Source organism: Typopeltis vanoorti, chromosome 13, assembly GCF_054136105.1.
Source record: "Typopeltis vanoorti isolate ZY-2024b chromosome 13, IOZ_Tvanoo_1.0, whole genome shotgun sequence".
NCBI classification, from domain to species: Eukaryota; Metazoa; Arthropoda; class Arachnida; order Uropygi; family Thelyphonidae; genus Typopeltis; species Typopeltis vanoorti.
This window is the reverse complement of record NC_143561.1, coordinates 92,307,009-92,561,235: the sequence shown is the minus strand read 5'-3', so window position 1 is coordinate 92,561,235 and position 254,227 is coordinate 92,307,009. Positions and strand designations below refer to the sequence as shown.

The 254,227-nt window shown below is 35.8% G+C and overlaps 1 protein-coding gene across 5 annotated transcripts; it reads left to right on the top strand.

The window, feature by feature from the left end:
- Positions 1 to 41,478: 41,478 nt before the first annotated feature.
- On the top strand, positions 41,479 to 238,976 carry LOC150100368 (tRNA endonuclease ANKZF1-like). Of its 5 annotated transcripts, XM_090402733.1 has the most exons (15): positions 41,481 to 41,970; positions 61,482 to 61,690; positions 61,865 to 61,956; positions 73,412 to 73,508; positions 75,532 to 75,812; positions 94,830 to 94,945; positions 108,033 to 108,180; positions 132,831 to 133,053; positions 146,345 to 146,554; positions 151,323 to 151,490; positions 169,107 to 169,854; positions 201,609 to 201,720; positions 218,857 to 218,952; positions 228,460 to 228,530; positions 238,445 to 238,976. In XM_090402733.1, exons 2-15 carry the CDS (start codon positions 61,486 to 61,488, stop codon positions 238,557 to 238,559), a joined length of 2,682 nt encoding a protein of 893 aa, XP_090258859.1. In that variant the 5' UTR covers positions 41,481 to 41,970; positions 61,482 to 61,485; the 3' UTR covers positions 238,560 to 238,976. The 5 variants fall into 5 exon arrangements, with proteins under 5 accessions (XP_090258860.1, XP_090258859.1, XP_090258861.1 ...); XM_090402734.1 differs by lacking the exon at positions 151,323 to 151,490 and having other exon boundaries at positions 41,479 to 41,970; XM_090402735.1 differs by lacking the exons at positions 228,460 to 228,530; positions 238,445 to 238,976 and having other exon boundaries at positions 201,586 to 201,720.
- Positions 238,977 to 254,227: the final 15,251 nt, after the last annotated feature.

Here is a 254,227-nt window from a genome sequence, read left to right as displayed (position 1 = left end):
GTCGACGACGTGAGGAGCTTAAGGATCTTCTCATCCATAGCCAAGTTAGCCGGTCTTAGGCGTGGACAGTAGGGTTCCTCCCCTTCACCCAAGTTTATCTGGGAGTTTTCTTCCCGCAAGCAGGCAAACCGGCCCCGTGAACACACACGGATACAGTCAGGAATACTTAAGACAATCCCTCCAACCATAGGTCTGAATTATCAGCTATGTCGGTCCCGAACCCGGATAAAAATAGAGGGAGGGGGGGCGGAGGAGGTGCCGTATAAATCCCCGTAAAAGGGGCTCACGGCCGTTGAATCACCATACGAAATGAAATGAAAATTGATCAAGTGCACGATATGGTATTGGATGACCGACGAGTCAAAGTGCGTGGAATTGCTGAGACTATAGGCATTTCAAAAGAACGTGTAGGATATATTTTGTATGAAGAATGGCAAATGAAAAAGCTTTGCGCAAGATGGGTGCGCGCTTGCTCACAGCAGATCAAAAACGCACTCGCATGAAAATCTCTGAACAGTGCTTGGAGCATTTTAACAAGAATAAAACTGATTTTGTGCGTCGATTTATTACTATGGATGAGACTTGGATTCACCATTACACACCAGAATCCAAACAGCAGTCAAAACAGTGGACAGAAGCCGGTTGGTTGTTCAGCGCCAAAGAAGACAAAGTCTAAGTAAACGCTTGGATCCGCCGACAGTTCGTCGGCATGAAACGTTTAGATCGTAGTTTTCAATCTTAGTTTCGCATACTGGCTGAAAAACAATAAGGGATTTTTATCCCTTTTACTTATCAACCTCGCCAGAAAAAATAGCCGTTTGGCTTTTCATCTTACTTAGAAGACAAAGTCTGTTCTATCTGCAGGAAAGGTCATGGCATCGTATGTGTTTTGGGATGCTAAAGGCATTTTGTTTATTAATTATCTTGAAAAAGGGTAAAACAATAACCGGGGAATATTATTCCGATCTTCTAACCAGACTAGACGAAAAAATTCGTGAGAAAAGACCCGGTTTGCAGAATCATCTTTCATCAGGATAATGCACCTGCCCACAAAGGTGTTTTGGCAATGGGAAAATTAAGGGATCGGCACTATGAATTATTGCCACTTCCACCCTATTCCCCAGATCTCTTCCTGACTTCTAGCTCTTCCTAAAACTAAAACTCTTCCTCCCTGGTCAGCATTTTTCTTCGAATCAAGAGGTGATTGCAGCTGTAGAGGGGTATTTTGCAGATCTTACTGAGAACCACTACAGGGACGGGATAATGGCACTGGAGCATTGCTGGAATAAATGTCTTAGTCTTAAGGGCGATTTTGTTGAAAAATAAAACAATTTTGAAATTATAAATTCGTTTTTTCATTGTTAGGCCGAGAACTTTTCAGAATCTCTCGTATATGATAAAGGCTAACTCAGGTTTTTCATCCCGCAACCAGGAAACTGGCCATTAGTACACTTGCAATTTATAGGGAAAAAAATACATGAAAACAAATAATGTTGAATTCATAAAGTCGTGTCATACATGCTTATGGAACTCGCTGACATTGTATCATCATACGCTGTAATTGGTTGAAATGATGGAAGATAAATCTAAGGCTGAGATCATACAGTCAGGAAAAATGGCCATTATTTGCGATTTGTGACATTTTTAACAGAAATGTTCAAGTGGATTGAGATCACGCCTCTTTGCGGTTCGATCCAGTCATTGGTCTATCGAATAGACCACGAGTCCAGTGCGATAACATGAAATCCTAATAAGTGAATATAATGTTTTTGTGAGTGTAGTGATTCCTACACTTCATGAAAGTCATCTCTGTACTTCACAACTGGAACAGTGCAGTCCGTCCTGTTGGAAGCATTATGTATTGTTGTGTAGTTGGTAGCTGTGCTATTGTCATATCCTTTATTTGGAAAAAATCATGAGTCATCAGGCATTAAGTTTTATACTTTGTAACTGATGCCGTCTCTCCTAACTATAAATGTTACTTTTCCACGGAGAATTTAGCTTTTACGATCACATGTTTGTGAGTCACAACTTGTCCATGTAATTCTAATTGATGCAATATCTTGCGGCTCGTATACTGGGCTTTCCAGCGTGAACAATCGTCGATGATCTGAAAATGTAGGTGGTGTTTTGTTTAGCACCAATGACACTTATGAGCTTCCAAAATACTGCATGCACTAAGATCTATCATTTGGAATCCAAATAACTCAATTCGTTATAATAGATTCGGGTGACGTTCGTTTTGAGTTCAAATGAACAAAGGTTCATTGTGCTGTTCCCTTTATATTCAAAAGCACTTCATTTTTCAGGGTGCCTATATCTGCAATCCTGATTTTTTCAAACATCAGGATTGCAGATATAGGATGTTCTTAGATAACATCTAAGAATGTTATCTAAGAACATCCAGAAGATACAAAAAAGAATAAAAGAACCCCACACTTTTTAGAAGAAATTTTTTTTTCAGCAGTCCTTAAAACCTCCAAGATTGCAATAAAGGCCACATATACTAGCAAGGAGGTTTCATTATTTGTTTTTATAGCTCTTTCAGTATTAAGTGTTGGAAAACAAAATAATACACGTTATGTATTTTTTGTAATGCGTTTTCCCTTCTGGGCAGCTCGCTAAAAAACACATAAATATTTACATTAGATCTCTACTAAAAAGAGGAAAAAAATCATGTTCACTAGCAAAACAGATTGCTTTTCTTCTCTCTTTTAGCTTCTGTGACTGTCTGGAATCTATTGACATAAAATAAAAATAGCATGCTTAATTATAATTGGCTTCAAGATAAGAGGCTAATACTGATACCTGTACCCTTGCTTCTGTCAAATCAATCTTCATTGCTAATTCTTCTCTACAAAACACATCCGGGTAGTGACTTTTCTGAAAAGCTTTTTCAAGTTCTTGTAGCTGATATGGAGTAAACGTCGTCCTATAGCGGCGTTGTTTTCTTTTTCCTGAACTTAATGACGAACTATGAAGAATAAATATATAATATGAGAATTATTTTGGTAAGTATTGATTGTAAATAATTTATAATGAGAAACGTATAACAAGATAATTCTATATTATTATTATGTGACACCTCCAAGGAGTCCAAAGACTCATCGAGGGAGAGTGTCAACAGCATCGAACGATTGAGCCCTTCCAACTACTAACCGCGCTCAAACTTGCTAACTTTTTGCGAGCCATTAGTAACAGAGGCTCTACCAATCGACCAACCTTTGCTGGCTTGCAGATAACTTAGTGTGTCTTCGTAATTTATGTCTTTGAAACCAATAAAAGATCTTAGTCACAATAAATTACATTTTATGGATTCATTAGCAACACATAAAACTATTGACCTATAGATTTAAACGTCACTTCGCCGTTGATATATTTTATTTAATACTGAACGCTATACAATGAGAGACCGTTCCTGGTTAACATGATTTACCGTTAACGTAATAATTTTGAATTCATCTGGGATTCGGACTTACCCATTAATGCAGTGCAATTAATATATTCATGTATTAATACTGATTTTAACAAGAAATTTACCCACACGTATTGCTCCTGATTCATAAACATTACAAAATACAACACTTAATATTGCCATTTGCAATGGCTTCTAACACTGATGAACGATAACAGCCACAAAATTAACACAATGATTTGTGTAAGTTTTGTGACTGTCTAAACAAGTAATAATATTTTTAAACGTTTCTGCACGCGCCACCGCCAAGTTGGGGTGGAAAACAAAGAAACAGTCACTTTCTGTATTTTTGACCCGATCGGACAATTTTGATGAGAAGGTTGAAATGAATCCACGAAAACGATATTTTACAGAACCAGGTATTGAATTATTAATATTTGGGATCTTGTCTTATAGGCCTTTCGTTGACTTACCTATTCGTAATATAAGCGATGTCCAGAGTCGTATCAATTTCACCGGAATTGCTAGTCTGAGCACATGCTTGGCTAACCACCGATCCAGCTGTACCATCAGAAGCATCACTGTTAAAACTAGTTTCGGGAAAGCCTTAAAAAAATAATAATAATAATAATAAATCAGTGAGAAAATTACTGTTGATCATATTAAATAACTAACAGCACTGAACACAACTTGAGATTTGTGTTTCAGTACTGGTACAAATGTGTGTCGTATGTTAAGCATACCATCATCGTATTCATCTGCTATTATGAATACATCATATTATCTATTATGCCCCACATATTTTTATCGTTACGAACAATTAAATTATGTATATTATACATTATGATCCAAGCCATTCATCTTCCTCATTTGAAATATCTTTCTTACTAGATAAACCACTAAACATTTCATAAATTAGACGCATCTTTATGCACGATGTGAAAAAAATTCTGAAATTAAAACAACAAAAAAGTCAGTTTTTCCCCCCCATTGCTACATATTGTACTTCTGCTGTATATTTGGCTTTGTGAATCTGATTTTTCTCCACCCTAATTGAATTTTCCTATTCTGACTAATGCACAAATTGAGTTACACGCTCAATCACACAAACCAGTCTGTAAGCTAGTTTTAACTGCATCGTCTTTCTGTTACTCAGTATATAATCTGCATTCCGTTCGGAGAATGTTTCGTTAGATTTACGCTATTTTTAATGTTTAGATGATTTTTTTTATGAATTACTTGACAACGTAGCCATGCAAATAATGTAAACAATGCGTTTTACTTTACAACGAATGTAATTTATATAGGTAAGCGATTTATAATTCAGAATTTTTAATTTAATGCCTAAAGAAATTATATAATTTCAAATATATGAGATTTATGCTAAAGCAATTCCTGTATAAAGTTTATTGAATAAAGTTGAGTATCATTCTAATGATATATAATAATGTAATCATATAGCGTTAGTGTAATATGTTAACTAACTGTTGTTCAGTGTGGAAAATGTAAGCAACAATTAAATGTTGGCAGTTGGGAGAACCTTTGCGTAATATCTGAAGGAAGATAATTCTGTAATACATTATAGATTTCGTTATTATTTTTTCCACATTTAATTAGAACTGAATTTTCCCCGCTTTTGTTTTCTGTGTAATATTTAACTCATTAAATAAAAGATCCTCTTATTCATTTTTTTATTTAACTAATTTAGTAATGTTATATTTTGCATATTTCCTAACCCTTAAGTTGTTAATAAGCAATAACAGACGATAAATGAAAATAAAATTTGTTAATTAGTAAAATATTTTCTTACTTACTAAAATATTTTCCTGAAAGAAAGGTCAATTGTTCTCCACTTTCTGCATACGAAACGGATTGTAACTGAGGTAGAGTTATAGATGTGTCAGTAAGAGGACACAAAAATGATGGAAAGGCCAGCACAGCTGAAAGATCTGGACTCGAATCCACTACCGTTGTCGTCGAGGTCACACCATTGTTATCAGTAATGTGGTCGTTGATATTTTCCAAATTATCGACGGTTTCCGCATCTCCACAATTTGAGAGAATGTTAAGTTCTACGTCGTCTGATAACTTGTAGTCCTTCGATGACATATGTGCATGGTTCAGATGCATGTACCTCTCTGATGTCTCCTGTGTTGTTGCCATTAGCAAAGCTTTCATCACACATGCACATCTATACGGCTTCTCCTTCACGTATTGTTCGGGACCTCTCTCTCTCTCTCTCTGGCTCAGCAACTTTCAATTCTCAACTTATATCTACGTGTATCCTGTACTGTTCGATTTATTTTAATAACGAATATTTCTGCTGGCATGAATATTATCTAAAAATATATTAAAGCATTACTGTAATCCGATATTGGAATAATTTTAAATTATTTTTATATAAAAACATCTTCACGTTTGGAAGATTTAAAGAAAAAAATATTTTTTAAAAAATCAAAAAGGAAAGTTTTAATGATTTTAGAATGATACTGTGATTATTGCGCAGTTTTATTCGCTGAATCGTAAGGATTCAGCGAATAAAACTAAATTCAAACAGTTCTGTTTACTTAATTTATGCAATTAATCTAATATAATCACAAGATTATATTACTTTATAAAGCAGTAATAATACCATTCTTCCTGAGATATATATATAGAAAGTTACAATTACGTAAATCTCGGCTGAACTATTTAAATAAAAGCACTGTGAATGTGCGCGAATGAACTCGCGAGGAAGACCGACCTATGCGACTGAGAGCAAATACTTATTTTACCTACTTATGGATAATAAACATGAATTATAATACAGACATTTCATGAAAGATAGATGCAAGGCGAGAAATGTATAATTTTCATAGCAATTTTAAATATTAATGCTAGCTTGCATGTTATCTGCAAGCAGATGATTTTGAGTAGGAAAGCTTCTGCTCGGTAAATGACAACTATCATCATCTAGATTCAAAAATTTTCTCAACTACTGGCTTTATAGAGAAAATGTCTTGATAAGCTAACAAGGAACAGCATGCAAAGCAATAAAAAATAATAATAACAAAATAAATAAAAGAAATGAACGAATAAATAAATAAAAGCATAATATGATAAGCCTTCCCAAGCTTAATTATCAAAAATTTATCGTTTTCACTGTATAAAATTTATAAAAATTAATTAATTTTTAATTATCATTCATTTATAATTTATATCATAAAACTCTGTAAAATATACCAATGTAAGATAATAAATTGAAAAGGTATATTCTATTACATTTAGATAGAAAAGTTTATAAAAGTATTGTGTATTATGATCCCATACACGGCTAGGTTGACCAACCAACCGCTTGTGTATGAGCCCAACTTTTAAAAAAATAATAATAAAATAAAATAAAAATTAACAAAAAATGTAAACATATGTAAAATGTAAACATAAAATGTAAACATAACTGTATCATGAAAAAACATTTCATGTTATAGTTATGTTGCTACTATTGCTTAGGATTGTTCTAATTTATTGATGTGATAAAACTCTCGTTATTTCAGAGAGAGAGAGAGAGAGAGATTTACGTTGTCAACAGTTAACAGTCAGCCAAATGTTTGCTTTTAAAGTCAACTTCTATTCAATTCTTGGCACGCTTTAAATTAAGTCGCCTTTCTCACAACGCTAGTTGTTCCAGGACTCCAGGTTGTCTGGCTGAATGGACTTAACTGGAATTTCCTTTTTATGTGACACTCACGAAAGATTTTGAATCTCTAGTATGTCAATATTAGTATCGTGGGTGGACTAAGGCTTAGGTAATCTGAAAGAAAAAAAAAAACTGCTTCATACTCGTATTTGGGTTGAAACGGTTGAAGTGAGGAGATGAAAGAAAGTACTTTCTCTCTCTCTCTCTCTCTCTCTCTCTCTCTCTCTGCGCTCCGACTTTCATGTTAGTCCAATTGAGCTGCAATTCTCAGGGGATCTGAAACAAGTATACTCCAAAGATGAAAAGAAGCAATGCGAAGGATGCGCCCTCCTTACGATCACTCTCCAATCATTTTGGTCCAGTGGGGCTGAAATTTTCAGAGAAGCATAAGCAATAATACTAGAAATAGCAATATTCCAAAGTTGATCGAAATATCAGTTGAACGATGTAACCTGTAGATGCATATGTGGAGAAGAAAACAAAATTTGGTTTGTATTCGCTGCTTTCAAAGAACTCTAGTTCTTTTGAATTTAAGGCTTAAATTTGGACTATTTAACGCTTAAATAACTCTTTCGAAAAAAAAGTCGAGGGTCGATGATATTCGACTTAGATCTCGATTTAGAGTAGGTCAAATTTTGACCCAAATCATTCTTGTAACACTGCTGTATTCTTTATAATAAGCAAAAAAAAAAAAAAGATTCGACTCGACTGGAGTCTCCCATCTTTTGATTCAGTGCACAGAGTTTCTCTTTTTCCGTTTCTACCTTTCAGGCATGAATTGTATTTTTGCCACCACTCCTTTTGAAACTGTATTGCTCATAATTAATGTTGTATTGCTGCCGTCTTGATAACTAGGTTCGGCGTTATTATTATTATTATCATTTCATGACATCTCTGTTCGATCTGCTTCAATACACCTATGTTGCCCAGTACACAGTATTTGTATTTCTTTTCGTTAAATGCATGTTTATGGCTAAGGTTTGTGGAAACCTGAGTTTCCTGGAGGAAATTACCCTGCAAATTGTATGACACTAGCTGACTCATCTTTAATTGAAAAAATCATATAAAGATTTCTCGAGTGGTTACGACATATTTTTATTCGCTAACACAATAAAGAAATGAAACGAAGTCTGTCTTACTTTAATAATCTGCTCTAATTCAGGTTTAGCATTGACATGGCTAGACAATAAGCGATAAACGCAGATCAAGGATTTGGCTTCTTTATTTTTCCATTTACAAGAGTGGAGTGTGCTTGACATAAACATTCGAAGATAAATAAATAATTACTGACTGGTACTGTAGGGGGGGGGGGATATTGCAGTCGAGTTGAAATGGAAACTTCGAAGGCATAGACTTATTTCATTTGCACAGGCTTAGATAAAAGGAAATCATCACTTTCCACGCTTTTTGGGGGGTAAAGGAAGAAGTGATAATCTGTCAAAGGGAAAGACAGAGTTCACCAAGAATAATGTCACATGACCAAGGAATCCATGTAAAGTCGATACATTATATTTAATAAGAAAAATATCTGATTAGAAACACGAAATTTTAGAATATTTAAAAAATAATTTTGAAAAATTCTTTTTGAATCATTTATATTCATTCGACAACTGTTAAATACAGAATACTATCACTCGTATACAGGTATATCCCAATTATACGACACATCTTTATTAATTAATTAATTAATTAATCGACACAATTAGCTTCCAGATCACAGTCGTACAGTGAATTTTGTCGTATAGCGAATCACCGCTTTTTTTTTACTATTCTACTTGTAAATGCATGCAATGGTTTAATAATCTTTTTTTTTAAAGCAATCATATGTGCGTAAATGACGTAAATAAAAGAATAATTTACGTCAGATCGCAAATAAAAAAAATTAGAATAATTTTCGCAAATGTAAAAGTTATTCTGAATAGCTTGGCTTAAGAGAACACGCCAACCAGTTTGGATCTCAATCTACACCATTAAAAGTTTTTTTCATTCTGCAATAAGGTTGTTACGTTTACTGATAACTATAGTAGAAACCAATGTGGCACTTTTCACTTCCCTAAGAACTTCTTTCTTTTAAGTAACTGTAACAACAATAGTGCGAAGTTAAGTTCAGCCTGCAGTTTATTTCTGTGTTCGATACACTGTCGCGACTAAATTTAATATTTTAATGTATTTTTTTTTTTATGTTGCTTCCACCCGCGAAATGTTATTTGCAAACTTATAGTACATTTTTTTTTTTTTTTTTTTTTTTGGTACTGTGGGTGCTGTGGGTTGAATTTTATCTGCAATTATTGACAGCAATAAAATAAAATAAAACAATAGTTATAAACACTTCATAATTTACACACACACACAGAGAGAGAGAGAGAGAGAGAGAGAGAGAGAGAGAGAGAGAGAGAAATGTTATAAGCAATGGCTGAGTTCGCGAATACTAAGCATCGATAGATTCACGGCGGCGTCATGTCTCTAAAGCAGGAATGGGCTGATCGTCGTAAGGCGGGATATTACTGTACTTCATGATTTCGAAGTGCGGTAATTCTAAATATGTAATGGTTGAAGTTACAAAAATATGAATAAATTTATATTAAAAACATCAAAACGATGTTTACTGCAGTCTTATGGTAATGTTAGTTGTACCGTAATGGTGGGCAGCCACACGAGAGTTATGGCTAACGGGGGGTGTAGGTGGTTGGAAGCGGCTGTTCCAACTCCCTCGTTTACAAAATTTAATTTGGACGAAAAGCGCTTCCTTTGGAGAATGTTGTAGGATTCTTTTTTTTTTTTTTAAGTTTAAGCGTCACGAAACTATGTGCTTCCTTAATTTTTATTTTTATAAAAAAAAGTAAGACGAAGAATGATGTGTTGCATTTCGAGACTACAAACCTAAAAAAAAAAAACTCATAGTAAAACTCAATTATTAACATCCTTCGCTCATTTTTCCATGTCTTTACATTAGTTTTATTTCATATCATGTAGAAAATACAGGAATGAATTTCTAAAAGGAAATTAAATTTTATTTCATTTTCCTCCGACTATAATATGGAAGACATGCCTTCAAAAAATAATAATACATGAATCAATCTGAGTTATATATTACAGAAGCAATTTATGACATGGTTGAGAATTGTATGTTCTGCAGTGATGAAAAATAAAATAAAAAATAATTTAAAAGGAAGCCATAGATGAGTCTGACAGCTGCTAGTGTTAGTAGGTTCACTATTTTTATGGCTTCGTCATTCAGGGAACAGACAGCGCAATATTTCCTAATCTGCTTACTCACATATTAACCAATTTCTTCTACTAAATTTTGAACATCACTAAGAAGCCTACACTAAAAAATAAAGAGAGGACAAAAAAATAGAAAAAAGTTTTATATACTGCATTATAAATGAGTGAAATCATAGCAATATAATTAAGATGGTTGTAAACAACTTTTTTATTAATGATAGCTAAATAGAGAGTTTAATTATGTGATACAGTTTTCAAATTGTGAAAAAGTAAAAGTAGAGAGAAGCCCAAACATGGTAAAACAACCTAAGTCACTTATCTATTTTCAGCATTGTTCCAATTACTTTTATTGAAGAATGTCTGTTATTTTAAATGTCCGCGTGGTTAGCCTAGTGGCTATGCGCTTCGCAACCATAGCCTGGGTAAGGAGTGTCCTAGGTTCGATTCCCGTCGACGATGTGAGGGGCTTAAGGATCTTTCTCAGCCATAGCCAAGTTAACCGGTCTTGAGCGTGGACAGCAGGGTTTATCTGGAGTTTTTCATCCCGTAAGCAGGCAAACCTGCCCCTCGAACACACAGGTTATAGTCAAAAATACATCAACCCCCCACCCCCATTCCGGCGACAGGCCGATTGGGGGATTGTACTAACAAAAAGTTGCATCAATGTAAAACGCTGACACTCCAGTGGGAGAGGGAGAAATGCGCAGAGGAAGAAAAAATCTGTTATTTTAAATAACCATTACACACACACTCCTTGGAAAGAAGTCAGCGGACACCGTAGTGTGAAGAACAAACAGCCATGGCGCCTACTTTAAGATGTAAGACCTCTTTTCTCTGCACTGACTGCAGCAATCCTACGAGACATTTTCCACAAGCGTACGATAGTGATCAATGGGAATTTTGGACCATTCTTCCTGTAGGCATGTAATGAGGTCCTGGTCTGTTGTGGGGCGAGCGTCCTTTGACCTCACCAGATGCTCCAGTCCAGTTCAGTAGGGTTGAAATTAGGGTTCTGTGGAGACCAGTCAAGTGTGGTGACATTTATGTCCATCAATCACGCAGTTACAGCAGCCTTATGACAAGGTGCATTGTTTTGCTGAAAGAGACAACGGTCAGTTCCATAGAAACACCACAATGTAGGAAGTATTGAATTGTCAGAATGTTCAGATGCCTCTCGGAGTTCAGTGTTCGTGGCACCACAAACAGAGGTCCGAGGCAAAACCAGGAAAACAGGACCTTGAATGTTGGATATTATTTTGAATTTCTCTAGATATGTGGATATTTTTTCATTAATTATTCTTCCCGTGAACTTTTTCTATTACTGACAGCCTATTCTATTATATGGGCCTGTAATTGTTAATTTCTTGGGATTTTTCTTTTCTCTTTTCTCTCCTCTATTTTTTATTTATTTATTATTTTTTTTTTGAAGTTATCACTGCTATTTTTAGATCTGGTGGTCTTCTGGAAAATTAGGTTTATCAGTTTGAATATAATTGGCCATTAGGCGAAGTAGTGCGTTTGAATATCCCTTGGTTTTATTTGATCATATCCAGGGGATGTTTTAAAGTTGATTTTTGAGATAACCGTATTCAAATATTTTTGTGTTATCTGGGGGAAACCAAAGAGTCTTATTTTGTGTCTGGATAGTGTTAGTGTTTCGTTTTCCCAGATCGTGTATAGTTCACCTTAAGTTTGTTCCTTGAAAGCATCATTAAATTTGTTCGCTAGTTGCTTGTCACCTAAACTGTGTTTGGCAAAGTTCTGGTAATAGTCGTTGAGGCAGGAGAAGGTGATGTTTTATTGATTGTTTCATTTATTGTTGTCCATGTTCCATTAATCTTTCCTTAATTTAATTTTATTTTATTGCTGTAATATTTACGTTTAATTCGGCGTATATCTGATTGCAGTTTGTTTCTGCTATATTCACTTTTTGAGCTCTGATTATATGGATTTCTTTTCAGCTATGCCATAAATGGCGTTTATTGTGTATTTTAAGTAGTATATCGTCGTTGAATGCTTGATGGTTGTATTCTTTATTTTCCGGTTAGCTTTCTTGTATATATACGACGCATCAATTTGACGAAAGAGTCTTACAGTTCTTCGAGATTATAATGCCATGAGGTTTCCTAATTTTTCATCAAAGATGCACTCGTCTATTACTTTTTAAAATGGTTTAACTGAATGAAGGATTGGAATTTTTCTTTTCCAGTGCTGGAATATGTGATGATGTGAAGTAGAGGTCTGCTAGTTTTGCTTTAATAGTTGCGAATAAAAGTCTACTATCTCTGATACGACCGTTAATATGATCTATGCAGAATTGTGCAATATTTTCATTTATCATTTCCTCTCTAGAATAAGATAAAATGATTGCTGTTCGCCAAAGTTGGATAGTAATATCTAAATAATAAGCTGTAGTTATGCTTGCTTTGGTGTTTAGAGTGTTAATGTTAGTGTCTTCTGCTATGGGTTGAGTAAGGTTGTTTAGTTTTATTAGCCAGGTTTCTAGTCCCTCTATCAATAGTTTAGGATTTTCATCTGGTGGTCTATAAATGGAATTGAGTATTAAACTGTGTCCGTTAATACAGTTATCTAGTTTTAGGCAAATGTTTTCGGCTGTCTGAATTTCATTTTTAACTGACTTATTGTGTATTTTTGTTTAATGTAAACATTAATCTCCCCATCTTTTATTGTTTCATAACAGTAACTGTACATTTCGAAGATTATGTTTATTGATTAAGGACGTTTCTGTTAATATTATGGTATTGTATAAGCTATGTGTTCATTGAGATATGTTTGAAGTCGCAGTCAATATTTTTTACACTGCGTATATTAATGTGTAATATAGTGTATCCATCTGAATACATGATTTTTTCTCAGTCATCAAATACATTAAATACAGTATGGCTTACTTGGTCTTCCGATATGATTAATTTCGTCCTTCATTGATAGATTTGAAGTATTATTGTTTTTTTCAGATCTCTTTCTGATGGACATTATTCGTGATGTATCAGTTTTCTTTATGTATATTTTTTGAGTTTTTGTACCATACGTATTTGTAGTCCTTGTCTTATACAAATTGTTCTTTCCAAGAACAATTTATATTCGATGTCGTTGGTCTCATTTTTGCTGCCTCTAATAAATCATTCTTTAGCTTGTTGTGGACTATGATATGTGCGAGGTGATCTTTTCTGTTTGGGATCCGGTGGCTAGATTTTATTTCTTCACTGGTGCGTTCTGTTTCCATATGTTTCGCTAATTTTTTTTTTTTTTAAAACCGCGGCCAAGTTCTCTGCGTTGTCTTCCGGTATGCCTTCAATTTGTATAGATTGGTTGTAAAGCATTTGGTGACATTGTTAAACTTTTGTCTTCAGTTCAGCTATTTCAGCTCTTCGTTATTTTCTTTCTGTCGCTCTATTTGTGTTTCTGCAAGTGGTTTCATATATTCTTTCATTTCTTTCACCAAGTTTATGACTTCTTGCAAGCTTCCGTTATTAAATTTTAAAAATTCTTCGCATGTCACTAATTGATCTTTTATCTCTTCTTTGTGCAGTTTGAGGATTTCTTTTAGTATTTTGATTTCTTTTGCTATGGATTACCTGAGTTCAACCAGGAGAGATTTAGTTATGCTTAATACTTTATTTAATATTTCTGTTATATCAGATGTTTCGGCTGAGTGGGTTTTATTCAGTTCTTTATTGGCATTGGTTTGGGCCTAATTCTATTTTGCTAGTTTTGTCCCTCTGAGCAGGATCTACAGCGCCACTGAGACAACATTTTGAGATTTCGCTTTCCATGTATTTCCGGATAACGGAAACAGTCGTAGTGCATATTGGCTTTGCAGCCAATATATTGCACGTGATCGCCATGGATAGGCAGGTTCTTATTACGTGGCTGCATATCATCTCTTCCATTTTAAAAGAAATAACTATTGTTTAATACTGATAGTTGCTGTAATATTATAAGGAAAAAATCCTAACAGAAAGAGCCTTAGTAGGAAGAAAAGCGGTCAATCATACTTGAAGAAGAAGAAAAATGAGCGTCTGTGTAGCTCAGTGAAACACCAGTCCTGATTTATGGGTCCGTAGTGTTCTCCACATCCTTGACATGTGATTTTTTAAGGATTTCTCCAGATCAACTCGTCTGTCCAACGTAGCAAAAATATCCACATCATGGATATTTTTGTAGTGATCGAAAATCAACTTTTAAGATGCATTGTTTCAAAACTTTCGCTATTTTTATCTGCAACGTTCCTAATGTAAGGCAAAGAAACAGAACCTTTGAAGTTGTCTTGTTGTTGTACCCTAAAAATGGATACATTCCCATAGCCACCAGTAGCATCTTAAACAGGCATCGCATATTCCTTATTAGAACATCTTAGAGTCTTCGCAGCTCAGTCGGTAGCAACTACTGTATATCCTTTGGTTGGAAAGATCTGGTCTAGAAAAAGAGTATCTTTATAAAATTTTCAAACAAATGTGTATTTGAATTACGATGTATTATGCAACACATTTACTTGCTATATCATAACATCAGTTGGCTTTATGTTGACTTTTTGCTGCTACTTGTATTCCTAATACTGGAGATGCTTATTGTAATGCTTACTCTATGTTGCTGATCGACATGAACAAAGGAAGTGATGTGATGAAATTCGCAAAAGTATGATTGCCAACATTGTGGGTTATTCACAGAACCAAGAATGAAAAGATACTCTGCATAACGACAGCCACCGCATCATCGATGATCATTTACAATGAACATCGATGATGCTCATTAGCCACACTTTTAGCCACCTGGGAGGTGGCTAAAGGTGTGGAATTTTCGATTAAGACAGGGTATATGTAGAATTACAGTGCTGGCAGGTATGACAAGCTTAGGAGATTGCTTGGTTCAGTGCCATGGCATATAAAACTGCAAGGGCTGGATGTCGATAGAGCATGGGAAGTGGTCAAGAAGCATTTACAGGAGGTTATGGCTGATTGTATACCTAGAGTCCGAATAGTAAAACAAGTAGGGGTTAATTTGGTGAATAACACCATTAAGCTTGATGAAGCTTTGGTGAAGCTTGAGCTGCAAAAAAAAAAAAAAAAAGAAACAACTGTGGAGGGAATTTAAAGAGAAAGGAGACCTGCAGGCACACGAAGGGTATAAAACGCAGGAAGGGTAACGAGTGTGGTAAGAAAAGCAAAAGCGGATTATGAAAGGAAACTAGCTATGCAAGCTAAAGAGAATCCCAAACAGTTCTTTAAATATGCTGCATGCAAAAAAAAAAAAAACTGTACACGGAAGAATGATTTTAAGGAATGCCGATGGTAAGGAGGTCACTGAATCAGTCGATATAGTGAAATTACTGAGTGAGCACTTTGTAAGAGTACATCATCCAGGTGGTGACTGAAAGAATGAAGGAACCATTAGTTTATACGGGAATTGTGATGAATGAAGTGGAGGTGAATAGTCTATTACAGAACCTTAATGTAAATACATCTGTGGGATTGGATGGTATACTGGCACGGGTCTTACGTGAAGCGGCTAAAGAATTATTAGTGCCCTTGACCATGTTGTTTAATCTGAGTCTCGAGTCTGGTTTAGTCCCGAAGGTGTGGAAAGAGGGGAAAATAGTTCCACTGCATAAAGGAAGATCCAAGACTACTGTTGTAAATTACCGACCGATCAGCATATCAGGAGTCGTTATCAAGGTCTTGAAGAAAGTAGTCAAGGGAAAATATACAGGAATGGATTGATGAAAATGAGATACTGTCTGTGGGTCGGCATGGCTTTGTGAAGGGTAGATCATGCCTCCGTAACCTGCTCAAGTTATACAGCACAGTGACGGCTGAGCTGGATAAGGGTAATGGGTTTACAGTGATACTGCTGGTCCTGGCTAAGGCCTTTGACAGGACACCACATGGAATTCTAATCCATAAACTGCAACATATGGGAATGGATATAGGGTTGGTGAGATGGATAGGTGGGTTGTTGATGGAGAGATATCAGAGAGTAGTTTATTCAGGAGTAGAATCCAAAAGACGGCCTGTGACTAGTGGTGGACCGCAGGGTTCTGTTCTTGGACCACTGCTGTTTAATCTGTTTATTAACGATATAGGGAAGGATCTAAGTGGAACAGTTCTTTTGTTCGCTGATGATGCAAAGTTGGGTAGGGCAATAGTGAATGCAGAAGATGTCAAAATCTTGCAGGATGATTTGGATAGATTGGAGTTCCGGGCTAAGGAAAATGGATATCAATTTAATGTGACAAAATGTAAGGTTATGCACGTTGGGGTTAAAAGATTAGCAGCAGTATACCACATTGGTGGAACTGTACTCCAGGAGATTGATGAGGCCAGGGACTTGGGAGTGTTGGTGGATAGGGAGATGAAGTTTAGGGGACACATTGCAAAAGTGGCTAAATCAGCTCATCAAATTACTTGGTTGCTGAAAAATACTTTGACGAGCAGAGACAAGCAAGTTATTGTTCTTCTGTACCGAGCCTTCATAAGACCTCATCTCGACTACTGTGCCTAGATTTGGTCACCTATGTTTCTTCTTGATGGGGAGGAGGTGGAGAGGATCCAGAGGCGAGTAACCAAGATGATAGCAGGTCTATGGAATGAACCTTATGAGAACAGGTTGAAGATTTGTGGGTTGCAGAAATTGGTTGATAGGCGGAAAAGGGGAGATATGATTGAGACATTCAAATTGCTGAAGGGTTTCTATAGGATTAATTCAGAGGATATTTTTGAGATCAGAACTGATGGTGGGAGAACTAGGGGACATCTATGGAAGCTGGGGAAGCAAGGTATAATAGATACTGTGAGAATGTCGAATAGTTGTGTGGACATGATGTTTAGGGCCTCCCTAATAACAATAATATTTTTTTAACATTTTATTATTTCTCAGATAAATTACATACATTATATGAAGACAATTATGCATAAAAAAATACTTTCTCGTACATTAAGTTTTTTTTAAATAATAATAATAACAATAGCTGTTTACAACATGTATTATTATAATATTCATAATGATGATTATTACAGATGTTTCTTTGCAATTTTACACTCTATATATACAATATCAATGGATATAATCACTCTATATTGCATACTTTTGTTACAGTTATTACATACATTACATACATTTGTTTACATATAATACATATATTACATACTTTGGTTTACATGTGTTACGTACATTATATGCACTTGGTTACATATGATACATCTTGGATGAGAACTAATTTCTCTGCTTTCATCCTCGAAGCTTATATGTAAGCTTATCTGAGGATTATATAATAATAATAATAATAATAATTTTTTTAATTTATAATATATAATTTTATTGATTTCTAAAATATTTACACATATACAATGATCATCTTGAGTGACATTCTAACTTATAATGTTTACAAAATTCAGCACTAAGTGCTGCATATATGATTAATTTTCTACATTGGATTTCAATTAAAAATTTCAATTTTTGCCTCTATATTATGTATTTACAACACATGTTCTTCGAATATTAACAATGAAGATTGTACAGAATTTTCTGTATAATGAATGACTAATATAATAATGTTAATAATAATAATAATAATAGTATTTTTTTTCACAGTGAGAAGATTTATCATACATTGTATTTACGTATATCTACATGAGACATATTTTCTGTACATTACAAAGATTCAGTACAATATGCAGATTTTTTTTTTTTTTTTTAAGTTTGAGAAAGAGTGATTATACATGCAAATTTCTGCATTTGCTTATAAGGATTACTTGTAGATGAGTGAGGTGAGTTAATCCCACCTACTTCGAAGCTTGGGTTAGCTTTTATGAAGAGAGTGGGATTTAGCCTTCACTATTTGTGTTGTTGATACTGTTTATGTATGGAATGTAGGCATTGGATGCTAGTGATTTGTGATGTGTATATTAGTGTTAATGGTTTCTTAACTTTGTTGGTATATTTTCCAGAGTTCGTTTTTTAATGTTCTGTAGTTATCTACGTGTTTTAACTTTCTTGGTAGGTTGTTGAGTTGCGTGGGTATCTGATGTGATCTCACAAAAGAACCGTATGTGCTGTTGAAAGGTGTGGGGATGTAGAGAGTTGTTGTAGGTCGTGTTATACGGTATGTGTCTCTGTTGTTTAGATAGGTGATGTTGAAGTAATTCCTTGTTAATATCATATAATCTTTCAGGTTTTTAATGCTCAGAATTCTGTGTATCGCCATGTGTTTGTCGGATGTTGGTTGTTGCGTGTAAGGTGTCCAGATCACTGTTGACACGATTTTCCTGTGTAGTGTTTCTAATTTTGTTAGGTGGCTGTTTGATGTATTTGCATGGACTGTTATTCCGTATCTGAGTAGGGATTCGCAGATACCGTGATATAGGAGTTTTTTTATGTTGGGTGGAATAATGTCTTTAACTTGGAAGAGTTTTGCTGCGATGATCCGGAGTTTGGTGTGTAGGTATTCTATATGTTTTGTCCATTTAAGGTGGGAATCTATATAGAGACCGAGGTATTTTGCATGTGTTACAGGTTTGATTTCGGAACATTGGCAGGTATTTTTGTTGTTAATGCAGCGGTATGTGTGACAATGTATCGATAGTGATGCAGGGCGTATGATTCTTGGGTTGTGTAATATCAACATCTGTGTTTTGGTGCCGTTGATTAGAATTGCGTTTTGGTGGAAGTATGTTGTGATTTCGTTTAGGTCTTGTTGTGCTTTGCAGAGAGCCGTGTTGATGTCTGTGTGGATTGCTATTAGTGCGGTGTCATCTGCTTACTAAAATATTTGACTTCTTATGGCCATGTTATGAACATCATAAATGTATATGTTGAATAGAGTGGGTGATAATATGGCCCTTGAGGAACACCGTGTTTTATTTGTATACCCCCCCTCTGTGACATGTACCTATTTTTGTTACTTGTGTTCTGTTTGAGAGGTAGTTCTTGAACCATGTATGCAGTGTTCCTCTTATACCTATTGAGTATAGTTTGGTGAGTAGTATGTCATGTTCAAGTGTGTCAAATGCTTTGGTTAGGTCCAGTAGTATAAGGACGGCGTACTTGTTTTTGTCGAGAGCTTTGTTTATTGTGTCGGCGATGTCTTCTAATAAAGTAACGGTGTTGTTTTCTGAAAGCCATATTGGTTTTGTGAGATGATGTTGTACTTCTCTAAATAGTTCTGTAGTCTGGTGTGTGTTATTTTTTCTAGAATTTTTGAGATGACTGGTAGTGTAGCTATTGGTCTGTAGTTCTGAGTATCGTTTCTTTTGCCGTGTTGTATATTGGCGTAATTACTGCAGTTTTTAGTTGTTGTGGAATAATGCCTGTGTCGAATATTATGTTCACGAATTTCAAAAGTATTGTATTTATTTGTTCAAAGTGTGTTATAAGGTCTGTGAGTCTTATTTTGTCTATTCCTGGAGTGGTCTTTGGTTTTAGTTTCAGGAGTGCTTCTTTAAGTTCCTGTTTTGTTATGGGTGGAAAATACATCGTTTGTTGTTGACTTTGTGTCGGTAGTTTTTTTGTTGATCGTTGGTAGTTTGTCTTTTTTGAGTTGGGTGATGTTGTTTGTGAAAGCATGGTTGAATGAGTCCGCTAGTTCCTCTTGGTTTGTGTCCTGACCGAAGCTTTTTGCAATAAAATCTTGTGCTGAAGTTTTCTTTTTTCGGGTTACTAATTCGTTGAGTGTAGCCCATGTTTGCTTAATATTGTCGTTATATTCCATGAATTTTTGGAAGTGGTAGCGTCTTTTTGCCCTGCGAATTTTTGTAGTTAGTTTATTTCTTGTGTTTTTGTATAAAGTTTGTAAATGTGTGTTACTGGGTGACTTTTTAAGTTTTTTCCATAGATTTTCTTTTTCAGTAATAGTATTTAGTATGTCGTCATTTATCCATGGATTGTTGTCTGTTTGTCGCCTCGTTTGTGTAGGCTTTGTTGCTTTTTTGTATATTTCTGTGAACTTTAGTTGAAAATTCACGTATAATGTTAAAGGATCGTTTATTTAAGTAGGGAATTCCAGTCTGTATTTTTTATTTTTTACTTGATTATCGACAATGCTCTTTAGTATGATCGAGTTTTGTCGACTTTTGTGGTAGTGGTGGGGGGGGGGGTAGGAAACGTAATAAAACGAAGTTGAGACAAAGTAGTGATCGGCAATTTTTACGTTAATTACTGATGATGTATATGTATGGATGGGAGCCCGTATGTTGATATGATCAATTCATGATTGTGTTAGTGAGTTATTGAGTATTTCTTCTCTTGTTGGGGAGTTAATGGTAGGGTTTATGTTGAACTGACTTAGTATATCAAGATATGTGTTAGTAGTTGAAGAAGCGTGGTCAAGAGTCAATAATAATAATAATAATAATAATAATAATAATAATTTTTTTTTAATTAATCGCTAAAATATTTACACATACAATAAACATCTTGAGTGACATTGCAACTTAAAATTTTACAGAATTCAGCACTAAGTGCTGCATTTTCTGCATTGGATTTCAATTAACATTTGTAATAATACTTTTTTGCCTCTGTATTATGTATTGACAACACATATTCTTCTAATATTAACAATAAAGATTATACAGAAGTTCTGAATATAGAATAATAATAATAATATTTTTTTTTTTTTTTTTTAAAAAACATTTTATTATGTCTCAGTATAAGTTACATACAATAATAATATTTACAGTATTTACAATAAGGATTATACAGATTTTTTTTTTTTTTATGTTTCAGATGAATTGCATACATAGTTGCTGTAGTAATTATATATATATATATATAATATTTATAACGCATTACAAGTGTGTATAACAGATACGTAATTTTCTTCCTCGAAGCTTAGCAGAGCTTATCTGAGGAAGATAATAGATGACAGAGGGTGGTGGTTTCATGGTTGTGTTCCTATACTGGTCACAAGCCAGGTGTTGATTTTACTGTTTGTTGGTACGTGCTTGAAAGACTTCGACTGCTATTACAGTTTAACTTTTTTTTTTTTTTTTTTGTGCAAATATGGTTGGATTTAGACATGGTGTGTTTGTTTCTTTGTGTTCTTGTAGTGAACATAATAATAATAATAATAATAATAATAATAATAATAATAATAATAATAATAATAATAATAATAATAATAATAATAATAATAATAGTAATAATAATAATAATAATAATAATAATTTTTTTTTATTATTGTTCTTTCAAATATTTACATATGTACAATGATCATCTATTCAGTATATTATTTTACAGGGTTCAGCAATTTGTGCTACATATAATGAGATTTAAATAGTAATGATGATAACAGTTTTTTTTTATATAACAATCATAATAATAATTTACAATTATATTGTTCAGAGTTACATAAGGTGTATAATATTACATGTTGTGGTTTACTATTTTTTTTTTCAAGTTTGAAAAGGTGTGATTATACAACAGTATTTACAGATATGCAATCTGAATATTGTTTCCTTATTTTCACAAACATATGGTGTAAACTCATGATTTACTTTTAAAATATTTTTTTTTTTTTTTACATTGCATACATTTGTTACAGTTATTATATACATTACATACATTTGTTACAATTATTATATACATTACATTCATTTGTTTACATATGATACATTAATTACATTTGTTTACATGTGATATTTACAATACGTACATTGGTTTACATATAATACATACATTGGTTTTCTTGTGATACGTACATTACATGCATTTGGTTACATATGATACATCTTGGATGAGAACTAATTTCTTTTTCCTTTCATCCTCGAAGCTTAAATATAAGCTTATCTGAGGATGACACCAGTTGGTTATTATGTATTGTTTTTTTTTTTTTTTGCTTTGTTAGGATGCTACGGAATCTATGATTGAGAAATTCGCGCGCGCGCACTCACACGCACACGCATGCACGCTCACACACACGCGCGCCCACACCCCTCACCCCGCCACACACAATAAATTGGAATGTACTGATGCGTCGCTGAACTGGAAGCCTGAGCGAATATATTGTGTTTCATTAAGTTTGTATGGTATTTTGGGTGCGTGTTTCTTGTTCGTAGTATGTCCTTAGAGCTCTTTTCAGGCTATTGTAGTTTGTAAGGTTTCTGTATTCAAAAGGTAATTTGTTTATCATGTCTGGGATGTAGAAGTTTCGCGTGGCCTTTCCGTAGTGATTATTGTATTTATATGTGATATAATTAGTAGTCTGAGGTCTTGTTATACGGTATGTATTTCTAACTGTCCTGTAGTTGGCATCGAAATAATGTTTTTATAATAATAATAATAATAATAATAATAATAATAATAATTTTTTTTTTTTTTTTGCTAGGAAAGTAAAAGGTTTATTAAACATGTAGCATATGAAGACTATATATAATGAGAACCTGATACATATAAGTTAAAAATAAATGTGATTAATGGTTTAAAAATTATCTGCTTGCATATGATGAAGTTCTAAACTGCTGAAATGATTGGCTCATATTCATTAATTACAATAACATAACCTTACTATTTCATTAGCTTTCATCTGGTTCCAAGTTAATGTTATTTCCAAACTTTGCATACAACTGAACCTTCAGATCTGACATCACTTGTTTGACATAATAATAACAATGACAATACATAATAACCAATCTGACATCAATTATAATAATGATAATAATAATAATAATAATAATAATAATAATAATAATAATAATAATAATAATTATTATTATTATTATTATTATTATTATTATTATTATTATTATTATTATTATTATTATTATTATTATTATTATTATTATTATTATTATTATTATTATAAACTATTCTACATCGCAATGACATCGGTAATCCCTGACCAGAGGTATGGAAGATGGATCACAAACGGTCAATGGTAGTTGTCTGAGAATCTAAAAATAATAAATAAAAATTCAAACCTCCTAACGACCCACCGAACTAATGTATTATAGATTTATAAAAAACAAACAAAAAAAATTCGTGGATGGGTGTAACCTAAAAAAAAATTGCTCACATACAACTCCCCAGGAAACAGTTTCTAGAGCCTAATCTTCTCTATTTACTACACAACCAAGCCATGCTAGTAGCAGAAGACCTGAAAAACAAGTACACGCTCTCTGAAACAACAAAACCACAAACGGCAGAAGAGAATTTTCAACTTCGACCAGATTCGAAACAAAGTCTTCCTTCGTGCGGTCAAGCGCTGTAGTGTGAAACGCCACATCCACACATCATAGGTTACTGGAATCTACACATTAGAACGGAGCCAGTACCACACACACACACACACACACACACACACACACATCCGAGATACTAATACTATGTTCTGGAATGTTGTACACCATTATCAGATACTGGCTGTAGATTATCTTAACTCTTAACTTGTACCACAACCCAGTCCTAATAATTTGTGGTCCGAACATGACAACGACCAAGACTGTCTACCCCCATCGTGAACTGCGAAAAACATCTCGCCACTCTCTCCGATTTCTTTGCCAATGCCAACCATAAAATCCATGAAGAAGATCGACGAAGTGACAGTTGACGCGGTAGCAAGCCTGAAAAAACTAATACCGGTTGTTCTGTCCTTCCTAGCAACTGTTTCATCAACTGACCAACTACCGATAAACAAATTCTGAGCAGCACCCAAAAGAAATCCAGCATCACATCCATGAAAAGAGCAAAGCCCCCACAGCCACTCCACACCACTGTCATGTTGTATGGGCTCTCAAGACTGCTAAACGCTCAACAACAGGAACACAAAGCTGATCCTGTTGCACTAAATGACAATAGAACCATCAATGGCAGACGAATGTTTAGTCCATGTTTACAGATGATCGGTATCACTCTGGAAAATATTTCTATCACCAATCTATGGCTAGCAGGGTCAAGCATAACATGAAGTGGACGAAGTCGAAGCGTCTACTGGCTGCCTGGAAAACTAGTTCCCTTGCAAGTACAATTTTGCGTATCTGACATCATCTGGAAAGTGTATTTCGGCTTGCGTGGTACACTGAAAAGCACAAAGCAACAAGAAGACACCCGACCGACTTCACTAAACTTCAGGAAATCATCAGTAAGCTAAGAAACGCAAAGTATCAGACATGGATGAAATATCCATTAAGGTCTTCAAGTGCCTACCCCAAGCTATCGTGCATTTTGTCGACATTTACACTGATTCCAAGATGACGACAATATGCATGATAGTTTGCGGTAGGTGCTTGAAGACCTTGTTGAAGATTCCATCCAGGTGTGATACGTTTCCTGGATATGTGTTCTGCTTCCCACCACACTGAAAATAGTTAACATAATCTTAATCCCGAAACCCGAGAAAGTAACGCAGTTTCCTCAGAATTATCCTGCAGTCAACCTATCCTGTTTGAGGAAAATATCTGAGAGGGTAATGCTGAGGAGACTGCAGAAAATAGCTTAAGAATATCACATCATCCTTGATCAGAATTTCGAATTGCACGATACACAGTAGCATGATCGCAGAATGTGCAACACTTCACTGTATTCAAATGGAGGAACCATACTGACACAGAATTCTTAGACGTTGACAAAAAGTTTGATATAACAATTCTCTGTGCAAATTCATCATAGCTAACTTCACTTGCTGAAATAGTACCCAACAAGTCACATTTCAGCTGTCGAAAAGTCCAAGTGAAATTTCAGGGAATGGGCTAGTTTCAAGGATGACAGCTGGCGTCTCTCCTATGGCACTTTTTTTTACGTAATATCATCAATCCTATTTCGCTTTACGTCATTTTTTTTTTTTTTTTGAAATGCTTCAATCTACCCAAACCAGAGTTGATACGTTGAGACACAACGTCTCAAAGCAGCACTCATCTGGTCATTTCCATATAGAAACAATCTTTTCTATAAATGTGAAGGGATAAAAAGCACATTTAAGTCATCGTGCTAGACAGTCAATTCACTAAACATAAGTGCTAATGAACACTTCACTGTGTTCATTAGCACTTACATTATAACATTATAATGTTACATATGTTCATTATAACATCTGTAAGATTATTTGGTGCAGAGTTAAGAAAGTAGTTTCAACAAATGGCAAGTAGGTAGATTTGTGGTTGATTTGTGCGAACTGAAGTTATTTTGCACCATCACAGAGGTCAATCACATTAGGTAAAAACAAATTAATAATAAATAATAATAAGCTAACAACTTTTTATTCCCCTATATTAGGCGAGGCTATTTAAACCCTATCTAACTTTTGGAGACTGAGTGGGCAGTTCAATCGCCACTGATAGCCAATCAGAGGCAGCCAGCCTGACTATCACTAATTGTAGCAGCCACCGACGAAGAGACCGGCAAAACAAGTGCTGCAATCTCTCGGAACCTAATCCTAATAGGATATGTTACTATTTGAAATAATGTGCGTTCTACGGTCGATTTTCTTGAGTTTACGGGATGAAAAAACCGAGTTTAAGTGTGGAAAAACCCGCTTGCCTGTGCCAAAGATCGACTAACTCGGGAACCGGTCGAAGAAAGGCTAGTTGATCTCTCGCACAGGCAAGCGACTTTTTTTCTCCTGTAAACTCAAGAGAATCGACCGTAGAACCCACATTATTTCAGACAGTAACATATCCTGTTAGGGTTAAGTTTTAAGAGATGGCAGCGCTTGTTTGCCGGTCTCTTCGTCGGTGGCTGTAAAAATAAATTGATACATGAAAATGTAAATTAATAGCATCATATCAGTGGAAGCAAATTTAAAAGCTTAACACAATATACTTTATATACATGCGTTCAACTTTTAAATTTCTACGTGAACGTTTTACAAATTCTTTGTAAAAATTTAAAATTTCATGCATCTTGTCCAAGTCCGATATGTTCTGCTTGAGCATGTATAACTTAGATTAAGTCCTACAAGATATGTTCCTCTCTAGTGGTGACATAAGCATGTATAACGCATAACAGTACTGTTTCAGAGGGCGAAGCTTAACGCTTTTTATATTCCCCGTTGTCTGATACACAGAAAACATTGGTATGAAAAAATTTACAAGCATATAGCTAGCCCTGAGAGGGGCAGAGTGATTAAACGGCATCATTGGGTATTAGAATGACTTTAGGTCTTCTGTCCTTGTAGACATCGTTTTCGCTGTAATCTGCAGCTTATTGTACTAGTTGATTAGGATGCATGGTCGGTTTCGTAAAGAACTTTACTGCTAAAGAGCGAAGGAACGGGGGATATATGAGGTATTTGTGTCCCGATGAATCTGATAATTTTTAACGAACTGTGGAGCATATAGCATCATACTTAAGCATTTGTTTTGCACATGTTGCAATTTAAGTATGTTGACATTGGAGGTATGGCTCCAGCTGGAGAGGCATAGGTATTTATAGGACGCATCACCATCTGATAGAGTAGTGGTTTGTTCCTTCCTAATATGGTTGTTGAAGCACAATCTTTTGTCTAGTAGTATTGCAAGGTATTTGGCTTCTATTTGCATGGACTTTTTGGCATTAAATAGAACGATGTCCCCTTTGGGAGATGCTAAATCTAATAGTGAAGAGTATGGCTGCACTTTTCTGCGGGTTCACTTGCAGTCTCCAGTTCGGAAAACCATTTCCCTAGCTTTAAGATGCTATCTTGTGTAGAGGCTAATACTGCTGTGTCATCTGCATAAAGGGCTGTGATGGACGACAAGGGGTTTTGTAGGATATCTGCCATGTAGATTGCGAATAATATCGGAGTCAGTAAGGATTCTTGTTAAACTCCAGCCAAAATACTACGTTGGGTTGAGATAGTTTCGTATATTTTGACCTGCATCTTTCTGTTCATGAGATATGATTTAATTAAATGCATCATCAAATTTTGTCAAAGCCTTTGCGATGTCAAGGAATACAGTACCAGTGTGTTGTTTCCAGTTGTATCCCGTAGTGATGTACTCAAACGATGAATTTGTTTGGTGGTACTATGATTACAATGGAAGCCAAATTCTTCATACTGAATGATAAATGCACGTAAACACAAAAAAGTTATTTAATTAACCAGATATTTTTTAATCATGTCTCTACTTCAAAATATTCCGTTTCAGATTTAGTGATATAACATCACGCGGCTTGTTCTATTTTAAACGATCTATTGTTAATATTCTAACTTGTATTTTATCACTGTTCTTGTAATTCCACTGAGAATGGTCTGCTATTTCCAGACCGAAATATCTTTCTTGTGTTTACGTGCATTTATCATTCAGTCTTATGTCACAAGTATCCTTAAAACAGCAAATTGTTCATATTGTATGATATTTAATAGAGGGTAATGTTTTCAGCAAATTTTCCTAGATTTGATAGCAGGCCGATGGGGCGATAATTTTGAGGTAAATGTAGGTCTTGCCTGCCTTGTGAACTGGAACAATGTCAATAATTTTCCAAGAGGGAGGGAAATATTGCATTCTGAGGATTGCGTTTATGGTGTTGACTAGATGTACTGTGGCTCCTCTAGATAATAATTTGATAACTTTGTTTGTAATGCCATCAGGACCTGGAGCTTTATTATTCTTGAGATATTTGATGATGGTAATTATTTCTACCGGGAGGAAACCTTCCACCACCGTATGAGACCGGTTTCAACTAAAGGTGAGTTTGCAGGTTTCATATGGATATGGGGGGGGGGAGTTTCTCCCGGTACATCGGGTTTTTCATCCCTCAAAATAGGCATAACGGTCCAGTGAACACACACACACGGCGACAGTCATAAAACATACTGCAGCAAGGAAAGCAACGGGATACCACCTTGCTCATAATCATCTCCCTAATATGGTATCTTATAACTACCTCCTACCAGCCATATGGCTGAAGGAATAGGATAGGATAAGTGAAGTAGGAGTAACCAGATTTGAATTCTTGTCAGGTTGCTTTAGTGTGCATCTAACATGGCGATGAATCTTATACATATGACTGATGTTTAAGTTTTCATATGTAAGACTGCACTGTTTCTCTGAATTAATTGCTATAGCTTCTGCTTTTTGAGCATCAGTGTGTGCTAAACCCCGATCTAAATCAATAGAGGGAGGATTGACCTTTGTTTCTGAGATTTTTTAAGAAATCCCAGATGGCATGATCTGTAGGGTTTATAGATGATAACTTATTTTTCCCATTGTTGATTTCTGTGATTATTGAGAGCTTCTCTAACTGAACTGTTCAGGTTTGTTTAGGTGTTTTTTGTCCTGAGGAGTGTGATATGATATCTTTCCCTTGCTGTTTTTTTATCTCTGATTTTATTCATGTCTTCTGGAATACGGTTGGCTTTAGAGATAGTTCTAGTTTTGGTGACTGCTGATTGATTTTATTGGTGAGATTTTCTATTGCTTAGTTGATTTCTTCCTTTGAATGTATAATGGGTACAGGGTCAATATATTCAGCGAGTACTTTTGATAATTTTCTCCAGGCTATGAAGGAGTGGGAGGGAAGTAGTTGTTCTTGATTTCCTAATTTAAGTAAAATAGTGTTGTGGTCTGAGAATAATTCATTTAGAGATTGAATGTTATACTGGTATTTAACATTCTGTAAAATTGCAATATCTAGAACATCAGAACTCTGATGAGTTGGCTCAGTAGGCCTAGCCACTTCTGCAAAATCTGACCTTACGTATTTGTAGAGAAGCGACAGTTTTTGTTGACTGTTTTGCTGTCCCGAGCTGTGTGTTTTGAATTCAGTTCCCCAGCGATGATGATTGATTCTCTTATGCCAAGAATGGCGTCTAAATCAGCCGACAGCAAAGTACTTTTTGATGAGTTGTAGGCAGCGTAAATTTTGAGTTTACCAGCTGTGTTTGTGTATACTTCGATGCCTGTAATCTCTAAATTTGTAGTTGATGGGTCGGTTATTGAATTGTGCTTAATGCAATTTTTGATAAAAATGGCAGTACCACAGCCTTGTAATCCAGTCTGTCATTTCTCTAAAGCAGGTATTTTCTAAATTTCGAATTATCTGCAGGTCTTAGGTGGGTTTCATTTATCAAAAATAATGTCTGGGTTAAATCTTTGTGAGAATTCATGAAGTTCGATAAACTTGTTGGTTAAGCCGTTGGCATTCGAAGCGACAATTTGAAGTGAATTAGGATGAAATTTATTTCTGATCATAAGTGAGTACTGTAAGGATGGAATGAGTTTCTTGAAGGAATCTTTTTTTTTTGTAGAAGTTAGTAATGGGTTACATTCACTGAAATTCTGCAGCATAGCGAGAGAAGTTATTAAGATCGCAGTCAGATTAGGATGAGATTAATATTGGCGTGTTGTTTTTATAGGGCGAGCCAGTAAGTTTTGCCCTCATGATTAGTATCCGTTTGTTTATTAATTTCAGCATGAGATTTCGGAAATACTGCCTCTTTTTTTTTACAGTGAGTTTGAGGAAACTCTGGTTCCTCTAGCTGTGTGCGAGGTTGAGAGGTGGAGTGATTATTTTGAATTTTGAGTGATTATCCAAAGAATAGGCTGACAGCCTATTCTTTGGATAGTAGCTACATCCTTTATGATTGGCTGGGTGAGGGCCACTGCAGTTGGCACACTTGAGCGAAGTGGTTTTAGGCTTAGTGCAAGTGCTAGTGGGATGGTGTTTACCATATTGTAAGCACCTATAATCAGCTCTGCATAGTTTTTGAGCATGACCATATTTTTGGCATCTGTGGACTGACCTGATGAAACTTTTTTCTCAAAGGTTCAGGTTTTATTTTGAGCCCACAGATTGATGTTATATCATGCATATTCTTAAAGGAGTTTTGTATCTCCACCCAAACTAGTGGCATCGGGCTCTTGTCAGCTCGGAACATTCTGCTGACCTCGACCGGTGGTGGCCCCTAATAACAGAGCTCTGTTGCTATCTCTTCAGTATTGATGTCCTCAGTCACTCTTCGTAGCACGGCCATTAAATTTCTTTCCGTGCTTAGGGAAAACGTGTGGTATTGCATACCCAGGCCGTCAATAATAATTGGAGATCACTAATAATAATTAGTTGAATTATTATCTTAAAAATCACCTACTGTTGCAGGCTGAATCTTGACACCTTGGCCGATAATTTTTTTCCAACGAGTATGCTATTTCCTGATCTTTCATAACAGAGACAAGCGTCGTCCATTTTTTTTTTCTTTTTCGGCAGGACAACTGAAGGCACCTTCTCTCTCTGGGAGAGCAAGAGGGGTCATTACTAGTAATGCCATGTTCTATTTCATTATCCCTGAGCGTTTCCACTGTTTTCCACTTCTTGTGCACATCTCTTTGAAATCTGTGAGTGAGTAAACCACCAAGTCTATTTTTTCCTCTTCTGGTCCCATGTCTTCCCCTTCTGACCCATTATCCATCATGAAATATAAGTTCAGGAATTCTAGCCACTCGTCTTCAAACTTCTTCAACAGCTTTTTGAGAGCTCAACCGCTAGCTTTTTGTGCAAGTTTTGGACAAAGTCATCTGTATAAATGTTATTCACTACCAAGTAACTTACCTGAGTACCAGCTATTATTTTTCTTACTTCAAACAATACTAAGAGCAACGTTTCCGAAATCAAATACATACGATTTTAGTTCTGATCACAATTCTATCATATTGCAACTAGGCACCACACAAGTAACGGAAAACACCATCGCCTTTATAAACTGGAAACAACTTCCTTCAGCCTTCCAGGAAAACCTTGGCCATAACATATATAACATCCACTGAAGATATAGAAAAAGCAGTGAAAATCTTTGAAAAGTAATTACTAACAGTAATATCACAGGTAACAAATATAACCAAATGTGCACCACCAAATAAACTCCCAGAGAAGATAAAGCAAGCAGTTAACAGAGCAACAAACCATCGGTATGCCCTAAGGGATCACCGAAACCAACTTTGGAATGACAAATACATTCTGATTCAAAATAAATGGATATTGAATGCAACATTATTTCAAAGTCGAATAGAGAAACTACAAAAGTTTCATGTCGAATATATAGAGAGAAAGTATAAAAGTCTCGGTGGATCCAAGCGTAAGCAGCCCTTTCATGACAGGGGCAACTCGTAGTAAAGGTGGAGTAAGCCCGATCACTATCCTTAGTATTTTCCCATAATATAAAACACATCTCCTAGCGAACATGCATGATGTTATACATTATGGGGGGGTCACTACCCAGACCGGTTTCGACCTCCTTTTTTGAGGTCTCATCAGTGGTAGCCAGACCCCAATGTAATTGTAAATACTCAAGTTGGATTGATGCAGAACTTATACTTTACCATACGAGTTGCTAAAGAAGGTGTCACATAACAAAAGGCACCAAAAATTACTGAAAAAGATCACTTAAACACGGAGGATCAGTCATTGTGGAGAATGATGAGATCACTTCGTTCGAAACGTAACACGCTTCCTCCAATCCAAGGTGATTATAGAGTCATCTACAGTGATGAGGAAAAAGCAGATGCATTTGCAAACAGCTAAGAAACACAATGCATCCCCAATTATATCAATATAGATATAAACTTCATAAGAAAAATCCACACCCAAGTACGTAAAATAACTCAAAATGCCTCATTCCAAGCCAACAAAAAATCCAATTCGTGTTGCCAGCAGAGATATATCAAATCATAAGAAAACTAAATAACAATAAAGCTCCGGGTCCGGATGGAATAACGAACAAGGCACTCAAACTACTGCCCCGTAAAAGGGTTATGCATCTGGTCACTATCACTAATGCCATCCTTCGGCTAAATTATTTCCCAGAGCGATGGAAGCTTGCAGATGTCTTCCTAATTCCAAAACCTAGAAAAAAAAACACACAATTTCCACAGAGCTATTGGCCTATTAGCCTTCTGTCATGTGTAGGCAAGATTGCCAAATGTGCTATACTAACACGGATTCAAGAGGCAACAGATAACAACCACGTCATACAAGAAGAGCAACTCGAATTCAGAAAAACAGCATTCTACAACTCTCCAAATTTACAGAGTCGTTGAATACATCACCCAATGGTATGAATGGCGCCAACATTCTGGCACAGTCTTCCTGGACATAACACAAGCATTTGATAGAATTTGTCATCGCTGTTTAATTTTCAAGCTACACGAAGTAGGAATCCCATTACCACTAGTTCTACTTATCAAATAATATCAGAATAACAGAAAATTTTAAATAAAACTCAATGTAATCAGATCCACAGAGAGGAGAATCATGGCTGGAATCCTTCAAGGCTCTCTTCTATCTACCATACTCTTCTCCATATGCATGGCAGATTTCCCTAAGTTGTCCCCATCCATCACTGCCCTCTATGCCGATGACACAATTATCATAGCCAGATCTCTTCGTCCACAACTGGCCAGAAACAAGCTGCAGAGAGCAGTCAATGAATTAGAGAATTGGTACAAAAAATGACGTATCATAATGAACCCAGGAAAAAACTCTGCAGTACTTTTCACCAGACGTAAACGTAAAACAGAACCCAGTACCATCGACAGGGTGTAGAACAGAGGCAGTCTTTCTCACGGTGCGGCTTAATAAAGGCAGTAGTATACTGGTCACGCTCACTGTGAACAAGATCAAGATAAGATAAGGATTCGTGATGTCATTGGCTGATGAGATCATTGACCTCATTGTGTGTGATTCTCTGTGTGACGTCATGATTGTGCAATGTTTGGAATTTTCCTGGGGGGAAACGTGTGTAATTGACGTCATGTCGTGTGTTTTTGTTCACATATGGAATTGTGGTTGATGTTTAGAGATAAGGATTCATGACGACCTGAATTTGGAATGTTTGGAATTTTTCTGGGGAATTTATGTGTCAGTGATATCACATAGCATGTTTTATGGGACAGTGGGTGATGGTTAGAGATAAGATAGAGTATGGAATGTTTGGAATTTCACTGGGGGACACATCTGTCATTGATGTCACGTTGTGTATTTTTGTTCGCGTATGGTATTCTGGGTAATTTTCGTGTATGGCATTGTGGGTGATGCTTAGAGATAAGATAGAATATGTAATCCTTGGAATTTCCCTGGGGGACACATATGTATCAGTGACATCACGTTTAGTCTTTGGTTCGAGTGATGTTTAGAGTATGGAATTCTGGCGATATTTGTTCAAGTGTTGAGGTATTTGGTTCGATTATGGAAATGTTGGAAAATATTTGCTTACAGGCTCTCATTGATGTCCCCTCAAACACTCACACACTTTCCCCCCCCATATACATAACTCATCTAAAACTAAAACAACTGCCCCCAGAGGGGGAAGAGTAAAGCTCACAAAACTCCCTTTCCCAAATAACTCTCTTTACAAACAAAGGGGAATTTGAAAAGCATTTTTACTTCACCCATCTTGACAGTAGCGTTATACGTTATACCAAAAGTCTGTTCATCATGGAACCGCTTTATAAAGAAACATGTGAAACTTTACTTCTTTTGCTCAACTTAATTTTTTACTAGTTTCGGCCTGTAACAGCCTTCTTCAGGTGACATTATAAAAGAAAAAACACTAAACATTGAGGGTTAAAAGACTATGAACAACACAGACAGTCTTTATACATAATTAGCATGAAAACGTTGTAGTTGTATTTGAAGCTGTTCTTTCGTTGGTTGCATTGTTGGGAGAGTGCGTGTTTGCTGCATCACGTGAACGCCAGTACATGATTACAGCTGAATGACTATCTGGGAGGTTGTAGCTTAAGTTGTTATTTAGATGAACAGGATTGAAGATCATTTCTCTAGATTCCACAATTTTTCTCTCTATTTCGTCACTGCAGTGGAAGATGTTAGTAGATTTTTCCCAGCAGACTTTGTGACTTTAGTTATCATCATTAGGATTAGCCGAGAAAAGGATATGACTTGATAATGCACTGGCTCGCTGTCTCTTGTAAGTATGTCTCTCATGTGTTCTTCCATACGCATTTCGACAGATTTGTCTGTCTGCCCGAAATAAGGAATATCGCAGTCACATAATATTTTATATACACCAGGGTATTTGAGTTGATGATGACAAGGTTTTGGGTGGCTAATTAAAAAACGGATCTTTGGAAGTGGAGTGAACAAGGTTCTGATATTGTATTTTCTTAGAACGTTTGCTAATTTGTGTGAAACAGTACTTATGTAAGGAATAGATATATTGCCTTTGAATCTATTTGTTTCTTCTGAGTGATGTCTAGGAGGATTAAGAAGGAAATTGTCAATAATTTTCTTGGAATATCCATTAACTTCGAAAGAAGTTTTCAGATCGTTTATTTCTGTAAGCAGTTCATTTGGGTCATCAAGAAGAGAATGGGCTCTATGTCCCAAGGTGGAAATTATTCCTGTACTCGCAAATATTTACTTAGAGGATTTTGAAACCAATGCTATCTCTTCCTTTATTTTAACACCTAAAGTTTGGAAACGTTATGTGGATGATGTCTTCATTGTTTGGAGCCATGGACATGAATCCCTTATGGTTTTCCTCGAACATCTCAAAGCCGACACCAAAGTATTAAGTTTACTGCTGAGCTTGAAACGGATAATTCCTTGCCTTTTCTTGATGTCAAACTGACTCGCTCTTCTGGTAAACTAAAAATATCGATATATAGAAAGCCCACACATACCAACAGATATCTGCAGAGTCAGTCTCATCATTTCCCTCCTCATGAGCTTGGAATATTCTGCTTGGAAAATTCTGCTTTTGTCTTTTGATGAGAACGGACGTGTTATTTTAGACTGAGCCTGATTACATTGCATTCAAGGTTTCTCAGTAATCTCACATTGTACTGGCGATAACACAGTTTGATTTCTACTGTCTCCCCCTCTGCACGAAACATGCTAGAGGTCAAATGGCCGGAAGGCTCCCATCCGCAATGAGGACCAGTGGTGAATTTAAGATTTTATAGGGAGGGAGGTTTCTAAACTGTGGCCAAGTGAGATATTGATACTATTTTTCCCCAGTTAATAGGTTGCAACAAGACTTAATTTGCTAGTAGACCAACTCAGTCTACAGGACACTTGCTGGCAGGCTTCAAACCCTGCGGGATTATATACTACTAGTAGTCCATCTAAGTCTATAGGATACTTTTCTGGCAGCCCCCTAGCCCTGCGGGATTATTTATACTGCTGTCAACCAATTTCTGCTGCCAGGAAATTGCCACCTTGACAAGGAAAACATCAAAGAACAGATTCAGATCCTTAATAAAGAGCAGTCCCTAGCGGTACTGAAACTCATAATAGGCAAGCTAGAATCTGACTGGCCAGGATTTATAAAACAATATATTCACTCTAATGATCAGGATGGAGAGGAGGAGGAGGAGAATAAGATCTCACAAGATGAACTCTTTGCTGCTCTGTCACCAAAATCGCCCTGTCAAAACATCTCTCAAGGGGAGCACTCTAAACAAAAGAAGAAGAACTATAGAAGAACAGATGGATGAAGACATACCAACATGAGATGTCCCGAGGAACACTGAAAAGGTTTCACCTGTTATTCTAAGGGACAAGGACAAATGAACCACTGTCACATCAGCCCTTAGGGAACATAAAATCTCATATTCTTGGGCCAAAAATCAAGATGAAGGAATCAAAATCCAGCCAGCCTCGGTCACTAACTACAGACAGCTGATAAGATTAATGGATAACAAAAGTCTTCCATATCACACCTTTGCTTTACCCAGTGAAAAGAATCTCAAAGTAGTACTTCGCGGGGGTAACCGAAGGTGTTACCTGTGAAGAAATCACTGCTGACCTTATGAGTCGGAGCATAACACCAGTGAAAGTGAGCAGGATGCTCACGGCAGATAAATAGCAATGCCACTAGTACTCGTAGAAATTGATGAGGCACAGAAAGAAATATATGAACTGACTACGATCTGTGACCTCAGAATTTCTACTGAACCACTAAGAAAAAAGTCATCAGCTGGGCAGTGCCATAGGTGCCAAAGGTTTGGCCATGCCCAAAAACTTTGCAAAGCAAATTACAGGTGTTTAAAATGCGGCGGGGGCCACCAGACCGTCATGTCTACAAAGCAAAGATCCACACCAGCTAAATGCGCCAACTGTGGAGAATCTCACCCCGCCAACTACAAGGGATGCATTACACACCCAAATAACCAAGGGTAAGCAAAAACTACCCTTCCAACACATTTCAGCGATGCTCAAGACAGTCGTGCAAGTCGCAGTCTAGTCCAAATTATCTCCAGCTTGACAACTCAGGAAAGGAAACAAATGCCCAAAACTTATGCAGAGGCAGCACGAACAAAGACTGCTCCATCTCATGACCAAATAAACTCAAATATAACATCAGTACTAACTGCCTCACTAGCTACCATGTTACAAGAATTCAGTATGACAGATCCTTCGCCATCCTCCACGGAAAGATTCCTACAAGGTACCCACTCAATTCTGACAGCCCTCAATAATGAATAAAAGAAAATTCCATTCCGACTCTCTCATGATCACTGCATGGAACGCCAATGGACTGAATAACAAAATCCTAGAACTGCAAGAGTTCACTCATATACACAATCCTGACATGATAGTAAATGAAACACATTTCAGGCCAGCTAATAACCCCAAATTATGGAACTATATTATGTACAAAACAGATAGACTCACCAGCAGTGGAGGAGGAACAGCCATATACATTAAAAACTACCTAAGCCACAATGTTCTGACCAATCCACAAACCAAGAACCTAGAAATAACAGGCATTGAAGTTCATACCAACAATGCTGGCAGTATCAAAATCTATGCTGTATATAATTCACCCAGCATTCCATTACTGGTATGTGACTTGGACACCATTCTCGGCTTCACAGACTCCATCATCATGGCTGGTGACTTTAACGCCAAACATGCAGCGTTGCATAGCTCCACAATCAACTACAACGGTCGAACTCTAAACCATTACTCAACACAACATTCTGTTGTTGTAACCGGACCCATGGAGCCCACCCATCACAGCTCCACTGGAAGTTCAGATGTACTTGACATAATCATCCTCAAAAACATCAGATACCAATATCAGCTGGAAACAATAAATGAACTTTCGTCCGATCACAACCCTATTCTGCTTCAACTTGGTACACAAGAACAATTCTCCCCTCCCCACTCTTTTATATCTTGGGACAAACTCTCCAGAATCCTACCTGATCACATTGGCCCAGTCTCTGTTATTCACACTAAAGAGGAGATAGAATTCTCTGCAAACAACCTTACCAGTCAAATCATAAAAGCAATAAAGTCAATTACCCAAACTACAGTCTTTCACCCAAATGGTCGGATCCCCAAGGAAATCTTGGATTTAATCAGACTGAAAAACAAAAGCAGAAAGAGGGTCCATAACACAAGAGCCCCTCAAGATAAAAACAAATTTGAATAAATTAAACAGACAAGTCCGAGAAGCCCTCCAAAAACATCGTAACAAAGAATGGAAATCTAAGCTAACGAAATTAAACCCAGAAAATAACTCCATTTGGAAGTTCTGAGAACCTTTCGCACTAAAAGACAACTTTTACCCCCAATTCAGACCACGAAGGGAACAGCCCATACTGACAAGGAAAAGGCAGAGGCTCTGGCAGACAGCTTGGAAACTCAATGCAACCCCTGTTATGAAACTTTGAACATCAGTTTCATCTACAAGATTCACCACCGAGTCAGGCAGGCCATAACACAACAAAAAGATGACCTAGAACCTCTCACACCCACTTCTCCGACAGAAGTTATAAATATCATAACCCACTTGAACAACAATAAAGCTCCAGGTTCCAATGGAATTACAAACAAAATAATCAAGCTACTCCCCAGAAAAGCCATTGTACATCTAGTCAACATAATTAATGTCATCCTCAGACTCAAGTATTTCCCCTAAACATGGAAGATAGCAGATGTCATGCCAATCCAAAAGATTGGAAAAAACACCGAACTCCCTGAAAGCTACAGCCCTATCAGTCGTCTGTCTAACCTTGGAAGGATCGAAGAAAAAGTAATCCTTACAAGACTTCAATCACAAACGGTTAAACTAGGTATAATCCCAAATGAGCAATTTGGATTTAGAAAAAAATACTCCACCATTCAGCAGATCCACAGGATGATCGAATTCATCTCCGAAGGCTTCAACCAGAATCTTCACACAGCTGCAGTCTTTTTACATGCTGCAAAGGCTTTTGATAAGGTGTGACATCAGGGTGTTCTCTACAAGCTCATCACATTAAATATGCCTACTAATCTAGTTAAAATAATTCACTCATACCTCAGAGACAGATATATGCAAGTGAAATTAAATGAAGCTGTGTCAACCAGATGCAAGGTTCTGGCGGGAGTGCCGCAGGGGTCACTCTTGGCCCCCTTGCTGTTTTCTATCTATATAGCTGATATCCTTCAAAACCCAAGCTCAACAATCACTGCATTATATGCTGATGATACTGCATTATTAGCAAGATCTCTCAGCCCCAAACTAGCTATCAAAAGACTCCAAAACAGTACTCATACACTAGAGAAATGATTGATGGACTGGAGAATCCAAGTCAACCCACAGAAGAATTCAGCCATACTGTTCACTAGAAGAAAGCCTCAAATCAAGGAAGATATACATTTACTAGGAGTTAAAATCCCATGGCAGAATACAGTCAAATATCTCGGCGTAATTCTCGATAAAAAAAAAAAAAACTACAATTCACCAGTCATATAGAACACATAAGTTAAAAGACATCCAAAGTAATAGCGCAGCTCTACCCCATGATCAACAGAAAAAGTATATTCGATACTCAGAACAAACTATTCATATACAAGATGGTAATATGCCAAGTCATCACTTACGCATCTCCTGCATGGAGTCATACCTCGAACTCAAATATTCAAAAGCTGCAGAGAATACAGAACAAATGTCTGAGAATGAGTTTGGATGCCCCGTGGTTTATCAGAAACCCAGATTCACAGAGAAGTCAACATTCCCTACACCACATCCCTCCTTCACGATCTAGCTGAAAAGTTCTTCATCAAGACAATTAATCATCCGAACCCACTGATCAAGCAAGCTTCAAACTATAATGAAGCAGATTTCTGCAAATACAAGAGACCCAAATCAATTCTATGCTCAGCTGAACACAGTTAATCTCACTGCCCTTTCAGGGCGAGCTTAAAGCTTAATTATTCTCCACTCAAAGAACTTTCCTTTTCAGATGGAGGGGAATATGAAAAGCATTTATGCTTTTCATATTCCATAACGCAGAATGATACTATCAAGTCAGTATCGTTCTGCGTTCTGCATGCTAATTATGTATAGAGACTCTTTATGTTGTTCATAGTTCTTTTTAACCTTCAGTGTTTAGTGTTTTTTTCTTTTCTTTTTTAATGTCACCTGATGAAGGCTGTTACGAGCCGAAACTAGTCTCGTGTTTTACTATTAAACCCCCTTTGTTTAAGTCACTCAATTCTATTTTACAATATGTATTTCAACCGAGTCAATGAATCGTCATATATATATATATATATATATATATATATTTTTTTTTTTTAATAAGTCAAGAAACAAACTTAATGACCCTTGTTTAGTCATCCAACATAAGCTACTTAGGTGGCGCCCTTTGAAATTGTCAGTTATTGTTTTAATTAGCCTTCTTACATGTACTGAAGATGCCTGTGATACTCAGGCGAAAATTCTACGAATAAATAATATTTTACGTGAGTTAATTCCGTTATTATAATTTTAAGTAATATGTCTACCCATGGTAATTCCTTACTGAAACATAAAGCGGCATCCAGCTATTTGCTGATGATGATGAAAGATAGGTAGGTAGAGTAACCAGAAATGCTGCTAATATGCAGAACTTGCAGAATGATTTGAATTGGCTGCAATTATGGGCATAGGAAAATGGGTCAGTTCAATGTCAGTAACATAAACTCATGCACTTCGGGGTGATTAGATATCCAATGTCATATTATATTGGTGGGATTATACTTGAAGAAACTGGTGAGGCTAGGGATCTTGGAGTTTTAATAGATAGGAAGTTGAAGTTCATGGGCCATGTGACAAAGATTGCAAATAAAATTCAAAAGATAATTGCAATGCTGAAACGAACGTTCACATGTAAAGATAAGCATGTTATTTTGCCTCTTCAAGCCTTGATAAGACCTCACTTGGACCATTGTGCACAGTTCTGGTCTTCTGCTTTTTGTTGTGATTCTGATATATTGGAGGCAGAGTACAAAGGAGAGTGTTAAACTTGATATCAGGATTTTGGAACACTGATTATGAAGACAAATTGAGAATTTGTAGATTGCAGACACTAGCAAACAAGAGAAAGAGGGGTGATATGATTGAGACTTACAAACTTCTGAAAGGGTCATACAGGATTTCAATTGATGGAATTTTTCAATTATGGAGGGTGGGGAAACGACGAGAGGACATCCTTGGAAGCTGGGAATTAATGCTGCCAAAAAGGGTGTGAGGGCTAGATTTTTCTCTCAGAGGGTGGTGTGTGATTGGAATGGATTGCCTTTGGATGTTGCGAATGCAAGCAGTGTGAATGAATTCAAGAATAAGTATGATAGCTGGTGTATGTGGCCTCCCTTGATGAGTCTCTGAACCTTGGAGGTCTCTCTTAATAATAATAAATTAGCTTCATAGCAATATGCATCTCCACTTTACAACATAGAAAAGGTTAACCCCCCCCCCCGTAGCATAGATACTTATGAATACGTATTCATAAATATGGACAATTAAAGGCATTGATATCAGCAACCAAAACTTCACATATATGTGTCTTTAGGTGGCACATGATTTTCATTACCCAGTATGAGACCACTAGCCTACTTATTGGAAATGGCTTTAAAAAGTACTGTTTTCAATAGGGGTTATATTAGTGTCCCTTTCATGAGTGGTGTTAGGTATGTATATTTTATGAAAGGGACGAAATTACTTTTCGCGCTATTTCAAAGAAATCCCCTTTCTTCTTGATTGATGTCATAGAATGTGTATATTAAAAATAAAAAAGGAAGCCATTCCCACCCTTAGCCATCCATAAACTTGGACCAGATATCTAGCCCAAGTCTATGAATAATTTGAATAGGCATCTTGGCAAGAGAATATGACAGACAACTGCTGAGATTTGACAGTTTTTTTTTTTTGGATAAATGCACCTGATTTTTCATAAATAACTAGTTAAACTATTGTTTGTGATAGGTGTTCGTACATCCGCCTTTTGTTTACGGGGTTGGGGGAAAGACTTAATTTTCATATTGTTTTGTATAAGTTGGACATAGCGATCTTATCACTTCTCGCACCTAACAAAAGCAGGTGCCAGGCGTTAATGAAATTCGCCAGATCCAATTATGCAAATTGATTGAGTAGTAAAAATGTCCTTCTCGCATTTTCACTTGGAGATTTTTATAAGTATTACATATTCATTTCTGAATAGCACTTCTAGAAAGCTTATTACACTATGTAGTCGATTTTTTTTTTAAAAAAAAAAGAAGTAACACGGAAAATATTGATTTACGAACGTTATCATCTTTTATCGGTTCTCGGATATTGCACAAGCATCATGAAACAAGTTGCGCGTTACTCAGTGAATGATATATATCACTCGGTTTTTAGTACGAGTGATACACGGATAGTTGTTTACGCTACAATTTAGAGTATTTAGCATATAGAAAAGAAAGGTCAGAAGTTACTTTTATTCGGATAATTTGAAATCGGTATAAAAAATAAGAGGTAAGCTCAGTTTGTTTATAGCATATGTTTTGGTCGCGATACAATATGTGTACAAACTTATATCCTTATGTTTTTGTAAAATATAATCAGCTAAAGCTGCCCTTTGATTTTTAAGTTAAAAATTAAGTTGGGTTATTTTATCATTATCAAACGGTATTTTATGATTTATTTATTTATATATCATTCGTATAATATCCTTGTACTGTTAAGAATAACAATAATTCTTAACATGATTAAACTTCCATTGAATTTTAAGAATCACTGTAAGATCTTCATTAGCTTTTGTATCCATCATGTCGTACACTTCTGCTTCATCACAATCTGCATTGCATTCCACTTGCTGACCACTAGGAAGCATAATCAGTTTTTTTACTCTCTAGCTCTCCACCACACTAATACCGTTTCCAATAATAGCATCTTGTTCTTCTCATCTTGTTTTGCCTGTGGTGCAGATAGAAGATGAACTAGTACCCATTGTAATGACCAAGGTTTGATAACTGCCTAGAATTTGAGAAACTTTATAAAGCCTTTTCAATGCAAGTTGAAAAGGCTTTATAAAGTTGCTCTCACATGAAAATGGCAATTTTTTCTATCTCAAGCAGCTCAGGTTCTCTCCTCTGCCCTACAAAACAGTCAAAGAGCACATGCAGTTATCATGCAGAGTATACCCACCTTAGAAAGAATAAGCATATTGAATTTGAAGTGTCATAGAGATTGAGCTTTTTTTTTCAAAAAAGCTCAATCTCTATGAAAGCATATGAAAGGAGGTTGTTCCAAAGGATAGCAATGGAAGGAATGAACAAAGATGAAGAAAAGTTATTTTGCTCTTTTAGTTTGGGAATTGAATGGCAAATTGCATTGAATATAGGTAGAGGAGAAAGTAGAGAACTAATGCTAGTTTTGATGAACAGCATTATAGTGTTTCCTGAATTTCATCTCCCTGTTAGGTAGTTAACAATAATTCTCTTTGGTTGGACAGACACCAGAACCATCACAGTATCATATATGACTGCTTTTCACTAAAGATAAGTTAGCAGATCTCATATGGCAGTAATAGCTTTTTTTTCATGCTACACTTTCTCTTGCCATAACCTTATTTGCTTTGGCATAATCTGAAGTAACTACTCAGCTCCCTCTTTAATATCCCCAGATCTCCTGTCTTCTCTGCCTGTGAAGTTTACAGCATTTCACCTCTTCTTTCCAAGTTAAAACCTTGTACTTAGCAGTATTGAGCTGTAACCCTATTACCTTTTCACAGATTATTCAAACTGAATAGGATAGCTGAATATCCCTTTCAAACTACCCATAATGTTAACATGTAACTTCTGGTAGTAACTCGAAGAACAGACTCCTGTGGCATTTGTTGGCTTTCTTTTCTGGGAATTGTTTAAAACATAAGGAAGATAACAAGTGATGGGAATGACATTCCCATGTTCCTGATATATATATATATATATATATATATATATTTCAGGAATAACATGTTCCTGATATATGTACTTCAAGATATGCACAGAATATTATGATAGTATTACATGAAGTGATCACATTATTACTTCCTGCCAAATTAGTCTGCTATTTGTCACTCTACTTGCATCTTGGTCTTTCTCTGGATCTCTTTCCTGCCATTTTAGCATTAAACGCCTGTTTTGTCCTGTTCTGCATACACACTCCTGAATGCTTCCAGTGTTAGGTTCCTTCCTGAGAACTATTGATGATAAACTGACATTATTGGTGTCCTGGCTGATAACAGACTAATTTAGAGAAAAACAGTTGGTAGGAAGTTAGTATTATGTGAAGTGATCACATTATTATTATCATATCTTGTATATACCACTTGAGGGAACATATCAGAAATATGTTTTACAAAAGGATAGTAAATTGATGCCATCAGTGTCAAAATCCATTGATGCTATTTGGTCATCTAATTTTTCCCAGAATATGTGATTTCCAGTCTTTGATCAAGTGTTTTATTTCTAACCCTGCTCTTAGATCCATAAGTTTAACATTGACTTAAACATGCTTGTAAATAGCTAGTTCAGTGTATAATAAGTTTAGTTTAATCCTTTATCCAAGTGTGAGCAAACAAAGTTTGTGCCTGAAAGTATCTTCAGGACCAGGGTGAGGTAGTGCAACTCGTTGCAAAGGTGCCCAGAGTTGTACTACCTTACCCTGGTCCTGAAGATACTTTCAGGCACAAACTTTGTTTGCTCACACTTAGATAAAGGATTAAACTAAACTTATTATAGATATATTTTCCTTCATAATGTGATCCATATAATGATAAATAACAGTGGAGATAGCATGTATCCATTTCTCATGCATTTACATCAGACTATCTTCTTGTACTTTCTTTAATTCTGACTGCCTTACAACTTAAATTTAGATCGTGGTACTTGATATAGTAAATGGAGCCTCCATAGTGCAATTGAAAGAACAGTGGAATGTTATACTGCCCTTCAGTTGGAAAAGTCCTGAGTTTTGATTCTCGTTGTGATGAGAGGAATCTTTATATGGGCTTTTTGAACTGAAGATGAGGTAGCAGGGTGTTTTTTCTCCTGGAAACTCAGGTTTTTCAACCCATGTACAAGCAAATCAGCCTTCAGAACACATGCAGTTTACAGACAAAAAAATTTGTGTTATTGGGCAGTAGATTGTGTTGAAGCAATAGTGTCGTAGTAAGAGAATTAAGTAGTAGTAGTGGAGACTGAAATGTATGTAGTGAAGTAGAGTGCCCTCCAGTGATGAGTCCTTGGACTCTCTGTAGGTGTCATATAATAATATTATTATTATTATTATTCTGCACAATATGATTGCTGCATTTTGAACTTTCTCTACATTTTATATACCTTTGAAGATGTACAAAACTTAAATACTGATTCTTGTTCTATTCCCATGATTTCTGAACTATTTGAAAGTGAAAATCTGATCTTGACAGTATGAATTCAGCTTGTTCTTAAGTTTTCCTTCCACAGTGTTTCTTAATCTCTCTCTTATCTTCTCAAGTATGCATGCATAAATCTTACCTGGAATATTCAGTAAGGATATTCCTCTGTAATTCTCATATTATTTTATTACCCCTTTAAAGACCAATACTATAAGTACTCAGCTCCAGTTATCAGGAATTCGACCCCCTGACCAGTCCTGAATTATGCAATGCAACAACTAACACTTTTTTATTATATATTTGAACATTTATGGTGGAATATTGTTTATTTCTTTTGTCTTTCAACATTTCAGGTTTTGGATGGCCTTTTTTTTCTACCTCAGGTATTGAATAATAAAATTCCTCATTGCATTCCTCTTGAATAGTATTATTATTATTATTATTATCTCGGGCAACTCCAAGGAGTTGCACGAGATAATAATAATAATACTAATATGATAATAATAATACTAATAACCTAACATGATGTTAGGGCCTCCCTCGATGAGACAGACTCGTCGAGAGAGGCCCTAACATCATGTCAAGAGCAACTATTCGACATTCACACAGTATCTATCATACCTCGCCTTCAACTCATTCACGGTCATAGCACCCACAACAGACTCTGGCAGCTTATTCCACTTATTCACCACTCTCCAAGTAAAAAACCTAGTTCTAACACCCCTGCTAACCACACTCTTGCCCAGATTCCATGTATGGCCCCTAGTCCTCCCACCACCAATCCTATTCTCAAAAATATCTTCTGGATTAATCCTATAGAAACCCTTCAGTAATTTGAATGTCTCAATCATATCATCCCGTTTCTGCCTATCAACCAATTTTTGCAACCCACAAATCTTCAACCTGTTCTCATAAGGTTCATTCCACAGACCTGCTATCATCTTGGTCACTCGTCTCTGGATCCTTTCCACCTCCTCCCCATCAAGAAGAAACCCTGGTGCCTATATCTGGACACAATAGTCTAGATGGGGTCTTATCAAGGCTCGATATAGAGGAATAATAACTTGTTTGTCTCTGCTTGTTAAAGTATTTTTCAGCAACCAAGTGATTTGATGAGCTGTTTTGGCCACTTTTACAATGTGCCCCCTAAAATTCACCTCCCTATCCACCAACACTCCCAAATCCCTGGCCTCATCAATCTCCTGGAGTACGGTTCCACCAATGCGATATACTGCTGCTAATCTTTTCACTCCAAAATGCATAACCTTACGCTTTGCCACATTAAATTGACAACCATTTTCCGTAGCCCAGTCCTCCAAACTATCCAAATCATCCTGCAAAATTTTGACATCCTGTGCACTCACAATTGCTCTACCCAACTTTGCATCATCAGCAAACAACTGAACACTTCCTCTCAGATCCTTTCCTATGTTGTTAATGAACAAATTGAAAAGTAGTGGTCCAAGAACAGAACCCTGCGGCAAACCACTAGTCACAAGCCGTCTTTTGGGCTCCACTCCTGAATAAACCACTCTCTGGTATCTCTGCATCAACCAGCCTCCTATCCATATCGCAAACCCTATATCCATCCCCCTCTGCTCCAGTTTACTGATTAGAATAACATGTGGTATCCTGTCAAAGTCCTTGGCAAGGTCCAGTAGAATCACTGTAAACCCATACCCTTATCCAATTCAGCCGTCACTGTGTTATAAAACGTGAGCAAGTTACTGAGGCATGATCTACCCTTCACAAAACCATGTTGTCCCCCATACAGTATCCCATTTTCATCTATCCAGTCCTGTATTCTTCTCTTGACTAATTTCTCCAAAACCTTGACAACGATTCCTAATATGCTAATCGGTCGGTAATTTACAAAGCAATCTTGGAACCTCCTTTATGCAGTGGAACTATTTTCCCCCTCTTTCCACTCCCTCGGGACTAACCCAGACCCAATACTCAAATTAAACAAAATGGTCAAGGGTACTGACAATTCTTTAGGTGATTCACATACGACACGAGCTGGTGTACCATCCAATCCCACAGATGTATTGACATTGAGGTTTTGCAAGACATTACTCACCTCCACTTCATTCACCACAATTCCCGTATAATCTATTGGTTCATTCATTTCTGCAATGTCACCACCTGGAAGATATATTCTTGCAAAATGCTCGCTCAGTAATTCAACTATATCAGCTGATTCGGTTACCTCTCTACCATCAGCATTCTCTAAAATCATTCTGCCATATATATTTTTTCTTTTACTTGCAACATATCGAAAAAACTGTTTAGGATTCTCTTTAGCCTGCATGGCCAATGTTCTTTCATAATCCTTTTTTGCTTTTCTTACCACACTCGTTACCCTTCTGGCCTGCGCTTTATACCGTTCATGTGCCTGTAGGTCACCTTTCTCCTTAAATTCCCCCCCTAGTTGTTTCTTTTTTTTGCAGCTCAAGCTTAATGGTGTTATTCATCCATTTAACCCCTACTTGATTTATTATTCGGACTCTAGGTATACAGTCAGCCATTGCTTCATGCAAACACTTCTTTACGCCTACCATGCACTGTCAACTTCTAGCCCTTGCAGTTGTACATGCCATGGTACTAAACCAATCAATCTCCTAAGCTTGCCATACTTACAAGCCTGATAATTCCACATGTACCCCATCTTAATTATAAAATCCACACCATTAGCCACCTCCCAAGTCAAGACCCTATGATCACTCTCACCAATTGGTGGCAACGTGGTCATATTCGTTACAGTCAAATTCTCAGATTCAGTTACCAGGTCAATCACTCTCTGACCCCTAGTGTTTTCCATTACATGCTGTCGCAGATAGTTATCCCTTAATAACTGCATAAAATCCAGTTCCTTTCTCCCATGTGTCCTCTCCTCCTTCCAATCAGTGTTACCATAGTTGAAATTTCCCATAATAATTACCCTCCTTCCACTCATTTCTTCTATTTGCTTATGCATACTATCTCCACCATCTATTCTGCCACCTGGTCTATAGCAGCACCCAACTGTATATTTAGTTCTGCTAATTTCAATCTCACACACCAAATAGCCTCAAATATGCTCTTTTCTTTATCCTGCAGTTCCACTTCTATTCTTCTTGGTTGTAGCTCATCAGCTATCATCAATAACACTCCTCTCCCCATTTTATTCTCTCTGTCACTCCTGAACACACCAAACCCTTCACATTCAATTCAGTCTCACTAGTTGTGTCATCTTCTGTCAGCCATGTTTCACTAATGCCAATAACCTGTGGTCTGGAAGTGCCAACCAAGACCAAAAATCCCCCCCCCCTTCCCAATACTTCTGGCATTTGTATACATGAATTGTAAAAGTCGATTTGTCCCATCCGTATTTTGATGCCTTATACTAACTATTCCATTCTGATTCTTGGTCATTCCTACTCGCTTGAGCATATTACACACACATTCACACACTCAACTGTCTCCCTAAAATCTGCAAATTTACTTCCTCCCCCCCTTAATAACTCTAGTTTCCCTGGTTCTGTAACTTCACTTCCACCACATTCATTAATATTTTTTTATCATTATTTGCTCTTCTTGTTTCAATTTTCTTTCAAAGTAATTACTCCAGATATCTACAATTTTTTTTTATTTTCTGTATTCTTGTCAAATTTTTATCAATTTACATTACTCTTTTTTTTTATTTTTAAACTTTTTCAGTAGTCTCCAGAACATTTTGTCACTGTCTTGATTACCAGTCTTCCTGTGAGTTTTCTTTTGCCACTTTTACACATTTGTCTGTATTTATTTTCTTTCTTTCACTCACAAAGCACATGTTGACTTATTCACTAGAAACTTTTACTTCTTTTTTTATATTTTTTATTTTTTTTATCTGCAACTTTATCTTCCTGGGTCTGTGATGATTATTCCATTCTTGCATCACTTCACCACATGATTCTCTGGCTGCATCAATCAAGATTTTCTTCAGTTTATCATTGGGTCTCCATGGTTTGTTTTCATTTTTTCTTGAGTAATATTTGTGTATTTAAGTCAATAGTTCTCCCCTGAAAGCTGCTTGACTGATTCATTTTGAAACTTTTTTTGCAATGTTTCTTTTCAATATATTTTTATTCTACCCAAAAGTAAATAGTGATCACTTCCTATTTTAAATCTCAGGTATACTCCTGTGTCCTGAACCAGCATGAATATATCACTGTCAGCAATAACATTGTGACACTTTTCTTGTCTTTGACTCTATGTGAATTTGCGCACATGGAGAAAACACAAGTTGTGCATAAATTGTGCACATCTTCATGTTGGAAAATGTTGTTAGTAATGGCATGTCTTGAGCAGAAATCCAGTAGGTAGTTATCATTATTATGAGCTTTGCTTTTTTCTTCATATTTTCCCTAAACATTTCTGTGTGTCTGGTATTAATTTCAGAATCTCTGTTGCTCAGTCAGTTTCGATAATGTCCTTTGGTTTCAAATCTCTTCTAGGATGAGAAGCACCTTTATCAAGGTTTTTCAATAGGTTCATTCATCTAGAGGTGGTTTGGATTTTTTCTCTTGAAAACTTGGGGTTTTCATACCCCAAAGCAGGCAAACAGGCCAGAAGCAATTGACAGCCATCATACGCAATGCAGATGGATTAATTGCCTCATTAGAACATTTAATCAGGTTTCAAAGATGCCTAGTTACTTGGCCATGACAGACCACTGAACTTTGCATCCGAGATTAGGAACTGCTGCCTTCTTTAATGACTTAAATTCTTCTTAATGGAACCTTCTGTGGACTTATAGATACAAATAAGCCTCATTGTCTGATTCTCCATTTGGATGTTAGCCCACATCACTCTACTTAAAATGTCTGCTATTTAAGTAGATTATCTTGGAGTTTATTGTTGAATACTATAGTTACTCCTTTCTTTCCTTGATCTTTATTGCTGTATATAACATCTTGTGATGGTTATTTAGAAGAACTTGTTTTTTGTCCTCTTTGCTTGGTATTTCTGCTAAGTCTGCTTCTTTTTTTCTTGATGGTGCCTGCCTGAATTCTGCTGATGCTCAGTTGGAGTTTGTTTCAGTAGCTAACCTTTTACTATTCTTCCATAAACAGTATGGGACTTTCCTTAACCAGTTGATACCCTAGCTGGCATGGAATTTCATCTTTAGTTCTTGTATCATTTTGATTTGGTTTAAGATATCCAGTTTGGTCAATTAAGTCCCAAATTGTCACTATATCCTTGTTTGTTTAGTATGTAATGCTTACGTAATGGGGAAGTCGAGAATAGAACATAGAACATTAGGACTGAGGGCCAGGTTTGGTTCTCCATATTCCTTAGAAGGCTATGTGGAAGTCTCCTCCCAGTTATTTGGTTTAATGATCTCATTTGTAAAGTGACCTTCTGAATGTAACATTCCATTAACAGACCTGTGCAGACCATTGTCTATATTTTTGTCCCAACTAACCTTTTCAGCACAACTACATCTCAGAAACAAACTTCTGTTTTGTGCCGTTTTACCCTATTTTCATTCACTTAAAATCCTCATTGAAACAGTATCTTAAAACATGGTGCATGCGTTTGTGTGTGTTATTTACACACACACACACACACACACACACACACACACACGTATACATGTATGTTATTTAGCCAAGTTATATTATTAACGTCATATTTATGTAACACATCACGTTCCTCACCCCCCCCTCATTGATGGTTTTCATTCTTTAGGATTTGAAAAGCCACTTAATCCAGAATAAAGCATCCTGACAAGATGTAGATTAATAACATCAATACTTATCTACCCAAGTAATATTAAAATTTTCTTCTCTACATAATGAAAGAGGTTTCCCAAGGATGTGTGTGGGGAGGGTGATCATATTTGTCACTTTCTTAGTTTGTGTTTTATACTTATTATGTGAGTAACCATTGCCTTCCAGTTTGAGATTTTCATCCAACAAAATGGAATACTGGTCAGTCTGTTGCACATTTCATAGATGGATGTACACTTCTCTCATAGCCTTAGTGGCTTTGGCCATAATTCCAAATGGCCACTACCTCCAAACTTATGCATCCTCCATGACATCTTTTTCCATAATGTTTGCTTAATTTTATATTCTGTTTTTCACTTATTCTTTCTCTTTGTACTCTTAGCATGTACTGGAGTTGTCACTTTCAAAATGCTATTAACTGTCTCTCCTTCTCAACCCCAAGAAATATTGATCTTTTTCTCTTCTAGTTCCTCTCATGGCACTTCTATTTGTCTTCAGAATGTTTATCATTGCTTTTTAGTTCAGATATATGCTTTATTCACTGAAACTTCACATTCCCATTCTCCTCCCAGAGTACAACCTCATGATCTCTCATCACTTGTAGGCAGAATTAACACCTCATTCACAGTCAGTTGGAATGATATAATGACATTGGAAACATTCAATTCCTATCATATATCTGAGATAGTTATTCCTCAAACTTAAGAAATGCACTTTCCTTGATTCCCAATGCATCCTCCTTCCAGTCACTATTTCTTTAATTGAAATCTTTCATCATAATCATTCTTTTTTACTTCTTAAATCAGTTTGCATAAATGTTTGAGCTACCATCCTCTACATCCAGCTTTATATACATGAAATGATAAACCTCTTAGTTGATCATCCTTAGGACTGAATTCCAGCAGGCCATGTTTTGTTTTTTTTTTATGTTGGGCCCATCAGCCTATAGTACTTTAGTACCGTATATAGGATGGGAAAGGAGGAACTTGTTAACATTCAATTTGAAAGCCTGTATATTGTTCCTTGGGAAATACCTCAGGGAGAAGACTGTTCCACAGTACAGCAGTAGCAGGGATGAAGTAGGAGGAAAAGAAACTTGTTCTGTGGGTTTCAAGGTGTACTGTGAAAGGATGTTGGGAGGTGGCTGTACATGTTCCAATGGGTTTAGTACAGAGTGGGGGAATTATTGATGTTGTTTCAGTGAGCATTTTCCATGAAAATATTTGTAGAATATACAAATTGCAGAGACTAAATGTCTATGTGAAAGTAGGGGGAGTGAGTCAGTAAGAGATGGATCATTTATCAGTCTAATTGCTCTCCTCTGTATTGAGTCAAGCATTTTGAGCTTTTAGGAGCCCCACTCCAAATGTGAGAACAGTATTCGATAGCTGGTCTGATTTACTATTTGTATTAGGTTAACAGCTGTTTTGAAGTGAAGTAACGTCTTCAGCGAAAGAGAAAGCCTAATTTTTTGGAAGCTGAAGATGCAATGGTTGTGATGTGTTTATGCCAGAAGAGGCCTGATGTCATGGTAATTCCGAGAAGAGAAATTTCATCTTGTCTGGGGATTTGAGTGTTATCAAATATAATACTGGGGGGAAAATGGTTCTTTTTTGTGGGAAATAAGACAGAACTGGGTTTTACTAGCGTTGAAGTTGACGAGGTTATCTGAGTCCCATCAGAGGATGTTTTGAAGGTCTGCATTAAGGGAAGTTGTGGTTGATGTTCTGTGGGTTGAAGCGAGTTGTGTAGGGTAATGTTTATCAAATGAAAGGGAGGAGTGCAATGTGCTATCATCTACAAAACCGTGTTGGGTTGGAGGTCAACTGAAGTAGGTCATTGATGTATAGAAGGAAGAGGGTGTCGGTGAGAGAACTGAACCTTGTGGGACCCCAGCATTAGTTGGATAGTGGGAGGATAGGGAGTCATCTACCATTACACATAGTGTGTGTCCAGACAGGAAGTTGGCAATCCATCTGCAGAAGTCCTGAGACAGTCCAAATGATGAAAGTTTGCTTAGTAAGCCTTTGTGCCAGACCCAGTCAAAGGCTTTAGAGATATTGAGTGTAACTACTTGGGATTCACCAAATTTTTCCATGGTATATGTTCAGAGATGGGTTCGGATTCTGCCAATGCCAATCAACAGGTGACCTGCTCTCATAGGCGGAATCCGCACTGGTCGTCGCTTAATAGCTGGGTACCTTCAAGGTAGAGTAGTAGTTGAGAATTGATGGTTTTCTTCATTACTTTAGATAGGATTGAGGTGAGTGAGAAAGGGCAGTAGTTAGATGGAGCGATTTGTCTCCCTTTTTGGGAATGAGTTGAATATAGGCCAATTTCCAGGCTTTGGGATATATACAGGGTGTTCGGGATAAATTTGACATATTTATAATTAATTATATTTTTCCGTAAGTTACATGTATTAACACACACTTCTCTTCATTTAAAAGTTTGGACCCTTCTTCATTCATATACAAGATGTCAGAAAGGATGGATAGCTGGAACCCACCTGAATCATGGAAGAGAATAACTTGTATCATGATGATTCGTGCCCGCCATCAAAATAAGGATATTACGACTGCTGCCCAATGCTCCCTGAATACAGTAAAAACAATCAGGCATCAACTAGAGACTTGCAATGGTGACTACGAGGATGTAGCAAGAAGAAAGATCCCTAGCAGACGATCTGATTGCGTTCGTACAGCAGAATTCCTCGCAAATCTGCAGGAACAGGTGTTGAAGAACCCTGGCATTGGAATTCGGGCTTTGTTCGTGGAGTTGCTAACTGTAGTCAAGCCCTGGATAACAAGGGTAGCCAATGGTAGGCCGTATGTATGGCAGCAGGATTCGGCCCCTTGCCACACCTCTGGGAAAAGTCAAAAATGGTTGTCTGAAAATTTCTACGACTTCACCAGTCCAAATGTTTGGCCTCCAAACTCCCCAGACCTTAACCCCATGGATTATTTTGTATGGGGCGCAGTTGAAAAAGACACCAATCGCACTTCCAGTAATACAAAAGCCCAGTTAATGGATAAAATTAAAACAGTTTTTGCGGCCCTTCCCAGGGAGACTGTAGCATCAGCTTGTTCGAGGTTCCGAAGCAGAATTGAAGCTGTGATCGATGCTAATGGTGGTTATTTTGAGTAAATCTTGTTGATAGTATTGTAATTAACTCTGCCTGTAATTTTTTTTGTCAATTCATTAAATTTAATAGATACAAAGAAGATTTTCTTTTTCCTTACGAAACTGTCAAATTTATCCCGAACACCCTGTACACACACACACACACACACACACACACACACACACACACACACTAGTGGAGTAATATAGTGTGTACAAATGGCAAGGATAGAATTCAGTTCTGCTGCACAGACCTTCAGGATAATTGTAGGAATGCCATCAGGGCCAGGGGATTTTTTTGTCTAATTTTGACAACATGTTTATGATCTCTTTCTGGCCAAAGGATGCAGGGGGCATTGTATGTTGGGCAGCTGGAATGACTGGGGGACATTTGCCATTGTCGGTTATGCGTGCATTGCAGGCAAAGTGTGAAGCCAGGAGATTAGCTTTTTCTGTGGGTGATGTTGCAATTGAGCCATCTGGGTATGATAGGGGTAGGAGTAGTGTAGGGCAAAAGTTGCGACCAATTGCTTTGGCAATGACCAGAAGGCATGACTGTCGCTTGGACAGGCTGAAAGTTTCTTGCTTTTTGCCCGTTCAAATTCTGTTTTGGAATCATTGATAATTTTTTTGCATCTGTTTCGGACTTCAGTATAGTCACTGAAGGAGGATGGAGCTCTTAATTTGAGCCAGTTGTGGTATGCCTGGTTTTTCATTAGTACAGCCTTGACACATCTTGGAGAACCAGGGTTTGGATAGGGGACAGCAGTTCAGAGTGGTGTGGGGAATGTATGTTATCATGCCAATGAGGATTACTTTGGTGATGTGTTCGGTGCATATGTTTGGATTGGAAGACTGCAAACAATAGTCCAACCATGGGAATGAAGTAGTAATCTTGGAGGCTGTCCCATTTGGCACTGTTATAATGCCAGACTACTCTTGTGCAGGTGTGACTGTGTAAGTGTTGTTGCATGGGGCAGGAGATGAGCACTAGGTTGTGGTCAGAATTACCCAGGGGATTCACTACTTTCACTGTATATTTGGAAGGGTCATTGGTAAGGAAGAGATCTAGGGTATTTGGGTTATCTGGTATTCTGGTCGGCTTCTGAACTATTCGTGTAAGGTCGTTGGTGATGGCATATATTTCAGCGTCTCTGCCTGCAGGATCTCTACAACTGGAAGATGAAAGTCAGTTGGTGTTATGGACATTAAAATCACCTAGGAGAATGATTTCACTATGGAACTGGAGGAAATCAACTTTTGAGGAGAGGAAATTAAAGAGCTCGGAATGGTTGGTGGTAATGGGAGAGCGATAGAGACAGCAGATGAATTTTGCTGAGTGGGGAGGGATATTTTTAGCCAAAGAGGTCAAAGTTGGGCGATTCTAGGTTAGGTGCTCTCTGGCAGGGTATGTCAGAGCAGATATATGACACACCACCCTTGGGTCAAAAAAGAGTTAAATAGTGAATAGTTTGGATGATTGAGATGGATGGTGCCAGGGGAAGGTGAAATTTGAGTTTCTGTTAAGAAGAGTAGGTGGGGTTTGGTTGACTGTAGATGATAGTGAACGCTATTAAGGTTGGAGTTGAGACCACGGATGTTGGTGTAGTGGATATGCAAGAGTCTGTGGGGTATGGCTTTGACCGCAAGGGTCTTGCACGTTCCCTATGCAGTGCCTGCATACTGGCCTCCTTGGTGGCTACTAGTGGCGTCACTTGGTTTTTGCACTAGTTTGTTTGTAGTCTATGGTCCAGCTGCTGTCTCCATTTTTGGTGTTTTCTTCTAGCTGTCTTCGGAGTTGGAGTCTTTGTTCAAAAGTTAAGTCAGGTCGAGTACATACACATGATTGGGGGCAACTGTCCTTTAGCTTGCTATTTATTACCGTTATTAATTTGGAAGTGTTTGTCGGTGTATCACAGATCTTACGAGACATGGAAAGTTCGTTCCATCTTTTCTTTTGTTTATGGGACCAAAGCGATGACATTTGATGATGTTCCTGAGATCGAAGTTGCATTCACCTGCTAGTTTGCTAACTTCTTCTTTTAAGGATTTACCGTTTTCCTCTGGATAGTTCAGAATAAAGGCGTTGAGTCTCCAGTTTTTGACCTTGAGTGACGCATGTACCTTTGAGGCGATTAAATCACGGAGTTTGTTAGAGCTTTGTTTTCAACTTTTGGATTTTGGACGAGAAAGTATCGATCGTGTTATTAAGGTGTTGTTCGAGATTTTCAACTCGTTTGTCTAGGTTCAGCAGCTGTTTAACAGAAGGAAGGCATATCAAACAGAAAATGGCTGGTTCAGTTCGATAAAAAGCTTGAGCGCTGATTCGTCTATTTTTGCGCAGGAAGTATGTAGCCAGTTGCAACAGAATTCACACAATATACCTTTTTTCCTTTCGGAAATTTTGGTTTCGCAACTGCGGCACTTCATATGTGGACCGGTGACTGCTACACATACTGGCTGTTGAATTAGAAACATTTATGCAGATATATGTAAACGTTAATTATGCAGTGTATATGTGAAATACTTGTCATGTGCGTCACCATGTGTTCTATGCAACTATTTGGGATTGCTGTTTATCAGTAATTGTCAATAGTATTGATCACAATGGTAAAACAAAAGATTTTATGGAGTTTGATAAAGGGTTTATTGTGGTACCTGTCTGGCTGGAGCCATGAATTTGAAAATAGCAGAGCTGACTTGTTTCTCAAAAGGTGAGATACCGTGGGTATTTAATCAGTGGAAAAATAAATTGCATCATATCATTTCAATTTGTAAATGAGCTTCATTGCTTTCTTTGCTTATCATTTTAATGCTTAAATAACCATTGGTAGCTCATTTTGGAATGATGCACTGTAAAATATGTAACGCTGGTAACCATAGATCACTGTAAATTAAAGGTGCCATGAATTTATATTCTTGGTTTAATCCTTTATCCATGTGTAAGCAAACAAAGATTTTGCACCTGAAGTAACTTCAGGACTGAACAATTCATATATAGAGGCTAATGACTTCACATCACTTGCCTTAGTATCCCATAATGCAAAGCACATATCCTTGCAGGCATGTATAAATTGAAGTTGCTCAGTCCTGAAGTTACTTCAGGTCAGTGGCAGCTCGTACATAAGCACTGCGACACTGCAGCACCCCAAAGGAAAAAATGAAATAATTAAATTTTGTTTGTGTTTATAAATAATGACAATGCTTACAACATTATATAAATGCAATACAACATGTTAAAGGTTACAGCTTATGTTTTGACATTGATTGAATAGTTAATAATTGGAATTGTTCAATTAATGCTTTAGATTACGAAACAAATGCACTGCAACCTAATGCCGATATTTGTTTGCACTTGTCATTGCACGTTAAGTCATTAGATACACTGCCGTTTGGGCAGTGTATCATATGCTTCCGTGTGTTATTTCTGTAATATGAAACATGTATTATTGGTGCATGTTCGTGGTGAACTATTTTTTTTTTAATTTAATTTTATTTTGTTAAAATAACATATAATTATTTAATAGATACAAGGCTGAATTTCGACGAGTGTCACTGTTGAAAATATGAAAAGAATTATATTTTTTCAATTATCGTTACACGAAACAAATGCACAGCGATCTAATGCCGATATTCGTTTGGGCTTGTCATTGCATGTTACGTCATTAGATACGCTGCCACTTGGGCAGTGTATCATATGTTGTTGCAGTCACTGCCCAATATGAAACATTTATTCTTGGTGCGTGTTCGTGGTGAACTCTTTTTTGTAAATCTTATTTTATTTTGTTAAAATAACATATAATTATTTATTTATTATAGATACAAAGCTGAATTACGATGAGTGTCACTGTTGAAAATATGAAAAGAATTATATTTTTTCAATTATCTTTACATGAAACAAATGCAATGCGATCTAACGCCGATAATCGCTTGCGCTTGTCATTGCTATTGATACAAAACTTTTATTATTGGTGTTTGTTCGTGGTGAGGATGAAATATTTTTAATAAAGCAATTTTTTAATATGTAAATTTATTTATTAATAAATTTGTTACAAATTAGGAAAAAAAAAGTTTTTTTTTTTTGTATATGTAGCATCTCCACTTAAAATTTTCACCATCTGCCACTGCTTCAGGTGCAAACTTTGTTTGCTTACAAAGGATTAAAACAAGAATATAATTTCTTAGCATCATTAATTTATAGTATAACCAATTGGAAAAACTTCCAATATCTATCCATAGATCACTGGTTCAACTCTGGCTTGAGGATTTTTCTGTAGTGCCTCCATGGCATAGTTGGAAGAATGATGGACATCGCACCCTTCAACTGGAAAAGACATTCATTTAATTCTCATTGTGATAAGAGGAATCTGTATGTGGGCTTTTTCATTTGGAGATGGAGATCTTTAAAGGATGGCATGTGTGGAGTGACTGATCTTCAGAGAGTTGAAGCTGCCAGAAGGGCAAACAACAGGACTACATGGCGAGGCCTAGTGTGGAACATCATCGAGCATTGGAGTGACCATACGGCATTTGTAGATATCCAGTGAACACAGACAGACATGGGAACTAGACCCAGAAGATACCAAAGTTAACTGTTAACTTCTTTGGCAGGTGGACTTGGTCCTTGACTCTTAATCCCTTCACTTCTGCTAGCAGGTGAGCAGAGGTGAGGGGATTACTGGTGTTGTGTCTAATAGAAATGGATTTTGGTCTTCTGTATTTTGAGATGTCTCCAGGACTGTAGTTGGCAGCTTGATGGATTAGTAGGTTGGGATGGTTATTGGTAGTTGTAAAAAAAAAAAAAATTTAAAAAAATAAAATATTTTGGTGGTAGTTTTTAAGGAGTGAATTGGCATCTCGATGCAACTGGAAGTTCCTGAAACCCCAGGCATTGAGTGCCATGCTCAGGCTTTATTTTGTGTTGTCTGAAGCTTCTTGATATCCCTTTCAGTGGTGTATCCATAAATCACTGTTTTGTGGAGTAGAATCTTATTATTGATGTTTAGGGGACTATTTTAGGAGGTGGGGATAGAGTTGGGCAGTAGTTTGGTAGACTTTCGTGCTAATGAAATCCATGTGCATCCTGAAATGCAAGCCTTTATCTAGTTGTACTTTTAGGTATTCTACAGAAGTTAGCAGGGTATGGGTTTTCTGAAGCTGTGCACATGTTCAAAAAATCTATATCCAGCAAACCTCTGCTAAATTGGGTTTGTCTTTTGTCTGGTAAAGAGGACTGAGAAGCTATTTTCCAGGTTGATGGAGATTCACCATCTGCTAAACTACTTTTTGAGTTTACACTATGATTTGGAGTTTTTTGGCTACTAGTTCTAGATGAAGTGATCTAGATATGATAATTTTATATCAGCATAGAGAGCAGTGATGGTTTGGAGCATTTTAGGAAGATCTACCATATAGATGGAGAACAGTAGAGAGCCTTGGGGAAACTCCTGCCATGCTTCTTCCTTCTGTGGATCTGATTTTGTTTATTTTTATCCTGAATTTTCAGTTGTTGAGGTAGAATTTGATGAGTATGATAAGCACCAAAGTTGAATTAATGAAGAATCATATATTTTCCCCATATACAAGTAGTAAAAAGATTTATCACCTTATTATTACTATTTATTACAGTTTATTTCCTATATTACATAAATAATATAGGAAATAACCTGAAAGGAGGAGTGCTATTGATGATAGAGTTATGACCATGCAAAGTAGAGATGCAAGAGGGAAATAGTGCCAGTGGTTTTTAGGCAGTATGGAGTGAGATAGAGGTGAATAGAATGAAATACTTAGTTGGATGTTGTTATAGATCTTGCAATGTGGGTGGTAGTGACCATGAAATGTATAATCAAATTAGACAAGCAATTAAGAAAAGGGTATCATTATGGACACTTTTAATTATGGCAATATAGAGTGGGATGATGAGATAGCAACTAGAAGTAAAAAAAACAAGTTTCTCTAGTTTTTGAGGGACAACTACCTCAGGCAGTATGTAACAGAAGACAAGGATTGAGGATCTTGGATTTGATCATCTCATCAGAGGATGCTATCATAAATAAGCGGCCTGTTTGGCCGAGTGGTTAGCGTGTCCGCTCTTCAGCCAAACTGCAGGTTCGAATCCCACCGTGGGTATGGATTTTGTAATTGTCTGTGAAAATACTAGTGGTGGTAGTCAGCGATAGATGGCGTTCGTGTAGATGATAAAGGTAGTTGCGGTTGGTGGAGACAGATATAGAGTAGATACCCTCCCTCGATGAGTCTTTGGACTTCCTGGAGGTGTTACATAATAATAAATAAATAAATAAATAATGAGGTGTCAAATCATCCTCCAGTTGGTGTGAGTGACCATGAAGTGATTACCTGGGTGGTTGCTAGCAGGGTGAGGATCTCTATGAGCACTAGGAAACATACACCCTTTCCTCTCTGAGAAAAAGGTGTATGTGGAACTAACAAGGCTGATGATTATGAGAAGCTCAGGAGACAGCTTGCAGGTGTAGCATGGAATGAGGAGTTGGCTGGAAAAAGATCAATGCTGCTTGGGTGATACTCAAGAACTGTCTAGTAGAAGCAATGTGTAAATATATACCAGGGGTCAGAAGGTTAAATAAGGTAGGTGTGAAATGGATGAATGAAGAGATTGAGCATGTGATGCAGAGAAAAAAGACATTATGCAGACAACATAAAAGTAGTGTTAATAGTCATTTCCAAAGAACAGACAAGGAGGGTGACTTGGTTGGTAAGGGTAGTAAAAGTTCAGTATGAGTAGTAGTTAGCTAATGAAGCCAAAAAGAATCCTAGGGAGTTCTTTCAATATGTAGCCAGCAAAAAAAAAAAAGTAATGATTATGGAAGGATGACATTGATTGGAGAAAATGGTATAAGAATAACTGCTGCGGAGGATATATAGTTGAGATATTTAATGAGCAGTTCATAAAGGTCTTTCATTCTTGTGAATGTGACATCATGGAGAGTTTGAGACCAGTTGATGATGATGAGGTGGAGAGACTGACTGTAAGTGAATAAGACTGCGAGACTTGGTAATATATCATCACTTTACAATTGTTAGTTTATACTCCTCAAATAAATCTCAGTGACTGAGATGAAATACGGGAAGTATTAAGAGTTTTTTAATCTTTTCCTATGCTGTACATACTCCATTAAACCTCCAGTACGACACAATTCCAGGTATGGCTTATAATTTGCCACCTCAGCCTTATAACGTGCAACAAATTTTCTCTCAGTTTTTCCATTCTTTTGAACTCTCCTCCTCTTTTTAAGGTTTTTGTTAAACAAGTATGTTGGGGCTGTTATTAACTTCCTTGAACATCTTAAAACACAATGATACATCATTGAATCTTCACATAGCTGATCATTGCTTCCCACCTTATACTGCTTCCATATTTTTTCTTCTTTTCTCACTCAATGGTTAATTTTTTTTTCACTTTTTTTTTCAGTATAAAATGTATATAACTTTGATGGCAATGAAATTATATTTGAAATGGTATGAGCAATGGAATTTCATATGCATGCTGAAGGATATGTGTGTGTGTGTGTGTGTGTGTGTGTGTGTGTGTGTGTGTGTGTGTGTGTGTGTGTGTGTGTGTGTGTGTGTGTGTGTGCGCATCCCAAAAGAAAACTCATTTATCCAGTTTTATAATCTTTTTGAGGAAGAAAAATTTGTTTTAAGGCTATTCTTTATTTGGTTATGGTATTCTCTGATTATTATTATTTTTTTTATCTTTAAAGCACAATGTCTCAATCTGTTGATAAGGAACAACCAAAAAAGAATGTCAGTTGCAGGATTTCATCTCTGTTACATCAATCCTCAGGTTATACAACGTGTTCACTCTACAGTTCTGATGTGACAAATATTCACCTTTGTGGGCTGAAGCTGGCTCATTGCACCCCAGTTGCAGAACAGGATATGTATCACACAAAAGCAATACAAAATGAAGGTACAATTGAATTTTTACATTAATATAATGTAAATATGTCTTTTGCTTTTTTTTTTTTTTTTTTTCGAGGAAAGGATATGTACCAAATCATTAAAAAAAGTTTTTGTTTAAAAAGTAATGAATTTCTGAATTGCCTTAAATATCTGTTTATAAATTGGGGAACTGATTTTTCAGGACTAAAGGAAATTTTTCCCAGCGATCTCTGTGTATCCAGTAAGATGGCTTGTTCAGTTTGCAGTGTTCTCTTTACTAATAGATTGGAGCAGGTGAGATTTAATATAAGTGATTAAGACTAGATGTTTCAGTTAACATAAGAGTTAGCTGTTTCCTTTTGGTAAATCTTTATACCCTTTAAATGTAAATGGTATAAAGACTAGGTTCAAGTTACTAATATTTAGTTGGACTTCTAAACTCAATTGAGGTATGTTTTTCACCACAGTTGTTGTAAAATACAACACACTACTCAATTAGATTGTTGCAGAAACAGTTTAAATTGTAACTGAAAGGAACTACGTGTAATATTCTATTAAGGTGTCCTTTAGGAGCTGGATTATTCAGAGAAGTCACACTGCATATGGTCTTTGGAAGAACTGCCTTCCAGATGTTTGGCAAATTAATGTAAATAAGAGTTAATGAATAGCAGAAAATATCCTGGCTGCAAATGAGCCAGTTTATTGCTACAGCCATTAACAGAAGATGTAATCAATGGCCTTAGTTATCCTAATTTTGCCATCACTTCTAGATAAGCATCTGCCCTAGGAATCATAACCAGCATTGAATGTGGGACAATCTTCAGGACTGGGGTAAGGTAGTACAACACCGAGAAACTCGCAGCAAAGGTGGACCAAGCTAACATCACTCCTATCTCAGTATCTCCCATAATGCAAAACACATCTCCTTGTGGATATGAATAATGTTATGCATTAAGGGAAGGGCCACTACCCAGACTACTTTCGACCTTTATTGAGGTCTCTTCAGTGGGAGCCATGCCCAGAAGTTGAGATACCAGGAAGAAGCAATGGTGAGGTTATCTTTACCTATACAAGTTGTTGTACTACATTACCCCAGTCCTGAAGATATTTTCATGTGCAAACTCTGTTTGCTCATACTTGGATAAAGGATTAAACTAAATTTATTAAATACAGATCTTTCTTATATTCCCATGATTTCTCGACTATTTGTCATAATGTGAAGATCTGATCTTGACAGCCTCTATTTGGCCTGAATCCAGCTTGTTCTTCACCAAGCTTTTCTTCCACAATTCTTCTCAACCGTTTCTCAAGTATACTAACATAAATCTTACCAGGAACACTCAGTAGGGAAATACCTCTGTAATTCTCACATTCAGTTTTATTTCCCTTTTTATATATTGGTACTATGAGAGCTCTACTCCAATCATCAGGAATTCGTCCCTCTGTCCATGCCTTCTGAACTATGCAGTGTAGCCACTGTAAGACTTTTATACCACCATACTTAAGCATTTCTGGTCGAATATCATCTACTCCTGCTGCCTTTCCACATTTTAAGTCTTTGATGGCTTTTTCTACTTCAGGTATGGATATGTGTTACTGACTGTATGCCTGTTGAGTTTTTTTTTACCACTGTACTATCACTGCTTGTTTCATTTAGCAATTTTTTGAAGTAATTACTCCATACTTCAAGGATATTTCTTTTCCTGTTTTCATGTCACTTTTATCATCTCCAATTCTTTATACAGCACTCTTTCCTCCATTTCTGAGCTTCTTCAACAACCTCCAGAATATTTTGCCATCTTCTAGATATTTATTTTCTATGTTCTTGCCAAAGTCTTCCCATGACATGTGTTTAGCTAGTTTTATACAATGTTTAACTTTCTTACATTTGTCTCTGTATTCTCTAAGAACACAAGCTGACTTATTTGCCAGGAACTTTTGATATCTTTCTTCTTTTCCTTCACTGCCTCTTTTACTACCTGTGTCCACCATGGAGTTCTGAGTTTTCTATCCTTGAAGACAACCTCACCACATGCCTCTCTGGCTGAATCAATCAGGGTTTTCTTCAAGGTTTGCCACTGAATCTCCAAGGTTTGGTTTCTGTTCTTAAACTCTAATTATTTCTTCAATAATCTTTGTGTATTTTAGTCTACAGTTCACATCTGAGAGCTGCTCAACTTTTATTCGCTTTAAAACTTTCTTACATGTTCTTCTTTTCAATATGAAATTCAATTTTATAGTCTCAAGACTAAATAGTAATCACTTCCAATTTCAAATCCTCTGTACACTCTGGTGTCCTGCATCAGGAAGAAAACATCACTATCAACAATAACATAGTCAATGAGATTTTTCTTATTCCTTACTTCTTCTCTCCGTGTGAATTTGTTCACATTTTTATGTTGGAACATTTTCATTTCTGTACTTTTCAGATATTTCATTTAAATTATTTGAATTATGCCCTATATCTACAGAATCAAATTCTACAGTTTTCTGAGATTCTTTATCTTTACTATCTAAATTAAAGGTATTTTCACATTCCTCTTTATTTAACTTTAAGTTAACTAACCTATGATATTCTGCTATTATTTCATCCATGTTAGAGTCTTTTTGATTATCATCATCACTCTTACATTGTACATTATCTGACTTATGTATCCTGGGATTTCTTGTATTAGATATTGTTTTACCCGAATTTAATTTTCTCCTTTGTTGTGTATTTGAATTATGAGATTGGAATCTATTCCCTTTCATACTACCTGATTGTGAATGAGATGCATTCAGGAAAACATTGTGAAAAATTGTGAATGAGATGCATTGTATCAGGAAAACAACCCTCATCTTTCAATATTTTATTCATATTGTCTCCTAATATAACTAAATTTCTACTCCCTTTAAAGTACCTTTTTAACCTATCAGAGTGTACACTTATAATTTTACTAGGATTTTTGACATCTTGAATCCTAAAATTCACGGGAGAAAATTTGTCTTGAATTCTATATGGACCTGAAGCTTTCTTTCCTAATTTCCCAACCCTTTTTATACTAGATTTATCTTATTTCACCTACTAATCTGTGAGTAGTGGAAAATTTATCTACAACTGTTTCCAGATACTCATTTATGTCATTCTATCCTGTATTAGGAATGACTGAAACAAGTTCATTAGGAAAAATTGGATCAAAGCCATATAAAGCAAAAGATGGTTTTTCTTTGATAGCAGAATGAAAAGCAGATCTGCATGCAAATTACACTTGAGAAAGATATGTGTCACAATCAGAGTGGAAAGTATTTGCTTTATATTTTTATTCAGCCTTTCACCAATACCATTACACTGTGGTAAGGTGTAGTAAAAATCTTCCTAACATTGAGTAATTTACATAATTGTAATAACAGTTCAGATGTAAAATTTGCTCCTTGATCCGAAAGTAAGGTCTGAGGAATTCCATATCTACAAATTATCATATTCAAGAACTTTCTTGCAGTAGTCTTTGCAGTTTGATCCTTCATTGAGACTGCTTCAGGAAATCTAGTTAGCACATCTATGGCTACTAGAATATACTTAATGCCTTCGTTTAGTAGTTGGCATTGGACCTACTACATCAGTAGCAACAGCCTTAAAAGGTCTAGTTGGGATTGGAAATGGTTGTAGTGGAGCAGTTATATGTATATCACTCTTCATACCTTTCCAGATGTAACGATCCTTTATTCTTTCCCAAGTTCTAGAAAATCCTTGGTGTCCTGCCAAATCAGAATCACGAAAAGTGTACATAATCCAAGGAATCATTTGAGTTGGTGCCAGTATTTTCACTTTCAGCCTTCCTTCTTCCGTTTGTCTAGATAAGAGTAATCCATCTTTATCTAAAAATAAGTTTTCCAGGTTTAAAAATGTATCCAGTTGAGTTTTACCCTTCGCTACTGCTTCATAAACAGTTTTGAGTACAGGATCATCTTTCTGAGCTTGGACATTTTCATCCAGTTTCCAAATTTGTGAAATAGGTTCTTTATTCTTTATAGTCTCAATATTAAACACTTCATCATTACATCAGGGTGTTTAAAAACTTCAGGAGACTGCTCTAATTTTCCTTTCACCTGATGTATTGTCTGAACAACATTCTACACAAGTCCACACAAGGACACTGTATCATCAACAAAATTACATATATGTTAAAGATACCAAGTTATTTTAAATATAAACCTGGTTTTTTTACTCCATTTCCCAAGTAAGCAAAAAGACAAGTCAGTCAGGTTTGCGCCTGCAAGTGTTGCAAGTCTATCTGACCCTGCAAGTCCAAGGCAATTCGTGGTAAAGGTAGAATAAGCTCTGATCACTATTCTTAATATTTACCCTTAATGCAAAGCACATCTCCTGGAGGAGATGTATGATGCTACGTATTAAAGGCAAGGGGGGCCACTACCCAGACCAGTTTCATCCTTTGAAGTCTCATCAGTGGGAGCCACACCTGGAAGAGATACCAAGGTTGAAGTAATGCAGAAGTCATATAGTTCCCATATTCAAGTAGTGAAAAGGTGTATCACCTTATTAAAATAGTCTGGATCAGAGATAGATGTTCAAAGTTTTTCAATTTGGATAGACTATATTAAAGATGCTAAGAAATTATATTCTTGGGTTTAATTCTTTATCCAAGTGTAAGCAAAGTTTCCACATGAAAACTTTGTTTGCTTACACTTGAATAAAGAATTAAACCAAGAATATAATATAATTTCTTGGCATCTCTAATTTATAGTCTATTCAAGTGGAAAAACTTTGAACATCTATCTCTGATCCAGAGTCTTCTTCTGCATCTTGTTCCACTTAAGTGGGATCGCTGTTAATGATGAGTGTCCTCCACATCCTCCTGTCTTGGGCTGTCACCACATCCAAGTTCTTCATCCTCAAGTCCTCTTCTACCAGCTCCCTCCATCTCTTCTTTGGCCACCCACACTTCCTCCTTCCTTGCACATCCATCTGCATGACCTTTCTTCCCACATATTCATCCTCCCTCCTCATCACATGACTAGACAATCTCAACCTTGCCTCCCGTATCTTCGCTCCAAAGTTCGTAACTTTCACCATTCCCCTCATATAGTCATTTCTCAGACGATCCTTTCTGGTCACACCACACATCCACCTAAACATTCTCATCTCTGCGACCTCCATCCTGCCGATGTTATTTTTCCTCATGGCCACAGTTTCCATAGCATACGTCATAGCTGGCCTCACTACTGTCCTATAGATTTTGCCTTTCAGATTGATCGGCACCTTCTTATCGCATAGCATTCCAGCCATCTCTCTCCAGTTCCTCCAACCCGCTTGTATCCTGCATCCAACTTCCTTCTCAGCCCTCCATCTTCTTCCACTGTTGAACCTAAGTATCTAAACTCCCTCACCTTCCTGATGACATTTCCTTCCAGCTCCAGATCTGTCTCCTGGCTGCCGTCCACTTTGCAACACACATACTCTGTCTTACTTCTGCTCACTCTCATACCTCTCTCTTCCAGTACTTTCCTCCATCTTTCTAGTTTAGTTGCCACTTCTCTTGAATCTGCATGTAACATTGTCCAAGGCTCGTCTTCTCTCACCTCCTCCGTCACCACCTCCATCACAATATTAAACAGAAATGGACTTAATGCTGACCCTTGATGCAAGCCAACTGTTACTTCAAAACTTTGTCTGTCCCAGACAGGTCCGAACACTAGTCTTCACACTTCTGTACATCTCCAGTAACTTCTCCCTCAGACACCCCCAGACTTTGCCTTGGCACTCTATCGTATGCTTTCTCCAGATTAATAAACACCAGATGTAGCTCCCGTTGTTTCTCTCAAAACTTTTCCATCATCTGCCGTAATCCAAAGATAGCATCTGTCATTGATCTACCAGGCACGAAGCCAAATTGTTCCTTTGCAATCTTCACTTCCTTCCTCAATCTTCCATCAAGAACCCTTTCTAGGATTTTCATTGTGTGAGGCATGAACTTTATTCCTCTGTAATTCTTACAGTCTTGTGCATCCCCTTTACCCTTTTAGATGGGGACAAGAGTACTTTCCCTCCATTCCTCGGGTATATTTTCCTGTTGGCAAACTTTCATGAACATGTCCCACAGCAGATCAATTCCCTCTTCCCCCAGTGCCTTCCATTGGAATCCTATCTGGGCCCACTGATTTTCCATTTTCATCCTCTTCATGGCTTCATTCACTTCCACTCTACTGATGTTCTGCAACATCCCCTCAGATGGCTGCCCATCTTCTTTGTGAGTCCTTGCATTTTCCTCAGAAAATTAGTAAATTTTCTGAGGAAAAAGAAAAAAGAGTAAATTTTTCTCTGTCATTCCTTTGTTTCTAATTGATCATACAGATCTTGATATGCCATGGCCTTCATCTGCGCCACAACTCTCTTGGCTTCTTGCTTTCTCTCTCTCTCTCTGTCCTCTTCTACTCTTGACTCATCCCACTTCTGCTTTGCCTTCCTCTTGGCTGTCACTGCTTCTTGTACATTATTATTTCACCACCAACCCTCCTTCTGCTCTCTAATCTTTCCAGATGTCTCACCAAGCACCTCGATTGTACAGCTCAGGATTACTTTTGAATTATGTTTCCACTAATCTTGTACACTTTCCGCTCCATCTGAAATCCTCTCTAACACCCTCTCCCTAAAACGATTCCTCACACTCTCTTCTTTTAAGTGAAACCACTTAATTGTCTTCATCCCATGGTTTCCAGAGGTTCTTATCTTCGATCTTATTTTAAGGTCTGCGCACAGCAGTCGGTATTGCTGTACCACTTGATCTGTTGGAATTACCTTACAATTTGTCACAACCTTAAGATGTTTTCTTCTAGTCAAAATGTAGTCAATTTGTGATCTGTTACCACTTCTAAATGTTATCAAATGTTCTTCCCTCTTGTAGAAAAATGAGTTCACAATTGCCAGATCAAACGCTACTGCAAAGTCCACAATCTTCTCTCCTTCCTCTTTCATCATTCCCACTCCATGGCCACTATGCACCCTTTCACAGTCTTTATTCTGTCTCGCTATTTGTCTGTTCAAGTCTCCTCCGACAATCACCATCTCGTTTTCTTCTAGTTCCCTCATTTCTTCATCTAGCACGTTCCAGAATTCATCTTTCTCTTCTGCTGTACATCCAACTTGTGGGGCGTATACACATAAGACGACCAGTTGCTCTTTTCCAAGACCCAATTTCATTCGCATGATCCTGTCATTCCTTCTACCCACTTCCACTACTTTTCCCTTCATTCTGCCACACACCACAATTCTGACACCATTTCTTCCCTCTTTATTCACTCCAGAGTAGAACAATTTATATCCATCTCCCAGTTTCTTCACCTTTTCCCCCTTCCACCTTGTCTCCTGCACATATAAAATGTCCAACCTCCTCTTCCTCATCATGTCTGCCACCTCTTTTCCCCTTCCAGTCATGCTTCCAACATTCAGTGTTCCCACTCGCAACATCCTCTCCACCTGCTGGACTCGCTTCTTTAACCGCGCCCACCCATCTCTGATCAGAGTATTTTAATAATAAGATGATACACTTTTCACTACTTGTATATGGATTAGATCTATGTTTCGATAAAATGATTTCAATGAATTGAGGAATGATTACTGTATTTGTTTCCTATCATTCATCTTTTTTTTTTTTTTTTTTGTCTAATTTCAAGTGTTGAGTATGATGGAAGATCTATCACTCTCTAATCTTGATTATAATCAACTGCTTACATTATTCAGAAAGAGAGGCTCAGAGCTTGAGACAAGATGCCTAGGCAGAATTAAACTTAAGCTGCCATTTAATGCTGACTCAGCTTACAATCCCACTGATATTGATTTTGATCAACAGTCCTCCCCTCAGGATCTCCATTCGGATTCTGAAGAAAAATCTGAAGAATCTCAAGTAGTAAATAGGAAAAAAAAGAAGGAAGGTCAATGGTACCACTGAACCTATTATACCAATGGAGGCATCTGTCAATACAGTTACAGTGCGTATTCCTCCAGTTGTCCTCAGATCTAAGAAAAAATGGCCAGAATTAGCCTGTGTCATGAAAAACAATCAAATTGAATTTGTTAATGCAAAAAATACAGTGAAGAAACATCACTGATTCAGCCTGAGTCAGTGATTAACAAAACTATTAAATGATTTGATGATTCCTTATCAAATTTGCTCTTAAAAGTGATACAAATTTAAAGATAGCAATAAGAGGAATTGTCAAATCTATAACTACATGAAGTGACAGGAGATTTGATAAGACAGGGAATAGAACCCATAAAAGTATCAAGAATGCATAGGGCAGACAAATGTCCAGTGCCACTAGTTGTGGTAGAAATTGATAAAGACAGACATGAAATATACAATTTAAAAACAGTATGTGATCTGGTTATCAAAATGGAATCACTATGGTAGCATTTACCAGATGATTCCTTTCTACAATGTTGAAAGTACGGACATTTGCAGAGTTCTGGTACCTAAAGTGGAGATAAACATCCCACAGCTTCTTGTGAGAAGTGTTGTACAACACGTGCCAATTGGTCCTCATCCAGCAAATTATAAAGGCTGTACTCAACAGCCAAATAATCAAAACATAACCAAGAAGGCCCAGGATTCTATTCCACTAACTGTACCAAATAAACCAACACTATCATCATTTCAATCAGGAACTCCCACATCAGTCCCCCTTAATAAATCTTATGCTGATGTAGTAACTATGAGATCAGTTTCCTCTGATCATAATTTCCTTAATGAGATACATGAACTACAGGGCTTTGCTTCCTGTTTGGATATTGATATACTACTAATCAACAAAACTCATCTTCATCCATCTAACAAACCAAAACTGAAAAATTATAATTTTTAGAAATGATAGAACTGATGCCAGAGGTGGAGGTACAGCCATGTTTATTAAAAGGCATCAAAGTTTTAATGAAATTAAAATTCCTTCATCCACAACCTTGAAGGTTACTGGTATAGAGATATATACCATCAATACTAGCAGTCTCAGAATTTTTGCTGAGACTGCTGGTTTCAAATTCAACTCAAAACACTTGCTTGGAATAGTAGAATCACTAACCAAAATGGTAAAATCCTAAATTTGCAATTAAAAGGAATATTGTAGTTGCTGGTCCACATCTGGATGACCAGATGTTTTTGAGTCATTTTCAAAAATGTTCCTTACCAATACCAAATAAAAGTGGTTGATGATCTTAGCTTGGACCACAACCCAGTTCTCCTCTATCTGGGTGTTGTACCAGACAACATTATGATGAATCCAACCATCACAAACTGGGCTCAACTATCCAAAACAATTACAAATCTTATTGGTCCCATACCATCTGTAGCTTTGAAAGATGAAATTGATGCTGCTATTCTAAACTTAGAAAAGCAAATACTATCGGATTTGACATCTGTTGCAAGCTGTACAATATCCAGTCAGCTCCTGGAGGAAAATTTAAATCTCATTTGTACCAAAAACAATATATGATATCATAAAACTCTAGCCCCTCAAGACCAACAAAGACTTAGAGCCACTAATTTAGTAATTTATGCTATCAAAGACTTCTGTAACCATCATTGGGAAAACATGCTCTGATCTTTGCAACTGGATGACCAGTCTTTGTGGAAATTCTTTAAATCTCTCTGCAAAACGCTAAATTATTTTCTGCCAATACATGGCAAGCATGGTATTGTATATAGGGACGATGAAAAGCGGAAGCATTTGCAGATAGTCTTGAACAACTACAGTTCAGTTCCAATGATAAGCCTGCAAATGTAGTTTGCAGGCTTATCATTCATTTTCAAAGTTCATCAACAGGTACATCTGCTCTGAATCAGTATTCCATCATATGATATCTGCCCAACCTCCCTAGCTGAAGTTTGTGAATTCATCAAAAAACTCAATAATAAAAAAGGCTCAGCCATTCTTACCAAATCACTCAGCCTGAAACTAATAACAAAGCACCTATAAAATGCAGCCAATGATCTTGAACTATGGTTTTGGAAATGGAGAATCAACATAAATGCTGAAAAAAAAGTGATTTTATTTACAAGGAGAGCATCACCTCATAGTTCAGTATTCAAACTCATATTTGACACTACCATCCCATGGAAACCAGAAGCTAACTATCTAGAAATTCAACTTGATACAAGACTACGCTTTGAACTCCATATATCTTGTATTTACTCCAAGTCAAATAAAACAATTGCCCCACTATACCCCACTGATTAGCAGATCTAGCTGTTTAAGTTCAGTTCAGATAATAAATTACTCATTTACAAATCAATCATCAGACAAATAATGACATATGGATCATGAGCCTGGAGCCATACCTCACCTTTCAACATAAAAAAACTTCAAACTATCGAAAATAAATGCCTATACATGACTTTTGATGCTCCTTGGTTCATTAGGAACTCGCAACTTCTTTGAGATGACAACATTCCAGATATTCTTACACTTCTTCAGCATACTATGCTAAAGTACTTTTCTCAAGCAGCTACTCATCCAAATAAATCAATATGATTTGCTGTCGACTGTAGTGAACATGATCTTTTGAAACACAAATGTCCTAAAGCAATCCTCCTGAATCAGAGCTAAACACTGGTCTCACTGCCCACAAAGGGCAGTGAGACCAGTATGCTCAATAACTAGTAACTCAATAACTGCTCTATGCTCAATAACTAGTCTATCAAAGTAATCTACATGATTAAGGGAGTGAAACCAAGGGTTTGGTCTCCATCATATCAGTTTCATATCATGCATTGTATCATATAAGTCTAAAACTTTGGTATCTCTTCTGGGTCTGGCCCCAGTGACATTTAATAATGTTTGGCTTTGGCTTGATTCCAGAGAGTAGAGTGATTTTGCTTATTGGCATATTTTTGCCTGCGACTGAGTAGAACCACCAGTGAGAGTTTGGCAGTGATCCTTATGGGTCACTCAGTGAGATTTTGAGCGATCTTTTACATCAGTCAAATTTACCTCAATTATTTTACCTCAATGAAGGTCGAAACAAGTCTGGGTAGTGGCCCTTCCCATAATGCATAGCATTATACACATTGAAAGGGTGTGTGTGCGCCTTGCATTATGAGTACTAAGACCTTCACAATTAATGTGAAATCATTAGCCTCTATATACAAGTAGTCCAATAGTGAATAAATTTATGTCTAAACTTTGCTTACAACTTTGATAAAGGATTAAACCAAATATATAATTTCTTAGCATTTTTAATCTGTCTTTTGCTTGGTTTAATATAAATACACGCTACACAATAATGGATCGTGTAGTGTGATGTTGTTTCCTGCATTAAGTCCTTGGACTTCTTGAAGGTATCATGTAATATTATTATTATATGCATTTATATCCTTGGTAGTAGAAAATTATCATAAAATGTCAAACTGAAATGCTGTTAAGCTTTATGTATTCATATATAAAAATGCATGGATAGTTGAGCATAATATTAGAACTAGTTAATGCATTAAAGAAAAGATGGATAATATTAAAATATAACCTAATCACAAAGTAAACACAAAGTGACTGAGCTGAAAGCAAAATATTTGATGATATTAACAGTTGCTACTTTTGACATAAGAGTAGAGATTTAATGAAATTTGGGAAATTTTTTAAGAAATATAAATGAAAAACGTTGTGCAAAAATTTTGATATATTATGATAATCTATTTTATACTTTTTTTTATTTTTTATTTTATTTTAGCAATTTGGGATTGAGAATAATTTTTTGTAACTTTTATAGACTCAACATTATAAACTAGATTGGCATTTATTCAACATTAAACAAAAACTGAATGGACTTAAACCAGTTTCTGAGGAAGTTTTTACTGAAATGGCAGGTATGTTCAGATCAAATTCTTGTGTGTGTGTAATTTTAATAATATTTATTACTCAAACTAGTGATTCGAAATGTAAAATAATAGTTACTTATTAAGTATTCAGGAATATAATTTATTTCTTTACCTTCCTCCATACCATCGGGTTGTTAAAATACTTACATTCATGCTACTTGTATTCTGAGAGAGTTGTTTAATTGTTACTGTTCATATATCATACTTAATTAGATGTGAAATAATTTTTATGATTATTATATAGATTAATATGTAATTGGGAAATAGTCATCTATTTATTTTATTTTTTTTTATTAATGTAATCTGCTCAGTCCTTAATATGGAATAGAATAGTTTTTGACAGGTACTGAAAATTGTATTATTTCCACTCCAAATTGATAGTGCAGTTTTAAAATCCAATATTATTTAGTATGATATTCACTTGGTTCATTTGCATAGAGATGAAAATATCTTCCTGAAAATAGCTCCTAAAAAAACAGGACCAGATAAACCTTTATATGCAATTCTAAGTAAACAGTAGGTGACTTGTATAGGCTGCTGTGAGCACACATTGTTTTTGTTACCACTTCTATAAACACCTTGGAGTAGTTTGGTTGTTCAAGAACCTTCTCAGACTAATAACTGAATTTATTTTCTTTTTTATCATGGTTATTCATCTTTAGTTTTATTTATTTTTTTAATTTTTTTTTTATTTTAAGATTTGATAGGGTCAGAGCAGGATAGGATAGGTTTTCTCCTGCAGTGCACACATGTGTGCGCATGCACACACACTGTGTGGTGTGTGTGTATACACTGGAAATGTTTCTTGCATCAATAATGTGATGCAAGACCTGTCATTGTTATGCAATGACAGTTCAGAAAGTTTATTAAATTTACTATAACAAAAACCAGTACAAAGTATCATCGTTGTTTGGTGTAGTCTCCCTTACTTTACACTTGGCCTAGGATGGACACACACACACACGCGATATACAAGCTTTTATATGCCTTCAGTGAAAAAATGGCTAGGCAATAGGTCATGTATGTAACCTTTCTTTAACACTGACAAAATGACAGTAGTGCTTTCAAAGTTCTTTTAAGTATCCCAGATAATAGGATAGTCTACATAACTATCCCATCATCTGAACTGTATTCAGATATGAGCTGTTCATGTACCATAAGGTATAGATAATTTCAACCATAATGTATGGATAATTTCCACAGCCTGGTCCACACGATGAGACTATGCATTATCAAGCAACAGCATACCATATAACAACATTCTTTCCTTGATTTTTGTCATACATCTACATGTTTCCTGATTCAAAGATTGGTCTATGCCAGTGTTTCTCAACCTTCTTTCATGCATGCCCCATTTTTTAATATCAGTTTTTGTGTCCCCTTCCCTTGCAATTCTTGTGTTGAGACACTGACAAAAACCCATAAAAGTTAACAAAACAAAAACAACAACTAGGAATTAATTAAAATGTTTAAATATTCATACAAATTTATATACGTCATCAAATCTTTTGAAAATTGTATAGATCTGGGATCACTGCACAGACCATTGAATTGTATCGGCCTCTTGGAAACATTCGTGATTTCATCATGGGATGTCTCGAATGTTCTGGAAATGTTACTGTGAGTGTAAATAAGGCTTGAAATGGCAAGACGGCAGTAACGCTGCAACAGTGAGAAGTTTATGGTTGCCGTTATTTTACTCCTATTCATAATGATTGTGATACACGGCATAAAACAATATTTTCTGTTGTAGAAAAGATTTGGCGGCATTGAAGTTTACAAGGTTGTCCTTGCCCCACTGATATATAGCTAGGAGATCTGAGTTCAGGTCCCCGGTCTTGGTAGATCTTAAGGATTCTCATACTCAGGCGCTAACAGGTTTGTTGAATAATCATGTATGCCATTACTATAAAGTTCAAAATAACAACAACAACAAAAAAAATCATTAAGTAATATGAAAGACTGCATACTTTTATACTCTTAAGTTTAATATTTTTTTTTCCTCCCACAGAAAATATTTCTAGTTTATCTGGATCTTGTTCGGATAGTGATGCTGAAACCAGTACTAGTGATGTGTCCAGTAGTCCTCATCACAAATTAAGACCCACAGCCATACCACTGCATATTAAACATTATGCTCCTGCTGAAACCTCTACTAGTTCTGATACAGAAGGAGAGGATATGGATGAGCCAAGTACTAAAGGATCTCGTAGAATGCAACCCAAAGTGTATTTAGAAAATAATCATGGAAAAGTAATTGCAATTTACCGTTGTGTAGTTCATGGTAAAAAGGTAAGCATTTGTTTTGTTAATTGTTAAAAATGATCCAGAAATGCTCAAATATTTTATTTTAGGAGAACCACACCATTATTCTTCTTCTGCATAAGGAAAAAGCAAAACTGTTATACTGAAATAAATTATAGCAGTGAATTGTATGTAATCGCTACTAGTCACTGGTATAATAACAAACTTGCAGTTACTTGTTATTTCACATTATTAGAGCATATCCATTGATCTGATCATTGGACATCACCAAATACCATATGGTCACTCAGATGCTTGGTGATGTGCCACGCTAGTCCTTGCCATGTGGTCTTGTTGTATGCTTTTCTGGAGGCATCAACTCCCCAAAGATCAGTCACTCAATACACACCATCCATCTCATTGATGGTCTACCCCCTTCTTCTTTTTTCGGGAACTTTATCTTTTACTGTTCTGAGAAGTCCTCCTTCCATCCTTTCAATGTGTCCAAAGTATTTCAGTTTTCTTCTATCAATATCCTTAAGGAACCTTCAAGTTCTACTAATCTTTTCTAGCACCCACTTCTCAAAAGCAGCTATCCTCTTCCTATCATACTTCTTTGGGTTCCTTCACTCCAAAATTAGAGCACAAATGGTATTATTTTCTGTGCAATTTGTTGCAGTTATCTTTTAAATTTATATAAGAATTACAGTATCTAGTACATCCCTTGAGAGCATATATCTAGGAATGGTGATATCACTTATAATTAAAATCAGAGATTGTTCTCCCAATCTTTGATCTTAAAGATTAGGAGAACAAATAATGACTTATAATACAGTCCAGTATCTTTTTCTATGATTCTTCACTAGGTTTTTTGATTGGGCATGTAGGGCCATGCACAAAATATCGTGAAATATTTAACAATAAATACGCAAATAACCTATTTCTCAAACACAAAATCAATAGAAGAACTGTTGAAGATGCATGCTGACTGCCAAGGGAGGTTGCCTCTGAATGCACTGTTGACACTGCTCATGATGCATTGTTGCTAAATAGAAACATTTTTACTTTATGCCTGCTTGTGTCTTGTTTGAAAATATAGTCAAAAATATTATTTATTCCCTTATTGGATCAGAGACATATCTTCAAATGGGATGACTGTATTTGCATTGGTAGTATGTTGATGAATATCTACCATCCCTGATAAGTAACTGGAACATACTCCATGTGAATTTTAGGAATCCATAAATATGTGCGCTGACTTGGATATGTTGGAGAAATGTATTCTTTGATCTCCTTACACCAATTACCAAGATTTTTTTATTAAATTTCATTATGTATGTTCCATGTGGAGTCGTTATGTAATTGTCTATAAGTATTGACATCACTAAGAAGATTTTTCATTTTGTTTAGGTATGCATTTAAATGCATTACTACAGTAGCATTTCCTTTATCTATTTTTAATACTAAAAGATCATTTTAGATACTGATAATATGAAAAATAAATTCATATGTTATATTTTGGTGATTACACCACATTTTTTATTATTCAGTTATACAAAATACTGAAATAATGGTTCCCGACAAGTTTCGTAAATCGTAGGATTTACATCTTCAGAGGGTAAATAGTATAACTTAAAGTTTAAACAAGAGAATTAATAAATACAAATCATATTTATTAATAAACTCAAATAACAGAATGCAGATATAAAACATTATTGATGTTGAACAATACTGGACGATGTCGCGTGTTCTTGTTCATACAGTCCGAGCTCAGATTGAGGTAGATTTTTTTATTAGAGCTGACCACACTTGATGGAGAATTAAACCTTGCTTTTTATTGCATTGGGTTGGGTTTTTTGGCATATTAGCAGCTTCTTTAAATTTTCTTATATAAGTGTTGTTTTCTATGTATGACATCGTCGTTTTTTGCCAGAGTACATCTTGTCCAGTGGAAGTGGTATGGAAAGCAAGACCCGTTTTTTGTTCTCTTTTGTATTGTATGTCTTTTTGGTGTTCAGCCATGCGTATTTCTCCAGATCTTCCTGTCTGTCCTACGTAGCAAATCCTGCAAGAGCAATGGATTTTGTAGACTCCTGGTTTTTTAAGAGGATGATGAGGTGGTTTTGGTGGATGTAGGAATCTTGAGATTTTTTCCATAGGAAGGCTACTTTTATGTTGTGTTTGTTCATTAATTTGGCTAGCTTATCTGTAACATTTTTGATATAAGGAAGCGAGATTGCGTTTTTGTAATCCTGTTTTATTGTGTTAGGTGGAGGTATTTTAAGGATTCTCTTGATGATTTTTGTTTCATATCCATTCTGTTGGAGGATCTGTGTTAAGTATTTTAGTTCTTCATTACATCTTTCTTGTGTGCTGGAGATATTGTATGATCTGTCTCGAAGAGTTTTAATTAAGCTTATTTTTTGTGAAGGATGATAGTGTGAGGTTGCATTTAGAAATCTTCCAGTGTTTGTCCGCTTCCTATATACTGAGAAGGAGAGTTTACTTTCTTCATTAACTTCTAACAGAATATCCAGAAAAGGAAGTTTTTTTTTATTTTCTTCTTGTTCTAAAGTGGATTTTATGGTGTTGTGCAAATTGTTGAGATAATCTTTGAAATTGATAAGTTCATCTGTTGTTCCATTAGTTTTGATTGTAAGTATTTTTTAAGTTCTTCCATCCAGAGAGGCACTTTTTTTATTAGATCATTTGTTTTTTGTATGTATGCCAAGTCAGGTCTCTGTCTAAGGGTTTGTAGGTGTTTGTATCTTCCACGAGACTTTTCATTTTGTTATCATATTCTGTAGCATTTAAAACAACAGTTGCATTGCCTTTATCCGCTTTGATTATGACAATATTTTTGTCATCATGCAACTGTCGTTTTAAACCCTTAGACAGAGACCCGACTTGGCATACACACAAAAAAACAAATGATCTAATAAAAAAAAGTGCCTCTCTGGATGGAAGAACTTAAAAAATACTTACAATCAAAACATCCTTTGATACCAAGAATATATGGTGTTCCAAAGATCCATAAGACAGATATACCTTTAAGACCAATAGTAGATGGAAGAGATTCACCGACTTCCAACTTGGCGAAATACCTCACCAACATGATCTCACAACATATAGGAAAAACATCTTCCTTCATAAAAAATAGTAAACATTTCATAGAAAAAGTGAAAGGTATATATATTGGTCCAACAGACATCTTAGCAAGTAGACATTATCAGCTTGTTTACAAATGTCCCGAGACAAGAAATTTTGAATCTCCTAGAAGACCTCTTCCCTCCAGATAGCTTAAATCTTTTTAAATATTGTATAAACAATACTTTTTTCACCTATCAAGACAGAATCTGGGAACAAAAAGAAGGACTGGCCATGGGCATTGTCACCGGTATTAGCAAACCTATTTATGGAAAAATTTGAAAACAATGCTCTTAAGAATTATCATAAAAAACCAAAAATATGGCTACGTTATGTGGACGATATTTTCATCATATTCAATGGAACAACAGATGAACTTATCAATTTCAAAGATTATCTCAACAATTTGCACAACACCATAAAATTCACTTTAGAACAAGAAGAAAATAAAAAACTTCCTTTTCTGAATATTCTGTTAGAAGTTGATGAACACGGGCAAACACTGGAAGATTTCTAAATGCAACCTCACACCACCATCCTTCACAAAAAATAAGCTTAATTAAAACTCTTCGAGACAGAGATACAATATCTCCAGCACACAAGAAAGATGTAATGAAGAACTAAAATACTTAACACAAATCCTCCAACAGAATGGGTATGAAACAAAAATCATCAAGAGAATCCTTAAAATGCCTCCAACTAACAACACAATAAAACAGGATTACAAAAATGCAATCTCGCTTTCTTATATCAAAAATGTTACAGATAAGCTAGCCAAATTAATGAACAAATACAACATAAAAGTAGCCTTTCTTCCTATGGAAAAAATCTCAAGATTCCTACATCCACCAAAACCACCTCATCATCCTCTCAAAAAACCAGGAGTCTACAAAATCCATTGCTCTTGCGGGATTTGCTACGTAGGACAGATAAGAAGATCTGGAGAAATATGCATGGTTGAACACCAAAAAGACGTACAATACAAAAGAGAACAAAAAACGGGTCTTGCTTTCCATACCACTTCCACTGGACACGATATACTCTGGCAAAAAACAACGATGTCATACATAGAAAACAGCAGTTATATAAGAAAATTTAAAGAAGCTGCTAATATGCTAAAAAACTCAACCCAATGCAATAAAAATCACGGTTTAATTCTCCAAGTGTGGTCAGCTCTAATAAAAAATCTATCTCAATCTGAGCTCGGACTATAGGAACGAGAACAAGAACACATGACATCGTCCAGTATTGTTCAACGTCAATAATGTTTTATATCTGCATTCTGTTATTTGAGCTTATGAATAGCCAGACGGTTATGATTTGTATTTATTAATTCTCTTGTTTAAACTTTAAGTTATACTATTTACCCTGTAAAGATGTAAATCCTATGATTTACGAAACTTGTCGGGAAACATTATTTCAGTATTTTTTATAACTGAATAATAAAAAATGTGGTGTAATCACCGAAATATATCTTTTGAACTAATTAGCCAAAGAAGTCTACGCCTGCAAATTCATATGCGTTTACATGTATAACGATTCATGCATTGATAATGAACCAGCAGCCATATGATTACTGTATGGTTACGTAGCTTATACAATAATGAATGATTTGTTATGAAATTTTTATTTTTGCTAATTAATTAAATTTAACTGATTAATTAATAATGTTAATTTTATGCAGTTCTGATTTAATGCTGCATCTTTACATTTCTCTCGACTGCAAATGGTGCCATGTATGAATTTTAACTGTTTATAATAGATTCGTGTATATGTTATGGTAGTAAATTATACAATAGACTAGTATCTATATATATTTTATGCATTCATGACATACCTAACGTTTTCTTAAATTTTCCGATATTTCTAAGCTATGCGGTTCGTCTGAGTTTTTCAAATTGTTGCAAATCTCCAAAAAATTTTCCAATATATTTTTTGAAAAAATCCACGTATGAGTGGGCCACACAGTTCTGGCAAGTGGGCCCACTTGCCAGATGCCCCGTATTTTACGCCAAATTTTTTTGTCCTGTATTGTACTTGTAGGGACAGCCTAATATCCTAATATTTTAATGAAAAGATAAATAATATGTTAAGCAATTATAATCAGAGGAAAACTATGGGAAATCCTAGAAGAATATGAAATACTAAACCAACTCTTTAGAGCCTTATATAATATATATCAAGATAATAAAATATCTGTGAAGTACAATAATTCAACATCAAGCTGGAAACCAATAAATCGAGGAGTACGTCAGGGTTGCCCTCTCTCACCAATTTTATTTAATATATACATTAAAGTGTGGCAAAAGTGTGGTTAGTAAAGGTGTTAGAGCTGGGTTCTTTACTTTTAGAGTAGTGAATGAGTGGAATGCGCTCCCTGAGTCTGTAGTGGATGCTGTGACAGTGAATGAGTTTAAGGCGAGGTATGATAGATACTGTATGAATGTCAGATAGTTGTGATGAATATGATTTGGGGCCTCCCTCGATGAGTCTAATGACTCCCTGGAGTTGCCCGTAATAATAGTAATAATAATACATAGATAAAATCATAAAAGAATGGAAGATAACTAATGAAATAGGATTCAAGATAAACGTAACACCAGATTAGCTACTCTTCTTTTTGCTGATGACCAAAAATCCTTGGAAATAATGAAGATGAACTACAAAAATCATTTTGGAGTCTAAGTAATCTGATAAAAACATATGGTATGGAAATATCGACCGATAAAACAAAAGTCATGGCCTTCAAAGGTGCTAATCCAATAAGAAGCAAAATAGTAATAAACAACAAAATAATAGAGCAAGTAAATACATTTAAATATTTAGGTTGCACAATGTCATATGAAAATGAAGCTAATATAGAACCAAAGATATCAAACTTTTTAAAAGTAACAGGCATTATAAATAAAATTTTTAAACCCAATTATGTACAAAAACACACTGTAAGACTTTTATACCACCATACTTCAGCATTTCTGGTTGAATACCATCTACTCCTGCTGCCTTTCCACATTTCAAGCCTTTGATGACTTTTTCTACTTCAAGTATGGATATGTATTCCTGACTGCATGCCTAGTCAGTGTTTTTTATCACTGTGCTGTCATCACTGCTTGTTTCATTTAGCAGTTTTTCAAAGTAATTACTCCATACTTCAAGGATATCTTTTTCTTCCATTTTCATGTCACCTTTATCATCTCTAACTCCTTTTACAGCACTCTTTCCTCCATTCCTAAGCTTCTTCAACAACCTCCAGAATATTTTGCCACCTTCTTGATATTTATTTTCTATGTTCTTGCCAAAGTCCTCCCATGACTTGTGTTTAGCTAGTTTTACACAATGTTTAACTTTCTTGCATTTGTCTCTATATTCTCTAAGAGCACAAGCTGACTTATTTGCCAGGAACTTTTGATATGCTTTCTTCTTTTCCTTCACTGCCTCTTTAACTTCCTGTGTCCTCCAGGGAGTTCTGATTTTTTTATCCTTGCAGACAACCTCAGCACATGCCTCTCTGGCAGAATCAATCAATGTTTTCTTCAGAGTTTGCCACTGAATCTCCAAGGTTTGATTCCTGTTCTCAAACTCTTTCATTTTTTTTTAATAATCTTTGTGTATTTTAGTCTACAGTTCACATCTGAGAGCTGCTCAACTTTTATTCTCTTTAAAACTTTCTTACATGTCATTCTTTTCAATATAAAATTCAATTTTATCCTGCTCAAGACCAAATGGTGATCACTTCCAATTTCAAATCCTCTGCACACTCTGGTGTCCTTCACCAGGGAGAAAAACATCACTATCAACAATAACATAGTCAATGAGACGTTACTTATTCCTAGCCTCTTCTCTCCATGTGAATTTGTGCACATTTTTATGTTGGAACATGGTGTTAGTAATAACCAGTCCATGTCCTGAGCAGAAATCCAACAGATATTTGCCATTGTTATTAGCTTTGCTCTTTTCTCCAAATTTTCCCAAAATATTTTTGTATGGCTCACAATCATTTCCTACTCTGCTATTTAGATCCACAACAAGGATCAACTTTTCCTTTTTCATTGTGTCAGTTGCTTTTTCTAAAGCCTAAAAAAATTCCTCCACTTCTACCTTAGTAGAACCTTCTGTGGGACCATAGGCACAAATAAGTCTCATTTGTTATAGGGAAAAATGGAAAGAACACATACTAAGAATGAATAGAAGCAGAATACCTAAACAAATCCTAAATTACCACCCAAAAGGTATTCAATGCAGAGGAGACCCTTAAAAAGATGGAATTGCGTCCAGAACAGGCCACTTGGCCTATAAGCCTGGAAAGGAAGAAGAAGAATTATAATTTTCAATATTCTTTTCTAATAATCCAACCTAAATCAACTTCTAAACCATGAAAACCGACAATTCGAGGAAATTAATTGTGTTTACAGTTTATGGCAGCAACTGTCCCTTTCATGGGTCGTTTTTTATTTAGTATAAGCATATAAATTTATAATTTATTTGTAATTATTTGATCAGGTGATACTTCTCAGAAAAATTTTTGAAGAAGAAAACAAGAATGAGGAGTGGTACAAGAAATCTTGCCATGAAAAATGGACTGTTATATTAAAACAAATTAAATTTAAAGAACAGTGTTCTGAGTTGCTCAAATTTTGTGAATACTTGTTCAGCATTCCTGCTCATAATGCTCATGTTGAGAGAATTTTTTCGCTAATGTCAATTCAGTGGACAGATGAGAGAAGCAAGATGGACGTGATAACAGTGGAAGCAATTTCACAGTGTTTAGTTAACATCTATATCTCTTGTGAAGATTCCTATAAACCTGTAATACACGATCCAGTTTTGTTAGAGAATGCTAAAAGTAGTGCTTAATATAAGGCCTGAACTGCACCGAATTATTATAATGTTCACTACATCATGTCATTTAAAAATTGTTTTGGAGTTGGCTTTTTTTTAATTTTTTTTTTTTTTATTTATTTTTTTAACAGCCATGTCCCATATTTGGTTTTCCAAAATCTGGCAAAATTCCTATTCAAGTGTTAACTGTATTTATATTTCACTTTGTTTCCTAAGAGTTTTCTTTTATTTATAATGAATAGAGTACAGTTTTTACATAGTAACATATACATAAATAAGTTTGCTGACATTTTATTTTAAAAACTCACATGCACAAAAAAAATTTATGACTACATTACATTATTAGTATACTACTGTTGATTTTTAATAATTTAGTGTGTCTGCGTGATTTTTGGCCTTGGAGAATTGTTACTAACTTTATTAATTGAAATTTTGAATCTTGCCTTCTTTGAACAGAATGCAGTGGCAGTACTCACTAGGTCAACCACGTGGGTATCGACTAGTATGGTTAGGCGAGCATCGCAAACATCAAGTGCCGTTTATGACATACATTTTTCAAAAATGGTTTGGTATCATGAATATAATATATATGCATGGCAAAATGTGAGAGATGTGTATGTGGAGAGACTGAACAGGAGATGAGAAAAAGTATGGATTTCTTGGAAGTGCAATATTTTGTTAGACTAAGAGTTAATGAATGCAAAACAGACTGAAAGAATTAAAGATAGTGTAGTGGGACTGAGGGAGTGAAAGAATGAAGAAGCGATAAGGCAGTGAAAGGAAGTACAAATGAGGAAACGGAAGTATGATGTTGCAGGATGAGAGTTAGCAAAACTATGGCAGTGATGGAGAGTGAAATTGTCAGAATGCAAGATTTGATGACACAGTTATTCAAAATGAAAAATGAAATGAGGAATATCCAGAGTAATATTAGACATTTAGTGGAAACAAATGAAAGTGTGCAAAATAATAATGAAAAAAAAAGGGGGGAGGGTAAAAGAGGTGATGGGTGATTCAAGAATAGCAGTGTATGGAGATACTGTTGTTAAAGGATTGGTTAATCAGAGTCCATAAGGTCTGCTATCCAGGAGGAAGAATGAGCAAGATAATTCATGCTTTGGACATGAAGAAGATATGAGCAAGAGAATTCGTGGTAGTTGTGAGAAAAAATGACTTAAGTGAACATAAGGAGAATGTCAGGACAATTATCAGGAGGGTATTGAGGAGAGTAAAAGATAACAGTATAGTGGGTAAAGGTTGTCAGTGTGTTGCTGAGGTATGACAATAATGAGTTGAGATAGAGAGCTTGAATCACAAATAGTATGCTAGCAGAGCTGTGTGAAGAGAAAGAAGTGCAGTTTGTGGATGTATGGCATGTTTTTGAAGGAAGAATGAGCAATCTATCACTGCTGTGCAATGCAATTGCACAGCAGTGATGGATTGCATTTGAATGGCTTTGGACTGAGTGAGCTAGAGAAAGTGTTGCTAGATGGAAGTGCAATGTATACAAGCAAGAAATCAGAAGTAAGAGATGAAATGAAAGATCAGGAGAGTGATATTGAAGAGGCAGAAGTGCTTGGCAATGGAAACAGTAGTAGGATGAGAGACGAAGCAAGACTGAGAATGCAAGAGGAACAGAGAAATAGAAATGGGAGAGCCCACGCAGACAGGAAGACATGGCATAGGAAAAGTAGATATAGGAAGTATGTGAGGATGATCAGTATAGAAATGAATTAGATCAGGATGTGAGTGGGGAAGTTGAGGCTGAGCAGATATATGTGGTAAGTGGGGATGAAGGTGATTGGGTAAGGGCAGGTTTGGTGGGGAAATCACAGCCAGCAGGTGGCTTGAGTAGGACTGGTTATAGACCTATTTACCTATCCATTCCTTCAACATCCCCAAATGAAGGCACCAAGTGATGTGACAGGACATGAAGAGTACAGGAATTGTGTGAACCTCGAAATGGGCCTCCCGGGGAAGTATTCTGAAAACTATATTCTAGAACCATGTGATGTTTGATAGATTTCTTCATTGTGTCGGAATACCTGTGCACAAAATGGAATGTTTTTGATGACGCATCCTATGCAAATCCTGGGTGACAGAACCAACCCATTCTAGATGTCACAGTTACACCACCCTCTTCAATGAAGTGGGGCCTAATTATGCCATGGCTGGAAACTGCACATCATGCGGTGACCTTCTTGCTGTGAAAAGGTTTCTCTTGGACAAATTCAGGTTCTCAAGAAACCTATAGGTTTCTCTGTTTACATGACCATGTAAATGGAAATGCACTTTGTCAAAGAACAAGACATTATGGAGGAAAGATGAATCTTCATAGACATTGCCTATGAAGATTCATAGCCAATGTCTATTCATAGCATGCATGCATGCACAGTATTCCAGCCATGTATTGTAATCCATTGCTATTAAACACTGATCCACCTGAATGACATATGAAAAGGCACCTAGCGCCTTAATTTCTCTGTAGTGACTCTCAGTTTCTCAAGTTTTACTACTATTTGGCGTTGACTGCATTTTGATGACTGTAACACTTGCTCCAACATAAGCCCATGATTCTCATTTATGTTAACAGTTTGTGGTCTCCCTGAATACCCTTTGCATTGTGCCAGAGCACTTCCAGTACATTGGAACCTATCGATTAAGGCAATGATGACACTTGCTTGGAGCCTGCTTACAGAAACAATGAACAAACTGCTGACAAACATGTCGTAGGCTTGGACCATTTGTTCTACCAACTCTGTATGAATGAAAATAATGCTCAACAATAAATGTCTCTTCTTCCAACATCAACACCATTGCTACTGCTAAACCTAATGGCATAGACTCTTCATGTGCTCTTCTACTAATGTGCATGCATTCGAACACCATATCTCATATTGAAGTTGAAAGTTTATTTTTCACTTGGTTAGAGTATAATAAATTTAGTTTAATCCTTTATCCAAGTGTGAGCAAATAAAGTTTGTGCCTGAAAGTATCTTCAGGACTAGGGTAAGGTGGTACAACACCAGGGAAACTCCTTGCAAAGGTGGAGCAAGCTACCAACATTCCTATCTCAGTATCTCCTATAATGCAAAACGCATCTCCTTGGGGATATGTCTAATGTTATGCATTAAGGGAAGGGCAAACTAAATTTATTATACTCTAACCAAATGAAAAATAAACTTTCAACATCTTTCTCTAAATTCAGAGTAATTTATTAAAAAAGGGTGGCCCACCTTTTGGCAACTCTTATAGGTAGAGATGACCTGCTAATGCTTCTGCCTGGTATCTCCACTTGGGCCTGGCTCCCACTGAAGAGACCTCAATAAAGGTCGAAACTAGTCTGGGTAGTGGCCCTTCCCTTAATGCATAACATTAGACATATCCGCAAGGAGATGTGTTTTGCATTATAGGAGATACTGAGATAGGAGTGTTGGTAGCCTGCTCCACCTTTGCAAGGAGTTTCCTAGTGTTGTACCACCTTACCCTAGTCCTGAAGATACTTTCATGCCCAAACTTTGTTTGCTCACACTTGGATAAAGGATTAAACTAAATTTATTATACCATATCTCATAGCACATGAACTAAAAGGGGTGTTGAAATTCAGTGTTGTTTCTTATATGCCATATCATGTGAGGTAGCCGGGGGTGTTATCAGGTTTATGGAAGAGATTTTTCATAGAATGGGAGAAGGAGTAGAACAAGAGGCCCTGTATAAGGAGGATGTGAGCAAAGGAGTGAGATGGTTCTTTTGTATGGAGAGTGGTTTGCGTTGCTTGAGTGTGTTGTGTGTGTGTGTGTGTGTGTGTGTAGACACATTGAATCAGTTTAAGGCATAGTTGGATGTGCTTTGTGTAATAGTGTGTACCTCCCATGATGAGTCTCTGACTTTGTTGAGGTTACATGTTAATAGTAATATAATTACTTTATTTTACAAGTAGTAAATTAATCATATGTCTGTGTCACATTAAAACACTTCAAATACGTCACAGGCTACCCATCACAGTTTGTACAGTATATTGTCACTTCTTGGATTTCTGTTCTGCCAGTTTTTTTCACCAGTTTCTGAATATTTCAATAACATTCTATGCAGCACTTATGTTGCATGACATAACATGTTACATGACAGATCTTTCATTTTTCTCAATTGATGAATTTTAGGCCTTTTCACTGTAACCTCTTTAAGTATAGTCTTCCCTGTATCTAAAAATTATTTTATGGTTATCTCCTTGAATTGCAGAATGGAAAGATTTCCTTTGGAGCTGAATTTTGTGTGTAATCCATGCACTCACAAGAGCTGTTTTGAAAAAAAATTCCATGGTGAGTTTTTGATATTACATGATTGCCTTTGCATGCCACCTGGTCTGAGAAATTGACACATTTCTTAGCTGCATCATAGCTGATTGCTGCATCTAGTTTTTGTAGTTTCTGCCCTGTATTATTCTTATGGCAGGGCAGCTACTACAAAAACTTGATACTTTTTTTTTTCATGGCTATGATTTCTCGTAGACAGGCTATGATTTCTCCACATTTATTGTTTTTCAACATAACAGAATTGGACTTCCAGCAGAAGTTATTTCTGATTGTTCCTCAGTAAATAATTTGTATAAAAATTATCTACAAACAAAATCCATCATTTATTAAAGAGACCATCAGCCAACTTCGTGGTGATGGAATGGGCATGACTGACCACTTCATTGTGTCACTTATACCTGCATACTTGCAGATGTTATATGTATAGCCAGCTGGTAAACGGAGTTTGCAAACGTTGATGCCATTTTTATGAGTCTTGCTGGGGATATATTGCTGAAATAACAGTCTCATGTCAAGAAATAATGCTCGCATCAGTTACAGCTCCTTTTCTCAGAAAAACTGCATTTTGAAAGTTTGAAACAAATTGCTGTAGCTGCTCTCGAATTTTATATAGATCACTGGTCTCCACATTGTTATTAAAGAAATGCCAATGCTTTATCATTTGCAGAATTCTGCCCCTGCACAGTGCTTTCTTGATTTACCACTTCGTACTGGTCAAATAATTTCATGTATACAAATGTATTTCAGAACATGTATATTCCAATAAGTAAAAGGATTCCAGAAAATTTTTTCATTTCTTCCTTGGATGTGAATATCCATTTCTTGGATTTTGTCTGGAGTTTCACATTTTTGAGTGTTAACAAGCACTGATCCTCATATCTGTTATTTGCTTCTACCATGAATTCTATAAGTAGGGAATGCAGAGTACATTGCAGATGAATATTCCATATCAAGCGGTAAAAGAAGCTTATTTTCTCTAGTGTATTCCTGTTGTGTCGGTAGCACCTCAGGAATACACTATTTTCTCTAGTGTATTCCTGAGGTGCTACTGACACATTACCTACCAGATTCCATTCATTTGTAGAAATGGAATATTCACAAACCTCACTTTCTGAAATATCTTTATCAGATGAGGAACTGTTTTGTAAATACAGAAGCTGCTTGCTATCACCTTTGGAATTATCCAATATCTGTTTGTAAATTCGAACTTCGTGTTTGTTTGTTTTTTTTTGCTTAGAAATCTTGTTAGCAGGACATATGGGTATCTTGCACATGTTTGTATTTTGTTGCTGATCATCAGATGCAGTCCTTTTTCTTCTAGAACATAGTTATTTTTAGCCAGGTGAATAGATGGATATTTCTTATGTATATTCTGTTCAAAGACTTGAATGAAAATGCCCCTGTATAGTGAAAAACATCCCCCCCCCCCTCATCATTCGGCTGCTGATGATCAACTCAAATGATCATTCAGTAAACAAATTTCGCCACAAATTTTCTCACGAATTCTATATATCACGTTGTACAACATGTTACACAATTGAAAGTGAAACATTCAAAATGTAACAGACAAAAGATCTAAAGTCCTAATTTGGTGCTATCTAATGTTATATAAAAGAAGAATTGCAGTTGTGTAGGAGTTGATCTTAAGATCACTGTCTCCCAAATTTTTGACAGACTGTAAAAATAATCATAATTTAAAATTCTGAATATTTTTACATATTGTTTATGTTATTATGTTTATTAGTTTGTTTCATAACACGCATTGTCGGCACTTGCGATGTGCCGTTATTGAAATTATTTTGTCAAAGTGATATGTAAAGCATTTAAAAAATGTATGTACTTACTAGATTTGGATAATTGTATTACTTTCAAAAATGTTATTGTAGTTTAAAATATTAAGTGTTTGTGTTTTTTTGAAGACATTCTCTTCTCACTAACATAATCTGCGTGTCAGCCATTATACCTAACTTCTTGCTTGCCAGTTTTATGGAGTGTGCATGCTCGTCGAGAAGTTTGATGGGTGATTGACAGCTGACAGAGAAAGCGCTCAGTATCGAGGTAACGAAAAAGTAAACAAGAGAGCATTCGGCAGGAAATAAGAACACAGGCCTGCAGATATTTAGATTCGGTAGTAAATTGTGTTTTTTATGTGACAGTCGGAGGAAAATTAATAGTAGATTCCGAAAAGAGAATCGTAGAGTTATAAAATTTTAAAGATTTAAGACTGTCAATAAGTGTTAGTGAATAAAAGAAGAAATTGTTATTTACGTTCTAATGGAATGTTCGAGGAAATGCTAATTGGAAGGTTAATTAGAAGATTCCGAAAAGGGAATCATAGAGCTGTGAGTTTTTTAAAGTGGAAAAGTTAAGACTGTCAATAAGCATTAGTGAATAAAAGAAGAACTTGCTATTTATGTTTTAAAGGAATATTCGAGAAAACTCTGATTAGGAAGTTTGAACTGTCTTAGGGATGCCGGATCTAACTCTTATTTCTACTGGAAAAAGGAGACAGAATTGAGTCAGAAAGAATTAATGTGTGCTACATGAGTGATGAGAAGGATCCTATGAAAATGAAGAATAAAGTCATATATCTTCGTAAAAGGACCTTGACAGAGAAAGAAACTGGCTATGAACATTCTGTCATTATGAAAACAAAGCGTTTAGTCTAGTCTTAAGTGTGAGTTTATTTTTAAAAAGGCCTTGGATCCAATTAATTCTGTAGTTAGTTATAGTTATGTAAAATTTGTTTGAAGTGAATATATATTGTTTTTGTTTTATTAAATGTGTTTAAATTTGTATTTTGGTCTTGAGTTAGTGATTTATTTGGATTCTGAAAGCAAAGTAAAAATGAGGTCATTGCACCAATCGGAGTGAACCCTTGTGCAATAAATAAATATAATAAAAGCACTTCATCATCATCAAATTCCTGCCATGTACCCTCAAGGGGTGTACAGGATATGACAGTACTACATGAAAAAATTACATCATTACTAACTTCCTATCTACAATTTTCCTCCAAATCAGTCTGTTACTTGTCAAGACTCCAACATTATCAGATCTTATATTTCTATCGTCTAAGGCACTTTGTACTGTATCAATCCACCTATATCTTGGTCTTGATCTGGGTCGTTTTCCTGCCAACCTGGCAGAGAACACTTGTTTTGCTAATCTTTCCCCTCCCATTCTATTTAAGTGACCATACCATCTGAGATTAGCTCTGCTAACGCATTCCTGGATGCTGACAATGTCAAGTTCTTTCCTAATATCCTCATTTTTAATATGATATTGCCATTGATGCCATCTGTTCACGCCTCTAATCTTTCTCAGGACTCTCATATCTGCGGTCTCTAGTCTTTGGTCAAGTGTTTTACTTCTGACCCAGCTCTCAGATCCATAAGTTAAAATTGGTTTGAACACAGTCTTGTATACAGCTAATTTGGTGTTCCGACTAATTTCTTTCTTATTCCATATGAATTTATTCAATTGACTTCCCACGATACCAGCTTTGCTGATTCTGTTGTCTATTTCTATATTTAGTTTACCATCTTCAGTAAAAATTGTGCCTAAGTAGCTGAAATGTTTTACTTGTTCCACAGGTTCTCCATTCACAACACAGTTGACATTTTCGATGATTCTGCCTATTTTCATTGTCTTTGTCTTTTTATTGCTGACCTTCATACCATATCTATTACAACAGCTATTCAATTTAGTCAGAGAATCTTGCAGACTTGTAGCGGATTTATTTAGAAGTATAACATCATCCGCATAAAGCAAAGAGCTGACATTAACATCTCCAATTTTGATATCAGGTTTAATACCACATTCCTTCATAATGTGATCCATATAGATAATGAATAACAGAGGGGATAATGTACATCCTTGTCTCACACCAGATTTAACATTAAACCATCTTCCTGTACTTCCTTCAATTCTAACTGCTGACTCACAACTCAAATAAAGACTAAGTATTGCTTGATATAATGCCCCATTGACACCATATAACTGCAGTGTATTGAATAGCTTCTCTCTTGGCACCTTGTCATATGCCTTTTCCAAATCGACAAAACTTAAATACAGATCTTTGTTATATTCCCATGCTTTCTCGACTATTTGTCGTAAAGTGAAGATCTGATCCTGACAGCCTCTATTTGACCTGAATCCAGCTTGTTCTTCACCAAGCTTTTCTTCCACAATTCTTCTCAACCGTTTCTCAAGTATACTTGCATAGATCTTGCCAGGAACACTCAGTAGGGAAATACCTCTGTAATTCTCACATTCAGTTTTATTTCCCTTTTTATATATGGGTACTATGAGAGCTCTACTCCAATCATCGGGAATTCGTCCCTCTGTCCAGGCTTTCTGAACTATGCAGTGCAGCCACTGTAAGACTCTTATACCACCATACTTCAACATTTCTGGTCGAATATCATCTACTCCTGCTGCCTTTCCACATTTCAAGCCTTTGATGGCTTTTTCTACTTCAAGTATGGATATGTATTCCTGACTGCATGCCTGATCAGTGTTTTTTATCACTGTGCTGTCATCACTGCTTGTTTCATTTAGCAGTTTTTCAAAGTAATTACTCCATACTTCAAGGATATCTTTTTCTCCTGTTTTCATTTCACCTTTATCATCTCTAATTCCTTTTACAGCACTCTTTCCTCCATTCCTAAGCTTCTTCAACAACCTCCAGAATATTTTGCCACCTTCTTGATATTTATTTTCTATATTCTTGCCAAAGTCCTCCCATCACTTTTGTTTAGCTAGTTTTACACACTGTTTAGCTTTCTTACATTTGTCTTTGTATTCTGTAAGAGTAAAAGCTGACTTATTTGCCAGGAACTTTTGATATGCTTTCTTCTTTTCCTTCACTGCCTCTTTAACTTCCTGTGTCCACCAGGGAGTTCTGATTTTTTTATCCTTGCACACAACCTCACCACATGCCTCTCTGGCAGAATGAATCAATGTTTCCTTCAGAGTTTGCCACTGAATCTCCAAGGTTTGATTCCTGTTCTCAAACTCTTTCATTTTCTTTTCAATAATATTTCTGTATTTTAGTCTACAGTTCACATCTGAGAGCTGCTCAACTTTTATTCGCTTAAAAACTTTCTTACATGTTATTCTTTTCAATATGAAATTCAATTTTATCCTGCTCAAGACTAAATAGTGATCACTTCCAATTTCAAATCCTCTGTACACTCTGGTGTCCTGCTCATGGGAGAAAACATCACTATCAACAATAACATAGTCAATGAGACTTTTCTTATTCCAAGCCTCTTCTCTCCATGTGAATTTGTGCACATTTTTATGTTGGAACATGGTGTTAGTAATAACCAGTCCATGTCCTGAGCAGAAATCCAACAGATATTTGCCATTATTATTAGCTTTGCTCTTTTCTCCAAATTTTCCCAAAATATTTTTGTATGTCTCACAATCATTTCCTACTCTACTATTTAGGTCCCCAACAAGGACCAACTTTTCCTTTTTCATTGTGTCAGTTGCTTTTTCTAAAGCGTCAAAAAATTCCTCCACTTCTACCTTAGTAGAACCTTCTGTGGGACCATAGGCACAAATAAGTCTCATTGTCCAGTTCCCCATTCTCATATTTGCCCACATTACTCTACTTGAGACTGACTGCCATTCAAGAAGATTAGCCTCGTATTTTGTGTTGAATACTATGGCTACTCCTTCTTTTCCTTGATTGTCATTGCCTGAATATGCACTTGGAAATTAAAAATAATTGTTAGAAATAAAGAGATCAAATAATATAAAAATCTAATTTAACACTGCCATTAGTTAAAGTTAGGAGAGTGCTTCGTAGTCATTGCTGACTCAAAATATATCTTTCTGACCTGTAACAATTCATATATAGCACAATGGTTTCCATTTAATTCCATTCTAATCTTATGTGAAGGAGTGTCTAAAGCATAGTGTGCTAGTCATGACTTGTTCTTCAAGGCAGATGTTAACAGATCTTTCTGTCTGTCCATAGTAGGCTAAGTCACAGAGAGAACTTCATACACTCTAGAATGTGCTAGAGGAAAGAGTTTGTCTTTAGTGGGATATACATTTTTCTTATTTGATGTGAGACCACCTTGCTTATTGGAGGCCTGAAGTAGCATAAAAAGTTTGGTCTCTAGACTAGAGTTTCTGAATTATAAAAATAAATAAATAATATAAAATTAATAAAAATAGGAAAAAAACAACTAGTCTGCTTGCAGTACTAATGAACTATAGGGGCTTTGTGGGTTGGGTATTACATAAAAATGATTCTTTATGACATCCATTGAAATTGAAATAACATGGATACAAAGCATAAATTATTTGACATGTTTCATTCGTATGACCTTTTGGGTAGTTAATATCAATGATACATAATGCAGAAATCCAAATGTAATGTGTTGAGTGTAAATGTAATGTTTTGTTTTTTTTAGGTCTCTTCTGGTAACTGAGGTGATTGTCTTACTGTGGAATAAATATTATTTACCTATCAGTTTTGTTAGCACAGAAACTTAAATAGTTCTATCAGCTTATGTGGAAAAATTTTCCAGCATTACTGTATTAATTGTATGCTTGTTCTGTACAGCTAGAATAATAATAATAATAATAAAGGTAACAGGGCAAAAATTGGGGGAATATCCACTAAATCAGACGTTGGCAGATATAGATTATCTTCTTGCAGTGTTTTATGTATACTGTATTTCAGTGAATTAAAAATAATTTAAAGTTTGGAAAATTAATATATTAAAATATTTATAAATTCTAGAATACACCAATAAGTGAGGATAGTTTAATCCAAATGGTAAATTCTATTCCTCAAGAAACAAAGTGGGCAGTTATTCTTATAGGAGGAGGACATTTTGCAAGTGCCATTTTTAACCGGTAAGTTTAAAATATTGTAGCCTTTTTAATTCTCCATTTCCTTCATTTAACTTTGTAATAACTGTAGATAATTACATAAACTGATAATTCAAATTTTGATTGTCATTAAACTTTTGTAAGATTCAGTGTATTTTTAGTCTTCACATTTCTTATCCTTACCTTCCTCCATCTCTTCTGTTGTGTAATCCTTAAACAATTTGAAGTATTTCAAAATACAGGATGACAGTTAATTCCAAAGAGCTGATGTATAAGTATGAAAGAGTAGTTAGTAGTGGTTAGCTTAATTGATATGCTTCAACAGACTTAGATTTCATTCTAGAAATGCATGTCAGTTGAATGAACAGTGCTGCATCATTATCTGTTAATTGAATCATTCACAGAAACTGAGTACCTGTAAGAATGGAAGTACTGATTAAATCTGAAAACGATCAAATATTTTTAAGATTTTAGAGAAAGTGTTTTAAATCTTATAACACTATTCTAAAATAATAATAAAAAATGGAATAATGGATTTGAGAATTTGTGTTCAGCTAGTGATTGTTCAGATGAGAAATGCCTGGTTCAATGGGGAAATCTTCTTTAATGATGAATGAGCTGATATAATGTGTTCATGCCAAGAAGAGTGTTATCAAATTGAAGAATAAGTAGTTCTCCATTCATGTTTGTGAATACTGTTGACTGGCATTTAAAGTTCAGGATGTTGATAATATAGAAGAGTTTTGTTTTTTAGCAAGTTTTATCAAATGAAAAAAAAGTAACAAAAAACAGCTATGTGTAGAATAAATCACAAACACTGAGAAACAAAAAATAAATAAATAAATAAACGGAGAACATATAAATACTGGAACTGCTTATGGAATACTTGAGCTTCTTTTCATTGTGACACACACACACTGCGGGCTCACTTTGAACTGTCAGGCATTGAGTGTACTCAAATTGTTTAACATTGGTAAGCAAACAATCAGGGATCTCTGGAAAACTTAGCAATTCCATTTTCACTGTAAATAGCATTCACTTTGTTAATCAGCAAATCAGCAATACTATCAACATTCCATAAAGAAGTTTATGCTGAAACATTCTCAGTATAACAAGGCCCTCCCTTCTATTTTCATTAGGGAACCAAGGTAAACAGTCAAAGTCAGCTGTTGAAACAAAGTTCAACTCAACATCAGTTGAATTTAAGATGGGTACCATAAGGTAAGAAGTTTAAATGGAAAAAGAATCCAGAATAGCAGAATGCCTTTTTTCAGGCAATGATCACAGAAATGGAGGCGTAGTTGTAGCATGCTCTGGGTGTACTAATTCAGTCAATGTGCCTTAGATGATTAAATATTATAACTTCTGACAATACTGGAGTCCTGACAGATAACAGACTACTCTGAATGAAAATTGTCAGTAGTAAGTTAGTATTATATGAAAAATTTACATTATTATTATTATTATCATACTATCTTGTATATCCCTTTAGGATATATATGAGGAATTTCACAATAATGATAATTCTTCAAAACAAAGAAGACAAAAAAAACAGGTGAAATCTTTCTAAGCAACAAATACAAAATGCTATATTTAGGAAATAACAATTAGTGAAAAGGAATAGCTATAATATTAAGTACTTAATATGAAGATAATGTTCTTGAATTGCTGGCAATATTAAGTAGAGTGATGTGGGATATTATCAGAATGGGAAACTGGAAAATGAGACTTATTTGTGCTTATGGTCCCACAGAAGATTCTAATAAGGAAGAAGTGGAGGAATTTTTTGAGGCATTAGAGAAGGTAGCTAACGCGGCAACAACAAAAAAAAAAAAAGGAAAAGTTGGTTCTTGTTGAGATCTAAACAGCAGAGTAGGAAATGATTACCAGACATATAAGAATGTTTTGGAGAAAAGAGCAAAGCTAATAATAATGGCAAATACCTGTTGGATTTCTGCTCAGGACATGGACAGATTATTACTAACACAATGTTCCAACATAAAATGCACAAATTCACATGGAGAGAAGAGTCAAGAAATAAGAAAAGTCTCATTGGCTATGTTATTGTTGATAGTGATGTTTTTCTCCCTGGTGAAGGACACCAGAGTGTGCAGAGGATTTGAAATTGGAAGTGATCACCATTTGGTCTTGAGCAGGATAAAATTGAATTTCATAGTGAAAAGAAGAACATGTAAGAAAGTTTTAAAGTGAATAAAAGTTGAACAGTTCTTAGATTTAAACTGTAGACTAAAATACACAAACATTATACAAGAAAAAATTAGCATTTGAGAATAGGAACCAAACCTTGGAGATTCATTGGCAAGCCCTGAAGTAAACATTGATCGATTTAATAAATTTAGTTTTATCCTTTATCCAAGTGTTAGCAAACAAGGTTTGTGCCTGAAGATACTTCAAGACTGAGGCAACCCATAGCAAAGGTGGACCAAGCTCTCATCACTCCTGTCTCAGTATCTCCCATAATGCAAAACACATCTCCTTGTGGATATGTGTAATGCTATGCATTAAGGGAAGGACCACTACCCAGACTGGTTTCGTCTTTTATTGAGGTTTCATCAGTGCGGGGCCAGGCCCAGAAGTGGAGATACCAATGCAGAGGTCATCTTTACTTATACGAGTTGCCAAAAGGTGTACCACCTTATTATTAAATTACTCTGGATTTAGAGAAAGATGTTAGAAGTTTTTTCCCACTTCATTAGACTATAATAAATTTAGTTTAATCCTTTATCCAAGTGTAAGCAAACAAAGTTTGCACCTGAATTCAGGACTGCGGCAACTCGTAGCAAAGGTGGACCAAGCTCTCATCACTCCTTGTCTTAGTATCTCCCTTAATGCAAAGCACATCTCCTTGCAGATATGTATAATGCTATGCACTAAGGGAAGAGCCATTACCCAGACCGATTTCGACCTTTATTGAGGTCTCATCAGTGGGAGCCAGACCCAGGTGGATGGGATTGTGAATGTATCAGCCAGTGTGCATGGGTTCCTTATATACTGTAAAGAACGGGTTACCATTAGGTAGACAGGTGACCAAGGTGTCTAGAAAGGCTAGACTATTATTAGTTTCCTTTTCCATTGTAAATAGGATTCTAAGGTGAAGTCAGAGAAAAGTGTCTGGGCCATGAGACCAAATACAAAACACATCATCTACATATCTTAATCAGATAGTTTTGAGAGAGGCTGAGTCAAGAGTTTGTTTTTCAAAATCTTCCATAAAAAATGGTAAGAGAAGGTGAGAGGGGAGCCTCCATAGAGAAGACACTGTTTTTAGAATCTGCTGCTCTTAAAAATCAGCCTAATTTGAATAAATATGGTTGCATAAAACTCCCCAAAATATGGGAAATGCTATTACTTTGAGATCCCTAGGTTGCTCACAAATGTCTATAGAGGGTGCTTCACTTATTTAGGACTCTTGTCCACATGTTTCAGTAAGTTTTGTGTGTTTGTTACAAGTCTCATTTTTACTCTCTAATGATGTCTCTGTAACTGAGACGAAATATCAGAAGCATTAAATACTATTTTTAATCCTTTTCTAGTGCTATTTCACTCCATTAAATTGTTATCATGAGTTTCTCCCAGCACTTAAGCCTTTACACATGGATAGGTAAGTAAATATTCACAAAGTGTTAAATGTTATTTTATACTGTGTAGGCATGCAATGCTTTTCTGCTTAATATGATAATGATATATAATAATAATAATAATATAATTACAGTACAGTATTCTAATGTATATTTATGTTGTCCTTTCTTTTAATGATTTTCATTGTCATGTTGAAGCTTTCAATGTTCTTTTCACTGTTCATGCTAATAAGTAAGAAATATTGATAAATATTATTGACAGAAAAATTATGTGAATGCAGAAATTATTATTATTATCTCAGACCTCCAGTGAGTCAAGGACTCATCGAGGGAGGCTGTAAATTATCCACCCCAGCTATCATACCTTCCCTTAAATTCATTTACACTAGATGCACTCACTACCCCTAAGGGCAAATTATTTCACTCACTCACTACTCTCTGAGAGAAAAACCTAGCTCTTACCCCTTTCTTGACTGAGAACAGCCTCAACTTCCATGGATGCCCTCGTGTTCTTGCCCCACCTTCCATATAATGAAAAATTTCATCATTTGAAATGCTATAACATCCATTCAAAAGTTTATAGACCTCTATCATATCACCCCCTCTTTCTTCTGTTAACCAGGGTCTGTAATCCACATACTCACAATCTGTCCTCATAATCTAAAATCCCATAATCTGGATATAATCTTTGTAACTCTTCTTTGCCCTTTCCACAGCTTCTTTATCCCCTTGGAACCCGGGAGACCAAATCTGTGCACAGTAATCCAAGTGTGGTCTTATCAAAGCCTTATAAATAGACAAAATTACTTCCTTATCCTTACGTGTCAAGGTTTGCTTCAGCATAGAAATTATCCTCTGAATTGTATTTGCAACATTTGCTGATGACCTTTGAACTTTAAATTCTTATCCACCAATACACCAAGATCCCTTGCCTCCTCAGTTTCTTGTAGCATAACCCTGCTAACATAATATGCCGCTAGATTTCTAATCACGCCAAAGTGCATAACTTTACTCTTACTAACAATAAACTGGTAGCCATTTTCATTTGCCCAGATTTCCAGTCTATTCAAATCATTTTGTAATTGCTGAACATCAGTAGCATCCCTGATTGCCCTGCCTATCTTCGTATCATCAGCAAACAATTGCAAATCTGATGATAGACCCTGCTTGAAGTCATTAATATATAGATTGAACAATAATGGCCCAAGGACTGAACCCTGAGGTACACCACTGCTTATCTTAAATCTGGCAGATTCACACCCGTTGTATACCACTTTTTGATATCTGTCTGTCAGCCATCCCCTGATCCAAGTCAATAGATTATGTTCCAATCCCATATTCTCCAGTTTACACAACAGCCTATCGTGTGGTATCCTATCAAATGCCTTAGAAAAATCCAACATTATCATAGTGTATCGATTTCCTTTATCCAACTCAGCAGTAACATTGTTATAAAATATGGGCAAATTGCTAAAACATGACCTTCCTTTAGTAAACCCATGCTGTCCCTGCAGAGTATAGAATGATTGTCTACCCATTTCTGTATGTGAGTTCTTACTAACTTCTCTAAAATCTTCACTACCACACCAGAAATACTAATAGGTCGGTAGTTAGACGCATCAGTTTTTGCACCACCCTTGTGCAATGGAACTATATTACATTCCTTCCATTCCTGAGCTGAGACTCAAGTTATACAAATGTGTGAAAAGCCTAGCCATTCCGCTGAACATTCCTTTAACAAACAGGCAGATATTCCATCTGTCCCTATTGACAAATTCTATCCAGGTTATGCAAAAGCTCTTCAACCTCATTTTCATGAACCTCTAACTCTTCATCCAACGTAGCAGTAGCACTGTGCACCATACTACATACACCTGGTGATATATCTTTGCAAAGTGAGCACTCATTAACTGAACAATCTCCTTAGCTTCTGGCACTCGTGTACCATCTGCATTCAATAAAGTTATTCTTCCACATTCATTCTTACTTTTGCTTGCGGCTTAACGATAAAATTCTTTTGGATTGCCTTTAGCTTGCATGGCCAGTTTCTTTTCATATTCCATTTTAGCTTTTCTCACAACAATACTCGTTACTTTTTTGGCCTGAGCTTTATGTATTTCATAACTCCTCTCATTCTTATTCTCACGATACTCTTTCCACCTCATCTTCTTCTAGTGGATCTCTAGCTTAATAAGGCTGTACATCCATTTCACACCCAACCTATTTACTTTTCGAATACTAGGGATACATTCAGATACTGCCTCATCCAAGCACTTTTTCAAAGATTCCCATGCATTGCTGACATTTTTTCCATCCAGTAATTGATACCATGGGAACCAAAGATAATATTCTTCTAAGTTGGCCATAATTTCTAGCTTTGTAATTCAGCATATAGCCTGATTTAATCAGAGTTTCAATAAAAATAGATACTTCCCAAGAAAGAACAGCATGATCACTGTCACCAATTGGTGGTAAAATAGTTATATTCTTGACAGAGATCCCTTCTGATGCCATGAGCAAATCCAACACTCTTTGACCTCGAGTTCCTTCTTTTACATACTGCTTGAGAAAGTTATCCTGCAACAATTCAATAAATTCCTGTTCTTTCTGATCATGAGATATCTCTTCTACTCAATCAATGTTTGGAAAATTAAAGTCACCCATAATGATGTAATTAAATAATTACATCATTAAACGTCTTTTAACATATTTTGATGTATATAAATTGTACATGTTTTTGGTCATAAAATGTTACAAAATATAAGACTTATTGTTTAATTGACCGTATATTTAAAACGTACTTCTGTTCGTACAAATTGACTACCAGTTTCGCTAGTAACTGACTAGCTTTCTCAAGGCTTGCACAGTACAAAAAATGGTAAATGCAAAAAGGTTTAAGAATACAAAGAACCGTGAGTATCTGTTAAGTAGCTAAAATTTTTTTATGTAATTATTTGTCGATATAAACTATAAATACATTATTTTTTAATGGTCTTTAATTCTTGGAAAAAACGTATTTGGAAATAATATGGTTTTTAGCACGGTTTCATATATAAAAAAAATTGACTTGAATATTTTATTAAAAATCAACTAATTAATTAATCTTAAAATCCTAAATTAAATTATTTCAGTTTAAAAGCAAAAAAAATCATAAAATTAACAAGTAAAATAATATTAAATTACATACACTTACCTTTTAAAAATATATTTTTCTGTTTAAATCTGTTTCACTATAAATTTGCAATTCACACTTCACTCAGTGATTCACTATACACAGAGGGCAAATGAGCACTGGTTGCTGTTCATAGCAGTAATGAACGTTTTTTTCACAAATTAGAAAAAGATGAACCAAAAACAGGAACACGTGCTTTATTGCTGCAAACATGTGTTCTATGGCTACCCTGTCATGGACTGAAACAGGCCAACCCATAATAAAATTTTAAGATAGAAAAAGCTTCCCATGGTCGAGGGTATAAGGTTATATATCTCAATCACTTTTATGATTATAATTTGTGGAATTTTTTACTTGATCCCGGGGGGGTTTCCCATTCCCTCCCCCCTGCAGACGCACATGACCGTATGATTGCATTTTTATCGAAGTATGAAAGTTTGAGAGTGCATAGCGCATCAGTGCTCATCTTAATTGGTCCGGTGCAATTAATTGCAGGATAACTTTGAATATTTCTGCAGTAAGGGGAACAATCGGTTTGTTTTAGTATTTATTGGAAAACAACAATGAAGGAAAATGCTATATTTGGTTGTTATGTTTGAAATACGCAAAGATGAAAATATGTGAACCATCATTTAGAAGACGTGAGAATAGGAAATGAAAGGAAATAATAAGTGTGAGTAGAAATACTTTCTTTAATGCTAAACGAATTATTAATAATTAACATTTGTAATAGGTGTGTCCTATAAGTTGCTGGGTAGAGCAAACAACACGAGCCTATAAAGTCTGGATATGAATTAGTGAATTTACGATGGCATAATTAAAAAAAATCTTATGAGGAGACAGAGAGTTTGGCATGAATAAATATGGTTTGATGGAGCAGCCAATCATTTCGTAAAATTTGTTGAACATGTTATGTGTATTTCTCTGGTTTGTGTATGTTTCACTTCGTTTTTCAAGAAGTTTCTTTTGTTTACTCAGTGTACATAACATCTGATCATTATCGGAATTATCCACACTTCCAGTATTCCTACATTCATTAGTATCAGTGGTTTGTCTGTCTTATCAATCTCACATATGCTTGTATTTTTCGTCAACAATGTCTTATAATACACGGAATATTCGTTTTTATTCAGGAATATATATTTTTTACTATCTGTTGTTTTCAAGGACTAGAATAAAAATGTCTCTGTACCATTAAAAAACTTTGCAACCTCAGATGCTATACTGCATAGCAAGAGAAACATTTAGGCTTTTTCTCCTAACATCCACTTTCAAATTTTCAGTTCCAGAAAACATGTGTAACAGCTGTTTGTAGTATAGCCATCAGATACAGAAAGCGCTCAACTCATGACAAGTGACAATGTTCAGTTGGATTGGTTGACATAATAACCAATCACAGCCGTTAGGTGCTGGGTAAGGTCACCCAGCCTTGCCTTCTCAGCAGTTTAAAAATACTAGAATGCTAAGAATTTGATCCACTGCACCCTCTTTATATCTTTTCAAAGGGCGCAAAGATGTATGCATTTTGAAAGCACATGCAGGCTATTAACATGAATGTGATGCAATGTTTACGCGTTGAAAAGTGCCTCTTCATGAAGCACTGATGCTTCATTATCCTTGTGAAGAGGGCAATGAAGCATTAGTATATTGTGTTTAATTTTAGGAATCACACAAAGTCTGCAAACAATTAGCGGAGTCTTTAACGGGAATAAATGCAAAAATATAATATCGGTGATACTGATGTTTCATGGATACATCATATCAGTCCACATATCAGTTATTAACACAGACCTATACTCATGTATACATAAAACCTTTATTACCATAATGGCAGCTTCTAACAAGACTTCTTTAGTTTAAGTTTTAACTAAATAAATCTCATTGGTAATCTGAATTCTCATTACTTCAAATCTCTGACAACAGATGAACCACAACCTTCTGTCCAGCTATCAAACTTCTCATGATGTCATCTCTTAAGTTTCAAATAACTCATTTAGTGCCATGACTGACATTGAAATTATTTTCTCCCCATAGAACTGTGAAGTATTCAGTACTCTGAATGAAGATAATAAGAATCATAGAGAAGAGATGATGAACATTGTGTCTTCATTCACTTTTGATATCTTAGTTTGCATTGCTTGAGAACTAACTACCTTGAGGTGATAAAATGTACAGATTGAGAACTGCTTTTCCTCTTTTTTGTGAATTAGATAGGTACACTTGATTAAAAATTCTGCTTCTCTTGTTAAAACAATTCATATACGAGGCTCTGATCATACCATTTACTTCATTGGTTTTATTTAGAAATCAAGTTTTTTTGGGACATTTAGCATGTGGTTTCTGTTTGCTTCTCTCTCTCTCTCTCTCTCTGTTTAAAACAATGCACTTCCCCTTATTTAGGCTAGAACAGAGAGAACATCAGATGCAAACTTATCAAAATCAACACTCGAATATACTTGGAAAACTAATAAAACATTTCCATTGTCATGGTAAATATATTATTCTACCCAGTAAGTAATCTTTGCATTATAAATCAGAGACTGAACAGGAGATGAGAGAAAGTATGGATTTGTAGGAAGTGCAATATTTTATAAGACTATGAGTTAACGAATGCAAAACAGACTAAAAAAATGAAAGAGAGTGTAACTGAAAGAAATGGAACATAAGCTAGTGAGACTGAGGAATTGAAAGAATGTAGAAGCAAAAGTAAGTGATAAGGTAGCAAAAAAAAGTAAAAACGAGGAGATGGAAGTAAGGTGTGGTAGAATGAGAGGTAGTGAGACTACACGAGTGACAGAGAGTGAAATTGTCAGAATGCAAGATTTGATGAAACAGTTATTCAAAATGAAGAATAAAATGAGGAATATGCAGAGGGATATTAGATGTTTAGTGGAAACAAATGAAAGTGTGCAAAGGAATAGAATGAAAGAAAAAAAAAAGGGTAAAAGAGGTGACGAGTGATTCGAGACTAGCAGTGTATAAAGATTCCATTGTTAGTGGATTGTATTATATCTGAATGTATTCTGAAGGTTAAAAGGTTGAATGAGGAGCTTAAGCATGAAATCTGGAAAAAGGCACTTTGGAGGCAGTTCAAGATCATCCACAAAAAAAAAGCCAATCTCCTGTTTTCGTACTTTGCCTTCAATGCATGCATAACTAACCATGGTAAATGTTCCCCAACCATTCTGGATGCCCAGTATACAATGCCCCATATCCTTTTGCCAGAAAGTGATCAGAAAAATATCGTCCTGAAGGTTTGTGCACCAGAACTGATTCCTATCCTATATCACCTGAATATACTCTCTTACTCCACTGGTATCTATCCCACATCATGGAAATCGCTTTATTTCAACCTATTCTCAAGAAGGGTGACAAATCGCTGCTGTCAAACTACTGCTTATCTAAAGTAATGGAGAGAACCATCAATTCCCAACTCCTATACTATTTTGAAGACACCCAGCTAATAAACGACCACCAGTATATGGATTACTTTGCTGCTAATCAACAGGAGATCTATTCACATATATTACCCACCTCTGGACAAATGCCTTGGAGATGTTTGGTGAATTTCGAGTGGTTGCATGTGATGTCTTCAAAGCTTTTGACCTGGTCTGGCACAAAGGCTTACTAAACAAACTCCCATCATTTGGCCTATCTCAGGACTTCTGGTTATCAGCATGGGTTTGTTTAAAGTAGATCATGTTTTACTAACTTACTTATGTACTATAACAAGGTGACAAAGGTCTTGGACAAGGGAGAAGCAATATACATCTGGTAAACTTAGACCACTAAGTTAGAGCAAAAGCTTTTGATAGACTGCCACACAACAAGCTGTTAAATAAATCGAAACAAATAGGATTGGATAACAGACTTCTGAGTTGGATTAGTGACTAATCCAACTCAGATAAGTATCAGAAAGTTGTACAAGAGGATACCTAAAAATAACTGGAATCCAAACTTGCCATGCAAGCATTTTCTAGTTACGGACGATGTTGCTAGGCATCATGAGTGCACAATTTTCTACACAAGTCTGGCAAGTACTGTCATCCTGTATGAACTGGTTCATTGCTCCAGTTATGTTTTTGTTAGTGCTTACTGGCAAGTTTGCTGATTTTGTGATGCACAAGGAGCAGAGAGAATGTGCAAAATTTTGTTTTCTTTTGGGTAAAACTGCAGCTGAAACTATTATTATGCTTCAGCATGCCTTTAAGGAAGACACTTTAGGTAAAACACAGGTCGACGAGTGGTTTTCTTGTTTCAAAAATGGAGACATGTCAGTTGAAGACCAACCATGATCTGTCCGACCTTTGACAAGCAGAAATGATGAAAACATCAAAAAGGTTTGCCAGGCAATCAATGAAGATCGTCGGAAGACCATTGAGCAAGTTTCTGAAAAGACAAATTTGTCATAGAGTTCGTGCCAGTGAATTTTAACAGAAGATTTGCAAATTAAACTTGTCTGCTAAATTTGTGCCTTGTTTACACAAAGAGGATTAAAAAAAATATAAAGAATCATGTTAATGTGTGCTGTGATTTGAGGGAGCAAGTTCTTAATGACCAGAACTTTTAAAAGTTATGACTGGGGATGTGTCTTGGTGCTACAGTTATGATCCAGAAACAAAACAAGCATCAAGTAAATGGAAACATGCAAATCCCTCTCTACTTGACCAATCTCTCCATGTGACTTATTTTTATTCCATTGGCTAAAGAAAACTGTGAGAGGGCAGCAATTTGTTGATGTGGATGAAGTAAATTTGGTGGAGACCATAAACAGTATTCCAGTTTTTTCCACTGTTGGAAACAGTTCCAGAACTGCTTCCAACAATGGAAAAAATGTTTGGACATGTGTAATTGACTCAAATGGAGAATACTTTGAAAGAGACTAGAATATGGTAGTATAAACTTTAATAAAAATATTTTTAAAAAAATAATTTCAGTTATTTTTGGGTATCCCTGAAAGAGAAAGGTTACTAGTGGTGTTCTGCAGAGGTCAGTTTTGGAACTGTTGTTGTTCAGTTTGTATATTAATGATATTGAAATGAGTTTAACTGTGATATGCTGCTGTTTGTAGATGATGCAAAATTGAGGAGAACAATTCAGAGCCAAGCAGATGTTATCCTTACAGGAAGACTTGAATAGATTGCATGAATGGGCAGATAAGTGGAACTGTCAGCTCAATGTTGCAAAGTGTAAGGTTTTGAAATTTGGTAATCAACGATGGTATGCAAAGTATACACTTGGTGGTGAAACTTTAAAGGAGGTAGAAGAGATGAGAGATCTGGAAGTAGTGGAGGACAGGGACCTTAACATTACACAAGTTGTGTAGTCATCACATCAGATAATGGCAATGATATGGAGGACTCTGACATGCAGAAATAAAGAGGTTATGATGCAATTATATAAGGTCTTGATCAGGCCTCATATGGATTATTGCATACAGATTTGTTCAGGTTTTCATGGAGATGAGAATATGTTAGAAAGGGTCCAGAGAAGATTCACTAAAGTGGTCAGTGGTGTATAGGAAGACAGATTTAGAGAATGTAAATTTCAAAACTTCATGAATAGGAGCACAAGAGGAGGGGGGGGATATAATTGAGACATATAATCTAGTCAGAGGTTGTTATCAGGTTGACATGGAAGAGATTTTTTTCATAGAATGGGAGAGGGGAATATCTCCTTTTCCGGCTTCCTTGAACAAGAGGCTATCCCTGGAAACAGATACTTTTACAAGGAGAGTGATTGTAGTTGGTGAGTGGAATACATTGCCTGAGTGCATTGTGAACATAAACACATTGAATCAGTTTAAGACACGGTCGGATGAGCTTTGTGTGCGATAGTGTGTACCTCCTGCAATGAATCTGACTCCATGGAGGTCAGATGTTAATAATAATAAATTGTTTCAAAAAAAGAAAGAAAGCGTATCTGCTCTCCAGCCAAAAGGCTGTGGGCATGTCAATCCACCAACTACCATCATTCAGATGATGATGGTAGTTGGTGGATTGAGTGGCAGAGACAGAGAATTGTAGAGCAGGTGCTCTCCGTCGATGAGTCTTTGGATTTCTTGGAGGTGTCATGTAATAATAATAATATAAAAAGCAAAAAAGAATAGTAAATAAATTTTCCAAGTGAAAGCTTCTATGTCAGTTTTGGTTATTTTAAAAAAAAAAATTTCTCAAAATACTGAGGAAGATGTTGAGTCCAGATAACATTAGTGCAGTCACAATTAGTGGAAATAGTTATTCGTATTGCTTGTAAAATAAATTTATATAAATTTATTAATATTTAAGATGGTGTAAAATTTATCGGATTGTGATAGGATAACCTGTATGATTTTTTTTAGGGAGGAAATCCTACAGCATAAAACTTTTCATCGATACACCATTAGGGCTAAACAAGGCAGTTCACAGAGTTCACGAGATTCTAGGGGTATTCAACCAAAATCAGCTGGAGCCAGTCTACGTCGATATAATGAAGCTGCACTAGTTAGAGTAAGTATACATGCAAATTATGTGCTTAGCTGAGAATGAAAGTTGTTTTTTGTTATATTTTTTGAATACTTATAATTTCCATGTTTATATTTCTGCAGTTTATCTTAAACAATACGTTTTTCGTATACCTTTTTAACTAATAGTTATCTTACACTGAGGGGAATTCCCATTCCTTATCTAGTTTAGACTAGTTAATAATTATATCATAATCTCTTATTTTTCTGCTAGAATACTGGCAGAACGATAATAGATTCTTATGACTAATTATGGAGACACATTACTGTGTTAAAGAACTTACTTTAATTAAGATTAAAATAAGACGTTTTGACCTTCATGTCAATGTCATCTTCAGGATATATGTATATTTATTTATTTATTTTGTTTGAAGACATTATTATTATTATGATTATTATGGGCAACTTCAAATAGTCCTTAGACTCATTGAGGGAGGCCCTAAACATCATGTTAAGAACTATCCATCATTTGTACAGTATCTATCATACTGTGCTTTGAACTCATTCACAGTCATGGCATCCACAACAGACACTCTAGCAACCTATTCTATTCATTCACTACTCTCCAAGAAAAAAACCTAATTTCACATCTCATGTTGTTGTTGTTATTATTATTAAGAGAGACCTCCAGGGAGTCAGGGACTCATCACGGGAGGCCACATACTACATGCACCAGCTATCATGCTTATTCTTGAATTCATTCACACTGCTTGCACACGCACAACATCCAATGGGAATCCATTCCAATCATGCACCACTCTATGAGAGAAAAATCTAGCTCTCACCCCTTTCTTAGCAGCTTCATTCTCAGCTTCTAAGGTTGCATTTTTCTCCTTTCCCCACCCTCTACTATTATTATTATTACAGGCAACTCCAAGGAGTCCTTAGACTCATTGAGGGAGGCCGTAAACATCATGTCAAGAACTATGCAACATTTGTACAGTATCTGTCATACTTTGCTTTGAACTCATTCACAGTCATGGCACCCACAATAGATTGTGGCAACCTGTTCCACTCCTCTCCAAGCAAAAAGCCTAGTTCTAACACCCTTGCTGACTACACTCTTACTCAGTTTCCATGGATGGCCCTAGTTCTCCTGCCACCACCACACCTGTTCTGAAAAATTTCCTCTGAATTAATCTTGTAAAAACTCCTCAGTAATTTGTATGTCTCAATCATATCACCCCTTTCCCACCTATCAACCAGTTTCTGTAACCTACAAATCTTCAACCTATTCTCGTAAGGCTCATTCCATAGACCTGCTACCATCTTAGTCGCTCACCTCTGGATCCTCTCCAAGATACCCTGGCACCCAGGTCTGTGTGCAGTAGTGAAGATGGGGTCTTATCAAGGCTTCATAAAGAGGAACAGTAATTTGCTTGTCACTGCTTGTCAAAGTATTTTTCAGTAACTAACTTAAATATAGACTATATATGGCCCCACATAATCATGTGGGGCATTACGTCTAAGCACCATGTTGTATGTCTCTGCTTGTCAAAGTATTTTTCAGTAACCAACTTAAATATAGACTATATATTGCCCCACATAATCATGTGGGGCATTACATCTAAGCACCATGTTGTATGCCTTTTCCAGACCTACAAAACTTAAGTACACATCCTTGTTATGTTCCCATAATTTCTCAACTATTTGTTTTAACGTGAAAATTTAGCCTGAACCCAGCTTGTTCTTCTCCTAGTTTTTCTTCCACAATTTTTATCAATCTCTTTTTGAGTATGCTTGCATAAACCTTACCTGAAATACTTAGTAGAGAAATTCCTCTGTATATCTCACATTCAACTTTATTCCTTTTTATTGATGGGAGCTATACTCTAATCATCTGGAATTCAACCTTTCAATTCCCCCCCCACCACCACCTCTGAATTATGCAGTGAAGCCACTTGCAGAAGTTTTATACCTCCATATTTGGTTGAATATCATCTAATTCAACTGCCTTTCCACATTTCAAGTTTTTGATGGCTTTTTCTACCTCAGGTTATTGAAAATTTTCTATTCCTGTTCTATCACTGATTGTTTTGTTTAGCAGTCTTTCAAAATAATTACTTTGGGTAAGGATATCCTTATATTCAGTTTTCATGTCACCTTTATCGTCTTTTATTTTCTTTTACAGTAATCTTTCCTCCATTTCTGAGCTTTTTCACTAGCCTCCTTTTTTTTGCCACTTCTTGATATTTATATTCTTTATTCTTACCAGTGTTCCTCTGACTTTTGTTTAGCTACTTTTACACATAAGTTAGTTCTCTTACATTTCTCTCTGTATTTTTTTAGGGCATCCATCAACTTATTTGCTAGGAACTTTCAGTATGCGTTTTTCTTTTCCAGGATTGCTATTTAAATTCTTCTGTCCATCATGGTATTCTTATTTTTCTATCCTTGCAGACAACTTCACGACGTTCCTCCCTAGCTGAATCAATCAATGTTTTCTTCAAAGTTTGCTACTGAGACTCCAAGGTTTGGTTCTTATTTCTGAAATGTTAACTGCCCACTCAGTCTCCAAAAGTTAGATAGGGCTAAAAATGGCCTTGCCTACTCCCTATATATATGGGAATAAAAAGGTGCTAGCTGATTTTTTAAAAAAAAAAGTAAGCCTGTGTAGCTCAGTGGATGTGGCATTTGCACACCATGGTGCTTGGCTGCATGAAGGAAGATTTGATTTTGAGTCTAGTCGGCGACTAGAGGAAATTTTTCTAAGTCTTTTTTCGGCCAGTTCCCGAGTTAGTTGATCTCTGGCACAGGCAAGCGGGTTTTTTGTCCCGTAAACTCAAGAAAATCGACCGTAGAACCCATGTTATTTCAGACATTAAATACAAGTGTTAGGGTCAGGGATCACGAGATGGTGGCACTTGCTGAGCCGTCACTCTTCACTGTGTGCCGCTAAATTAGTGATAGCCTTGGGCCAGCTATCTCTGATTGGGTACCAGTGGAGATTGAACTGCCCACTCAGTCTCCAAAAGTTAGATAGGGCTAAAAACGGCCTCGCCTACTCCCTATATATACGGGAATAAAAAGGCATTAGCTGATTTTTTTTTTTTTTTTTGTTTGTATAGTTGAGTCTACAGTTTACCTGTAAAAGCTGCTCAACTTGAATTCTTTTTAAAACTTTCTTATCTACCATTCTTTTCAATATGGTGATGATCACTTCCAATTTCAAATCCTCTGTACACTCTTGTCTTGAAGCAGCATGAAGATATCACTATCAACAATGACATAGTCAGTGAGACGTTTCTTGTATTTTCCCTCCACGTGAACTTGTGCTCATCTTTATGTTGGAACATGGAGTTAATAATGATTAGTATGTACTGAGCAGAAATTTTGTAAGTGCTCACCATTATTATTAGCCTTGCCCTGTTCTCCAAATTTTCCCAAAACTTTTCTATGTGGTTGGTGGGATTCATTTCCTGCTCTGCAGTTAGATTTCTAACAGCAAAGTAGGAAATGAATTTCTACTTCTTTGTTAGAACCTTCCATAGGATCATAGGCATAAATTATTATATCAATAGACTGCCATGGAGTCAAGAGACTCATCATAGGAGGTTCCACTCTCACATGCACAGCTCATTGTACCTCCACTTAAATGCATTTCCTGTCCCTGTATTCACCACACTCTTCAGGTAATGCATTCCAATTACCCACCACTCTTCATGCAAAAAATACTCACTCCCTTGCTCACACCCACCTTATACAGCTTCCAGGAATGGCCTTTCATTCTCCTCATGTATCCAGATATTCTGTGAAAAATCTCATCAACGCTAATCTGACAATTCCCTCTTATCAACTTATATGCCTCCATCATGTCTTCCCTCTTCCTTCTATCCATTAGGCTCTGTAATTTGCATTCTCCCAATCCGTCTTCATATTTTACATTCCAGAGACAGAAACCAACTTAGTCAGTTGTCTCTGAATCGTCTCCAACATCTCATCATCCTTTTGAAAATCTGGTGTAGCCTGATCAAAGTCTTATACAATAGAATCAAAACATCCTCACTTCCACATGTCATCCTCATAATTTCAGCAAAATGTTCACAAAATTTCACGTCTATCCACTACAACCCTGAAATCCTTCATCTCCTCCACCTCTTCCAAAATATCCCCACCAATTCTATACTCTACATCTCATCTCAGCTTCTCAAATTTCAAAACCTTACACTTTGCAACATTAAACTGATATCCCTACACACTCATCCATTCAGACAGTCTATTTAGGTCCTCATGCAAAACTACAACATCTGCTCTGCTTATAATTCTCTCCGACTTTGCATCATCTGCAAACAACTTTATATCACCATTTAAGCCCTTTATAATGTCATTTACATACAAATTAAAGAACAATGGCATGCCACTAGTGACTTTTCTCTTCTGGGATATCACTCACCCCATACACAACCTGTTGAAACTTATCAGACAGCTAGTCTCCAATTAAATGCACTGATTTACTATCCAATCCATCCGATTTAACTACTAGTTTGTCATCATGTTTGAACACCTTTGCAAAATCTAAATATACTACTGTATATGTATCCCCCTTGTCTAATGTATTCATCACCTTGTTATAATAAAATAAGTAAGCAGATTGCTAAACAGTCTTTCTTTAGCAAACACATGCTGTTAATTAAAGAGAATTCTATTGTTGTCCACCCAGTTCTGAATCTTTGTCCTCACTAGCTTCTCCAACACCTTGACCACAACTTCAGACAAGCTGATTGGCCTATAATTCAAAGCCTTAGTCATCACCTCCTTCATGAAGCAGAACAGTTTTGCCATCTTTCCATTCCTTTGGGACCTGGGACCTTTGTACTAATCTATGACTCATTTTAAAAATGTATGTTAAAGCCATTATGAATATCCTGGAGCATTCACTCAAGACACGTGATATACCATCAAGTCCCATGGCCTTGTCGACATCAACTTTACTCAATTCGTCATATACCTCCAGCTTACTCACCATCAGTGGTTCCTCCCCCGTTCCCACCATTCTTGAGTTATGCATTATGTTACAATCACAAGGATGGAATACTTTAATGAACTGCTCATTTAACACCTTTAATCCTCCTCGGTGTTTATCATTCTCCCATTATCACTGACCAACATCATCCTTCCATAATCATTCTTTCTTCTATTGGCCACATATCGAAAAAACTCCCTAGGATTTCTTTTAGCATCATTTGCTAACTGCTGCTTATACCACACTTTTGCTACCCTTACCAAGCGAGCCACCTTCCTTGCTTGCTCTTTGTACTCCTCATGTAATGATTATCTCCTCTCATCTTGTGCTACCTTCACAATGCCTCTTTCTTCCAGACTGCATGCTTCACCGCTTCAGTCACCCATTTTACACCTGCCTTATTTAACACTTTTACTGCCATATGTAACAAGTGTGCCTCACACATACACTTTCCACTAGCTCCAATCACGGGCTTCACAAAAGCATGTCACACAGTATTATTTTTTGCACTGGTCACATTTCCACCGAGAAGTCGATGCTTTCTTAGCTGCAACATTTCTGCCACTTTCTGTTGATATTTTGTTATAGCAAACAATGCATCTTTGCCTGTTGGATGTACCCACATCTGCCAACATATGTTTATTCATCTTCTGGGATTGACGTTCTTGATTATTTTTAGACAGACCTAACAAAGATTCAGCAACTTGCTCTCTAAAAGCAGTTATTGATGTTTCTACCAGTCACACTCTTATTTCCTCTATAAAGGTGTTGACAGACGACCCTAGAAGCATGTTGATGGCAATTTTTCTGTACCATTTGATACCCTTTCTCAAAATTGTTGAGTAAGATTTGATCTGGTCAGATAAATCTATGAAAGGCTTAGATTTGTTACAATCTACGACGGCATCGGTTTTATTTACTTCAGAATTTCAACTAGGGCTGATTGTCATCATCTGACCAACATGCTTTGTAGAAAGAGTTAGGACATTGCATTTTGTCCTGCCACTTCACAACCACAATTCCTGTATTGCTCTCCATAGAGATACATTCACCTTTTCTTAGTTTTTTTTTTAATTACAGGTAACCCTTGTATAATGCGGTACTTATACAATGGTGTTTCGATATAACACAGTCTGCAAATTGTAGTAACCCTTTATCTTTTGATATGTTTATCACCATGAGAGACTTAAAAATCAAATTTTATCTTCGTTAAATTTGCGTCTGCCCGTATCGTGCATGTAGTTATAAGTAGTGAATTTATATTAGGGGAAATACTCTTCGGCATGGATGTACGTTAATTGTTTACAGTAAACGAAGACAATTGAATTTGTCTTTGTTTTCTGCCAGGAAAGCACATTAAAAATCATAAGTGTGTTAATCTCAAGCTGAGCACTTTATTTTCTGATGAGTTACATACAATATGTAATGCTTTTTTTTTTGTGTAAAAATTTTATTTTTATAGAAATGGCCACTTAGAGGGCTTCTGGGGCATCGTCCGGTTAAACAAGGCCCCCGTTGTTTTCGCCAGGGAACCAGGGCGAACAGTGAAAAGTCAGCTACTGGAACAAATCTGAAAACAAACCCCAACTCAACATCACCAGAGTTAAAGATCGGTACTATCAACGTAAGAAGCCTGAATGGCAAAGAAATGGAGCTAGCTGAGGAATTAGATAAGTACCAGATCGACATAATAGGGGTGACTGAAACAAAAAAGACAAACTGGTGAGATTTTTCTGAGCAATAAATACAAAATGTTATATTCAAGCAATGACAATCAAGGAAAAGAAGGCGTAGCCATAGTATTCAACACAAAATACAAGGCTAATCTTCTTGAATGGCAGTCAGTCTCAAGTAGAGTAATGTGGGCAAATATGAGAATGGGGAACTGGACAAAGAGACTTATTTGTGCCTATGGTCCCACAGAAGGTTCTACTAAGGTAGAAGTGGAGGAATTTTTTGACGCTTTAGAAAAAGCAACTGACACAATGAAAAAGGAAAGGTCGGTCCTTGTTGGGGATCTAAATAGCAGAGTAGGAAATGATTGTGAGACATACAAAAATATTTTGGGAAAATTTGGAGAAAAGAGCAAAGCTAATAATAATGGCAAATATCTGTTGGATTTCTGCTCAGGACATGGACTGGTTATTACTAACACCATGTTCCAACATAAAAATGTGCACAAATTCACATGGAGAGAAGAGGCTAGGAATAAGAAAACTCTCATTGACTATGTTATTGTTGATAGTGATGTTTTCTCCCTGGTGCAGGACACCAGAGTGTACAGAGGATTTGAAATTGGAAGTGATCACTATTTAGTCTTGAGCAGGATAAAATTGAATTTCATATTGAAAAGAATAACATGTAAGAAAGTTTTTAAGCGAATAAAAGTTGAGCAGCTCTCAGATGTGAACTGTAGACTAAAATACAGAAATATTATTGAAAAGAAAATGAAAGAGTTTGAGAACAGAAATCAAACCTTGGAGATTCAGTGGCAAACGCTGAAGAAAACATTGATTGATTCTGCCAGAGAGGCATGTGGTGAGGTTATGTGCAAGGATAAAAAAATCAGAACTCCCTGGTGGACACAGGCAGTTAAAGAGGCAGTGAAGGAAAAGAAGAAAGAATATCAAAAGTTCCTGGCAAATAAGTCAGCTTTTACTCTTACAGAATACAGAGACAAATGTAAGAAAGCTAAACAGTGTGTAAAACTAGCTAAACAAAAGTCATGGGAGGACTTTGGCAAGAATACAGAAAATAAATATCAAGAAGGTGTCAAAATATTCTGGAGGTTGTTGAAGAAGCTTAGGAATGGAGGAAAGAGTGCTGTAAAAGGAGTTAGAGATGATAAAGGTGACATGAAAACAGGAGAAAAAGATATCCTTGAAGTATGGAGTAATTACTTTGAAAAACTGCTAAATGAAACAAGCAGCAATGACAGCACAGTGATAAAAAACACTGACTAGACATGCAGTCAGGAATACATATCCATACTTGAAGTAGAAAAAGCCATCAAAGGCTTGAAATGTGGAAAGGCCGCAGGAGTAGATGATATTCGACCAGAAATGCTGAAGTATGGTGGTATAAAAGTCTTACAGTGGCTGCACTGCATAGTTCAGAAAGCCTAGACAGAGGGATGAATTCCCGATGATTGGAGTAGAGCTCTCATAGTACCCATATATAAAAAGGGAAATAAAACTGAATGTGAGAATTACAGAGGTATTTCCCTACTGAGTGTTCCTGGCAAGATCTATACAAGTATACTTGAGAAACGGTTGAGAAGAATTGTGGAAGAAAAGCTTGGTGAAGAACAAGCTGGATTCAGGCCAAATAGAGGCTGTCAGGATCAGATCTTCACTTTACGACAGATAGTCGAGAAAGCATGGGAATATAACAAAGATCTGTATTTAAGTTTTGTCAATTTGGAAAAGGCATATGACAAGGTGCCAAGAGAGAAGCTATTCAATACACTGCAGTTATATGATGTCAATGGGGCATTATATCAAGCAATACTTAGTCTTTATGTGAGTTGTAAGTCAGCAGTTAGAATTGAAGGAAGTATACAGGAAGATGGTTTAATGTTAAATCTGGTGTGAAACAAGGATGTACATTATCCCTCTGTTATTCATTATCTATATGGATCCCATTATGAAGGAAAGTGGTATTAAACCTGATATCAAAATTGGAGATGTTAATGTCAGCTCTTTGCTTTATGCGGATGATGTTATACTTCTAAATAAATCTGCTACAAGTCTGCAAGGTTCCCTGACTAAATTGAATAACTGTTGTAATAGATATGGTATGAAGGTCAGCAATAAAAAGACAATGAAAATAGGCAGAATCATTGAAAATGTCAACTGTGTTGTGAATGGAGAACCTGTGGAACAAGTAAAACATTTCAGCTACTTAGGCACGATTTTTACTGAAGATGGTAAATTAAATATGGAAATAGACAACAGAATCAGCAAAGCTGGTATGGTGGGAAGTCAATTGAATAAATTCATATGGAATAAGAGAGAAATTAGTCGAAACACTAAATTAGCTGTATACAAGACAGTGTTCAAACCAGTTTTAACTTATGGATCTGAGAGCTGGGTCAGAAGTAAAACACTTGACCAAAGACAAGAGAACGCAGATATGAGAGTCCTGAGAAAGATTATAGGCGTGAACAGATGGCATCAATGGCAATATCATATTAAAAATGAGGGTATTAGGAAAGAACTTGACATTGTCAGCATCCAGGAATGCATTAGCAGAGCTAATCTCAGGTAGTATGGTCACTTAAATAGAATGGGAGAGGAAAGATTAGCAAAACAAGTGTTCTCTGCCAGGTTGGTAGGAAAACGACCCAGAGGAAGACCAAGATATAAGTGGATTGATACGGTATAAAGTGCCTTAGACTGTAGAAATATAATATCTGATAATGTTGGAGTCTTGACAAGTAACAGACTGATTTGGAGGAAAATTGTAGATAGGAAGTTAGTAATGATGTACTTTTTTCATGTAGTACTGTCATATCCTGTACACCCCTTGAGGGTACATGGCAGGAATTTGATGATGATGATGGAAATAGATTTAAATGAGGAGGAACTGGTAGAATTAATAGATGATGTTGAAATGAGGGAATTTCTGCCAAAGATTCTGATTGTGATGAATCCGTTAAAGAATTCATTTCAAAGAAATTAGCAGTAGCAAGAAAGTTAGGAAGTTATTTTACGGATAATAATCCCTCAATGGAATGCTCCGGAAAATTCACGAGACAATTGGATATTTGTTTAGCTCCATATTATGAACAGTTGACTTCATAACTGCTGTTTATTTCGATTAATAGTGAGTGATTAGGGGGAAACCAAGAAAGTTGAAATGCAAAAACCTGCAGATTATGTTATAAAAATTATGCATTACATGATATGATTCTCTATAAAGCAAAATTTAAAAGTGCGAACCTTCAGGTAATCTGTGAACTAAGATTATGAACAAAAAAGAAAACAATTTGAAACAGATGGAGGCTGTATTCATTTTTAGATTCGGATTTTCATGAATTTATAAAATAATCGTTTGACAAAAATAATTATCTTCAATCAAGTTCTGGGAGAATTTTAAAATGTATTGGTGATCAAAATAATTAGCAAAAAAATTGATAGTGACATTGATCTTCCAAAGTGATACAATATGAAGTGAAGAAAGTATGAAAGGATTTTGTAATTTGTACTGGCATTAAATACTATAATTATATGATAAAAACAAGCAGCAAAAAATGAATATAACTCGTAGGTATTTAGTCTGATATAACTGAGATTCCGGTTACCGAGCAAACGGCAAGCAACTGTGTTTCTTGCTGTAGGCAACTGAACATAGCGAACACGTATGCCAGGTAATCTAGTTAAGTGTTCTTTTCAGCATGAAGGATTATTGCCCCTTCTAATGTACATGACGGTCAAACTGCACTTCTTATCCATGTTCTTTCAACAGGTGGACAGAATATTATCCAGGTTTGCTGGATGTATATACACGTCCAGCAAAGAAATAGTACGCTTACATACATGAATTTTATGGAATATAGGAGTTCCTGTTAGTTTTATATTCTAAGGAAAGAACAATGTATTTCAAATGGAAGCGGTAGGCCTCATAAATTTTTCAGTGGCCTCTAGTTTTTATATTATGAATTTAATATTTAAAAATTTGTAGCTATAACTACACTGTTTTTTTATTGTTCTTTGTGAGGAGTAAGATTTTAAAATGTGGCCCCCCCCCATAGAGAGTGACACCTTCAGCTTGCACCTAATGGTAAATGCGGCCCTGAGAATGGGAGAGGATAGATTAGCAAAACGAGCGTTATCTGCCAGGTTGGCAGGAAAAAGACCCAGAGGAAGACCACCTATATCTTGGTCTTCCTCTGGGTCTGTAAAAAGTGCCTTAGAAGATAGACATATCAGATCTGACAGTGTTGGAGTCTTGACAGGTAACAAATTGATTTGAAGGAAAATTGTTGATAGAAAGTAGTAATGATGTCAATTTTTCATGTGGTACTATCATATCCTGTACACCCCTTGAGGGTAAATATTAGGAATTTGATGATGAAGATGAATTAAAAAATTGCAGCATAGTGGTAAGCAAGGTCTTATTACTGGCTTCATGATAACTAAACCAGCCGAAGTATGCAATGAGAATTATGCAACTGATGTCCGAGAGATTTCAAGTGACGACGACGACATCCAGCCAATCTTAAAGAACATCTATGAAATGTTAGTTTTGAAGACAGTGATGACGATTAAAATATGCGCTTTATTTTATTTTGCCTAAAACATTTATGTGCAATGAAGTTTACGTACAATTCATAATTTTTATAAGTTTATACTATGTATTTGTTTCATAGTTTATGTTTTCTTAACTTAATAAAAATATATTTTTTGTTGGGTATGTCACTGTTATTTATATAATTTTGTTTTTTAAAAAAAAAAAAACAATTTCAGAACCTAACCCTACTTTTTCTATGTGATCTGAGTTTCGCATAACGCGATTTATATAATGCAGGATTTCTATGGAAACTAACATCCGCGTTATACGAGGGTTACCTGTACTTCTCGTGGGTTGTTTTTCCTGATTCAGCACGGTGGCCTGTGAATATGGAAAAAAAATGAGTATCGCGGCAGTTAAAGTGTTAATCTCCTGACCTTTTCCAGATAATTCCTGAATAGAGACCAAGCAGTATTGATTTCCTTCCCATGCAATTCCTCATACCATGATATTGCTATAAGCTGCCTCCTGAGTTTGCCATAACTTGCCACAAGTGATTATGGCAAAGATATTGATTTCACGTTTCCTTTACAACAATATTTTCTAATGAGTTAATCAAATCCAACACCCTTGCTCCATGTGTGGCCTCTGTTATGTACTGCTTAAGGTAGTTATACCTTAAAAACTCAAGAAATTCATTCTCTTTAGTTCCTGATGCTGTCTCTTCATTCTAGTCTATATTGCCATAATTGAAATCACCTATAATGATCAGTCTTTTCTTATTAGCCAGATCAGTTTGTCTAAACATTTTCTTTCTCACTGGCTTCCACATTACCAGGTCTGTAGCAACACCCTACCAAACATTTCATCCTGTCCACCTCCACTCACACAATATTGCTTCAGAACCATTGTCAATATTTGCTCCTTGCATCTCCACCCTAGATGGGCACAACTCCTCTGCCATCATCAATAACACTTCTCTCTTTTTGCTTTGTCTCTCTTCGCAAAAGACTACATATCCCTCCATCTCTATTCCTGTCAGAGTGCCATCCTCATTCAACCATGTCTCACTTATACCAACAATTTTTGGCTGAATGAACTCTATCAACGCTACAGTTTCATTCCCTTGTTTCAGATACTTCTAGCATTTGTAAACATACACACTAGCTCATTTCTTTCTATAACAAATCCCCCTAACCTCACTTCTAGGACATGACTCCTCTACACTCTCCCCTATCCATTCCTGATGTCCTCGACTGTCTTAATCCTTTCTTGCGCACTCGCATATCTACTCCTGTAATCCATCATCTACATTTTTCATGCTGTCCCCCCCCCCCGTTTCCCTGTCCACTCTTTTCTTTCAAATCTTTCTTCCCATTCATTCTTACATTCCCATGCAAATCCATAATTCTCAGTTCATTCCTCATTCCTTTGCCAACTCCACTTACATATCTTGAAATAATTTTTCAGTGCCATATACACAAATCGCATTTTCACTACCTTGCATGTCTTACTGCTCACCACTGCTAACTCGCCACCAGCTCTCATACCACTTACCATTGCTAACTCGCTGTCATCTACACATGCCATCTTACCAATCTTACCACTCAACATTGCTAACTCATCACTACTTTCACCTGCTGTCGTACCATTACTGCTCAAGCACTCAGCTGCACCATCAATTCCACTTAATCCCATAGCTACATCCACAATCTTTCATCCACTATCACTTACATTCAATGATATCCCCAAAATTTTATTATCCATTTTTGCCCATGTAACTACTAACTGCCTTCAAAGGGCAAAGCTTTGAAATCAGAATATATTGTATGACCTGTGGAATCATATTGTACCATACTACAATTATTAAAAAACAATGTGCTTTATTGTAGCAAAATAAGGTAACTACCTATATGTAGACTAGAAATTAAAATGCATAATTTTAAAATTGTGAAACCTGATTAATTTCTAACCCAGTTAATCAGCCTCTGATTATGGTAAACTAATCAAAAGTTTACTATCTCCAGATATTCTGACATGATCAGATTTTGCTTCTTGGATTGACTTACACCTATAGCCTCTCCTATCACACACACACACACACACCTCTGCATAGTTTTTTCTACTTCTGAAATACTAAGTATACTTTTCTGTCCAAGATACTACTCACCTACAACTACCTGTACTGTGTAAGTTCCAAATTCACCAACCGTGGAATGTTATTTATTATTATTATGTGACACCTCTAACAACTCATCATGGGAGGGCATCCTGCTCCACTACAACTTGCTGTTTCCCTTATTTGATTCTTCAACTTCATGATACTACTATCATCAATACAGTCTACTGCCTACCATCACTATATATTGTCTGTAAATTGTGTGTTTATCATGACTTATTTGCCTGTATACAGGACGAACAACCTGAGTTTTCAGGAGGGTAAAAACCTTTCTACCTCCTTATGAGGTCAGCTAACTCACCTTCAATTGAAAAAGCTCACATAAAGATTCCTCTTGTTACAATGAGAATTGACTCAGTTGTTTTCTAATTGAAGGGGTGTCACTCTTCCAGTTGTGCTATAAGGTGCTTATATTACTTAGACATGTTGCTCTCATGTTTGGAGTAATGAACCTAAAACCTCCTTAAGAATACTTGATGATATCCAGAAAAATGAGAATACTTGAACCTAAAACCTCCTTAAGAATACTTGATGATATTCAGATTAATTGATGACTTGTTTCGCTCCTCTCACTCTCTCATAGATATTCTGTTTCTGTCTGTTTTGTATATGGATATTTTCATGGACAGTGTTATGCTGAACTGGCTACCATCCTCTACTTTCTTCCCAAACTGTAAAAACATGAACAGCTACTAATCAACACCTGTTTACTATCTGAATTCAAACTTATTGAACCCATTTCTCTTCCTCTGTCTTTTGGAACAGCCTATCTCATTTCCTCATTCTTCCTACCCCAAAGGCAACCTTCAGCTGATCATGAAACATGTCAGTAAAAATTCTGCTTTCTTGTTACTCTTTCTTTTCTTGCTCCCCCCCCCCCCCCCCATAGCACTGATTGATATAAGTTTTGCAACCTTTCATATGCGGGTCTGATTAAAAAAATTTGAAAAGAACATACTTCCATTTTGTGACACTCTTGTTATGCATCTTCTTTCTGGCTGTGTTTCCTTTCTGCTGTAAGCCTACATTTACCGACCAGTATGAAACCTTTGTTATCAGAACCTTAAAAAAAGGCAAGGACATTTAATTCTGGCGAAAAGTCTTTTAGAGAATAAATTAGAAATCTTGAGCAGAACATTGACAGGTAATTGTTACAGCAAAAAAAAAAGTCAACATATGACTCTTTTTTTTTTTAAGATGAATTGGAGATGCTCAGAAGATGAATTGGCCATTATTATACTTCCAGCATCAAGAAGTGCACAAATTCACATAGGGAGAAGATGCAATAAATAAATAAAGCCTCATTGACTGTTATTGTTGATAACAATAACTTAATGCTGGTTTAGGATACAAGACTACATAGAGTATTTGAAATCGGAAGTGATCGGAGTTTAGTTTTCAGCAGGATAAAATTGAATATCATATCAAAAAGAAGAGTGTGTGTCAGGAAGTTCTCTGCAAGGATAGAAAAATTAGAACTCCATGGTGGACTCAGGAAGTTAGAGGCCGTCCAGGAAAAAAATGTTTTTTTGAAAATTCCTGGAAAGTAATCAGCATATGCTGATTTGAAGATTTTGGAGAGACTGCTGCTGGAAGGGAGAGTATTGAGTGCAGAAAATGAATCTGAGCAATTAATTAATTTAATTAAAGTTAATTACTGTGATTATCATGTAATTTATTGTTTAGGAATGAAGAAGTAGGTAGCATGAGTATAAAAATGAGAGAACAAGTGTAAAAGACAAACAGGAAAATGGGGAGACCTAGAGTGGACAGGGAACACAGCGTGAGAAAGGTTGATGCTCCAAGAGGATGTGAATGTGTGCAGACAAAAAGGGAAGGGGTTGACCTGGGATGTAGGAAAAACAGTTGGATTTGAAGTATAAAAGAGTGGCTTGAGGAAAGTATGGAGAAGTTACATCTTATCAGTGATATCAGTGAAACTTGTTATAGATCAAGGAATGAGCTGTTATGTATATGAATGCTAGAAGTATCAGAAACAAGGTAAATGAAATGTTTGCATTAATAGAGTTTGTCCCAAAAATTGTTGTAATAAGTGAGGCATGGTTTGATGAGGATGACATTCTGACAGGAATAGAGATGGAAGGGTATAATGTATTTTATGAAGATAGAAAGGGTGAAAAGGGAGGTTGAGTGATAGAAAAAAAAAGTTATATCCATACAAGTAGAGATGCAAGAGGGGGAAATAGTGGTTATAGTTCGAGATAGAGATGAATAGAATGAAATACTTTATTGGATGTTGCTATAGATCTGGTAATGTGGAGGGTAGTGACCAGGAATTGTTTAAGCAAATTAGCCAAGCAAATAGGAAAAGGGTGATTTTAATTATGGCAATATAGATTGGGATGAAGAGATAGCAGCTGGAAGTAAAGAAAATAAGTTTGATTTTTTGAGAGACAGCTATTTCAGGCAGTATGTAACAGAGGATTCGAGGGTCATGGATTTGATCATCTCATCAGATATTTTTATAAATAAGGTGTCAAATCTCCCTCCAGTTAGTGAGAGTGACCATGAAATGATTACCTGGGTGGTTGCTGGCTATGTGACGACTTCTGTGAGGAAAGGGTATATATGGAACTACAAAGCTGGTGATTATGAGAAGCTCAGGAGACAGCTTGTGGATGTAGCATGAAATGAGGAATTGGGTGGAAAGGAGATCAGTGCTGCTTGGGTGATTCAAGAAGTATCTAGTAGAAGCAGTGTCTAAATGTATTCCAAAAGTCAGAAGATTAAATAAGTAGGTGTGAAATGAATGAATAAAGAGATTAAGCATGCAATACATAGAAAAAAGGCATTATGGAGGGAACACAAGTGGAGTGGTAATAATCAATTCCATGCCGAATACAAAGAACAGCAAGAAGAATGACTTGGTTGGTAAAAGTAGCAAAAGTTCAGTATGAGAAGTGGTTAGCTAATGAAGCAAAAAAAAAAATCCCAGGGAGTTCTTTCAATATGTAGCTAGTAAAAATAATAACAATTATGGTAAGATGACATTGATTGGAGAAAATAGTATAAAGACAACTGCTGTGGAGGATGTAGTTGAGATATTTAATGAGCAGTTCATGAAGTTCTTTTATCCTTGTGAATGTGATGACATCATGAAGAATTTGAGAGCAGTGAATGAGAATGAGGAGAGACAGACTCTGAGTGAGAAAAAGGTATATGGGGAATTAAGCAAACTTGATATTAAAAGGCTGTTGGACTTGATGATATATCACTGTGTATGTTGAAGGAATGTGCTAGGGCAGTGTTTCTCAAACTTCAGATATCTGCGTACCCCCTTATCAAAATAATAATAAATAAATAAAGTATATTTCATTGTAAATGTCTATTTTATTTGAATTTATATGTTCATGTAAACAAAAAATATGATTCATTTTAATAGAACAAAATTTGGAATAGGTTCCTCTTCATTTCCCGTCCATGAAAATTCCAAATAAAACTCCAAATATTTCAAATAATTCATATCATACTTATGAAGATTTTTCATCTTCTTCCTAGTTGGTTCTAGAGATGTCAGGCGACACGCCCTTATCAATTTCATTTGATCCAGATACAATATCAATGTTTTCTTGTTGCTAACAGCTACTTGTATTTGCTATATTTCTTCTTTAGTGCGTTTTATAAATCCATCCTTTAACCAATGAGCCATACTTAGAATTTGAAAGCTAAAAAAATTACCATATTTACTCGAACATAACTGCTTTTATCCCAAAATTAAAGCTAAAAAATCATGCTGCAAGGATTTTTGGAAACTAAAGTTTTCAGAAAAAAACTGAAAATGCTGCGACTTACCAAGAAGCTCCTATTCACTATCACGACTTTTGGCATCGAGAGAAGAATTTCCTTGTGTGTATTGTCAAAGTCATCTACCCAAATAGCTTCATCTTCTTTCCCATTATTTCAAGCAAAAATTACCAGTAATTTACAAGACTTGAGATAAGTAATGAACAATTCTTAGTTTCAGAGCGTGAAACAGCAGACAGCAATGTTAGGCCAGTAGAGATAGAGCAGCTATGAAAGAAGTGCATATGATTGGTGCAGTATTAACAAAAGATTGCATGAACCAAAGACAAAGGCAAGCCAACAGTTGAGTTGAAATGCTAATTCTCTTCAGCCGAATTCCATAATATCTGAAACACATTCACTATATATGTCTTAGTTTTAACACATTCACGACGGGGTGGTGTCAAGCAAAACCATATGTTGCACCAGCAACATATGGTTTTTCTTGAGTCTATACAGCGGTTTCTGTTGGAGGAGGGGGGGGGGGATGTGATCCATTAGATAGCCATTTTTATCCCAGTTGTCTGTAATTGCACTATTTGTTGAGAAATATATATTACACAGATTGCAAATGTCTCTATACCTTATTTAGTGATACAATAAAAATACTTGTTTTTCTTGCATCTTCAATATAGTGACGCTGTTGGAGAGGACATGATTTTTTACCGCAGGAGCGATACGAATGTCGTGTCCCGACAATAGTAACTCACAATTTGAGTAGGAGAATTCATACATAATATATAATTTATTGAGAAATATGTATGTTTAAAATAATTCTTTTTTTTCTTAATAATGATGCATAGCCGAAAATTGCCATGTACCCCCCCCCCCCCAGGGTACACATACCACACTTTGAGAAACACTGTGCTAGGGAGTTGGCATCTGCTTTGACATATTTGTTTAATGAGTCTTACAATGGGTCAAGTTCCAAAGGAGTGGAAGGAAGGCAAGATGAAACAAATCCCTTCATTGGGATTTGTTTAAGAGGAAGGATAACATCATCTTCAAGGTAAAGAGTTGGATTAGAAATAAAACACTTGATAAAAGACTCGCAACCCTATATGAGAGTGTTATGAGAGAAATTAGGGGGGGTGAAAAGAGAGGGCATCAATGCTGAATCATATTAGAAATGAGGATATTAGGAAGGAACTTGACATTGGCATTCAGGAATGTATGAGCATTCATGTGTTTTTAACAGATGTGTGCTAAACAGAATGGGAAAGATTAGCAAAAGGGTTTTTTTTTGGCCAGGATGGTAGGGAAAAAAAAAACATGTATGAAGTGCTTTAGAAAATATAATTGATGATATTGGAGTCCTCACAGATAACAGATTTATTTAGAGGGAAATTGTTGAAAGAAAGTTGATAATGATGTACATTTGAATAGTAATATCACAATAGCATGTATATCCCTGAAGGTAAATATCAGGAATTTGTGTGTGTGTACTCTTCTCATACTAGCTGTCAGGCTAGCATTAGTGGTTGGTCAAATTAGTGATGATATAGTATACCATGATGTGTACTCTAGATGATGAACTTAATGTTCAGATCTAAATGTCAAGTAATTAAGTTTATCTTGAAGTTATTATACTTCAACACAGTTGTATCTTATTAATGCTGAACACTATGTAACAAAGGAAAGGAATAGATTAAACCAGCAAGAGAAGAAAAATTCATTTTCTGAGATTTGGTGTATTATCAAAGATAAAAGGAGAGGATTGAAGAGAGATCTTATTCTGTAGAAGACAAGACTCTGTTTTATTCTCCTCATCTAATTGAAGAATGGAAAAGAGAGAGATCAATGTTTTAGGTATTTGGAATATTTCAAAAATAAGAATACAGTTACTATTAACAAAACTATGAATTGGAGTTAACATTAGTGAGAGAACTTCATTTAAGCATATGAGAGTGAGGATAAGTATTGAGAGTTTGGGGCACTCTTGAAATTAGTATTGAAATTGGGAAAAAAGGAAGCCATTCACCATAACATGTAGTCAACAACTGGAGAGAAAATTAGTATTCCAGTTTTAAAGTATAGAGGGCAAATTGTAAGATATTAATGGATTAGCACCAGACCTACATAGTTTTCTTTTCTCAAAATCATTTTTGTTGGAGGCCCACTGTGAATCAGTGGCCAAACCCATTCACTGACTAATTGGGATCAACTTCTTCACTACCTCCTGATAGTGAAGAAGTTGACTGACTCCATTTTTTTCAAGAGACTGAAGTGAGGACAGTGGAGAAATAATTCTTGCAAAGTTTAAATACAATTAAGAGGAATATTATAAGACATTGGCATCAAAACTTCAAGGATACTTCTGATATCTTTGGTCACAGAATGTTTCCTTTGATCTCCTCTGAAAGACCAAAGGAGATATTCTGTGAGATATACTTGGTTTAATAAATGATTTGCACTTTTCTCCATTTGTGGGATTGTCATCAATGCAGCAGGTGGAGAAGAATGATGCCAGAAGGTCAGTTTTATCATTAAATGACATTACAGTGTATCATCTGCAGTTGTGTGTGTTTGTGAAATGCTAGAGATAGTCTTATAGAGCTTCAGAATACTTGATTACTGTTTGAGCAAGAAGTAAGTTTTCTATGCTTGGTCCTTTCCAGGTTGCATTTGAGTCACTTGATTGTTTTGATTGTGTCACTTAGAGCTGTTTAGAGTGCAGTGTATGACGGTGTAGAGCTGTAGTTCTTGGACTCAGGTCATTTCTGACATGCTGAATTTTTTACTTTGAACTGTTTGCTTGGACTTTTTTGATATCGATTCCCCCCCCCACACACACACTCATAGAAGAACACAAAACCTATAAACACAGTTTCCCATGTGTGGCAAGTGATCAGGGTGAAAGAAGAAATCTGAAGAGCTGCAGGTCGCAATGTTTGGGGAAAAAATGGTTATGGGGAAAGTTCCAAAAACCAGATCGAAATCCTGATAAACCACCCATCCCCTCCTACATAAAAAAAACGCACAACACTTTATAAACAAAATCAAAAACATAACACTCGACAAAGACGACTTATTAGTCAGTTTTGACGTTTCTACCCTTTTCACTAATGTCCCCATCAATGACACAATTCTCCTACTACAGAACAAATTTCCGCCCGACATTACGGCCCTCTTTGCCCACGTACTAAAGTCCGGTTACTTCGTGTGGCAAAACAAATTCTACCTACAAAAGGAAGGTACAGCCATGGGCTCACCATTATCCCCCCCCAATCGCGAACTTCTACATGGAAACCTTTGAGCAAAGGGCTCTTGATTCCGCCACGCTTCGACCGACAATCTGGCTCAGATACGTTGACTACGTGTTCGTGATCTGGCCGCACGGGCGACAAATGCTAAACACATTCCTCAGCCACCTAAACAAACAACACGTACGCATACAATTTACCATCGAAATCGAAAACCAAAATTCGCTCCCATTCCTAGACACACTAGTTACACGTCTTCCTTCAGGCAGTCTATCCTTCACGGTCTACCAAAAACCGACACACACGGGCCAATACATACATGCGAATTCATACCACCACCCAGCACAAAAATATGGAGTCATAAACACCCTTAAAAACAGAGCCACAACTATTTGCTCTAACCAGCAAGCCCTGAAGCAAGAACTAAAAATCATTAGTGACACATTCATAAACAATGGCTATAACAAAAATAATGTCAATAAAATACTCTATAAAACCACAACAAAAATGAATCTAGATTACAGTAAAACCATAGCCATCCCATACATTAAAGGGTTATCAGAAAAAATCAACAGAATCCTACAACATTATAACCTCAATGCCACCTTTAAACCACCCACTAAACTTAAAACCATATTCAGCTCCTCTAAGGATCCTCTCCTCCCATTAGCACATCCTGGAGTCTATTACATCCACTGCACCTGTAACTTGCCGTACATTGGTGAAGCAGGATGGACAATCCCTATACGCAAGAAAGAACACATTAAACACATTAAATATAACCATTATGGTGAAGCAGGCCTCTCAGACCATGCACTTAACACCTTACACCAAATCAACTGGAAAAGCACCTGCTCCTTACACCGCACAAAAACATGGTACGAAAGAAAATTTAAAGAATCCTGCGAAATCCTGATAAACCACCCAAATATCAACAATAAAGATGGTATGAAAATTCCAAGGATCTGGATGGCACACATTCAGCCAACCTAATATGAAAGATTCAACATTAGTCAGGACTCTAGCCAATCCGCTAGTATTAGAAACCTTTCCACGCCAACTGGCTGGAATGATGTTAATATATGTATATAGTAGACAACACAAATAATAGCACTCTAGCGTTGATGTATAATTTTTTTTTTTTTTTTTTTCACCAGAGGTCAGGCCAACAATTGTGGTAGCGGTTATCAGTGTCTTTAACGAACCAGTATGATTGTAGTATAGCTTGTTTCTTGTGTATATTTGTACGCTCCAGAAGATGACCTTGACATAAAGGTCGAAACGTCGAATTGTAAAATTTTAGTAATATTAAACTAAAGTTTTTATTCAAACACAGTAGTTGTCTCCATAATTTCCAAAAATGCATTCCAAAAACCAGAGATAAAGAGGAGTGCGAGATGTTGGTTCAATATGTTTGAAGTTGCATTGTGCATGGATGTTCATCTGCACTTGCTTTTACCATTATAGAAGAAAGTGGAGGAATAGGAGTTCAGAGCTACATCCATGAAAATATTCATAAAAAAGAAAATGCATAAACTCAGCATGTATGAGAAAGTGATTAGAAGTCTGTGTGAAATGAATCATCATCTATTAAGCTGATTGTCATATTCTGGATAGCATCAAGCATTCTTAGAGAGGCTTTTGGTGCACCATTCAGATGTATGAACTTCTTATGTTGGAGAGATTTGGGATTTATATAGTGTTAGTTGTACAAGTAAGAAATAGTGTTGTAAATGGAAGAAAAACGGCAATATTTTTGGAGACTTGAGGAGGTTATGGATGTGATGTTTATGCCAGGAAATGCTAGAGGTGTAATTCAACCCAAGAATAAAAATCTGATCTCAACTAAAGATCTGAATATTATGAAGTGAAATCTTTTTCACAAGAAACAAGACAGGATGACTGTGTTTTTGTAGCATTAAAGTTCACTTCTTTAACCCCTCCTCCCCCCAGGAGAAAATGGCATGGAAATTAGTGTTTAAGACATTATTGAATGATTTTCAAGGTTGAATTGTATGAGCACTGCAAGGTTTGTTGAATGACACAAATTTACCAACCTTTGAACAGACAAGCTATGGAAAAGTGTGGAGAAACTTATGTAGCTGATCATAACATTTCTAGAGCATTTCATTTGGTCTTGCACATAGAGGCCTCCTTAGTTTATGGGCTGGCTTCTGTAACTGGGCACTAGTTTCCTTTCTGATTATTTCCTCTCTTCAGATTTCTTTATCATTGCCTGGATATGCAAGGAAATGATAAAGAAATCTGAAGAGAGGAAATAATCAGAAAGGAAACTAGTGCCCAGTTACAGAAGCCAGCCCATAAACTAAGGAGGCCTCTATGTGCAAGACCAAATGAAATGCTCTAGAAATGTTATGATCAGCTACATAAGTTTCTCCACACTTTTCCATAGCTTGTCTGTTCAAAGGTTGGTAAATTTGTGTAGTAGATCTGTTGTGAAGCAAGAGTGTAATTAATTGTTTGATTGCTGACTTATCTCCCTTTTTGCTAGAGATGGATATGTAGCCTTGCTTCCATGCCATTGGGTAGATCCCAAACAATCATGATCTCTCAGATAATGTATGCTTGCTGTTAATTCTGGAGCACTAATTTTCTGTTTTTGATTCTATATATGGAGACTGTTGAGGATTTTTGTGAAATCTTCATCAAATAAAGGAGATGTGCATTGGGCTGTTTTTGGTATAACAAAAGGTGATTTTTCATTGTTCATTTATACAAGTTTAAGAAGAGTACTGATTCCAAGAGCCAGGCATTATCTTTTAGGTGGCAGATTTGTTAGAGAAATAAGGATTGGAGAGTGTCAAGGATTGTGAAGGAAATATGGAATGATAGTCTTCATTCTGGGATTAATTTCAGTTATTTGGTTATAGTAGATGTTTGAATCAAAAGAGTTGACACAGATCACTCAAAGAGAAGGTGATGAAATCATGGAGATCATTCTCTTTTGGCTCAACTTTAGTGCCAGAGGACTAGATTCGGTGACTTGGGGGGGGGGGGGGACATTTTGAAAGGAGAACTGATTAAAAAAAGATTAAGAATACTGGGAGAAGGGTGGTGATATCTGGTATTCTGGTGGGTAGGTGAAAGTTGTTTCAACATGTCATCCAGCTTGATCAGTAGAAGTGAAAAGGGCAGCCATTTTGAGTTGTGGACGTCAGAATACCTAAGGTAGATTACCTCGCTCTCTGAATATTTGAACTGCAGAAAATTAGACTTCAGTGATAAATGCTGAAAGAGGTTGGAGTAATTATCCAAATCTGAGAACAATAAGACAGCAAATGTATGCAAGAGGATGAGGTGGAAATTTTTTGCAGCTTCTAGTTTGAATAGTAGTTGGACCTCCACTGGTCATCATTTTAGGTCCTGTGAGAAATAGCAGATCAGGTTAGACTAAATAGTAATGCGTACAAATTTTGTGTTAAGGCTGTATATATTTGGGAAAGTGGATGCAGAAATATTTGTACTTCTCCTAGTTGATTATGGAGAGTTCATTAAAGAGCAGGGAAAGAATGCAGTGGGAAAGGGGTCGCAGATATGTCTCTCATGCAGAATCTCCCCCCCCCCCTCACTGTAATCAGGCATTGGAGCAAGTGGCTGGAGGATTATCATTAAATATTCAGGCTAATTGTGCTGCAACAAGAATGGGTTATGGAAAAAGGAATCCCACTCTAAAGATCAAACATGACAATAACCATTGTGCATCACCAGTAAGTAAGGCAGTTGTCATCCACTATGTTGTCAGCATATCCTCCAACTAGGGAATATGATTGTGGTGCATGCCGTAACCCTGCTTATGGAAACAGTCTGCACCACATGAAAACCAAGTTCATTTGGCTCAGGTTCTGATATATATATACATTTTTGTATTAGGAACAGGAGAAAAAAGAAAAAAAAAATACTCAAGGAATAGCCCTGTTTAAAGCTTTGTTTTTGCAAGCTGCATACCATAATAAAAATGCTGGTTTTTTCCTTCTTTTTTTTTAATCTTCAGAAATAACAGATTGAGTAGGAAGAATATTCATCATAGGAAATATGATATAGAAAGCTAGTAAAAAATATCTTAAGAGGAAATGAATTTCTAAAAATAAAGGGGGGAGCTAATGATAATAAGAGATAAAAGTTCTCAAGATGATCTGGTTCTGTTCATTCCAATGTTGAAGAACATTATCTTTGTTATTTAAAAAAAAAAAAGAAGGGGAGAGGGAAGCATTTTATATTTTATATACTTTCAGGATATTCAAGACCTTTTGGTATCCTGGTCCTGTGAACTACAAGCTTGTGATCGCATCTTTTATCGAGCACCTGGTTTCAACAAAATGGCACTATTTGGAGCAAAAAATCCACCTTTCAAAAAAGATGATCCTCGTTTACGTACTATTCCATTTCCTTCTCGAAGAGCTACATTCAACGAAGTTCAAAGGGTGTACAAATTATTGACTACACTTGAATGTTTTGGTAAGTTAATGATGTGGGTAGGATACTTCAAGTTTGAATTGAGTAAATCTAATATATATTATCATCATTATAATTTTTAATTACTTTTACAGCCCTTTGTGGAATCACTCATTACAGGTAGCCACTCATTCATAGACCACAATACTGTCATACCTTGCCTTAAAACATTTATTGTTGGATCATTCATTACTCACTCTGGCAAAGCATTCCATTCATTCACTACTTGCCATGCAAAAAAAAAAAAAAAATTCTAATTTTCACTTCCTTACTCACATAATCTTTGTTTGCTTTCTATGAATGCCCTCTCATTCTCACATCACCTGTTACCCTGTGCAGTAATGTCCTTATCTGTCTGATAGGCTCCTCTCATAGTAATATGGCTCAGTCATATCAATTCAGCTATCTACCAAGCTCTGCAGATTACATTCCCTTAAACTGTCATTGTACTTAACATTCCGGTCCTCTGACAGTTTGTTACTCTAATCTGTACTCTCTCTCTTTTCCATAACGTTTCCTTATTGCCCATGTAACTAAGTGACCAGATCTGTGCACAGAATCCAAATGTGGACTGATTGGTCCCTTATATAAAATGGAACTATTACCTTCTTATCCTTACTTGTCGAGGTCTTTAGATTATTGCAGCAATTTCTGAGTAACATTTACAGCTTTCATGATATTATCCATTAAGATCCCCAGATCACTTACCTCTTCTCTCCCCACCCAGACCAAAGTTCCTATACAATAAATTTCATTCTGTCTTTTCTAGCACCAAAGTACACTGCTCAGAACATAAGGGGATATTTTAGTTTCTGTCGAATAATTATAAATTTCTGCAAATAATTATAACTATTGGTACTTTATACATGAATAAATATTTCTTACTTATGGATAGGGTGTAATTGATGAAATATTGTTTAAATAACCGATATTTTTTACAAATTGTGTTACATTTATAAATTATTTTTATAATTTACAAGAAAACCAAAATATCTCTTAATTGTTTTGAGCAATATACATGACTTGGTAACATTGACACGACATCCCCATTTTTCAGCCAAAAGTACCAAACTATTAAAATCCTCCTGTAATAACATCATGAGAACTTCCTTACATTGCTCTTGCTAATTTAGCATCATCAGCAAAATTCATTTATATATAAATTTAAACAACAGTGGTCTAGAACAGAACCCCCATGGTTATCCCACTCATCACTGTTCCTTTTTTGGGACTCCACCCATCCCTGTATCCAAGCTGCCAATTGACTCTTCAACCCCATCCTTCTTAATGTTTCAATAGTAGTTTGTTATCTGATAGTACTCTATCAAATACTTCAGAAAAATCACTATATGAGCATCTCCTCTGGTCAGTATACTTTTTACTATTATAAAATGTAACCAAGATACTAAAGCAGGACCTCTTCTTAACAAGCCTATACTGCTGCTGCTGCTCTCTCTCTCTCTTTTCTTGTATTCTTTGCTCCACTTCTCCTGAATTATTACTTTCATATCTTTCAGACTACCATCACTGATCAAACACCCTGCTGCCACAGTGTGACCTGTGAACATCTGAAAAGGGAGATCTGGTATCCTTAAATTATTTAGTTCCTGCTTTGGCAAGATGGGCAGTCTTGGATGACCTGGCCAGGATTATTCGGCTGTTGGCTAGTTGGCTTGCCTGCAAGGGTCATTGGCATTACAGTAAGTTTCCTACTTTATGGTCTGAGGACATGGCCTCGGGCTTGCTGCATTCATGGAATAACCCTGTGTTCCACTTCTGAGCACATTTATTGCTTGCTGGATCATGAACATTCATGTGTAGATCCATGTGGATGGAGATTGCTGGCAAAAATTTAAAAAAAAATCCCTTTGAGCATGAATACTTCATCCTCAGATTTTTCAGAAGGCCTTAGCAAACCCCAAACCAAGTGCAGAAATTGTAGATACATCATTTGATAACAGAATTAAGAAACCAAAGACATCTGACACTTAAATATACCAGTGTTTCTCATCAAAGCTTTTCTAATCTTTATGTCACCTTTCTTTATTCAGAATGGTTTAGAAGGACAGGCAGGATCTCCCAAAACAGTTACAAAAACTGAATTCATGTGATATTCTTGTTGAAACCTCATATCAGCAACACTCTGAAAAACTACTGCAAGCAGTAGTGAGAAGGAAATATCAGTTATAGTAGACCTCATAAAACAGCTACTCTGGAGGTGTGATATCACAATGGGAATCTCCTTAATGTTCTAGTTGAGAAGATAAGTTCAGAGCATAAAGATCAAGGTGTGATGGGTATGAGATGTATGTAGGTACATGGGGATGGCTACCCAGTTCTGACCAGGACTTAATTTGATACATCTAAATCTCTAATAATGTCAAAAATAGGAATACACAAACTGCCTGCCATGGCTCTACCATGTGCCTGATAAAGAGCATGATAATAAATCTTGCTTGCAGAGCAATCTAAATGTCAGCTGTGAGAGAGAAACAATCCTGCCTGCTCCTGTGCATGCCAAAGGTGGAATGATTAAAAATAATACAAAAGATAAAAACTGAACAAAATATCTCATATCAGGATACAAAGAGGATGTTACAGAAATATCAAAAGCAACACAAATACGTATGTCTAAGAAAGTGAAACACTTTCTTAGACACTTTTCTTTTCACTTTCTCTTCACCTTAAGTCATTTCACAAATTTGTAAGGCCAGAACTGGACATAGACCTGCTCATGGTGTTTGGGGGGTGGGGGTGCTATCCCATTGGGCAGCCATACTCTTTTTCAGCACATCTAGCTTAACACTGCTCTGGAAGTGGTAGCTATTTGCCTGTCAGTGGGATTTATTATTACAATATGTTCCATTTATTTACCACCAGGTTCTGAGCTCAAAACAGGTCAACCTTGATAATCTCATATTGCAACTGCCTCAGCCCATACTTTTAATGGATGACTAATGGACATCATGTCCTGTGAGGAAGCACCAACACAAATGGGTGAGGGGTTGCATTTTTGTGTTTGCTTGAGAATAACAGGCTCTCTCTTCTTAATAATGGACACAGTGTTCTTTCACATGCCTATCTGCTTATATTCTGCAGCATCTTACTATCTGCTCTCCTGCCATTCTTCCACTACTCATGTGGGATGTTGCAGAAAATATTTATAGAAGAGATAATTTCCCTGATTTTTTCACTATATCCTCACATCTATTTCCACATAGAAAACTGACCATGCTGGCTAGGATAATATGTTTTTCCCATCTTACAAAATTTAATGCTGGGGCAATCAGCCAAACACCTCTCACTGAAGTAGTGATTCATGTAACCGATTATATTGTCCATGCAGCATCAACTACATTACCAAAACATCTAGATTTCCACAGTATTCAAAGCATAGTGGAATTTTGAGTACCAATCAACCAAAAATATCAAGATATAGCATGGAGCATATTCCATAGAAACACTACTACTACATCAAATCTCAATCTTTTAAACATGTTCATGTCAAAGCATGTTATGTCAGGCATCTGTCAAAAACATTCTTGGATTCAATATACATCTATCAGTTGTACATTTAGTGCAAAAATTGTATGTGATAGAAACTCTTAAATCAGTAGTAGAATAGAACACATCATTCTTCTAACCTGGAACATAATGGAAGTGTAGTGTACTTAACGAACCCAAAGAATTGCATATACTTTAGAGGAAAGTTTTGCTAGAATCTTGGCAACAGCATCCTACCCTCTTGAATTTTTGATATTTAAAGAGCAACAAGAGAAACAGTAGCTCAACTTTCCTACAAATTGGCTATGACTATACAGTCAGCCATCCACTGAGGAGAACTGAAAAGCTTTGACATCTGTAAACAGTCCCCCCCCCCCTACATTGGGAAGTTCAATACAGTGGTGCCTTGGTTAACGACGGTAATCCGTTCCAGGATTACCATCGTTATCCAAGGCGCGATTCCCCATAAGATTTAATTGAAAATCGATTAATTTGTTCTGGCCCTCCCCACAACCTTAGTACATATTAAAAATGCAGATAAAACTCATTTAAAATGTCATGAAAATATGGTAAATATCATTTATTTATTATACAGTATATGTATTTGCTACAAAAAAATTAACATTAATAAAATGAATTGTTGTTCAGGAAAACAGTTTTTAATTATCAATCTTCACCAGAAGGACAATTGGGCTCACTTCGGAGTTTTTGACAAATAGACCTGAAAAAACATGAATGGGGTTGTTTGCTTCTACCTCTTTTTTAAAATGTTCCTGAAAAACTGCATGGACTTTTCATTAAATAGATCTGCAGTTCTGATAACCTTAGAACTATTTGGATTCCATTTTATAGCAACATCTTGAACTTCCTCCCACTTTGCCAAAACATTTTTGATTTCAGCAGTTGTAATTTGTTCTTTATCTCCATCCTCATCTTCAGATGAAATTTCCATTTCTTCACATTGCCGCTTGAAAAGTTTTTTTTTTTTTTTTTTACTAAGTAATTTAAGGAATTTCTTATTCCTTAAATTACTTAGTAAAAAAAATAAAAAATGCATAACCAACGTCTAAGCCTTTCCACGAGAAAGTTCTTTTAGTTCGTCAGTAGTCAGTTCTCGGTGTCATGCATCTGCAATAACATCTTCCTCCTCTACTTCCAAGTTAAGATCATGAGCAGTTGCCACAATATCCTTTACCAATTTGTGTCCTTCATCTGAAGTTTCTTCATTACCAAAGGAAGGACACAGTTTCCTCCATGCTGCTTTGAGACATTTCATTGTTACTTCTTGCCAAGCCTTTACAATTAGCCTAATTGCTATGACAATGTTGAATTCTTCCTTCCAAAATTTTCTTAGGATTATGTTGGTAGCCTCATACATTTCAAAGCACCTGGTCAAAAGTGGCATTGTGTAAAGTTTTTTAAAATTTGCAATTATCAGCTGATCCGTAGGTTGAATCAGAGATGTAGTCTTGGGAGGAAGAAAATCACCTTGATAAAATCTAATTCCTCTGGTAGCTCTTCTTGTATGCCCATTGGATGGCCAGGTGCATTATCCAAGGTTAAAATGGCTTTTAGAGGCAGATTGTTTTGCTCAAGATAGGCTTTGACAGTTGGTCCAAACACTTCGTGAATCCAGTCTCTAAATTCTATTCTTGTGACCCAGACTTTGCTGTTAGACTTCCACAAAACACCGAGATTGGATTTAGAGACATTGAACTTTTTGAATGCTCGGGGATTCTTTGAGTGGTAGATTAACATTGGTTTTACCTTGCAGTCTCCACTTGCATTTGCTGCTAAAAGCAATGTTAACCTATCATTCATTGGTTTATGCCCAGGAAGTGTTTTTTTCTTCTTTTGTGATAAATTTCCTGTTGGGCATTTTCTTCCAAAATAACCCAGTCTCATCACAATTGAAGACTTGTGGAGGTAGGTATTCTCCTTCTTCTATAATTCTTGTAAAACTATTGACAAATTTATCTGCTGCTGCTTTGTCAGCACTAACTGCCTCTCCGTGTCTGACCACACTATGAATTTCTGTTCTTTTTTTAAAGTTGTCAAACTAACCTCTGCTACCTTTGAAATCATCATCTACATCAGAACTTGATCCCAAAGTCTTCTTTTTCAAATCTTGATAAATCTGTTTAGCTTTCTGACAGATTGCATTTTGAGATGTAGTATCGCCCACCATTTCTCTTTCTTTGATCCAAATTAGTAATAGATTTTCCATCTGCTCAAAAAGAAGCCCTCTGACATTCAACCTTGAAGTTCCCTTAGCAACCTTAGCTACCATAAGTTCTTCTTTCTTAGCCAAAATGGTTGATATTGTAGAATGACTGGTTTCATATATTCGAGCTAGCTGCATAACTTTCACACCTTCATGTTGTTTTGCTATTATTTCTTTCTTCTGTTCAATATAGAAAATTTTTTTGTTTTTTTCCCCTCACTAGCTTTCTTTTTGGGACCCATTTTGTCACACGGTAAAAAAATTCACTCTATAAAAAAAAAAGATAAGCAAAATACAGTATTGTCACAAATTATACAACACTAATACAAGGGATACAAAGAACATATTATCAAAAATAAAAGTAAAAGTTCAAAAAAAAAACTTTTTGAAATAAAAGTTAACAGTTCATTTCAGAATCTGCAATTTTTGACTTAGTGCATTTTGCTTGTAAGGTGACAATATTAGATACAGCACTCACCGTAACATACACTGATTAGTGGCTTATAGATACAACGATTATTATACAGATGAGATTTGATTTTGCCTTTTGATGGCAAACGAAAACAGTGACACCCACCCACCAATTTATTGTCTGTATGAACAAACACATAAAAAATAAATGCTTAAATATTATCATTTTCATCATAAAACACATTTATAACCACAAATTTTAAAATAAAGCACAGTACACTACAAGAAAAGAAACAATAAACAGAAAACGTAAACAGCTGGCTATGATGGTTCAAACATATCTGAGCTTCACAGCTATGCTGCGTGGCTGTTCTCTATTCGACAATGTATTCCCGCACGTGGCTGAGTGCGATTGGAAGATTCCAGTTTTTTAGATCAGATAGAGGTTCACATAATCAAGAGTCTTTAACCAAGAGATTTTTTTCTTACAGCCACTCGTCGTTAACCAAGTATGTCGTTATCTGAAGCCGTTGTTAACCAAGGTACCACTGTATTACAAACATCAGAATGCCATTTGCCTTTGGTATGTGGGTGAAAGAAGTTGGGCAGACTATTGGCATGACTATTGCATAGCAGGTGTACATTCTTTCAAGCAGCTTCTCACTGTGCCAGCTAAAAAAGTCGAATACTCCATCAATCTACCAGCTGTTTAATGCATACAGAGCAGAGCACTGATTTCTTACCTGATTAGAGATCTGATACCTCTCTTGGTGTGCTTCTGCTTTCCTAACCACATTGTATCCAGTCAGATTTCACTTGAATGCAGTACTTATATTTCTAAGCTACATGAAAAGTCAGATATTTTGGACATATTCTGAGACATAACTGCCTACAAAGGACACTTCTCAAAGAACTGTTGAGGGAAAGAGGAAGACAAAGACTGGAGTCGATGAAAAATATAGAAGACTGGACCTATCTCTCATATGAGGAATGCAGAAGAGAGGCGTAGAATAGGACGTGGTGGAGACGCATGGTAGTCAATCTCCTGGAGGGAGAAGACACCTGACAGGACATGCCATTCACCTTGCTTGTATGCATAAAAGAAAACCACTACCATATTCTTATTTATATAGAATTTTATTTATGTGAAATCCTTAATTTTTATGTTCAGTTTTGCTAGATTTCTAGTCATTGAATTAGGGGAACTGAGGCTGCAGATGCAGCAGCTCTTATATTTTCCCAAGTATGAGCCAACTGTTTTTTCAGTCTACACAGACAGCTAACAAGAAGAAAGTTGAATAATCAGTGGCAATCATCATGGTGAGTAGCACTGACAAATAAATTGCATGAGATTAAGCATTGGCAATCTAGTCAAATACAGGAGCTATGGAGTTCTTGTTAGGCTTCTCATAGGTCATGGTCATCTCACACATTCTTATCTATTGAGGGCTGATGACCTTATGTGTGTGAACTCAAAAATGTAATAACTCACGTAAAATATTATTTAATAGTATAATTTTCGCCTGCATATTGTATCGCAGCCATCTTCAATACATTTATAAAGCTAATTGAACAATAACTGACAATTTCAAAGGGTGCCACCTAAGTTGCTAATGTAAGATAACTAAAAAGGTCAGTAAATTTCCTAACTAAAAAAATGAATAAATAAATAAATAAATATATATAAATATAAAATAAAAAGTTAGGAAAGATTAGCTGATTTATAAAGTGTTATCTCCCATAAAGGGGATAGATGTAAACCATCGGATCTGTTTAAGTTAGGAGAGTGAAGTAGAGTTTCACATGTTTCTTTATAAAGCCGTTCCATGAGGAACTGACTTTTATGAAGGACTCTTGTCTTGTTCCAATGAACTTATGTCTAGTGATGATGTCATGTTCTGCAAGTCCAGACTGTTCAGGTTCAAGGTATTGAATATAAGACTGATGTTCTTCTAGCCGAATAGTAGAGGCAAATCTTCCTGTTTGTCCGAAATAAGATAATCCACAAGAGCAAGGAATCTGGTAGACACCTGGATAACTAAGATGTGGAAGCTTGTCCTTTGGAGAAGTGAGAAAGGTGGAGATTTTTCTGAAAGGTCGAAGGGCAACAAAAATATTCAGTGGTTTTAAAACTTTTGCTATACATTCACTAATGCCTTAGGAATGTGCGTTATTTCTTCTGTATTTGAAAAGGAAGGCATATTAAAACTACTCGGAGCTCTTTTGATGAAGGAATTCTTATATCAATTAGATAAAAAGGAGGAAATAATATATTGCAGTTCTTTTTGTAACAGATCATCTGAAGAACAAAAGGAGTGGGCCCAATGAACCAGTGCTTTTTTTTGCAGCTCATGTTTAATAATACTACTCATCCATCTAACTCCTACCTAATTAACCCTCCTGATTGTGAGTATGCAGTGTGACATTTCTTCCTCTAGACGCCACTCCCATGTACTACTAACATCCTTTCCTTTCCTTGCAGGTTTTTATGCCACGGCACAGCTTCAGATTCCTCCTGACAGAATATTCCTCATGCTTTTCAACATTCCAAGTTAAGACAGCATGGTCACTCTCCCCAATGTGCCCACCTTCGTTACGGATACCTCTTCTGATCCTATGACCAGGTCCAATACTCCTGCACCTTGAATCCCCTTTATCATATGCTGTCTGAAGCAATTATCTCTCAATAGGTGTAGAAATTCCATTTCTTTCCTACCATGTGATCTTTCTTCCTTCCTTCCAATCTATATCTCCATATTTGAATTCCCCCCCCCTCATAATAATCACTTAACCTGCATTCATTGTATACTAATTTGCTGATGCATGTCTTCCAGTTCATCCCTGGAATTCCCTGGCCTATAGTAGCAACCAACTGTATATTTTGTCTTATTTGTCTCCAAACTGCTTCAAAGCAATAGTCATCTTGCTCATCTCCTGTTCTTTTTGGCTGCAATTCATCTGCTATTATCAGCAGAACCCCTCCCCAATCATATCATCTCTATCATCCCTGAAAATACTGAACCTTTCACATTCTATCCCTGTAACAACATCATCTATTATTAGCCAAGTCTCACTAATGCCTATAATTTTTGGCGATGCTGCACTAACCTGTGCCAAAAACTCCCCCCCCCCCCCTCTTGTTCCTGATGCTTGTGGCATTAGTACATAGAAACTGCAGCATCCCTTGAGGAACCTAACCACCTTATTTCCTGAATTGACTACCCTATTCGATATTGTTGCTTGAGAGACTAAATTCAACATTTTTTGCTTATTCTTGCACTCGCTTGCTCTCCTATGTGCCTTTGCACACATTCACCTGCATCCACCCTAATTGCTTAAGTTTCCTGAATTTGCATTTTAACATACTGGACTCCTGACACCAATGCTGTTTAAGTGCAGACCATCTGCATTATGCAAATCCTTCTGTCCATCAAACTCAGGCCAGTGGTCCACAAACTCTACATCATTCTTTCTGCATAAGCTGCATATTGATTTGTTTGCTATCCATGCTCTCCTCCTCAGTTCGTATCTATCATTACATGGCAAGATGCTTACAATCTTCACTGTCTCACTCTTGTTTTTTGCTTCGTCGAACAACTCCTTCATCTCCTCTCTCATAGAATACTTCTTACATCTGAGATCATTAGTGCCAACCAAGACAATTAGTTCTTTCACTTTATTTTTCTGCATCTGGATAGCATCACTAATATTAACTTTTGCGATCCGAAGACAGAATTTTGTTACACTTCTGGTCTATCATCTAATTATAGATGATATTCTGTCATCTGGTCATAGAATAGCCATACAAACATGATCACATGCTTATTCATGTGATCTAGATCAGCGTTCTTCAACCTTTTTTACGCCTACTGACCGGGAAAAATAGGAGAAATATTTTGCAGACCAGTTGATGGCTAAGACAGAAACATAAACCAATGTCGATAGTATTTTATTTATTAAATCCAATGTTATAAAATTACAATTTTTAGCTAGTGCGACATCTTCTGCTGCTCAGAGGTTAGAAAATTTGATATACGTGGCTGGAACGTTGTTTCTGAGAGACGAAGCACTGCAATAACATTCCATTCAATTTCTCTGTTTGGTTTTTATTACTGACATGGCTGAAAAAGTCTTTTCACACAAATAGGAAATCGAAAAAATGACCAACAATTTGATGGCTTTATAACTCAGAGATGGATATTCTTTTTCGAGTGATATCCAAAATCGAGACAATGATTGCATTTTATGTCTGGACACCATAGTGACATCAGAAGACAACTCGATCAGCTTTTCTTTTTCATGAGGATCAAGTGCACATGATTTTATATCTTTCAAGAAGGGATTATTAATTCAGAGGTTACCTTTACGAGGATCCTCATTTTCAGGGAAATAATTAAAGTTTTCAGCTAACATCCTTAAATGTTGACTTATTATGTTGATTATGACTTTTTTGTTGATATAAGCAGCAATCAAAAATTCTCCCAAAAGTGGAAACATTTCTATATCTTCCTCTTGTACACGACTATCCCAAAGAGCCAGCTTCTTTTTGAATACATCCATTTTATTTCTCAGCTTAAAAATATTTGTACAAGGCTCCTGAAGAGAAATATTAAGTTCATTAACAAAGCTAAATATGTCTGCCATATACGCAAGCTTAGCCATCCATTCCTCATTCAACAAAGGTTCTACTAGGTCAGATTTTTGCTCTCGCAGAAACTGCTTTACTTCTTCTCTCAGTTCAAAAAAGGCATGCAAGAACTCTTCCTCTCGATAACCACCTCACTTCTGCATGGAGAAGGAGATGTTGGTGGTGTGAGTCCATACTCTCACACAGTGTTGTGAACAGCCTGGAGTTCATTGCTCGACTACAAATTTCATTAATGATCTTCACTGCGTCATTCATCACAGTGTTTAGTTCAGTAGAAAGCTTCTTTGCAGCTAGGTGCTCCCAGTGGATCATACAGTGAGTGGACAAAACTTCTAGGTGCACGACTTCCTTTATTTTCGCAACTACTCCTGAGCGATGTCAGTCATGCTCGCGGCACCATCCGTACACACTCCGACGCATTTGCTCCAGTCTAAGCCCTGCGTTTGAAAATGCCCGTCAACAGCATTAAATATCTCTGAACTAGTAGTCCATCCAGGTAAGTCAAGGCAACAAAGAAGTTCTTCCCTTAAGTCTTCATCTTCACTATACCTCATGAAGCAAAGTAGGATAGCATAGTTACTCACATCAGTTGATTCATCAAGTTGAATCGCGAAACATCTCGATTTCTTTATCCCCTCTACAACTTGCTTTTTCAATATCGGTGGCTATATCAGCAATTCTCCTCTGAATGGTGGTGTCCAAAAGCGATATAGCCTCCAGTTTTTTAGTGGCTCGAGGACCCAAAATTTCTCATATGACATCTAAGATGCAAGGCTTTACTAACTCCTCACCAATAGTAAATGGTTTTTTCGTTTTAGCTATTCGAAGAGCAACTAAATAAGACACTCGAAGCAGCGACTTGTCACTAGTCATCATCATTTTCATTTCACCTTTCTGACTCTTAATGGTCACGAAATCTTTGAAAAAAAGTCCAGTGCCTTATCACTAAAATCTCTTTGTTTCGAATGCAAATGATGAGCAAATTTGGAAGGTTTCATAGTGTCATTTATCAGAATTTCGGACATACTACACACATAAAGGCCATGGCGATAGTTCACTGCTGAGGCTACAATGAAACCAAGCTTTAAATAGTCCTTGTCAAAATGCCTAACAAAGTTTCCTTTTATTTTTTGGTTTGTATTGCACATCTCAAAGTATCAACATATTTTTTTTTTTTTTTTTTTTTTTTTTTCTTCTAAACTTGAAGCACTAGTACTTGTCATACTTTCGGTACCATAACTACTTTTCTCCTGAATATTGTCCTTGCCTCTACTAAAGAAGGTTAAAAGGTTTGCTGTTTGACTTTTTTTGTCTCCATTTTGTAGGGTTTCAAATTTTATGAAAGAAATAACTTGTTTTCTGAAATACCACAACACAATATTAAAAATACCATAACACAGTATGGACGAGCACGATAAAATAAGAATTTTTGCGATGTGTTGTCGACAGGTGAGCTGATGCAATACTGGCATTAGACTTCTGCGCACTTCGCTTATACTTTGGGTGCTACATTGTCGTGTGCAGTGTCCCTCTCGCCCTGCAACAATGTAGCGCCCAAATCATGTAGCCGCTACATGATTGGGGGGAAATTTTTGGTGGACTGCCAGGAAATTTCCGCAGCCCAGTGCCAGTCCACGGACCACAGGTTGAAGAACAACGATCTAGATACTTACCTTGGACCTCCTGCTTCTTTCTCTTCTAATGTTTCTGCATTTATTGTTCATTTAGTGTCCAGTGGATGCCTACTAATAAGAGGTGCCACTTGAAGCACAATTTTCTGAAGACCCAGGAGAAACCTTAATCTATATACTAATAATACTTGAGTTGTATACATATATTATGTAATTTTTCTAATGGTATTGAGGTAGTATAATCAAGAGTCATGCTAGTAACTGTTGAGCCAGGTACTGTTCTGAGTCACTCTTTTTGCAAGAATTGTTAAAATCAAAATTTTACTTGTTAAATCCTGTTTTAAGTCAAGTATTTTCAGTGTGCAATTTATGTACTGTGGAGGCATTCAACAGGACACCACCACCTAAAAAATCTGAAACATTGAATCCAGTTTAAAAAAAAAAAACAGAGTATTTTGAAAATAGCAAATATAGAAAACAATGTAGCGCTTCTTCTCTCCCTGCTCTTTCTATGGGCCCCACTGCGGGTCACATCATTCCACTGATTTTAACCAGTGGAATGTAGTTTTTCTTATGTTGCTGAAGGACCATGAAAAATTTAGCATAAACAGAATAAAATGAAGGGAGGCACTCCTTTGCAGCCAACTCTACAATTTGTATCACAATTTTGACTAAGTTTGGAATATGGTTATTCTTATGTTATCGTATGATAATTTCAGCTGAGTGGACACTCCCTCATTTTTAAATTTCTTTTTTGAAACACATTTATGCACAAACATATAACAGTAGTATCAACATTTAAGTGTTAAATTAGATAACTAATAGATATGGTTTAATAAAATTTGTTAAGAATCATTAATGTCATTTCTCTTAAAGGTGATAAGTGTACGTTGGACTCTGCCATTCCACAATCTCCCAAAGTCCATCTGGGTGTCAGAAGACAGAAGCAAGAGAGTGAGAAGTTAAATTTTGGGGATAGGTCTAAAGATAATGTAGCTCTTAATATCTATAGACCAAGTGAACCAAAGAATGAGAGCCACAGTTCTTCACGCTTGCAGCATGCAGAGGAATTACCTGAAATGAATGGTACAGCACTTCTGAATGATTGTCTTTATTAGTTTTGTATTTCTTTTACAAGAAAACTTTATATTGTATACCTGCTTATTGCCAAACATTCTTCAGATAGTCTTCTTTTTTTTTTAATAGAGTTGTCCCTCATAAGCAAACACCATTATAACAAACTACCAAAGATAAAGTCCAAAATGAAACCCATAAGCACAATGCTATGCCAAAGGAAATTCACTATAGCAAACCATCAGCTGTAGCAAATCATTCTCTTTTTTTTTATTTTGAATGTGCATTTAGTTTACCTCACATTCACATGATTTTGTTTCTTCATAGTAACAAGTATGATAATATATTTATACTTTATAAGAAATTACATTCTTGCTTTCATCCTGGCAAAAACAAGATGAAATAGCATCATGAAGATATCCCTTAACCTGTTTTTGTATGGAAAAACAGTTAACATCAGCACAGATTGCCCTGCAGTTCCTGCTCACTACAGCACACTTATAGGGACCACAGAAATAATTTGTTATAGTGGCAAAGTTACTTTTTGCCCAATGTTTGCAAAAATGAGAGACAGAGGAGATAAAATAAGAAATATGGACATTAGGAATGTTTTGGAAACATTAATGAAAATGCTTGTGAACTGATAGAAGTGGTTTGGACACAATGAATTTAGAAAGGATATCAAGAAGATGAAATAAAAATTGAGAAGAAAAGCCTAGAGAAAGACCACAGGAAAAGTAGACAGACGAGATAAAAGATTTTAAAAAAAAGAAACATAAACTGGAACAATGGTCACAAAGAAAGGATGTGGTATAAAATAATGCTTTAAAATAGAGTTTATCTCTCAAGTTTCTGAAATATTGATGGAGCATGAAACTTGCCCAGTGATGCAATTTTAACTTTTGTCTTACTAGATTAGGCTGCATTTTTGGTTCCTCTAGGATTGTAAACTTAAGAGTTCAGCAACTTTTGAAGAGTGTTGTATATGTTATTATAGCAGAGTTGAGTGATTTTTAAAGAATATGATAATTTTCACTATAGCAAATATGTGGGGACAACAGTTTAAATTCTTTTATAGTAAATTCTTTTAGCATAGCATTTTGACTATGGTCCTTTGATCAAGACTTCTCAATAATTTGTTGATGTTTGAATTAGTGGTGTTTGATATAGTAAGAGTAGCATATATTACTTATGTTGCAATTTGAAGGGCTTAGCACTTAGTTTTGGATTGGGATAATCAGAATCCTTGTCAGCAAAGGGTAAAAATTTCATTATCAAGGGATGAAATCGATCATCTCTTTTTTTTTTTTAGACTACCATTTTATTCCTGATTTCTGAACTATGCCTTCAAGCAGTAATAATGCTATAAACACCTTCAGTTCACTGCTGTCTGTGTCTTTCCAACAAAAACAATAAGAAAAACTTTTGAGGGTTGTAACAGCAATGAACTATATAGCTTTGTTGTTGTTCATTTCCTCAATTAAAACTTTTGAGGGTTGTAACAGCAATGAACTATATAGCTTTGTTGTTGTTCATTTCCTCAACTAAAATATATCTTTATCAAAATATAATTCGAACAGTTCCAATGAGCAATTATTTATGGGGATATCTTGAGAAATACCAGGTGTTCCTGTGAAAGAAAAGCAAAGATGATGCAAACATGCATATCCAGCCAGTATAATGCACCATCTCCTTGCTTGCGACAAACCACAACTGTCTTCATCACTATCATAACTCTCCAATGAGACATTAGCAATGCTGTCATCACTTACATCTAAAAAGAATTCAACATATTCTTCATTCAATTCACTATCAGAATCTCTTGCAAATAACACAGCAGGTATTTTGCGCTTCGGCAAATCCAATGTTGAACTCATTTGATTTTATATCATGTGTATCCTTCAACATGGTTTTTGTTTCTAACAAAGTAAGATTTCTTTTCTCACAGGGAAAAATTGTCCACTGTGTGTAAGCAAAGAAAACTAAATCATAATTGCATATAGTGTGTGGTTAATGATTTGGTTATAAGACAATGTGGTTTTTGATTATAAGACAAAAAAGTTTATGGAAACATGCTTAGAGCATTAGTAATGCTACCAACGAATTATGGAAACTTGCTCAACAGCATTAGTAACACTAATGAAACGATACCAATGAACGTACTCAGTGCATTTGTAACAGTCAAAGGGTTAATCCAAATGCCAAAGTAAGACTTTTTTTTTTTTTTTTCATCCTTTGCAGTAATATTTATAGTCCTTTGGAAAGATGAAATTCAGCTTTATGGTTCAAAGCAATGCAAATCTTTCTAAAGTGTGATCCTTTGCGCTAAAGAGAAAACAAAACATGAAGATGTAAAAGTAAATATATAACATGAAAAATTCAAGAGTGTGTGGTGGAAAGAAGTATGTCAGCATATGCTTGTTGAAGGTTCAGGAAGGTTGAAACAAAGCATTTTAAAAAAAAAAAATGTATTACTGTAAACTAAATCATAAACTTTTTCTCACTCATGAACCAAATTTTGCAAACCATAAACCTTTGTTTTCATTGCACACATTCTACAAGCTTTTACCACTTTGGTGTAGACTCCCATGGAATTATACAAACTTATTGTAGATGGTTTTCTTTAGATCATAGTACATATATCTTGCTTCAAACACATTCAACAATTCACTCGCTGCTCACTCCAGCAGTGAAGGACAAATAAAGCAAAAGTGGGGGGGGGGGGGTAATGAAAGCAACAATATCAGTCAATAATAATAGAATTTGGAAAAAACAAAAGTGGATTGTAATTTAAAGATTTGTCCTGAAACTGATAAATTTAGAAATATTGTCTCTGAAAGCAAAAACTTAAATAAAAAAATTTTCAGATGAATTCATTGATTCATTGATATCAAGTTAACTATCAGTTTGGAAAAAAGCATATTATTTTCTTAATGCTATTACTAAATGATTTCATGTCACCATAAAGAACTCTGTTTAACTTCAGAAGAGAATGTGAGGAAGATTTTGGAAAAGTTGGAAAAGGTTTATACTTTGCAATGAATGGCATGGGTTTACTAAGGGAAAATCATGTTTGAGTAACTTGCTCAAATAATGTTAACATTGAGATGGATAAGGGGAATGGTTTGATATGATTGGATTTTTCTAAGGCTTTTGACAGAATACAGCATGGAAGACTGTTGCATAAATTGGAGAATATGGGATTGGATTATAAAATATTGGCATGGAGTGGTGAATGAATTCAAGAATAAGTATGATAGCTGGTTTGTGTAGTATGCTACCTCCCTTGATGAATCCCTTACTTCCTAGAGGTCTCTCTTATAATGATAATAATTGGCTAGGGTGGGGAGATCTTATGGCTGCACTCTCAATCTGTCTATTAGTGATATCTTTCCAAGAAAAGATCAATGATTTCAGGGGGAAAAGAATTTTTTAGTAAAATCGGTAAAAAATTGGTATAAAAAAATGAGAGGTGGAATCGAAGCTTATTGTGATATCGTTATTATCTAAAACTAAATTTTGGATTCAAGAATTGAAATGAGTGGAATTTTTAATATAAGTGAAGTTAAATCCTTAACCCCCTTCTCTAATGTGTGGTTAAAGATTTAGCTAACTGTTTGGCTAACTTAAAAGAGGAGTAGTCAGTAGCTATGAGTCTTAGTCTCCAAATCTCTTCTTTTATACTTCTCAACTCATTTTTCATATGTTCTTCTACTTCTCTCAGTACCTCTCTCTCTTTCTCTCCAAGAATTGAGGATTATAGTTTAAGCTAAAAAATGTCAATATAATGTAAAATTATGTTGGCATAATTTCCTCTTTGTGCTCTCACTTACTTGCCTTCTTTCTGTGCACAGTACAAGTCTTAAAGTGGAAGGAGTTGTTAATCCAGACACTGTTTAAAAAGCTTCATGGTGACTAATGGAAATAGCTCTTTTAGTAACACTATCATTTCTTCTTTGAGAGCATGAGAGCATTGGTAAAGAAGGAGTTGTATTTAAACTGGCTAATATATCTTTCATATCCAAAATGGTGTTCTTTATCTTTGATGATGATGAAATCTTTTTGAATCCTTAGAGTTCTTGATATCAGAAGGGTTTTTTTTTTTTTTTTTTTTTCTTTCTCAAACATGATGGTGGTGGAAGTTTTGTTCAATATTTAGCTGGGTTATATGTTGGAGGATGACTATTTCTTCATCTCCTCTCTTTTCCTCTTCTATGGTGTATTGACAAAATTTTTGTGCATTTATACTTTAAATTCCCTTTTGATAATTACATGTTTCTATCATAGCCCTCTTTTTCTCACTCATGAACCAACTTTTGAAACAAACCATAAACCTTTGTTTTCATTGCACACATTCCACAAGCTTTTACCATCTTGGTTACCCGAATCCCTTCCACTACTTCACCATCCCTGCAAAATCTTAGCACAATAGCAGTGGTTGCATTAAGGTCTTATAAAGAGAGAGCCAGTAACAACTTTATATTTATTCATCAGTATATTTAGCATCCCAGTGATCTTTTGTACTGTTTTTCCCACTTTTGCAGTATGTTCCTTAAATCTCAACTCTCTTCAGTGTTGAATGTGAGAATTTCAATTGCATTTGCCTACTTTTGCAATATGTCTCTTTTAGCTTCCTTCATTGTTGCATATTAAAGTTTCAATTGAAAAATCTAATGTTTCTTTCATAACAAATTCAATAATCACCACAAGCACAAAATTACTATCTTTTTGTGCATGTGGTGATTAACATCATTAATATTCCTGATTTGGTTTTTTCTAGAAGAGAGTAGTGATACTTCTGTGAATTATGAGTTTACTTATGAAACTATTGACTTCAACCATTTGAAAGAGTTTGAAATAACTAAATGCCCTAAAAAAGGCAGGAAAAAGAAAGCTAAAAAAGATCTGATGACTACCAAAAGACACAACCTACAGAATGAAGAAACTGGTTTGTAGTCATAACTTAGAAAAATAAACTACTATCTTGTATTAGTTATCAAAAAGAGTGACCTTGATTGTAATGAACTTTAAATTGTTAATAATTTATTATTTTTTAGATTGTGCAATAAATTCTGCTTAATTCATGCCTGGATAATTTGTTTTATCGTAAATGAACTGCCTCCCTCTTCCCCACCAATAAATTATAGTTGTGTATACTTTTTTGTTGTTGTTGTTTATTTCCCTATTCAGATTTTCTTAACTATTGTAGTAGTGATTTATGTTGAAGTTTCTGAAATAAAAACTACATAGAAACAGGAATGAAAATAAATAATCTAACTAAATTAAGCTTGAATTGGTGAAGCTGATGTTTTGCCATTTCAAGCTAGTATTATCAAACACACATTCAATGAAGACTAAAATTAAGATATTTTATAATTATATATTTATTGTGTGTAGGGGGGGGGGGGGTACACACACACACACGCGCGCAATTTTTTTTTTATGTAGTTCCCACCCACGAAAGGTTTTTCATAAATTTGTAGTACATTCATACCATATATGGGCTAGGATTGTTTTTTTTTTTTTTCTGTCAAATTTGAATTTGAACCTACTTTTTTTATATGTGCTCATTACAAATGTATTTAATATGGGCAACCGCCACAGAAGCTTATTGTCATTATTCCACTTGTTTACCACGAGAGATGAAAGTGGTTTTATCACTGAAAATTAGATATTCCTGGATTCTCTCATGAAGTTCAAATCTGCTTATCATGTCATTGTAAAATGTGCTCTGTTTCACTTTATGAGCTGTTGATACTTGTAAAGTTGGAGATGGCATGATGAAGTACAGTCTTTTCCTCAAAACTTTCCACACTATAAGTTGTGGAATACCATATTTTTGGCTGGCTCATGTAATAGACTTTCCTGGATGCTGAACAAAACATTCATGGATGTGAATTAATGTGATTTAGATTTTTTTCTGTAACAAAGCAGCCAGGTAGAGTTCTTACTCTTATAGCTTGCATCTCAAACTACACAATCTTGCCATAAATACTGTTACAACTTCTCACAGCCCCATGCTGTCCACAGAATTGCTTGAGCCCGGTGCTGTTACTGGCACTATGTGCAGCCAACATTTGCATGTTTATCAGTAGAAAGAGAGTTGTCTAGCTGTACAGTTTAACATGTAGTGGAATGATTATGTGAATCACATAGCTGTAACAGCACTTCCCAAGGTTGGAATGCAGCCACCTGCTATTTTCAACATGCTTAAAAAAACACTCGGGATCAGTTGAATATGTGTATTGGTCTATTAACCATTATAACGATACAGAAGACGTATCTGACAACCAAAGAACAGATCAACTATGCTGCTTTGGGATGCAACAGCTTGTGAGGGGCTATGAAAGCATGCCTCTACCATAATCCTATGAAAATGCAAAAAGTGATGTCACGAGAAATGAATGTTTCACAGTGAATGATGTCACATGTACTAACTGATGACCTGGGGTGAGAGCCTATCGCCATTCTACTGAACACTTCCTAACACCACAAGTTATATGCCAGAAGGTGATGAAATCAAAGGCACTTCTCCGGCAGTACACGAACAACAGACACAGAGATATCTTCTTCACAGATGAAAAAATTTTCACCATTGAAGAGTTGTCTAATTGCCAAAACAATCAGGTATATGCCCCAGATAGTCGCACAGCACGTGCCCTAGCACCCTGGGCCCTCGTGTTAGTGATAGCTTGGTGGGGATGATGTATCAGGGGATATTCAGATTGCATTTCTGTGAGAAAATGGTCAAAACTTCTGTCAAAGTGTGTCAAGACACCATACTGAAACCTGTGGTATGGCCCCTGAATAATACCTTGTTTCATGGTAGGCAGTGGACCACACAACAGTTACAGCAGGCAAATGTACCCAACCACATATCACCATATAATTGGCCATCTGGAAGTCCCAATCTGAATCTGTTAAACTTCAAACTGTGGTCAGAGCTTGAGAGAATAGCCTGCAAGAAAAGACATCCTAAAGTGGATTTGGCGCAAGAAGTGGCAGTGTTTCCGTTGGATGTGTGTGTGTGCCGCCATCGATATGTAGCTTCACCTGACTTTGGGTATGCATGAAGGCAAAAGGAGGACATTTTAAATATTGAGCGCTGCTATATGCACATTATACAGTGTTCTTCCCAGAAATTTTTACCAGCCGGGTGGAATGAAGCATTAGCTGTGCATACAAAAATTTTGAATGAGTTAAGAAAGACTCTTTTTCATAACAAATTAAAATAGTCATTTTATTAGAAATTACCTCAAACAAGGATAATATTTTATATAGTAATTATAACAAACAAGACTAGGATTTTTCTTATTTTCTCATTAAGTGATGAAAAACCTTGTAATGCTCACAGCTTAAAATTCTATGCATTAATTCTTCTCTTCTTCTTAGAAGACCAGTTGTCAGCAACTTTTTCGTAATTTAAATCTTTTGGATCTGGTCCCTCCAAGTAAATCAGCATCAGATTATTTAGAGTGTTCTGACTGATGCGATCTTCATATAGGTTTTTATCCTTTTTAATGCAAAGAAACCCCTTTCACATTCAGCTGTGCTCACAGGTATGGCCAGTCCAACAGCAGCTAGTTTTGCTAAATTTGGAAAAGACTCTTTGAGCTCAAATGTTATTGCTAATTTCAAATGTTATTACTAATTGTTTTGGATCTAGATTTTTGTATGACTGTCCATTAATCATTTTTGATGCAACTGGCCATTCTAGTTTAGTACTTTCGTAGTTTAAAACTGCAGGACTTCCATTTCTAGAATAATAATCAAAAAGAATCTCAGAAACCTCACGTTGATCATGGCTTTCTGCATTGAAAAGTCTTGAAAAGCAGGAAATGATTGTCATATCTGGAAATCTTGTTTCTAGGAGTTTAATAACTGTGCCTAAGTATTTATCATATATTCTGGTCTTAAAAGTAATAACATTAGAATCTGAATAATCAGTGTGAAGATCTGACCATTCACCTGAAAGATGCCGATGAAGATTTTGAAAATGATTGCCAGGAGTGTCTTTCAATTCCATGAGGGATAGTTTTCTGGCTTCTAAGACTGGCTCTGTTTAAGTTAAGTCAACATCTTGCCTTTGCCATGATCTAGACAAGTTAGATAAATGTGGTAACACATCTGAAAGCATCATTAGTGAAGCTACGAAATTGTATATTCTGATATATTTATTTAAACCTTCAGCTGTGATATCATTTCGTTCGGTGGCCTCTCTTTCCAATGTAGCTATACCACTCGCTATGCATTCTCTATTTACATTTAATCTGAGGACTGTTCAGTATATTTTGGATTTGTGTTAAACCAGCCATCCTGACTGAGGAATTTTGGAAGAAGAAGAAAAACAGTTTCCTTAAGATATCATTAAACATGACTAAATAACTCACATCAGCAGCTGCTTGGGCACTAGCAAGAGCCAGTCGGTGGTTTACACAATGATAGTTGACCATGAGTCCATCTGTTTTATCTTTGAACAGTTTTGCAACTCCCTTTTGCTTTCCAATCATGACAGCTGCTCCATCAGATCTTAGGCCCACCAGATTACAAGTTTTTAAGCCTAGACTCTCAAGGGTTTCAATTACTTTATAGTTATAGTCTCAGCTTTGCCATCAATGATATTGCAAGTTGATACAAAACTAACCCTGACCTCTTTTCTAAGTTGACAAACATTTAATGTACACAATCAGCTGTTTTAAAACTGATATATCTGTAGTTTCATCACATTAAACACTGAAATAATCTGCAGAATGTATATTTTTCAGTATTTCAGATCTAATTTCTGATGCTAAAATATCAATCAACTCTTGCATTATTCTTTCTGAGATATAATGTGCATTTAAAAATGCACATTATACCTCAGAAAGAATAACGTTAAGATGTTCTAAGTAGGAACAGCCCATAGCCTTGCAATGCTCAAGCAATTTTTCAAATAACGTAGCATGTGGTAACACTATTTTTTGCTAACAAATATATAGATCTTAAAGCTCCCAGAAAAGCATCTCTCTACAAGCTATTCAAAATTGAAATTGATTTTTCAATTTGCCCTATTCCAGTTTCTTCTAGTATATGTTTTTCAATTATATCTGAACAAGAATCAGCATGTAACTTGCTTTGTTCATGGTCAACCAAGCTTTCCTTTCAAAGGAAATCATGTGCATGGCATTAGTTACCCAAGTCACCTTCTTGTTTGTGGGTCGTCTCTTTCCGTATTTCATGCACGTGAAACACATCATTCCATCATCTTTCACCACTAACCAATGGAATTTTTTAGACCACTCACTGTTAATACCCGATAAGCGGTGTTTAGATGCACGTTTTACATTTGAAAGAGACTCTGCAGAAATCGACGATTCTGTTGGTGGTGTGGTGTGGTGTCTTCGCTACTATGCTTATCGGGTTCATCTTTCTTAAAATAACTTAAGAGTGTGATTTTCAGACTTGACTTTTTACTCATTATGGAGTAATTTAATAAATACAAAAATTGTTGTTATTAAATTAATCAGAACAAATCACTGAATTGTGCACTGACAGTTATGTCGCAATTTTACTATTTATAAGTATTAATTCTAGGAATGGGAATTGGTATCATTCGAGACTGGCGTCATAGTCCTCAAGAGTTTCAAGAATTCCCCGAGATCACAACTATATTTGATGCGCAGGCCTATTTTCTTTTACAAAATAAAATATTAAATACTTGGCTCACGATCTTTGGACAAAAACCATTAAGAAAAATAAATGTAGATTTTTAACATAGATTTTTGCCTTCGATTCGAATTCGCTCAATTTTCACAATTTATTTCTTTCAAACATCAAAATTATGTCTCTTTCATAAAAGATCGAGATTCCGATTTTTGTCTTCTTCCGCGTACGGATTGGTGTGCATCAAAGTGAATATCCGAAGCTCTTGAGATTGGCTTGCAATGCAAGAATTCGAGCTGGCTTCATGAGTATCAAGACTCTCCGGTTTGATTTCTCATCACTATTAATCAAAAAATGTCTTAAATTATGTTTCCATTCGTGCTCATTATTTAGCCATGTCAATTCACAACATTAATTAGCCGGGCGGTTTGCCCATTTAAAAGGTCCTGGGGAGAACATAGATACATGTGGTTTGCAAGTGTTGAAAACTGTAAATGATTTACTGATAGATTAAAGGTTATGAATGATGAAATGCTATTGAAGACTTCATTACAGAAAACCACTCTTTTGTACTTGAGATGCCATTTTGGCTTCAACAATTGTATTGCTGTTCAATGTGTTAAATTCTGAGTTGTCAGACAAGTAAAACTTATCGAGTTTCATTAGTTTTGTTTCATGTTTGTGTTTATAATAATCTCTAGAATAAATCCATTTATCACTCATATAATAATCCTGTACAGTTAGCTTTTGATGTGAATAATACCATTTAATTCCAAAATTGTATTATGTTGAAACATTCAAAACTAATTGATCTGCTCAAATATCTGCAATATCTGGTTAGTTCAATTTAGTGAATGCTATTGAATTTTCTTTTAGTTATAAACTTATATACATGATGCTGCAGCATGCCAGTGCCCTTTTCATAAAATAAAGAAATCTGTTTCTAAGAGTTTGATATTGATCTGTTTTAAAAATTTTATTACTGTATAAGCACGAAATGTACACAGAAGGCTGTTGCATAAACTGGAGAATATGAGATTGGAATATAAACTCTTAACTTGGATCAGGGTATGGTTGACAGACAGATATCAAAAAGTAGTATACAGTTGGTGTGAATCTGCCAGATTTAAGGTGACCAATGGTGTACCTCAGGGTTGGGCCATTATTGTTCAATCTATACATTAATGACATTAGGCAGGGTCTAACATCAGATGTGCAATTGTTTGCCAATGATGCAAAGATAGGCAGGGCAATCAAGGATGCTACTGATATTCAGCATTTACAAAATTATTGGAATGGGCTAGAAATTTGGGCAAACGAAAATAACTGTCAGTTTAATGTTAGTAAGTATAAAGTTATACACTTTGGCGTGATGAGATTTCCAGAGGGATATTATATTATGGTTATGCTACAAGAAACTGAGGAGGCAAGGAATCTTGGTGTATTGGTGGATAGGAATTTGGAGTTCAAAGGTCACATAGCAAAAGTTGCAAATACAACTCAGAGGATAATTACAATGTTGAAGTGAACCTTGACATGTAAGGATAAGGAAGTCATTTTGCCTCTTTATTAGGCTTAGATAAGACCACACCTTGATTATTGTGTGAAGATTTGGTCTCTGGATTCCAAGGGGATAAAGAAGCTATGGAAAGGGTGCAAAGAAGAGTTACAAAGATTATATCAAAGTGAAATATCCAGATTATGGGATTTAGATTATGAGGACAGATTGCAAGTATGTGGATTACAGATTGTGGTTAACAGGAAAAAGAGGGGTGATATGATAGAGGTCTATAAACATTTGAATGGGTGTTAGAGGATATCGTCTGATGAAATTTTTCATTATATGGAAGGTGGGAAGAGAGCACATGGGCATCCATGGAAGTGAAGTTTGTTCACATTCAAGATAGGGATAAGAGCTAGGTTTTTCTTTCACAGAACATGAGTGAGTGGAATAGTTTGCCTTTAGGGGTAGTGAGTGCATCTAGTATGAATGAAATTAAGGGAAAGTATGACAGCTGGTTTGGGTGATTTATAGCCTCCCTCGATGAGTTCTTGACACCCCGGAGGTTTCAGATCATAATAATAATAAGCAACTTATTAGGAAAAAAAATTAAATAAGTTTGTAAATCTCTGTTTTTTTTTTTTTTTTGTTTTTTTTTTGACACAGTTTTTGGTTTAACATGGCTTACTAGACTAGAGGAAGAATGAGAAAATATATATAAATTAATTTTTATGGTTAATTAAGCCAAAAGGAACACACACAATAAAAAAGTTAACTGTTTATTACCAGAATTTTTAAGCATTAAAAATTAAAAGATTGCTGATTGAAATTGTTCTGGACTTTTTTGGCATTGTTGCAAGGTATATAAAAGTGGTATATGGGGGATGTGAGACTGCAAGATTTAAAGTAACTAGTGGTGTCACCTAAGGAAAGAGGGATAATATGATTAAGACTTACTAACTTCTGAAAAGGTCATACAGGATTTCATTTGATGGAATTTTTCATTTTATGGAGGGTGGGGAAAGGACAAGAGACAACTCATGCTAAAGATATTATTCATAAGCCCTGGGTTATTTTTGAAACTCAAGAGTTACAAAGTACACAGTGTTTGCCTGCTTGATATTAAACTAACAGTGGATGTTTATGATTATTTCTTTGAAATAAGAATAACTTTCACTTATGCATTTGATTCTCACTACAGCAGACACTGCTATAACAAACTACAGAAAGGTCCAGCCAGAGCTCCATTGGTAGTACAATGCTATAGCCACCTATGCACTATAACAAACTATTCCTGTTTTCCTTACTAACTTTTTTATAATAGTAAGCCAGCTGTAGTTTGTAGTGTGCATGTCTCAGATCCACATGAAAGTTCATTAGAGTATATAAAGCTAGTGAAAAATAAATGTGTATATGCAGAAACATTATTATTATTGTACAGGCACCTCCATGGAGTCCAAAGATTCATCACGAGAGACCAAAACTATCCAAACAATCTGTCATACCTCTCCTTGAATCCAGTGATAAACAAAGCATTCACAACTGACACTGCCAACCCATTCCACTCATTCACAACTCTCCAAGCAAAAAATCTACTCCTCACCCCCCCCCCCTACTAACCACACCTTTATTCAACTTCCAGGGATGACTCCTTGTTTTGGTTCCTCTAACCAAGTGCTGAAACATTTCCCCTGCATGCTATAAAACCCTCTAAGCAACTTAAACGTTTCTATTGTATCCCCTCTTTTTCTCCTATCAATCAACTTCTGCAAAACCACATACCACTCACCATCTTGGTTCTCACCTCTGATCTTCTCCACTGCTTTTTCATCTCCAAGAAACACAGGTGACTAAATTTGAGCACAGTAATCCAGATGTGGATGTATCTACTAAAAGGTAGAGATAATTTCCTTATCTCTACCTTTTAGTGTGTTCGTCAATAGCTAAGTAATATTATAGACTACTACCTTAGCAATATGTCATCTAAACTTTAACTCTCTGTCTATCACCACTTATAAATCTCTAGCTTCATCTATTTCCTGGAGTACAGTTTTATCAATGTGGTACACAGCTTGTAATCTATTTATCTCAAAATGCATAACTTTACATTTCTCCTCATTAAACTGATGCTTATTATCTTTTGCCCATACTGTCAGCCTATTTAAATCATCCTGCTCTCCACATCACGTTGATTAACTGCTACTCTGCCTAATTTTGCATCATCAGCAAACAACTGAATGTTTGCTTTCAAATTATTTCCTGTATTGTTTATGTAAAAATTAAACAGTTGTGGTCCCAGCACTGAACCTTGTGTCCCACCACTAGTCACCTGTTTTTGCCTTGATTCTGCCTCTCCATATACCACTTTTTGATGTCTGTCCAGCAGCCACTCCTTATCCACATAACTGGTGTCATATCCATCCTCTTCTAATTTGTGTAACAGTTCCACGTGATATTCTGTCAAATGGCTTTGCAAAATCCAGCAGAATCTACTCTATTATAAAAAAGTTAGTAAATTACTAAGGCATGGATGACCCCCCTTCACAAAGCCATGTTACTCCTTACACAGTATCATATTTTTATCCAGCCATTCTTGAATTGTCTTTTTGACCAATTTTTCCAGTACTTTTACCATCCACTTCTGCAGTCTTAGAACTTCCCTTATCTAAGGGAATTATTTTGTCTACTTTCCCCACTCCCTTGGAATTCTACCAGAGCTGAGACTTAAATTAAAGAATCTAATCAGAGACATTGCCAGTTCTCTTGTATGTATTCACAAAACCTGAGCTGATATTCCATCAAATCCCACAGATTCGGAAATATCCTATGAACTTCCAATTCATCTACCTCTGTTCCCACATTAGTGTCTGTCACATTTCGCAATGACCATTGCAAAGTGGTCACTCGGTAACTCAAATATTTTATCTGCTTCTGTCACCTCATGATCATCATCACTCATTAAAGTTAATCTTTCTTACCCTTACTTGCCATGTAATGAAAGAACTCTGGAATTTCTTTTGGTCTGCTTGACTAGATTCCTCTCATAATCTGATTTTGCCTTTCTTGCCTGAGCTTTGTACTGTTTGTGAGTTTGCTGGTTTTTGAATATATACCCTCCACAGCATTTTCTTCTTCTGCCACTCTTGCTTAATGATATTACTCATCTATCTAACTCCTACCTGATTAATCCTCCTTACCTTAGGTATGCAATTTAATATTGCTTCTTCTAGATGAGCCTTAACTATCTCCTACTAACATCCTTCCCCCTGCAGTGTTTCATGCCATGGTGCAGATTTAAGCTTGTCATTCCACATATACCCCCTTCTTGACAACATATTCATTGTTTTATTATTTCCCTATGTCAAGACCACATAGTCACTTTTGCCAATCAGAGGTAATGTGGCCACCTTGGTTATGGATAGCTCTTCTGATCCTATGACCAGATCCAGTATTCTCACACCCTTAGGCCCCTCCATCACGTGCTGCCTCAAGTAATTATCTTTCAGTAGGTGTATAAATTCCAATTCCTTCCTGCCATGTTATCTTTCTTCCTTCCAATCTAAATCTCCATAGTTGAAATCCCCCATAATAATCACTAGACCTGTACTCATTGTACTAATTTGCTGATGCATGTCTTCCAGATCATCTATGGAATCCCCTGGCCTATAGCAACAACCAACTTTATATTTTGTGTTACTAGCCATGATCTCACATAAAATTGCTTCAAATGAACATCCACCCCTACTGCCTATCTTCTGTTCTTTTTGGCTGCAATTCATCTGGTGTCATCAGCAGTACCCTTCTTATCTTCACTGTCTTCTCTGAAAATACTAAACCATTCACATTCTATCCTTGTAACTATGTCATCTGCTGCTAGCCAAGTCTCATGAATGCCTATAACTTTTAGTAAGGTTGCACTAGCCAATGCCAAAAATTCCTCATTCTTGTTCCTGATAAATTTTGGCATTAGTATATAGAAACTGCCTAAAGGGAAGTTTCTATATACATCTCTTTAGGCTCCCACCTACCTTTACTTCCTGAATTGACTACTCTATTCAATATTTTTGCTTGAGAGACTAGACCTTCTTTCCATCAAACACAGACCACAGATTCACAAATCCTACATCATTCCTTCTACACAACCTATGTATCGATTCATTAATTACTAACACCCTCCTCAGTTGTTTGCCTCTATCATAGTGTGGCAAGAGATTTACAATCTTCATCTTCTTTCTTCAGTTTTGCCTCTTCTAACATTTCCTTTACATCCTTCCCTCATAGAATACTTCTCACCTCTCAAATCATTTATGCCAACCAAAACAATCAGTTCCTTCACCTTACCTTTTTTGCATCCGGATGGCATGACTAAATATTGTGAATTTTTACACCAAAGAAACACAGTTTTATCACACTTTCATTAAGTACTCTTCTGATCATAAGTACATAATTTTCTCCTTAACTTGTTTTTCTTGTTTGTTTTCTCAATCTTTATTATTACTTTGTACCAACTGCTTCTTTCTGTTCTCAGCCTTGCTAATCTCTTGCCACTTCAGCAATTTTTCAGTTTTGCGCTTTGTTCTGTGAAGGATAATTTTCAGGCATGCTAGTTTTTTATGTCCATTTCATTCTCCTCTATTTCCACAGCTGCATATTTGACATTATTTCTGACATTTTCAATGCTAGTGTCAATATCGACTACTCTGCTAACATTTGCTGCATCCTTGTCACCTAATAGGCACTCACTTTTGAAACATTTAATACACATACACTCTCTCTCTCCAGTTTCAATTTCCTTCCACATATCCTTTAATTTTCATGACAAACATATCTCACAACTACTGTATTGCACAGAATCCTGCAAATTCAAATCCTGACACACCCATTTAAAACAAAAACTACAATAAGTTAACCTAATATTATCAACTAAAATATTAATACCAAAAATATACTCATCCTTCAGGAGTGCTAATAACCATTCTATACACTTGTCTTATTAAGTAAATTAGTAATACTTGATAAGTAGTTAATAAGTAAATGAATTATGTATTAATAACATAATATTATATTATGAAACCCATTTGTTTCATAATATGAACTAATGTAAAATATAACGAGATGCTTATAAATGAACAGCTGGAAAATACAGTCTGCATATACACACTAATGATGATGAAGTAAAACTGATAGATTTTGCTTTAAGTAAAAATATGGTTGCTTCCTCTACATGTTTTAACTCATCAAGACATCCACAAAAAACATAGTCCCATATGGCACAGTATTTAATCATATTATTATTACAGCATCTCCGTGGGTTCTGAACTCATCTTGGGAGACCCAATTCAACCATTATACACAGAAATCCTATCATACCTCTCCTTGAATCCATTCGCTGTCAGCGAACTTGCAACCAATTCTGGCAATTCATTCTGCTCGCTCACTACTTGCTCTCAAAAAATCTGGTCTGCACACCCTTACTAACCACACTCTTACACAACTTCCATGGATGGTTCCTAGTTATCTGACTATTTGTCATATATTGAAAATTTTCACTTGCATCAATTTTATATAACCATTTTAATATCTTAAAAGTTTCTATTATGTTCCCACTTTTCTGCCTATCAACTCAACTTTTTAATAACCCATAAACCTTCAACCTATTCTCATAGGGAGTATTCCATAGATCTTTCACCATCTTAGTCACTTGTCTCTGAATTCTCTTGACCACCTCCTGGTCTCCCAAGAAATCTGTGCACATTAATTGAGATGTATCCTAATCATAGCCTCATAAAGAGAGATAATAACTTCTCTATCTTTACTTGAGCTTTACTTCCTTTGAGCTATTTTACCAAATTTTTCAACATGCCCTCTGAACTTCAACTCTTTGTCCACCATTATCTCCAGGTCCCTCCCTAGCCTTATCAATTTCCTGCAATCCAGTATCATCAATATGATATACCATATGCAACCTTTTCAACCCAAAGTGCATAACACCTTACATTTTGCAACATTTGAACATTTTGATCAACATTAATGTACTTATAAAAGTTTGGCATCCAACAAAATGGATGTAAGATCATATAGAGTAGCTGCTGTGATTCAGATCATTCTCTGGTCAAAATTAAATCTAGGTGCAGAATCTCAGTGAAGAAATAAAGACATGAAAGTGCACTAAAGTTTAACTTGCAGAAAGGTAAGCTTTAGTGCCAACTTCAAGAACAAAATAAAAATAGAAGCTGAAAGTGTAGATCTAGAACAGGATGCAGAAGGAGCTAGACATACATCAAACAGCAGATTCTGAATACTGCAAAAAGAAACTCTGGGATACAAAAATAAGCAAAAGAAAAGAGATTAATTTTATGAAGAATGTCAAGCAATAATAAAAAGAAATAAAGCAGATAAGATTACCTGAGAGGTAGTGTAAGTCGTGTAGTTTGAGATTTGAGGTTGATGTTAGGTATAGTGCAGCAGAAATGTGTCCAAGGAAAGATAATGAGTGTGTTGTCCTGGTATAATAATGCAGGGTGGAGGAGAAGAGCAGTGCTAATGAATGAGATGATAATGAGAATGTGTAGGAAGAGAGATCTGGAAAAGGACGCAAACATTTGAGAGACTTGTTTTCTGGGCAAGTGAGTAAGGGCAGGGAAACTAGAATTGTACAGATGGAACGTAGCCTCATGTGGGGATACTGACTTGAAAAATGAGAGGGTGTATGCTATATTGCAGAGCCAGGTGAAGTGTGAGAGGAGTAATAATGGCTATAAGAATACTGGTGATGCACTGGTTTTTCTGTATACTACTGCTATGATCATATGGAATAAAGAGAATAAGTTTGTGGCATTGATTGACTCGGTCTCTCCAGAGATTGTTTGTATCAGTGAAACATGATCAACTGAGGTGAATGTTATAACAAGAATAGAAATTGAAGGGTATAGCATATTTTGGCAAGGTAGGGAAGGTAAACATGGTTGTGGAATAAACATGATTAGAGATGAATTGTGCTCTCTCGTGGTGGAGAATCACAGTGGTAATAACATTAATGGCTTTGAGCGTATATGGTGTGAGATAGACATTTATAAGACAAGATATTTAGTGGGATGATGCTATAGACCATGGAATATAGATGATGATGAACAGGAAATGCTTAGGAAATTAGTTTGACAAGTGCAAAGCAAGTGATCATTATAGAGATACTTCAACTATAGCAATATAAATTGAGCAAAGAAGACAGCATTCACTACTAAGGGAACTAAATTTTGGGATTTCTTGAGACACAACTGTCTTATAGTATGCCCACAGATTAAGACCCTTCGACACTTCTCTGCATGTCTACAGAAGGAGAATCCATTCCGATAATAGGGTAATCAATCTGTATTGTGGGATGAGGTGTTTATTATTATGCGTCGGAAATTAACTCCTCTTTTATGATCATTGTAGTTAACTATGTTGCTTGTGTAACAGTTGGAAAATATTACCTATAAAGCACGTAATTTCACGTGTTGGCGACCAATTCATGTCTTCATTTCTTTCTCCCCTTCAGCATTAATCAACTATTCTTGGCAAGTCTCCAAGCGAAGCTCTCTAAATTGTGGGCAGCTAACCAGCATGTGAGGGAGGAAACACAAGGATCAAGCCTTTTGGATTTGGTCATGGCATCAGAGGATCTGATTGTGACCGAGATGACATACTTGTCCCACAGGTTGAGATTGACCATTTAGTCCTAACTTGGAGGATGAATAGGCATATATTATATGCCTATTCATCCTCCAAGGATGAATAGGCATATAATATATGCCTATTCATCCTTGGAGTATAGAGGTATCAAGGCAGAAGGAATTTATATAGAATTATAAGGCAGATGACTATCATACACTTAGAAACCAGCTTTCAGCAGTAAAATTGATGAAAGAATTTGAAGGAAGAGTTGGGGGATACCTAAGAAAAAATGTTGACTGCAATGGCAGATTGTATACCTCAAGTATAGAAGATAAATCAATTTAGAGTCAAATGGATTGCATATGAAAAATAAATTATGGAAGACAAAAAGAGAGGTGGAGAACAGTTGCATGAGGAATATAAGGCTAAGACTAGGAAAGTGGCTATTATTATTATTGATGGTAATACTGTTATTTTTGACCACACGAACTATAGGAGAGAATAAATGACTGCTATTTGGGTTTTTTTTTTGGTCAAATTTATTTTAAAACAAAGTTATGGTATAACTTTGTTTTAAAATAAATTTGACCAAAAAAAACCCAAATAGTAGTCATTTATTCTCTCATATTATTATAATGTATATACAGGTACTCCAATGTGTCAAGACTCATTGCTGACAAGTATTATAAGAAGAAAAGAATTAGAATGTGAGAGGAGACTAGTGCTGCAATCCAAGGCATTTTTTCATTATGGTGAGTAGCAGGAAAATGATAGTGGATGAATTACCTTGCTAGATGGAAATGGGACTTGGGTGACCAATGTAGATGACATAGTTGAGCTGTTTAACGATCACTTTATTATAGTGTTCCATCTTGATACATCAGGCTTTATTCCTAGAAGGATAATGAGTGATGAAGAGTTATAAGTGAATAAAGAGGATCTATTCTGAATACTGGGTGTACTAAATATTAATAAGGCAAGAGCTAGATGGAATTTCGCTGCGTTTTAAGACAATGATGAGCTGTGAAACTGATTGTGCCATTGACTTGGCTGTTTAATGAAAGTCTTGCAATGGGACAGGTTCCTGGAGAGTGGAAGGAGGCTAAGATAGTGCCATTGCATAAAGGTGTTGGTAGAATAGTGGTATCAAACTATAGGCCTGTTTATATTTCTTCTGTGGTTAAGATTTTGAAGAAATTAGTCAGAATGCATATACAGAACTGGGCAGATGAAGGCAATATTATTTATTCAGACCAGCATGGTTGTTTAAGGGTGTTCTTGTTTTAGTAATCTGGTTACCTTTTATCATAGAGAAACAAGAGCAATGGATGAGGGTAATGCATACACTGTCATTTTTTGGATTTTTCCCCAAGACATTTGACAAGGTGCCACATTGCAAGTTGGTTTATGAGTTGCAATATGTAAGTTTGGATATCAGGTTAGTGGATTGGATTGGTACCTGGCTTTCTGACAGATATTAGAGAGTTGTATATGTGGAGAGCGGAGAGTATCAGGGAGTAGGAAGACTACAAATGGAGTTATACAGGGTTCAGTACTGGAACTATTACTGTTCAATCTCAGTGTCAGTGATATTGTCACAAGGCTGCACGAAGATATTCAGTTGTTTGCAAATGATGTGAAGGTTGGGAGGATTAATAATAATAGTGCTGATGTTTTGGCTCTTCAAGAGGATTTGAATAAGCTGGAAAGGTATGAAGATGAATAGCGATGTCACATTTAAATTCAACGAAATGTAAGGCCTTGACATTTGGGATGCTTCATACTCACTTGGTGGAGTCATGCTGGAAGAAGTGGAGGAAGCAAGGGATCTTGGGAGATTGTGGATAGAGATTTGAAGTTCAGAGGACACATTGCAGAGGTTGCACAGACATCTCAAAGAATTGCTGTAATGTTGAAGAGGACATTGACCACGAGAGATAAGTTTGGTGATCCAGTTTTATAAAGCTTTGATCAGATTGCAAATGAATTTCTGGCTCAGATCACTGGGAATGTGCAGAGATTGATAGCAAAAATCATATTAGGACTGTCCAATATGATTATGAGGATAGACTGAGGACTTGCAAACTGCAGAGTTTGGTGGATAGAAGACAAAGGAGGGTGTGTGGTGGGGATATGATTAAGACATTTAAGCTGTTGAGGGATTATCATATTAACACAGATTTTTCATATGGTAGAACACAAAGAAGGAACAAGGACAAGGGTCCATTCCTGTAAGTTACAAGAAGTAGTGAGTAAAAGGATAAGGATTGGTGAAAGTGCAAACAGATGAGTTTATGGAGTGATATGATAGACTTTGTATTGACTAGTGTTGACCTCCGATGATGAGTCTTGTGACTCCATGGAGGTTAAGAAATTAATAATAAAGAATTTACTACAAGACCAACTAGGATAAGAACAAAAATATGAAGAACTGAGACAAGAAACAAAATATGTCAAAGAAAGAAAATGTTTTAATGAAATAATATGTGTGCAATAGAAAAGAAATGAAGAACAGCAAGCTTATAATACAGTTAAGCAGATTAAAGGAAGATGTAAGCCATGTGTTAAGGCTTAAGTGCTAGGAGAAACTCATGTAAGAGGCAGCTTAATGGAGTGAAACAGCACTGAGAAAGGATTAAAAATAATATGTAATTCTTCCAATATTTTGTTTCAGTTCACTGGGACATCATCAGGGAAAACAATATGAGACTTGTAATTTGTAATACACACACAAAAGTAACACAAAACTCAGTGTGAAATATTTGTGAAACTAGATCTTAACTGGAGGGCACCCGCTCTGGGCACCTTTTGGTGGCCTAGGATGTAAACTGGGATCTCGAAGTATTAGTATTTCCTATATTTGTGGAAGTATAATGCAACCATATGTATTCAAATTAAGCTGATTTTTGAGTGCAGCTGCAGATTCTGAAAGCAGTCTTTCTACTGCGATGGAGCATGGTGGTCATTTTCCAACTGATTCTGTGAGCTGTATTCAAAGCATGGTCAATTGGGTCTTACAGACCATGCTTTGGATACAGCTCATAGAATCAACTGGAAAAAAAGACCACTATGCTCTATTGCAGCAAATTTAGAAGAGAAAGACTGCTTTTGGAATCTGCAACTGCTCTCAGAAATCAGCTTAATTTGAATAAATATGGTTGCGTTATATGTCCACAAATATGGGAAATACTAATACTTTGAGATCTCAGTTTCCATCATAGGCCACCAACAGGCCCACACAGAGGGCACACCACCAAGTTATGACTTGAGTCTTTTGTCCATGTGTTTTATATGCGGATTAAATCTATTCATGGAGAAGATAATTGGTGTCTACCAAAGAGGTTTTTAGAAAGATAAATCCATAATTAATCAGACTCATATGGTTAATATGAATCTGATTCTGAATCATAATCAGATGATGGAAATGCTGAATTAAATAGAGAGAAGTAATCAGATTGAATATTCTCTCTCATGTCTACTTAGTTCAAGAGATATTCATTGGAAGACTAAAGTAAAAATATATAAATTGATAATTTGCTCAGCTGTTACCTATGGATGTGAAACCTAGATATTTATTTTTTTTATAAAATTGTGTTACTCCTATAAAATAAATTCAAAATATTAATGATATGTAATGCTTAAAGATTCTACTATGATTACATATTATTATATGACTTCTTTTTTTTTTTTTCACTTGTGCATGCTTTATTGCCTTCACGCTTGACTATGCATGTGTTAATTTTGCTGTATTAATTTCTATTCATATAGGAAACCAAAAACATCACATGAAGAATTTACTGTATTGTGCCTGTAGATCAGGTAATAAAGCAGCCTTAGGGATGTTACTTAATACATTAGAAAGAGAAAAACGGCATACACCTGAATTCCATATCCAGGAAAACATTTGTAATAATGATAATAAGCACAAAGAGAATTTTTTTCAACCAACAGTTATGAATGATGTTCATTTTCAGAGTACTTATAATAATGATAAACTTTGTTTCAATGAATCCACTTTGACATGTTCTGAAAGCAGTCCCAATTTGAATAGATCCAAAAATAAATTACGCAATCCACAAGTGAAGTGCATTTTGAGCAGCGTTAATGAAAATTCTCTAGCAGATCAGCAACAGATGAGTGAAACACATAAAAAACATGTGAATTATTCCTGTGATAGAAAATATCAGATAATTCCAAAATTAGAAACCAAGATGCGTCGTCATTCAGTGGCTGCTCCGATTGATATTCAACATTCAGCTAGAATGGATTTGTCATTGTGTGGAGAACGACAGTATGAACGTGCCTCCTCAGCACCTGCCTCACACAGAAACCATGAAAAAAAACGAAGTAATTCTTTCAGTTCACTTCCAATGACTAATTCTACAGTATTAGCTGCTGCTATTATAAATGAAACAATTGCTGATAATGGAACCACACTGTTACATCTAGCTGCAAAGGAAGGTCATCAGAATCTTATATCATTATTGCTAAAGCATGGAGCAGATCCTACTTTCAAGTAAGTAAGTAATATATTGTACCTCTGTTGATAATTTATTTAACAATTAATTACTTATTTTTATGTACATTTAAATAAACAATAACTCCTTTTATTCCCAAAGGCAGAGTTTCTTTAGCCTTAACTTTTTGAAGATTGATGGGCAGTCGGTCTCCATTCTTTGGCCTTCACTGATAGTGAGTTCAAGCTATCAATGAATCAAGGCTTTCAGAGGAGAGATTGTAGCAGATAAATTCCACCATCTGATTGTGATAAACCCTAACAAGTGTATATTCCATATTTTGTCTGAAATACTGAGTTCTATGGTCTATTTTTTTGGAGCTCTGGCATTAAAAAGACACCTGCATTTACTCAGTTTTTGGTGACTACAGGAACTTTTTCTAGGCTTTCTCTGGCCAGGTCTTGATTGATTTGTGGCACAGACAAATAGGGTTATCCCTTCCATAAACGCAAGTCCCACAAGAATCAAACATATAATGTTCCTTCTTGTGTTGTAACACTATGGAAGCAAGCGCCATTTTCACAAGACTTACACATGCACTGTGTGCTTTTACATTCATGACAAATTAAACGAGTATAATTTAAGATGTTTTGAAGTTGCTTTCGACAATTTACTAGTGCTCATTCCTGTATATTTTCCTCTAGCATGCTAAAATTTTTCACAAACTTAAAAATATATGAAAACCTTTTATCGAAAAACATACACCATACGAACATTATAACGTTGCAATTTGATGTGTTATAATATACAAACTGTAAATTATATTATTGTTATTACATTGCTATATAGTTATATTATTATATTCCATAAATGTTATATTCTTATATAAATCATACTGAATTATTTTATATATTGCAATATAACAGTCCATCATACACTGATGTCCAAAAGTTAAGAATAAACTACATTTTTACCTGTATATGAAAAAATTTTCATGACTACAGCCAGATGTGGATATAAATTTATTACCAGCATACTACTAAATTATATTACACAAAAAATGTCGTAAATTTAGTAGAAATTGAATTGCAATACATTTTTGGCAAAAGTTCCTAATGATGTAATTAAGGAATTAATGTACAGTGCTAGGGTGCTTAAGGGTCAGAGCTGTATAACTGAGAGGAGACCTCCATATAGCCTTTAAAGGAATGCAGAGAACCAACCAGGGCTTCTGACCTAATGTCCAATCTTCACTTTCTCGTAGTGCACCCTGTTGAGTATCTACCTGGATACTGAACGAATGAGGATGGTCTGGCAATTTGGGATTTAGCTGACCAAATTGTTTTCTTATTGGCTTAAACCAATATACAAAATGATTGTACAACGTGACAAAATTTCATGCCGGCTGGGGCATCGCCTGGTTAAACAAGGCCCCCGTTGTTTTCACCAGGGTGAATAGTGAAAAGTCAGCTACTGGAACAAATTTGAAAGCACACCCCAACTCAACATCACCACAGTTAAAGATCAGTAGTATCAATATAAGAAGCCTGAATGGCAAAGAAATGGAGCTAGCTGAGGAATTAGATAAATACCAGATTGACATAATGGGGATGACTGAAACAAAAAAAGACAAAAACTGGTGAGATCTTTCTGAGCAATAAATACAAAATGTTATATTCAGGAAAAGGAGTAGCCATAGTATTCAACACAAAATACGAGGCTAATCTTCTTGAATGGCAGGCAGTCTCAAGTAGAGGGATGTGGGCTAATATCAGAATGGGGAATTGGACAATGAGACTTATTTGTGCCTATGGTCCCACAGAAGGCTCTACTAAGGTAGAAGTGGTGGAATTTTTTGAGGCTCTAGAGATAGCTAATGACACAATGAAAAAGGAAAAGTTGGTCCTTGTTGGGGATCTAAATAACAGAGTAGGAAATGATTGTCAGACATACAAAAATATTTTGGGAAAATTTGGCATTATATCAAGCAAAGAAGAGCAAAGCTAATAATAATGGCAAATACCTGTTGGATATTTCTGCTCAGGACATTGACTGGTTATCACAAACACCATGTTCCAACATAAAAATGTGCACAAATTCACATGGAAAGAAAACTCTCATTGACTATGTTATTGTTGATAGTGATGTCTTCTCCCTGGTACAGGACACCAGAGTGTACAGAGGATTTGAAATTGGAAGTGATCACTATTTAGTCTTGATCAGAATGAAATTGAATTTCATATTGAAAAGAATAACATGCAAGAAAGTTTTAAAGGGAATAAAAGTTGAGCAGCTCTCAGATGTCAACTGTAGACTAAAATACACAAAGATGAGAGTTTGAGAACAGCAACCAAACCTTAGAGATTCAGTGGCAAGCCTTGAAGAAAACACTGATTGATTCAGCCAGAGAGAGGCATTTGCTGAGGTAGTCTGAATGGATAGAAAAACAAGAACTCCATGGTGGACACAGGAAGTTAAAGAGGCAGTGAAGGAAAAGAAGAAAGCATATCAAAAGTTCCTGTCAAATAAGTCCGCTTTTGCTCTTAGAGAATACAGAGACAAATGTAAGAAAGCGAAACACTGTGTAAAACTAGCTAAACAAAAGTTATGGAAGGACTTTGGCAAGAATATAGAAAATAAATAGCAAGAAGGTGGTAAGATATTCTGGAGGTTGTTGAAGAAGCTTAGAAATGAGGAAAGAGTGCTGTAAAAGGAGTTAGAGATGATAAAGGTGACCTGAAAACAGGAGAAAAAGATATCCTTGAAGTATGGAGTAATTACTCAGAAAAATTGCTAAATGAAACAAGCAGTGATAGCACATCGGTAAAAAACACTGACCAGGCATACAGTCAGGAATACATATCCATACTTGAAGTAGAAAAAGCCATCAAAGGCTTGAAATGTGGAAAGGTAGCAGGAGTAGATGATATTCGACCAGAAATGCTGAAGTATGGTGGTATAAAAGTCTTACAGTGGCTGCACTGCAAAGTTCAGAAAGCCTGGACAGAGGGATGAATTCCCGATGATTGGAGTAGACCTCTAATAGTACCCATATATAAAAACTGAAATAAAATTGAATGTGTGAATTACAGAGGTATTTCCCTACCAAGTGTTCCTGGTAAGATCTATGCAAGCATACTTGAGAAATGATTGAGAAGAATTGTGGAAGAACAAGCTGGATTCAGGCCAAATAGAGGCTGTCAGGATCAGATGTTCACTTTACGACAAATTGTTGAGAAAGCATGGGAATATAACAAAGATCTGTATTTAAGTTTTGTCGATCTGGAGAAGGCATATGACAAGGTGCCAAGAGAGAAGCTATTCAATACACTGCAGTTATATGGTGTCAGTGGGGCATTATATCGAGCAATACTTAGTCTTTATTTGAGTTGTAAGTCAGCAGTTAGAATTGAAGGAAGTACAGGAAGATGGTTTAATGTTAAATCTGGTGTGAAACAAGGATGTACATTATCCCCTCTGTTATTCATTATCTATATGGATCACATTATGAAGGAAAGTGGTATTAAACAAGATATCAGAATCGGAGATGTTAATGTCAGCTCTTTTCTTTATGCGGATGATGTTATACTTCTAAATAAATCTGCTACAAGTCTGCAAGGTTCCCTGACTAAATTGAATAACTGTTGTAATAGGGTATGAAAGTCAGCATTAAAAAGACAAAGAGAATGAAAATAGGTAGAATTGTTGAAAATGTCAACTGTGTTATGAATGGAGAACCTGTGGAACAAGTAAAACATTTCAGCTACTTAGGCACGAGTTTTAGTGGAGATGGTAAATTAAATATGGAAATAGACAACAGAATGAACAAAGCTGGTATGGTAGGAAGTCAATTGAATAAATTCATATGGAATAAGAGAGAAATTAGTCAGAACATTAAATTAGCTGTATACAAGACAGTGTTCAAACCAGTTTTAACTTATGGATCTGAGAGCTGGGTCAGAAGTAAAATACTTGACCAAAGACTAGAGACCACAGATATGAGAGTCCTGAGAAAGATTGAAGGCATGAACAGATGGTATCAATGGCAATATCATATTAAAAATGAGGATATTAGGAAAGAACTTGACATTGTCAGCATCCAGGATTGTGTTAGCTTAGCTAATCTCAGGTGGTATGGTCACTTAAACAGAATGGGCGAGGAAAGATTAGCAAAACAAGTGTTCTCTGCCAGGTTGGCCAGAAAATGACCCAGAGGAAGACCATGATATAGGTGGATTGATACGGTACAAAGTGCCTTATATGATAGAAATATAAGATCTGATAATGTTGGAGTCTTGACAAGCAACAGACTGATTTGAAGGAAAATTGTAGATAGGAAGTTAGTAATGTAAATTTTTCATGTAATACTATCATATCCTGTACACCCCTTGAGGGTACATGTCAGGAATTTGATGATGATGATGTACAGTGCTTACAGAAAACTATGCATAGAGACATTTCAGTATATGGAATGTGTCCTCCCATAGCTGCGATGCAGCCCTCGCAACATTGTATCATGCTTACCACTAAGTGATTCATGAATTCTTGAGGCCACTGGCCCACTTCTCATTCAGAGCAAGGAGTAGGCCAGTTTGAAATTTCTACTTTAAGGCCTTGTTTGTTTTCTGGAGGGGAATTTCGAGCAGCAATACTCCAAAATTCTTGACCTGATCTACGTATTACATTCCAAACGTGTTCTGTGAGGTTGAGATCTGGGGAGGATACTGGTCACTCATTTCGATTAATATCCTTGGTCTCCAGAAGCACCTTGTATGATATGGCATGGCATTGTTACCCATAAAAATGAATTCTCTTTCCTACAGCACCATGGAACAATTGAACATGGCGTTAAAGAACTTTGTTGCAATATCAGTCACCAGTCATAGACCCTTTTTCCAGCATTTGAAGCTCAGTGTGTCCATAATGCCTCCCCACACCATGACTTCAGCACTGCTGTAGAAGAATCTCTTTGAAGAACATTTTCTTGTAATGGTTAAGCAGTATCACTTTCATGACAGATCAAGTGTTGTCTAGAATCAGGGGAAAGACTAAAAGAACTAATCTGTAAAGAGTACATTAGCCCATTGGCGTCTTGTCAAATTTATATGGATAAAACACTACTGAAAATGTGCTGTACGATGGGCTGTGGATAAAGGGACACAAACTACCTGCCTTTGGGTATATAGGCCTACTTGTCATAGATCTCTTGCCACAGTTTATTGAGATACTCGCATACCTGTACTTGAATGTACCCAACTTGCAATCTGACCTGCCATGATGTGTCAATTACTTTTTGCTGTTATAATCAAAAATCTGTCTTCATGCTCCATGGTAAAGCAAGGACAGCTGCTTAATAAATGTCAGGAACACATGCCAGACATTTCATTCCCTGTATGAAATCATCTATATGATGTCTTTGAGACATTATCTCAAAGACATCCAAGTTTGCAACTTTATTCCTTCAAAAAAAGAGATTCCTTCAAACACAATTCACTTTAGTACAGCCTTTTGCCTTTGATCTTGTTGAGTACTACTACTTGGCCCCTTTGCGTATGATTTGAAATTTTGAATGTGTACCTGCTTTCTACTTGAAATTGTCAGTTATACAAATTGCCACAAGCTTATCCATCTGAATTTGCAGTTGTAATCTTCAGGAATAGTGTTCATCATTAGATTTTGGACACGAGTATATGTGGCTCAATGAGTGACACTTCCTATGATGAAATGGGTGGTGACCTCATGGAGATTTCTTTGTGATAATTTAAATAAAAATAATTCATAAAATTGTATTTCCTATTAAAATTATATATATTCAAAGACAAGAATTAGATTTTATTTAACATTAATTTATTATAGTTATTATTTTTTTTTAAATCTTGTTAACTCTGGTTCTCTTAGTCTTCCAGTGTATACTCCAGAGAATGTTAAATGTGAAAGCAGAAAATTAAATCTTTAAATATACATTGCATCCATACCAATAGAACTTATTTAACTGGTTTCAATATTTTGTTTATTGGATATTTATTATTTCCCAAAAATATTATCCATACTAGACTAGGTATCTTTCAGCTTGCATAATTATTAACTAGTTAAATTTGTAGACTTTAATTTAAAATATTTCTTCTGCAGGTTTTGCTGTCTTTATTGGCTGAAAGCATTTTCAGAAAAATTTAGAGGAACATACAAAAGATCTATAAAACACTTCAAACAAAATTGAAAGAAAATAAACAGTCATTCAGTCAGTTACACATAAGGCACATTGTATGCAGTCTGTATATCGTTGTGTAAAACTTGTATGTAATTGCTGGCATAACAGAACTTGAATATTACGTACATAAGTTAAGGACTTAAAGATGATGTAGAATTCCTTGATTTCTGTTTAATGTACCATGACAGCAAATTACTTCAAAAGACTGAATGTTCTCCCAAAATTGTTTTTCATCTAAACAAGATATGGAGGCAGATGGCCAGTCTGTAGTGGAGATCTTCTGTAAGAATGTGTGCAAGTAGCCCACTCTTTTCTCCTCTTATAATACAATTTAATGGAATAATTATAGCACAAAGAGAAAAATAATGAAACAGTAAGTTTAATCATTTCAGTATTTCATCTCTGTCATAGGCATAAAATGTTAAAATTCTAATAACACACACAAAAACACACAAGAAACAATAAGTGTAATGGAAGCAACGAGATATATCAGTATTAGATTTGGTGATATCCTCACAGGATGTGGTTGTGAATGAAGTATCAACACTGCCACCTGTTGGTGAACGTGATCATGAGATATTGGTTTGGAAGGTAGTCAAACAGGAAAAAGTTATCAAGATCTATATGTGGAAGTTGATGAGATTCAGGATCATGGAGTGGTGGTGGAGAGTAGACTGAAATTCCAAGTGATTATTGCATGTGTTGCAAAGACTGCACATCATATAACTATAAGGCGGGTGATTATTAGAAGCTCCATAGTCAACTAGCATCAATGTTGATGAATTGTTTAGAAAAGATGTTGACAGTGCATGGGAAATGATAAGGCAGTATCTAACACAAGCAGTGCATAACTGCATACCAAGAGTTAAGAGAATAAATAGAGTAGGAGTGAGATGGATGAACTGTGAAATCAAGCAAGCAGTGTTGCAAAAGAAGTTGTTATGGAGGAAGTACAAGACAGTTTGCAGTGAACAGATGCATGAAGAATATAAAGTGCAGGCCAGAAAAGTGACAAGCATGGTTGAAAAAGTGGAATATGAGAAGAGATTAGCCTGTGAGATCAAAACTAATCCAAGGAAATTTTTCTGCTGTGTGGCAAGCAAGAGAAAAAATAATTAATGGCAGGTTGGTGGATAGTTATGGTAGCAGAGTAACCATAGCAAATGATATAGTGGAATTATTTAATGATCACTTCATCGGTGTATATCATAGTGGTGAATGATGCTGTGCAACATGTAGAAGGGAGGAAAGAATTAGGAAAATTAAAGGTGAAAGAATCAGAAGTGTATCAAGTGTTGCTTGGGTTAGATATTAATGAGGCTGTGGGAATGAATGGCATATCACCACATATTTTTAAAGAATGTCCAAAAAAGTTAGCCATGCCCTTGTCATGGTTATTTGATGAAAGTCTTGTAGTGCGGAAGGTTGCTAAGAAGTGGAAAGAAGGAAAAATAATACCTCTCCACAAGCATGGTTTGAGAGCAGAAGTTTCCAGTTATAGACCAGTCTATATATCTGCAATTGTGAACAAAGTGTTGGAAAAATTGGTTAGAAATAGAATACAGAATTGGATTGATGAACATCGATGAAGATTCTTTATGGAAGTATGGATTTGTGCAGGGCAGGTCTTGTTTTAGCAATCTGCTTATGTTTTATGATAAGATGACGAATGTGGCTAAGGGAGAATCATATACAGTGATATTCTTGGACTTCACAAAAGCAGTTCATAGATTGCCACATAAGTTGACATACAAACTGCAGAGGACAGGAATAAATAGTATATATTGGTTAGATGGATTGGAGATTGGTCCCTGAATGATACCAGGAAGTTGTATATGATGGGGCCATGTCTCAGAAAAGGAAGGTGACCAGTGGTCACCTTCCTTCAAATGTTTGCTGAAGATACAAAGAATTATCAGTAGCAGTGCTGATGTTAATTCCCTGCAGGAAGATATGAATAGACTTTTAGCTTGGACAAATGAGTGGGGTAGCAGTTTTAATATTAATAAATGCAAGGTGTTATACTTTTGGGATTCAGAGATATAAGATTATGTACTGTATTGGTGGAGCTGTACCTCAGGAAGTTGATGAGATTCGGGATCATGGAGTGATGGTGGAGAGTAGACTGAAATTCCATGTGCACATTGCATGTGTTGCAAAGACTGCACATCATATAGCTGTTATGATAAAAAGTACATTGACATGTAGGGATAAGGAGGTGGTGCTTCTATATAAGGCATTGGTCAGACCACATATGGACAATTGTGCTCAGATTTGATCACCTAGTTTTCATTGTGATGTGGAAACATTAGAGAGGGTCCAAAGATGAATAACCAAAGTGATATCAGGATTTTGGAGTGTTGGCTGTGAAGAGCGTTTGAGAGAATGCAGATTATAGAGGTTGGCGGATAGGACAAAAAAGAGGAGATATGATAGATCCCTTCACTAACTTGAACCCAGGAAAGACCTGGGTTCAATTCTCGTCATGACGAGGGGAATCCTTATATGGGCTTTTTCAGTTGAAGGTGAGTTAGCTGATCTCATATGGTGGTAACAGGGTTTTTTCTCCCGGAAACTCAGGTTTTTCATCCCTCTTACAGACAAATTCGGCCTTCAGAACACACACGATTTACAGACAAAAAATACTGTTGGTGGTGGTGATGGGCTATAGATGGCGTTGATCGTAGTAGCTGTCATTTTTGGAGAATCGAGTAGTAGTGGAGAGGATGAGATGTATTTAGCAAAGTAGAGTGGTGTGCCCTCCCATGATGAGCCCTTGTACTCCCTGGAGGTGTCACGTAATAATAATAATAACTTGAAGGTCTTCTATCAGATTAATACAGAAGAAATTATAACAAGAATGGAAAGAACAAGAGGCCATTCCTGGAAGTTGTATAAAGATGTGGTGAAAAAGAGTGTGAAGAGTAGATTTTTTATGTAGAATTGTTGGTGAGTGGAATGCATTGCCTGAGTGCATTGTGAGTGCAGGTGGTGCAAATAACTTCAAAGCTAATTATGGTAGCCATGTTGCTGGTTGAGTGTCCCTCCCATGTGAGTCTGTTGACTCCATGGAGATTACCTAATAATAATAATAATAAAATGAAATCAAACATATAAAGGTTAGTCGTATAAGGGAATGCCCTCTATGGGTGCTGTTGGGTTGGAGGCCTAAATATTGAAGTTTCCCAAATCTTAAGAAGTTTAACACAACCATAATTATTAAAATTAGGCTGGGTTTTTTTAAATCTGCTACTGATTCAAAAAAAAGATCTTTCAAGTTTGTATTTACTGTGATGGAGCATAATAGTTTTCTTCCATCTAATTCTGTGTAAGGTATCCAAGGCATGGTCAGCTAGACCTGACTGACCATAGTAGTGGTGGAGGATGTGTGTGTGTGTATATATATATTTTTTTTTTTTTGTGTTCATTTAGGCAGATGTTAGCAGATTTCCCAATTTGGCCATTATTTATTCATATAGGCCCCCCCCTCTTTCTCCTCCATCCCTTTGGGGTGGATGTTGAGCCCTCCTAATGAGGGATTAGGTATATATATTTTATTGACTGTAGATCCATCTGTATTCATGGGGCTGGTTTGCCTGTTCTGCGGGAAGAAAAACCTGAGTTTCTGGGTGAAAAATCTCTCTACCTCTGTATGAGAACTGGCTAACTCACCTTTAGTCGAAAGAGACCAGATAAAGGGTCTTCATGTCATGTACGGAAATTGAACCTGGATCCTTCCAACCAAAGGACTTCCTTTGGTTGGAAGGATCCAGGTTCAATTTGTCTTGAAGTCTTGAAGAAAGTGCACTTTTGTGCACCAATCTTGGCCGTTTTTTCAATTCTTCTTTTAAACAGTCCAACAATGATGCATAATAAACTCCTGTTATTGTCTTACCCTTTTCCAAATAATGTATCATGATAATTCCTTGGGAATCCCAAAAAACACTGCCCATCACCTTCCCTGCTGACAAAACAATCTTCGCTTTTTTTCGGTGCTCTTTCACCGGACATTGTCCACTGTTTTGACTGCTGCTTGGACTCAGGTCTGAAGTGGTGGATCTATGTTTTGTCTGCAGTCACTAAGCGACGCAAAAAATCGTGCGAATTGTGTTTAACATTGCCAAACACTGCGTTGAAATGTCTTTTCACATGTGTTTTTGATCAACAGTCAACAATCGTGCACCCATTGTGCACACAGCTTTTTCATGTGCAGTTTTTCATGCAGGATATTGCAGGATGCCTACAATCTCAGCAATCTTGCGCACTTTCACTTGGCAGTCTTCCATAATGAATTCATTTTGTCAATCATTTCTTTCTTAATGACCTCATTTGGGGTGTCCAGAGTGCTCTTCATCTTTGATGGACTTACGATCACATTTAAAATCATTTAACCGAAAATAAATAGTCTTTAATGCTGGTGCAGAGTCCCCATGAACTGCATCTAACTCGGCTGTGATCTGCACGGCCATCCACTTCTTCAAATAAAAGTGTTTTATCACTGCACGAAACTCGTTTTTCTCCATTTATATGAAAAATGCGAGCGTGGTTATTTTAAATGTTTGCCAAACTAGAACTACGCATCACACATGGCTAAAATTTTGCCAGGGGTCATGAAATAGATGATACGTGCCGTACTGGTATGAATGAACGAATTGTGTCACCATCTATTGGAAATTTACCAAACTTTTCAAACAACCCTCATATAATAAGTTGCAAAAAAGCAGAGAAGGTAAGCTAGCTTATATCTTTCAAGTTCTGGCTATTTTTTTCTAAGTGCTGTATTTTGTGCTGTGGTTATTGTATTATATTGTATTCAATTGTATTATAGTGTAAATCAGCACATAAGCCTAAATACACCTTTTCTCCTCTTATTTTCACATTTTCTACATGCTCTTTTATTTACAATTTCAAAATGTCTCCCAGTAGATCTGTGTACACCTTTCTGCAAGAACAAAGTTGTATACTCCAGAGTGTTATAAATGGAACGTTGTCTTCAGAGGAATGGATGAAGCTTGTAGGGTGTTACCTGGTGTGAAGTTTGTCACTGGCTATCTGTCTTGGCATGCTTCCAGCATAGAGTAAGAAGATAGTGCTTTTGTAATTACAGATTTCTGGTCTTATATGGATTGGTTAAGGCTCTGCCTTTTTCAAGTTGTAATTATAGCAAATTTTTGTTGAAAATGGTGAAACGAGCTTGAAATGAAGTACCTGCCTGTCTGGCAACCATCCACTTATCCAAGTCAAGAGTTTATATTCCAAACCCATATGTTCTATCATATGCCTTAGCAAAGTCCAATATTATCATAGTATATCCATTCCATTTATCCAGCTTAGCTGTAACATTGTTATAAAATATAAATCGATTTTTAAAACATGACCTCTCTTTAGTAAACCCATGCTGTTCCTTGCAGAGTATAACTTCTCTATCAACCCATATCTGTGTGCAGATTCTTACCACTCCAGAGGTGCTGAGTTAAAAATATCAGTTTTTGCACTACCCTTGTACAACTATCATATATTTGTGGTATCTTGTCTGAACTGAGACTCAAGTTATACAAACATGTTAAGGCCTAGTCATTTCAGCTGAACTTTCCTTTAGCATGTATATTCCATCTGTCCCTATTGCCTTATCCAGGGTAATGCAGCAGCTCTTAAACCTCATTCACTTCTATCACTTCATCCAGTGTAGTAGTAGTAGTACTGTACACACCAGTGCTACTTTGAGTGCTCACTTTGTTACATCGGATTGCGGTTGTCTCGCAACTGTAACAAACTTTGTTTGTATGCTCTGAAGATGCTGGATATAATACCAGCGAAATATCAGCATTAAAGTTAATAAATAGTTTTTTCTTATCAATCTGTGTTCGCATCTATTATCGTTAAAATCCAATTAACATAACTTTGCTAACATATCAACTGGGTTTATGGTGTATGTAACATCTTAACTTGTGTGCTGATACCTTGTGTCAGAATTTGATGAGATTATTCATTTATTAACTTGCGAACAATCTCATCAAATTTTGACACAAGGGTACCATCTGCATTCAATATAGTTATTATCTTTTTTTTTTTTTTTAACTTGCAGAATGACAATAAAATTCTTTTGGATTGCCTTTAGCCTGCACAGCCAATTTCTTTTCACTCTGATTTAGCTTTCCACACAATTCTCATAACTTTTCTGGCCTGTGCCTTCTATGTTTTATAACTCCTCTTACTCTTATTTTCACTACGATATTCCTTCCGCATCATCTGGATCTCTTGCTTAATAAGGTTGCACATCAATTTCACTCCATTCTATTTGTTCTTCAAACTGTAGGGATACATTCAGAATAGTGCCTCAATTAAGCACTTTTTCAAAGATTCCCCAAGCATTCAGTAACTGATACCATGGAACCAAAGATTCTTCTAAGTTGATCATAATTGCTAGAATTGTAGTTCTACATGTAACCTGTCATTAGAACATCCATATAGTCACCTACTTCCCAGGAAAGTACAGCATGATCACTGTCACGAAATGGTGGTAAAATAGTCACATTCTTAACTGAGATTTATGAGACTTTCTGGCGCTCAGATCAAATCTAACCCTTTTTGACCATGACGTCTCATGCTACGTGAGGAAGTTGTCTTGCAACAACTCAATAAATTCCCCTTCATTCTTATCATGAGATTTCTCTTCTGTCCAGTCAGTGTTTGGATAATTTAAGCCATCCGTAATGATTACTTTGTTTAAAACCCATCAGGATAATTTGATGCATTTCATCATTACCCACATCTAAACTGCCAGGTCTGTAGCAATGTCCATCATATATATTTCATCCTGTTAGCTTGCTTCCATTTCACACTGGATATATCCAGACTCACTGCTACATGAGACATTATGACCAATGTTGCTTTCATGAGTTTCTACCCTAAAATATTTCGAATATTTTGGCAAATTTCGTTTTTCGAAAAATAAGAGCAAAGGTAATAATAATAATGATATCTGCTGGATTTCTGTTCAGGACATGGACTATTCATTATGAATACTATGTTCCAACCTGAATACGCACAAATTCACATGGAGAGAAGATTTAACTGTATTATTGTTGATAGGTGATATCTTTGCAGTGTACAGGAGATTTGAAATAGTAAGTGATCACTTTAGTCTGGAGCAGGATAAAAGTAAACTTCATATTGAAAAGAAAAATATCTGCAAAGGGTATAAAAAAAGAATCAGTTAAACAGATTTCAAAGGTGAACTGTAGACACAAATAAACATATTATTCAAGGGAAAAAATGAAAGAGTTTGTAAACAATAATCAGACCTTGGAGACTGAGTAATTCATCCTGAGAGACATGTGATGAAGTTGTTTGCAAAGATGGAAAAATTTGAACTTCATCATGGACCCAAGAAGTGAAAGAGGCAGTCTATTGAAAAGAAGAAAGCATATTGAAAGTTCCTAGTAAGTATGCCAGCATGTGCTCTGAGAAAATACAGAGAAAAATGTAAGAAAGTGAAGCAGTATGTAAATTATTGGAAGACTTTGGTAAAAATATAGAAGACAAATATCAGGAAGGCAGCAAAATGTTCTAAAATTTATTAAAAGTTTAAAAGCAGAGAAAAGAGATACTGCAAAAAAGAATTGAAGAAAACATATAAAGTTGAAGATTCAGGTATTATAACAGACCTCCAGGACCTCCAGGGAGTTAGGAACTTATTGAGGGAGACCACACATCCACATCACTCGCACCACCTGTTATGCCTTCTGAATTTATCCACACTATCTGCACCCACCACCTCCAAACACAAGCCAATCATGCATTGCGCTATAAGAGAAAAATCTTGCTCTCACCCCCTTTCTTGACTGCATTTATTCTCACTTTCCATGGATGGCCTCTTGTTCTTTTCCCCATTCGGTTTACTGGTATCCTGTATAATCCTTTCAGAAGTTTGTATTCTGTGGTATGTTGCATAATTCCAAAGGCTTCATCAGAGGGTTGAATTCAGGATGATTGGAGCAAAGCTCTCAAAGTACCCTGTGAATTATCTGATTACTGCTCAGATACATCAGATTTTGATAATTGACTTACTTTCAGAATTAATTTAAATTACATAAATTATGTTTGTAATATCATTAATTGTTGTAATATTCCCTTACCCTTATGAATTTTATTTTCTTGTAATAAGGAAATTCACCTCTCGGGGGATCCTGTAACCCCTAGAGAGCGCATCCCCTGGGTGGCGGATAGGGAAGCCCACCATGTGTGTGTGTGTGTATATGGTGGGATGGTCCGAATATACTGAATAAGGACTCATGGACCAACAGGGCCATAAGCGGCAATCATCTTGATTGTAAGGGAAGCGGCACTCCCATGGACCCCTAGCTGGATCTATCTCCCTTCTCCTTCTACTACTTTGAGGAAGATCCACTTACTTTAATCTTTCCTATAAGCCCTTATTAGCCAACTCTTCTTATTTTATGACCCCTATGCTATTAGAGTACTCGAGGGCTATGGGGTCTTTTCATTTCTGGCCTTACAACTATGCCCTCTCTATAAACCTTACTGTAATTCTTCTATAATCTACTCTTTCCCCCCTTCAATATACCCTATTCCTCCTATGGGTTTAAATTCGGAAGCTAGTTCAGAAGCCTTAAGGTAGCAGCCCTACCACTGAACTATTCCATCGTCAGGCTAGTCCCCTGACATGGAGAACATAACTCTACTAGTAAGCTGACAGAAAAAGATAATCGGATTGAATCTATAGGAAACAACCCTGGAATGGAAAAGGTAAAACAAAAATGGAAACGACAAAATATAATACACATAGCAAACTGGAATGTAAGAGGAATAGCATATAAAGAAATAGAATTAGACCAATTATTAAATGAAAGAAATTTTAAAATAGCAGTAATCACTGAAACAAAAAAGAACTTAAAAGGAACCATGAGAACTGAAAAATTTAATGTGATATATAGTGGAGTTGACAGAGACCAAAGAGCACAAGCAGGAGTCATGATTTGGATTCATAACTTCCTTTCAAAACAGTTAAAACATTATAAATTATGGAATGAAAGAATAATAGAAGCTAGAATAAAAATAGATAGAGGCTATTTAACAATAATTGGTTTATATGCCCCAGAAGAGGGAAGAGAACAAGATAATATTGATTTTTATAATCAGCTACAAAACATATATAATAAAATAAATAAAAATTATTATGTAATTTTAGCAGGAGACTTAAATGCAAGAATTGGAAACACGAAAATTAATAATAATATAGGAATACATGGAGAACATACCCTAAACAGGAATGGTAAAAAATTGATTGACTTTGTGGCTTATAATAACCTAAAATTAACGAATTCCTTCTATAAACATAAAGACATACATAAATATACTTGGGCAGCAAGAGGATGGAAATCAATATTAGATTACTTTATACTACATGAAAAGACATCAAAATTTTCACTAGATGTTAGAGTTCACAGAGGATATGAAATAAACAGTGATCACTTCCTTGTTAAAATAAAATTAAGATTACCACCTAAATGGCTACAAGTAACAAGAACAGAAAGAAAAATTGAAACATTTGTTTATAAAACTAGACTATTGAATGACACAAATGTACAATGGCTATATGAACAAAGAATTAACAAATATCTAGACAAAATAAAACAAAATGAAGAAATAGAAATAGAATGGCTTAATATAAAAATGATAGTAAATGCAGCTGCAAATGAAAGCTTAGGAAAGACCAAAAAATTCAATAAAAGGAAAAAAAACTGAAGATCTGGGATGATACAATGAAAGAAATAATCAAAAAGAAAAAAGAAGCCTATCACAAATGGTTAAGCAGTAAAAGATTAGAAGATGAAATAGAATATAAAAGAATAAGAGCCATAGCTAAAAGAGAAGTCAGAAAAAGACATAGAGAATCATGGAACAAATTTGTTTCTAATTTAGAACATGATTTATATAAAATAGGACCCAATGTATATAAAATTTTGAAACACTTAAATGCAGATACCAAAGAAAACATAAAATTAAACACTGAATTGAAATTAGAAGAATTTCTAAATTACTATACAGAATTGTGGACAGACAAATATTTTAAAAAAGACAACTGGCAAACAATTAATGAAAAGAAATAACTAAAGAAGAATTAGAAATCAGCCTGAAAGAAACAAGAAACGGAAAATCACCTGGAGAAGATAAACTAGGTTCAGAACTATATAAATATGCAGGAACTAAATTCAAAGAAAGACTCTTATTATTTTTAAATAAAATTTATTCAACTGGTATCCCCACAATAGAATGGAAAAAAGCAATTGTAATTCCTATCTTTAAAAAAGGTAATAGAGATGACCCTAAAACTATAGCGCTATCAGTATACTAAATTCCTGTTACAAAATATATAGCAGAATCTTAAGTAGCAAACTAATGAAATATTCAGAAAACTTTATTTTAGAAGTACAGAATGGATTTAGAAAAGGACGATCATGTATAGACCCGGATTTTCGCCTAAAATTAATAATAGAGAAAAGAAGAGAATACAATTTAGAAATACATATTGCATTTATTGACTTTGAAAAAGCATTTGACAAAGTTAAAAGAAACATATTATTTAACATATTAAAAGAAAAACAAATACCAAATAATATCCTAAAAGCTATCACAAGTATATATGAAAATAATCAAATACAAATAAGATTAAATCACGAGCTATCATATACGAGAGAGATAAACCAAGGGATCCGACAGGGATGTCCCCTCTCAGCAACTCTTTTTAATATCTACTTAAATGAAATAATAATAAAATGGAATAAAAATTTACATCAAGGAATTAAACTTTCTCCTACAGTAAACTTAAACACTCTCCTCTTTGCCGATGACCAAATAATAATTACAAATTCTGAAGATAAACTACAGAAAGCTATTTTAGATCTAAATGAGATATCCAAAGATTATGGTATGATAATATCAACAGAAAAATCAAAAACTATGGCCTTTAAAGGACAAGATCCAGCAAGAACTAAAATAGTAATAGATAACAAGATCTTAGAACAGGTGAATTCATTTAACTACCTAGGATGTACGATCACATATGAAAATGAAAAAGATATAAATAAAAATCTCAAAATATTTAAAAATAACAGGTGTAATTAACTCTATATTTAAACCAAACCTAGTTCAAAAACAAACCAGACTAAAAGTATACAATACATTAGCCCTACCAGTCTTAATGTATGGAAGCGAAATCTGGACAATAAAACAAAAAGACAAACAAAGATTAACAGCAGCAGAAATGAAGTTTATGAGAAAAACTGCAAAGTATACCCTATTTGATCACAAAAGAAATGAATAAATTATGAAAGAATTAAACCAAGAACCAGTAATAGAAAAAATTAAAAAATATAAACATGAATGGATGGAACACGTTCAAAGAATGAAAACAGAATGATTACCAAAACAAGCCTTAAAATACAAGCCATTAGGAAAAAGAAAACCAGGACGTCCTCTTAAATGATTCAACGATGACTTCTAAGGCCGGAACAGCCCATGCTAGGCCTAAATCCTTGATATGCATAATAATAATAATAATAATAATAATGATGATGATGATGAAGGAAATTCACTTGTCTTTCTATAAAAATGATATAAATTTTCGTGGTGGTGGTGGTGGGGGGGAAATCGTGAAATTTCAAGTTGCAGATTTATAACTTTATTTAAGCAAGATTTGTTTACTTAAGTTTCTGTTATAGAGTATTACTAAACTTCAGTTGAGGTTTTGTAGTGCTCAAAATTGACAGTTTTCAGAACTGCACTTATTTTGGTCAGATAATATCAAGAATGTATCATCTTTTACTTTAATAGACTGAAACTGTATAATAAAATAGTTTTCCTTACATCAAAATGTATTTTGCACATTGTGTTTGTCCTACCTGTGAAAGAACTTTATTAAATATACCCCCTATAATTTGTAACTAGTGTGCCACTTCCTGGAAGCAAAAATGCATTAAACTGCTGTGAACTTAAAAAAAAAAATTATACTAGAATGGAATATTGCTTTTGTAGAGGGCAGAGAATGTTAAGAAATGGAAATAGAAATCAATAGATTTATCTGAAAGAAGTTTCTTCCACTGGAAAATGAACCTCAGAAAATATAATCTAAAGAAATCCTTTTAAATATTGGTTTAAAGATTAAAATCATGATAGTTTAGTGGAAATTCTCTTTTAGCAAGTGAAGTATTGAGATGTAGTGGCACATAATTTAAATTGGAGATAGAACTTTATAGTTATTCAAGACTGAATTTTTCATTTTTTGTTTTTTTTTTAAATAGTTTTCTATAATACTTGTACATTTTAATGCAAAAGTGCATTACATATACTGGAGACAAGAAAGGAACAATATTTTGAGACAAATTAGGAACAGTTCATCAAATGAAGGATTGTCAAGACTAGTTCATTAAAGAGGTCTGTGCCTAATTTGTTCTTCTTGAATATTTTCTAAAGAGAAATTTTTGGTAAGATTTCACATTGGAATATTCTGAGATAAGACAATTTTGTCTTATCTCAGAATAAATATTTTTATTAAACTCTTCAGTTTAATAAATAAATTCAGTTTTTCAGCATAGATATGTACAGGATAGTCCATAAGTCATGAAGGGTTTAAAATGTGAATGACTTTTTTTGATTATTAATTTTTTCATTTTAGTTTTTCAGGTATTCTAAGGAATGTTTGGGAAATTAATCATGGAACGTTTACAACCCAACAACTAACCAAAATCATACATTCTTATTTTGCAAATCAACATTCGACTATTCAATTATTCTTCATGAAATTATTTGTGAAGATCTGCAATTAATTAGCCATCATGTTCTAGAGATCTGACAGCTCCTGTTACAGGGTTATTTGAAGAAAAGGATGTATGTGAACAATCCCCAGAAAATCCAACAGCTGAAAGAGAACATAAGTGCAGAAATTAGGGCATTGCAGTCAGAAACATAACTGTCATGGAACCTGTCATAGAAAGGGTCTGTCTTTGTGAAGTTGAAAATGGAAGGCATTTACAAGGTGTGTTTTTTCATAACTAATAAAAAATAAAATAAAAATCTCCAGTTTCTGTATTTCATTATAACAATAAAGAATAAACGTAATTGGTAAATAAAGTTATTAAATATTTAAACCTCTTTTTGACTTATGGGCCACTCATGTATGCATGGGAAAACTGCATTTGTATACTTTAAAAGGATTAGCAAAGGAAGTTTTCGTTTTATCAGACTTTAAACCTAATTTTTTTATTTTGAAGATTAACTACTGTATATTATCACATATAATGTGAAAAATTTATGTTAGGAGTTCACATTATATGCGGATCTTAAAAAATATAACATCTTATTAGACTTGCACACACAATATATACTACCTAATGCCTATGCAACCAAATCTTCTTGACCCACTCGCATTTGGCAACCAAATGTGCATCATATCTGCGCATAAAGCCAGTAATGTAAGTAGTGCTAATATCCCACCAAGGGGGCGGGATGTTAGCACAGTTATATCGGTTTAACCACAGTTCATTTTAAATATTATTTGTTAAACAAACCTAGCCTGAAAATGAGCCAACAGAAACATAAACGTTCATCTTTTGAAGCAGGATTTAAATTGTGTGTTGTGCAGTTTGCAGAAGAACATAATAACAGTGTTGCTATGAGAGAATTTGGTGTAGCAGAGAGTAATATTAGACTTTGGCATAAGCAAAAAGACAGTCTTGAAAAAAAAAACCAAAACGAAACTTGCCTGTCGTGGAGATGTAGCATCCTTTCCAGAACTCAAAGAACAGCTAAATTAATTGATTTTGACGCAACGACAAGATGGCATTATAGTAACAACAAATGCCATTCGTTTTCGAGCTCTACAACTCAAGAATGGTAAATTCAAGGACACACAAGGTATTTCATCCTTTTTTACTTTGCCTGGGTGGTGCAACAGATTTATGGAATGCAAAGCATTAACATTACGACACCGAACAAAAATTGCTCAAAAGTTACCAAAGCAGCTTGAAGAAAAAGTGGAGTCCTTCCATAAATTTATCATAAAATTACGGAAGTGTCACGGATATGAACTTTCTCAAATAGGCAATATGGATGAGACGCCCATGTACTTGGCTATGCCTGGGAATTGAACAGTAAACTCAGTTGGTGAAAAGAGTATCCTCATAAAAACAATGGGACATGAAAAAACGCATTTTACCATTGTTCTAGCATGCATGGCAGACAGAACCAAATTAAAGCCGACAGTGATATTTAAAAGTAAGACAATTCCAAAGCATATGAAATTTCCACCAGGTGTCTTTGTTTGCGCCAATCAGGTTGGATGGATGAAGAAGGTGTACAACTGTGGCTGGATCAAGTATGGAACATACGTCCCGGCAGCTTGTTACGTCAACAAAGCATGCTAGTCTGGGATATGTTCCGGGTGCATTTAATGGAGGCAAGCAAAGAGAAAGCACGTGAGCTACGTACAGACCTAGCAGTGTCATACCGGGTAGTCTAACTTCCGTTTTGCAACCACTTGATTAAGCCATTTAAAGATCACTTATGTGAAAAATGGAGAGAATGGATGTCATCTGGTTTGGTGAAGATGACAAAGGGTGGGAATTTTCAGAAGCCTGAGATCAACCTAGTCACCAGCTGGGTTAAAGAAGCTTGGGATTCGATACCATTTGAAATGATTCAATGCTCATTTCTTAAATGTGGAATAAGTAATTCAGTGGATGGATCCAAAGATGATGTCATATACGAAAGTGAGGATGACGCACAACAAAATGGAGAGCATGATGACGATGATGACAACTGCTACACTGATGATGCAATGCCCACAGATGAATTTATAAATGAAATGTTTGATGACTCAAAAGATAAAGAAGAATTTAAAGGATTTTGACATTTTGTTTTAAAATAAATATTTCTTTCGTTAATTTGTATTGTTTTATTTATAAGGTTAGGGAACAAGATTAACAGATCACATTATACATGGACATAGCATTTTAGGGCTAGTTTTCGAACAAAATTTCTAGTTCGCATTATGCGTGGATTGCATTATACGCGAAAATATACGGTAAGTTGAGCATATGAAAGTGAGAAAATATATCTGTTATAATTTTAGCTAAGTTTTATGTTAATAAAATATAGTTTTTTTATTTATTAAGCAAATAATACTCATGATATGAACCTTAGTTTTATTTAAGAAATTGGCATTAAATACTTTTTTTTGATAGAATGACTTAATTTTGGAAAATTCCTTAATGTAGAGGGAATTTTACTCCTTTTTTGTATTGCCAACATCACAGTTGGAAAGTTAATAATAGTAATTATATTGTTATATGCTTAATGTGTTATTATTATTAAATTTTAAATAAAAATGGTACAGTCTGACAGGATGCACCAAGAATATTATTTTTAAGCAACCCATTTGTAAAAAGGAAAATAAAACTGAATGGAAGGATTACAGAGGAATTTCCTTACTGAATATTTCTTTTCAGATAACATTTATTCAAGCCTACTTGAGAAAAGGTATAAAAAATTGTTGAAGGAAAAGCTTGGTTCAGACCAGATAAGAGTTATCAGGATCAGAAATTCATTTTAAGATAGTTGAGAAATCATTGAAATATAGCAAGAATCTATAATTAAGTTTTGTAGATCTGGAAAAGGTATACATCAAGGTTCCAAGAGGAAAAAACTGTTCAAAATGCTACAGTTACATGGAGTAAATAGGCATTATACAAAATGGTACATAGTCTGTATTTAAGTTTATAAGTCAGTGGTTAGAATTGAAGGAATACAGGAAGATTTTTATAATTATGTCTAAAGTAGCTAAGGCTAGTGTATTATGCCTGTTAATTGTTTATGTTCTTCTGGCCAGTTTGTCTATTTTATGGGATGAAAAACCCATGCTTCCATGAGGAAAAACTTTTACATTGGGGACACTGTATGAGACTAACTCCCTTGAGTTGAAAAGTCTTATATAAAGTTCTTTACATCGTAGATGAGATTAAAACCCACATCTAATATACAGGAAGATGAATTTTATGTAAAATCAGTTGTAAGATAACAGTGCATGTTAACCTCACTCTTATTCATCAATATTGGTCACATTGTGAAGGAAAGTGACAAACCTAATATCAGAATTGAAGATATTCAACTCAGCTCCTTGCTTCATGCAGATGATATGTTCCTAAATAAATCCAGTACAAGTATTCATGATTCTTTAGCTAAACTAAGGATTCAGCAATAAAAAGAAAAAACTGTGAAAATATGCAGAAACATGAGAAACATCAACTGCATTCATAATAGAAAACGTCTAGAGCAAATTAATATCGAAATACATTATAGAATGCACAAAGCTAGTGTTTTGTGTGAAGCCCATTGAATAAATTTATATGGTATAAGAAAGATAGATGGAGAGAAATTAGCCAAAATACTAAACTAGCAGTACACAAGGTAGGGTTCGAACTAATTTTAACTTATGAATCTGAGAGTTGAGTTGGAAGTAAAATACTTGATCAAAGACTAGACCACAGGTACGAAAGTTTTGTGAAAAATTAGAAGAGCGAACAGGCAGATCACTCATAGCATCATATTGCAAATAAAGATGTTACAATGAAATTAGCATTGTTAGTTTCAAGTAGAAAGCATTCAAGAATGTTAGTAACACTAAGTTCAACCTTAGAAGGTCAAAAGTGTAAGATCTGACAAGTATAATTTTAAGGACACTTATGTCATTAAAATTACACTTGATAATTGATTTTAACACACACGCATACATGAGAAAGTTTTAATGATATTAAGTGGTATTAAAATACAGATATTTGGTCTGAAAATGGTAATTATCATTAATGAATTGAAACTGTTACAAAAGGTAGAACAAACGTGGATTTCACTTTCATAGTATGAGCTGCACACGCTGGAATTAATAATAGATAGGACATTGCTAACAATACTAAAAAGGTTGTACTAAAAATAATAATAATATTTGCAGTTGTTGAGAATAAGAATTTCCCAAACTTCTAGTAAAGTTTGGGAATTATACAGTTGCTCCATTGCAAAAGAGGCTTGGAATTCTCTTTAAATAATCATTAAATTTACAATGGCACCTATGAATAAGACATATCTTCAACAGATTCTGTTGGCTGTGTCAGCTTCATGTTATTTAGGCCCATACTTATAACTCATAAGTGTAGTATTTGTGTTCCTGAGATGTTTTCTCAAGAGAACATTGTTTCTTCCCAATATGCAAGATGACATTCACAAGGCACTTCTTTTTTCCTTTCCATATGATTTTGTTTGATCTTGTCTAATTCCCTCTCATAATCTCTTTTTGCTTTCCTGACATGATGGTCACCCTTCTTACTTGTACTACCCATGAGCTTCATTAAATTACATTTCTCTTTATACAGCTTCAAAAATTATGAATTTTTGAAAAAAAAAAAAAAAGTTTCTCTTTATGTTCTCTCCCTTTTTTGGCAACTGATGCTTAGCATGTTCATGCTGGGCATGACAAATTGTGCATTCGCCACTTGTCCATTGCCTGTGATGTGATGAATTGTCTCGTACTTCTGGTTTGTCATCTCTTGGGCATGCAGTGGATCGTTATGTGTGCTTTCTATAAAAATCAAAGTTGAGTTATGTTATAAAGGAAATGACTTTTTGCTTTCCAGTTATATGATTCATTGATAATTATAAGAAATTCTATAACTGCTTATATTTTTAAATTTCTAAAAGTGTAGGTATGTGATGAAGACAGTCTACGGATATTAGTTTTATGTGAAAAGTCTATTGAAAAAACTTGAAGTTGCATATCATATGTATATTCTGAATGTGGAAAAATGTTCTTATCCATCCAAATCATAAAGGAAAGGATTACAAAGTCGAATGAGCTACTGCTAGATTTGCAACACATGCAAAACATAGCCTGGCATAAACATTTTAATGATACTTTGCTACTCGTTCATTAAATTCCAACCTAATTTTATCTTACCAATCCTAGGTAAATCTTATACAAAACAATCTGATACTAGTTCTCTCAAACATTTCTGGATCATTTCCCATACACTCTGATATCTTTCTCTTGCAATATTTTATGCTGTGCATAAAACGTTTGCTTTACAAGAAACATTTCCAAAACTTAAGCAACAGCAAATTTGCAGTTTTACTTTTGCTTAAGTTTTATAATCATTGACTCTATGATTTTCCACATATATATCCCTTTTTAACTGAAAACTGCATGATCTCGCTCCTCAGTTGGAAGTACTGTGGCTAGATTAGTTATAGGAAAAAACCCTGATGCTATCACCAGGACGCTAAACCTTTTCAGTCAGCCCCATATCACATGCTGTCTCAGTTAATTATCTCTTAATAGCTATATACACTCTATTTCGACTAATTTTCTTTCCTCCTTCCAGTTTATGTTCCCATAATTAAAATTGATTATAATTAATGACTATGCACTTGTTGAGTTAATTTGTCAATGCATATCTTCTGAATTTTCTTTTGCTCTCTCCAGCTCTGTAGCAGCAACCTGCTATATATTTTGCCATGTTGTCCTCTATCTCAGACATGTAACCTCAAATGCACTGCCTCTTTTCTCTGCTAAATTTCTACCTTTGTTGGTTTGCATTTCTTGTACTATCATCAGTACACTCTTCACATCTTTCTTTCTATCCTCCTTGAAAATACAGCACCTCATCATCATCAAATTCCTGCCATGTACCCTCAAGGGGTGTACAGGATATGACAGTACTACATGCAAAAATTACATCATTACTAACTTCCTATCTACAATTTTCCTCCAAATCAGTCTGTTACTTGTCAAGACTCCAACATTATCAGATCTTATATTTCTATCGTCTAAGGCACTTTGTACCATATCAATCCACCTATATCTTGGTCTTCCTCTGGGTCGTTTTCCTGCCAACCTGGCAGAGAACACTTGTTTTGCTAATCTTTCCTCTCCCATTCTATTTAAGTGACCATACCTGAGATTAGCTCTGCTAACGCATTCCTGGATGCTGACAATGTCAAGTTCTTTCCTAATATCCTCATTTTTAATATGATATTGCCATTGATACCATCTGTTCACGCCTCTAATCTTTCTCAGGACTCTCATATCTGCGGTCTCTAGTCTTTGGTCAAGTGTTTTACTTCTGACCCAGCTCTCAGATCCATAAGTTAAAACTGGTTTGAACACTGTCTTGTATACAGCTAATTTAATGTTCTGACTAATTTCTCTCTTATTCCATATGAATTTATTCAATTGACTTCCAACCATACCAGCTTTGCTGATTCTGTTGTGTATTTCTATATTTAATTTACCATCTTTACATTCTATATGTATATATGTATAGATCACCTTCCATCAGAAGCTTAAGTTTTGCTAATGCTAGTAATTTTTGGATAAGTTGAACTAACCACTGCCAAAAACTCTTCATCCTTATTCAAAGGAAGAGCCATATGGCATCATTTAGGTAATATAAAATAAATAGAAGTGGGGAATGTTAAAGATCCAACCTTATTTTAAAGCCAAATATATAAATACTTTGAAAGTTCCAAAATTTGACCACATCTTATGAGATTACAGTCCTCAGCATCGGAGTTGCCTTAGCATGTCCTACTTAAAAGACATGAGAGCTACCTAGGCATTTGTATGGTTGTCTTTTATTAATGCTTTTGATAAAGGTTTCACTGGTTTGACTGTTCTGATGAGAGAACCAACCAGTTGGGAAATGTCTTGATAGCATTCCTGTCTTTTAAGTAGTGCATGCTAAGGCAACTCTGATGCTGAGATTATAAGCCCTCCAGTCAAAATTTTCAAAACTTCTACATATATTTGCCTTTGAAATAAGGTTGACTCTTCATTTTTATTTCTGATGTGTCTGACATTAGTATACATCAATTGCAGAATCTTCCTTGCACCCACCACTATCCTTGCATCTTTTAATAACTGTCCCATTCAAATTTGAGACTTGAAAACAATATTTAACATTTATGATCATTCCTATTCTTACACTAACTCACCTGAAGGGTGTCTGACCTGCATCCTCCCTGATATCTTTTTTTTTTCCCTGATTTTGCACTTTTAGACTCACTGAGCAACACTTTTTCCAGATACCTAACTTCCAAATCCATTAAAGTGAATTCCATCAGTTGTGTATAAGGCTTTTTTGTCCCATCTACAAACTGCATGTCATTTGTTCTGCATAACCTAGATGTTGACTTATTTGCAATCATTGCTCTTGTCATTGTGTTCTTACATATTGTGGAACCAGATTTAGTCTTTCTCTTACTCAGCTTTTCCCTTTTTCCAGTAAATTTTTCTTATCTTCTTTCATTCCATACTTGTCACCTTTCATTTGTACATGTCAAAACAGTGAGGTCTTTTAATTTCCCTTGTTGTATTCTAAAAGTATAACTAAAATCCTTTGTATTCATTCCTGGAAAACAATTTCATCATTCTGTCTTCAAGTACACTTCTTTATCATGGAATCACCATAAATACCACTCCTTACTCTCCCGCTCTCATTTTATCACACATTCCTTTCTCTTCCCTCTTTCTCTGTTTTCTCCTTTCTTCTTTCTGCCATGCTACTTGTCAAACATTTTTTCTAATCACTCATACTAATGTTTTGTCCTACAAGTGTTCTGTTCCTTTCTCTCTCTCTCTCACACACACACACATTATGACAACTTTGCCATTTTGCTGATCTTCCATTACAACTCTCAAATATTATCATTTGTATTTGATCCATACACACACTCCCTTATTCCTGTCTGCATTCTCACCAACACTTACATTTTTACACCTGGTATTATTAACATTCATCGCTTTGATTTCTTGCTTCTTTTGATAAGATATACTTCTAGCACTCACTTTCAAAACACTTCCAACTGACTCTCATTTTCAAACCACAAACCATTCACGCTCAGAATGAGTACATTTCATAAACACTACTGTATATTATTATTATTATTATTATTATTATTATGTGACACCTCCAGGGAGTCCAAAGACTCATCGAGGAAGAGTATGCCAACAGCATCGAATGATTGATCCTTCCAACTACTAACTGTGCTCAAACTTGCTTAACTTTTTACGAGCCATTAGTAGCAGAGGCTCTACCAATTGACCAACCTTGCTGGCTGTATAAAGGGGTGGGGGGGGGGGTGCTATCAGGCTGCCCTGGTAGCACCAGGGCAGCCTGATAGCACCTATTGGCAAGATTTTTTTTTTTTCCTAAATTGGTAAATCTGTCTTAAGCATCCATGTGAAATTGCAAGTATTGCAAGTCATTCTATCAAGTAGTTTGTTTTATACAGTATCAAGTAGTTGTTTTATATCCTACAAAATTTTTCATCATTGAATTCTCTAAATGATGTCTTTGCCGCCATTGTTCTGATTTGCATTGCCTCACCCTAATCTTGTAAAATAACAGTAATAAAAACAAAATGTATGCTTTATTGTACTCTCCCTGGTAATTAAGACCACAGGTCATTAAGAATGTGCTCAAAATATTTTTTAATTAAAAATGCTCATATAATTACTAATTATTAATAAAATGAATATTAATATTCTTCCTCCTTTAGAGCAACTCCAACACACACTACTGCTAAAGTTTATCAATCATATGTCACCATGACAGAGAATTTACATTGGTGGAGGGGGACTACAAGGGTGGTCTGAAAAGTTCTCGGCCTTGACCATAGATGGCAACGCTATTGGAAAGATTTTTTTTTCCCTAAGTTGGTATATCTGTCATAAGCTTCCATTGAAATTGTGATGTAAAATTCCATGTGAAATTGCAAGTCATTCTATCAAGTAGTTTGGCAAAAGTGTGTTTGTATCCCTTGAAATTGATAAAACTGAGTATCGTGCGGTTATAAAATTCTTTGTAAAAGAAGGTTTAACACCAAAAGAAATTCATTCAAAGTTCATAAAGTTTATGGACACTCTTCACCTTCGTTTTCGACAATTAAAAAATGGGCTGCCAAGTTTAAATGTGGCCGTGCCAGCCTTGAAGATGATCCACATGAAGGACGTCCAAAAAGTGTAACAACACCAGAAATCATTGATCAAGTGCACAATATGGTATTGGATGACTGGCGAGTCAAAGTGTGTGGAATTGCCAAGACTATAGGCATTTCAAAAGAATGTGTAGGATATATTTTACATGAAGAATTGCAAATCAAAAAGCTTTGCTCAAGATGGGTGCCATGCTTGCTCACAGCAGATCAAAACACTCGCATGAAAATCTCTGAACAGTGCCTGGACCGTTTTAACAAGAATAAAACTAATTTTGTGTGTCGATTTATTACTATTGATGAGACTTGGATTCACCATTACACACCAGAATCCAAACAGCAGTCAAAACAGAGGACAGAAGCCGGTTGTTCAGCGCCAAAGAAGACATAGTCGGTTCCATCAATAGGAAAGGTCATGGCATCAGTGTTTTGGGATGCTAAAGGCATTTTGTTTATTAATTATCTTGAAAAGGGTAAAACAATAACTGGGGAATATTATTCCGATCATTTAACCAGACTAGACGAAAAAAATCATCTTTCATCAGGACAATGCACCTGCCCACAAAGGTGTTTTGGCAATGGGAAAATTAAGTGATCTGCACTATGAATTGTTGGAACATCCACCCTACGCTCCAGATTTGGTTCACTCTGACTTCTACCTCTTGTCAAAACTAAAACTCTTCTTCTTCGCTGATCAGTGTTTTTCGAATCAAGAGACGATCGCAGCTATAGAGAGGTATTTTGCAGATCTTACTGAGAACCACTACAGGGAATCAACACAAACTTATCCAATTCACCATTGAAATGGAAGAAAACAACTCTCTTCCTTTCCTAGACACACATCTTCCCTCTGGTTGTCTCTCCTTCTCAGTTTACTGCAAACCTGCACACACACACACACACACACACACACACACACACACAGGCCAATACATACAATAATTCTTACCACCACCCAACACAAAAACTAGGTGTCATAAGCACCCTTAAACACAGAGCTCTATTTGTTCTAATGAACAGGCTCTAAACCAGGAATACAAGATCATCAATCAAACATTTATAAAAAATGGATACAGTAAAAAAACTATTCACAAGATCCTCCATAAAGATACCAGTAAGAACAAAAAAAAAAGATTTCAATAATGCTATTGCCATTCCTTATGTTAGAGGCATTTCTGAAAAAATAGAACACTATGCAAATACAACATTAAAACCACCTTTAAACCCCCAAATAAGTTAAGACACCTACTCGGTTCTTCTAAAGATCCTCTTCCACACCTTGCCCGCCCAAGGGTATACAAAATACAATGCACATGTAACATACCATACATAGGGGAAACAGGGTGAACTATCCCAATCAGACAAGACGAACACAAGCGACACATTAAATACCTCCATTTTGGAAAAACCGGTCTTTCTGACCATGCACTCCAAACATACCACAGAATTGATTGGAAAAATACCAAGTCCCTACACAGCACCAAAACCTGGTTTGAGAGAAAATTTAAAGACTCATGTGAAATGTTCAAACATAACCCAAATCTCAACAAAAATGATGGCCTAACCATTTCAAGAATGCAGAGGACCCTACAACAACCTGTATAACAACCTAAACTATCCATAGAAAAATCCCACTACAAGAAGACAACCTGGTGAAGTGTTTGTAACATTCAATAGCAACTAAAAGAAATCATATTATAACAATCAGAACTATCCAGAAGAATATTAATACATGAGGACTTTAGTGGTTTATTGTAGTTGTATTTATTTATTTATTTATTTTATCACTAGAGGTCAGGCTAGGGAAAAGGATTAATTAATTACGTAGATTTAGGTTTACCAGTATACAGGGCATGAGTATGTAGCTTGGTTCCGTATACACTTGTATTCTTCCGATGATGACCTCGATACAGGAGTTGAAACGTCAAGTTTATTTTATTAGTAATTAATAAAATAATCTGTTCCACACGTGTGTTTTTGTGTCCCTAAATTTACAAATATGACCATATTCTCTAGTTTATGCAATAGCCTTTCATGTGGTATCCTATCAAATGCCTTAGCAAAATCTGATAGTATCATAGTGAATCCATTCCCTTTATCCAACTCAACCATAACCTTCTTATAAAATGCTGTTTCTTGCAAAGTATAGCTTGTCTGTCTACCCATTTTTGTATGTGAGTTCTTACCATCTTCTCTAAAATCTTCACCACCACACCAGAGATACTCATAGGTCAGTAGTTAGACACATCAGTTTTTTGCACCACCCTTGTGCAATGGAACTATCATACATTCCTTCCATTCCTCTGGTATCATTCCTGAGCTGAGACTCAGGAATGATATCACATTTTTAAACTAGACACTTTTGTTTAGCAAATTCCTTCTATGATATGACTTTCCTACATTCTTTCCATCCTGTGGTATATTTTCTGAGCTGAGACTAGAGTTATACAAACATGTCAAAGCCTTATCCAATTTGGCTGAATATTCCTTTCGCCTAAGTGCTGATATGTCATTTGTCCCTATTACCGAATTATCCAGGTTACATGACAGCTCTTCGACCTCATTCTCATGCACCTCTATCTCTTCATCCAATGTAGTGGTAGCACTGCACACCATGTTTCTAGTTTGTATATCTTAACAAAGTGAGCACTCTTTAATTTTAACAATCTCATTCGTTTCTAATACTAAAGTACCATCCTCATTTTTTCAAGTTATTCTTCCACATTCATTCTTTCTTTTACTTGCAGCATAATGATAAAATTCTTTTGGGTTGCTTTTAGTCTGCACAGATAATTTTTGTTTCATACTCCAATTTAGCTTTCCTCACAATACTTGTTAATTATGATTAATTGGAACTTATTAATTTTTCTGGTTTGCACATTATATATTTCATAACTCCTCTCTTATTCTCATGATATAACTTGCACATAATTTTCTTCTTATGGATCTCTTGCTTAATAAGGTTGCTCATCCATTTCACCCCCATCCTGTCTATTCTTCGAAATCTAGGGATACATTCAGATACTGCCTCATCTAAGCACTTTTACAAAGATTCTCATTCATTGCTATCTGTGTACTTGTAGTAGTTCTTCAACCAATGATTTTTTTTCCCCTGTTCTTTCTTTTAACCATATACTAATATACTTTTGTCTGTTGTGTATATATGTATATATATATATATATACACACACACACACACACACACACACTAAAGAATACTTATGCCACTGATTTATCCTTCTGATTTCTTTTCATCGTTCTAGTTTATATTCTACTTATATAAAATCCATTAGGATTTTATGTACTTCCATTTTTATATGTATTGATCTAAACCATTATAGTGTGATATTGATATATCATGTTAGTAATGCAAGTCACTCATGCTGCTTTAATTAATTTGCTAATTGCAAAATAGCTTTCAAGTTGAGCCTTATGAATTTGTTATATTGAGACATTGTTAACAAAATCTTATTTATAAACAGTTAAATTAAGAATATAATATTGATTTGTTTTTTTGTATTAGTTATGAACACTTGAAATTTGCAGGGATAAACAGGGAAAAACTCCATATATGGTTTCTGCAAATACAGAGACAAGAAATGAGTTTCGTCGGTTTATGGCAATAAATCCAGAAGCATATGACTACAAAAAGGCTAAGGTATAAAAAGATCTTATTTGTATTTATTTAAAATTTTCCTCTCCACTACACACATACAAACACACACACATTGTATGCTAAAATCTTTCAAAACTTTTTTTTATAGCTTCTTTTTGGGTGAGTGATTTTAAACCAAAAAAGTTATATCAGTGCTAGCCGACCGTCATGTTTTGCAGTCTAGTTATTTACTATTCAAAGTGTAATTAGATAGTGTAAATAGCATCTCATTGTTGTGTGCTATTGAATTGTTAATTTGTTGCTAAATATGTGTTATTTAGTACCTGTGTGTTTTTACTGAAAAGATGCCAAGTTTTCAAATCAAGAGTATGCTAACATTGATTTAATGTACTGTTTTTGTATTTGATGCAGCAGCTGCTGTTGAAATATTGACAGTAATTATCAGTTAGTATTTTTCAAAATGATCTGAAAGCACTATGATAATTTCTGTTCAGGTTTGATTGTTATTCATTTTTAGATTTGAAAAATCACAACATAGAAGATCAAATAACTAAATAGATTTAATTATTACTTCAATAGTTTCCCAAAATTTTGTCAAGAATATTCCTGCTGAAAAAGGATATCATCCTATATCATCCTGGCTGGAGGAGATGCCAACTAGACCTACTACATGGTAGATGACCTTCATGGACCAGTGAAATATTACCACCTTGCTTGTTGGGGGGTCCCGAAGTTGCCATGTTTAGTTTCCCACAGCAAGGATTCCAGTTTCTGTCCTCCCAAAGTCTCAGCATGCAGTGTCAGTGTGAGTGGTATCCTTCAAACATTATAGAGATCCAGTACCCCCCTCTCCCCCCCCCCCATCCTCAAGAGTACACCAGTAAACTGGTTCTGCAGGTTGGCTTTCGGATAATGTACAGACCAAACAGTAACATACTTATGAGCCTTCCTGATTGGCTGGTGCATAATCTTGCTGCCATCTACACTGCCAGGTCATGCCTAGGTGGTGACTATGTAATGGTATGTGAGCTTCACTGTCGAGATAACATTATAGCATGAAAACTGGATGCTCTCTGTATGGACAACATGTCTAAGAGTATCTACTTTCACTGTATGTTTCTCTTCATCTTTGTAATACCTGCATTAAAGAGAAAACATATATAAATGTTGTGTTACTGCAGTTAAATTAAATAACTAACCTCCTTAAAAAAATTCCTAATTAATATTTAATATTTAAAAATCTTGCAGAAAAAATTTTCCTTCTGCATTAACTTCACCAACATCATGGTCAGACATCCAAGCCTAATCTACTTTCTGATCTCAGATCTCTGCCATAACAACCACAGCAACCCATCTTCACTGTCCATGCTGCACGCTGTATGATTCCTTCTATAACAAGACTAGTATTTGTGCTTTTTTGTGATCCAACATATCTTCTTCATGTTTCATTCCCTCATTTTGACCTTTAACTTCTTACCTGTGAAGCTCAATTTCATACAATCCAAATTCCTTAATAGTAAAGCATCGTCCTTAGTAACTGTAATGTCCACAGTTCTAACTGGCCTCCTTTTTTTGAATTCCAGTGACCAAGCTGTAAGAAAAGCAGAGAGATTCACTATAAGTAACGATTTAAATTATTCACCTCCCAACCAGGATCTTCCCAACAATCTTCTTCATACACCAAACACTCTTTATCTTTACTATTGAGATGATTGTTAAAAAGGACTATCTAACTTCACCAGTGCTAAATGTAGAAAACTTGCCACCAGTGTCAATGGTAATCATGCCTACTTATTCCTCATAAAAGCTATTAGGCAAAACTTTTTTCCATCTCTACCTAAAGCATTTTCTCATCCATTCCAAATCACCCAATAATAAAGCTGACTTGGCATTCTTCTCATCCAACTCCTACATAGATGATCAAGGCAGATAATCTTCTTTATCTGGAACATTGCAGTACATGCCTCCTATAGCCTTCTGCCAAAAAGACATCAGAAGAATCTTCAACAACATGGATACAAAAAAGCCCTGGCCTGATGGAATTTTACCAGTTGTATTCAAAAAATGTGTTCTTGAACACCAACTAACACCTGTTCTTTATTATATATACACTGTTATACTCATATGGCATCCACTCTACAGCATAGAAAGAAGCCCTTATACAGCCAATTCAAAAGAAAAAAAAAGATGAGCATCAACCATTCAACTGTCAACCTATTGCTCTTACATCAGGGTCCAAAATAAATGGAGGTCATCACACTCAACTTCTTTGACATGTGGAGAACTGTCAACTAATCAGTTACCACCAGTATGGATTTTGACAATCAAGATCCATGGAAAAGTTTGGAAAAATCCGCACTAGTCCACTTGACATTTCCAAGGCATTTGATAGGATCTACATCAAGCTTCTCTGCAAAATTGCCATCCTATGGTCTGCCTTCTTCCCTTTGTAATTAACTCATTGAATGTAATTGTGACAGGTGTTCTCTCTTCAAATTTTCCTATTAATATGGTGCTCCTCAGGGCTCTACCCTCATATATATAAATGATCTACTCTCACTGGCCTCAAATCCGTTTCATAGTTTTCTGGGAGATAACACTCTCCACTCTTCCTACTCATATGATAAACTTTGCAGTGGTCAAATAACTCAAGTTTCAAGTTCATTTAAGATCAATGTCCTAGACATTGATCTTCACACCATCCTGCAATTGAACAACAACTTAGTCACTTTCATTGCTTACAAAACAGTGTTGCCTGTTTTCTTTTTGTAAAAAAAAAAAAAAAAAAAAAGGAAATATCTGTAGAAGGCACAATGTGGAAAACTGAACCACTCTCCTTGATCCTTAGTTCTTCTCCACTTACTTTTGTTAATGCTCTATTCAGCAGTCAAGACCAGATCTCCTCTCAGACCATCTCTTACTCCTAACCTTTCCTGGCATAATCACATCACTTTTGTAGCATCACAGCGTCCAGAAAACTTTTCATCCTCTTTCTCTCATGACATTACTTCTCTTCTGTCCAGTTGCTTGCCCTGCAAAAATTTCTAATCCACCCAACTTGAAAGCTTGCTCTCACATTTGGGATGGTGCACCTAAGATCTCTCTAAAAATTCTTGATGCATTCAAGGACAGTAGTTCATCTGATTGATGACCTCTCTTACAGACTCTTCAGCTACTGTCTCATAGATGGTCAGTTTCCATATTGTGTGCCTTCTACAGATATTTCCATGGGCATTGTTCTGCAGAACTAACATCCATTATGCCCCATTTTTCTGCTAGACCTACAGGAACATGAGCAACAGCTGCCATACATCCTTTTATAAGTTGAACTGCAGCCTTACTGAACCTGTTACTCCTCATTGTCTTTTATTTTAGCTACCTTTGTCCTCAAAGTCTTCAGCTCTTTAAGAATAATATCAACAGATTGTTGCTCTTGATCCTGGCCTACATACAGCATTTATTTCCTGTAGGCCTTGTGGCCCCTCATGTGCAGAAGTGATATAAAAAAAAAAGTTAAATTGGCATCATCAGGAGAACAGTACACTAGGATAGCTGTGCATGCAGGCACTAGAATGAGAAAAGATAAATATAGGGAAGCCTAGAGTCCTAAATTGCACAATGTGTTGGGCTTGGTAGAGTATTCTTGACAGTTGTGCGGATTAGCTGTGGATGAGATTTTTCTGGATGAGAGGCAGTTTCATGAAACCATGTTTGTTAAGGTTAGGATATTTTGTGAGGGCAGAAGCAGATTAAAGGAAAAGTCTCGTGTATATTTGTTTTGGTGAAGTAAGGAAGCCTTTTTTTCAATGAATTCTATGGTTGGTATCCAAGGCACATGGTCTGATAATCCTGAGCAGTTGTAGTGGTGGTGGAATCAGATGTAGTCTCAGCTCTAAGATCCTGATGTTGGCTGTCCTGCCAATTTGGTCATAGTAGGAAAAGTTGCAGCTATAAGGTACTTAGTAGAGCCAGGGAAATTCAGAGGTTGTAGTTGGTCCTTAGGAGAATGTCATTGATAAGAGATGCTAATTTTTTGTGTGGTTTAAAGTTGTCACAGGATTGTATTTCTTTAGGCTCTTAGTGGTACCTGAGATATATGGGATAGTGATGGATTAATTATAGTCTGTTTTGAGGGGAATGGGTGGTGGTACTGTGGGGTGCTTTTATTTTTTTTTATTATCTGGTGGAGGTTGTAGCCATTGCATAAAAAGACCTTCTGTATGTGACAGTTCAGAAGTGAATGCATTGTCATCTAACCAAATCAGTTTTGCCTTGTTGACCATGGTTTTTATGATGCTTATGTGACTATTGGTGAATGGATTTTCTATAGACATCGAAAGCGAGCAATCTCCATCTGGTCATTGCGTAACTGTTATGCCTCCTAGATAAGCAATATGGGTTATTTTTCTACTGATTAAATTCTTGGGATATCTCACCTTTTGAGAAACCACTTTTTGTCAGCTCTGTTGTTTTCGAAATCATGGCTGCAGCCAGACAGGCACCACAATAAAATTTTATCAAACTCCAAAAGATCCTTTGTTTTTCCCATTGTGATCAACCCTATTGACAGTTAGTGACCATCAGAATTCTTAAATAGTTGGATAGAATACATGGTGATGCACATGACCAAGTATTTTGCATGTATGCTACGTAAGTGATGTTTACATACATCTGCATAAAGGTTTCTAATTTAGTGGTCAGTATGTGTATATTTCTCATATATAAGTAATTGAAAGGTGTAACCCCTTATTATTAAATTAAAAAAACTTTTTACATCTATCTCTAATTCAGAGAATTTTAATTAAAATGAAAACTTATGAAAGAAAGCTTTTTGCATCTTTCTCTAATTAAGAGAATTTTTATAATAAGGTTTCTATTCACTATAGAAATAGAAAGCAACAACAGTCTGCCCTTCTTAGAAATCCTGCTTACATAATGATTGATCGCTGGCTTTCACTGACTATAGAAAACACCTGCTTAAATGCTGTCATCAACAATTGCATTTCCTCCCTTCCCATCAGTATGATATTATTGCTCTCATGACCTGGTACTCAACCACATACACAATACCTTTTTAGCCAATGGCTGCAATCCCACCAGATGAACTTTTTTTTTTTTTGTGTACCAACCTTTTCTCTTCCATCCAAGCATAGACTACAATAAATCCATCACCATCATATATCCGTGGCACCTCTGAAAAGGTGGCCAATATCCTGAAGAAATAGTCCTATGGTTAACATACAAGAAACTAGCATCTTTTATCCGCTATCCTAATGGCCATCTGCAACTTTTGGATTTATCTGTGATCCATCACCATAACTGCAACCTTTTCTGCTTTGGCCAAACAGGCAGGATGGCCAGTGGCAGTATCATGGAGCACTGAGACTACCTCCGATTCCATTGCTATGGCTACTCATGATTAGTAGATCGTGTCTTGAATATCTGCCACAGGATCTGTTGGAAAAAGACCACCTTATTCCACCAATAAATATAAATATGAGAGACTGTTCTGTGAATCTGCTGCTGCCCCTCACAAACTATCCTAACCTCAACAACTATAGTTGCATTAAATTGTCACTCATCTGGGGGAAAAAATTCATTCATAGATAATCAGCCAAAAACAATGGAGTCCAGTGGGCGGTGCAAATATCATTTACATTGTAATTTCCTGAAACAGCAGAACTTAGTAAACATCTCTCTCTCTCTCTCAGATCTCCTCATGTCTGAGGACTCGTGACCTTCCTGATGAACATATTAGTGAACATATTACTTACGAAATTCAAAATAATGTGCTTTGAGCAGTACGTCATACTGTGTAAAATGCAGCAAACATTTTGATCAGTTAGTATAAGAATTTAATTGATGTTTATTTTTTAAAATAATTGAGTTTTCAACTTATGAGTAAGCATTACAATGATAATAAAACATTTAGAAATCCTAATTCTTATATAAACATTATCATAGTATTGTAAACATATGTCGGTTGTATTATATTATTAAATCTTTGTCGGCTGCATCTTTGTAAAAATATCTTCTTTTTATATCATCTTATTCAAAACTTATCTTCAAAATTTCTCTTTACTTAACTTTAACCTTATTTTAATCTTAATTTAACAGTCGTATTCTGAGCTCTTAATTCGTTGCCTGATTTAGTCTCTTAATTTCAAATCCTCTCATTCAACTTAATTCCTCCCCCCTTTGTCTCAAGGCCGCAAATAAAATTTTTCATGTGTACAAAACCTTAAGAACTAAGAAATTGCCTCTGGTTGGAGCCAATCTCTTTGTCTGAATAACTGGTGTTTTTCTAAATTGAATTCTGAAAATTTATTTGATTTCCGACTGCACCATCAAAAGTCGTGGATAGGAGTTGAATATCCTTCTAAAGAAAAATATTCAGCAAAACATGGAACCTTTCTCTCATACTTATTACTAAATCTTGCAACACAAAATTTCTATTCTACAGTCATGGCTACCCATTACTCTAGGACACACAGATTTGATTTTTATTAGCAGTGCATTGGTATGCAGGAATAAAGCAAATTATTTGACAATGAAATCAATTTATTCATACTTAATGAATGTACAAAATGGTTAAATCTAAAATTACAAATTAATTCAGGCTTTATACTTCAACAACAACTTATGTTTAAAAATACAATTAATCCTCTTAAGTAAGGAACTCTGTTAAACGTGTCTATGGTGTTACTTTAGCTATCACTTAGTCACACACTGAGCAATTTTTTACACATGCTAACAAAAGGCAGGCTTAGTTAAAAGAAAACAATATCAGCATATTAAATTTTCACCATAAACTAATGCTAATTTTTCTCTCACACAACTGAACAAGATAGTTCAATGATTAGCTTAATGCCTACAGTCCTCAAGTACTATCATCAAAAAAACTTTAGGCAAGTCATCGTCACAAAATTCTGTCTCTAGTAAGAGCAATATATAAAACCGTACTTTGTAATAGTCCATTCTGATAGATTCTTGAAATCACTTTCCTCTGATACTTTCCAATCTTGGTTATGCACACGGGTACCTTTTTTCGGGATTTGTGAAGTCACTTCTTACTTTTGCGAATGTCGGGAAACTTGGCAGCATGAAAAAATCTGGTAATAACTATCTTCAGAAAAAACTCAAAATGAGTTATCTCGTACTACTGGCATCTATTGGCTGGAACATAGGACTCTGACCTTGAATCGCCGCAACTTTCCTGGACCTGGATCCAGAACAGAACGAAGACGAACTTATTCTGCCATAAACATCGATATGGCCTCCCCTTCTGCGTGGCCTTCCACCTGAAGACGATTCACCTTTGCTAAAGCCTATGAAAATTCCCGTTGACCTCTACGAACCATCTCTGACGATGATTAGCAAAACTCTGTTGCAACTCTGTAACCTGTGACCTCCGTCCTCGTAACTCCCATCATAACTCTCGTAGCTTATGTCGTCGTGTCGTATCTGCATAACTCTCTAACCACTGACCTCCGTTGTTGTATCGTAACCCCTTTTATCTTGTTCATTTGACCTTGGGTTAAATGAACAAGATAAAATCCCTTGGGTATTTCGTGGGTCTGCACCCGCCATCTTTTTCCATTGTTGCATTAAGGTGGGAAACCCCGTACACACTTCACCTTCATCATAGTAATTGCCTTAGGTGATAAGTTAATCCATCTGGAATATTTCTTTATCTGGAGCTTTCTTTTGTCACAATTTAATTTATACTTAACTTTCTTTGTTTTTTTACAAAATTTTGGCGGTTACATTATTTAACAATTCACTAAATTTTATTTCCATATTACTAAGCATAACAAATTTTGCTAATTAATTACAAGTATATTGAATAGAATTTTGTTTTCCACTAAAATCGGTATATGAGGTATTTTTGTAAAAATCCTTCTATACGCGATTTTACAGTATTCTAGCTTCTTACAATTGTCATGTCTCTATAGTAGTTTGAAAATGGACCTATAGATATAAACTTTTTTTTTCTTAAAGTCACTTGAGGAATTACTCCAACATTTGGTAGATTGATTCCTGGTGTACATCATTGTTTATATATAATAGAAGAAATTTCCCACACACAGGTGTCCAAAACCTAAGGACAAACACTATTTCTGAAGATTACAACTGCAAATTCAGATGATTCAGCTTGTGGCAATTTGTATAACTGACAATTTGAGAAGAAAGCAGGTACACATAGGCTCAGGGCAGTATTTCAAGCCAGTGGAATGTGTTCCAGACATTTGCTAAGAGGTCACCCTCACTCTTCCACGGAGCATGAAGACAGATTTTTGGTTATAACAGCAAACCGTAATCAACACACCAAGATAGGTCTCCACTAACTGTGGCAAAATATCTCCACTAACTGTGGCAAGACGTATGAGACCTACATCCCTTTGCCCATAGCTCATTGTAGAGCACGTTTTCAGTGATGAAGTATCCATAAAAATTGTACAAGACACCAGTGGGCTAATGTCATCTTTACAGATGAGAGCCATTTTAATCTTTCCTCTGATTCTAGAGGAAAGTGGTACTACTTACAATTATGAGAATGTTCTTTAAAAGGATAGGTACGGTGGTGCTGAGATCATGTTATGGGGGAGGCATTATACTTAATGGATGCACTGAGCTTCAAGTGCTGACAAAAGGAACTATGACTGGTGAATGATATTGCAACAAAATTCCTCAATGTCATGTTTGATCATTCCATGGTGCTGTAGGCGAAGAATTCATTTTTATGGATGACAGTGCCACACCACATCATACAAGAGTAGTCAAGATATTTCTGGAGTCCGAGGATATTAATCAAATTGAGTGGCCTGTACACTCACTCAGAGCTGATCTCAACCCTATAGAACTTGTTTGGGGTGCAATAGGGAGATTCATTTTGCTCAAAATTCCTCTCCAGAAAATAAATAAGGCCTTAACCTTGCTCTAAAAAAGGAGTGGACCAGTTTGCTTCAAGAATTCATGAATCACTTAGTGCTAAGCATGGTATGATGTTGTGAGAGCTTCATCACAGTTCCAGGTGGACACATTCCATACTGCAGTGTCTCTCTGCATAGTTTTTTGTAAGCAATGTATATTAATTCCTTAACTATATCCTTAGGAAATTTGTAACTTTTGCCAAAAATGTATTGCAATTTAATTTGTATGAAATGTATAACACTTTTTTGTGTAATATAATTTATTAGTATTCTGGCAATAAAATTCATGTTCATATTTGGTTATAGTCATGAAAATTTTTTTAATTTACAGGTAAAAATGCAGCTCATTCTTAGCTTTTGAATACCGTGTGTATTTTGAGATTGAAAATTTCTGAACACAACATTAATGTTGCTAATTTTCACTAGTATGGTGCAGTCATACTGAGAAGCTCATGTTCTAGTAACTTAGTAATCAATTGGTATTCTTAATCAAATGTATGTTAAAAAAATAAAAAAAAATAAAAAATAATAAAAAAAAACTACAGAAAAGTTTATATTTTGTCAACTTATCTGAAGTATATCATAAATAAATTTATTTTGTCTGTCAGCTTGATGAGGTGTGTGGTCTACTTTCCTGGGATAAAGATAACTTAAAAAATACACTTAAATTCAGAGCATTAAATACATCAGTTTTAAGGTAAAAAACTCTTACGGCTTCCAGTAAAACACCAATATCATATATATTCCAACAACCATAGAAGTATAAAGATAATCTGTTATTTGTCAGGTCTCTAGTATTGTTAAATCTTTCCTTTCAGACCTCTAACAGATCACTCCACCTAGATGGCCTTTTGAATCTTATTCCTGGTAATAGATATCTGTTTTGCTATCCTTGTTTAAATGACCATATCACCTTAATCATGAGTTCCTTTTTAATATCTGAATTTTTATTATGATTTTGCTTCTGCTAGCTGCTCATTCTGATTGTCCTCAGAATGTCATATGTGATCTGTAGTCTTTGATTAATCATTTGATTTCCAAAGTTCTCCATTGAGAATGCAATTGATGTTCTGCATTCCTATCTGCTATCTACTTTAGAGTTTCTTTTTATTCTGATTTTCATAAGTTTGCTACATTGGTTATTCCACATTTAGTTAATCCTGAAGACTGGTAGTAGTTTTATTAAGGAATATAATGTAATATTAGCACAATAGGTGCAGGGCACAAATTTATTATTGGTTGATCTTATTTGCGACTTCAACTATGGGAATAGATTAGAAGCATGGAATGGTCACATAAAGAGAGAATGGAATCTATACAGCAGTTAAGAGTTGTTTAAGTTGATGTTTAAGAGCACTGAATCTGGTGAAAACATCAGAGGATTTGTCAGAATGTTTCTGATTTGGGGGGGGGGGGGGGGTGATCATGTAATTTGATTTGGGAGATTACTAGATGTGGCAGTTAAGAAGGGATATATGTGAAACTACAGAGTAGGTGATTATAACAAACCGAGGGAGCAACTTGAAACATTGAAATAGCATAAGAATTTGGAAGTGGAAGATGTTCAAGTGCATGGAAGATAGTCAAAGGATGTTTGAAGAAAATAGTATCAGACTGTATATCCAAAGTCAGGAGGATAAAAGTAGGAGTTAGATGGGTGAGTAGTATCATGTGAGTTCGAATCCTGCCGTGGGCTGTTTGTGATTGTCTGTGAAAATACTAGTGATGGTGGTTGGCAGTAGATGGCGTTGATGTAGATGCCCTCCCTTGATGAGTCTTTGGACTCCCTGGAGGTGTTGCCCAATAAAATAGTAGTAGTCCGTGCAGTTAGCCGAATGGTTATGTGCTCCGCAACCATATACCTGGAAAAGGAGTGTCCTGCGCTCGATTCTCATTGCTGATGTGAGTGACTAAGGATCTTTCTCAGGCAAGCCAAGTTAGCCGGACGTGGACTGCAGGGTTTTTCTCCCCACTTTATCTGGAGTTTTTCCTCCCGCAAAGCAGGCAAACTGGTCTTAAGAACACAACGCTTTACAGACAATTATGCATGGATGAGCGTGGGGGTAACGACCCCACCTTGTAGTGAGTTATGAAACCCAAAAATGGGAGGTCAAGGCCCCTACATGGGGCTGTAGTGCCAACAGAAGAAGAAAAATAGTTATTGAGTAATCACTTTGCAGAGGTGTGCCATCCAGCTGGGCATATTGATTGCAGTTCCAGATGTTACAATGGCTGATGCAAGAATAGAAATGGACTAATTGTAAGCTCTTAGAATATTGCAGAATCTTAATGTGAATAGGTCCATAGGATATTGCCTGTGAGTTATGAGAATGTGTAAGCGAATTGGCAGTTCTGCGATCAAACTATTATAATTTTAAGTCTGAGATCATGCAAGAGGTAGCAAATTATATACCAGCAGTATTTCAATAGTCTCTTCTAAGATATTGTCGAGTTAGTCAAAGAATTCAGGAATGGGCAGTTGAGAATATGATTCTCCATGGCAGAATTTCCCAAACTTTTTGTACTCAAGTATCCCTTTTAAAATTTTAGTAACATCAATACCCTCCTCTTAGGCAAAAGACAGTTTGGGAGAAGTTATAATAATATTTCATTCAGACACAATTAATCATACAGATATTTATTTTTTAACATTTGCATTATAATAAATAACAAACATGCAAAACATTTTTAATTATTAAATGCATTTTTAGTTTTACGAATCCAAATATACATACAGTAAAAGTGCATTTAATAAGACATGACAAATGAAATTGTTTCTATTGGGAACAAGTTAGTTTGGTGAAATCCATTTCTATATTTATATTTTGGTGGGCACTAGGGAAGTGCAGTACCTAGGAATGACTCCAAACTTTAGCAGAGAGTTCTGACAGCATAGTTTGAACTATCTGAATTTAAATTTTACCAAGAGATATATTTTGTTTAAAAAATTCCTTTAGTTTTTTTTTTTTTTTTAGTTATTGAAAAAATAATTAGAGAATAGAAATGTGACAATATGGCAATAAAGATATTAAAAAAAGTAATCAAAATTTTAAAAAAGTGCTTTGTAATCCCCAATTTGGGGATTACAAAGGTCTTTTGGGGTGTGTGTACCACACTTTCGGAAACATTGCTCTGTGGGGACAGCATGATTTTATGAAAGAGTAGATCTTGCCTTAGTAATTTATTCACTTTTTTTTTATAATAAATGAAATTAATGCCGAGCAGCCTGCTCTGCATTTATTTCCTTTATCGGTGATACTGTTATATTTTGTAAAGGCATTTGACAGGATACCACATAGAACTATCCTATAAATTGGTACAAATGAGAACAGATATGAAGTTGGTAATCAGGATAAGAGGCTGACTAATGGACAAACATCCAAAAGTATTATATGGGGAATTTGAATGTAAGTGATGCATAGGTGTGTTGTAGAGCTCTGTACGGACCACTGTTGAAAGTTTTTCCACATGGTTATACTATAGATTAAAGATGCCAATAAATTATATTCTTGGTTTAATCATTTATCCAAGTGTAAGCAAACATAATTTGTGCATGAAGTAACTTCACTGCTGGGCAACTCGTATATAGGGGCTAATGGCTTCACATCACTTGCCTTAGTATCCCATAATGCAAAGCACATATCCTTGCAGACATGTATAATGCCATTCATTATGGGAAAAGTCACTACCCAGACTGGTTTCAACTTTTATTGAGGTCTCATCAGTGGGAGCTAGGCCCATAAGTGATACCAAGGTTGAAGTAATGCAGAAGTCATATTTAAGTAGCCAAAAGGTGTCACACCTTATTACAAAAATACTCTGGATTAGAAATGTTGAAAGTTTTTCCACTTAGTTATACTATAGATTAAAGATGCCAAAAAATTATTTTCCATGTTTAATCCTTTATCCAAGCGTAAGCAAACAAAGTTTGCACGTGAAGTATCCTCACAATTGGGCAACTCACGTATCCTTGCAGACATGTCCACAAGGATATGTGCTTTGCATTATGGGATACTAAGGCAAGTGAACTGAAGCCATTAGCCTTTATATATGAGTTGTGCCATCCACAAGAGACTCTGGCAACCTCTTCTACTCAATTACTACTCTAAGTAAAAATCTAGTCCTCACACCCTTGTTAACTGCTCAGTTTCCAAAAGTGTCCCTCGCCCCCAGTTCTCCTACTATCACCAGACCTTTGTGGAAAAATTTCCTCTATTAATCTTGTAAAACCTTCATTAATTTTTATCTCTCAATCATATCACCAATTTTCTGTCTGTCAACCAATTTCTGTAAGCCACATATCTTCAACTTATCATTGTAAGGCGCATTCCATAGATCTGTCACCATCTTGGTCACTCTCCCCTGGAAAGTCACCAAGGCCATATAAAGAATAATAGCCTGCCTAATCTCTGCTCATCAGATTGTTCTTCAGTAACCAATTAATCTAATGAGTTGTTTTTAGCCACTTTTGCAGTATACCCTCTAAATTTCAATTACCAAGTCACCAACTCTTGACAAGGTGCCCAAGTCAAGAGTCGGTGATGTGATTGTGAAGTGGAAATGTGAAGGCACAACAAAACCACAGTCGGGTAGGCTGTGTTTAATGACAGATTGGGACCGTCAAGCGTTGAAGAAGATGGTTTGTGAAATCGCCAGACATCGAGTGAAACAATCATCCGGGAGTTCTGCAGTGCTACTAACTGTCCAGTCAGCACCATGACTGTGCATCGTGAGTTAAGAGGAATGGGGTTCCATGGTTGAGCTGCTGCCCATAAAACAAACATTTCTCCTGTAAACGCTAATCACCACCTACAGTGGTGTAAAGAACAGTGCCACTGGACAGTGGACAATTGGAAACGTGATGAATCACGCTTTACAATGTGGCAGTCCGATGGGAGGGTCTGGGTGTGTCGAATGCCAGGAGAATGATCCCTGCAAGTGTACTGCCAACAGTGAAATTTCGAGGTGGCATTACAGTGTGAGGGTGTTTTTCATGGAATGGACTTAGCCCTCTCATCACACTACACGGAAATCTAAAGGCAGAAGGGTACAAGGACATTTTGATCTGTTGTATACTGTCTACGGTAGAAGGATCAGTTTGGTGATGACTATTGTCTGTATCAGCATGACACTGCTACCTGCCATAAAGCAAGATCTGAGGGAATGGTTTGTGGACAATAACGTTTCAGAAATGGACTGCCCGGCCCAGAGCCCTGACCTGAATCCCATAGAACACCTTTGGATGAATTAGAATGCCAACTTCGCTCTAGACCCCCAACAACCCACATCACAAACTGCTCTTACTATAGCCCTTCAGGAAGAATGAGCTGCCATTCCTCCAGAGACATTCCGACACCTGGTAGAAGGTCTCCCTGGCAGAGTTAGAGCTGTCAGAGAAGCAAAGGGTGGACCCATCCCATATTAATGTCCACTGCTGGAAAGTGTATCACAGGGAAAGTCTGATTACAGTTTCGAGTAGGTGTCCGGATACTTTTGATCAGATGGTATAGTATCCCATTTCTGTCTACCCATTCCTGTATTTTGCTCTTAACCAACTTCTTCAGTACCTTGACCATGACTCTTGAGATGCTGATTGGTTGGTGATTTGCTACCTCAGTCTTGGAGCCTCCTTTATGCAATGGGACTATTTTTCTCTCTTTCCATCTTCTTTGGGACTCTCAGTGGGGTCAAAGGCACTGCCTTTTACCTACAGTACCCTAGTACCGTCTCATAAAACTCGAGCTGGTATACCATCTAATCCCATAGCTGTATTCACATCAAGGTTCTGTAATACCCTATGCATCTCCAGTTCATTAATCTTTATTTCTATACAGTCCTTTGCGTCTCTTGTTACTACAATATCTGCACCTGGATGATATATTCTTGCAAAGTATTCACTTAGTACAACTATTTTATCTCAGTTACCTCTCTACCATTAGCATTCATTAAAATTACTCCACCATACACATTCTTCCTTTTACTTGCTACATACCAAATGAACTCTTTAGGATTACCTTTGACCTATACTGCTAATTTCCTCTTATACTTTGATTTTGCATTTTTTACCATGTTGATCAGCCTTCTGGCCCATGCTTTGTACTGTTCATGTGCCAGCTTGTGACCTTTCACTTTGAATTTCCTACTTAATGATGGTATTCATCTATTTAACTCCACTTGATTTATCCTCCTGACTCTAAGTATGCAATCTGCTATTACTTCTCTCAACTATTCCTTTACCACCTCTCATGCACTATCAACAACCAGGCTTTGCAGTTTCTCATGCATGGCCCTGCTCCAAGCAATCTCCTAAGTTTGTCATACTTAACAGTCCTGTAATTCTACAACTGACACTTCCACATATTTAGCCACCTTCCAGGTCAAGCCTATATGATTGCTCTCAACAGTAGGCAGCAATGTTGTTATCTTGGTTATGGACAATTTCTCTGATGCATTTACTAGATCTAGCACTCTCAAACTTCTAGTATAATCCATCACATGCTGCCTCAGGTAATTATTCCTTAGTAGCTGCATAAATTCCATTTCATTTCTTCCCTGTGTCTTTTCCTCCTTCCAATCTATGTTCTCATAGTTGAAGTCTCCCATAATAATTATCTGCCCTCCACTCAAAATTGAGCCTGTTTGCTGATGAATACTATCCACATCATCCTTCACATACTCTACTGAAATTAGCTTTCAGGAGTGGGATTTGAATCCATGCCCAGAGAATTGGACTGTGACTTGAACACAGTGCCTTAGATCGCTTGACCATTCTTATGTACAGGAAAACCTCACTTAACACGATCAATTAATGTGCTAAATGAATACAATAAGCAATAGGATAATTATGATTTATCCATCAGTTAGTGTAAATTCGAAAGAAAAAAATTACAGTATAAGCTATGTTAGAGGATAAAATCCTCACAGTTAATAAAAATCAATTGCTTAAATTTTTACTTTATGTCTAAACATTTGATTCAGCTACTTTTATATAAAAAAATTAGGTAAAGATGTTTGAATAGTTTTTTCATCTTGTCATGCAATTTGTGATAGGTGCGATTGCTTTATCAAGATTTTGGTGGACTTCAAAGCTTCGTTCCATATTAGGATCAACATCAAACAAAATTTCCTTAGCATGCTTATTATAATTGAAAACTAGCTCAAGTTCTTTTGCAGTTAGCTTCTTAATCGTAATATTCTCTTCTTGTTCACAGTCCTATCTTCTTCATATGCACTCTTCTTCTAGTAGAAGGAGATCATTCTCAATTCTCAATTAATTATTCTGAATGGGAATCGAGCAAATTTCTCTCATCTTCATTATCTAGTTCATTAAATTCAAGTTCTTTTCCAGTTGTGCTGATTTCTTCAATAATGATAGATCTTGGATTTTGCACACGATAAACTTAGGCTTGAGCTTAAAGCCGCCTTCTGCATTGCCTCCTAATAAAAGTATAAGACGATTTTTAGATACTTTGTATCCTGGTTGAGATGCTTCAGTTTTGGCTAGGAAAGTTTTCGTTGGCATACGATTCCAAAAGAGACCAGTTTTGTCGACATTAAATATTTGATGATCGTCATAATTATTCTCCTTTAAATTAAAGCAAAATGAAGGAAAAGTGATTGAGCAAGAGAACAGAGTTTGCACATATGCTTGCAACGAGAGCTTTGAGTTAACTGCCGAGTGTTGCCAGCCACTGCCCGCAGCACTGCCACTGTCCACTGGCTGCTACATTTGCAAGTGCCACTGCTTGCTGCAGATTGCTGACAAAAAATTTCATGTAATGTGAAATTTCGCATGATGTAAAAAATTGCATTAACTGATGAATCACTCACTTAAAGCAGAACGAAGTGCTAGCTGATTATCATGCATGTCGAATTCGCATTAAGCGAGGTTTTCCTGTGCTCTTTACATAATCCAGTACTTAATTGTGCAGTATTAATTACATTTAGCAGTCAGACTTAATCATTAACATTAAAAAACAAAGCATAGAAAACCATAAACTGTGGGATGTACCTTAATAAATTCCAGTGCCAAATAATGTGGGTGTATGTGGTACCTATAACAGTAAATCATTGGTATTTGTGCTGCCGAACTGTATACCCATAAAATGTGTTGTGTGAAAACTTAATTGTACAACTATAATAATAATGATTCACAAGTAAAATTGTTTATTTTGATTAAATGAACAGCGATAATATTTTTGAGAAGTAGTTCAATATTGCTATTAATTGTTTTAATTATTTCCAGATTCCTAGTCCCCTTACAGAAATCATGGAAAAGCAGAGAGCTCTTAAACAGATGGAAAAGAAGAATAAAACAAGAAATAAAGCAAAGATAAATAAGGTAAAGATATATTACTATACTACTTTACTTTTATATATTTTACTATGACTTTCATCAGCCATTCTCAGTCTTTGTGTCCTTTGGCATTTATAATGGTACCAAACAAAATGATCTCCATTCCTTTTATTCCCCATTTTCATGTTCTTTTCTGATTTCATTCACTTGATCCATTTCAAATAATAGAAATAATTCTAACTGGAATGAAGATCTCTATCTGCTATTCCATTAAAAACCTCCCATCACTATTCAAGCCTTTTTCTTGGACTCTGAAAAAAAAAAAAAAAAGGTCCAGCATATCATAAGTGGTTCAAGAACAAAACTCCACACTCAACTTACATTGGAGCCACAATCCCCACAAGAAAAAACCCATCAGTAAACTAAATCCAATTTTGAAATTGCAAATACAGAAAACTCTGCCCCCCATTCAAACAGCAGATGAGTCTTTTAGTAACTCACTCATCATCTAAGCCATCATCACCCACCTTTGGAAAAAAACCAGCCAAACATTTGGAAGAACTTGATTGCTCTTGACATTTCTAGGACATTGGATCATGTCGAGTACAATCTGTTCAACTAACTACCATCTTATGGTCTGAATTTTACCCTTTGCAACTGGGTTGCCTTCTCAGTTAGTCATTCAATATATGTCACGGTAGATCTTCCTTTCTTCAGAGTCTCCAAACCAGCTGGAATACCTCAGGGCTCTGTATGCTGACCTACTGTCGTCCACCTGTATATAAATGACCTCTCACTGACCTCAAATCCTAACATCTTAGTTTTGCTGATGACAGTCCTTCAAATCTTAAAGATCTGTCGTATCCTTACTGCTCTTTAGTGAAATTCAACAATAACCTTGTGAACTTCAATGTTACCAGAATACAGTTCCATCTTATAACTCACAAGAAAGATCTTACTTTACTTTCCCATTTCTTTACTTTTAATAGTCCCATATCTCCAAATATCAGATTTTTATCTTAGGCTGACTTACACCTTTAGTCTTTCCTGGCACAAACATATTTAGCATAGCTTCTTCAGCCTCTAAGAAACTAGGTGTACTTTTTGTGTTCAGGACATTACTTCTCTCTTGTACAACTTTGCAGTCGTACAAGGGAGATTTATACTCTGTATAAATCCCAAATCCACCCAGAAATTAATTACATGCAGAAAATGGCAAACCTTCCAGATCCACATTGCAGATTTTGTCTCACTTCCATCTTCAGTTATGTCTTCTTCCATCTCCATTCTGCAAAACTACATCAGTTTTACCTTACAAAAACTCATCTCACCTTTCCCTTACCTGTTAGGTGCAAAGTCTATCATGACCAAGTAACTTGGTTTCTTAGAAACTTAATTAATAGGCATTTATCCTAAATGTCTTTGATAGGACATTTAATTCTGTTTGCATAGTGTGCTATGTCCTTTGTGTATATTCTCTTGAGACTGGACCTCCTTCATTTGAAAATCCTTGTAAAGATTTTTAGCATCATAGACAGGATTCAAATTCAGGTATTTCCATCTAGAGGGCATTGTGTGTACTGACTGAGCTACAGAGGCTCTAGCAGGAATTCAGCTATCAGGGATCTTCATTTGGTTTTCATCTCACTTTTTCCAATTACGCACTAACTCTTTTCGTCCAAAGAGTAACATTTCTGCATATTTGCATTTGGATATCAGAAAATGTGCAACCTAAAATTCCTTTTTAATATTTTATTAAAAATCTCTTTGCCTCATTCTATCGTATTCATTTTGTTGTCTTCCAAAAATGACTTTCTGAGGTTCTCTCCTTTCTTTAAATGTTAATCTTCCTTTGTCCATCTTTCCTAATAATAAAGTCTTCTTCCTCAGATATTTTAAGTGTGTGTACAATTAACTGTGCTGATTGAGTGAGATGAAATGGTGAAGCATTTGTTTTCACTAATAAATTGTTACACAAATTGCTCTCATGCTTCCTGAATGCCAGACAATCCTATCACTCTCCCTAAATTTGATCTCTTTCTCACCAGTGATTCATCTAACTGTACTGAAGATGTTGTTTATCCTAGAAGTAATTTGGTTTACATTCTAGTGTTGATTTCTTGCATTATCATTTTCCTTGGTTGGATTGCTTTCTGTCTTTGAATTCATAGGATTTGCACTGAATGCATTCCTGAAATAACTCAATAGAAATATTCATTACCCATTCCACTTTAAATTTTTATCTGTTATCTAACTCTTGCTTCTTCAAGAAGGTGCCAAGGCTTTTTAAGAAAAAAATCAAGATACAACAGCTGGCTTTCATTAAAAGTTCAGTCTTCTTCTTCTTTTTTTTTCCGATACGGAAGCTTGAAATAATTGCAAATAAATTATTGACAATTCAAGAACTGATTTTAAAAGTACCAAAAAAATTTCCCCTTTCAAAATCTATTGAAAGGGGAAACTTATTTTTGGTCTTTAAAAATCAAATCCTTTTTAATAGGCCCTATATGCCAACATAATTTGCCACCTTGGTTGGTCAAGTGATTAGCATATGTGCTCTCTGGTCAAATACTGCAGGTTTGAATCCCATTGTGGGGTGAGAGACAAATTTCATCACCCATTATGAAATCACTGCCCTACTTGTTCAAGCCTGAAGTGGGTCAAAAAAAAGTTGTGCTTGGTCTGTAGAGCAGTTTCTGGATTATGTAATAAATAAATAAAAATCAAAAAAACTTAGCTCATCTACTGTACTAATGTACTGTAAGTTTATAAAATTACATAGATGGAAGTAAAAAACTGAATAAATAAATAAATATATAGACCTGTTAAAAATTTATCATGGTTCCTCCAGAAATCCAAGGATTCATTGAAGGAGGATTCTTTTTAGTCACTTATGCTTAAATTCCTATATTTCTCTCTTTGAAAACATTTACTGAAGATGGGCTTACAACTAATGGTATCCCATTCCATATGCTAACCACACTTCACCCTTAGTTAGCTTCTGAGAATGATGCCAAGTTCTGTCCCAACCAACTACAAGCTGCAAAATCTCGGCAGTATCTATACTATATTGATTATCTTACTCACTTGTATGTTTCTCTCATATCCTCTCTCTCTCTCTCTCTCTCTCCTTCAGCTATTCCTAAGATTTGAAAACCACATTCCCTCAATCTATCTTCATATGTGCAATTCTGTAGTCCATTTATTATCTTGGTTATTCACCACTGTATCTTTCCAGCTGCCTCCCTATCTCCTTGGAACCTAAATAACCATATCTAGTCTTCATATGGTCATTTAGGTTCCTTAAAGCTGAAGAATAACTTTTCTTTTTATCTATTTATTTATTTATTTATTTTTAACAAGTTAGCATTATCTTTAATATTGCAGTTATCTGATATATTGTCTTAACAACATAGCAGTGCGCTTCCTAATTGATTACTTCTTGATTACTTCCAGCAAATTCCCATTAACGTAATACTTTGCAGTGTACACAGTCCAAAATACATGTAATAACCATGCTCTTAGAATAATTAAACCTGACATTTGTTAACATTTGCCATAAAAATAGTCTGTTGAAGTCATTCTGTAGATATTCTGTATCAGATATGTACCTTATCACTCACTCCAACTTAGTATGAACAGCAAATAATTGCTTATTACGCTCTAGACCTTCTTGTATATCATTAATATACAAGTTAAACTAATAGCTATCCAACTACAAAACCTTATATACTCCATTGGTCACCACCCTCCTCTTAAACCCAGCACCTCCATATGTCGCTTTATGGTCCTTATCAGTCAGCCACTCTCCCATGTCATTAGTCTTTTATGCATACCACTCCCTTTTTAGTTATACCATCCTTGTATGTAGAATCGAGTCAAATACCTTGAAAAAATCCAGAAATATCAAGGTTTATCTGTTTCCTCTGTCTAGCTTTGCCGTCACTATTATAGAACATGAGCAGATAAGGCTAAGCATTGTAAAAGTTGTAAACCTATGGTATATTACTGTGGGTCACATATTACATGTGATACTTAATTGATCTTTATATTCAAACTTTCCACTAATGTTGGAATATCAAAGTTTGTGTTCTTATGATTCACTCCTTCTTCTGTATAGTAGTGACATTCTAATTGCAGTATATTTTACTCCTTTTTTTATAACAAATTTTGCACTTCATAAATCAAAGCTTCTAGTATCTAAATCCAGTTCTGATCTTCATGCCATTCTTCTAAGAGGGATAAATCTTTCTTCTTTTCTGAGTTTTCACAAGATTGTCTCTGAACAAGATTGGGTTTCTCTTATCCAACTCTGAACAAGACTGGATTTCTCTTTTGCAATACCTTCATTCATTCTTTGCATAAATGTATCACAAGTTTATATCACTTCATCATCCAAGCAAGTTTTTTTTCCCCCTTAGGTTTGTACAGCAGTTAATACTTTTACTTTCATAAATTCATCCAGTTCTTTAACATAGTTCTCAATTTGGGACAGTGCCCATAAGAGCTCCCTGAAAATTGTTGTTTCAGTATAGAAGAAAGCATTCAGTTGATTAATGACTCTTCCCCAGTTACTTCACTCATATAGACATTCAATTACTTCTATATCACTGTTCATCAGAATCGACATATAATTCTCCCACTTTCCTTTAAATTTGTGAAAATGTGTACAGTAGTTACTAAACACATCTTCATGGTTAACTCCAAACTTGCAGAATGGATTTTTCTTCATCATTGTTCATTTCCTTTACTGCTGTTTTTTGGAACTGTCTTTCTCTGGTGTATTTCCCAAAGTGTATAATATGTAAGTCTAGAAATTTAGTAATAGCAAAAAAATAAATAAATAATAAATAAAATAAAAAAAGCCCAAATTTATAGAATTTGGAAGAGACACTATAGCAGCTTTGCACATAGCAGGCAACAAAAATCCAGAACAACATTGATTGTGTATCTCAGTACAGAGCCACACTGGTGACATTCAGTTATTTTTGTGACTTAGGTGCCAAGTGAATGTAATGGCACCTAGAAGAGGAATCAAGGCATCATCTTACATGATGTCTAGAAATCATTAATTGGTATTGAAGTACATTTGATCCAATTCAAGCAGCCACTTTCCACTCTGATTTTTTTTTTTTTTTTTTTTTTTTTGGCCAAACTTTTTTTCATTTGTATAGTTTTAATGGTGTTTAAAATCTTAACATGTTTTTGACAATACTGATGTAAAGAATAGAAAAATATGTTCATCAAAATCGGTATTCATAATTCTTCTTTCTCCTTCTTCTGTTGTTTAAATTTGTTAATAATGTGCGCAGCAGTTACACCCATTTTTTAAAGAAGGTTATTGATATAATAATGAGAAAAAAATAGTGGTTATTTATATAAGTGATTGCTATCTGGGAGTATCTCATTATCCATGAAGAAAATTATTAATAATTTTCTTCATGGATAATGTGCAAACATTATTTTGCATTATATAATGTAAACTCCCCCCCCCTTTCTCTCTCTCTCACACACACACACACAGTATATATATATATATATATATATATATATACACACACACACACACACACACACACACACACACACACACACCTGCTAATAATTATCCAGACACCCCTGTTATTTTAAGTTATGAAACATTCTAGGTTTGTTTAAAAACATAAAACTATATATAGTGTACAGATAGTAGGAAGCAGTATTTTATTATAGCAATGAATACAGGTTGTATGGCAATGCAACCCAGGACAGCCACAGAAAATGACTGACAGCGACGGGATAATGTTAAAATGGGTGGCACACAAAAACTGTGTACAATCGGCACAGACCATCCGTGATGAGTTCCAGAGCACCAGTAACACCATGGTGAACACTAATAATGTACGAAAAGAACTCCATTTACTGGGTTTGCACAGAAGAGCAGCAACACACACGAGCTGAACATCACAACAAACAAGGCAGCTTGTCTGGCATGTTTGTTGTGATGCAAGGAGCGTGTGAACTAAACAATTGACCAGCGGAAAACAATACTCTGGAATGATGAATCAAGGTTCGCCTGTTTTCAGCCTGATGGCAGGTGTGGGTGTTGAGGCAGCCTGGTTTGGCTTTTTACCACAGTGTGTTGTATCCACAGTAAAGTTTGGTGGTGGAGGAGTAATGGTGTGGGAGTGCATTCAGCTTGTTTGTAGTGGGAGCACTGGTTGTTGTCAATGGTTCCATGAAGGTAGCTTAGTACCTTGCGTAGGCAGCACCTGGATAATCAGGTGCTGCCTATGCTGTGGAGTTTTTATGGAATGGACCCGTGTTACCATCAAGACGACAATGCCCCCATACCACAAAGCTGCAGCTATTATGGAATGGTATGAAGAGATGCGTATTAAACTACTGACCTGGCCTGTGTAGAGTCCTGATCTCAACCCCCATTGAACACCTTTGAAGTGAATTGGAGCAGTGATTGAGGTCCAGAGCAGCACATCCTCGATCTGTCGCTGAACTCAGTGCTGCGTTGATGGAGAAATGGAGACAAATTCCACCTGATCTCTACTGCACATTGGTGGAAAGCCTCCCTCAAAGGGTGCAGGAGGTGAATAAAGCCAAAAGTGGACATGCCTGATGTTAGGATTCACCTGCTGGTATCAATTATAAATTGCTAAAGTATCCAAACAATTATTGATAGATTGTGTATATGCGCACACACACAATATACGTGTGTGTGTGTGTGTGTGTGTGTGTGTGTGTGTGTGTGTGTGTGTGTGTGTGTGTGTGTGTGTGTGTATGCACACAGTATACATATGTATCTACAGTTGACCCTTGAACAATGCAGGGGTTAGGGTCACCGACCCCCACATTGTTCAAAAATCAGCATAGAACTTTTTGACTCTCGCAAAACTTTACTAATAGCCTACTTTTGACTGTAAGCCTTAATGATAACATAAACAGTCAAATAACACATATTTTGTATGTTATATGCATTATATATTGTATTCTTACAATGAAGTAAGCTAGAGAAAACAAAATGTTATTAAATCATGATGAAACATTTACAGTATTCCTGTATTTATTAATACCTTAAGTTTATGTCGTCTGTTTACAAGATGAATCATCTGTCTGTCAAAATCTACATCAATGTTAAGTCTAATCTTTAAAGATACCTGTGGCATAACTATAAATAATAAATTACACGATAACCACAGTAATTAACTTTAATGAAATAAAGGTACAAATATTTCATACTGAAATTAACAGTACATCATCAGTGTAGACAATAAGCAGTTCAAAGAAATGGAATACAAAGTACATAACAGTCGGTGGTTAATGGTTACAACCCTAATCAAATCCAGCAGATAATTGACTCCTATGTTCCAACACCTCAGGATTCTTCAGCAGACCACAGGGTTCCAATCCTTTATATTTCTGGCATCTCAGAACAAAGTATCATCTCATTCTGATGGTGAAATGTTAAATATGCTATTAATTGCCAATGATGTGGTATTAATATCTTACCTCCCCTGAACTATTAGAATCAATGCTGAATGACATAAGCTAAAAATGCCAAAAAATTGGATTGGAAATACATCCAGACAAAACAAGATGGATGAAAAACGAATACTGTAAAGATTACACAATCACTCTAGAAAGAATCCCACAGCATCAAAAAAGTTGAAGATTACATCTACCTCGGACTGCTTGGATAGCCTTCAACAAAATAAGATCAACAATCACCAACCAAAACATAGAAATAAAAGCCCACCTTTTCAATAGTTACATCCTACCAGCATTAACTTATGGCAGTGAAACATGGAACACAACTTTAAAAGAAGAACAAAGCTTAATAACAACTCAATGTGCAATATAAATAAAATAGACCATGTATGACACAAAAATCAGGAAGAAGTCTGGACTCAAAGATGTAATAAAAGCAATCTACAACAGCAAAAGTAGATTGGCAGGACGCCTCGCCAGAATGAGAGACAACAGATGGGTAGTCAAAGTAATAAATTGGTATCCGAGAGATACCAAAAGGAAACCTGGAAGACCAGCCTTAAGGTGGGAAGACCCAATGATTAAGAAAGTTGGAAGAAAATGGAAAAGAAAGGCCCAAGACATTAACAGCTGGACTCTTTACGACCTTCAGTCATGGAGGGATCCTGACTGAAATCACAGGTCCATCAAGGTAATCATCTCATTCTCACATATTTTCCTATCAACAAAATTTCTCACCTGTTGCCATCTACAAAAGACAAACTGGCACCTCTGTCATTAGCTGGCATTTACCAGATAGTATGCAAATGTAATTTAATACTTTGGATAAACAGGCCATTCTTTGGAAAAAAAGGAATGAATGAACACCAATATTATATCGAATACATGAAACCTCAAAAGTCTGGTCTGGCACAACATAATATTGATACTAAGCACAATGTCCAGTTTGATAAAGCTCATCTTCTCTATAGGTGCAAGTTTAAATACGAATGCCTTTTCAAAGAAAGTTGCGAAGCCCTTTTACATAGGGAAATCTGAATTGAAATGATTGTCTCTCTCCCAAAAGTTTGGGAGATTCTTATCTTATGTAACCATTAAAAAAAAGTTTTTAAGAATTATTTAATAATATTTTATTAATATTAATTTCTAGCACATGACAACAGTTTTTAATTGGTAATCCACCGACTGTTATGTACTTCATATTCCATTCCTTTGAACTGCTTGTTCTACACTGATGATGTACTGTTAATTTCAGTACAAAATATTTGTACCTTTATTTCATTAAAGTTAATTTCTGTGGTTATCATTTATTATCTACATCAATATTGTCTTATACAATACAAAACACTGCAGATGGTATTTGTATTGTTAACAGTAGATCAAAAACGAAAAGATAATGTGAAAAAGAAATTCATAATTATTTACAGGTTTAACAATTCATGCATTGATAACAAAGAAGCAGCAATATGATTGCTTCATGGTTGCCTGGCCTAGCCGATACACTAATGAATGAATCCTCATAAAAATTTTTTGGCATATAGTATTACAGTCATATTCATAACACAGTTATTACAGTATGTACTACAGTTAATTTTATGCAGTTATAATTTAATACTGCATCTTTATGTTTGTTTACATTTATTTTGACTGTGAATGATGCCATGTATGGTCTGTAAGTGTTTGTGTGGGTGATTTTTGATAAATTTTAACTTTTTATAATAGTTTTCTTTTTTGTATACTTTATGGTAGTAAATGATAAAATAGACTAGTATCTACGTATATTTTATACACTCACGACATATCTAACTTTTTCTTAATTTTTTCAATATTTATATGCTACGCTGTTCATCTGCAATTTTTTCAAATTGTCACAAATCTCAAAAAAAATTTTCAAATATATTCAAAAAAATCCGTGTATGAGTGGACCTGCATGGTTCTTTGGGGGTCAACTGTATATTGTAAATTGTTCATATGTGGGATCCTCAAAAAATCTTGCTCACAATAGGTTTTTATGTCTTTAGAAATTGTTTCATATTGTCTAATTAAAATTATATAACTATTTACATGTAGCAAGGATATGCATCAGAATCTGTGTGTAAAGAGAAAATGTCTACCAGTACTGGATCTTCTCAGATCACAATGTAAGTATGCATTTATTATTAATTCTAAAAACTTTACAAAAAAAGTGTGGGGGGGGAGCTTACTTTCTATTTGTATGTTTTATTAACCGAGTGAGTTAATGGAACAATTATTATTAATAAATTATTTTAAATAAATGCATTTTTTGTATTAAAACTATTACATGAAACTTTTAGCAATTGGTTCATATTTTTAATTAAAAGTATATAAAACTTTCCGTTTATCAAGGATGTGCATCAGAAATTAAAATTTTTCAAAATTAAGGTAACACCTGTTTATTTATCGTTACTTTTTTTGAGTATCATGATATCCAGTGCTTGAAGTGAATGGGGGTAGGGGAGGTTGACAAAAAAAAGTTAATGATAAAGTGTAGTATGCTAAAAGATAGTGGAGTGGTTTAACTAGTTTCCGTTTCATTCTCTCTTACCAGCTGCATATTTATTATTCTTGGTGAACACCTGTATTTTACTTACATTGCTACATTCAACTGATTTTTTAAAAAACTGGTATCCCTATTCTTTAGTTTCCTCTAAATCTATGAAAATGTCACTCACAACTTGTTAATGTCCATATAAAGTCCAACTTAGAAACTGCCATTTAAACAGGGTTTTTTTTCTTATTCTTCTTCCTTCATTTTGTCAGTATTCTTTGAAAAAAATCTCTTTCTCTCTCTCAAAGATTGCAAAAGAGTAAAAGAAATCAACATAGTGTTTTCAAGAAGGTTCAGCACCAAGAAATGATAATAAAGATCATTATCATAAAATTTATTTATTTTTAAATAAATAAATTTTATGATAAATATATAATAAATAAATAATATTTATGATAAATATTTATTTAAATAAATAAATAAATCAGTTGTAGATTGCAAGAGAGAGAGGAGGGGAATCATAAAAAGAAATTTATATTGGATATAAGTTCAATAAAAAGTAAAGTTTGTGTTAGAACATTTGTTGTTCTCAGCTCCATGACTAATGAATGTTAATATTAGTAATTGGATTTTATTTGTGCTGGCTGATCTTTCACAGAGAAATGAAGATACACATCATAAGAAATGGGGTAAACAAAAGAATTACAAAAATACCATGTTGACATAATTAGCATCACTGTGACCAAAAAGACAAAAACAAATAAGATCTTCCTGATAATAAGATAATTCACTCAGGTAAATGATCCTGTAGAAGTATAGGAATTTTTTTAATCATTTAGAGAGGTCAGCTAATACAGTAGTATCTCGGTAATCCGAACCTCTTTAGTCCGAACCCTCCAGTAGTCTGAACTGCGGTTTGAAAGAAAAAAGTTTTATTTATTACGTATTATTATGTGTATTATTATTTTTATTTAATAATTATAATTTTAACTATTATTATTTATTTTATTATTATTATAGTATAGTATTTTTTTCATACTGTCGATTGCAAGGTTATACTGGAGGCCTATTTTGATTTATTGTGTGTTCGTGTTTGCTTTTTTTATACTGTACAGTACGTACTGTATTGTTGGCATGAATCACAAATATACACAAAAAGAGGAAATTCAAAACATGCATAATTTGGTTAAAAATATAAATCCAGATGTTGAAATTTCACAAACAGATATTATGGAATGGATTAAGGTAGAAACAAAAGCGAATTCGAAATCAAATCAGATGCTGAAATTATAAATATGATGCTACAGAATGAATTAGAAGACGATGATGACGATAAAGAACTCGAAGAAAAAAAAGTAAAACATGAAGAGGTAGTTGACAGTTTTAATGTGTATAGAATGGGCTAAGCAGAATGATACGCCATTTCCACAAAATTTTGTTGCTAATGCAACGCCGAGAAGAAGCAAAAGAAAATCAGCGACTTTTTTTACAAAGAAAGAAAACGTTTTTTATGTTATTTTGTGAAACTTTTTTTTTGTTTTATGTACAAGAAAGTGATATTTTTTATGCAAATTAAGTTATGTACTGAACTATGCAATTTTATTAAATCAGAATCCTCAACAATACAGGTACATACAAATTAAATTTTTTTACTAAAATAAACTTGTGTACTGTATTATTTTTTGTTTCACATTACAGTGCAGTAGCTTTTTTCTATCAGTTAATTTATTTACAGAATTAAATTCATGTACCATTAGAATCTGATTATTTTTGTCTTAAACGCTAGTTATTGTTGTCTCTGGAGGAAAAATTCGCTAATCCGAACGAGCACGGTTTTTATAGTTCAGATTAGCGAGATACCACTGTATAAAGGAAAAGTTGGTTCTTGTTTTAAACCTAAATAGAGTAGGAAATAAATCTCAGGCATATAAATATAATTTTGGGAGAATTTTAAAAGAGGGGAAAACTAATCATAATAGTAAGTACCAGTTGGATTCCTGCTCATGACATGACTAGACATTTCTAATACTATGATACAATATAAAAATTGCTCGAGTTCACATGGAGGTGGGAGAGAGAGAGAGAGAGAGAATATAAGAAATAAGTTACTGACTGGGTTATTGTTTGATAGTAATGGTCACCTAGTCTTGAGCAGAACAAATATAGATATCTCATTGAAAGGGAAAATTTGTACTAAAGTTTTGAAAGAATCAAAGGTGAACAACTCTAAAATATGAACTGCAGACTCAAATACACTATTATTGGCAAAAAAATGAAAGTAAAGAAGATCCAAATACCTTAGTGGCAGGTGAGAGAATCTAACAAAAATGATTCTCTGACTTTGCAAGAGAATCATGTGGTTACCTTATCTGCACAGATAGAAAAAGAATAACCTCTTAGACATGGGAAATTAAAGAAGAAATCATAGAAAATTCCTGTTAAATTAGCATATGGTCTTATGGAAATAGAGAATAATGTAAGAAAGCTTAATTATGTGTAAAGTAGTTAAACAAAAAACATGAGCAGTTTACATTTGAATCTAACTATAGCAAATACTGTTATAACAAACTCACTCACTATAACAAACTACTGAAAAATCCTGAACAAAAGCTTGCAATACTATGCTTTCTGTCTACTATACATACAGATTTGCTATAGTAAAAGTTGGCTGTACTAAGAAAGCTTAGTAATGGAGAAAAGTGTACCACAGAAAGCATCAAAGATAATAAAGATGATATAAAAACTTAATATAAGGATATTCCAATTTTTTTAGAGGTTTTTTAATCAATTCCACATGCACAAGTGGTAAAAAACTACAGCATATTGATAATGTATAGACAATAATACCAGTAAGAATTTAGGAACATGTGATTGTTGCAGTTACTCTGCAACAACTCTCACATCCAAAATCTTTAAATCGTTAGTACCCACAAACTCAGCTAATGATGACGACAAAGGGTAGATAATAACTACTTTCTGATTTCCAGAACTAAATGACTTCTGTTAATGGTGTTGGATGATTTGCCCAAATCATTCCTCAAACACAGCACAGAATGATATCTGTATCAAAGTCATATGAGGAAAGACAGGCATCCAGAAATGAAATGTGTGAAGAATGAGTTAAGAAGCGTGAAAGAAGAGATTAGGAGACTGGAAACAGCGAATACAAAGTGAATGTTAAAGTGAGAGAGAGAGTGTTATGGGAATGATAGAAGGGAAGAAAACAGAAAAACCAATGGAAGAGAGAAATGAGAGGAAGGTGAGACAGTGCAGCAAACAGATGGCAGGTAAGTGAGAGAGAGAAAGAGTGAGGAATGCAGGAGAAAAAGGAAGGAACAGAGTGTAAGAGATGTGATGTATGGAGATTCAGTGATTTGTGGTGTGCAAGATAAAATGCCAGAGGAGGTTTGCCTGGAGGAATGATGGACAGTGACTATGGCAATTAAGTGCAGTGAAAGAGTGGATGAGGTGATAATGATGGTAGGTGCAAATGACTTAAGAGGTCATGTTAATTGGGTAGCAAGAGATCTGAAGTTCATGCTTGATATTGTACAGAAGAAGACAGAGAGGGAAGATAGTGAGTTTGTTGCTTGGGTATAATAATGCAGAGCTGAGAAGAAGAGTGTCAGTAATGAATAATATAATAGCCAGAATGTATAAAAAGAGAGGCTTAGATTATGTGGAAGCTTAGAGGGCATTTGAGGACAGAAAGGAACTGTCCTGAAGACACTGCATGCATTTGAATGAGGATAGATGTAGGCATCTAGAGAGAATGCTGCTCTCCAAACAAGTCAGAGTGTCATTGCAGGGGAAACTAGAATTATTAGGGTGGATGGTAGCAGTGGTGGTCTCTTGTGGGAATAGTTACTTGGGAGAAGGGGGGAATACATCGTATAATGCAGAATCCAGTGGACTCTTGAGGGATTAATGATGGGTATAGGGACAGTGACAATGTGTTGATGATTCTTTATATTAATGCCAGGAGTATCTGGAATAAAGGGGATGTATTGGTGGTGCTGATAGCCCCAGTCTGTCCAGAGATTATTGGAATCATTGAGACATGGTTGATGGAAGATGATATACTGACAGAAATAGAAGTAGGAGGATACAGCATTTTTTGTCAGGATAGAAAGGGCAAATGCAGCAGTGAAGTACTACTTATGATAAGTGGTGAGTTGTGTCCTCTCAGAAGGAGAGCATGTGGTGTGAGATGGAGGTGGGAAGGACAGGATATTTAGTGGGGTGTTGCTATAAACCACTGAACATAGAGAGTGTAGAGTAAGAGATGTTTAGGCAGCTGAGCACAAAAAGAACGATCATTATGGGAGATTTTAACTACAAAAGTATAAATTGGTTGGAGGAAACTGCATGTAGTAAGGGAATGGAATTTCTGGAATTCTTGAATCCAGCATCAGAAGATCTCATTATAACCGAAATGGCATCTCTGACCCTTTTGGAGAGAGAGAGAGTGATCATGTGGTTTTGACTTGGAAGATGGATAGACATACAGGAGTACCAAAGAGAAAAAAATGTATGTGGAATTATAAGGCAGGTGATTAATAATTATCTTAGAAATTAGCTTACGTCCCTTCCAACTCCTCCATCCATCATTTTCATGGATGGAGGAATTGGAATGGTGAGATATCATCAGTGCTTGGGAACTGGTGAGAAATATTTATTTTTACTGCAAATGGCACATACCTCAAGTAAAAAAGAGAACATAGTTTGGTATAAAGTGGATGACAAAAAATATCAAATGAGAACTGCAGATGAAAAAGAGGTTATGGAAGAGACTTAATTAAGGTGAGAGGTGGAGAGTAGATGCATGAAGAATATAACTCAGACCAGGAGAGTGACTAGTATTGTAAGGAAGGATAAACTGGAATATGAAAAGAGATTGGCCATGGGATCCAAAGAAAATCCCAAGAATTTCTTTCATTATGTGGCCAGTAGGAGAAGAATGACATTGTTGAATAAAAATAAGAGTAGAGTGATTGATGCAGAGGACATAGTGGAGTTGTTCAATGATTATTGAATTATTTCATCCTGGAGAAGTAGGTTTTAATACTAGAGGGATGGGGCAGGGTCGAGGTTTAGAAATGCAAGAAGAGAGTGTGTTTCAAATATTCAGTATTCTAAATGTCAATAAAGCAATGGGACTGGATGGGATTTCACCACAGGTTTTGAGAGAATGTGCTAAAGAACAGATAGTTCTGTTGACCTGGCTTTTCAATGAAAGTCTGTCTATGGGAAAGGTGGCCAGTGAGTTGAAGCAGGATAAGATAGTGCCATTGCATAAGGGTGGTAGTAGAATAGAAGTGTCAAACTATTGACCAATTTGTATTTCATCAGTAGTTGTTAGATTTTGAACAAATTAGTGAGGGATCATTTATAGGATTAGGAAGATAAGGGTAATGTTATCTCTGAGAGTCAGCATGGATTTGCTAAGGGGAATGCTTGTTTTATTAATCTGATTGCCATTTTTACAAAGGCATTTGACAGGGTGCCACATGATAAGCTGATATTTAAGTTACACCACTGGTTTAGATGTCAGATTAGTGAAACTGGATTGGGGTTTGGCTGTCTTATAGATATCAGAGAGTTGTGTATGAGGGAGCAGTATCAAGGAAGCAGAAGGTTTCATATGGGATCCCACAGAACTCAATTCTGGGACCTGTGTTGTTTAACCTTTATTTCAGTGACATTGTCAAAGGATTGCAGGGGAATATTCATTTGTTGTGTAGATGATGTGAATCTGGGAAGTGTTATTAGTGATAGGCAGATGTGATAGTCCTTCAAGTTGATTTGAAGCTAAATGTAAAGTCTTGAAGTCAGAGTACATCAATGGGAGGCTGCATACCCTGTTGAAGGAACTATAGCAGAGGAAGTTGGGGTGGCAAGGGATCTCAGGATGATGACTGATAGAAAGCTGAAATTCAGGGAACATATTGGTGGAAGGTAAACAAGAGGATTTCTGCAATACTGAAAAGGATGCTGACCTGCAAAGATAAGTGTTGTCGTTCAATTGTATAAAGTTCTGATCAGACTACACCTGGACTATTGTGCCCAGAATTGGTCCCCAGGATTTGAATGGAATAATTAACCTTGGGGTAGAGTGCAAAGACAGATAACAAAAATGATATGAGGACTATGCAGTGTTAGTTATGAGGACAAACTGAGGGAATGTGGACTGCAAAGTTTGACAGATAGAAGACAGAATGAGGTGATTCTGTCTTCTATATAATTGAGATATTTAAGCTGTTGAGAGGCAGTTACCAGTTTGACACTGGGGAGCTCCTCTTTCATTTGGTAGAATGGGGGAAAGCAGTGAGGACAAGGGGACCATCCCTGGAAGTTATGAAAGGAAGTTGTGAGCAAGAGGATAAAGAGTGATTTCTTTCCATGGAGGGCAGTTGAACCGTGTGGAATGCATTGTCTGATAGGGAAGTGAGAGTATAAATGGTGAATGAGTTCAGGGAGTAGTATGATAGATTTATGTTTTCTATGGTGGGCTTCAGATGATGAGTCTTGACTTCATGGAGGTTCTGACTAATAATAATATGTAGAAATAAAATTAAAAATATTGCTTTCATTAATCATTAAATTGATTATAAATAAAATAAAACATCATTGGTGATATATATATATATATATATATTTTTTTTTACAATGTCTGAAGAAAAATTGAATATTTTCAGAGTTTTGGATCATTATAGGTAATTTTGTATGTTGATTTTTTTTGCTTTATTTTCCTGTTTTGTGATCGGCATTTTTACCCATGATTTGTAAATCCTTCTGCACATACTTTTCCTATATTTTCAGTTCTCTCCAATGTATATTGACTTACAAACTTGCTAGGAACTTTCAATATGCTTTTGCCATTCTCTTTAAATTCTTGAGTCCACTATAATGTTTGGATATAATTCCACCATGTCTTCCTGGATGAATTGGTGTTTTCTTGGTGTATTCTTCCATTCACTGTCCAAGGTTTAGTTCTTGTTTTCAAGACAAGTTAGATGGAACATCATGGTGATCCTTCTACCAGTGTTTATGAGAACAAGAAGAAAGATATTGGAATCCGCAGAAATCATGCTCAGTGCTGTCTTTTTAATTAAATCTTAGTTATAACATATTAAACTATTAATAAGCTGTAATGAACTACTGCATAAGGATATACCAAAGCTTAAAAATGTCAGCATGCAGAGATTAGTTTTGAACAACTATAATTCTTTCTTTTTGTAATCATGGTTGCTATATGTGTGTTCACACAAGTAATTTTTGGAAAACTTTTCTTCCTCGTATTTTAATGTCAGATGACATCCTCTGGTAAGTGGATAAAACTAGTTAGTGCTAATTATGTGTAGCTAATTATAAATTGAATGAATATCTACATTAATCAGCCAAATCATTAAAATCGCACATATACACGTGTGAGATGTGCATGTGAATACACTTACGTACATACATACATCTTCACGGCCCACCTTTCCTAATTGGGTTGTGGGGGCAGCAGCTGCAAGAGGAACTTTCAATGGTCACGATCCTCCGCCACCAAGCTCAAGTGTTCTGATGGGACTCCTAAACGTGTCCACCCAAGGTTTTGGATGTAATCTATCCAGCGAGTCCTTGGCCTCCCACCCTCTGGCTTGGCAAAGAGGGCCTGCTGGGAGAGCCTTTCTTGTGGCATTCTGACCAGGTGCCCATACCAACATAACTGTGATCTCTCAACACGGAGAAGTAATGATTGAGTATTGAGGGTTTCCCGAATTGCAGAGCTACCGACTCTGTCTTGTCAGCCTCGCAACCCTTGGAAGGAACTTCATTTCAGCTGCTTGGATTCATGTCCACATTCTTTCAGTCATTACCCAACTCTCATGACCATAGGTGAGGATGGGGGACATAGACTGTATTGAAAACAGCCAGCTTTGCCTTCTTGCTTAACTCCCGCTTCAATACTGCCGAATGGCCAAGCTCCCGCAATATTGCACTTGCTGAGCCAATCCGAGTATCTAGTTTTACGTCCCACTTTCCATCACTCGTGAATATGGACCCAAGGTATTTAAACTTCTCCACCTGCCTCAGTGGGATGCCAACCACATGTAGAGTGCACTGGGATGGTTGTCTTGAGACCACAAATGTTTCACTTTTGGCCACACTGATCTTCATTCCATCTTCTGCACAAACAGCTACAAACCTATCCAGGTTTGGCTGTGCCTATCGATCCAGTCCATAAATATTATGAAAAGGAGGGGGGGTGACAGAACACACCCTTGGTGGAGGCCAACGGAGACTGTGAAAAGTTCAGACTTTGTGCTGTTTACCCTGACACTATTTTGACATCATGTGAATACACATTATGTCAAAATTTTGCAGGATGATTTGGATAGATTGACAAACTAGCTAAGGAGATTGGATATCAGTTCAATATGGCAAAGTGTTAGGTTATGCATTCTGGGGTGAAAAGATTATCAGCAGTATACCACATCGGTGGAACCGTACTCCAGAAAATTGATGAAGTGAAGCCAGAGACATGGGAGTGTTAGTGGATAGGGAGTTAAAGTTTAGGGGGAACATAGCAAAAGTGGCTAAATCAGCTCATCAGATCACTTGGTTACTGAAGAATACTTTGATGAGCAGAGGCCACTAGGTTATTGATACTCTTTATCTAACCTTGATTAAACCCCATCTTGACTGTTATGCACAGATCTGGGTGCTAGGGTTTCTTGGTGATGGGGGAGGAGATGGAGAGGATCCAGAAGCCAGTGAGCAAGATGGTAGCTTGTCTATGGAATGAACCTTATGAGAACAGGTTGAAAATTTGTGGGTTATAGAAACTGGTTGCTAAGTGGAAAAGGAGTGATATGATTGAGACATTCAAATTACTGAGGGTTTTTACAAGATTAATACAGAGGAAATTTTTCAGAACAGGTGTGTTGGTGGGAGAACTAGTGGCCATCCATGGAAACTGAGTAAGAGTGTAGTTAGCAAGGGTGTTAGAACTAGGTTTTTTACTTGGAGAGTGGTGAATGAGTGGAATAAGCTGCCATAATCTGTTGTGGGCGCCATGACTGTGAATGAGTTCAAAGCAAAGTATGATAGATACTGTGCAAATGCTGAATAGTTCTTGGCATGATGTTTAGAACCTCTCTTGATGAGTCTGAGGACTCCTTGGAGTTGCCCGTAATAATAGTAATATATATGTATGAATGTATATCTCAAAATATCCACAAATTATTTACAGTTATCATTGGAAACATTTAACTTGTTCTTTTTTGCATTTGTGTTATTGTAATAATATGCCTCCAATTGGAGGCATATTATACTCATCATTAGATGTCTTATTCAGCTAGTAACATTCCTTTCATATTGGACCTTGAACTCGTTCATGTGCTAGCAATGCTTTCCACTTCCAAAAAATAATTATACAAAAAGTCTTGAAGACTTTTTGTATAATTATTTTTTTATATATGCTAAATATGCCTAATATTTCATCTCGGTTTGTTTTCACTTTTACTTCATTCATATATTTTATTTCCTTGTTTTTAGACGGTGCTTTCAGTGCAGGGTAGACATCGTTCAGAAGAAAGCCTTTGAATGCAGTGATAATCATTTTTGTAGTATTAACTGTGTAAAAGAATATCGCATGAAATCAAAGAGCTGACCAGAAACTTATTTTAAATGATTTTATTATAATCATGTTTTTATATAAATGTACTTTTCTTTTGTTTTTAATATGTTTAAGAGTTATATATATATATATATGTTATATATTGTATATCTCTGTCAAGAAAAAGAAATAATCGGCATCTTCCTAGGGAACTGATTCTAAATGTTTATATGTAGTTAATATATATTAACTTACTATTAATTTTTTTATAACTTTGTATTTGTACATGATATTTTACCACTTTTATTGTATTTTAATCTGAATATAATTCTCTTTCAGTAATAGACAAGACATAAATAATTTTTAAATGCTAAATCTTTTTATGTATATATAGCCTGTGGTAAATGCTGCTTGTGTCATGAAATCTCTGGTTTTGCATTCTTTTGTGATATCATAGATATTTTAGAATAAATCTCAAACAAATAAATAAATATATAGTTGTTAATTTAAACATTATCACAAAACATTTACCACAATCTATAATCTTAAACCATTGCTGCAAATGCGTCCTAATATGCCAGCTCATTGATTACAGCAATATTAAGATGTGCCATATATTATACACATGCACACATTTTATAATTATAACAACCTATCAAAAAAAAAAAAAAAAAAAGTAGTCTCCACCTCCATACTATGAATGCTGTTTTACAGGAAATTTATGATAGTAAATGTCTTACTATAAAACATGTTTACTTTTTTCCCTCCAGTATCCTGATATTTTGAAAGCTTGAAAATTATGCTGCAGGTGTCTTATGTGAGTTTTTAATATATAATGATGCCATCCATATTCACAAGAACCGAACCCAGTCAGTTTTTGATATATGTGTACTGTTTCACGTGGAAAGACTTATGTGTTTGTCATACACGTTAATTTATTTTTAACAGTATTAATGAGAATACAGACTGATAAGTAAATAACTATTTATTAACTTATTGCTGATATTTTGTGGTATTATATCCAGCATCTTCAGAGCACAAAAAACAGTTTGTCACAGTATGCGAAACAACAACAATATGACAACAATCAAACAACAATTTTTTCTTCTTCCAACATAGATGGCACCTAATTAGGACTTGAGTCTTTGTGTTGCAATTGTTTAAACTAGTTCCATTGTTATACCAAATTGTTGTTGCTTTGCATACTGTGACAAACTGTTTTTTGTGCTCTGAAGATGCTGGATATAATACCAGTGAAATATCAGCAATGTATATGTCAATTTAAAAATAAATTAACATGTACACTGTTTGATATACGACATAATTTGGTTTTACTTAATTCTGCTACTAAAGTTGTCGAAATGAATTAATTCAATAAATTTTAATAGAGATCATAATTATCAAATTTCATTACTCATCAGGGCAGAGAGGAATTATTTCCAGTCATCTTGCCAATAAGTTTCATCTAATTATCACAAAAAAAGAAAAAAAAATGATCAACCAGTCTTGACTTTAGTATTGAAAAATTTTACTACAATCTGTGATCAATATATAAATCAGATTAGCATGTCCTCTTAATTATTTATTTACAGTATAGTTTTGCATATGATACCTATTCAGTGTTGATGGAAGTTTTTCCACTTGGTTATACTATAAATTAAAGATACCAAGAAATTATATACTTGGTTTAATCCTTTATCCAAGTGTAAGCAAACAAAGTTTGCACCTGAAGTATTTTCAGGACTGGGGCAACTCATATATAGAGGCTAATGACTTCACATGACATCACAAGTTTCAACCTTTTAGCCACAAGGTGTCACACCTTATGTGCCACATCTCGTATATGAAAATATGACTTCGGCATTACTTCAACCTTAGTATCACCTCTGGGTCTGGCTACCAATGATGAGACCTCGATAAAAAAATTTAAAACTGGTCTTGGTAGTGACCCTTTCCATAATGCATAGCATGCTACATGTCCACAAAGATATGTGCTTTGCATTATGGGATACTAAGGCAAGTGATATGAAGTTATTAGCCTCTATATACGAGTTGCCCCAGTCCTGAAAATGCATCAGGCTTGAATAATGGATTAAACCAAGTATATAATTTACCTGCCTGGTTGGCCGAGCGGTTAGCGTATCCGCTCTCCAGCCAAGAGGCTGTGGGTTCGAATCCCACGTGGCATGGATGTTTGTAATTGTCTGTGGAATGAATAGTTGTGTTAGCCGGCAGTAGATGGCATTGGTATAGTTGCAGTTAGTTAGTTGGTGGATTGAGTGATGGAGATAGAGCTGTAGAGTAGGTGTCCTCCCTCGATGAGTCATTGGACTCCCTGGAGGTCCAATAATAATAATAATAATTTCTTGGTATCTTTAATTTATTCCAAGTTGAATTTTTCATTGCCAGTATCTTCACAAGAATTGTTATGTTCCAGTCAATGTCTGGAACTCGTTCAATGTGTTGGCTGATGAATGGCAGTTTCTAGATACTGTATTATCCTTCGTTGACCCGTTCAGTGGGTGTGATGTGTCAGTTGACCGTGCGCTTCCATCTCAGTATGGTATCAGTGATTGTTGACCTGGGATGGCCCAATTTGCCTAATAGATCGGCCTGCAATGTGGCATCCTATACCTTGCCATACTTGCATTGAATTGAAGCATCATATTCTTCCAAATATACCGACTACAAACACGTGACTCATTACGTATCTTGCATATTGCAATGTTTCTTTACTTTCAAAGGAGCGTATAATATTTCCATGGAGTCGAGAAACTCATTAGCTGTCAGGGCAGTCATAACTAATTTTGATAACCTATTCCACTTATTCACCACTTTCCATTCAAAAAATTGACTCCACATACCTTTACTAACCACACTCCACAAATTCCATGAATGACCTGTATTTTTCTCTATTTGTTATGTAGTGAAAAATTGACTTTGTGTCCATTTTATTCTTCTTCTTTCCCAGATTCCATCAGGAACATTGGGAGTCTGTAAATGCTTTCTATCGGTTCCTTATCTTTGCTGTTGATCTTAGTTCAGCAAAACTCTTCTTCTCACATTCTATTAAAGTCGATCTCCTTTATGTATTTTTAGTACGGCCACGCTCTCTTTTTCCTTGTGAATTCCACTGCACATCTGCATGACAGATTTCTTCATGATCTTTCCTCAGTGTATGTCCAGTCAATCCAAATTTTTGTTTTCTAATTTCAAGGTTGACGTTTTGCTGATTTGTTCTTTTCCAGAGGTCTTCACTAGGAATGTTTGTAGTGTTCTTTGTATTTCCTTTGAAACTGGGCCACGTTTTACATCCATATACAGTAAAAGAACTGATTTAATACATGCGTTAAATATTTTTAATTTTGTATTTTGTATCTGTCTGTATGGTTAGCCTAGTGGCTATGCGCTTTGCAACAACATGCCCGGGGAAGGAGTGTCCTAGGTTCGATTCCTTTTGATGACATGAGGAGCTGAAGGATCTTCCTCAGCCATAGCCAAGTTAACTGGTCTTGGGTGTGGGCAACAGGGGGGGGGACCCTGCTTTTCTGTTTTTCATCCCGCAAGCAGGCAAACTGGCCCCGTGAACACACAGGCTACAGTCATAGGATACCTCTAGGAATACGGAGTAACCAACCTATTCCATAGGATTTCAGCTCCAAATGCCTACATTTGGATACACATATATCCATGCAATAATGGAATTTGAATCCACAGCCTGTTGGTTTGACAGTAGGGACTTGCTGATCCATTCCAATCATTTTGTCCCCCTTCCAGATGGATATGCTATCCTCTGGAAGGGGGACAAAATTGGTGATTTCCTTCTGGTATATAGGTGTATATATAAATGAAGATGTCACAATAGACATAATGATGCAGATTTGAGAGGAGAAAAAGAAAAATCTATAAAACAAATTTCTGTATACAAGATTGATTGTTCCCATTCTAACACACCAAATGAGGTATGTACTTTCATTTGGCATGAAATCAAGTTATTAAGAAAAGCGTAAGTAAAATACGAGCTACTAATATCAGACAGAAGCACATTACAATAAATACTGGTTACAGTTAGGAGCATTGCAGTTTATCTGCCACACTATGGGGATGCATTTGACTACAGAGGAAGAATAGCTGGCCACTGATTTTGATAATAGTTGGGGCTAAAATAATTATGCAATTACCTTTGAAAAAGAAAAGGTTATTTAAGGATTACTAAAAACGCCTGGTAGCTGTGTGAAAGTGGTGTGTGTGCCATCTAGCGCTAGATTGCCCGATGAAGGCGTAAGTTCAGTTCTAGTTTGCGACTAATGTAACTTTTACTGAGCCTTTTTTCTAGCTCTTCCCGAGTTAGTCGATTTCAGCACGAGCAAGAGGGGGTTTTTTTGTCTCCCGAAAAACCCCCAAATTTATGAAATTCATAAACAGAAATTTACCAATGTATAAATTTAATCAGAACCTGATGAAGAGTGCAGAATTCAACAAACAAATAACTAGAAAACATAATGTCAGATGTAGAAAAAAGAGAATACAATCATAGCCTAGAGAACTTTCAAAAGAAGAATAAAGAACGCAATAAAATTCGCACTAAAACAACCCCAACAAAACAGAAAGAGGCAGACCCAGAAGCAGCCTTTGCTATATGAATAGCACCAAACTACAAATAAACAGAAAATATATCTAATTAGAAACAAAATAAAAATCCAACTCCAGGAAATAGAGCATGGCTCGCACCCAGTTAAGAACCATAGAAAACGATGAGAGGAAATTATCGACAGCTTGGCTTTTTGAAGAACGTAGTAATGAAAGAAATGAATACAATAATGCTAACAGTACGAAGGGAACATTATTCTAGATGATGTGGAATTACTGCATGCGATTCACGCGCACTTGACAACACTGTTCTCAGAGAAACAAATTCCTGTTTTTCATACCTAAACCAACCCAGCATCCCCCCCCCCCCCGGTAGATGAAATCGACCTTCCGATCACAGTAGCGGAATTCAGTAAAAGCAAGGCATTCATCGGACATCCTATGAGAATATGGTTTTACAAACGACTTTTACAAGTACCATTTTAAAAATTCGACCATTTATTCATGAAAATGATGCAAGAAATATACGAAAATACAAATAAAGCCAGGCAGATTCAGCACAGGGCAATTTCCCCGAAAATTTCTGACAGAAATTCAAAAACAAAACGATGAAGACAGATAACTTCTTTAATACAAACTACAAAATTATATCAAAAATCTTGTGCAATAGAATATAAAAATTAGTATCCCCCGCCGAGAGAAACCTTCGGGCCCGTGACAAGTCTGTGGTCCAAGCCCTATTTAAAAAAGTGGACAATAAATTCAAAATTCGATAGATTACATACCATATAAAATACAAGCATTAAATAAAAATAGAATTTTTATTACCTCATCCACTTCCTCACTTTATGGTTAGCGAAATCTTTAATCTCGTCATAATCAATTTTCATTGCCAGGTCATGTTCTATTAATAGCAAAGCTAAGCCGTTTAATCTTTCCTGGATCATTGATGATCTACAGAAGCTCTTTATTGCTGAAAGTTTACTAAACGCTCTTTCACCTTCGGTTACTGGTATTGTGCAAAAAATTCTGTTTGAAGTACATATTTCTGGAAAAACACCGTGAAGTTGAAATTTATAAATGGTATTTAATAAATCTAGTCCTGGTATAACATTTAAACGTGGCATTATAAATCTTTTTTATGTGATAGATTTCGTCTTTCAGAGATAAGTCTTTCGAATATTTATTTATTAAATTATTGCACGAGTCAGAAATTTCTTGATTCATTGTTTGAAAATTTAATATTGGTGAAAATAATTTCTGAATGTTTTTTAAAGATGTGAAGTTGCGAAATAATTGTATCCAGTATAACAAAATATAGAGTTCTTTTAAAATGTCGTGTATCATCCCCATCTGCTAGCTTTTATTCTCTTCGCTTTCGACCGTTTTTCGACATTTGGGGTTATACCCAATTCAAAATTGGGTATAACCCCAAATTTGAATTGGGTATAACCCCAAATTCAATTCAAAAAGTGTAGCTTCAGAGAGAACATCTTGCCACATATTTATATAATGTTAGTTCTTTCAGAAGAGACTCAACATTTGCTGTTGCAATATCAATCGATATGGTACTAGAGTAATATTTTATTCGTTCGTCAATGGAAGCTAAAATTTTTAACCAAATTGTTGCAAAAAGTATTGCTTTGAAACTTGAAAAATATCGTTTTAGAGCAACAGCTTCAGAATGACCTTCATTTGATAATTTCCCAGTCAAAACAGAAGCTTCCAAGTATTTTAAAAGCTTTAGAGGAACCGGTCTGACCGCATCGATTCTACAACTCCAGCGAGTTTGAGATAGACCATGAAGAGAAGAGCCAGTTTTTTCTAATAAAATTTACCATCTCATTGGGCTTGAGCTTAAAAAAATGCAAATAAACGCTCCAAGTTTCCAAAATATATTGTACTTTCCGAACAACATTTACCTGCATTATGCCCACTACATTCAGTGAATGTGCTGCACGTGGGGAATAAAGAGAAGTTTAATTTTCTTTTTCAATAAAAGACCGAACACCTTTTATTTTTCCACTCATATTTGCAGCATTGTCATATCCCTGACCTCTGCAGTCTTGTATGTCAATTTCTAGTTGATTGAAGCGTTCTAATAATTTTTTTGCTATTTCTCCGGTTTTATGATAAAAATCCAGAAATTCTATAAACCTTTCAAGAATAATCCAATTTTGAGTTAAAGAATCTCTGAAAACATATCGTAGTATTAAAACATCTTGTTCGATATGTGACGAATCTGGAGTTGTCGCAAATTATTGAATAATAAATAGACTTCTTTCTTTTGCTTAAATTTTGTTTAATACAAAATTACTGCAAATGTCAATGAATTCATTTTGAGTTTGCCACGATAAATAATGGGCCTGAAGTCGTTGGCCGGTGTTTTGAGATTCTTTTACCTTTTGTAAATGTTCTTTTAGTATGGGATCATAATGCACAACTAATTCTAATATCCCCAGAACGTTCCCATTATGTGGATTACCAATTTGTTGATTAGTACCACGAAATAATAAATTTCTGGACGCTAAAAATAAAATTACATGAAGCTACCTTTTAAGCAATTCATAAAATTTGTTTGTTTCGTTAATAACTAAATTTTCCATTTTGTTGTTTACTCCGTTACCAGTTAGAGATCATTCTGATTGCTTCCAGGATAAGTAGCACTCTTTATGAGATCGCGATTTTTAATGATCAGGCAAATGTGTATATAACATTTGCCACTTTTGTTTTAGAGGACAAAACCCTTCTGATTTACTTCAATCGCTGACAAGTTTACTTTTTTGTATCATTGTTAAATGATACAAAAAGGCAGGTAATACAATATAAGGCTTGTTTGCTTGAACTCCAGCCTAACCAGTCTCGAACTAACTGATCACGGCCATTTGATAACTGAGAATAAAGTAAATATGAAGAAAATTTTCTACCTTTACAATCTTTTGGCATTAACTTGACCTTATCATTTAACTCAGATTCGAATTTTAGTCCTTTAACAACTATTAATTACCGAGTTACATCACTAAAGAAATCTAGCCAAGTACCTGGATCTTCGTAATTTATAACTTCGGTAGCTTCTAAGTTGGTAGTCGCTTCAGCTTCACCTCCAATTGAAGTAAATTCATATATTAAATCGTCACCAACTGCATCGGTTGTAGTGCTGATTGTTGTTTCAATTCCACTCCGAGCAACTTTATCTTGAAGGTTTAAATTGTCCCTAGCGTCTATTTCAGTGCTCACTTCAGAGTTAGCTGCTGCAGGTCCAGGTGAAGAAGGTTCTTTATTACTTTTGTCAGCAGTTAAACTATTAGCACATTGTTTACTTGGAATTTCAATATCTTGGTGTTCATCCGTCTTCAAATATTTCAGTAGTAAATGCTTGTTTTTTAAATCTTCTTTTGCCTTCTCACGATCCCTTTTCTTCTTTCGTTTTTGACTTCCAAATTTATGATGATACATTTCTGTTGGTCAATTTTTTATTATTAAAAATATAATTTTAATAATTAAAAAATTAAATCAATAAGAATACGTAATTTCATTTTTTAGCGCACGGCCTACACTATACAGTTGAACACTTTACAAACAATAACAAACCTTTGTCTATCAAAATAATAAGAACGAAGCGTTCTGGCAGGGAACATTACTGTGAATGCAATTACTAGCTAGCGCAGCCAACTGCAAAACAACCTTGCACGAACGCCTATTGACGTCATCACCCGCTATAACTACAGCGATCCGCGCTGAGAGAATCAGTGTCTTCCGGACACTCACGGCGAGCTAAAGAGCGTAGTCGTCTGTCTAAAACAAAACACAGTATCATTCTCGATATGCCATTATTATTTATCATTGTTGTATTATTACGAGAATTAAAACCATGCATTATAAACACAGTTATGTGACACGTCTGGGCCCGACGGTCGGGACCTTTCGATGCCAGGCCAGTGACAAAAGTCTCAGATGTCACCCTCCCCCTCGGGTACCCCTGTCCCCACCCACAGACTTCTATTAAAGAAAGGGATACAAGGTTCCTAAGGAAACAGAAAGAACTAATGTAGAGTGCTTAAAGAAAACTATGCAAAGAGACATTTCAGTATTAAATATGTCCACCCCGAATTGCGATGCAACTCCCACAACTTGGTACGATGCTTAGCACAAAGTGATTCAGGCAAACTGGCCCACTTCTCCTTCGTAGCAGTAAGGCCGTGTTTGTTTTCTGGAGGAGAATTTCCAGCAGCTGCATCTCCCTATTGCATCTCAAACGGATTCGACTGAATAAGATGTGGGGAATATGCTGGCCACTCGATTTGATTAATATCCTGTGTCACCAGAATTATTTCCACTGCTGGTGTATGATGTAGGTGGCATTGTCATCGATAAAAATGAATTCTTCTACAGAACAATCGAACATGACTTTGAAGAACTTCCTAGCAATATCGTTCACCAGTCATAGGCCTTTTCCCAACACTTGAAACTCAGCGCGGCCATTAAGAATAATGCCTTCTGACACCACGATCCCATCACCGTCGGATCTATCCGTTTCAAGAACACTCTCACGATGGTAAACAGTACTAATTTCATGCCAGATCAAGTGTTGTCTAGAATAATAAAAAAAAAGACTAAAACGACACTCATTCGTAAAGAGTACATAAGCCCATTGGTGTCAAAAAAAAAATCAGATAACGCCTTTTATTCCCGTCTAGGGAGTAGGCGAGGCCGTTTCAGCCCTATTTAATTTTTTGAGACTGAGTGGGCAGTTCAATCTCCACTGGTACCCAATCAGAGATAACTGACTCAAGGCTATTACTAATTAAGTGGCATGCAGTGAAGAGAGACAGCTCAACAAGTGCCGCAATCTCGTGGTCCCTAACACAATATATTTAATGTCTGGAATAGCGTAAGTTCTACGGTCAATTTTCTTGAGTTTACGGGATAAAAACCCGCTTGCCCGTGCGATAGATCGACTAACTCGGGAACCGGTTGAAAAGCAGCATAGAAAAATTTCTTCTAGTTGCCGACTAGATTCGAAATCAAGTCTTCATTCGTGCGATCAAGCGCCATGGTGTGCAAATGCCATATCCTCTGAACTACGTATGAGCGTACCTCTACTTAAATGGAATCGACATGCAAACTAGCCTGCCATGATGTGTTGATTACGTTTTGTTGGTATAACAAAAAAAAAAAAAATCTGTCTTAACGAGCAGTGGTAGAGCGAACGACTTCTAAGCAGACGTCTGAAATACATTCCATTGCTTGCAAACGCTACCCAGAGCATACAACGCTATGTGAGATTGCTCACTCTTTGGCAATATGAGTTATACTGAGGCGGCCTTCACGCTTTCTATAATTATTCCACACGTAAAACATCTGGATGATGTCTTTCAGACATTACAAAACATCTAGTTTGCAACTTTATTCCTTCACAGAGAATTCGCTTAACCAGCCATTCGAGTGCTACCACGTGACCCCTTTGCGTGCGATTAGAAAATTTAATGTGTATCAACGTTCTTCTCGATATCGTCATTTACACAAACTGCCACTAGCTGATTCATCTGAAAGTGCAGTTGCAATCTTCAGAAATAGTGTTCGCCCTTAGGTTTTTTAAATCAGTGTAGAAAAGGCATTTGATACCATAAACTAATTATATGCTGTATATTCAAAGTTATAGAAGCGATGGAATTTAGTCCAAAATTTAGGAAATGGCTGTGCACTTTCTATGAGAATACTAAAATCCAGGGCTAAACGGCCTCGCCTACTCCCTATATACGGGAATAAAGAAGGCATTAGCTGATTTTTTTTTTGTTGAAGTTTTTGTGAACAAGAAACCTCCACATCATTTAAAATGAAATGTTCGGTGAGGATAGGAGATCCCTCTTTATTTTCGTTCTTTCATTAGAACCACTCTTCAGAGAGATCAACTCAAACGAAGAAATCAAAGGAACAAAGTTTCCCGGGGAGATCCAAGCAAAAAAACCTGGCATATGCTGAAGACATGACACCGACACCAGAGACGGAATTATCCATAGCAGAAAAAATGAAATTACTAAACTTTTGCAGGAGTCTCTGCTCTGAAAGTAAACATGAATAAATCTTACTGCATGTTTATGGGGAAATGGAAAAAGAATCCCAAATCCCTCAAGGCATAAGTGCTGGCACTGATCGTTAAACTAGGTGGTCCAGAAAAATTTCTTTCCACTGCCCCCGAAGAGCAGTGGAAATCCAATCAGCTGTTACGAGGAAAATAGCATGCGTAAGTCAATTATCGGTTAAGAGGAAAATCAAGAATATGCAGTACATATGCATCACTCGCTTGTAGTACAACGTAAACAATATACCTTATCATGGACAATGGGCAGATAAGATCCACAGACTGTGCGCCATCTACATCTGCGTGTCTCTGTACAAAACGATGATGAGAACAACACTCTTCCACAGATAGGAAGTTGGAAGACAAGGCCTTGGACATAATTATAAAAAAAATCAGCTAACGCCTTTTTATTCCCGTATATATAGGGAGTAGTCGAGGCCGTTTTTAGCCCTATCTAACTTTGGAGACTGAGTGGACAGTTCAATCTCGTACATAATTATAAACAGCGAAAAACTGCAGAAACAGCAAATAGTGAGTCCTACCATGGATATGGGCAAATATTCCTGCAAAAATGCTTCCCACACAGAATAATCTTCAAACTGAGATTCATGGAAGAGTTCCCCGGATGGATGTTTATGGAGATGGTGGGAGGTTATTTTGTTGGGATACAGCACTGAAACCTTAATAAGTCAAAAACTAACATGCTTTCCTCACCAGATGTCGTGACACCCGTAGTCAACCATGAGTCATATCATGCATGATAACTAGTCTCCTGGATAGGAGATGGCACACGAATGGGATAGGTAAGAAGTCAACAGACACTCCTATAGGCAAGGTGCATCGTGTCATGTAATTAGTCACATGTTTGTAGCTGGTATAAATCGTAGGAATATGATGGTTGTAAGTCAGTACAACTGAGTTCGGGTGAAATGGCTGCGAGAATGAAGTTTGAAAGAGGTATTGTAATAGCATGCTATGTTGCAAGCGTATTTTTTGACCTATTGGGCCATCCCTCGCAACAGTCAGTGATATCATATTTGCATGAAAGCTCACGGAGTAAACTCGCAAATGTTATCCCCAGTGGACGAGCTACGAAATCCACCAAACATGACTGTAGGATTCTATGAAGGAAAACATGTAAAAACTGCCCTTCGATGGCCGACATGTTGAATGCGGAGTCGCAGGCATTTACCCGAACACGAATCCGCATAAACATATTCAGAGTCAAGGCCCACAATATGGGTTTCATGGGAGGACCGATATGGAAGAACAACGGTACGTTGTGTCCTTCGATTAGAAAAGGCCTCAGTTTGATTCCAGTCGTGACGAGAGGAATCTTTATATAGACTAATTCAATTGAAGGTGAGTTAGCCGATCTCATACGGAAAAAGTTAGCAGGTTTTTTTTCTTCTGGAAACTCGTGTTTTTCATCCCGCATACAGACAAATCGGCCCTTCAGAACGCAAGCAATTTACAGACAAAAAATGTTGTGGTAGTGGGCGGTAGAGGGTGCTGATGTAGTTGATTGGTAGTAGAGTTTCATTGGTAGTGGTGGAGACGGCGAAATGTACAGTAGGTGACCTGCTATGAGTCTTCGAACTCCTTGGAGGGTTCACAAATAATAATAATAATAATATGCAAATTCTACATTATAACTCGTCTTCAGTGGTACAAAGAATGTATACATTGCAACATGGAAAGCTGTGTTATTGAGCGACAGATTCATAACACAGCATCACGCCACACCATCTACCAAGCAGGTTGATGGGTGTTGGTGTGGCGAATATCTGATAAACGTGTCATACCAGAATGCATAACCGTAACTATAAAATTCGGCGGTAGCAGTATAATAATACGGTCCTTTTCTGGGTTTTAACTCGGATCTCTGTTTGTCGTGCCACAAACATTGAACTCACAGAGGTATCTGAATATTCTGGGTAATTACCTGCTTCCTACTTCTGGCAATACTTATTCATCATCTCGCTTTTAGTACAACTATCACTGAATAAAAAGTGGTCAGTTTCTATGGAACTGACCACTATTTATTTGAGCAAGACAATGCATTGCGTCATATGCCTGTCTGCTCTTTGCATGGTCTTGAACGTCACCACACTTGAATGGCCTTCACAAAGCCCGATCTCAACCCTACTGTACATCTGTGAAATGACGTGGAGAGTTGGATTAGGTCAAGTGACTTCCGCCCCAGAACAGTCCAGGAGTTTATTATATGCCTACAGCAAGAATGGTCAAAAATTCCGATTGATCGCTATCGTACGCTTATGGAAAGTTTCTCGTAGGACTGCTGCAATAATCGAAGCGAGTGGTGGCCATACATCTTATTAAATTGTTCGCCACGGTTGTTTGTTGTCTGCTTTCTTGTCTGTCGCTGTACTAGTAGTAGCTTGATTTTTTTTGCCGCTTTTTTGCATTATTTTTTTATTATTAAATTGTGTGATGGATCCAATACAGTCACCAAGTTCTGTTGTTAAACGTTTTAGTAGCACTTGCAAAAGAATATTGAATAATGTGCTGACATTCTGCGAAAAAGAATCGTCAGAAGGCCGTCTCCTTGTTCCCCCTTTCTCAAGTCATAAAACGTGCAAGTGGAATCGCGGGCGTATCGGGGTCGACTGTTAGAAGAATTCGTATGGAATCAAAAGGTGAAGGTAAGCCAAAATTTAAATCTCCTAAAAAACGCGCCAGAGAAAGAAAACCATCGAAACCGTGGTTTTGAATGATTTTGATGTAGACGTTATAAGAAGAACTATTCACGAATTTTACCTGGTCGAGAAAAGAGTGCCAACTGTTCCGAAATTGATTCCTGTGCTTAAAGAAAAAATTAATTTTCATTGGAAAAGAGAAACTTTAAGAAAATACTTCATGAAATCGGATTTTGTTTTAATGCTATTGAGTAGTTTTAATGCTATTGCTATGTTAATGCTATTAAGTATGTTTGGGCAGAAGTGAAAAGTTATATTCGCCATCGCAACGTAACTGGGAATATTGACATGTCGAAACTTTTTAGGCTTTCAGAACAGGCGATTAAAAATATTACAGTTCAAAACTTGGGAAAATATTGCTCTCGCGTCACCTCATTGGAAAATATGTATTGGGACAGAGACGGAAATATCGAAGAATTATGCGAACCTTTGGTGATCAGTTTAAGTGAAAGTGATGGCGATTCGGACCGATTCAGATGACTATAAAAATTAAAAGGATTTGATAATGGTATTTTTTTCCAACCTTTTTTTTTTTGCATGGGTTTGTTAAAAGCGTCACAACAAGTCATAAATAATCGGTTTAAGACATTAAAGTGTCTCAGTTCTTTCAACTGTGAGTTTAGAATATCTAAGTTCATTTGAAAAAAAATTCTGTTTTTCTATATAATTATTTTTATTTTATAGAAAACTTTCTTAAAAATAAATGTCGTTAAATTTTAGTTTTATGCTATACCTTTTTTAATTTTGTTAATCCTCTACGTACATTTTTCCAACTGTTGTACAAGCAAAATAGTTACACTTTAAAAACTACAATGTTCGTAAAAGAGCTAAATTTTCCGACCTGTAATAATAAACAAACTCATCCCAGAAGACGGATTGATTACCATATTATCGGAATGGTTTCTACTTTTGAGAACATGCGCAGAAGTGTCGAAGTGTCTCTAATCTGTGGGCGAACTATACTTCCTCCAAAGGACTTTCTTTTTCCAGATTTCATTCTTAATCTCCACATTCATCGATTTTACACCAACCTTATTCAACCTTTTGGCTTTTGGGATACGTTCGTACATTGATGCTGTTATGTATTTCTTTGTAAGTTCCCATGCAACATTTATTTCCTTACCGCTCAACTCTCGTTTCATGTTATAGCTCCAAGTTGTCTCCTAAGCTTGTCATATTCACCAGCCTTATAATTCCACATATATCCTTTCCTTGCAAAAACCTGCATATGACTAGCCACAACACAGGTGATTACTTCACGATTACTTTCCCAAACTAGAGGAAAATGTGAAATCCCTCTAACAATTACATCCTCTGATGAAATGATGAGATCTAGAACTCTTGATCCTCACGTGCCTTTCTTTACATGCTGCCTGAGTTAATTATCTCTCAAGAACTCGAGAAATTCACTTTCTTTATTCTCAAACGCTATCCCTTCATTCCAATCTATACCACCATAGTTAAAATTAAAATTCCTTTGTTCACTAATCCAAGTTGTTTATATATTCTTTCATCACCACCTTCCACATTCCCAGGCCTATAGAACATCTAACTAAATATGTCTTCCTCTCAACCTCCACATTATACCACACTGCCTCATAATCATTGCCACTATTTCCCTCTTTCATGTCTACCTTATGTGGACTTAATTCTCTTGCTATCATCGGCAGCACTTCCCCTCCCTTCCTGCCCGTTCTATCCTCACGAAAAATACTGTACACTTCCATTTCTATTCCGGTTACGACATCATCTTCATTCAACCATGTTTCACTTATCACTTATTCCAATGATTTGGGGGAGAATAAACTCAATCACTGAAACCATTTCATCCCCTTTATTTCTGATACTTCTGGCATTTGTAAACAAACACAACAGTTCATTTTTAGGTTTACACAGCAATTTTCCTGAAAGAGCTGGGTGAAATTGAAGTATAACTTGAATACTGGTTATGAATAAAAATGTTAAGTAACTGGTGCTGGAGTCACAACTCAGATCATCATGTTAACTCAAATTTTGATGACAAACATTGACAATGAGCAAAACCTTTTAGATTTGTAGAATTTGGTGTGCACAGCAGCGTGTTCGGAGAATGAAAACGCATATATATATAAATTATATAACATTAACTTGTTAATTTTGTTAACATTAACAACACTTTTTGCCCATCTTCTTTACTGAGTACCGATTAATTAGTGATAGCCTTGGGCCAGCTATCTCTGATTAGCTACCAGTGGAGAATGAATTGCCCATAATAGGGCTAATACGGCCTCATCTAATCCCTATACGGGAACAGAAAGGCGTTAGCTGATTTATTATTATTATATATATAA

What these genes read in the sequence shown, in the direction of transcription:
- LOC150100368 (XM_090402733.1), top strand. Translation starts at nt 61,486, where the DNA reads ATGTCTCAATCTGTTGATAAGGAACAACCAAAAAAGAATGTCAGTTGC. An exon ending in AGTTTTTACTGAAATGGCAG is followed by an intron (nt 73,509 to 75,531) that starts GTATGTTCAGAT and finishes TTCCTCCCACAG; the next exon opens with AAAATATTTCTAGTTTATCT. An exon ending in ATAAAGCAAAGATAAATAAG is followed by an intron (nt 218,953 to 228,459) that starts GTAAAGATATAT and finishes ATTTACATGTAG; the next exon opens with CAAGGATATGCATCAGAATC.